At 39.1% G+C, this 288,358-nt stretch overlaps 1 long non-coding RNA gene and 1 other non-coding gene across 3 annotated transcripts; both read right to left on the minus strand.

Annotated features, from left to right (window-relative positions):
- Nucleotides 1-39,328: 39,328 nt before the first annotated feature.
- Nucleotides 39,329-168,162, minus strand: LOC139186141 (uncharacterized). Of its 2 annotated transcripts, none has more exons than XR_011569643.1 (3): nt 167,989-168,162; nt 121,912-122,014; nt 39,329-39,407 (listed from the first exon to the last, which is right to left on the minus strand). It is a non-coding gene; the product is annotated as an uncharacterized lncRNA (long non-coding RNA). The 2 variants fall into 2 exon arrangements; XR_011569644.1 differs by lacking the exon at nt 39,329-39,407 and adding an exon at nt 107,517-108,419.
- TRNAW-CCA (transfer RNA tryptophan (anticodon CCA)) lies at nt 159,576-159,647 on the minus strand. Its single transcript has one exon. It is a non-coding gene; the product is annotated as a tRNA-Trp (tRNA).
- Nucleotides 168,163-288,358: the final 120,196 nt, after the last annotated feature.

Below are 288,358 nucleotides of genomic sequence, written 5' to 3' on the forward strand. Positions count from 1 at the left end.
TGTCAAAGTATTCACTTAAAACATGCCTGTTCTCCTCAGGAAGTTTGCTTCAATTTCAGAGTGGACAACCAGAGGGAAGCAAACTCAAATTTACTGTTCACAAGTCCAAGCTCTAAGAATCTCCATCAAGTCTGACAAAATGCATTGCTCACCCACATGTGTTGAGGCTATTAGATACTCAAACAAAAGACCAGTTCAATTTCTAAGATGCTTCTAAATTGATATATTTCAGGATTCACAGCTCAACATTCCTTTGTAGTACATATAAACCACCCTGAAGGACAATGACCTCTTGCTCCTCCCTGCTTTATTTTATTATGACTTTCTTTGCATAAGCATTTTCTTATCATATCAGAAGGTTTGTTCCAAGCCTGCTGAGAAGAAAATTTAACATCTGAGCTTAGCCTTCTATAGTAATTATCTGTTAGCCAACGTATTAACCTCCACTTCAATAGCCTCTAATTGATATAAAAATAAGAAGATTGCAACAGAAAATCTAGGAAGACTTTCGTGGAAATATTAAGATAGTATCCAGAGTTCTTATGGGTTTAGAAACTTAAAATTTAACATGAAATTATTAAAAATAATTTTTAAAAATAACAGATTTGCATTAAGCTATGTAGTTGATGTGAATTATCTCATATATTCCTCCCACTCTTTTATGAGGAAATTTCTATTATTGTCTGAAGTTTAGATTTGGTAAGATTTTTAACTTTCTCAAGATCTTAAGTTAGTAAAAGGTATAGCAAGAACTCAAAGCCAGGTCCCTGTGATCACATTACTGGTGTTTTACTGTTTCCCGCCTCCCCACCTTTGCGCTTTCCTATGTTTCCCTTCTGGCTGACTCCGTATTTTCTTTCTGTTATACAAGACATGCCTACCAATTTTAGAAAAAAATTAAAATGAAATAACCTGAGAATGGAGGTAACTGGTAGGTTTAAGGTAAGTTAAGAGTATTTAGACAAACTTTTATGATTTCATGATATTGGAACAGAGTGTTAGCATGTAGGGAGAGGGAATGCCTCAGAAAAACTCGATCTTAGAATATTTTTGAAACTTAAAAGTAGTCATTTAAAAAAATAATAAGCAATTCTTTTCTTTTCAGATCGAGACTAATCTTTCTTTTGGAAAATTTACTAAAATGGACATTTAGAGTTTTTTACCTCCTTGCAATTATGGAATTACGCAATTCCATAAATGCATCATCTGTGCCTACGTGTTGTGCATTCTTGGTTGCTACGTATATGTGCCACAAGGCACTTGATGATAAGAGCTTAGGAGAGGTAAACTGATTCACACTTCATCTTCTCTTTGTATTACACTAGAGAAAAAAGTGAATCTGGTGCTGTGCAACCTGAGTGGGATTGTTTGTGTTTATTCCAGATGAAATAAACCATATTATAGGGTAAAATACTCTTTTATTATTGAGGCTGTTTTGTCGAGATTGTGGGGCCAGGTCGAGCCAATACATGTGAGAGGTGGAATTTCACCTTTACAGACTTTCCCATGGTAATTTGCCCTGGGAAAGGGTTAATAATGAGGTGTGTCTGGCTTTGGGGGAAATGGCCTTCTTTATTCCCCCTTGGGGTTCAGATGTTAACCGGCTCTAGAGGCTAAGGCAACACACTGCTTCCAGTGTTCATGACGGTGGATAAGTGTCTCTCTGTCTCTGGTAGCATATGAGGAGCTGGTGAAGGAGCAAGGCTAGTAGAGAATTAGGATGTCACTTTGGATTCTAGGAATAGCCACATCTGCCCTGGGATTTCTTTGGAAGGAATGATGCTAAAGCTGAAACTCCAGTACTTTGGCCACCTCATGCGAAGAGTTGACTCACTGGAAAAGACTCTGATGCTGGGAGGGATTGGGGGCAGGAGGAGAAGGGGACGACAGAGGATGAGATGGCTGGATGGCATCACTGACTCAATGGACATGAGTCTGAGTGAACTCCGGGAGCTGGTGATGGACAGGGAGGCCTGGCGTGCTGCGATTCATGGGGTCGCAAAGAGTTGGACACGACTGAGCGACTGAACTGAACTGAATAGCAAATTTAAGGGGCTATCTATAAGATTTTGTTTTCAAGACTTCAGTAAATTCAGTGGCCCTGTGAGCACTTGCAGAGGGACCACCTCTGAATGTGACATAGTGTTCTCCCTTAACTGGTGTGGATGCATGTTGGGCAGGTGTAATATGGGGAATGGAAACCATCACCCTGCAGCCTGGATTAGCCAAGCAAAACTTTTGCAAGGGTCAACTATGGTTAATATGGCAAGATGAATAGAGGAGGAAGAACCAAAGATATTTGATCTGAAATGTTCATGAGATGGCACCATGGGGGTTCCTAGAAACAGCCTGGAGATACTTTGAGGAGGGGACATTCTCTAGCAATCGGGTGACTGGACTCTGTTGGAAACAAAAAAGAAATTAAAGTTATCATAGACCACGGAGACCTGGGATTTACGTATTGTAAGGTGACAATAAAAACAGGTTCAGCAACAGCTTTTTTTTAAAAATTGAGGTACAATTGATTTACAGTATTAGATTAGTTTCAGATGCATAGCATAGTGACTTGATATTTTTATAGATTATACTCCATTAAAAGTATTATAAGATAATGACTCCAATTCCCTGTGCTATACAATATATCCTTGTGGCTTATCTATTTTATACATAGCAGTCTGTGTCTCTTAATCCCCTAGCTCTGTTTTGCTTCTCCCCACTTCCTTCTCTTTAGCAATAGCCTGCTTTTTACCAAAGACTTCTGCTACTATGGTGGCAAGCCCTGGGTAGCCTGTATCTGACTTCTGTCAGGCCCAGTGGCTGACTTGTTCACTCAGGGGTCAATGTGTTCAATGCTATATAAGTAGGCAAACTACTTAGTAGGATAATTGGAAACATACTTCCAAACGAAGACCAATCTATCTCCCACATCCATGTAGTGACCTCATGGGGGTTCCCACAAACAGCCTGGAGATACTTTGGGGAGGGGACAATCACGATCAATCAGTCATCAACCATTGGACTATGTTAAAAATAAACCAATAGAAAGTGACAAGTTATTTGGTAATCATAGACTGTTGAGACCTACTACACTCCATGGGGTATTAAAAAAAAAAAAAGGAAAAAAAGGATAGGGAACTCCTTCAAAGAAGCCAGTGTTCTTTGTGGTATATACGTATATGTAAATGTGACATATACACGTGTGTGTGTATGTGTATGTGTGTATATACACATATATTCAACCATAAAAAAGAAATGCAATCTCGACATTTGCAAAAACATAGATGGACCTTGAGGTCCATTTATTTCACTAAATGAAATAAATTAGACAAAGGCAAATACTATATAATCTCACCTATATGTGGGGTCTAAAAACAAAACAAACAAATAAAAAAGAACAAAAACCAAGCTCATAGAGAAAAGATTGGTGGTTACCAGAAGCAAGGAATAGGGGATGGTGATGGAAATTGGTGAAGGAAGTCAACAAAGTTCTAAACTCCCATTTATGAAATAAATGTTATGGAGATGTAATGCATAGCATGGTGACTATAGTTAATAATACTGTATTCCACATTTGAAAGTTGCTAAAAATCTTAGAAGATTTTATCACAAGAAAAAAAAATTCTTGAAGTTATATGTGGATGGCTGTTACATATGTTACAGGGGAAAGCCAGTTCTGACTCCATGTTGAAACTGTTTCTTTGATTTGCTTTCCATTGCTTTTGTTATTATAATGACACATAATGGCCTGCCTTAGAGAATCCTGCCCCTATGCCTGACTGTTAAGCTAACTTGCCTTTGTTCAGAACCCTGTCCATCTGTAGATGGCAGGAAGGAAGAAATTAACATATACCCTGCCTGAGACTTGCCATTCTAGGAGATATTTGTAAGATTAATGGCTTTTTTACTTTGTTTCCTCACCTCCCCTCATCTCTGATCCATAAAAGAATCTGGAATCCAGACCCCATAAGATGGTTATATTGAGACATTAGTCTGCCATCTGCTCAAGTTGTATTACTTACTTCAACCCCTCATTTCTGATTCATTAGCCTGTCATGCAACAAGCAGAGGGAGCTTGTACTCAGTGACAAATAGACTTATTGTGATGATCATTTTGCAATATATACAAATACAGAAACATTACAATTGTATTGCTGCTACTGCTACTGCTGCTAAGTCACCTCAGTCGTGTCCAACTCTGTGTGACCCCATAGACGGCAGCCCACCAGGCTCTCCCGTCCCTGGGATTCTCCAGGCAAGAACACTGGAGTGGGTTGCCATTTCCTTCTCCAATGCATGAAAGGGAAAAGTGAAAGTGAAGTCGCTCAGTCGTGTCAGACTCTTAGCGACCCCATAGATGGCAGCCCACCAGGCTCTCCCGTCCCTGGGATTCTCCAGGCAAGAACACTGGAGTGGGTTGCCATTTCCTTCTCCAGTGCATGAAAGTGAAAAGTGAAGTCGCTCAGTCGTGTCCGACTCTTAGCGACCCCATGGACTACAGCCCACCAGGCTCCTCCATCCATGGGATCTTCCAGGCAAGAGTACTGGAGTGGGGTGCCATTGCCTTCTCCTACAATTGTATACCTGGAACTAATATAATGCTATATGTCAACTATACCACAATCTTAAGAAAAGAAACCAGTGTTCAAATGCAAACGTACCCCCTTCATTCCATGCCTCTTTCCCCAGCCTCCTCTTCCATAGAGATTCATGTAAAACATTCCCTACACTCAATGAGTTTGAGAATAAGGAATTTTTATTACTGTGTCAGAAAACTGGTTGCAGATTCCATGTGATATGTGTTGATATCTTTCATTAGTTTATTCAGTAAATATTGATCAAGCCTCTCTTTTTACTAAGTACTACATTAGGGATTAGGAGATCACAGTGTTTGCTTTCATGTTGCTTATGGGCAGTTTCTGAAAAGATTTAAGACGACATGTATGAGTGACTATAACACAAAACAAGGCAATTTGGGATCACAATATAACAGAGATCGTAGAAAGATGGGGAAAAAATGGATGGTACTGATTTCCTGAAGGAAACTGCTTTCCACTCAGACTTTGAGTTTCTTTCTATGGGTTCTGAGCATGTAGAAGGAGTTAGGGAGAGCAAATGTATTGCATATATTCTGTAGATGTTTTCTTTTTAACTGGGGCTAAACTTGAAACTTTTCCTATAGATTTTCATATAAGAGAATTGAGAGAGTCAATTCCTAGGCAGGTTGATAAGAAGTCTGGGGGTCCCCAAGGAGAGAAGGGTCTGGAATTCTCAAGGAGGAGGAAAGGACAAACTTTTTTGTCTACATTCTTTAGTCTTAGTCAATTACACAACTCAGTTTAAATGCTGTACTAGGGATTATACAACAACAATGTATCCTGCTTCAGGACAGTTTCTCCTTCCTGAAAACGTTCTGACATCCTGATATTTTAGAATGCATATTATGGAAGTGGGTCTGGTAGGATCTTTCTATTGTTAAATTCTAATTTTGTTTCCTAAAATGTAAATTGTGGAAGTGGGTCTGGTAAAATTTTCACAAACTTGAGACATTCTTTTGATTCATTGTAATAACTAATTAAAAGGTATATAACTAACACTAGCAAGAGGGCACTTTCCGTCCCCCCTCTGATGTCGGTGTCAGAAGCTTTCTCTGTCTCTTTTATACTTTAATAAAACGTTATTACACAAAAGCTCTGAGCAATCAAGCCTTGTCTCTGGCCCCAGATTGTATTCTTCTCCTCTGGAGGCCAAGAATCCTGGGGTCTTTTGTGGTTCAGCAACAAACTTTCAGAATCTGAAAATCAAGGAGGATGTTATGTTCAAGTGTAGCTTTGTAAAATACAAAAAATTGAAGCAAATAATTTTCCTGAGGCCCTTCTTTTTTTTTTTTCCTGTTATGACTTTACAAAAGGATACACAGCTACAATGCAAGGAACTTAAAAGTATATGCCTCAGAGCAATTAAAAAGCTTGTTAGAATCTCTCTCAAATATGATCTATTTTCAATCCTATCCATCTAGCAGTCTTTTAGCTAAATACCTGATGTACCTGGAATAAGAACAGCAAAGTTCTAATAAACTGAAGATTTGAAGAATGGACTTTGCCCAGAATGTCTCCTACCATTCAACATGGACCTTGTCCACCAAGTAACATATATAGAGAAACTATATTTATCTCAGAAAAAAGATTTTTGGATTTCCTCTGGCAGTTGCATAGTTGTTATTTGAACTTCAAAATTCTGTTATGAATGCAACTGAAAAAAAAAAAAGTTAGGCTTATGATAATGATTGATTGCTTCAGCTATTAAGAACAAACAGAAATACAAAACCATAACTCCAAACCTAAATCTTTAGTTTGGCCCCTGTGGAACATTTAACTCCATAGAAAGATGGATTTATCCTCTCCTTGAGTCTGCTAGTATGAATAGATTTCAAAATACTCTACCCTCTCTACCCATGTAGCTGAAAAAAAAAGAAAACCTGACTCACTGATGAGATTTTTAAGCTTGTGAATGCCTACAAAATACTAGTTTGTGGTAGCTGATTTAGAGAAATGTCCTCAGATAATAATTAGCCTGGTGGTTCTACCTGCTTATCACATATGCTTCTGTTTCTGAGGAAAAGAACCAATATTTTAAATTCTTTCCTGTATTTCAGGCACTGTGATAGGTATTGAGCATATAATGGATGGAAAACTCACCTCCTGTTCACCCAAAACTTAAAGTTACTATGAGCACCGTCCAACTCACTATAATCAGAAGAGTGGCTTGAATTTCTCCTAAGATTAAAAAGAAGGTGAGCCAAAGTAGCCAAACTTTTAATTTTTAATGATCATGAATAGACCTGTTCTGGGAAATAGCAGCAAAATAAAGTTACCAACACAATCACAGAGTCCACCAATTCCAGTTTATTAGCTATGCCCAGGTCCTTTCAAAAATGCTGCCTTTTCGTCCCCAAGAAGCCATCTCTTTCTCTGATCCCTAGCCTTTAAAGAAAGTGAGGGAGGGGGCTTGCCTGATTGGTTCTGGAGCTCATCTCCCTGCTTGAACAGATCTATTCTTCTGGCAGTTCTTTGGGTCAATGCATGGCCCCTTTTGGGTTGAGACCCTCAAACAATCTGTACTTCACTAGCCTGGCTCAATGTTTCAGTCTGATGCCCTCCAGGTCTTGCCTTTCTTAACTCAATTTGTTGTATAATCCTTAAGTTCTTGTAAAAAAAAAAAAAAAAAACCCTCTTTACACACACACACACACACACACACACACACACATTCCCTACCACACCGATGAGTCTTCTTTGCCCCACAATAAATTAGGATACACAAGTATATATGTTTTCATGATATATCAGAAGTAAATAATGAAGCATGCAGTTCATGCAAAAATATTCCTACCAAGCACTGTATGTTAATTTTGTCTGGGAAGAAGTTTTAAGTAAGGTTTTAGAGATGTGGGAAAGACTAGAAGGAGAAATCATTTCTGGCACAAAATCCAAGAGTGGGAAATAGAATGGAAGTGATTTAAAACACATGATTTCATTTTCCATGAGCTTTGGAGATAAAAACTATTATGTCTGTTTATTTTAGGGTCAGAAAAATGACACATTTCACCAAACAAAAAGGCAACAGAAAAACATTTTTAAGAGATATAGATTAAACAAGAAAGCAACTGAATGACAGTATTGTTTTTGGTTTTGCTTTTAAGAAAAAAGTAAAGCAGAAAGATAGCTGCAGGTTGTTACAGAATTAGCTGATAAAATATGCCTTGGAAGAGAAATCTGTGATTTAGGAAAATGCTTATAAAAATTTCTTTTTATAATCTGACCTGACCACTCTCTTCAGAGCACCCTCTATCTCTCCTGCAATCAGCAGTGGCTTCATCAAAGTCGGCTTTGTATAAATATTAACTCATCTTCAAAGAAACATGCAAGTACTTAATTCAAATCTATTTGGCTTTTCTAGGCAGGCAATGGATTATAACTCTCTGCTTGGTTCCCTTTCGCTACCTCCCTGTGACCTTCAGAAGTGAGATAAGTAAAACCCTAGAAGTTCAGCCTTGACCAGTTTCTCAGTCTTGTCTGGTCTTCCTAGCCTTGTAAGGAGCCCAAAGCCAACAGCACTCTCTCAGCTTCTGTTCAGAATTGCTGCAGGTCTGGATCTGACCACAGAGTCTAAGAAAGAATTGGGATTCATAAGTTACTTCCTTGTCCCTCCCATCTCATTAAGTGCTCCTGTTGACTAAAACAACAACCAAAAAAGCATAATCTAAAAGTTGAGAATTATGTTTATTTGGCAGACTTGCTGAGGACTTAAACCTGGGAAACAGCCTTTCAGACAGCTCTGAGGGCTGCTCCTAAAAGATAAAGGAGGAGCCGGCATATATAGGAGTTTTGGAAAAAAGAAAAAAAAAAAAAATTAATTACTGTAGTTAAAGAAAAGCAGACACCTCAAGTTAATTAATTTTGTACTTTCCTGTGCATGGAAGATGCAAGAATCTGGGCTCACTGAGATCATTCCTTTGATATGTATGTTAACTATCTAGGACCCATATCCTGCTTAACTCCATCCTGAATCCCTTCAGGGTGCCCAGTTAGGGGCAGTAAACTACTTCAGTAAACAACATATTCTGTTTACTGATATAGCAGGCAGCATTCATTTTCTATGGGGCTTCCCTGATGGCTCAGCAGGTAAAGAATCCCTTTGCAGTTCAGGAGACCTAGGAGAGGAGGGTTTAATCCCAGGGTGGTGAAGATCCCCTGGAGGAGGAAAGGACAACCCACTCCAGTACTCTTGCCTGAAAAATCCCATGGACAGAGGAGCCTTGAGGGCTAAAGTCCACAGAGTCACAGAGTCAGATACACAAACACAAGCATTATTTGTCCACAGCCCTCAACTTCCCCCTTCCCCATATCATTCCACAGGCAGATTTTTACCCATGAGCCCCAACCTCTATGTGGGTACCTGCTTACCTGCTGACTGAACTTTCTTACATCCAGAGACAGATCCTGCCAGCTCCCCGCCCATTACTGTGGAATCCTGCCTCTTCTCTAGTGCGAATTTCTCCCAAACCTGTTCTACAAGTTCCTTCCTATCACTTGTTTTGATTCCCCTTTCAGCCTGAGCTCCAGATCCCGCCTTCTCACACTGGCCTTCTATGCCACCGACAGAGCAACATAACTGTTCCTCCTAAAATTATTGAATCATCAGGCTGAGCTTTGCATTGTTTCAAAGCCTTGCTGCCAGGGCTTTCTAGGATTAGCCACACTCATAGATGTGGAATGACTCTTAGGGATGATGCAATGTAAATAAAGTCTAAGATCATACCCTTTGCTTATACATTTTATACAAAGCAGTTGCTGTTCTTTAGTTGCTTAGTAATGTCCAACTCTTTGCCACCCCATGGACTGTAGCATGCCAGCTTTCCCTGTCCTTCACTCTCTTCTGAAGTTTGCTTAAACTCATGTCCCTTGAGTAGGTGATGCCATCCAACCATCTCATCCTCTGTCACCCCCTTCTCCTCCTGCCCTCAATCTTTTCCAGCATCAGGGTCTTTTCTAATGAGTTGGCTCTTCACATCAGGTGGTCCAAGTATTGGAGCTTCAGCATCAGTCTTTCCAATGAATATTCAAGACTGATTTCCTTTAACATTGACTAGTTTGATCTCCTTGCAGTCCAAGGAAGTCTCCAGAATTTTCTCCAACACCACAGCTCATAAGCTTCAATTCTCTGACACTCAGCCTTCCTCATGGCCCAACTCTCACATCGACACATGACTACTGGAAAACCCATAGTTTTGACAATATGGACCCTCGTTTGGCAAGTGATGTCTCTGCTTTTTAATATACTGTTTAGGTTTTTCATAGTTTTTCTTCCAAGGAACAAGTGTCTTTCAATTTCATAGCTGCAGTCACCATACGCAGTGATTTTAAAGTCCAATACAAAGGAATACTCAAGGAAGATATATGTGTCACTAGATATATCTGATTCTATGTATCTCCCAAGACCAGCAGCTTCCACTTTAGACTGTAGTATTGTGATTAAAACGCACAGGCTATGTTATCTAATATTAAGGGTTGTAGAACAATGGAATTAATTGATATTTATTTCCTCTAGGCTGTGGAAATCTGACACATCATATAAAATCCCCACATAAGTTGAGGAGAAAAGGTGCTGAGTACTAAAGAACATGTACCAAATGTTTGGCTTCACATCGTCAGAATTACAGGACTCATCTGGGACTCAAGTTGAACTTTGAAAAATCCAAATGAATCCTTCAAACTATATCAGAGAAGAGAAAAGTAAACCAGAAGCAAAGATTCAGAGGGTGGGATCCTTTGGGGGAGCAAAAGCCAGCATGGTCCAGACTAATTGGAAAGAGGCTATGTGTTGGATCGAGAGAAGATGCCAGTGATACTTGTCAGACTTTGGGTTAAAAAAGACTCCTATTGCCACAGAGAACCTGGGGGAAATGCCTCTGGGTTACAAGGAGGAATAAGAACTTATGAGATCAAGTTATCTCTGTGGAGTATCATCTCACATGTGATATTGAACTCGAACTTCAACCTTCTGAACCTCACTTTTTTTTGGTTGCTCCTTTCAGTTCTAAAGCAGATATAAGACAATGAGTGTTGCCAACACTGTGTGTCTATATTGAGAAAGGGATGTAAAACTGAGAGAGTGAACTTCTCCTTAACTATATCATAGCAACTTATATGCAGAGTACATCATGAGAAACGCTGGGCTGGATGAAGCACAAGCTGGAATCAAGATGGCTGGGAGAAATACCAGTAACCTCAGATATGCTGTGGAGAAGGAAATGGTAACCCACTCCAGGTTCTTGCCTGGAGAATCCCAGGATGGGGGAGCCTGGTGGGCTGCCGTTTATGGGGTTGCACAGAGTCGGACACGACTGAAGCGACTTAGCAGCAGCAGCAGCAGGAGCAGCAGATATGCTGATGACATTACCCTTATGGCAGAAAGTGAAGAGAAACTGAAGAGCCTCTTGATGAAGGTGAAAGAGGAGAGTGAAAAAGCTGGTTTACAGCTCAACATTCAGAAAACTAAGATCGTGGCATCTGGTCCCACCACTTCATGGGAAATAGATGGGGAAACAATGGAAACAGTGGCTGACTTTATTTTGGGGGGCTCCAAAATCACTTCAGATGGTGACTGCATCCATGAAATTAAAAGACACTTACTCCTTGGAAGGAAAGTTATGACCAACCTAGACAGTGTATTAAAAAACAGAGACATTAATTTGCCAACAAAGGTCTGTCTCATAAAGGCTATGGTTTTTCCAGTAGTCAAGTATGGACATGAGAGTTGAACTATAAAGAAAGCTGAGCGCTGAAGAATAGATGCTTTTGAACTGTGGTGTTGGAGAAGCCTCTTGGAGTCCCTTGGACTGCAAGGAGATCCAACCAGTCCATCCTAAAGGAGATCAGTCCTGGGTGTTCATTGGAAGGACTGATGTTGAGGCTGAAACTCCAATACTTTGGCCACCTGATGCAAAGAGCTGAGTCTCTGATGCTGGAAAATATTGAAAGCAGGAGGAGAAGGGGACAACAGAGGATGAAATGGTTGGATGGCATCACCAACTCAATGGACGTGAGCTTGGGTTAACTCCAGGAGTTGGTGATGGACAGGGAGGCCTGGCGTGCTATGATCCATGGGGTCGCAAAGAGTCAGACACGACTAAATGACTGAACTATTACATTGTAATAATATATACTGGTCAGTGTCTTTACTTCATAAACTCGATTTCACTGCAGCATCACTTTCGGTTTGATTTAGGAAAGTAATATGTGTGATCTTGTTTAGGACTAGTCATATGAGTCCCATCTGAACCATCCAAGTTTTGAGTTAATACTAATGCACTCAGGTTGGTCTCCCACAAGCATAGAGTAGTTCCTGGATTCCCAACAGGCACCAAGACAACCCTAGTGCCTGTGTGCATGTGTGTTCAGTCGCTTCAGCTGTGTCTGACTCTTTGCAACGCTTTGAACTGTAGCTTGCCAGGCTCCTCAATCTTAATACTGGAGTGGGTTGCCATGCCCTCCTCCAGGGGATCTTTCTGAACCAAGGATCGAACCCTTGTCTCCTGTGTTTCCTGCACTGTAGGTGGATTCTTTTCCGCTGTGCCACCAGGAATGCCCAGGTGACCCTAGGATCAGAGTCTATTTTCTCTTCTGTTCTCTTTTTTGCCTTAGATTGCAACTAAACTCAGGTGCTCTGCTGAAAACTTGAATCCACTCTTGAATCCCAGGCTTCATGCATCAGACTGTGACCCCTGAGTTATTCTCTTGTCAACTCCTCAACCCTGGAAACATGGCACAGGATCTATGACCCAGACTCAGACTAACATCCTAAAAATTGTTGCCAGGAGACTTGTTGTTCAGTTGCTCAATCATGTCCGACTGTTTGTGACCCCATGGACTGCGGCACACCAGGCTTCCCTGTCCTTCATCATCTAGAGATTGCTGAAACTCATGTCCTTTGAGTCCATCAGTGATGCCATCCAACCATTTCATCCTCTGTTGTCTTCTTCTCCTGCCTTCAATCTTTCCCAGCATCAGAGTCTTTTCTAATGAGTCAGCTCTCCACATCATGTGGGCAAAGTATTACAGTTTCAATTTCAGCATCAGTCATTCCAATGAATATTCAGGGTTGATTTTATTTAGGATTGACAGGTTAGATCCTTGATGTCCAAAGGACTTTGATGAGTCTTCTCCAACACCACAGTTCAAAAGCATCAATTATTTCATGCTCAGTCTTTTTGGTAGAACTCTCACATCCATACATGACTACTGAAAAAAAACATAGATTTGACTATATGGACCTTTGTCAGCAAAGTAACATCTTTGCTTTAAAATATGCTGTCTAGATTTGTCACAGTTTTTCTTTCAAGGAGTAAGTGTCTTTTAATTTCATGGCTTCAGTCACCATCTGCAGTGATTTTGGAGCCCAAGAAAATAAAGTCTGTCACTGTTTCCATTGTTTCCCCATCTATTTCCCATGAAGTGATGGGACAGGATGCCATGATCTTTGTCTTTTGAATGTTAAATTTCAAGCCACATTTTTCGCTCTCCTCTTTCACCTTCATCAAGAGTCTCTTTAGCTCCACTTCACTTTCTGCCATAAGGGTGGTATCATCAGCATATCTGAGGTTATTGATATTTCTCCCAGTAATCTTGATACCAACTTGAGCTACATTCAGTCCAGCATTTCTCATGATGTAATCTGCATATAAGTTAAAATAAGCAGGGTGACAATATACAACCTTGACGTACTCCTTTCCCAATTTGGAATAAGCCCATTGTTCCATGTCTGGTTCTAACTGTTGCTTCTTGACTTGCATGCAGGTGTCTCAGGAGGCAGGGAAGATGATCTGGTATTCCCATCTCGAAGAATTTTCCATGTTTGTTGTGATTCAAACAATCAAAGGCTTTAGCATAGTCAATGAAGCAGAACTAAATGTTTTTCTGTAATTCTCTTTCTTTTTCAATGATCCAACAGATGCTGGCAATTTGATCCCTGGTTCCTCTCTTTTTATAAATCCAGCTTGAACATCTGGGAGTTCTTGGTTCACATATTGTTAAAGCCTAACTTGGGAAATTCTGAGCATTACTTCACTAGCATGTGAAATGAGTCACATTATATGGTAGACTGAACATTCTTTGGCATTGCCTCTCTTTGGGATTGGAATGAAAACTGACCATTTCCTGTCCTGTGGCCACTGCTGAGCTTTCCAAATTTGCTGGCATATTGAGTGCTGGCAGCACTTTCACTGCATCATGCTTAAGGATTTTAAATAGCACAACGAGAATTCCATTGCCTCCCCTAGCTTTGTTGTTAGTGATGCTTCCTAAGACCACTTAACTTCTCACTCCAAGATATCTGGCTCAAGGTGAGTGATCACACCATTGTAGTTATCTGGGTAATTAAGATATTTTTTGTATAGTTCTGTGTATACGTGCCACCTCTTTTTAGTATCTTCTGCTTTTGTTAGGTTCATACTGCTTTTGTCTTTTATTGTCCCCATCTTTGCATGAAATATTCCCCTGGTATCTCTAATTTTCTTGAAATATATCTAGTCTTTCCCATTCTATTGTTTTCCTTCACTTAGAAAGGCTTTCTTATCTCTCCTAAATATTCTTTGGAACTCTGCATTCAGATGGGTGTATCTTTCCTTTTCTCCTTTGCCTTTTGCTTCTGTTCTTTCCTCAGCTATTTGCAATGCCTCCTCAGATAATCCTTTTGCATTTCTTTTTCTAGGGAATGGTTTTGATCACCACCTCCTATACAATGCTATAAACCTCCATCCATAGTTCTTCAGGCACTCTGTCTATCAGGTCTAATCCCTGAATCTATTTGTCACTTCCACTGTATACTCAAAAGAGATTGGATTTGGGTCATACCTGAATGACCTAGTGGTTTTCCCTACTTTCTTTAATTTAAGTCTGAATTTGGCAATAAGGAGTTCATGATCTGAGCCACAGTCAGCTCCTGGTGTTGCTTTTGTTGACTATAAAGAGCTTCTCCATCTTTTGCTGCAAAGAATATAATCAATCTGATTTCCATACTGACCATCTGATGATGTCCATGTGTAGAGTCTTGTGTTGTTGAAAGAATGTGTTTGCTATGACCAGTGAATTCTCTTGTCAAAACTCTGCTAGCATTTGCCCTTCTTCATTTTGTACTCCAAGGTCGAACTTGCCTATTACTCCAGGTATCTCTTGACTTCCTACTTTTGCATTCCAGTCACCTATGATGAAAAAGACTTATTTTTTTTTGGTGTTAGTACTAGAAGGTCTTGTAGGTCTTCATAGAACTGTCAACTTCAGCTTCTTCAGCATTACTCGTTGCAGTGTAGACTTGGATTGCTGTGATACTGAAGGCTTTGCCTTGGAAATGAACAGAGATCATTCTGTCATTTTTGAGACTGCACACAAATATTGCATTTCAGACTCTTTTGTTGACTATGATGGCTATTCCATTTCTTCTAAGGGATATATGCTCACAGGAATAGATGTAATGGTTATATGTACTAAATTCGCCCATTCCAGTCCATTTTAGCTCACTGATTCCTAAAATGTCAATGTTCACTCTTGCTGACTCCTGTTTGAACACTTCCAATTACTTTGATTCATGGACCAGGAGACTTATAGGGCTTTTCTCTCAACATAACTTTGCTAACTACTAATTAACCCTGGTATCAAAGCCTTTAATAGTTAATTTCTCTCAGTCTCAGGAGAATGCTTCTGTTTCTCCCCTCCCCCTAACCTGCAGTGAAGGTTCTCAAAATGCTTGCAGCCATGTTCACCATATGGACTACACAGTTCAGTTTAGTTCAGTCGCTCAGTCGTGTCCAACTCTTTGCGACTCCATGAATCTCAGCATGCCAGGCCTCCCTGTCCATCACCAACTCCCGGAGTTCACCCAGACTCACGTCCATCGAGTCAGTGATGCCATCCAGCCATCTCATCCTCTGTCGTCCCCTTCTCCTCCTGCCCCCAATCCCTCCCAGCATCAGAGTCTTTTCCAATGAGTCAGCTCTTCGCATGAGGTGGCCAAAGTACTGGAGTTTCAGCTTTAGCATCATTCCTTCCAAAGAAATCCCAGGGCTGATCTCCTGTAGAATGGACTGGTTGGATCTCCTTGCAGTCCAAGGGACTCTCAAGAGTCTTCTCCAACACCACAGTTCGAAAGCATCAATTCTTCGGTGCTCAGCCTTCTTCACAGTCCAACTCTCACATCCATACATGACCACAGGAAAAACCATAACCTTGACTAGATGAACCTTTGTTGGCAAAGTAATATCTCTGCTTTTGTATATGCTATCTAGGTTGGTCATAACTTTCCTTGCAAGGAGTAAGTGTCTTTTAATTTCATGGCTGCAATCACCATCTGCAGTGATTTTGGAGCCCCCAAAAATAAAGTCTGACACTGTTTCCACTGTTTCCCCATCTATTTGCCATGAAGTGATGGGACCAGATGCCATGATCTTCATTCTCTGAATGTTGAGCTTTAAGCCAACTTTTTCACTCTCCTCTTTCACTTTCATCAAGAGGCTTTTGAGTTCCTCTTCACTTTTTGCCATAAGGGTGGTGTCATCTGCGTATCTGAGGTTATTGATATTTCTCCTGGCAATCTTGATTCCAGCTTGTGCTTCTTCTAGTCCAGCGTTTCTCATGATGTACTCTGCATATAAGTTAAATAAGCAGAGTGACAATATACAGCCTTGACATACTCCTTTTCCTATTTGGAACCAGTCTGTTGTTCCATGTCCAGTTCTAACTGTTGCTTCCTGACCTGCATATCAATTTTTCAAGAGGCAGATCAGGTGGTCTGGTATTCCCATCTCTTGAAGAATTTCCCACAGTTTATTGTGATCCACACAGTCAAAGGCTTTCATATAGTCAATAAAGCAGAAATAGATGTTTTTCTGTTCTAACTGTTGCTTCCTGACCTGCATATCAATTTTTCAAGAGGCAGATCAGGTGGTCTGGTATTCCCATCTCTTGAAGAATTTCCCACAATTTCTTGTGATCCACACAGTCAAAGGCTTTGATATAGTCAATAAAGCAGAAATAGATGTTTTTCTGGAACTCTCTTGCTTTTTCCATGATCCAGAAGATTTTGGCAATTTGATCTCTGGTTCCTCTGCCTTTTCTAAAACCAGCTTGAACATCAGGAAGTTCACAGTTCACATATTGCTGAAGCCTGGCTTGGAAAATTTTGAGTATTACTTTACTAGCATGTGAGATGACTGCAATTGTGTGGTAGTTTGAGCATTCTTTGGCATTGCCTTTCTTTGGGATAGGAATGAAAACTGACCTTTTCCAGTCCTTGAGAACCCCATGAACAGTATAAAAAGGCAAAATGATAGGATACTGAAAGAGGAACTCCCCAGGTCAGTAGGTGCCCAATATGCTACTGGAGATCAGTGGAGAAATAACTCCAGAAAGAATGAAAGGATGGAGCCAAAGCAAAAACAATACCCGGCTGTGGATATGACTGGTGATAGAAGCAAGGTCCAATGCTGTAAAGAGCAATATTGCATAGGAACCTGGAATGTCAGGCAAATTGGAAGTGGTCAAACAAGAGATGGCAAGAGTGAATGTCAACATTCTAGGAATCAGCAAACTAAAATGGACTGGAATGGGTGAATTTAACTCAGATGACCATTATATCTACTACTTCGGGCAGGAATCCCTCAGAAGAAATGGAGTAGCCATCATGGTCAACAAAAGAGTCCAAAATACAGTACTTGGATGCAATCTCAAAAACGACAGAATGATCTCTGTTCGTTTCCAAGGCAAACCATTCAATATCACAGTAATCCAAGTCTATGCCCCAACCAGTAACACTGAAGAAGCTGAAGTTGAATGGTTCTATGAAGACCTACAAGACCTTTTAGAACTAACACCCAAAAAAGATGTCCTTTTCATTATAGGGGACTGGAATGCAAAAGTAGGAAGTCAAGAAACACCTGGAGTAACAGGCAAATTTAGCCTTGGAATACGGAATGAAGCAGGGCAAAGACTAATAGAGTTTTGCCAAGAAAATGCACTGGTCATAGCAAACACCCTCTTCCAACAACACAAGAGAAGACTATACATGGACATCACCAGATGGTCAACACCAAAATCAGATTGATTATATTCTTTGCAACAAAAGATGGAGAAGCTCCATACAGTCAACAAAAACAAGACCAGGAGCTGACTGTGGCTCAGATCATGAACTCCTTATTGCCAAATTCAGGCTTAAATTGAAGAAAGTAGGGAAAACCACTAGACCATTCAGGTATGACCTAAATCAAATCCCTTATGATTATACAGTGGAAGTGAGAAATAGATTTAAGGGCCTAGATCTGATAGAGTGTCTGATGAACTATGGAATGAGGTTTGTGACATTGTACAGGAGACAGGGATCAAGACCATCCCCATGGAAAAGAAATGCAAAAAAAGCAAAATGGCTCTCTAGGGAGGCCTTACAAATAGCTATGAAAAGAAGAGAAGAGAAAAGCAAAGGAGAAAAGGAAAGATATAAGCATCTGGATGCAGAGTTCCAAAGAATAGCAAGGAGAGATAAGAAAGCCTTCTTCAGCGATCAATGCAAAGAAATAGAGGAAAATAACAGAATGGGAAAGACTAGAGATCTCTTCAAGAAAATTGGAGATACCAAGGGAACATTTCACGCAAAGATGGGCTCGATAAAGGACAGAAATGGTATGAACCTAACAGAAGCAGAAGATATTAAGAAGAGGTGGCAAGAATACACAGAAGAACTGTACAAAAAGATCTTCACAACCCAGATAATCACCATGGTGTGATCACTGACTTAGAGCCAGACATCCTGGAATGTGAAGTCAAGTGGGCCTTGGAAAGCATCACTACAAAAAAAGCTAGTGGAGGTGATGGAATTCCAGTTGAGCTATTTCAAATGGACTATACACTCACGTTATACACACAAGTTGTGATCTCACCACTTTCTATCCTGCTGAAAACCCTCATCATACCTTGAATTATTTTCCTAGTTGTTGACGAAAGAAAAACATACAACTGAAAAGTTGAAAATTATGTTCTATTTGGTGACCTACCTGAGAACTATGGCCTGGGAAGGCAGCCTCTCTGATAGCTCTAAGGAACTCTTCCAAAGTGGTTAAAGAGGAGCCAGGATATATGAGTTTTTGCTAGGGAAAAAAAAGTATAGTCAAACATCAAAAGATTATTGCTAATCAAAAAACAGACATCCCATCCTATGTAATGCCTTTCTACATATGGGGAAATGGAAGACTCTGGACTCATGGAAATTATTCCTTTGATATGCATGCATGTTTGTTGCTTAGTTATGTCTGACTCTTTGCAACCCCATGGACTGTAGCCTTCTAGGCTCCTCCATCCATGAGATTTCCCAGGCAAGAACATTGGAGTGGGTTGCCATTTCCTTCTCCAGGGGATCTTCCCTACCAAGGGATTGAAACTTGCAGGCAGACTCGTTACCATCTGAGCCACCATGTAAATGTTTAAGGCCAGTATCCTCTTTTTCTCTCCAATTGAATTCCCCTCCAGGTACATGTCTGATGGTTGATGGCTTGATGGCAGCTGACATTCTTTAACTGGAACAGCAGGTGACATTCTTTGTCCACTTAGCGTAAAGCCACAAACCAAGCCCATGTCTGTTTCTCCCTTAGCTTCTACACATTTCTCTTTGGTTCAGCTGTTGTTTAGTTGCTAAGTCCTATGTGGCTGTTTTGTGACCCAGGGACTGTAGCCCACCAAGCTCCTGTGTGCATGGGATTTCCAGGCAAGAATGCTCGAGTGGATTGCCATTTCCTTCTCTAGAGGATCTTCCCAACCCAGGGATGGAACCTGCATCTCTGGCATTGGCAGGCAGATTCTTTACCACTGAGCCATCAGGGAAGCCCATTGATTCCGCTGACAAGGATCTTATTCCAACACACTACAGCATCCCATTGAATTGCTTAGGGTTTGAGTACTTCAAATAATTTCAGGTACTTAGAGCCTTGTGGGATAGCTTCACGTCAGTAAGACCTTCAGACACCACCATAGTCACACATCCCCGAAATTCTAGCATCTCTCAAAACAGGTGAAAGTTTTCCTACACAAAGTCAAAGATTCAGATCAGATTCTATCACCCTAGCTTTTCAGTGAACACTGGCAGAAATTAAATTACTTTGTCTTGACCTAAAGCAGAGGCTGATGCTCAGCACTTTCCTTTTAGAGCCAGAGTTCACATTTAGAGATGTTCTAATTTCCTTTTTAGAGACGCTGCTTCTTGTCGGCAATTCCGGTTCCTGACGAAAGAGCTTTGCTGTGTTGCCGGCCGGGGTCGAGCTTCCACAGAGCATCTGGTGAAGCATGTGTTGATTGCAAGCAGGCAACACCCGAGCTGCTTTTCAAAGCCTGATTTTGTGATTCCATCAGATTGTTGTAAAGATTCTCAATCATTAATGAGCAAAATGCTCAGGAAATATTCTAATAATTGTGCTATTTGTCTGTCTATGGGAATAACGTCTATAGCCCCATATTAAATACAGCTTTGAATGGAAACATTGGGAATAGGCTTTTGGGAAAACTCATGTATCAATTGATATAGTTTTCTGTGCTTCAGCACATAAGTGTGAATTTCTGGTTTAGTTGGTTTTTCAATCTATTTGATTTGGATGGTAGAGAAAAGGCAACCATTTACTTTCAAGAAGAACAAATATTAATAGCTGCCTTACTAGACTTTTTCACACAAGTACAATTTTTTTACAAAAGGAAAATTTCAGAGTTTGATAAAATTATTAGATTGATCATGATGTATTTCAATTATAATGAATTAAGTTTCACTTTCACATAGTAAAAAATTTTACTAAAGATGCTGTTTGAATTTGAATAAATCATCTTAAATATCATAGTAAAACTATCTTGTAAGCTCTGTATATTATGTTAGCCTTGGAGCATTAAGCTGAGAAAGGGAATTAGTTTGATTTAGATGGCTTAAGCCAAATCCAATTTTTAGATTTGTCTGTAAACACAGGATCATGGTCTATTTTTTGAAGACTGCTATGTTTCTACGAAGATGATTATACCACAATGAAATGACATAAGATAACAAGACAGGGAAAAAGTAAATCTCACATATGAAATTGATCTAGGTATTTATTACAGGTTTGAAACTACACAATCCTCTTGCTAACTTTAAATCCTTTTTCCAGTTTAATTTGTTATTATGTACCTAAAAGTGGGGCATGATGTCACAGAAAGAATGAAGAGCTAGTAGCTCTGTTTTTTGCCTTTATTCACTAGAACAGGTGCTCAATCCCTTTGAATTACAGGATCACCCCTCAGAGAATGGACACAACGTCCGATGATATTTTAGTGTACTGTTTTATGATGTGCTCTGAAAATTATTACTATTTATGATAATACCACTATGTAAAATAGTGATTTATCATCACAATAAGGTCCAAGTTGCATGGACCATTGTTGTGTAGTAAAACGGATAACATTTCTCATTATCTTTGTCCTTCAGACCTTGTCTTGAGTTAATCATGAATCTACTTCATTGGATATTTTAAATGCAAACATGGTTGACCAAGAATCCAAATAATAAATCCCAAACAAAAGGGTACTAGAATAACACATAAAGCAGTATTCTAAACCTGGTACAGGGCTAGTAGAGTAGTGTTTTCCTTGAAGCTTTCTACAGGAAATCCCCAAGACATTTTCATGATTCTGCCTACAAATGTGAACTCTTTTTTTAATAGCCTCTGGCATCAAATCCCAAGAGTAGAGGAAAATCCAAAATATGTGTGATTCTATTGTATAGAAGTTAGATCTTAACAAAAAGTAATTTCAGGTACCTCTGCCATTGTTCTTCCTGACAGATATGTGCAGTGAGGGAGACCCCCAAGGGGATATAGGTGGACAGCTTTTGTAAAACTTCTAATACTTCACCAATGGGACTGTTCTTTTAAGGCCAGCTACATGGAAAAGGAAGCTTCAGTTATATTGAAAATCAGAGCAGTAAAGAAGGAGAAAAAGAAGCGTTTTCACTGGAAGATTCAAGAACTGCTCTAGTAGGTAGGGATGTCTTTGGAGAATTCAGGAGTTCACAGGCTGACTTACAAGTGTTTGAATTATGGGAGAAAGTGAAGAGAGGTGATTCCTTCCCTTTGCCCATCTCCTGACAATATTACCCAAATAAATAAAAGTTTACATTTATAAGATGGTCTACCATGTTGATTTTGCACAAGGATGTTCTTGACCAATACAAAGAATACCTAGCTATTTGTAGGATTAGAGAAAAGAAACTAACGTTTGTTTGTTGTTTTATCTGTCATGGTTGGACATTGTATACATAGGCAATCTTATTTGTTTCTCATGCTGAACTTGTGCAGAAAATACTATTAACTCCATTTACAGTTGAAAAACCAAGGCTTAGGAAGATACATAATCATTAAGAAGGAAGATGAGAATTTTTCTGGCATGGAACTCCTGCTTTTTGTTGTTGTTTTTGTTATGCCTTGCCTTTTTCTGAAGCAGTTGAAACAAACTACATTTAGTAATTGGCAGGGGCGCTGCAGTGAATGGTCCAAGGGTCCTGGGAATGTAGCAGGCCCAGAGAAGGTATGTCCAAGGATGGATGGTTAGATGGTTAGCTGGATGAAAGAGTATCTTGCTTCAACACACACATTTTTTTTTAAGTTGTATATTCCCTTTTCTGTTAAAAAAGAACAAGGACTTGGAGTGCTTATCTTCTTTTCAAAGATCAAGGGTGAACTATCTACAGGGAAGGCAAGAGAAAGAATCCATTTTCCACATCTAGGATTCAATGCATCATCCATCTCAAGCTGAGTGAGACCTTTGTGTTTTCTTGCAGTGACACTAATGCCTCAGCACGTAGAGAGCTTCTTCCTCCACTTCTGTTTAGAGAGTAAGAGCTGAAGAAGAGCCCCTCATCATGCGGGGACAGGAATCCCCTGAATAGGATTCTATAACTTCTTCATCGTGAGCTGTACTCAGGGTCACCATATTTACAGCTCCAGGGGACCAGTTATACTGTGGGCTATGCACATAATGGTCCTTGAAGTTGGGCAGTCTGCAACTTCTATAGCCAAAAATGGTGACTGGCAGTACTGAAGGGCTGAAACTTATTCCTGTATTTGAGGCCTGAGCCATGGTCTAACAGGGGACACCCTCGAATGTCCAGTGTATCGGTGGGGGCAGAGGGGATTAAACTATCATAAAGATATAGTTTCCAGTCCATGCTGGTGCCTTCATTTGCCCCTTATCCTACCTCTCAAAAAGAGTTACCCAGTCTTTGTTCTCTCCCAAGAATCTATGTGTCACTGCAAAGTTGACTTTGTCTTCTCAACAGAGAAAAGAGAGGTGAGTAATACAAACTCTCATGACTTCCAAAGCTCCCATTTTCCATCATCTGCAAAGGGCTGTAAACACGAGGAAGAGTCTCATCATCTCCAAAATGAAATCCTGCACCTGTGGGCTTAACTCAATCCCACTTCACCCTCTCAGAACTCATTTTTCTATATTCTATTTCTCCCATTATACAGGTCTTGATCAGGTTTTATATAAACATGCCATGGTCTCCAAACTGATCTCTCAAATGCCAGGATTTTCCTCTTCCTATTTATTTTCTACCCTACACTAGAATTATCTTTCTAAAAATGTCTTGTATCATCTTAACTCTTCAGTACCTAGCAGTTCATCAAGACCCTTCACAATTATGGCCATACTTTTGCAGAGGCATAAAACAGCAAATTATTATCTGAAGGTTGCATAGTTTCCGTCATTTTGAGACTACACTGCATATTATTTCTTTTGAATTCCCAGGGTTAATCTCTAGAACATAGACAACCAACAAATATTTAATAACCAAAATTTGTGCCATCCTCCTTACTTATCTCCCTAGCCTTGAGTCTTTCTCTCTCTGCCACCAGAGTCCCATTCCTAAGAATATTCCTATCACTTCCCTACTTATAAACCTTTGATGAAACTTCATTGTATAACTAGGAACCTCTTCATCCTGATTTCCAAGGTGGCCAGATTTTTTTCCTTCATTGTTTATTTCCATTAAAATATTCTTGTCCATCCTGAGGGCGTATATTATGGATTATACTTCAGTAGCCCCCCAAACATTCCAAACTATTTAATTCCTTTATTTATATAAACTATGGTCATATCCTAGATTGCTATTTTCATCCACATCTGCCAATTACCATCCTAATCTTCCTTCAAGGCCCAGTTCAAATCCTACCTCATTTAAAAGCTGACCCAGATTCTCCTAAGCAAAATTAAACAACCCAACCCATGCTGTCATAGCTCTACATCTATACTTTTTACTCCAAAGAGAAATTCATGGCTTAAATTAGAATTATTTATGCTTGTTCCCCAACTAGAATGTAAATTACCTATTTATATAAACCATATCTTATCTGTATATTCTTCAAAGCACCTAAGATAGTACTGTCAGCATAATAATTTCTCAATAAGTATTTATCGATTTGAATTTGAACCTGTTTACATTTGAATGGTTCATGAGCACTTTATTGTAGTTAGTATTAACAACAGCATTGGAAATGCACTGTATATTTACAAGGAGTCTTATCACTTTATTGGTTAGGTTTTAGGCACACACATTGGGAAATGACTCCCCCAAATCTTAAAGAATACAAGAGAAAAAACAGTGGTTTACCAAATGTGTCTGCATCTACATTTTGAGAACTTATTCCTTCATTCACATATTCATTCATTCTTCCAAAAGCAGCACCACTAAGTATGAATAAAAATATTCTTACATTACTGTACTCACAGTATTCCCTCCGCTACAAAATTTTTCTGAAGCTCACCTATCATTAACTGCTGCCCAGTTATCTCCTTGGAATATGTGTTCCTTCTCCTGTTGTAATCGTTATTTTTCCATGTCAGTTTGATGTACAAATATCTGAGTACAAATCATTGCGAGATGTGCCTGAGAGGGTATTTTTGGATGGAAATCAGCATTTGAAAGCATACTGACCTCCCCAACATAGATGAGTATTATCCAAACTATTCAAGGCCCAAAGAGAATAAAAAGGTGGAAGAAGGGAGAATTCTTTCTTTCTGCCTGACTACGGAGATGGGACATCAGTCTTCCACCCTCATTCTGGGACTTAAATCATTGGCTTTTCTGCACCTTTAGATTGTAGACAGCTGATCATGGGACTTCTCATATTCCACCATCATGTGAGTGAATTCTTTATAATAAATCTAGATAGAGAGACAGACAGACAGACGGACTGACTCCCATTGGTTCTGTTTCTCTGGAGAACCCTAATATACCTGTCCATGCCCCACTCACCACCTAGGTCTTGGATTTTTGTCAGGGTTCTCAGCTAATTACTTCCTGATCCTCCTGTGTTTTAAAATTCTTTCTCTTTTCTGATGTTTTAGCTCAGAGGGTTATGATAGGTATAATTCTAAGATTGTCCCCAAGATTCCCATCCTCTGATGTGTATGTTTAATATAATTCCCTCCCGTTTAGTATGGAAAGGACCAGTGAATATAATGGGACATCCACTCGTCATTTTATCAGGATATGTAAGACTCTGCCATAGCAAATTACAGAAGGACTCTCAGACCTACACGGCCATGTTGTGAATGGACCACGTGTCTACAACCTGAGGGTGGCCTCTAAGTATTGAAACTGATCCTATGCTGACAGCCAGCTAGCCAGCATGAAAACAGGGAACTCAGTCCTACAACCACAAGAAATTAACTTCTGCCAACAACCTGAATGTGCTGGGAAACAAACTGAACTTTAACTGAGAACTCAGTCTGGCTGACACCTTCCTTTCAGCCTGATGAGACACTGAGCAGAAGGTGCAATTAATTATAAACTGTGCTCAGGCTTCTGACCTAAATAGTGAAACAATAGGCAAATGGTGTTTTTGTGTGTGTGTGTTGTTTTAAGGTAAAAATTTATATGGTAATTTATTGCATAACGTAGAAAATTAAGACAAGAGTGTAAGGAATTAACACTTGTCAGTTTAGCTAGGTACCTGCTATGAGTTAGTTACTAAATTAGGCATTGTACACAAATGATCTTATTTAACCTTCACAACAACCCTCTAAAGTAGGTTTGGTCATCTCCATTCTATGGAGTAAGTAAATAGGTATTTCTCAATATATAGTAAAGAAACTGAAACTGAGAGAGGCTAAGGAATGCAAAACGACACATAGCCAGAAGAGATTAAGCTGAATAAAATATATCTTGTAATGTCAAGGGTAATTTTTGTTGTAATACATTCATTTGAAAATGTAACAGGTCAGAAATATAAAGTAGCATCAAATAAATTAGACAATCAGCATGAAGGAAATAAACTGGAATAAAGAATGAAGTATCACTTCAGGCTGAGGTATCGAGGGGAAACCGAATGGAAAAGAGGAGATTTCAAATGGCCTTTAAAGGGGGTGGACTTTTCCAAGTGGAAAGATAAGATGAGTAGGGCAGTCCAGACAGAGAAAATGACAGGTGTGAAGCTCTGAGAGTCGAGTTCATGATGCGAATATATTTAGAGAGAAGTTATTAGTGGCAAACATTGAGAAATGGATGAGAAGAGTTAGATCTAAACAAGTTCATGGCATTATGATGAAAGTAGTGTGGCCTCTGAAACCCTTGGAGTACTGTGCAAGATGAAAATGATTTTTTTTATATACTATATATTAACATAATGAAGTGACAAAAAAGTATTATCTTAGTAGCTAATAAAGCATACATTTCTTTGGCAGGAACAGAAACAAAATGTGTTTTGTAAAAAAAAAATATTTAGTTTAATACTTGATGGAGCATGTGTGTCCTTAGTGGCTGATATCAGCTGATACCAAGGATTCAGAAAAGGAGAAGAAAGGATTTATCACCTCATACCTCTCAGAATGACTATCATCAAAAAGAACACAAATAACAAATACTGGCGAGGAGGTGGAGAAAAGAGAACCCTCATATACTGCTGGTGGACATGGAAACTGGTGCAGCCACAGTGGAAAACAGCATGAAGGCTTCCCAAAAAACTAAAACTAGAACTACCATATGACCAGAAATCCTATTCCTGGGTATATATCTGAAAAGAAAAACACATTAATTTGACAAGATACATTCACCCAAATGCTTGTAGCAGCATTGTTTACAATAGTCAAGATACAGAAGCAACCTAAGTGTCCGTCAACAGAAGAACTGATAAAGAAGATGTGGTATATACTCCTCCATAAAAAAGAATGAAGTTGTGCCATTTGCAGCAACATAGATACACTTGGAGGATATTATTCTAAGTGAAAAAAGTAAGGAAGATAAAGCCAAATACTATATGATATCACTCATATGTGGGATATAAAATAGAAAAGGGAAGGGAAGTTGCTTACTCATGTCCGACTCTTTGCGACCCCATGGACTGTAGCCCACCAGGCTCCTCCATCGATGGGATTCTTCAGGCAAGAGTACTGGAGTGGGTTGCCATTTCCTTCTCCAATAAAATACAAAACAGACTAGTAAATATAAGAAAAAAGAAGCAAACTCATAGATCCAGAGAACAAACTAGTGATTACTAGTGGGAAAAGGGAAGATGGAGGGGGAACACAGGGATTGGGGATTAAGAGGTACTGCTACTGCTGCTGCTGCTAAGTCACTTCAGTCGTGTCCGACTCTGTGCGACCCCATAGACGGCAGCCCACCAGGTTCCCCCGTCCCTGGGATTCTCCAGGCAAGAACACTGGAGTGGGTTGCCATTTCCTTCTCCAGTGCATGAAAGTGAAAAGTGAAAGTGAAGTCACTCAGTCCTGTCTGACTTGTCGCGACCCCATGGACTACAGCCTACCAGGCTCCTCCATCCATGGGATTTTCCAGGCAACAGTACTGGAGTGGGTTTTTTATATAAGCTATGTTTTTTATATAGAGTAGTGCCACTCAGATCAGATCAAGTCAGATCAGTCACTCAGTCGTGTCCGACTCTTTGTGACCCCATGAATCGCAGCAGCCAGGCCTCCCTGTCCAACACCAACTCCCGGAGTTCACTCAGACTCACGTCCATCGAGTCAGTGATGCCATCCAGCCATCTCATCCTCTGTCGTCCCCTTCTCCTCCTGCCCCCAATCCCTCACAGCATCAAAGTCTTTTCCAATGAGTCAACTCTTCTCATGAGGTAGCCAAAGTACTGGAGTTTCAGCTTTAGCATCATTCCTTCCAAAGAAATCCCAGGGCTGATCTCCTTCAGAATGGACTGGTTGGATCTCCTTGCAGTCCAAGGGACTCTCAAGAGTCTTCTCTAACACCACAGTTCAAAAGCATCAATTCTTCGGTGCTCAGGTTTCTTCACAGTCCAACTCTCACATCCATACATGACCACAGGAAAAACCATAGCCTTGACTAGATGAACCTTTGTTGGCAAAGTAATGTCTCTGCTTTTGAATATGCTATCTAGGTTGGACATAACTTTCCTTCCAAGGAGTAAGCATCTTTTAATTTCATGGCTGCAGTCACCATCTGCAGTGATTTTGGAGCCCAGAAAAATAAAGTCTGACACTGTTTCCACTGTTTCCCCATCTATTTCCCATGAAGTGGTGGGACTGAATGCCATGATCTTCGTTTTCTGAATGTTGAGCTTTAAGCCAACTTTTTCACTCTCCACTTTCACTTTCAAGAGCTTTTTAGTTCCTCTTCATTTTCTGCCATAAGGGTGGTGTCATCTGTATATCTGAGGTTATTGATATTTATCTTGGCAATCTTGATTCCAGCTTGTGCTTCTTCCAGCCCGGCATTTCTCATGATGTTCTCTGCATATAAGTTAAATAAACAGGGTGACAATATACAGCCTTGACATACTCCTTTTCCTGTTTGGAACCAGTCTGTTGTTCCATGTCCAGTTCTGTTGCTTCCTGACCTGCATACAAATTTCTCAAGAAGCAGGTCAGGTGGTCTGGTATTCCCATCTCTTTCAGAATTTCCCACAGTTTAAAAAAAAGCTACAAAGAAATATTGCACAACCTGGGAAACATAGCCAATATTTTATAATAACTCTAAATGAAGTATAAACTTTAAAAATTGTGAATCATTATATTATACACCAATAACATAAAATGTTGTACATTAACTATAATTCTATTATTTTTTTAAATCCAACATTATCTTTGTAAAATATCAGACTAGTAAGGACAAAGGAAGACCCTTAAAATGAGGAAAATTAGGTTACCTGCAAAAATAGAAGAATCAGATGGGCTTCAAAATTTAATAAGCAATATTGAGTGTCAGAAGTCAGTGAAACAACATGTTCAGGTCAGGGTATTGAAAATTATCTTGAAAAAAAAAAAAGAAAATTATCTTGAATTGCTAGTTCTATACCAATCAAATCAATCAAGTATGAGTAGAAAGAAAACCAACAAGACAGTCTCAAATATGGTAGACATTCTGCCTGGGACCTGCCAAATTTTGTAATCAATAAGTGCCATATATACTCAGCTTGTTGTCACACCTAGAGTCATACTGTTCTTGTGGGCTCCCATTCTGTCCTGCAGGAGGTTTTGCTTTGTCAGCTGTCCTCCATGGTCCCCTAAGGAGTGAGTGTTGGGTCTATGTCCTTTGTAGGGACCTCTGCTTTGGTAACTCACTTTCTCCTTATATAAGCTTAGGGACTGGAGGGTTGTAGAGCAGGGTCTCTCAACCTGGGAATTGTTGACATTGTGGGTTGTATGATTCTTTGTTGCAGTGAGCTATTCTATGCATTCTAGAGAACATTTAGCAGCACTCCTGGCCTGTACCCACTAGATGCCAGCAGCATTCTCCCAGTTGTGACAATCAAAAATGTCTTCCAAATGTCCCCGGGAGGCAAAATTGTTCCTATTTGAGAACCATTGTCTCTGGAGGTTAATAGCTTTTCCCATGAGGTTTACAGTTTCTTTGGCAATAAAATTCTCTCAAAAATATGTAAACTATTGACCTATTTGTTGCCAGTCATGTTCAGACACCAGTAACCATGCAATAAACCCCAACGTTTATTTCTAGACATAAATCTCAAGCTTGATTTCTTGGCTGCCCTAGAGCCATCATGGTTGAGTGGGAAGGCAAAACCGGAATCCTAATGAATGACAGTGGATCAAAGACTCCTTCAATCTCATGTCCTGCAGCTTGTATTCCAGAAAACAGCTGGTTTTCCATTCCTTCATGACATTCAATTTCTGGATTCTGTTTCCTTTCATCTCTGCTTGCAAACCAGCCAATTCTTATCTAAACTCATGTCATTCTTGTAATACCTTAGTCAAATAGCAGCCAACACAGATGTTCACTCTTACTCTTCTCAAACACTTTTGGAGAGTTTTAGCCTCAGTTGGCATACGGTGTCCTCTAAAGTGGTCATAAATAAAAGTTCAGAATAAGTGTTCCAGTGTAACTGGTCTCCATAGGGTTCCACCCAACCACTAAACCACATATTTTAGGGTTCACATTTCTACAGTAGCCTACTTCAAGGTACCAATTTCTGCATTAGTTGGGGTGAATTAAATGCTCTGATGAACAGTTCCCAAAAGCCAGTGGCTCAGCACAATATACACTTGTTCCCTGTTCTTATCATAATCCAGTTTGAGCCAATGTGTGGTATGTATGTCCACTCTGTGGGACATCTGCCTATTTCACTTAGGCACCCGGGATTCTCCATCTGGGGGCTTCCTACTCCCCCAGGTCTTCAGAGTCTTCTAGTCTTTTATATTCAGTTGATGAACAGAGAAGGTTGCACATGGAAGATGTTTATGCACCAGATCCCAAAATGTGCACATCGCTGTTGTCCTGTTCTACTAGTCACAAGTCTGTTGTGTTTTCTTCTAACTATAAAGATCCTGGAAATGTAATAACTATGTGTCAAGGAGGAGGAGAAGTGGAATATTGGCAAGCACTAGCAGCTCTGACACTAAGGCCAAAGTGAAATAGAAATTCAGAAGGCTCCAAGACAAATATGTTCCCTAACATAGAAATCTAATACAAGGGTACACTAAAAAGATCTTAATGGATCCAAACTCCACAAATTACTTGATTGGGAAGCTGAAACTTTTATATATGTAAGAAAGCATGTATTTCTTTTCTCAACAAGAAAAAATAGTGAAGCAATAACATAGGAACAAATTAATCTAGGGAAAAAATAGCATAAAAACAAAACTAGGAATTTCAGGAGGGAAAAAATAACTGTACAAAATGGTCATATTCTAAGAAATGAAGCAAATGATAACCTCCCTGAATTTGAGGAGTTGATGGGGTGAAAAAAAAGAAACAAAAACAAAGAAAAAGAACAAAAAAGAAGTCTTGGGACTTCCCAGGCAGTCCAGTGGTTAAGAATCCACACTTCTTCTGCATGGGGCCCGAGTTCGATCCCTGGCCAGGAAACTAAGATCCTGCATGCAGAGAAGAATGGCAAAAAAAAAAAAAAAAAAAAAAAGTCTTGAATTTGATAATGAAATATGTCCTTTGTGTGTGTCACAAATTGAAAGATATAGGGATATACTTACTTTCTTTCTCAATAAGTCCTAAATCTCACTTCTTAACAGGGAATAATACTTATACAATAAGGTATGGTAAACAAAATTATTTGCTTTAAAATGTTTCAACACTAAAGAAAAAATACAGAAGACTGGATTATAGTTACAGAATAAAAGCTAAAGATTTTTACATTTCACAATGTAAATGATTATTCTACCTATGAATAAAGAAAATCATATGACAAAGTTCCAGGTATTCAGAATGATGAATATCCTGGCACTGGGACAGAGGAGAAATGACTACAGTTAAGCAAAAAAAGAACAACAGGGCCGACAGTGCTCACCCTAAGCACTGTCATTCCCAATTGTTCTTACTCTACGATGAATGTTATTATGTCTAGGAAGGTTTCCCAATGACATTTCTCTTCAGTGTTTTGTTTATCAATAATTATCTGCTATTACCTGAATTTAGAAAATCCAGGACTATTGTGAGAAGTAGGCAATTTCCCACCAATTACAGCTTTGTGTGAAAACGGAGCTAGTGACTGGGAGATAGTAATAGCATTGGATTAGAACTACCTTTGTAAAAGCCTCACTCTGTGGGGCTCCTTCTATCGTTCAGATAATGTAGCCTAGTTATTTGAGGTCTGAGGCTTATCAAAAGAGACAGAATTAATCATACTGGGATGTGTGATATGGCTTGGAGAATGGACATTACTCCACTAAAATGAAAAAGGCAAAATAATTTTCTGTGGGTTTTTGAATCCTGAGGTTACCCTCCTGTTCCCCCTACCGTCCATCTCCAGCTTAAAGCTCAGAGCAATCACCAGATTTTAAAGTGAGGGGGGAGGTAGGGGGAGCCGTCTGCACCTGGAAACCATTTTCTTGATTTGCGCTGGCTGGAGTCCTGGAGATAGAACGGCAAGAATGCCTCTCTGGGATTTCTTTGAAATCTGGGCAGGATGATTTGTCTGAAGGGAGGGATTGGGGGAAGAAGGGTGGGGAAAAATTCATTCCTGGTTGCCACATTGTTGTTCTGCCATGGAGGAGCTTGGCCTGACTTGGGTTTGAGTCAAAAGGAAGAAACCAGCCAGGCAGTCTCAAGTATGCAGGAATTTGCTGTCCTGAACTTGCCAGTTTTTCAAACATAACTGCATTTTGTATCCACTGTAGGGGGTTGCCAGCATGAAGGATCACATGGTACAGTGTTGAAGATCTTTCCAATAGCTGTGCAAATTACAATGTGTTTTCATCTGCTTTAGCGCGTTCAGAGGATGTCAAATAATTATCTCTTTGCTTACATTACCTGGAAATGCACAGTAATAAATGTGTTTGTGAAGTTTCCTTTGTGGTGTCACTAATACATATTTGAAAAAAAAAATTTTTTTTTTTCTGTTTCTGCAGTCTAGTGAGCTCCAAAACATGAAATGCACTTTGCCCAAGAAGGAGGGCAAAAAAATGTAACAGGATGAAGTGATATTCTTGGTTGACATGAACATGTCTGTACAATTTTACACAGTATTTATCATCAAGGAATTTGCACCTTTGTGTTCCTATCCTCATGCGTTGCAAAGCTATACAATTAGTTTTTAAAGACACTATCATAAGAACTTTTTCTGGAGTGCCTACTATGTGCTAGGGGCTTCCCAAGGAGCACTAGTGGTAAAGAACATGCCTGCCAATGCAGGAGACACAAGAGACTTGGGATCCATCCCTGGGTCGGGAAGATCTCCTGGAGGAGGGCATGGCAATCCACTCCAGTATTCTTTCCTTGAGAATCTCATGGATGGAGGAGTCTAGGGGACGAAAGCCCATAGGGTCATACTCTACTGAAATGACTGAGCACACACGCATGAGCTATGTGCTAGAAACTTGATACACATTTCTAACCCTCACAATAAGACTGCTCATGACAAGTACTAACATCTGTAATTTAACAAGGAGAAGACACGCTAGGAGAAGCCAACTGATTCTTTGAAGATATGTAGCTAGTAGGGCTTCCCAGATGGCTCAGCAGTAAAGAATTTGCCTGCAATGCAGGAGAATGCACGAGATGTGGGTTTTAAACCTGGGTCAAGAAGATCCCCTGGAGGAGGAAATGGCAACCTACTACAGTATTCTTGCCTGAAAAGTCCCATGGACAGAGGAGCCTGGCGGGCTGTAGTCCAAAGTGTCACAAAGAGTCAGCCACGACTGAGCACATGTAGCCAGTAAGTAGCTACTCCCAGATTTGCACTCAGGCATGAAGACAGCAGCACTCAGGTTCTTTAGAGAAGCCTTTTTGTTATACATCATTTTACAAATATCTTCATTACATCAAGTTTTGACCTAAACACCATTTGTTTTGTTTTCATACAAAAGAGGCCACCTGGTCTGCTATTCAGAACCAGAAGACTCGGGTTTGAGTTTGACTCCACCACGATGACTTGCTGACCTTAGGCAAGACCCTTAATTGACCAAGACATCAAATTTCTCCATCTGCAAGATGGATATAATTAAACATGCATATACTATAATGCTACTATTTGAATTAAAATTTAGTAAGAATTCAATGACTCTACAAGTAAAGTCGTACTTCTATAAACTTAGAAAAATTATGCCCAGAGAAACATAAATAATAAGTATAAATCAAGTCTTTTCAATCATCTCTCCCAATATTTTCTAACATGTTCAGACCTCTACATACTTTATCTACTTTTGTTCTCTTAAAATTTCATAGATATCTGCTAATTAGCTGAAACCCCAATTCCCTTTTTTGCTGACACAATCACCAGCGGTTCTATTCATTAATTCCTTCTTTCTTTTTTCTCTCTTGCATTCTTTCATTCATCCTGTCGTTGCTTAATTTAGGATATATATTGAGAACCCACTATGGGCTAACCCTAAGTGCCAGCATCTGGAAATATAGGTACAAAAGACCCAGTTTTGATCCTCAAGAAGTTCACCTTCTAGAAGGAAGAGAAGAAAGCAATGGTTTATATCCAGGATCATAAAACTGTTGATGGGCTCTGAACAGTGAGCTGTGTCAGTACTAAACTGACTGGTGGGCTCTGAAGAGCTTGTATCTCAAATGTGATTTGATGGATGAGTGGAAGTAAATCAGGCAAATAAGGTGAAGGAGAGGCAGAGGGCATCACAAAAGGAGACAGCGGTATGTGCAAAGGCGCAGCACCATTAAAATGCAGGATGCTCTCCATTACCTGCAAATCATTCAGGCCGTCACAAGCACAGGGCACAGAGGCAAGTGACAGGAAGTCTGAGAAGCTCACGCTTTAGGGAACTCAAATGATCACACAAGATCAGACAAGAATTCAGATGTTGGTGCGTGCGTGCTCAGTCACTTCAGTCATTTTCGACTCTTATAACACTATGGACTATAGCCCACCAGGCTCCTCTCTCCATGGGATTCTCCAAGCAAAATACTGGAGGGGGTTGCCATTTCCTCCTCCAGGGGATTTTCCAAACCCAAGGATTGAACGTGTGTCTTGCGTGTCTCCTGCTTTGCAGGCAGATTCTTTACCCACTGAGCAACCTTCGAAGCCCTCCGGTGATGGTAAAAGTCCACAGATGACACTCTGTGCTCAAAAGTAAATATGCTGTGAAGAGGACAGAAGAGTGACCATAAATTAGGAAAATAAACAAGTGGTTGGTTTTTCTGAGAATTCCAATCAGGGGCTACCCTAACTTGATGACTTGAATTACAGCATATCCATTGACTGTACCATCAGCCGGAGAGCAGTGAAATGTCAACACCCTTCCAAAATGAGACCTGTGGAATTTAGCAAAAGGGAAATTAATGGTAGAAAATACTGGATGTAGTGGGTTTCATACATATTGACTTAAAGTGTGAGAGTTAAATTTTTTCTACTGAATGGAAAATACAGTAGATTTGGCTAGGTGAGAGGAAGGAGCTTTGATAGAAGTTGATGCAATTTTTATAAGATAAGCACTTCTGAGTTGAATGATGTTACCATACTTTACCTACTAAGTACTACAGAAGATGGGTAAAGGAGAGAAGTGACAAGAAATTGCCTTTCTCAAAATACTTATCTTCTTGTGTGCCTGCCTAGCTGCAATGTGATTTTTCAAAGCTTGGGTACATAGAACTTCCTGCAGAAGGTATGTGAAGCCTTGCTTTACTCAGAGTGAATGTCACTAAAATAAAATCTGTTCTGTACATGTATTGAAGTTAAAAGGACTCATTCTTCTGGATGAATTTAACTTCATGCAGCCATGAAATTAAAAGATGCTTGCTCCTTGGAAGGAAAGCTATGATAAACTGAAACAGCATATTAAAAAGCAGAGACATCACTTTGCCAACAAAGGGTCTATATAGTCAAAGCTATGGTTTTTCCAGCAGTCATGTATGGATGTGAGAACTGGATCATAAAGAAGGCTGACCACCAAAGAATTGATGCTGTTAAATTGTGGTGCTAGAAAACACTCTTGAGAGTCCCTTGGACAGCAAGGAGATCAAACAAGTCAAACCTAAAGGAAATCAACCCTGAATACACATTGGAAGGACAGATGCTTAAGCTGAAGCTCCAGTACTTTGGCCACCTGAAGGGAAGAGCCAATTCATTGGAAAAGACTCTGACGCTGGGAAAAATTGAAGGTAGGAGGAGAAGGGGATGACACAGGATGAAATGGTTGGATGGCATCACCTAATCAATGGACATGAATTTGAGCAAACTCCAGGAGATGGTGAGGGACAGGGCAGCCTGACATGCTACAGTTCATGGGTCACAAAAGAGTCAGACACAACTTAGCGGCTGAACAACAACAACTTCTGAAACACTCCCTATGGAGCAAGGCCCCCATTCTAAACATAAGTTTGTTCACGGGAGACGGCAATGGCACCCCACTCCAGTACTCTTGCCTGGAAAATCCCAGGGACGGAGGAGCCTGGTAGGCTGTAGTCCATGGGGTTGCTAAGAGTCGGACACGACTGAGTGACTTCACTTTCACTTTCATGCCTTGGAGAAGGAAATGGCAATCCACTCCAGTGTTCTTGCCTGGAGAATCTCAGGGACAAGGGAGCCTGGTGGGCTGCCGCCTATGGGGTCGCACAGAGTCGGACACTGAAGCAACTTGGCGGCAGCGACGGCTTGCTCACTTAGAATTCAGCTGTACTTGTAAGTAAGTAGTTATTCTCTAATTTATAAAGATTAATGTTAAGACAGGAATCTCAGAATAACAGAACAATAACATTCCAGATAAAGACTTAAAACTATATATGAAATTTTATTTTTTACCTTGGATGTATTGAGTATATCTTTCTTTCAGCATTATTTTGCAATTCTAGTGTGGCTAAGAAGGCCATATGCCAAACCAACATTTCCTTGTAAGTGGTGATTTAAATGTTACATACAAATGAGGGAGATGATTCCATTTCAGCTAAATGGAATGTAATGGTGCATAATGCTGTTCCACTGCCCTAATAAAGCAAATCAAGCTTGGCAAATCATCCCAGAAATAATTGTAGAATTTAAAGATAAAATTCTAAATTTTTCAAAAGAAAATAATCTAAATCCATCCGAAGTGATATTTTTCATAAAGCAAAATCGTGCAGAAAACAAAATGATGACATGTGGTATCTGTGAAATCATAAATTTACAAATACAGCTGCCTAGGAGAGAAGCAATAACTGGAAAAAGTTTTAAGAACTCTCTTCAGTCAGGATTCAAAGACAGATACTCTGTATCTGACAAAGGCAGATAAGTCCTGCTTATCCATGTTTCTGGCTATCAGAAACCTTATGTCTTGCTTCAGTTATTTTTCTTAAATTGAAGCATAGTTGATTTACAATGTTGTGTTAATTTCTGCTGTATAGCAGAGGGATTCAGTTATACATATGTACACATTCTTTTTTATACTCTTTTCTGTTATGGCTTATCACAGGATATTGAAAATAATTCCCTGTGCTATACAGTAGGACCTCGTTGTTTATCCAGTAAATATATAATAATTTGCTTCAAGGCAATGGCACCCCACTCCAGTACTCTTGCCTGGAATATCCCATGGACAACGGAGCCTGGTGGGTTGCAGTCCATGGGGTCGCTAAGAGTCGGACATGACTTGAGCGACTTCACTTTCACTTTTCACTTTCATGCATTGGAGAAGGAAATGGCAACCCACTCCAGTGTTCTTGCCTGGAGAATCCCAGGGATGGCGGAGCCTGGTGGGCTGCCTCTATGGGGTCACACAGAGTTGGACACGACTGAAGTGACTTAGAAGAAGAAGACTAACACCAAACTCTCTCTCCATCTTCCTCCACCTCCTTCCCCCTTGGCAACCACAAGTTTGCTCTCTCTGACTGTGGCCTGTTTCTCTAAAACCACACTCTAACTGGCATTTTTCTACAGGTTAAAAAATTTCCCAGTTTGGTGTTGCTAACTTCCTATATGCAGTGATTATATTGTAATCATAATCAAACCTTCTTTTTCCTCAGTCCCCCATTATGAAGCTTATGTCTGTCTTGCCTTATAACTTACTACGCAGAGATGTCAAGTATATCTCCATGTGTCAACAGCAGCATCATAAATATTATGGGACATTAATGAAAGAGACGGCCAATTCCCCATTGCACTGGCTTAGAGAAGGATGCCTCAAAGAGGAATTCATTAGTGCCAACAGCTGATTTGTAGTACTTAACATATAAAACATAGACTATGTCAGACATATAGCTGCAAAATCTCCTAACCCACTGATAAACTGATACAGATAACAAAAAAATAACCAGTATATTAACATCAGACTATGCCCACCCTGTTCCCTGTGTTCCCTGACTCCTCAAGGTGCAAAGACAATCTCTGACACCAGAAAGCCATATCTGCAGGTTGAGTAATGTCCCCCACCATCTGGCCCCTGGAAGGTATTCTGTCAGGAAGCTTTTAACAAGTGCCCGGTGGTGGAGATGGCTCCAAAGCAGTCGAAGTAACGCTGGCCGTGGCCATTTCCGCAGAACACCCATTTGTCATTCTAACAACAGACTCTTCACTCAGGAAACCATGATCAGTTAGATAATGCTGAGTCCTGTGGATCAACAGATACACGATTTGAGCTATGGTGGTTCCCTCTGGACCCTTTATTGAATATTTATTCCATATTCAGCCCCCATCTCATACACATCACAGCCAAAACAGTCTTTCACGGCCTGGCATTTCATGGAAAGAGAGTCTCTTTGGGAACCTAAAGAAAAGGCTCAGCGGGGAATTTTAGCCCCGGGCTGCTTTATAAAATAAATACTTCAACAAAACCATTTGCATAATGAAACTGTATCATCCATAAGAGATTTAGGAAATTGTATCAAATGAAGCTAAACTACAGTTTAAGGAGATGTTTTAGAGGGTGGATAAGTGAATCTTCTTAATCCACATAGTTTTATGTTCCGTTTTGTTTCTTTCGGGGAGAAATCTCTTCACTCATTTTTAGAATGGAAAATGCTCATTGGAAAACAACAGCTGTTTGCTTTTGTGTATGTACCAATTTTCATGATTTATCTGAGGCAGCTTTTAAAATTCCTGGTGTCTTTTTATACTTGAACCTTTGTAGTTCATATATTTGGTAAATAGGTCAATAGACAATTAGTGTCTCAGTGACGTCCGTTAGTACAAAACACAAGAAGCATCCAGGAATCACCCTGAACATTTCCCCTTAAAACTGATTGCTTTTATTTGAAGCATAGATTCATGTTGTCACAGACTCAATGATGCCCTGCCAGGAAAAGACAGCTCTGTGCTCAGAAACTCTACTCTACATTTGCTTGCATTTGTGCTACGTTCCAGAATCTTTGAGATATTGTTCCATTTGTTTATTTTTGGAGACTAACAAATAGAATGTTTTGACAGAATTCAAGAAATGCAGTCAGAAGTGTGCATTCTGAATTTTCTGCAAACCATAATGTAATGTCCTCTGGGCTCTCTGGATCATATTCTTAGTTTTTTTTAACATGGTCTTTTGATAAACAGGAAATTTCTTGTGGGGCTGGAAAACCCAGATTAAAATCAAAGAATAATAGAGCTTTAAATCTTAATGAATAACATAATGAAGGCTCTTATGTCCAATAAACATTTTAATTAATTGCCTTTATTCTTGTTTCCTAAGAAGCTTTGGTATTTCCAGATTCCTAAGTGGTTTTGGGCCATGCTTTCCCAACAGCATAGCTATCATCATCAGACGTTTATTGAGCACTATTGCATGCAAGGCACCATAATTACTTGAGTTTTGAAACTAATCAAGGACCATTTTATGGAATTGAATAACCATATCTAATTTGTATGTATATCTCCTCTTCCTTCTCCCAAGATGACCTACCTGCTTTTGACTGCTGGAAAGACTTAGAGAGTCTTTAATTCTGGCTTTCTGGCTAAGAGATGATGAAGGAAAATAGACCTAAAAAAAAAAATCACAGATTCCATATTACTAACTGCATGTTGGTACAATAGCCATCAATTTCAGTGGGCTATGCCTGGAAAGAATTTGGGGCTAGTATCAGATATAAAGAAGAGGAAGAAATACAACTTTTCCTGATCTTTTTCAATAGTCTTAAGACTATAATTCATTCAAAGATATTCCTAATATTACTCTGAGCTCCCTATACATATACTGCTGCTGCTGCTAAGTCGCATCAGTCGTGTCCGACTCTGTGCGACCCCATAGACGGCAGCCCAATAGGCTCCTCTGTCCCTGGGATTCTCCAGGCAAGAATACTGGAGTGGGCTGCCATTTCCTTCTCCAATGCATAAAAGTGAAAAGTGAAAGTGAAGTCGCTCAGTCGTGTCCAACTCTTAGCAACCCCATGGACTGCAGCCCACCAGGCTCCTCCGTCCATGGGATTCTCCAGGCAAAAGTACTGGAGTGGGTTTCCATTGCCTTCTCCAAATACATATACTAGATGTGGACTTTAGATCTGGAACCATTTCATGGTTGTACAGTCAGTACAGTTTGGGCTATGCTGTTATAAAAATGTAAACAAAGAAGCTCAGTGACTTTATACAACAGAAGTTTTATTTCTTGCCCAGGGGAATTCTAATGCGGGTCAGTGTCTTCCCAAGGAAACTGCCCTCCATGAAGTGACTCAGCTGTCCAGGCTATCTTGATCTGTGAAACTGTCATATCAACATGCAATTGAAAACACAGTTATAGTTAATAACTGTTATTTATTTATCAACCCCCCCCCTAAGGTTTGAGACAACTCATTGGGCAATAAAAGGGGAAAATATTAGAGCAGGATAAAGAGAAAATAGAACTTCTACCACAAATTTTAAAGTTTCATAAGTAATGATATTGAATTGACAGTGTCTTTATTTTTTAGATACTTATAGGAACTCATTAGGGAGCAGAGCAATGTAGTAGAAAGGAGAGTAGGTTTTTGAATCCCAGCTCACCTCTGTAGGAGAAGAGAAACGGGAAGAGCCTCCTACCAGTTCACAAATGCTCTGATCCAGAACTGCCAATGCTCTTACAAGCGTTTGGTCAGATATAGCCCCCACATGCCCTAACTGAAAATGGCCATGAAATGTGGGGCAGTACCTGGGCATGTGGTGAACAGTGAATATCTCTCCATGGTGATCAAATGCATAGGCTACTGGTATGGGATGATGCTGAAAGGTGGCCATCTACATTAATTTCTCTTTAAAGATAGAGAACAATGAAGATAGAGAGGTAAGTGACTTCCCTAAAGTGGCAAAGTGGTTAAGTCAGGGATTTTGTTGCTGTTGTTTAGTTGCTTAGTCTTGTTTGACTCTTTTGCGACCCCATGGACTATAGCCCACCAGGCTCCTCTGTCCAAGGAATTTTCTGGGCAGGAGTACTTGAGTGGATTGCCATTTCCTTCTCCAGGGGATCTTCCTGACCCAGGGATTGAACACGAGTCTCTGCATCTCCTGTATCTCATGTGGATTTGTAACCACTTACCACCAGGGAAGCCCAAGTTAGGGATTAAAACCAACTAGTCTGACTTAGTGGAGAAGGCAATGGCACCCCACTCCAGTATTCTTGCCTGGAAAATCCCATGGATGGAGGAGCCTGGTAGGCTGTAGTCCATGGGGTTGCTAAGAGTCGGACACGACTGAGCGACTTCACTTTCACTTTTCACTTTCATGCATTGGAGAAGGAAATGGCAACCCACTCCAGTGTTCTTGCCTGGAGAATCCCAGGGACGGGGGAGCCTGGTGGACTTCTGTCTATGGGGCCACACAGAGTCGAACATGACTGTAGTGACTTAGCAGTAGCAGTCTGACTTAGTGGGGCTTCCCTGCTGGCTCAAATGGTAAAGAATCCTCCTGCAATGCAGGAGACCTGGGTTCAGTCCCTGGGTCAGAAATATCCCCTCTATAAGGGAATGACAACCCACTTCACTATTCTTGCCTGGAGAATCCCATGGCCAGAGGAACCTGGCAGGCTATAGTCCATGAGGTCGCAAAGCATTGAACACAACTGAGTGACTAACGCTTTCACCTTTCACTTTCACCTTTCAATATGACTTAGAGCTCACAGTCCTAACCATGAGTGAGTCTCATCTACACAGCATCACTGTTCATTCTCTTTGGCTTTTAGCAAATCATTTTTCTTCATTTTCCTATTTGCAGCTGGGAGTAAGAATATCTATCCATAGAACTGTACCGATAACAAATAAAGATATATGTTGTGCAAATAGTATTACCATTCTAAAATTGCCACTAGATGCCAAGGACATTGTATTTTTTATCTACTATAATCCCCTATATCCCAATAATATTGAGAAGGAAGATGATGGTGGTGGTGGTGGTGATGGTGATAATAACAATGAGAATAGTATCTGACATGTACTGAAGACTTACTCTATACTAAGCACCTAATAAAAACTGTTCCCTTGAATCCTCATGATAATACTATGCTCAATACTAATAGGAAATACTTTTCCCCTTAATAGGAAAAGAAAATGATGTTCAGAGGTTTCAAATAATTTTACCCTGGCCAACCAAGTGACAGAGCTGGGGTTCACTTGGTGAACCCCATTTCTTGAATGGGGTTTCAAGAAATGAAATTTCAAGAAATGAAAACACTATGTCAACCTCAATATAATTACTTATTAAACTTTTTAAAAATCTATGTGGAAGTCCTGTTTTCTCTTTATCATTCTAACATCTTCCCCTCTTAATACAAAATGCATTTTCCCCATCTCTGGTCTTTTTGATAAATAAATGACAAGAGTAGAAGTTTCACGAAGATTGTGACTGGATTTTTGACTTAGTTGACATGTCACCTATTTGCAGGAGTTTAATAAATATAATCAGAGTTAAATTTAAATTCAGAGTGGAAATAATAGTATTATGCCATAGTTACAGCTGTAAATTTCTGTTTCTCCTTTTTCTGAGTTTGTTTTTCTCATCATTATGTCATTCCATACCAAATCTAATTAGTATACATATATCTCTGTTCTCAGTTGCTTCAGTCGGTCAGATTCTTTGAAACCCAAGGACTGTAGCCTGCTAGGCTCCTCTGTCCATGGGATTCTCCAGGCAAGAATACTGGACTGGGTGGGTTGCCATACCCTTCTCTAGGAGATTTTCCAAACCCAGGGATCAAACCTGCATCTCCTGTGACTCCTGCACTGACAGGCAGGTTCTTTGTCACAAGCACCATGTGAGAAGCCCATGCGTATCTGTTTTATTGAGAAATCTGGCCATCTATTAACCTCATATTGCTTTCTATAAAATACATGCTCTTTAAGGGCTATCTTTTATCATTTTCTACTTCCCTGTATCTAGAAAAATAATCGTTTTTTTTTTTTTTAATAGGTGATGATCCTGCTTACCACCAAGTTACAACTGATTGTATAGTTCAGATCAGCAAAAACAGAAAGAGTCACAGAAAGCATGCTTTACAGACCATATCTGTGATTTACAACAATGTCTGTGAGGGTTGCAGAGAAGGCAATGGCAACCCACTCCAGTACTCTTGCCTGGAAAATCCCATGGACGGAGGAGCCTGGTAGGCTGCAGTCCATGGGGTTGCTAAGAGTCAGACATGACTGAGCGACTTCACTTTCACTTTTCACTTTCATGTATCGGAGAAGGAAATGGCAACCCACTCCAGTGTTTTTGCCTGGAGAATCCCAGGGACAGTGGAGCCTGGTGGGCTGCCGTCTATGGGGTTGCACAGAGTTGGACATGACTGAAGCAACTTAGCAGCAGCAGCAGCTGTGAGGATTGGCTTTTGTTTCATTTTTATTTTGAGACATTAAGTAGACTATGAGCTAGATTAAATCTTCCTTTATTGTGAGATCTATGGTCTTAAATCGTAAGATGAAAAAAAAAAAATTAAACAAATACCACAACCTAGAACTCACTTAATTCCTCAAGTTCAGGGACTGTGTCTCATTTTTGCCAAATCCCTGCTCTATCTAAGGAGACTGTGTGCTCAAAAGATGTCTGCTAAATATTTGTTGAATCCTCTAAGTGCAAAAATAAAAAAGCCAACAGTTCCATACAATAAAGCAAACATTCACTCTCTCTCTCTCTCCCTGAGGTAGCTTTCTCTTTAGTGTTTTCTCACTATCATGCCAGGCCCCAGGGATATACCCTTATCCAAGCATGAGCCCCAACATTGTAACTTTTTTGTTCAACTTCCTTCAATTTCACAGTTTTGGTCCCAAGTCCTTCCTACTCTGCTCCTGGATCTATTCAATTAAAAAAAAAAAAAAAAAAAAACTTTATTTTCCTCCTATTGTGGGGAATCATGTTCTATCTGCTCCCTTCTCCCTATGGTGAGTACATTTCTCCTTCTCTTCCTCTGGCCCCAGGTGTGCCTTGCCTTTGAGAATGGAAAACACTGTTTTCAAGCTCATATCTGCATCTTCGCCCTTTCAGCTTAGACACGTCTTTTTCAAGTCTTTGTTTCTGCTTTGTTTCTCACAAATGTGATAAACTGTGTAGAAAATTGATACTTTTGAAGGAAAAATGCAATGGACATAGCGTAAAGGCAATGAGGAAAGACAGATGTGAAAACCATTATTCTTAAAAATTCAGATTCTGAAATGACTGTAAACACACGCTGGTGAAAGTAAAGGTGTGCTTTCTTTTTTTTTTTTTAATTAATTAATTTTTTATTTTTTAATTTAAATTTATTTATTTTAACTAGAGGCTAACTACTTTCCCTCCCCATACCATCCCTCTGCAAATGAATGGATAAGAAAGCTGTGGTACATATACACAATGGAGTATTACTCAGCCATTAAAAAGAATACATTTGAATCAGTTCTAATGAGGTGGATGAAACTGGAGCCGATTATAAAGGTGTGCTTTCATTCCAATATTCATCTAATTCCATCCTGGCTACAAATCAGTCTGTGTAAGTCAGTTGCTTGCTTTTAACTCTGTCTCCTCTCAGTTTGGGCTTTCCCGGTGGCTCAGTAGTAAATAATCCACCTGCCAATGCAGGAGATGTAAGTTTGATCCTGAGTCGAGAAGATCTCCTGGAAAAAGAAATGGCAACCCATTCCAGGATTCTTTGGAGAAGGACAAGGCAACCCACTCCAGTATTCTTGCCTGGAGAATCTTATGGACAGAGGAGCCTGGCAGGTTACAGTCCATGGGGTTGCAAAGTGCTGGACACAGCTGAGTGACTATCACTCACTCCAGTATTCTTGCCTAGGAAATCCCACGGACAGAGGAGCCTGGTAGGCTACAGTCCATGGACATGCAAAAGAGCTGGACAGGACTTAGCGACTAAATAACAACAGCGCCTCAGTTTATGCCTACAGAGGTTCCACATCATTGGAATCCTTTATAATAGGCCTCACATTCTTGGTATTTGGCATTTATTTATGCAAAAACACTTTGCATTACAGTGTGATAAAAATACAGTTGCATATTCACTAACTCTCTATATTCAATAAAACACTATGAAAATGTTCCTTATACTTACTACATGCAGAACTTTATGCAGCAACATACAGCATTAGAAGAGTCTATGGTTCTGATTTTATTACTCTTGGAACAAAATAATTCATTTTTATCTTTCTCTTTTTAATTAAATTATAGTTTATCTAGGGTTTTTTTCTCTTCCCTTTTCCGTGTCTTTTTTTGTTTCTTCACTGGTCACACACCATGTCTGGTATTTGTGGGCAAGGAATAACTCTTGTTTACAATTCTTTCTGAAACTGCTCACAAAGGTGCTGAACATGCACTCATTTTAATCTTCATTTATTGATTCATTCAGCAAATATATGTTGACCATTAGCCCTCTGACCATTTCTGTCCTTCATTGTGTCCATCTTCACATGAAATATTCCCTTGGTATCTCTAATTTTCTTGAAGAGATCTCTAGTCTTTCCCATTCTATTGTTTTCCTTTATTTCTTTGCATTGATCACTTAGGAAGGCTTTCTTATCTCTATTTGCTATTTTTTGGAACTCTGCATTCAAATGGGTATATGTTTCCTTCCCTCATTTGCCTTTAGCTTCTCTTCTTTTCTCAGCTATTTGTAAGGCCTCCTCACACAAGCATTTTGCCTTTTTGCATTTCTTTTTCTTGAGGATCGTCTTGATCACTGCTTCCTGTACAGTATCACGAACCTCTACCCATAGTTCTTCAGGCACTCTGTATATCAGATCGAATTCCTTAAAGCTCTTTGTCATTTCCACTGTATAATCATAAGGGATTTGATTTAGGTCACACCTGAATGGTCTAGTGTTTTCTGTACTTTCTTCAATTTAAGTCTGAGTTTTGCAATATGGCATTCATAATCTGAGCCACAGTCAGCTCCTGGTCTTGTTTTTGCTGATTGTATAGAGATTCTCCATATTTGGCTGCAAAGAATATAATTCATCATTTTGGTACTGACTGTCTGGTGATGTCCATGTATAGAGTCTTCTCTTGTGTGGTTGGAAGATGGTGTTTGCTATTTCCAGTGTGTTTTCTTGACAAAACTCTATTAGCCTTTGTCCTGCTTCATTTTGCACTCCAAGGTCAAATTTGCCTGTTACTCCAGGTAACTCTTGACTTCCTACTTTTGCATTCCAGTCCCCTATGATGAAACGCACGCACACATGCTAAGTCGCTTCAGTAGTGTCCGACTCTGGGCAACCCTATGGATAGCAGCCCACCAGGCTTTACTGTCCACAGGATTCTCTAGGCAAGAATACTGGAGTGGATTGCCAGTTCCTTCTCCATAATAGTATATTAGTAAGTGAAAGTAAAAAGTCGCTCAGTTGTGCTCGACTTTTTGAGACCCCACGGACTGCAGCCTACAAGTCTCTCAGTCCATGGAATTTTCCAGGCAAGAGCACTGGAGTGGGTTGCCATTTCCCTTTCCCCTATAATGAAAAGGACATCTTTTTGGGGTATTAGTCTGTGAACTTCCAGGTGTTCAAGCTGGATTTAGAAAAGGCAGAGGAACCAGAGATCAAATTGCCAACATCCGTTGGATCATAGAAGAAGCAAGAGAATTTCAGAAAAAGATCTATTTCTGCTTTATTGATTATGTCAAAGCCTTTGACTGTGTAGATCACAAAAAACTGTGGAAAATTCTTAAAGAGATGGGAATACCATGCCACCTGACCTGCCTCCTAAGAGATCGGTATGCAGGTCAAGAAGCAACAGTTAGAACCGGACACGGAACAATGGACTGGTTCCAAAAGTCAAGGCTGTTTATTGTCACCTTGCTTATTTAACTTATAGGCAGAGTACATCATGCAAAATGCCAGGCTGGATGAAGCACAAGCTGGAATTAAGATTGCCAGGAAAAATATCAATAACCTCAGACATGCAGATGATACCATCCTTATGGCAGAAAGTGAAGAGAAACTAAAGAACCTCTTGATGAAAGAGAAAGAGGAGAGAGAAAAAGATGGCTTAGAATTCAACATTCAAAAAACTATGATCATGGCATCCAGTCCCATCACTTCATGGCAAACAGATGGGGAAACAATGGAAACAGTGACAGATTTTATTTTCTTGGGCTCCAAAAGCACTGAAGATGGTGACTGCAGCCATGAAATTAAAAGACGCTTGCTCCTTGGAAGGAAAGCTATGACAAACTTAGACAGCTTATTAAAAAGCAGAGCCATTACTTTGCCAACAAAGGTCTGTCTAGTCAAAGCTATGGTTTTTCCAGTAGTCATGTATGGATGTGAGAGTTGGACTATAAAGAAAGCTGAGCGCCGAAGAATTGATGCTTTTGAACTGTGGTGTTGGAGAAGACTCTTGAGAGTCCCTTGGACTACAAGGAGATCCAACTAGTCTATCCTAAAGGAAATCAACCCTGAATATTCATTCGAAGGACTGATGCAGAAGCTGAAGCTCCAATAGTCTGGCCACCTGATGAGACAAACTGACTCATCGGAAAAAGACTCTGATGCTGGGAAAGATTGAAGCCAGGAGGAGAAGCATGTGACAAAGATTGAAATGGTTGGACGGCATTACCGGGTTGATAGACATGAGTTTGAGCAAGCTCTGGGTGTTGGTGATGGACAGGGAAGCCTGGCATGCTTCAGTCCATGGGGTCACAAAGAGTCAGCCATGACTGAACAACTCAACTGAACTGAACTGAAACAAATTAGCCCTCTACCAGGCTCCACAAGGAACCAAACAGCCCCTGCCTTTGGGAACTTAAAAGGAAATAAGTACAATAAACACACACATATACATATATTTTTTTTTCACACACACAGATGTATATATATATAATATATACACAGATATATATATGTATATTTTATAATGTAAATGTATATGTATATAATACATTTATATAAATATATAATATATTTATATATAATATATATATAATGTAGAGATACATATACTATATATATATATATATATAAAATGTAGACATGAGTTACAGAGGAAAATAATGTGGGAAAAGTGAATCAGGAATGCCAAGCATGAAAAAAAATTTATACAGTCACCAGGTAGTCAATTAGGAAACCAATCAATAGCTATAGTAGTAATCTTACCTAACTTTCTTTAATTCATATTGAAATGAGAAGACCTGAAGATAAGAAAGGTGAAAACCACTTTATTCCATTTGCATATGGAAAATACAAGGCTATATATATCTCTAAATGTCCCTAGAAATTAATAATCAACATTTTTGAAAGATCTCATGATCCATGTTTTCTGTCTTTCTGTCTATCCATCCACCCAAACCCACCCATTCATTCATTGACCCACTCATCCATCCCTTTATCCATCACCCTATGCATCCATTCATCCTCCCACCCATTCACCCACCCACCCACTCACCCATTCTTCTACCCACCCATCTATCTTAGCCAGTCATTGACAATATGGGCCAGGAGAGTCATGGTCAAAGCTGAACTCAGAGGTCCATGAGGTAGAAGAAACATATTTCCTGGACATTTTTAGAAGGTCTTTAATTATTTAATTAATCAGTTATTTAAATGTTTTGAGTCTATTATATGTCAGTCACTATTCTGGAATCTGGAGGTATGAGATTGCTAGGTCCTGGCCCTCAAAGAGCTTATACAGAATTCTAAACTTTCAGAAAAGGCAATACAGTTCCTATATTCCTAGTGCAATCTCACTGTTGGCCTGGGTAAATGCTCTAAGACAGTAGGTGCTTAGAATTAAAATCCATATGACTGATTTTTTAACTTTAATAATATGCTTTATTTAACTAAATATATCCAAAAATTATCATTCTGATATGTAATCAAGATAAAATTCATTTTCCATACTAAGTCTTCAAAATTACTTATGTATTTCATACTTAGAACACATTTCAATTCAGATTAGCCTTAATTCAAGTGTTCAACTGTCATCTGTGGCTATTGGCTACCATATTGAACATGCAGCTATAGAAAATACTGGGTTGGCCTAAAGTTCATAACACGTTATGGAAAAACCTAAACAAACTTTTTAATCAACCCAGTACACGTACTAGCCTAACTCTTTTGTCCCAGACCTCTTTTATCCATTGTTTAGGAATGCTCTCTTCCTCTCTGGTGGTCAACTTCACTAATCATTCCCCATTTTCTGTATGATGCCTAGCCTTTATATATAAAGCAATATCTTCTCTGTTACAGCCTTGACACCTTAACAATGAGACTCTTACCTGTGATTACTTTATATGTAAGTTATTACTGGCCTAATCTGGCCTCTAGAACTTTGTTATTGTCTGAATCCCAGTATATCAATTAAGCTGGTTTGGTCACAAGTGACAGAGTTCTCTAACAATGATTTAAAATATTCTAGCATTTGTTTTTTTTTACTATGATGAAGTCTGTACCTAGGCAATCCCAAAGATGGCTTGGTGATCAAGAGCTGAGTATATTTTCATTCTTTCCATGCTGTGCATCCCTGCCATTCTCCTTATTTTGGCTTTGGCACTCTTGTTTGGGCTTCCCAGGTGGCTCAAGTGGTAGAAAATCTGCCCACCAGTGCAGGAGCTGCAGAAGACACAGGTTCAATCCCTGGGTTAGGAAGACCCCCTGGAGGAGAGCATGGCAACCCACTCCAGTATTCTTGCCTAGAGAATCCCCATGGAGAGAGTAGCCTGGCAGGCTACAGTCCACAGGGTTGCAAAGAGTGGAATACAACTGAATGACTATCAGTTTCACTTTCACTCTCGTCTGTTGCCTCAGAGTCTCAAATTGGTTGCTTAAGCTCCAAAAAAAGAAAACAAAGAAACAAAACACATTCTAGTCACATAATTTCATACATGAAAGTGAAAGAATGGAGAACAGGCCAATGACTTGTTCTGTTTTTCACCATGGAGGGAAAGTAGTTCTGGGGTGTCCCCAAGAGATTTACATTATGTCTGATTGGCCAGAATGAAGGCACATATCCACTTCTAGCTGGAAGGAAAATTGGAAATATTCAGAGATCAAAGGATGGGGGGATTTTAAGACATTGTTGACCAACATTCAACCACTTGAAGTGAAGCACAAGCATGGCAAGGGCCAAGCATGAGCCTGGCTTAACCTGAAATCAGTAAGATGGACTATGAACTCCTATATATTTTTTCTTGCCTGGAATATATTCGAGGATGAAATGAAACCATGTGTGTATGTATGTATGTGCACACTCATGGGTGTTATGGGGACAGGATGGATGCCCTTGAATGAGGGATAAAGGGGAGGGCCAATGAAATGATCACAGTTGACAGGATCAGTTTGAGAACATTTGAATGCCAGCTAAAGGAATTTTTACTTTAGTATGTGGATAATAAGGATCTATTAAAGGTTTGTGAGCAAAGACTTGACATTACATTTGCTTTTTTTAAAGTGGCATTTTGCAGTCTGAGTATGGGTGAGAGTTAATCAATGCTACCTCCATGGATGACTCTGCCTATGTGCAATGCATTCCTGTACACCCAAAATAAGAGAGCAAAATCCACATGATGTCAACTGTATCATTCACAGAATCACCTGGATCACCAGGAAAGTCCAGAGTGTCTGAGAAGAGCATAAGGAATAGGAGTAATCTGATGCTTCCAGACTGGAGAGCTTTTAGTACACTAAATTTAAAGGTTGATTAGTTATAAGAAGCACTTCCTATATAAAGATAAATAAGTCAGAGAGACTCAAAGTGATTATTTTTCAATCCCCAAAATGATCATATCATGAAGGAGCATAAATGATTAATGAAAAAAGTTGAAGGTCTGGAATTTACATAAAAGAATATACCTTAAATTAGTATTATAAAGATAAAAACAGTTGTAAAATTAAGATATTATTCCTTAAATTCATCTTTCATTTTTAGCTGGCTCTTCATTCTCAAGAATAACCACAGGAGAAAAGTTATAAAGGCATAGTCAATGTATATTTTTATGGTTCTGCCCTCTCTTCAGGTAGAAAAAACACTGAGCTTAATTATTCTATAATCATTAGAGTTTTTTCAGTCTTATTGCTCTTTGACCTTCTAGCAGATTCTATATGGATAGCTTAATATCCTCTACCATTTAAAATCAAATTTCCCACATTGCTTTTATTTAAAAGTGTCACATAGCCATAGATATAATCACCTGATTAAAAAACCTTCAGCTCCAGTGTTAAAAGCATACTTCTTTTATCTTCTAATGAGATGAGTTCAGATGATCCCAAGCAATATTTTTAAACTGTCACATAATCCTTCACAGTTAACAAACTGTCTTACAAGATTATGGTAATTATCTACAAGTTTGTATAATTCATCCTACAGAAACTTTTTCTTCAGTATAATTGATGTTAACAAAATTCAGGAGTCTTTAATACAAGGGTAAATTAACACAACCTTTAAAATGGCACTTTATTATAGGATACAAAACAAAATTTTAAAAGATGTATTTTCAGTTTACATTTAAATAAAGCAAACAAACATTTCTGAAACATCAGTGCCCATTTTGCTATTTGTATTAATTGCTAAGATTTTATTGCTTTTGATCAAAGACCATCACCTGATATTTTATGGAAGGATCTGAGTATAAGTTGATATTTTGATGAATCAGCAAAACAGTGATTTTTCTAAGAATAGAGATATATAACACATCAGAGATAATAACCTTATAGGAATTATCACAACACTGTACTCTGTAAGTTTAATAATATTAATTTAACTCTGATTTTTAAACAGCAGATTAAATATGGTAGATGTTAAATATTACATGCATATCTTGTTAAGAGATGGCAACATCTTTCCAGAATGTTGTTAATATTTCAATTTACTGTTATCCCCTACCACCAATGGATCCAGAAATAATGGGATAAAATTGGTATGAAAGACATGTGGCTTAAATATTTGTGCATGCTAAGTTGCTTCAATCATGTACAACTCTTTGTGACCCCATGGACTGTAGGTAACGCGGCTCCTCTGTCCATGGGATTCTCCAGGCAAGAATACTGGAGTGGGTTGCCATTTTGTGCTCCATGTGGTCCTCCTGACCAAGGGACTGAAACTGCATTTTTCACATATCCTGCATTGGCAGGTAGGTTCTTTACCACTGGCACCATCTGAGAAGCCCCAAATAATTGTTTGCTGGGCCAGGAGAGTCCACCTTGAATCGTGGTGAAAGGGATGGTCTAGCAGAACTCCAAGGAAGTATTTGATCTTGGTAAGTTACAGTTTCCAAAAGATTACTTTGGAATCCTTTGATTACCCCAAAAGATTTCCAACAAACTAAGAAAAACAAGCTTTAAAAAAATCGAACTTATTGCTATAGATGATTTGGGTTGACTTTCCAGTTGTTGAGATTAACATCTTTGATACAAACAAAGCAAAAAAACAACCATTTGTCTTTAAGAATAAAAAATGGCTGCCATGATGATACAAAGATGGCTTGCCTTGATGCAGCTGTGGTCAAGCAGTCCCCCATTGGTTCATCCCTTCTCTGCTTTAGAAAGGCAAGGTAACAGGGATGCTTGCACAGCCAAGGAAGTCTCTTCATCTCTGTCCCTAACACCCAAATTGAGAAAGTCAGCCTGAGGTTTACCCAGGATAATCTCATACCAGAGACTATCAGCACACAGTAGAAGTTCCCATCTGGCTTTCTCATTCCTGCAGACACAGGGCTACAATTCCAAGCCTGGGTGCCCTTTGCCTCAGGTTCTTGTATCTTTTCCAAGTCTATAAGGCAGAGAATTTATTCTGTTCCATCAATACAACTTTTTTTTTTCTTTCCAAGTTGTAATTATTATAAAGAGTAAAACTAAATGCAGTCTTTTTAAAATTCTATGGTTGAACCATGTAGAGTCTGATCACAGGTCTCAGAGAAATCTCAGTTTTCCCCTAGACCTCATGAAGCGAAGGACTCTAAGGAGAGTTGTACTTTTCCCCAAGTCAGAATAGCAACAGCAGGAGGTTGTTAAGAAACTACTTTATTATTTTGTAAGATTTCTTCTTCTGCACTCTTCTTATACCATCCTAACTCCACCTGTGTTCATGGAGAATGAAATTTGGAGGCTTCGCATTTAGACAGTGTGTATTACAATTAGCAGTCCAGACCTCTGTTTACATGCACAGAAACAGGAACCCTGAGACTGAATAGCCATTTAACAGAGGAAACAAAGCACTAATAAATGGGGAACCCAAACTTGGGCCTCTGACTTCCAGAAGAGTATGTTTTTCACAATTGGTTTTGGTCTCTTTCTGCACCACTATCATAAAAATTAACAGCCACTAACTTATTTACTTGGGGAAGGAAATGGCAACCCACTCCAGTATTCTCAGCTGGAGAATCCCGCAGACAGAGGAGCCTGGCAGGCTACAGTCCATAGGGTCACAAAGAGTTGGACACAGATGAAGCAACTGAGCACACACACACACAGCTTCATTTACATGTTTGTTTGACATAAATAACATAGTTTTGACCTTTTATGCAGCATCAAAACTCCCAGTTGCAATTAATTAGCATCTAAGTAGACATAGAAATTTTGACAACTTGGGCAGGAAATACCGTGAGGTTAGTTACTTGTAAAGTGAAAAGTGAAGTTGCTCAGTCATGTCCAACTCTTAGCGACCCCATGGACTGCAGCCTACCAGGCTCCTCCGTCCATGGGATTTTCCAGGCAAGAGTACTGGAGTGGGGTGCCATTGCCTTCTCTAACTAATTCACTAGTTTAGTATGCAATAAAATAACAGAGGCTTTGAATAAGTTAAACTGGCTAGTAACAACTAATCAGTTTTCTTCTGTGATTACTGTTCTTCTACATAGGCAGGATAATTAATTCACGGATGGTTTTTCTGGTCTATCTTCAACTATTCTTACACTACATAATCAATTAGGGACATCTTTTTACAGATATATGAAGAGAACACAGGTTGCTTTACGTAAGTTGAGTTTGTTAAATCTATTTGTTATGACAGGGGAGTTCTGATACAAAAATTGCTCACTGCACACTGAACCCCAGAGAAGTGATGAAACAAGACAGCTGATGTTAGGAGGTATATGGGAGTGGGGTAGGGTGAGAAGTCATGGATAAATTAAAAACTGGCAAGTATCTGCTGAAGTAGAGCCACTTTTTAGGGGGCATAAGAAAAACTTATAAGTCACCATTTTGGTCTCTTTAGAGAAATCCATTTGTTGTTAAGAACTTAAGACCATTTACTACCATCATGCTGCAAAATGCAGTAGTCATACTATTTCCAAAAGGATCCTAAAAATTGCAGTGCAAAAGAAATCTAAGAAAATAAATAATTACAAAACCATCAACATTTTTCAAAGAAATGTGCTCAAAACAGTGACTTTTACAAAAAATGTGAATTTGTTTTAAATGAAAAAAGAGTTCCCTCTGTGAAAGATCAAAGACTCATTTCACAGAAAACTTATTATGCATTAATGACTTGATTAACAGTGTACAAATAAGGGTCGTAGACTTTTTTAATTAGGTCTGAGTGATCAGGGTGTCACCAATAAAGGCAGCAAGACAGAAGAAAGAATACACCAACCTTTCAATCAGCCTTTTCATCCCATCATCCTCATCTTCCTTAGGAAAGAGAATGTTAGAAGTATATCCTAAGAATACCTTAGAAGGTATCCTAATAATACCTTCCATATTTTGGATCACTGTTGGAGGCACAATATCCAAAATTCATGCCAACAGGATTTGTGCTGAGTAAGGAAATAGCCATAAAAACCACACTGAAGACTCTAAAACTTCTCAGTGACTGAACAAATCACTTTATAGTGGAATGCATACCTGACATAGAGGGTGTACTAAGCCCCTGCTCGTATTTCTTTGAAGAACCTAGCCATACCGAATTCACATACCTGTTTCCTTTATGGTTGTAAAGGATATATGGTACACAGCTTTCCACATATTTGATAGCTCCTCTTGTTGCAAGTGACAAAAACAAAACAAACAAGCAAAAACTCTTCACTTGCCTTTATATATGTGTATATGCATGCAAGCTCAGTCACTTCAGTCATGTCCAACTCTTTTTGACCCTATGGACTATAGCCCACCAGGCTCCTCTCTCCGTAGGATTCTCCAGACATGAATACTGGAGTGGGTTGTCATGCCCTCCTCCAGGGGATCTTCTCAACACGGGGATTGAACCTTATTAACTTTTTTCATACTCACTGCCCAATGAGGAAGGCTCAACTACTGCTTCTACATTAGAAGAAATGGAAGCTCCTTGGGGTTATACAGTCTGTCCAGGTCACACAGGTATGTGGAAAGTCCATAGCCCGTTGGTCAAGGACATACACTGTTAGTTTTTACAGGGTGTTTTTACAACCTGGAGGACCACTGACACACATTTGGACACATCTGCACAGATTCCTCCTTCCTTATCTCTGACACTTTGGGACAATTTCTTATTTAAATCCAAATCCTTCACTTTAATTCTTCATCCCATGACACTCTGCTTCCCCAGGGACTTTCCCACCAGTTATCCCTCCTTTCAGTTCAGTTCAGTCACTCAGTCATGTCCAACTCTTTGAAGCCCCATGGACTGCAGCATGCCAGGCTTCCTTGTCATTTACCACCTCCTAGAGCTTGCTCAAACTCATGTCCATCAAGTCGGTGATGCCATCCAACCATCTCATCCTCTGTTGTTCCCTTCTCCTCCTGCCTTCAATCTTTCCCAGCACCAGGGACTTTTCCAATGAGTCAGTTCTTCTCATCAGGTGGCCAGACTATTCAAGCTTCAGCTTCAGAATCAGTCCTTCCAATGAATATTCAATACTGATTTCCTTTAGAATTGACTGGCTTGATCTCCTTGCAGTCCAAGGGACTCTCAAGAGTCTTCTCCAACACCACAGTTCAAAAGCATCAATTCTTTGGCGCTCAGTTTCTTTGTGGTTCAACTCTCACATCCATACATGACTACTGGAAAACAGTTTTGACTAGACATACATTTGTTGGCAAAGTAATGTCTCTGCTTTTTAATATGATGTCTAGGTTGGTCATAACTTTTCTTCCAAGGAGTAAGCGTCTTTTAATTTCATGGCTGCAGTCACCATCTGCAGTGATTTTGGAGCCCAAAATAATAACGTCTGTCACTGTTTCCATTGTTTCTCCATCTATTTGCCATGAAGTGATGGGACCAGATGCATGATCTTAGTTTTTTGAATGTTGAGTTTTAAGCCAGCTTTTTCACTTTCCTCTTTCTCTTTCATCAAGAGGCTCTTTAGTTCCTCTTCACTTTCTGCCATAAAGGTGGTGTCATCTGCATAACTGAGGCTATTGATATTTCTCCCTCCAATCTTGATCCCAGTTTCTGCCTCATCCAGCCCAGCATTTTGCATGATGTAGTCTGCATATAAGGTAAATAAGCAGGGTGACAATATACAGCCTTGATGTACTCCATTCCCAATTTGGAGCCAGTCTGTTGTTCCATGTCTGGTTCTAACTGTTGCTTCTTGACCTGCATACATATTTCTCAGGAGACAGGTAAGGTGGTCTGGTATTACCATCTCTTTAAGATTTTGTCACAGTTTGTTGTGATCCAAAGAGTCAAAGGCTTTGGTGTAGTCAATAAAGCAGAATTAGATGTTTTTCTATAACTCTCTTGCTTTTTCTACGATCCAATGGATATTGGCAATTTGTCTCTGGTTCCTCTGCCTCTGCCTTTTCTAAATCCAGCTCGAACATCTGGAAGTTCTCAGTTCACATTGAAGCTTTGCTGGAAGAATTTTGGGCATTAATTTGCTAGCATGTGAGATGAGTGCAATTTTGCGGTAGTTTGAGCATTCTTTGGCATTGCCTTTCTTTGGGATTGGAATGAAAACTGACCCTTTCCAGTTCCTTCAGCCACTGCTCAGTTTTTCAAATTTGCTGGCATATTGAGTGCAGCACTTTCACAGCATTATTTTTTAGGATTTGAAACAGCTCAGCTGGAATTCCATTACTTCCACTAACTTTGTCCATAGTGATGCTTCCTAAGGCCCTTGACTTTGGACTCCAGGATGTCTGGCTCTAGGTGACTGATCACATCATTGTGTTCATCTGGTTCATGAAGATCTTTTTCGGTATAGTTCTGTGCATTCTGTGTAAGAAACATACACTGACCTTTATGGGTTTACTTACTGTAAACACAGACTTATCCTCAGAGTTTGGATGATGATGGTGTTTAAACAAGATTTTGGGATAGGAGTGGAGGCAGAGGAATTTCATGACATAGGACACTAGCAGCAGGGAAGAAGTATAGAATACTATCTGTGATTCTATAAAGACTTGTAGACTTGTAGATTCAGTACCCACCTCCACTTGTAAGAATTCCATATTTTTCTAACTACAAATTTGATTGATAAACCCTGCCTCACCATCTACCATGTCTGAATCCCATTCTCCTGCTTCTTCCCTTCAAGGATATTTTCATCTGATATAAGCTTAATAGAAATACTTGAGAGGTGATGGACAGGGAGGCCTGGCGTGCTGCGATTCATGGGGTCACAAAGAGTCGGACACGACTGAGCGACTGAACTGACTGAACTAGAGGATCATATAATTGTTCTTCATAGGATCTTGAGTCTCCCAGTGGAAAGGAAATATAATTTAATATTTTTCAAAGGAATGAACCAGTAAATTATTTTTATAGAACTTTAGGTGGGATCCTCAGAAAACAGAGAGTGACTTTGCTGAGTCAAATATTTTTTAAATTCCTTGTTAAAAATGTATTTTATAAATGAATTCTGTTTCTTTAATATGTATATTAAAGTAAGAACAAATGTTGAGTTTCTCAATTTTGGAGCAAAAAATACTCCAATCCCCAGGGCATAAATATAAGCACGAACACACTGGCCTCTAGAATTTTCATGTTGCTACTTTCAGCACATGTGGAAAAGTGCTTCACCTGGCTCGAAATCACAGTTCATTTATTAAATTCACCATTGAAACCACACCCATAAAAGGTATCCATAGGAATCACATGGCTCCTGAGCATGCCTCCAAGGCTGTATTAATTATTATAATGCCCTGAGAGATTGAGGTCTACATATGAAATCTTAATTCCTGTTCTGAGTCTTACAGATTTTATCCAAGAACTAATATAATAGTGTTAGTGTAAACATACCCTAACAGGTCAGGCTTGTTAATGCACATCTAATTCTTTTCATGGAGGACCATCTCCCTTGAGATAGTATTTATCCAATCATAAAAGTAACAAAGATTTGCAGCAAGGGCCTGACACTGAATATTGAATAATTAAAGAATGAGAGAGCTGGGTTTTGATCACCACTTTTAACAAAATCCTTTTACCACTGGGATTTTTGGTTACCTAAAGTTCATCACTTCTAATCTGGAGAAACGCAGGAGACCCTGAGGCCCAAATAGGAGAAAGGTATTTTTCCACATTGCCCACATACACCTCTAAAAGGAAAAGTGTCATTTCTTAGTGCTTATGAAAATTCTGATAACTTAGAAATCATCATTATTATTCATATTCTCTGAAGGTGCTCACTATTGACTACTAGGCTTAATGTAAAAGAAAACATAAGCTGTTTTAGCAACATAATTCAACACCTCTACACAGCATGCTTACTATTGCAGGGAAATGGCAATCCTCAGGAGTTTTGTAATATGGTCTCTAATAGCATTTGCTCATTTATTAGAACAGTAATAAATAGGTATTCTGAATAAAATTTTCACTAGGGTATTCAAGCTTGTTAGAAATTATGACAAATGAACAATGCAGCTTTATTGTTTGTAAGTAAAATAGTTCAAAAGTTTTGCCTTAAGACTGAACTTCAGTTAACCCCAGGTACACTAACAGCTTTTAATTTTTGGTATATTTTTTTCTATCTGCAAATATTAGTGATGGTTAGAAATTGTTTTACTTCACGAAGTGAGTTCCTTTTTACAAATACATTATTGCTATAATCACCACAATCATAAGCTTGGATTTACATGGATGAGGAAATCTCTGCCCAAACTTCAAATAAATAAAAACCAGGTGTGTCTCTTTATTCTCTGCCATCCCCAGTGTTGGAAAGGTCTATGACAGTCCTTCCTTGACACACAGTTAATGTTAAGAAGGAGGCTCAACAGACCATGTGTCAGTTACCAAACAGTCGAACACAACTGAGCACAGACCCATGGTTAGCTCAACTTCTACTCCAACTGGGGTTTGAGTCTACAAACAATTCAGTTATGCAGGGTGTAAATGATCACTAACACAGTAGCTACCTATATAATAGGACACTTTCAAAGTAACTCCACAGAACAAAGTGTAAACGACTTCACTTGAAAATAAACTTTGTTTCTTTAGGCATAATATGGATATGTCACAAACTTGATTTTGGCAAAATTACAGGCAAGTTCAACCACTACTTTTGTCCTTCGGCCTACTCTAAACATGCCTTGACTACTCACTTCTTTAACATTTGCCTGTCCAAAGTCATTTATTACTTTGCTAAGTAATTAATTTAGTTACTTTAAGCAATTACAGCAATTGTTTAATTGTAACTGAACATATACATGAATGTATTCAGAATTCTGTCTAACTAGAAATAAAATGGTGATTAATCTTATATTTAAGTGGTGATTAATTTTATGTCAACTTCGCTGGACCTTGGAACGTCCAGATAGCTGGCTAAACATTGTTTCTAAGTATGCTTGGAAGGGTATATCTAAAAGAGATTCGCATTTGACTCAGAGACCAAGTAAACAGACGGCCCTCCCCAGTGTGTAGGGGTATCATCAAATCTACAGAGAGCCTGAAAACAGCAAAGTTGAATTTGAGGATCTCTTGCCTGATTGCTTCAGATGATGCTCCTATTTCTCAGGCCTGTAGACTCAGACCAGAATATACGTACTATCAGTTCTTGGGATCTCAGGTCTTTGAACTACACATCTGTGGCTTTCTTGGGTCTCTGGCTTGCAGAAGGCAGAGAAGGATTTCTGAGCCTCCATAATCACGAGAGCCAGTACCTTATAATAAACTTATACATATAGGTGTATACGTAGAGATTTATTTACATATAGATGTACATGTATGAAAAGTGAAAGTGAAGTCACTCAATCTTGTCTGACTCTTTGTGACCCTCATGGAGTGTAAGCCTGCCACAGTCCTTTGTCCATGGGATTTCCCAGGCAAGAATACTAGAGTGGGTTGCCATAAATTTATTATAAGTACATATATTAATATATACACATACACATAAATACATATATATAATATAGACATACACACACACACACACACATATATATATAAAATATGTTCTCCAATAAGTTCTATATATATATAGGAGAACTTCAATACACTCGACATTTGAAACCTGTTTTTCCCCCGGTCTGTAAAGCTTATCAGTGAGACCAATGAAGTGTGCACCACTGAAACACATCCATAGTCACTGCCCCTCTGCCACATTCATTCTCAGACCAAAGCACAAACCCATGGCCAAGCATACTGTTCTGCAACCTACTTATTATGTCATTGGGTCCTCATACTTCACAGGAGAGTTAGCTAAGTACCTTGCTTTATGGATTTTATACTATTTATTCATTTAGGCAATAGTGCACAGTCAGTAGGGGCTTCCCTGGTGGCACAGACAGTAAAGAATCTGCAATGTGGGAGACCCAGGTTCAGTCTCTGGGTTGGGGAAGATCCCCTGGAGAAGGAAAAGGCTACCCACTCCAGTATTCTTGCCTAGAGAATTCCATGGACAGAGGAGCCTGGCGGGCTACAGTCCATGGGGTTACAAAGAATGGGGCAAGTAGAAATTCTTCTAACTACTTTATCTTGATATTTGCTAATGTCTTCTGCATCTTGCCAGCTGATTATGTTTATGCAGGAAAAGACCAATCTTGAGGCCCCCCCAAATTAGCCAGTCATCCAAAAACCAAGGCCGTCTCTGTTTCTCTGAGATGAAAGTGAAAGTTGCTCAGTCGTGTCCAGTTTGCTGCAACCCCATGGGTTGTAACCTGTCCATGGGATTCTCCAGGAAAGAACACTGGAGTGGGTTGCCATTTCCTTCTCAGGGTATCTTCCCAATCCAGGATCACACTTGGGTCTCCTACATTGTAGGCAGATTCTTTACCATCTGAGCCACCAGGAAAGCCCAACAAATGCAAAGCAAATTTCAAATCACAAATTCCATTTGGCTTAAGAGACTAGAAACAGTCTGGTGTGTTTACTCCCCAGAGTCTTCTTTGTTTATCAAAGGTAATGCATTTTTAATATACAATTCAATACATAAACTTATAATTTTGAACTTTCCTACAGCTGAGTGAATCCTACATTTATTTTCAGTAGCTATTTCACTGAATTTAATTGTAATATTAAAGAAAGATCCTATTGAAAATTATTAAATGATCTGTGCTCTGTGATATGAGTCAACCTAAAGGATACACTTATGCTTTAACCATTTTAGCATTAAAAGCTAAAACCAATGTAAGAGAATAGCTAATATAAGTTTCAGCTTTATCTGCGACTCCATGGACTATAGTCTGCCAGGCTCCTCTGTCCATAGGATTTTTCAGTCAAGAATACTGGAGTGAGTTGCTATTTCCTTCTCCAGGGGATCTTCCTGATCCAGAGAACAAACCCACATCCCCTGCAAGTCTCCTACATTGCAAGCAGATAATCATGTGCAATAAGGGAGTTTTCATTTTAGGGATGAACAGAACAGACAAGAGAATAAGTAATTTTGTGTCCGCCTTTTAAGTACAAATTCCAGTTGCCAGGAAGGTACATGAATTCTTACTCAAAGCAAATATGTCCTTGCCTTCTTTTCAGAGGGCTCTTTGTTTAATCTCTGGAATTTTTGTTTCATTTTTTTTTCAAGTCCACTACCTCAGTTGCTAATGGACAAAGTTTCTCTTTGTCTTTGGAAAGATATTTCTTTCTTGAAGAGAGACAATAGTCTCTACTGGGGACTTTATTTCTACTGGGAATAATTGGAGCCTGGTTATTTGAAATTCACACCTATGAGCTAGTGAGGAGAGTCAATGTGATTAACAAAATACATCAAAGATAATGTAAAAAAAACAAAAACAACATTTAAGCTATTAAGCTATTCCGCAAAAATAAGTCCTGAACAAAGAGAGCAACATGAAACAAAACTACTAAGTCATCATCTATTCATCTTTCATTATTTATCTTCAAACAATGGTACATGTTATTATATAAGCTTCTTTTGAAAGTTTAATAGAAAAAGTCACCAAATATGATTTCATGTGTGTGTATGTGTGTGTGTGTGTGCATGTATGTGTGTGTATACAAACATATATATATACATAGTGGATGGGGGAGAAAGTGAGATTTGTAATAGGAAAGGAGGGAAGTGGCAGGCAAAGTTGAAAGTTACACTTTAATGATGTAAATAGCCTCCAGAAATTAGAACAATCATATTGCATCATCGTACTATTCTTATTTAATTTATGCATTTAAACAGCTTTAGGAATTAAAAGTATAGATATCTATTTAAACCAGAGATCAAATTTATAGAACTCATACCAGGAATATTGAATGATATAAACAGATTGCAAAATTAAGCAAAGAAATGTACAGGTTAACAATTAAATTTGAATTTGGGATAAACATAAATAATGTTTAGGGTAAGTATATTCCAAATATTGCATGGAACATAGTGTAAAGATGTCAAGACAAAGATGTTTGCTTGAAATAAGAATTAAGGTTAGGTCCTCCAGTGGTTAGCAACTGGTGTTTTCACTGCCACAGCCAGAGTTTAATCCCTGGTCAGGAAACTAAGATTCCACAAGCCACATAAGGCAGCCAAAAAAAAAAATAAAAATAAAGAAAGAAAGAATTAAGGCTAATTGTTGGCCACTAGAATTTGTACTTCCACATCAGACACACACTTATTTTTCTGCTTGTTTCCAAAATGATAATTTATTTATTTCACATGAACAGCTATCAGCATGGATATACTTATATGTTAAAAATTATTGCTGTTTATTTGAAAATTCACATTTAACTGGGCATCCTGTATTTTACCAGGCAACACTAGAAAATACTAGAATTATTTTTAGTACCAGAGACATTTAATACTTAAAAAGAGTTGATCCAAATTTCCTATAATATGGAGTATTTAACACTGAAAAAAAAAGAAGTAGCAGTGGTTTTAGACAAGGATAGGTTTCTTAAATGTAATTATAGTCAATGCTTAGTAGAGGCATTTTTAATGTACCTGTATTATAACCTTTTTCCAACCCCAAATGCCTAATCTCAAGTTCATAAAGCTTTGGTTTTTCACTTTGGTTTTTCATTTAGAAATACAGGAGAAGAAAAGAAGATCCATTTAATATTCTTGGAACAACTGTGGTTTCCTCTCCACAGTGTTCCACACCATCCGGTATGTCCTTACCTAAAACAGTCAATTCAACCTGCCTTCTGTCATTTCTTTCTGCCCAGTGCTCTTGTCTCTCCAGGTGTTTCACACTAGGTCTAGAGACTTCTGCCCAACTCTCAACTCTGTTATTTACATTCATGAATTCTTCAAATTGTTAGTAAGTTAGCCATAAGCAATGAGAGGTGGCCTAGTCGGCTGAATGTCCAATAGCTACCTAATCCTGCCAAGCTGTTTGTCAAACATGCCCCCATCAGTACTCCATAATGATTGGGGGATCAGAGAAATCCCCCACTGGCCACCTGGAGAGACTTTTCCCACTCTGACACATGCACATCTCATCCTGTCATGTTCTTAGATAACTTTTGGTGGCCACTGGGCTCATTAAATGTTCAAAAATATTCTATGACTGTGTGTGCGCCTGCATGCTAAATCACTTCAGTTATGTCTGACTCTTTGCGATCCTATGGACTGTAGCCCACCTGGCTCCTCTGTCCATGGGGTTCTCCAGGCAAGAATACTGGAATAGGCTGCCATGATTCAGGGGTGAAATCCACATCTCTTTTGTCTCCTGCATTGGCAGGCTGGTTCTTGACAACTAGCACCCCCTGGGAAGCCCATGTATATGGCTCAGACAGTAAAGTATCTGCCTACAATGTGGGAGACCTGGGTTCCATCCCTGGGTTGGGAAGATCCCCTGGAGAAGAAAATGGAAACCCACTCCAGTACTCTGGCCTGGAAAATCCCATGGATGGAGAAGCCTGGTAGGTTACAGTCCATGGGGTTGCAAAGAGTCGGATACGACTGAGCAACTCATGACTGAGGTAAACACATATGCAGCAAAGCCTCTTGCTGTATAACCTGCAGCTGTCAGTAAGGACTGTCAATCAACAATATCCTGGATTATGCAAAAAACCTTGCCCTAAAAACGACACTGCAGCCCTCCAGGGCCATTGCCTTCCTTAGCCTGGCCCACCTCTCTCTTGAGGTTTCCTCTCTGTTCTCTCCTTATCTTCAACAAAGTCTCTCGCAACAGGTAAGACCTCAGATTCTTGTGTCCTTACCAAGAACTGAGACCCACAGGAGAAGAGCTCTCCGGACTCTCTCCTGCTAAGAAGCAGTGCCCAGAAATCTGACTTAAATGATTAGAGTCAGGCTTCCCTGAGGTGTTGTTTTGCCTCTATCTCCAATTATTTAATATAATCAATATGGTTAGTAAATGTTTCAGTGTCCATGAGTGTGTGTTAAGTCGCTTCAGTCATTTCCAACTCTTTGCGACCCTATGGACCATAGCCCACTAGGCTTCTCTGTTCATGGGATTCTCCAGGCAAGCATATTGGAGTAGATTGCCATGCCCTCCTCCGGAGGATCTTCCTCACCCAGAGATTGAACCCTGTCTCCAGCATCTCCTGCACTGGCACAAGTATTCTTCATCACTAGCACCACCTGGGAAGTCCTTCAGTGTCCACAAGGAACCATAAAAATATTTGACTGCCCTTTTGCCTGGTGAAGACTGTTACCAAATCCAAGTTCATACTACTTGCCAGACAACAGGCCAATAAATCAAGACACATGGTGCTGGGCAAGGAATGAAGTGAAGTCGCTCAGTCGTGTCCAACTCTTTGTGACCTCATGGACTATAGCCTACTGGACTCCTCCATCCACGGGATTTTCCAGGCAAGAGTGCTGGAGTGTGTTGCCATTTCCTTTTCCAGGGGAACTTCACAACCCAGGGATCGAACCTGGGTCTCCCACATTGTAGGCCGATGCTTTACCGTCTGAGCCACAAGGGAAGCTGGGGCAAGGAATAGTGGCTTTATTTAAAAAGTCAGGAGACAGAGAAGATGGTAGACTAGTGTCCCAAACAGTCATCTTATCAAAGTTAGGATTCAGGCTTCTTTATACTAAAAGTGTGAGGGGTGTGGCTGGTTGTTGCAAACTTCTTGGTGTGCTATCCATGTAATTCTGCTCACAATATTCCCCCAAACTTCCAGCAAGGCAATTATTTTCTGTTCTGCACCTTTTTAAGAGAGTTATACCTTTAAAGTTCATGCCTGGGAGGCAGCACCTTGAGAATGGACTAGTGTATATTTCAGGCAAGGTTCTTTTACAAAGATGCAGAGCCAACATATCTTAAGCACAGACAAGAGCCCAAGAGTTAAAGCTAAAGGAATAAACCCAATATGGAGTTATGTTTGATCTTCTCCATTATAAGACCATTATCATGGCATTTGAAGCAGACTATAACTTACTGTCGATCCCACAGATAAATCCCAGAAACTCTCACTCTAGACATCAAGAATAAAAGCTATTGTCACACAGGAGATGAAACTCATTGCAACAAGACTATTTCCATCTTAGTTCTAAAGAGGACTTCTGAAAATAAGATTTGTGCCAGAGGCTCATTGGTTGCATGAGATAGAAATATAATTTACTTATCTCTACACAACAGAGTGACTCAGTAGGTCACTATGAATAGGACAAAAGAAAAATTAAACTTTAACTCATCTCAATAGTGAATTTAATACTTTTTAATAATAAACTCCCAAACAAAATATACCAGCATGAAATTATTTGAATTTAAGTTCTTAATAGATTCTGGAGACAAACACTTTGTCAGGTATATGTACTGGAGATATTTTCTCCCAGTCTGCAACTTGTCTTTTAATGTTCTTAACAGTATTTTGCTGAGCAGAAATTTTAAATTTTGATAAAGTATAATTTATAATCTTTTTCCTCTTAAAGTTCAGTCTAAGAAGTCTTTGTTTACAGTAAGTTCATGGACATACTCTTCTATGTTTTCTTTTTTTTTTTAATTTTATTTTTAAACTTTACATAATTGTATTAGTTTTGCCAAATATCAAAATGAATCCGCCACAGGTATACATGTGTTCCCCATCCTGAACCCTCCTCCCTCCTCCCTCCCCATACCATCCCTCTGGGTCGTGCCAGTGCACTAGCCCCAAGCATCCAGTATCGTGTATCGAACCTGGACTGGCAACTCGTTTCTTACATGATATTTCACATGTTTCAGTATTATTCTCCCAAATCTTCCCACCCTCTCCCTCTCCCACAGAGTCCATAAGACTGTTCTATACATCAGTGTCTCTTTTGCTGTCTCGTACACTGGGTTATTGTTACCATCTTTCTAAATTCCATATATATGCGTTAGTATACTGTATTTATGTTTTTCCTTCTGGCTTACTTCACTCTGTATAATAGGCTCCAGTTTCATCCACCTCATTAGAACTGATTCAAATGTATTCTTTTTAATGGCTGAGTAATACTCCATTGTGTATATGTACCACTGCTTTCTTATCCATTCATCTGCTGATGGACATCTAGGTTGCTTCCATGTCCTGGCTATTATAAACAGTGCTGCGATGAACACTGGGGTACACGTGTCTCTTTCCCTTCTGGTTTCCTCAGTGTGTATGCCCAGCAGTGGGATTGCTGGATCATAAGGCAGTTCTATTTCCAGTTTTTTAAGGAATCTCCACACTGTTGTCCATAGTGGCTGTACTAGTTTGCATTCCCACCAACAGTGTAAGAGGGTTCCCTTTTCTCCACACCCTTTCCAGCATTTATTACTTGTAGACTTTTGGATCGCAGCCATTCTGACTGGTGTGAAATGGTACCTCATAGTGGTTTTGATTTGCATTTCTCTGATGATGAGTGATGTTGAGCATCTTTTCATGTGTTTGTTAGCCATCTGTATGTCTTCTTTGGAGAAATGTCTATTTAGTTCTTTGGCCCATTTTTTGATTGGGTCGTTTATTTTTCTGGAGTTGAGCTGTAGGAGTTGCTTGTATATTTTTGAGATTAGTTGTTTGTCAGTTGCTTCATTTGCTATTATTTTCTCCCATTCTGAAGGCTGTCTTTTCACCTTGCTAATACTTTCCTTTGATGTGCAGAAGCTTTTAAGGTTAATTAGGTCCCATTTGTTTATTTTTTATTTTATTTCCAATATTCTGGGAGGTGGGTCATAGAGGATCCTGCTGTGATATATGTCAGAGAGTGTTTTGCCTATGTTCTCCTCTAGGAGTTTTATAGTTTCTGGTCTTACGTTTAGATCTTTAATCCATTTTGAGTTTATTTTTGTGTATGGTGTTAGAAAGTGGTCTAGTTTCATTCTTTTACAAGTGGTTGACCAGTTTTCCCAGCACCACTTGTTAAAGAGATTGTCTTTAATCCATTGTATATTCTTGCCTCCTTTGTCAAAGATAAGGTGTCCATATGTGTGTGGATTTATCTCTAGGCTTTCTATTTTATTCCATTGATCTATATTTCTGTCTTTGTGCCAGTACCATACTGTCTTGATAATTGTGGCTTTGTAGTAGAGCCTGAAGTCAGGTAGGTTGATTCCTCCAGTTCCATTCTTCTTTCTCAAGATCGCTTTGGCTATTCGAGGTTTTTTGTTTTTCCATACAAATTGTGAAATTATTTGTTCTAGTTCTGTGAAGAATACTGTTGGTAGCTTGATAGGGATTGCGTTGAATCTATAAATTGCTTTGGGTAGTATACTCATTTTCACTATATTGATTCTTCCAATCCATGAACATGGTATATTTCTCCATCTGTTAGTGTCCTCTTTGATTTCTTTCACCAGTGTTTTATAGTTTTCTATATATAGGTCTTTAGTTTCTTTAGGTAGATATATTCCTAAGTATTTTATTCTTTCTGTTGCAATGGTGAATGGAATTGTTTCCTTAATTTCTCTTTCTGTTTTCTCATTATTAGTGTATAGGAATGCAAGGGACTTCTGTGTGTTGATTTTATATCCTGCAACTTTACTATAGTCATTGATTATTTCTAGTAATTTTCTGGTGGAATCTTTAGGGTTTTTTATGTAGAGGATCATGTCATCTGCAAATAGTGAGAGTTTTACTTCTTCTTTTCCAATTTGGATTCCTTTTATTTCTTTTTCTGCTCTGATTGCTGTGGCCAAAACTTCCAAAACTATGTTGAATAGTAATGGTGAAAGTGGGCACCCTTGTCTTGTTCCTGACTTTAGAGGAAATGCTTTCAATTTTTCACCATTGAGGATAATGTTTGCTGTGGGTTTGTCATATATAGCTTTTATTATGTTGAGGTATGTTCCTTCTATTCCTGCTTTCTGGAGAGTTTTTATCATAAATGGGTGTTGAATTTTGTCAAAGGCTTTCTCTGCATCTATTGAGATAATCATATGGTTTTTATTTTTCAATTTGTTAATGTGGTGTATTACATTGATTGATTTGTGGATATTGAAGAATCCTTGCATCCCTGGGATAAAGCCCACTTGATCATGGTGTATGATCTTTTTAATGTGTTGTTGGATTCTGATTGCTAGAATTTTGTTAAGGATTTTTGCATCTATGTTCATCAGTGATATTGGCCTGTAGTTTTCTTTTTTTGTGGCATCTTTGTCAGGTTTTGGTATTAGGGTGATGGTGGCCTCATAGAATGAGTTCGGAAGTTTACCTTCCTCTGCAATTTTTTGGAAGAGTTTGAGCAGGATAGGTGTCAGCTCTTCTCTAAATTTTTGGTAGAATTCAGCTGTGAAGCCGTCTGGACTGGGGCTTTTGTTTGCTGGAAGATTTTTGATTACAGTTTCAATTTCCATGCTTGTGATGGGTCTGTTAAGATTTTCTATTTCTTCCTGGTCGAGTTTTGGAAAGTTGTACTTTTCTAAGAATTTGTCCATTTCTTCCACGTTGTCCATTTTATTGGCATATAATTGTTGATAGTAGTCTCTTATGATCCTTTGTATTTCTGTGTTGTCTGTTGTGATCTCTCCATTTTCGTTTCTAATTTTGTTGATTTGATTTTTCTCCCTTTGTTTCTTGATGAGTCTGGCTAATGGTTTGTCAATTTTATTTATCCTTTCAAAGAACCAGCTTTTGGTTTTGTTGATTTTTGCTATGGTCTCTTTTGTTTCTTTTGCATTTATTTCTGCTCTAATTTTTAAGATTTCTTTCCTTCCACTAACCCTGGGGTTCTTCATTTCTTCCTTTTCTAGTTGCTTTAGGTGTAGAGTTAGGTTATTTATTTGACTTTTTTCTTGTTTCTTGAGGTGTGCCTGTATTGCTATGAACTTTCCCCTTAGGACTGCTTTTACCGTGTCCCACAGGTTTTGGGTTGTTGTGTTTTCATTTTCATTCGTTTCTATGCAAATTTTGATTTCTTTTTTGATTTCTTCTGTGATTTGTTGGTTATTCAGCAGCGTGTTGTTCAGCCTCCATATGTTGGAATTTTTAATAGTTTTTCTCCTGTAATTGAGATCTAATCTTACTGCATTGTGGTCAGAAAAAATGCTTGGGATGATTTCTATTTTTTTGAATTTACCAAGGCTAGCTTTATGGCCCAGGATGTGATCTATCCTGGAGAAGGTTCCATGTGCGCTTGAGAAAAAGGTGAAATTCATTGTTTTGGGATGAAATGTCCTATAGATATCAATTAGGTCTAACTGGTCTATTGTGTCGTTTAAAGTTTGTGTTTCCTTGTTAATTTTCTGTTTAGTTGATCTATCCATAGGTGTAAGTGGGGTATTAAAGTCTCCCACTATTATTGTGTTATTGTTAATTTCTCCTTTCATACTTGTTAGCATTTGTCTTATGTACTGTGGTGCTCCCGTGTTGGGTGCATATATATTTATAATTGTTATATCTTCTTCTTGGATTGATCCTTTGATCATTATGTAGTGACCTTCTTTGTCTCTTTTCACAGCCTTTGTTTTAAAGTCTATTTTATCTGATATGAGTATTGCTACTCCTGCTTTCTTTTGGTCCCTATTTGCATGGAAAATCTTTTTCCAGCCCTTCACTTTCATTCTGTATGTGTCCCCTGTTTTGAGGTGGGTCTCTTGTAGACAACATATGTAGGGGTCTTGTTTTTGTATCCATTCCGCCAGTCTTTGTCTTTTGGTTGGGGCATTCAACCCATTTACGTTTAAGGTAATTACTGATAAGTATGATCCCGTTGCCATTTACTTTATTGTTTGGGGTTCGAGTTTATACACCATTTTTGTGTTTCCTGTCTAGAGAATATCCTTTAGTATTTGTTGTAGAGCTGGTTTGGTGGTGCTGAATTCTCTCAGCTTTTGCTTGTCTGAAAAGCTTTTGATTTCTCCTTCATACTTGAATGAGATCCTTGCTGGGTACAATAATCTGGGCTGTAGGTTATTTTCTTTCATCATTTTAAGTATGTCTTGCCATTCCCTCCTGGCTTGAAGGGTTTCTATTGAAAGATCAGCTGTTATCCTTATGGGAATTCCCTTGTGTGTTATTTGTTGTTTTTCCCTTGCTGCTTTTAATATTTGTTCTTTGTGTTTGATCTTTGTTAATTTGATTAATATGTGTCTTGGGGTGTTTCTCCTTGGGTTTATCCTGTTTGGGACTCTCTGGGTTTCTTGGACTTGGGTGATTATTTCCTTCCCCATTTTAGGGAAGTTTTCCACTATTATCTCCTCAAGTATTTTCTCATGGTCTTTCTTTTTGTCTTCTTCTTCTGGAACCCCTATGATTCGAATGTTGTAGCGTTTAATATTGCCCTGGAGGTCTCTGAGATTGTCCTCATTTCTTTTAATTCGTTTTTCTTTTATCCTCTCTGATTCATTTATTTCTACCATTCTATCTTCTAATTCACTAATCCTATCTTCTGCCTCTGTTATTCTACTATTTGTTGCCTCCAGAATGTTTTTAATTTCATTTATTGCATTATTCATTATATATTGACTCTTTTTTATTTCTTCTAGGTCCTTGTTAAACCTTTCTTGCATCTTCTCAATCCTTGTCTCCAGGCTATTTATCTGTGATTCCATTTTAGTTTCAAGATTTTGGATCAATTTCACTATCATTATTCGGAATTCTTTATCAGGTAGATTCCCTATCTCTTCCTCTTTTGTTTGGTTTGGTGGGCATTTATCCTGTTCCTTTATCTGCTGGGTATTCCTCTGTCTCTTCATCTTGTTTAAATTGCTGAGTTTGGGGTGTCCTTTCTGTATTCTGGCAGTTTGTGGAGTTCTTTTTATTGTGGCGTTTCCTCACTGTGTGTGGGTTTGTACAGGTGGCTTGTCAAGGTTTCTTGGTTAGGGAAGCTTGTGTCGGTGTTCTGGTGGGTGGAGCTGTATTTCTTCTCTCTGGAGTGCAATGAAATGTCCAGTAATGAGTTATGAGATGTCTATAGTTTTGGGGTGACTTTGGGCAGCCTGTATCTTGAAGCTCAGGGCTGTGTTCCTTTGTTGCTGGAGAATTTGCTTGGTATGTCTTGCCCTGGAACTTATTGGCCCTTGTGTGGTGCTTGGTTTCAGTGTCGGTATGGAGGCATTTGATGAGCTCCTGTCAATTAATGTTCCTTGGAGTCAGGAGTTCCCTGGAGTCAGGGTTTGGACTTAAGTCTCCTGCTTCCGGTTATCAGTCTTATTTTTACAGTAGTTTCAAAACTTCTCCTTCTATACAGCACCATTGATAAAACATCTACATTAAAGATGAAAAGTTTCTCTATGGTGAGGGTCACTCAGAGAGGTTCACAGGGTTACATGGAGAAGAGAAGAGGGAGGAGGGAGTTAGAGGTGACCCAAATGAGATGAGGTGAATCAATAATGGAGAGAGTGGGCTAGCCAGTAGTCACTTCCTTATGTGCACTCCACAACTGGACCACTCAGAAATGTTCACGGAGTTATACAGAGAAGAGAAGAAGGAGGAAGGTGACAGAGGTGGCCAGAAGGATAAAAGGGGGGAATGAAAAGGAGGGAGACAGATCCAGCCAGTAATCAGTTCCCTAAGTGTTCTCCACCGTCTGGAACACACAGAAATTCACAGAGTTGGGTAGAGTAGAGAGGGGTTAGGGAGGAGACACAGGCGACCTGGTGGAGAAAAAGGAGAGTCCAAAGGGAGAGAGAGCAGTCAAGCCAGTAATCTCGCTCCCTAGTGAAAAATGGGTCCTGAATATTGGGTTCTTAAAGGTACAAAATTGGTAACAAATACATAAAAGCAAAAATTAACAATCTAGAGTAGAGTTTGGAATTTCAAAAATACGATGTTAAAGAAAAGAAGAAGGAAAAGAAAGAGAGAAAAAACGAACAAACAAAAACAAACAAGGTCGCGAAAATTGTAAAGAAAGTACAGGTACAAAATTGATAACTAATACCAAAAAGCAAAAATTAAAAATCTAGAGTAGAGTTTGGAATTTCAAAAATACAATGTTAAAAAAAAAAGAAGAAGAAGAAAAATAAAGAGAGAAAACAAACAAACAAAAACAAACAATGTCACAAAAATTATAAAGAAAATACAGGTACAAAATTGATATCATTCAGATATACAATGTTATATAAAAGAAGAAGAGAAAGAAACAGAGAAGAAGAAAAAAAGAAGTCACAGAAATTATATTAAAAAAAACTATAGGTACAAAATTGATAACAAATACCAAAAAGCAAAAATTAAAAATCTAGAGTAGAGTTTGGAATTTCAAAAATACAATGTTAAAGAAAAGAAGAAAAAAAAAAAAAAAAGGTCAAAAAATTATATAATATATATATATGAAGTTTGTTGAAGAAGAAAAAAATAGGGTCTTTTTTTTTTTTTTTGCAAAGTAATAGGTTATAAAAGTGAAAATTAAAGGAACAATAGAGGACTTAAAATTTTTTTTTTAATTAAAAAAAAAAGAAAGAATGATCGTAAAAATAATAAAAATATATCTAGGACTTTCTTGGTGGTGTTGTGGGTGTTGTGGGTTCAGTTCATTTTTGGCTAGTTCCTTGGTCAGACTTCTATTTCTCAAGATCTATAGGCCCCTTCCTATGTAATCCGTAGTAACCACAGGGTTTTGGTCTATTGCCTGTCGCTTCCAAGGCGTTTCCCTCTGTTATATCTTCTTCTGTTTGCTAGTCTCTTCAGTATCTGGTTTCCGCCCTGACACAAAGGGGACGGTGGAGGATACTTTTTTTTTTTTTTTTAGGCTTACTTGTTCAGTCGCGCTGTGGGGAGGGAGGGAGGAATGCTGCAAACAAATAACACTGGCGTGGGCTCGCAGTGCCTCAGCCACCCTGGGTCTGCCCCCGCTCACGGCGCGTGTAGCCACCCTGCCCACACTGCTCGGGCTCTAGGTTGTTCCGCTGGGAACAATCCGAGGCCGGCCCTGGGTTGCATGCACCTCCCAGGTCCAAGCCGCTCAGGTTCAGGCACTCGGGTAGTCCTCAGAGGCGCAGACTCAGTTGGGCCTGCGTTTTGTGCTCTTCCCAGGTCCGAGCAGCTCAGGTGATGAGGTGTTTGGTGAGCGCCAATGCTGCGACTTATCGCCTCCCCGCCACTCGGTTATCTGGGTGTAAAACCGGCGCACCTTCTCAGGCAGATGTTGACCGTCCAGACCCCCAAGAAGTTTTAGTTAGCAAAGAAGCCCACTTACAGTTTTATAGATAATGTCTCTCTGGGGCTGCGATTGCCCCCTTCTGGCTCTGGCTGCCTGTCACCAGAGGGGGAAGGTCTGCAGCCGGCTATCTCTGTTCAGTCCTTTGTTCCGTGCGCGGGCCTGGCGGTCTTAGGTTAGTTAGGGCTGGCTTTTCGCGTGGTAGACATCGCACAGTCTGGTTTGCTAGCCCAAATTATTTTGCTCAGATAGTGCTCAGGGTATTCAGGACAGATTCTTACTCTCAGCGATGCAGCCCGCGCTGCGCCTCCCTGCCCAGCCCCCGCTTGCTAATGGCGGATGCAGGCGTCTGCGCTGCTTCTCCGCTGGGGGAGTTACCGTAGGGCTCTCAATCTGCGAGTTTTAATTGTTTATTTATTTTTTCTCCCTGTTATGTTGCCCTCTGTGCTTCCAAAGCTCGGCACAGATTCGGCAGTGAGAAGGTTTCCTGGTGTTTGGAAACTTCTCTCTTTTTAAGATTCCCTTCCCGGGACGGAACTCCGTCCCTCCCTCTTTTGTCTCTTTGTTTTGTTTTTAATATTTTTTCCTACCTCCTTTCGAAGAGTTGGGTTGCTTTTCTGGGTGCCTGATGTCCTCTGCCAGCATTCAGAAGTTGTTTTGTGGAATTTACTCGACGTTTAAATGCTCTTTTGATGAATTTGTGGGGGAGAAAGTGTTCTCCCCGTCCTACTCCTCCGCCATCTTGGCTCCTCCCCAAACTCTTCTATGTTTTCTTCTAGAAATTTGATAGTTTCAGATTCTATATAAAGGGTTGTAATCCATCTTGAATTAATTTTGTGTATCATGTGAGTTAGGAGTTGAGTTGATCTTGTTCAGTGTGATTTGCTTTTATTCCAAAAGTCATATCATCTCCAATTTCCACTTGCTGTTATTTTTAAATTTTGTCTAGAGTCTATTATTATTACCAGTAATAGTAATAAAAATACCAAAAATACCAAAAAAGTACCAAAAATACCAAAGGCTGGGTGGTTTAAACAACAAACACTTATTTTTCATAGTTCTGGAAGCTGGGATGTTCAAGATTAAGTTGCCAGCAGATACAGTGTTTGATGAGGGCCTGTTTCCTAGTTTGTTGATGGTCATCTTCTCCACATGGCAGAAGGTTCATCTATCCCAAGCTCCTCCTCCAAACTCATTCAAAAATGACCAGTCTCTTCAATGTCAAGAGAACTTGGTGATGACGCACAACTAGGTAGCTCCTTCTTCTAGTATCCTGCCAGACAGCCTAGTGCTGGCCCACTGTGCCATGCATGTTCTGGGAGATGCTGCACCAAACCACCAGGCCTCTAGTTGGTGAAGGTTTGGAGAAACCTGAAAAGTTCTAGATTTAGGTGATGTGAAAGATGTGTGCTTTTAAATAGAAGCTGAGCAGTCCAGCTTTAGAGTTCAGAGTTTAGCCCAGTGCTGTCATGAAAATGATTTTTCAATTTATCATGCAGTGTGTAACAATTTATTCATTTTATTTCTTGGCACTAATCTTTTGGGCTTCACTAGTGGTACCTGCCAATGCAGGAGACACAAGTTTGATTCCTGGGTTGGGAAGATCCTCAGAAGAAGGAACTGGCAACCCACTCCAGTATTCTTGCCTGGGAAATCCCATGGACAGAGGAGCCTGATGGGCTACAGTCCACAGGGTCACAAAAGAGTCGGACATGACACTTAGTGACTAAAAACATCAATGACTAATCAATGACTCTTTCTACAGCAACGAGACAGCACACTTCTAATAAAAAATTTAGTGGATTTGCATTTCTCATGACATTTGATGATAAGCAAGTGATTTATCTATATTTACCATCCAACATGGGGACAAATCCAACAGCAGAAATCATGAAAACCAGAAAACACAAACCTGCTACAGAACTATTAGCATCTACTTCAAAAGCTAGTAGTTATATTGACCATTTAAGTGTCCATCTGAAGACAATGACTTCACACGTATCTGCAGGGGTACTTGCACTTCACTTTGTGAAGCATAACTTTTCAAACAGATCAAATGACTATCCTTCTAAATTAATTTAACTTATTTTCAGTTTTTGTATGCATACACAAATAAAGCAAGTGAGGTTAATATATTGGTTCCAAGCCAGTGTTTTGCTTGTCTCATCAAAGGCCTCAAACAGATAATCAGATTAATTTCTTAAATGTGCTGTTCACAAACAATTTGTAAAATCTAAGTAAGACTCTTCTAAGTTCATTCTTTCTGTTCTATTCATTCTGTTGAACGTACAACAGAGTATGAAACCTGTTATTAATTCAGTTATAAAGTTCAATATTAAAGATAAAATTTTAAAATATTTTGGTGGTATTTCAAACATAAATTTTGACTGAAGTCATCATTAAAATAAAAATCTTTTTATCAAATGAAGAAGTATATAGTGCAAAAATTTGGAATTAGCTATGGTACACACATAATTCAAAATTGCATCCAATATTTTTAATGTTCTGCTAACTGAAATAGAAGTTTTACTTATAAAAATTTATAAATATCTTATATATATGAATAACAATTGGACTATACAATTTTTGTTAGGTTGATCATGAATATAAAATACTTCATCACAGCACTATATGCTTTCTCTCTTTTCTGACCAATGTCAATAGAATTCTAGTGTATTTTAGAAGCTGAAGAATTACTTTTTAAATTAATTGTCTTAAATGGTGTTGAACATTTGTAAATGAGTCCTCTAAATTTCAGCAGCCTTTTGTTCAAAATCATTTCAAAATCTTGAATCAAAATATTCATTGAATGAAGTGCCAGAGCATTTCAGTTTTTGAAACTTTTATTGAATTGCTATTATTAGAAATTAAGCTTGCAAACAGGAAGACATTAAAATGTATTGCTTAATAGGAAGGGAGAAATTGAACAAATTAAATAATAAGAACACCACTGGTATGCATTTTGAATTCTATGAAACTTTGAATTCTAGCATTGTGCTTCCAAATAGTGTTTTCCAAACTATCTAAGATATATAACCAATTTTTAAAAAGCATTTCAATCCTTCACAAAGCAAAACTTCTGTAAAATACAATAAAAATAAGTTTATGGAAAAAAGCTAAGCTAAGCTAAGCTAAGTCACTTCAGTCGTGTCCAACTCTGTGCGACCCCATAGATGGCAGCCCACCAGGCTCTCCTGTCCCTGGGATTCTCCAGGCAAGAACACTGGAGTGGGTTGCCATTTCCTTCTCCAATGCATGAAAGTGAAAAGTGAAAGTGAAGTCGTTCACTCTATCCGACTCTTGGCGATCCCACACACTGCAGCCCACCAGGCTCCTCCACCCATGGGATTTCCAGGCAAGAGTACTGGAATGGGGTGCCATTGCCTTCTCAGTTATGGAAAAATGAAATGGTCAAAAAAAAAAAATACAAAATTTAAACTCACTTTTTTTTATCATTAAATTATGTGGACATAAAATTACACTTTAATAAACTAGAGTAATAACACTGGAAAAATAAAAGGATTTTAAAAATTATACTAGTTGCTCATTGTACATGCTGCTGCTAAGTCTCTTCAGTCATGTCTGACTCTGTGTGACCCTATAGACCGCAGCCCACCAGGCTGCCCCGTCCCTGGGATTCTCCAGGCAAGAACACTGGAGTGGGTTGCCATTTCCTTCTCCAATGCGTGAAAGTGAAAAGTGAAAGTGAAGTCGCTCAGTCGTGTCCGACCCTCAGCGACCCCATGGACCGCAGCCTTCCAGGCTCCTCCATCCATGGGACAAATACCCAGGAGTGGGATTGCTGGATCATATGGTAACTCTACTTTTAGTTTTTGAGAAACCTCCATATAGTTTTCCACAGTGGAATACAGTGGCTATACCAATTTACATTTCAACAGTGGCTGCACCAGTTTATATTCCTACCAGCATATCCATCAATATTTAAAGATTTTAATGTGACAAATGCACTTGCTTCTTGGTTGCTAATCTGTTTAAGCTAGGTTGGATTGACAACAATCCTACTTGCAAGAGATAAAGTGTCTAAACAACTTTACATAAAAACACAGTAGAGAAACCAGAGTCAAAAATACATTGATGGGAACAGAAGAGATCTTTTTTTACAACTGCAACAAGTTCAAATCATTAATTCTTTAAACTTTTATCTAAAATCAACCAAATGATACTGTAGTTTTAAAATTCATATACAATCCTTTATGGGTAACCAGTTCTGACAATTAGTCCTATGAAGTTATAGTTAACTTTGTTATATAATTTTATGAAAGCTATGAATTCCCTATGCAGGATCTTTTTGTGAAGTAAGTTCAGTTCAGAAGCTCCATCATGTCTGACGCTTTGTGACCCTATAGACTGCAGCATGAAGGGTTTCCCTGTATATCACCAACTCCAGGAGCTTGCTCAAACACATGTCCATTGAGTCAGTGATGCCATCCAACCATCTCATCCTCTGTCACCCCCTTCTCCTCCTGCCTTCAATCTTTCCCAGCATCAGAGACTTTTCCAGTAGGTCAGTTCTTCGCATCAGGTGGCCAGAGTATTGGAGATTCAGCTTCTGCATCAGTCCATCCAATGAATATTCAGGACTCATTTCCTTTAGGATAGACTGGTTGGATCTCCTTGCAGTTCAAGGGACTCTCAAGAGTCTTCTCCTACACCACAGTTCAAAAGCATCAATTCTTCAGTGCTAAGCTTTCTTTATAGTCCAACTCTCACATCCATACATGACTACTGGAAAAAACCATAGCTTTGTCTAGATGTACCTTTGTTGGCAAAGTAATGTCTCTGCTTTTTAATATACTGCCTAGGTTGGTCATAGCTTTTCTTCCAAGGAGCAAGTGTCTTTTAATTTCATGGATGCAGTCACCATCTGCAGTGATTTTGGAGCCCCAAAAAATAAAGTCTGTCACTGTTTCCACTGTTTCCCCATCTATTTGCCATGAAGTGATGGGACCAGATGCCATGATCTTAGTTTTCTGAATGTTGAGTTTTAAGCCAGCTTTTTCACTTTCCTCTTTCACTTTCATCAAGAGGCTCTTAAGTTCTTCTTCGCTTTCTGCCATAAGGGTGGTATCATCTGCATATTTGAGATTATTGGAATTTTTTCCAGCAATCTTGATTTCAGCTTGTGCTTCATCCAGCCCGGCATTTCTCATGATGAACTCTGCATATAAGTTAAATAAGCAGGGTGAAAATATGCAGCCTTGACATACTCCTTTCCTGATTCAGAACCAGTCTGTTGTTCCATGTCCAGTTCTAACTGTTGCTTCTTGACCTGCATACAGATTTCTTAGGAGATAGGTCACGTGGTCAGGTATTTCCATCTCTTTTAGAATTTCCACAGTTTGTTGTGATCCACACAGTCAAAGGCTTTGGCATAGCAGAAATAGATATTTTTCTATTCTCTTTTTCAATGATCCAATGGATGTTGGCAATTTGATCTATGGTTCCTCTTCCTTTTCTAAGTCCAGCTTGAACATCTGGAAGCTCATGCTTCACGTATTGCTGAAACCTGGCTTGGAGAGTTTTGAGCATTACTTTGCTAGCTTGTGAAATGAGTGCAATTGTGTGGTAGTTTGAACATTCTTTGGCATTGCCTTTCTTTGGGATTGGAATTAAAACAGATCTTTTCCAGTCTTGTGGCCACTACTGAGTTTTCCAGATTTGCTGGCATATTGAGTGCACCACTTTCACAGCATCACCTTTTAGCATTTGAAATAGCTCAACTGGAATTCTGTCACCTCCACTAGATGATGGAGGAAACATCGTGATGTTTCCTAAGGTCCACTTGACTTTGCCTTTCGATGTCTGGCTCTAGGTGAACGATCACACCATCGTAGTTATCTGGGTCATGAAAGTCTTTTTTGTATAGTTCCTCTGTGTATTCTTGCCACCTCTCTTAATATCTTCTGCTTCTGTTGGGTTTATACTATTTCTTTCCTTTATTGAGCCCATCCCTGCATGAATTGTGCCCCTAGTATCTCTAATTTTCTTGAAAAGATCTCTAGTCTTTCCCCTTCTATTGTTTTCCTCTATTTCTTTGCATTGATCTCTGAGGAAGGCTTTCTTATCTCTCCTAACTATTCTTTGTAACCCTGCATTCAAGTGGGTGTATCTTTCCTTTTCTCCTTTGCTTCTTGCTTCTCTTCTTTTTCTCAGCTATTTGTAAGGCCTCCTCAGACAGCCATTTTGCTTTTTTGCATTTCTTTTTCTTGGGGATGGTCTTGATCACTGCCTCCTGTACAATGTCACGAACCTCCGTCCATAGTTCTTTGGGCACTCTATGAGATCTAATCCCTTGAATCTATTTGTCACTTCCACTGTATACTCATAAGGGATTTGATTTAAGTTGTATATGAATGGTCTGATAGATAGAGTGCCTGATGAACTATGGAATGAGGTTCGTGACATTGTACAGGAGACAGGGATCAAGACCATCCCCGTGGAAAAGAAATGCAAAAAAGCAAAATGGCTGTCTGGGGAGGCCTTACAAATAGCTGTGAAAGGAAGAGAAGCAAAAAGCAAAGGAGAAAAGGAAAGATATAAACATCTGAAGGCAGAGTTCCAAAGAATAGCAAGAAGAGATAAGAAAGCCTTCTTCAGCAATCAATGCAAAGAAATAGAGGAAAACAACAGAATGGGAAAGACTAGGGATCTCTTCAAGAAAATCAGAGATACCAAAGGAACATTTCATGCAAAGATGGGCTCAATAAAGGACAGAAATGGTATGGACCTAACAGAAGCAGAAGATATTAAGAAGAGATGGCAAGAATACACAGAAGAACTGTACAAAAAAGATCTTCATGACTCAGATAATCACAATGGTGTGATCACTGACCTAGAGCCAGACATCCTGGAATGTGAAGTCAAGCGGGCCTTAGAAAGCATCACTACAAACAAAGCTAGTAGAGGTGATGGAATTCCAGTGGAGCAATTCTTGAAAGATGATGCTGTGAAAGTGCTGCACTCAATATGCCAGCAAATTTGGAAAACTGAACAGTGGCCACAGGACTGGAAAAGGTCAGTTTTCATTTTAATTTTAAAGAAAGGCAATGCCAAAGAATGCTCCAACTACCACACAATTGCACTCATCTCACATGCTAGTAAAGTAATGCTCAAAATTCTCCAAGCCAGGCTTCAGCAATATGTGAACTGTGAACTTCCTGATGTTCATGCTGGTTTTAGAAAAGGCAGAGGAACCAGAGATCAAATTGCCAACATCCACTGGATCATGGAAAAAGCAAGAGAGTTCCAGAAAAACATCTATTTCTGCTTTATTGACTATGCCAAAGCCTTTGACTGTGTGGATCACAATAAACTGTGGAAAATTCTGAAAGAGATGGGAATACCAGACCACCTGATCTGCCTCTTGAAAAATCTGTATGCAGGTCAGGAAGCAACAGTTAGAACTGGACATGGAACAACAGACTGGTTCCAAATAGGAAAAGGAGTATGTCAAGGCTGTATATTGTCACCCTGCTTATTTAACTTCTAGACAGAGTACATCACAAGAAATGATGGATTGGAAGAAACACAAGTTGGAATCAAGATTGCCGGGAGAAGTATCAATAACCTCAGATATGCAGATGACACCACCCTTATGGCAGAAAGTGAAGAAGAACTAAAAAGCCTCTTGACGAAGGTGAAAGTGGAGAGTGAAAAAGTTGGCTTAAAGCTCAACATTCAGAAAACGAAGATCATGGCATCTTGTCCCATCACTTCATGGGATATAGATGTGGAAACAGTGGAAACAGTGTCAGACTTTATTTTTCTGGGCTCCAAAATCACTGCAGATGGTGACTGCAGCCATAAAATTAAAAGACGCTTGCTCCTTGGAAGGAAAGTTATGACCAACCTAGATAGCATATTCAAAAGCAGAGACATTACTTTGCCAACAAAGGTCCTTCTAGTCAAGGCTATGGTTTTTCCTGTGGTCATGTTTGGATGTGAGAGTTGGACTATGAAGAAGGCTGAGTGCCAAAGAATTGATGCTTTTGAACTGTGGTGTTGGAGAAGACTCTTGAGAGTCCCTTGGACTGCAAGGAGATCCAACCAGTCCATTCTGAAGGAGATCAGCCCTGGGATTTCTTTGGAAGGAATGATGCTAAAGCTGAAACTCCAGTACTTTGGCCACCTCATGCAAAGAGCTGACTCATTGGAAAAGACTCTGATGCTGGGAGGGATTGGGGGCAGGAGGAAAAGGGGACAACAGAGGATGAGATGGCTGGATGGCATCACTGACTCGATGGATGTGAGTCTGGGTGAACTCCAGGAGTTGGTGATCGACAGGGAGGCCTGGCGTGCTACAATTCATGGGGTCGCAAAGAGTCGGACATGACTGAGCGACTGAACTGAACTGAACTGAACTGAATAGTCTATTGGTTTCCCCTACTTTCTTCAATTTATGTCTGAAATTTGCAATAAGGCATTCATGATCTGAGCCACAGTCAACTCCCAGTCTTGTTTTTGCTGACTGTATAGAGCTTCTCCATCTTTGGCTGCAAAGAATATAATCAATCTGATTTTGATATTGACCATCTGGTGATGTCCATGTGTAGAGTCTTCCCTTGTGTTACTTGAAGAGGGTGTTTGCTATGACCAGTGCATTCTGTTGCCAAAACTCTGTTAGCCTTTGCCCTGTTTTATTTTGTACTCCAAGGCCAATTTTGCCTGTTATTCCAGGTATCTCTTGACTTCCTTCTTTTTTATTCCGGTCCCCTATAGTGAAAAAGACATCTTTTTTTTGAGTGTTAGTTCTAGGAGGTCTTGTAGGTCTTCATAGAACTGTTCTATTTCAGCCTCTTCAGCATTGCTGGTCGGGGTATAGACTTGGATTACTGTGATATTGAATGGTTTGCCTTGGAAACAAACAGAGATTATTCTGTCGTTTTTGAGGTTGCATCCAAGTACTATATTTCAGTCTCTTTTGTTGGCTATGAAGGCTACTCCATTTCTTCTAAGGAATTCTTGCCCACAATAGTAGATATAATGGTCATCTAAGTTAAATTCGCCCATTCCAGTCCATTTTAGTTCACTGATTCCTACAATGTCAATGTTCACTCTTGCCATCTCCTGTTTGACCACTTCCAATTTACCCTGACTCATGGACCTAACATTCCAGGTTCCTATGCAATATTGCTCTTTACAGGATAGGACTTTACTTCCATTACCAGTCACATTCACAACTGGATGTGTTTTTTTGCTTTGGCTCTGTCTCTTCATTCTTTTTGGAGTTATTTCTCCACCAATCTCCAGTAGAATAAGCATATTGGGCACCTACCAACCTGGGGAGTTCATCTTTCAGTGTCCTATCATTTTGCCTTTTCATACTGTTCATGGGGTTCTCAAGACAAGAATACTGAAGTGATTTGCCATTCCCTTCTCCAGTGGACCACATTTTGTCAGAGCTCTCCACCATGACCCATCTGTCTTGGCTGGCCATACACGGCCTGGCTCAGTTTCACCGAGTTAGACAAGGCTGTGGTCCATGTGATCAGATTGGTTAGTTTTCTGTGATTGTGGTTTTCCTTCTGTCTGCCATCTGATGGAAAAGGATAAGAGGGCTATGGAGGTTTTCTGATGGGACAGACTGACTGAGTGGGAATCTGGGTCTTGTTCTGATGGGCAGGGCCATACAATCTTTAATCCAATTTTCTGTTGATGGTTGGGGCTGTGTTCCCTCCCTGTTGTTTGACCTGAGGCCAAACTATGGAGGAGGTAATGAAGATAATGGCAACCTCCTTCAAAAGCTCCCATGCACGTGCTGCTGTACTCAGTGTCCCCAACCCTGCAGCAGGCCACCACCGACCCATGCCTCCGCCAGAGACTCCTGGACACTCACGGACAAGTCTGGGTCAGTCTCTTGTGGGGTCACTGCTCCTATTTCCAGGGTCCTGGTGTACACAAGGTTTTGTTTGTGCCCTCCAAGAGTCTGTTTCCCCAATCCTGTGTAAGTTCTGGCAGCTCTACAGTGGAGTTAATGGCGACCTCCTCCAAGAGGGCTTTTGCCATACCCAGTTCTGCTGCACCCAGAACCCCTGCCCCTGTGGCAGGCCAGTGCTCACCCATACCTCCACAGGAGACTCGAGCAGTTTGTGAGGTAAAGTAAAATTCAAAACAGTTCATCAAATTCATTAGGTATTTGGTGGTAAACATTTTGGATGTCCCATATCAAGATCATCACCTACTTCCTTGATAATTATTGATTAATCATGGAAAATGTTATAATAATGTATAGAAACTGTGTATTTGAAGTTTCTAACTTTATATCCTTTGGTCTTTGCTGCCACTAAAAAAAATGTATTGCATTCCTTCATTGTATTGATACAATAAGAACATCAAAAATACAAATAAGCAAGTCAAGAGTCCAATTTACATCTTTAAAAACCTGGGACCAAATTGTTTTCTGATCTTGCAGAAATACATTCTCAACAGAATTTTACCCTTGATAGCAATCACACCTCCACATCCAAGAGTTGTCTAATCTGATGAGTTTTCATATTATCATATAATAAAGAATATTCTGAAAGTTAACTTCATTGCAAGGGTGGTATGAAATCTATTGGTTGTTTTTTCCATGAAATCACTTTTAATATCATCTTCTCCACTTTCTTTACTGTATTTATCACATTCAAATTAGATATATCTTTCCAAATATAAAAGCAAAGTTTATCTTGTCATCAGTGAATTAGGGTCAAAAATAAATAATGCATGTTAGGAACCAAAACAATCGATTGAACTATATAAAGAACTGAGTACAAAAAAATCCTAAGTGAATCAATCCCCCCCAAAGTAAAAGCTCACGAAAGAGGAAAACAATCCCCAATCACTGTCATCTCTGAAACAGAGAGGGGGCAATCTGTTACTGATAAGGGGAATGAATTACCAGGCTAATGTTAACAAAACTTTTAGGGTTGTGTGTGAGCTAACCTGATGAATTAGGAACTAGAGGAGCCCAAGTCCCAAGGAATGCTCTGATACTTTCCCTCCCATCTTTATGGGGAGTGGTACCCTAAAGTTGGGGCAGGAAGGGCGAATTGAAGGAGATTACTGTTTGCACTCTAGGTTTTTGGTTAATGAACACTGGAAGAGGGACAGGAAAGCTGAGAGAGATCTCTCAAGGAAAAGCCCTGGTTTCACAGAGTGTAGGTCAGCTACAGTCACCTGCCAAAGGTCAAGGGTAGTGCAGCAGAAATGAAAAAAATAACCCAAGGCACAGGAAGCAGAGCATAGAACTGGAGATCAAAGAGAATTCCCCAAACCACCCAAAGGTGCTGGGAACCATAAGGTAAAGCCAGGAGAGATCTCCCAGGGTACAGAAGACACATGAAATATAGCAGATAACCTCAAACTTGCCAGTGCTAGGACTCCAGGCCTCAACGATGGGAAAACCTAGGTCTATCTTAGATCCCACAATGAATTATTGTTTTATTGACTCAAAAGTAATTTAGATTTACCCAAGCAATTGATCTTAATGCTTCCTTACGTTTCTTCCTGGATCTCTGAGTTTCCCTTTGGGATCACTTTCCTATACTTAAAAATCATTCTCTAGTACCTTCTTTCAGAGAAGGCAATGGCAACCCACTGTAGTTCTAGTTGCCTGGAAAATCTAGTTCCAGTTCTAGTTGTCTGGAAAATCCCATGGACGGAGGAGCCTGGTAGGCTACAGTCCGAGGGGTCGCAAAGAGTCGGACACGACTGAGTGACTTCACTTTCGCTTTTCACTTTCCTGCATTGGAGAAGGAAACGGCAACCTACTCTAGTGTTCTTGCCTGGAGAATCCCAGGGATGGTAGAGCCTGGTTGGCTGCAGTCTACGGGATCGCACAGAGTCGCACACGACTGAAGCGACTTAGCAGCAGCAGCAGCAGTACCAGTGCCTTCTTTAAAAATAGGGCAGCTATTTTTAACTAAGTGTCTTTATTGTATTTCTATGTTTTGCTGGGTAAAGAGATTTATTATGTAAATGGAACTGCCCATTTAAATGCTCTTTATGAGGTGTATTCCAGAGGATTTCTCTCTTTATAATCAGGTCACAGCTCATGTGGACAATGTCTTACCAGGAAGCATATGTATAAGCAGATATAACTTGAAGATCTCTGTGAAGTACCGGATTTCTCACAGTCCAAAAATTTACCAATATTGACTGGATTTTAAGGGATGAATCCATTAAAATTCAGACTGACCTAATGAATTCTTTACCCAAGTTTGTACAATAACCTTTGAAACCAGAAGCAAAGGCAGGATGATGGCCCATAGTATAAAAAACAATAAAAATAGATATTACATGCCATGTACTATCTTTTGAAGTACTCCTAATCCTCACTGGAGAGGAGTTCAAGGATCTTCAGGCTAACAGAATGATTATACCTCACTTTCTAGAATGGCCTGATCCTCTGGATAAAATCTTACTAGTTATTACCATTTAGTTAGAGAGTCATTTTCCTTCCATTGGCCCCTTCTGGTACCTGAGATATTTCCACATTGTGAACCCTACATCTCAGTAATGAAGAAAAAACGATTTTGACCCTACAAAAACAAAGTGCTTCTGCAAAAATCATTATAGTAATGTCCACTGAGACCAGGAAAGCAACAGAGATAAGAATAAATATTGGAGTTATTTTTTCTGCATAGTTCATTTTATCTCCCTAGAGAGTCTCCAACTGCTTTATAGAAGCTATTCAACTCCAGGGACTCTGCCCTTCCCAAAACAGCTGATGTACCTGTCATAGTAAATGATTCCTACACTACCACATAGTCTGTTCCCTTTAGGACACTATTTATTATATGAAACCAGTTCTTTGCTTGTTTATCACAAACAAACCATCCCTTGTAAAACACAATTCCTGGCAGCAGGTAAAGGGAAACAGAAAGTGAAGCCACATAGGATACTTTGGAGAATTACCCAGAAGAATCACTAATTTACTCAGACGTACAACCTCCAAGTAATGCTTCCTATAGTGAGGTTTATATAATTGGAAAAAGTAGTAAGAAATTTACACAACTGAATAGGGTGGTGAAAGATTACATCTTAGTTGACATTACAAATGATACTTCTCTAGCTTCTGAAGCTAATTAGCAAATCTGAGCTCTAAGGTCCAAGTGGTAATGAGGAAAGTAATAATTTTAGATTTTCTATTAGATTGTCAATGCAATATCTTTGTCATTATTAGTATTTCAGTTGCACTTGGATAAATACTACTGGCCAAATAGAACAAACAACTCATTTCTAAGATGTCCACATGATTCTTCAAAGGAGACCAAACAGACTCTGCATGTGATCCTTGCTTTGATTTCTCATCATCCATCTACTTTTAGACCTTGTCAGTAGAGTAATTGCCAAGTGTAGGCTCTCCAGAGTCTTAAATACTTCTAAACAGCCATTGTCATATCATTTGATTTAACAACTCCTCATTTGATGGGAGGAGGGAAAAGGATAAATCCTGGTCCAACCCCAAACTGTTTGCTGTTTTTGAGATAATACATATCTGGAGATCACAGTGGTAATTGTAGGTCTTCAGTTAGAGTCTTATCTGCCCACCTCTCTTGCCTGGTTAGAGATTGATCATAAAGAGGAAGGGATTCAGGGGAGGCTAACTGTTCTGGAAAGAACAATCACCTCCACTATATATGCAAGACAAAGTTATACGATTATAATCACACAATGTCATCCAACGTGCTTAATACTTCTGAGCTCAGAATATCATCTAGTTTTTCATTGATTCTCACCTTCATAAATCGATCAGTCTAAAGTCTCACTCTGCTTCTGATACAGCGTACTCTAAGAACTTCTGAGGGCAATTCATAAACAATAAAAATATCTGCTTTCTTTGTTAACTAATACACCTTTTCTGAGTTTTCCTTGTGTTGTTCCCCCTTGCTGTAGTATGTTGATATAACTCCAGTTATTTACATCATAGCAGAATTCTTTATTGGACTTTCCTGGTGATTCAGAGGGTAAAGAATCTGCCTGCAGTACAGGAGACCTGGGTTCGATTCCTGGATCAGGAAGACCTCTGGAGAAGGGAATGGCTACCCAATCCAGTATTCTTGCCTGAAGAATTCCATGGACAGAGGAGCCTAGTGGGCTACAGTCCATGGGGTTGCAGAGTCAGACACAACTGAGCTACTTTCAATGCAAGAATTCTTTACTAGAGTAAGAGGCTTTTTACTCACAGAATAGAATAGAGAAACATTAAGTAGATATAAAATATATTCAATTAGGTTACAGATTAATACAAATATCCTTGGCTTTAAAAAGAAGCAAATGATTAAGCAGACCTTGAGAAACTACAGCAGCAAATGAATCTTCTCATCATAGAAGCATCAAAATACTACACTGTTTGATAACTCTATAGTATCCTTCCTCTAAATAACTTGAGAAGCATGGAAATATCTTGAACAATGGCACTTTATACTAGCATTTATTACTAATATTAGTAATAATAGTATTGGTGGTTCAGTGATAAAAAAAATCTGCCTGCCAGTACAGGAGATGCAGGTTCAGTTTCTGGGTCAGAAAGATCCCCTGGAGAAAGAAATGGCAACCCACTCCAGTATTCTTATCTGGGAAATCCCATGGACAGAGGAGCCTGATGTGTTACAGTCCATAGAGCTGCAAAGATTTGGACACTATTTAACAACTAAACCAACAATAATTAGCAATAGTAGTACTGAGTCATTGTTAACATGATTTTTTTTTTAATCGCAGAATAAAAAAAGGAGATTTGATACAAACACTAGAGAAACAACCTTAGATTGAAGATACCTCTGGCAATCCATAACAACGACACACAAGGCAAGTCACTTAACTATCAGACCTCAGTTTCCTCATATAAAAAATGGAGAGACTTGCCTCCTGATTCAGTGGTTAAGACTCTGCACTTCCAATGCAGGGATGCAGGTTTGATTCCTGGTCAGGGAACAAAGATCCCACATGCTGCACAATACAATTAAAAAAAAATGGAATGATAACATCTGCCCTCTTTGACTGAAGTGTTACACAAGGAGAAAAATTGAATAATGAATGCAAAATAAACTGCAAAACTGTAAAGTACAACACAAAGGTATGATTGAGACTGTACATATACTTTAGTTTCTACGTAGTTTTTTTCATGGATTTACACCATTATCACACAAACACTCTCTGCTACCCCATGCCCTGCTGCTGCTAAGTCGCTTCAGTCATGTCCGACTCTGTGCGACCCCATAGACGGCAGCTCACCAGGCTCCCCCGTTCCTGGGATTCTCCAGGCAAGAACACTGGAGTGGGTTACCATTTCCTTCTCCAATGCATGAAAGTGAAAAGTGAAAGTGAAGTCACTTGAGTCGTGTCCAACTCTTAGTGACCCCATGGACTGCAGCCTACCAGGCTCCTCTGTCCACGGGATTTCCCAGGCAAGAGTACTGGAGTGGGTCACCAGTGCCTTCTCCATCCTAATTTCATAGTATCAAAATACTATAGCTTCTAGAAAATTGAATCTACATATTGTAAATTGAAGAGTCCATTCAATTCAGTTATTTACTTGAATTTGAACCAGTGGTAGGAAATAGGCTTGAGGGATCAGGGGTGCAGCACAGCACATCAATGTCAATAAATTCCAACACTGAGAAATCAACTTCTCCCAGTGCTTTGGGTAGCTGTATGAATCAAAAACAATTCATTTAAAATATAATTCTGCATGTGATTAATCTATTGTCTGGTCTGATTGCCTGTGGTACATTTTTATAATTATAAACTGAATGGAGAATAAAGATAATTTAAATAATCTTATTGGCTGAAGCATAGGGCATTAATTCAGTTTATAATAGCAATAATGACCTCAGCCCAGGACATTTCCAGGCAATTAATGACTGGTTGGAGTTAATGGCCCGAGCTTCATCCAAGGACCATCAACTCCTTCAAACTGGTCATCAATCCTCAGAAAATGCCCAGTGCTCAGAGCACAGTCAGACCCACTCAGAATTTGACATCATCCCAACTTTTATTTTCAAGTAAATTTGTTGCTCTATTCTTTTCTTAAAAAGCCATTTGACTTGTAAATAAGCTAAAAATGATTGATATTGTTTTGAATAGTAAATTAATTCATTGGACATGCTGCTGCTGCTGCTGCTGATGCTCCTAAGTCGCTTCAGTTGTGTCCGACTCTGTGCAACCCCAGAGATGGCAGCCCACCAGGCTCCCCCGTCCCTGGGATTCTCCAGGCAAGAACACTGGAGTGGGTTGCCATTTCCTTCTCCAATGCATGAAAGTAAAAAGTGAAAGTGAAAATGAAGTCACTTAGTCATGTCTGACTCTTAGCGACCCCATGGACTGCAGCTTACCAGGCTCCTCCGCCCATGGGATTTTCCAGGCAAGAGTACTGGAGTAGGTTGCCATTGCCTTCTGTGTCATGGGACATAGAACAACTAAATGTCACCTAGGCATAATATCATATCAATAGATTAAATTGTACTGTAATATTGAAAAAATAGCACAGATGCAAAATACAAGACACCCATGCCCCAACTCTACAAATGCCTCAACCTCAGTCCTACTAAGCAAAGCCTGGGTAGTGAGTCCCCTTTCCATGTTTTTATTTTCTCTCTTTCAGAGAGAGAATCAGAGTTAAATTGTGATCGACACATTTCTACTTTCTACCTAACAAGCTGCCTTGTTAACTGTAAATTCTTTTGCAGAAGGAGTAGAAGACAGAGCCGAGAGAAACTTTTAATATGCAAGCCCAAGCGATACCACATGACAATATCATCAGTCATTTCTAGCTCCTCTAGACTACTTCACATATTTTTTCCCATCTCACAGGAGGCATACAAAGCAGATGACCTGGATCACCAGCAGGGCATGCACAGGCTCTTTGTGAGTCATTCAAGTATAGAGAGGGATTCGGTCAGTCAGTCCCCATCTCAATGGGAGGCCACTGGAATGCTGCTCACCCTGGAGTTACAGCCGATAGGAAAAACAATGCAATGTCTCATTGACTTTGCCTCCCACCAGCTATCCCTAGCCCTCTTTTTTTCCTACTGATCCCTTTGTTGTTTTAATCCATCATGGGAAAGGCAGAAGTCATGAAATAACAGTGTTTAAACTGGCCTGTACAGTCAGGGTCATTGCCCCCAAAGGCATGAACTCAGACCACCTGTGACTGTTAATGAAAAAGAAGATGCTTCATTCAGAGATCACGCACATCCACAGTCCTGACTTGGCTGAACTTGCTTCCTTCTATTCACTACCAGTCTGAAAAGGAAAACCTTTTAAAACCGTGTGTATTAGATTCAAGCGGACAATTCATTATCATTATCACTTACATTAACAGCTAATGTCCACACCAGGCCTCACTCAGGCTGTGCCAAGTCACTGTCTGTATAAGGGAAGAGAAAGCCCCCTGGTAGCTGAACTAACAGCTACCAGAGGGGATTTCTCAGTGGGGATGAGAGATGTGTTGTCAAAGAGTAAAGTCTAGTCATTGAAGTTGATGGATGATAAGAACAGTCAAAATAATGTTAATAACGATACATTCATAAAGTAAGAAAAACATGACATTCTCACATTTTCTTACTTATTAGGGTAATGGAATCTATCATTAAAACCATTATTTCTCTTGACAAAAGTAGACATAAAGTAACTCATAAGCTGTCACAAAGAATACTTATGTATTGATGGTGTGATGTTTCATAAAGTCATGAAAAAAAAGTTCAAAATATGGATGTTGTCCATGCCATGATATAACCTCCATCCACGGCCCACAGCAGGTACAGGAAAAATTAAGATATGGAGAATTGTGAAGCAGGGTAAAGGAAATACTAAAAAACACAAATTTATCAAATTTTGCTACTACTATGCAAAAGTAAATTTGATGTGCTAGAATAGGACACATCTTAATTTAATCAAGAAGTTATGTTTATGCAGATCAACACTAAACTGGGAGGCAAATTAATAAGTTTTACAGAATAAAATTAAAATTTGAATTTGAGGGAAAAAGCAGTAATTTTTATATCATTTTATAAAAAGCAGCAGATGGTTCATGTCAAGAGTCCTACTTGATTTCTAGAAGCAGACAACTTAGAAGAATATATATATATGTTGTACAGATAAAGCTTTAACTAGATAATTGGTTTAGGGGCAGATTTTCTATGCTGGAGCTCAGAGGATTCAGGAAGCTCGAGCCCCTTTTAGTGGAGCTAGGAAATGAACTCATGTCTGTCTTAATACAAAGCTTATGCGCTTTCTGTCTCACTGTGGGCCACATGTTAAGATCTCTTCCTACCACTCCATACAATGTGCTATTTCACTTAGACTTCACAAGCCATTGAAACATGCAAACAGGAGGGAAGCTAGTTCGTGGTGTCTCCACTACTAACCATCTATCTAACCTGTTCAGCTATAAAACAAGAAGACAGGACATGTCCTCAGGAAGCCCTGATTTGCATCTAATCATAGATTACAATTTGGAAAATCTTTTCATCTAAGAGATATCACAACTGCAATCAGAAGATGGCAAAGAAGTGATGTCAATACCTAAAAAAAAAAAAAAAGTGTAGACCAACGCATATCAAAGGATATTCAACAAAATACATTACAAGAATGCGTCAAAATTTTCAAAGTCATGAAAAGCAAGGGAATGCTGAGATTTCATCACAGAGGGGAGGAGATGAAGGAGATATGATTACTAAACACAATAGGGTGTCCTAGACTGCATGCTTTAATAGTAAAAGTACATTAGTGGGAAATATAATAAAATCTGATAAAGTTTTTTTTTATATATGGACCATTTTTTAGTCTTGATTCTATTTGTTACAATATCACTTCTGTTTTATGTTTAGTTTTTTGACTGCAAAGCATGTGAGATCTTAGCTTTCAGATCAGGGATTGAGTCTGCACTGCCTGCATTGGAAGGCAAAGTCCCAACCACTGGACCACCAGGGAAGTCCCTGAATGAAGTATTTAAATGCTAACAAAATGTGAAAAAAAAAAAAAAAACCTAAATTTCAAAACGTGCTTTAAAACACTCCACAGAGACTATTTAAACATTAATAATCAAGGATCATCAGATTTCCAAGTAGCATAAAATGTATGTGCTATTTAAACAAGACACATAAGAAGAAAAGTTATACTGAGTCTAGGAGCTGAAACAAAGCACTAAAGGTAAGTACACCTTTCTGGGTACCATGTTGGCTGTCCTCTGTCCTCTCAGCTCCTTGGATTAAAGGGTTTCTAAGATATACTAGGGGCTCCCCTGGTAGCTCAGACAGTGAAAAATCAGACTCCAATGTGGGAAACACAGGTTTGATCCGTGGGTTATGAAGATGCCCTGGAGAAGGGAATGGCAACCCACTCCAGTATTCTTGCCTGGAGAATCCCATGGATAGAAGAGCCTGGTGGGCTACAGCCCAAGGGGTCACAAAGAGTCAAACATGACTGAGCAACTAACACACACAAGATGTATTTATTTTGTTAAAGCCTGTATTTAATTTCTATTAAAATTATACATTGAGTGTTAATTAACTGTCTTCTCTCCATCTATTTTATGTTATTTCTTCATATGCTTATGAGCATGTGCAGTGAATTTGTTTCACATTTAGAGAGCAGAGTCAGGGCACTGATCAATCACAACATCATCTGTCAAAGGAAAATAGAAACACTTCTATTCTCTTCTAAAATAAGTGTTGCAGGAGGTTATAATGGAATGCACCTTACTCTATTCCTGTTTCATGGAACTGACATGAGATGTTTTTTCTAAACTGAGTCCATTTTTAAGATGTGGTCCAAGAACTGTGGTACAGAAGACTCTTGAGAGTCCATTGGACAGCAAGGAGATCAAACCTGTCACTCCTAAAGGAAATCAACCCTTGAATATTCATTGGGAGGACTGATACTGAAGCTGAAGCACCAATACTTTGGCCACCTGTTGCGAAGAGCCAACTCATTGGAAAAGACCCTGATGCTAGGAAAGATTGAGGACAGGAGAAGGGGGCGACAGAGGATGAGATGGTTGGATAGCATCATCGACTCAATGGACATCAGATCAGATCAGATCAGATCAGTCGCTCAGTCGTGTTCGACTCTTTGCAACCCCATGAATCACAGCACGCCAGGCCTTCCTGTCCATCACCAACTCCCGGAGTTCACTCAGACTCACGTCCATCGAGTCAGTGATGCCATCCAGCCATCTCATCCTCTGTCGTCCCCTTCTCCTCCTGCCCCCAATCCCTCCCAGCATCAGAGTCTTTTCCAATGAGTCAACTCTTCGTTGGTGGCCAAAGTACTGGAATTTCAGCTTTAGCATCATTCCTTCCAAAGAAATCCCAGGGCTGATCTCCTTCAGAATGGACTGGTTGGATCTCCTTGCAGTCCAAGGGACTCTCAAGAGTCTTCTCCAACACCACAGTTCAAAAGCATCAATTCTTTGGCACTCAGCCTTCTTCACAGTCCAACTCTCACATCCAAACATGACCACAGGAAAAACCATAGGCTTTACTAGATGAAACTTTGTTGGCAAAGTAATGTCTCTGCTTTTGAATATGCTATCTAGGTTGGTCATAACTTTCCTTCCAAGGAGTAAGCGTCTTTTAATTTCATGGCTGCAGTCACCATCTGCAGTGATTTTGGAGCCCCCCAAAATAAAGTCTGACACTGTTTCCCCTGTTTCCCCATCTATTTCCCATGAAGTGATGGGACAGGATGCCATGATCTTCATTTTCTGAATGTTGAGCTTTAAGCCAACTTTTTCACTCTCCACTTTCACCTTCATCAAGAGGCTTTTTAGTTCCTCTTCACTTTCTGCCATAAGGGTGGTGTCATCTGCATATCTGAGGTTATTATATTTCTCCCAGCAATCTTGATTCCAGCTTGTGTTTCTTCCAGTCCAGCATTTCTCATGATGTATTCTGCATAGAAGTTAAATAAGCAGGGTGACAATATACAGACTTGATGAACTCCTTTTCTTATTTGGAACCAGTCTGTTGTTTCATGTCCAGTTCTAACTGTTGCTTCCTGACCTGCATACAGATTTCTCCAGAGGCAGATCAGGTGGTCTGGCATTCCCATCTCTTTCAGAATTTTCCAGTTTATTGTGATCCACACAGTCAAAGGCTTTGGCATAGTCAATAAAGCAGAAATAGATGTTTTTCTGGAACACTCTTGCTTTTTCCATGATCCAGTGGATGTTGGCAATTTGGTCTCTGGTTCCTCTGCTTTTTCTAAAACCAGCTTGAACATCAGGAAGTTCACAGTTCACATATTGCTGAAGCCTGGCTTGGAGAATTTTAAGCATTCCTTTACTAGTGTGTGAGATGAGTGCAATTGTGTGGTAGTTTGAGCATTCTTTGGCATTGCCTTTCTTTAAGATTGGAATGAAAACTGACCTTTTCCAGTCCTGTGGCCACTGCCGAGTTTTCCAAATTTGCTGGCATATTGAGTGCAGCACTTCCACAGCATCATCTTTCAGGATTTGGAATAGCTCAACTGGAATTCTATCACCTCCACTAGCTTTGTTCATAGTGATGCTTTCTAAGGCCCGCTTGACTTCACATTCCAGGATGTCTGGCTCTAGGTGAGTGATCACACCACCGTGATTATCTGGGTCATGAAGATCTTTTAAGTTCAAGCAAACTCTGGGAGATAGTGAAGGACAAGGAAGCCTGGCCTGCTGCAATCCATGAGGTTGCAAAGAGTCAGCCACGACTGAGTGACTGAACAAAAACAACAAATCTTTAGATATGTAACAACAACAAACCGAATGAAATACAGACAGAAAATTCTCAGTTTAAAAAACAGGATTTGTTCTAAAAACTGTAAAAGAGTTGTTCAAACTAACTGCTTTTCATCTATAAACTCATAGTGATCGTATGGTTGAAGTGTCACACCAAGTAGACCCAAGTATTAATAGTGTTGAAAAGGGGCATAACTTTTATCGGGTTCTGAATTCAGGTCCAACCACACAGAGAGGAAGGGAAAAGGATGACAAATGAAGCTTTTCTTACTTCTTGTTAATGGCAGAATGAGCTTTGAAAGGGTTTTGAAACATGCAAATTGTATCTTGGGAATTCTCTCACTTCCCTTTTTAAAAATTTTCCCCTAAAATGTAATGATATTCAACATCACTGCTGCTGCTGCTAAGTCACTTCAGTCGTGTCCGACTCTGTGCGAACCCATAGACAGCAGCCCACCAGCCTCCCTTTTCCCTGGGATTCTCAACATCACTAATTATTAGAGAAATGCAAATTGCAACTACAATGAAATATCACCTCACAGCAGTCAAACTGTGTCTTGGGAATTCTCTCACTTCCCTTTTTTATTGTTCCCCTACAATGAAATGATGTTCAACATCACTAATTATTAGAGACATGCAAATCAAAACTACAATGAAATATCACCTCACACCAGTCAAAATGGCCATCACCAAAAAATTCACAAACAATAAATGCTGGAGAGGGTGTGAAGAGAAGGGAACACTGCTAGTGTGAATACAAATTGGCATGGCCACTGTGGAGAACAGTATGGAGGTTCCTCAGAAAACTAAAAATAGAGCTATATATGATCCTGCAATCCCACTCCTGGGCATATATTCAGAGAAAAACATGGTCCGAAAGGCTACATGTACCCCAGTGTTCTTTGCAGCACTGTTTACAATAGCCAAGACTTGGAAGCCACCTTAATGTCCATCAACAGAGGAATGAACAAAGAAGATGTGGTATATATGAGAAAGAAGAAAGTGAAAGTTGCTCAGTCGTATCTGACTTTTTGTGACCCCAATGGTCTATACAGTCCATGGAATTCTCCAGGCCAGAATACTGAAGTGGGTAGCCTTTCCCTTCTCCAGGGGATCTTCCCAACCCAGGGATCAAACCCAAGTATCCTGCATTGCAAGCGGATTCTTTATCAGCTGAGCCCCAGGAAGCCCTCTGGTATATATACAATGGACTATTGCTCGGTCAGTAATAACGCCAAACAAAATAATGCCATTTGCAACCACATGGATGGACATAGAGACTGTCATATTGAGTGAAGTAAGTCACAGAAGGAGAAATATTGTATGGCATTCCTTATATGTGGAATTTAAAAAAATGATACAAATGAACTTATATACAAAATAGAAAGAGACTCAGAGAATGAACTTATGGTGGCCACGGTGGGGAGGACAGAGGAAGGGATAGTTAGGAAGTTTGGGATGGACATGTACACTCTGCTGTATTTAATATGGATAACCAATGAGGCCCTACTGTAGAGCACATGGAACTCCGTTCAATGATATGCAGCAGCCTGGATGGGAGGGGAGTTTGGGGGAGAATGGATGCATGTATATGTATGATTAAGTCCTTTTGCTGTCACCTGAAACTACCACAACACTGTTTTGGGGTTGTTTCTAATTATTTATTTTAATTGGAGGCTAATTACTTTACAATATTGTGGTGGTTTTTGCTATACACTGACCTGAATTAGCCATAGGCGTACATGTGTTCCCCATCCTGAACCCCCTCCCACCTCCCTTCCCCATCCCATCCCTCAGGGTCATCCCAGTGCACCAGCCATGAGCGCCCTGTCTCATGCATCAAACCTGGACTGATGATCTATTTCACATATGGTAATATACATATTTCAGTGCTATTCTCTCAAATCATCCCACCCTCGCCTTCTCCCACAGAGTCCAAAAGCTTTCTTATCCATTTGTTTGCCAATGGACATCTAGGTTGCTTCCTTGTCCTGGCTATTATAAACAGTGCTGTGATGAACATTGGGGTACATGTGTCTCTTTCAATTCTGGTTTCCTCAGTGTGTATGCCCAGCAGTGGGATTGCTGTATCGTATGGCAGTTCTGTTTCCAGTTTTCTAAGGAATCTCCACACTCTTCTCCATAGTGGTTGTACTAGTTTGCATTCCCATCAACAGTGTAAGAGGGTTCCTTTTTCTCCGCATCCTCTCCAGCATTTATTGTTTGTAGACTTTTGGATAGCAGTCATTCTGACCGGCATAAGATGATACCTCATTGTGGTTTTAATTTGCATTTCTCTGATAATGAGTGATGTTGAGCATCTTTTCATGTGTTTGTTAGCCATCAGTATGTCTTCTTTGGAGAAATGTCTGTTTAGTTCTTTGGCCCATTTTTTGATTGGGTCATTTATTTTTCTGGAATTGAGCTGCTGGATTTGCTTGTGTATTTTTGAGATTAATTCTTTGTCAGTTGCTTCATTTGCTATTATTTTCTCCCATTCTGAAGGCTGTCTTTTCACCTTGCTTATAGTTTCCTTCATACCACAACATTGTTAATGGGCTATACTCCAGTATAAAATAAAAAGTTAAGAAAAATTGCTTCCCTATTCCATGCTGCCTCTCTCCCTTGAGGACCATGAGCCCAGGGCCTTGCTGTTAATCTCCTCTGCCCCAGCCTCAGTTACTTTACTTATTTCTCAGAAATCACTGACTTCATTTTCCTAAGATCACATCTCAGAGTCTCTTTGCATAGTGGATATTGAGTTAAGAGGAAAGATATGAACTTAAACCTCTGTGTCTCATTTTCCTCTGGCAATAATGATAATAATCCTTTACCTAAATCACATGATGGTAGTGAGCAATAAAATTTAAAATGGAGACTACATAAATGCATGGTGTCAACTAAATTGCAAGCCAATTTCCAAGTATTATTTTGTTGAACTCATTTACACAAATGTGGAATAAGTCCATTAACACTTTGAAAATCATATATTCTTTAACAAATGAATGATGAATAACTCTAATTAATCTCTAATTGGTAAACTTTCAGGAATATTAAAAACATATGTGAAAAAGACTCAGTAATTTGGAAGAAAGATGCTCTAGACAAAAACATCTTGCACACAGCCAGTCCCACAGTTCAGTTCAGTTCAGTCACTCAGTTGTGTCCGATTCATCACTACCCCATGGACTACAGCACGCCAGGCCTCCCTGTCCATCACCAACTCCCAGAGTCTACTCAAACTCATCTCCATTGAGTTGATGATGCCATCCAACCATCTCATCCTCTGTCGTCCCCTTCTCCTTCCACCTTCAATCTTTCCCAGCATCAGGGTCTTTTCAAAAGAGTTAGCTCTTCACATCAGGTGGCCAAAGTATTGGAGTTTCAGCTTCAACATCAGTCCTTCCAATGAACACTCAGGACTGATCTCTTTTAGGGTGGACTTGTTGGATCTCCTTGCAGTCCAAGGGACTCTCAAGAGGCTTCTCCAACACCACAGTTCAAAAGCATTAATTCTTCGGCGCTCAGCTTTCTTTATAGTCCAACTCTCACATCCATACATGACCACTGAAAAAACCATAGCCTTGACGTGACAGACCTTTGTTAGTAAAGCAATGTCTCTGCTTTTGAATATGCTATCTAGGTTGGTCATAACTTTCCTTCCAAGGAGTAAGCGTCTTTTAATTTCATGGCTGCAGTCACCATCTGCAGTGATTTTGGAGCCCCAAAAAATAAAGTTAGCCACAGTTTCCATTGTTTCCCCATATATTCCCCATGAAGTGATGGGACCAGATGCCATGATCTTAGTTTTCTGAATGTTGAGCTTTAAGCCAACTTTTTCAACCTCCTCTTTCACTTTCATCAAGAGGCTCTTTAGTTCTTCTTCACTTTCTGCCATAAGGGTGATGTCATCTGTATATCTGAAGTTATTGATATTTCTCCTGGCAATCTGGATTCCAGCTTGTGCTTTATCCAGCCCAGCGTTTCTCACAAAGCCTGCCAAAATCAGAGTTCCAGAAAGTTATCCTAATTTCTCGTTTTTCCCCCATCTTTTTCTTCTCTTACTTTGTAGTTTTAGGGCAAGGACAAAAGAGTCTTCATGTGTTTCTGAGAGTTTCTGTCCAGTGGCTTCTGAAGAGATGGAGTTAAGGGGTAAGGAGTGATTGTCTGCTAGTACATTAAGACAGGTCATCTCAAGTGCTAAGAAGTGGTCAGCAGTAACCTTCCCTAAGTGGCCACTGGAACTACAGTCTCTAGTATGATGCTTCCAAACCTTCAGTTGCAGAAAATAATTCAAGTCTGTAGCTTCTCCTGCCTGGAAAAGTGTTACTGTTAGTTTCTTGTTAATACATGGCACATAATATAAATCTGCATCTTAAGAGGCATGAGTGATATTCATCTACAGGATTGAATTAGACTGAGTTTTAGACTGATGAAAGGGGAACAGCTATATGAAATGGTATATGATGTGCCCTCTGCAGGAAGGTCACAGACACAAAGACATCCGATGGACTAAGAATGGATAAAATTACACACTCATGGTGTCTTTGCAGCCCTCACAGCGCGATAATGGTGAGGAAAATTTGACACCATGTTTTAGGATTAAAATATTTCTCTTTATCACATTATTTTCCATCAAGTTATCTTATAACTTGGCAGAGGACTTAGGTAGAAGACTTAAGACATAATGTCACAGGTCTTTAACCCACAGTGTTCCTTGTTTCAACCACAACCACCTACTAGAATGTCTGAAATTTTCTCAGGGCAGATGAGTCTTGATGGAGACAAGAAGGCACTAGGAGCATCAAAAAGTCTATGATGAGCTGAGAGTAGAAATCAAAAGCAACTGAAATGTAGCATGTTGTCTGTATCATTTAGTTGTCACTGCGTAAAAATCCATTGCAAATTCAGTGCCTTAAAGCCACAATCATTTGTTTGCTCATAGACCTTCAGTTTCAGTAGGCTGTGTAGAAACGGCTTGTCTCCATGTGGCATGTGTTATTCGCTTAGTTGTGACTGACTCTTGGTGACCCCATGGACTGTAGACGGCCAGGCTCCTCATCAAAAATGCTTTAGTGAAAGCTAACCTGAGTAATGGAACACCCAAGATGGTGTAACATTCTCATCTGATGCTTCAGCTTCAATGGTTGGATTATACAGGGGCCTATTGGTCATCTCTCTCATAGGTCTTCTCAGCAGGGTGGCTGGACCTCTTTATATGATGGCTCAGAGCTCTAAAGGCTTCCCTTGTGGCTCAGCTGATAAAGAATCTGCCTGCACAGATGAATGGATAAGAAAGCTGTGGTACATATGCACAATGGAATATTACTCAGCTATTAAAAAGAATGCATTCGAATCACTTCTAATGAGGTGGATGAAACTGGAGCCTATTATACAGAGTGAAGTAAGTCAGAAAGAAAAACACCAATACAGTATATTAACGCATATATATGGAATTTTAAAAGATGGTAATGATGACCCTATATGCGAGACAGCAAAAGAGACACAGATGTAAAGAACAGACTTTTGGACTCTGTGGGAGAAGGCAAGGGTGGGATGATTTGAGAGAATAGCATTGAAACATGTATATTACCATATGTGAAATAGATCGCCAGTCCAGGTTCAATGCATGAGACAGGGTGCTCAGGGCTTGTGCACTGGGATGACCCTGAGGGATGGGATGGGGAGGGAGGTGTGAGGGAGGGTCAGGATGGGGGACGCATGTACACCCATGGCTGATTCATGTCAATGTATGGCAAAAACCACTATAATATTGTAAAGTAATTAGCCTCCATTTAAAATATATAAATAAAATTTTATAACTAGAACTTCCATATGACCCAGCACTCCCATTCCTGGGCATATACCTGGAGAAGATCATAGTTTCAAAAGATACGTGCACCTCAGTGTTTATTACAGCACTATTTACAATAGCCAAGACATGGAAGCAACCTAAATGTCCTTTGACAGAAGAATGAATAAAGAAGATGTGATACATATATACAATGGAATATTACTCAGCCATAATAAGGGAAAAAAATGACTGTGCCATTTGCAGAGATGTGGATGGACTTAGAGACTGTCATACAGAGCAAAGTAAATCAGAAACAGAAAAACAAACATCATATAATACTGCTTATATGTGGAATCTAGAAAAATGATACAGACGAACTTATTTGCAAAGTTGAAACAGAGATACAGAGGTAGAGAAAAAAATGTATGGATGCCAAGAAGGAAAGGTGGTGGGGTGAATTCGGAGATTGGCACTGACATATATACATTACTTTGTGTAAAATAGATAACTAAAAAGAACCTACTGTATAGCACAGAGAACTCTACTCAGTGCTCTGTGGTAACCTAAAACAGAAGGAAATTTATAAAAGAGGGGATATATGTATATGTGTGGCTGATTGACTTTGCTATAAAGCAGAACCTAGCATAACATTTAAAGCAGCTATACTCAAATAAAAATTAATTTTAGAAAAATAAAAAAAGAATCTGCCTGTAATGCAGGAGACCTGGATTCGATCCCAGAGTTGGGAAGATCCCCTGGAGAAGGGAATGGCTACCCACTCCAGTATTCTGGCCTGGAGAATTCCATGGACTCTATAGATCATAAGGTCTCAAAGAGTTGGACATGACTGAGCGACTTTCACAGAGCTCTAAGGAAGTAAACTCAGTTCTAGGCTTCTTATGGCTTAAGCACATGGCACAGTGTCATGTCTACAGCATTCTTATAGGCCCAAGCAACCCTCTGGCCCTATGCTTATATCTGGCCATTCACATCAGAGCAACAAAGTATAAAACAGAAGTAGTATATTATAACCCATGTCAACTATGTTTGCAAATAAAGTTTTATTGGAAAACACCCCCACTGAATGCCACAGCTAATCTCAGATTTCTGCCTCATACCTTCAAGAGTTTCTAGAACTGAACTCCTTTTGATGCTTGGCCCATCCTGGATGTCTTTGGTTCACCAGTCCTTCCATTTCTGTGTTCAACCTCCCCACCTCAAATAAGAAGTTAGAAAACTCAGATTTTCCCCTTTGATACTAAGTTTCATAAGTCAGTTCACTCCAATTCAAGGCAGAGCTTCCTAAATCTCCTATTTGTATTAAGACCTCATAAGACATGTTAGGTATGGAGAGAAGGATGATTCTATTAGATTTCATAAGATGCAGAGTCATGTTAGTTTGCCCATTTTTTGTGATTGTCTCTTAGTTTATGTTCTTCAATTAAGAATTAAAAATGAGTTCAAGGGCCAAGTCTACCTTAGACTTAGGACATATGAGCTAACACTTTCCTTTCTTTATAGTTCACATTGGTATTTTTATGTCTCCCTCTAATAAAATGTAATTATTTTGTATTTTAAATTTATTCCTAGGACTATGAATTTTACCTGTTGTCTACTGTGTTTCAATCCATAAATAAATCATGTAACAAAATTTAGAAAAAGAGTTAAAGAAAAATATGTGTTTTTTATGAAGGGAAGAAACACAGTTCTAAATTAAAGTTCCATCCAAAGTACTAGACTCAACAAAAGTATCCCATAGAGAATAATAAAAGCATCTGTATTTAGCAAAGTTAAATATTAGTCTTCGGTGGCCATGTGTTTTGGCAGACAGTTCCACTCCACAATGCAGAGATAGCTCTCACATTGAATTGCCTTTAATGGATAAAAATGAATTGCTGTTGATCTTATCTTGATAAATTATGAAATGCTATGCTAATCTCTCCCATTTTGATTTGCCACCTCATTTTTTCTTTCTATTTACCACACTTGAACTTTTTAAACAAAATGAGTCATACAGCTTGGCAAAATCAATTTACTGAAATGGGTCTTTGTCACTGTTACTCTGAAAAAGGAATGTCATATATGCCATAACCAAAAGGCACTCTTCTATGGAATTCAACCAGTCTGATATACATTTGCTAGTGATTTCAGGCCAAAGGACCCTGAAGTGTCCAATGAATCTGATTTTAACATTTTCCAATTACTCCTATGCTATATGTATTACCCTAATATCTTAGCATCAAATATACTATACATACTCAATGCTATAAGTTGCATGAGTGATTCAAGCATGATTCTCTTCAACTAAATTTCACATAAATTGAAATATTTGAGTCTAAAAAAATCCAGTTTCTTTGACTTCTAACTGAGTACTAACCAATTCATTAAGCTTTAAGTTGGTATTGCATCTATGTTTTGTTGAATTGAAATTTATGGAAAAGATTTAGCCAAAGACAAGCATGAAATTAAAAAGTGTAAAATGAGCTGAGGTCTCTACTCTGTCATTAAAAAAAAAAAAATTAGAGGTCTCCAATTATCTAATAGAATAGAATTAATAAAAATCATATATAATGTCATAATAGATTTTATTCTAGTAGAACAACATTATTATATCTGATTGTAAATCACATGAATACTTTCTGGCAACCAAAAGGGAAAAATTCACACTGTTGATAATTGTGCAGCTTCCCATATATCAAATGTATGAGGGATATATGTTACTTGTATCATTAAATTCTTATTATATTTTAATGTTGTAATCTAATTTCTCTAAGTGCCTCATTATTTTTCATTTCAGCTTCCAAATGCACATATATTTTATGTTGTTAGTGAATTAAACAGAGGCATGCTAAATAGATGGATATTTTGGATTCACTCTGTGATTTAAATATACTGATTATAGTGTAAAATAAGAGGAGGAAAAATGTGCTGTTTCCTGTAGGTCACACCCAGTGGTTTATAATAAAGGCAATCTCTATTGTGCCCAGAAACATATTATATGTAAAAAACTGGTGTGATAAATAATACAATTCCAAATAAATGTTGTTACTTATTTGCAACAGAATATCTGAGATATCAACAAAATTTGAGCTTCTAAAAATGTCTGTGGGTAAACTGTGCTGTACAAGAACCAGCATAGCCTATTGAGAATATAACTTAAAAACTGCTCACTGTCCCCAGTGTTGACATCTCTTGTGTGATGACAGACATGATTAGCATAAAGGGATACAACAGAATAATGTATCAGCTATCTGCTACTAGGTAACAAACCATACCAAAACTTAGTCACTTACAAAATAACTAATCATTTAGCTCACAGTTCCGAGTGATGGCCATTTAGGCTGTACTCAGTTGAGATGTTATGGTGTGGCACCTTTGTGTCTTATGTTCAGCTGCAAACTAAGCCAGGGGCTTTTAATCTTGGCTGGGCTCTCTCCATCTCTAGGATCTCCACCTGGTTAATTGGGCTTCACAGCTCTGTTGACTGGTCCCTCATCCTCCAGGAGACTTGCCTGATCTTGTTCACACGGTCATGATAGGGATCCCAAGAAAGAGACCAGAAACACTTAAGAGCTCACGAGGCTTCAATCTGGAACTGCCATACCATCACTTCCACTGAATTTTATTAGATAAGCAAGGCTTGATTAAAGGGTAGAGAAATGGAGTGGAGTCCATGATAGGAGAAGCTATAAGATCACAAGACAAGGACATAAAAGTAAAAGAGCTTTGCAGCTATTTTTGTAAACAATCTCCCACACATGGTGAGTTATTAATATTGATACTTCAAATAAATTTATTACAAGAATCTACCACTCTGTTGTTACTAGGACTTGTCAAGGAGTCCAAATCCTGCCCTGTAACTCATTTATTTTTCAAAGAATGTTGTGAGTTTTCAAAGAATGATCACACAAAGAACCAATAGCCAAATGAAATTTAGTTCTTATTTTCTTGATAATCACTGCCAGGTCCTGATAATCCATGGCCAGCTGCACGGAGAGAGGACATTAGTAAGAGCTTCCCTTTGGCCTCTCGGTCATCGAGTCTTATTGAGAAAAAACCACAGAGACGCAATTGGCTACATGGCTTTAGTAGAGAAAACTTTCTTGCTTGAAAAACTGATTCAGAGAATATTCTGGATCTCTAAACATTAAGATGAACAATTATTCCTCTTTTAGGATATCAGTAGCTAGGAAGGGGGTGGTCAGAAGTGGGCCTGGCTCACTTCCACCACTTCCAATCCCACCATTATGTAAAAATTGATGGCAACAATAAAAGATTACAAGAACAACAAGATAGTTTGAAGCTCGGTCTCTTGCCAAAATCTCAGCCAGACTCATGCAGGTGCTCTGGACAAATCACCAGTTCCCTCCAGCCCTCCTCACAAAACAGTAATTCAATGTGCTCATGGTTCTACCCTTGGGACAAGCTGACACACAAATATACTTACTTCATAATAACTTTACAACTGACCTGGCAACTCTTGCTATGGCTTCTCTCTCTTCCATAATTCAATATGTGTAAAAAGACTACCTAATGCTCTAAAATGATATTTTTCCTCTGTTTAATCTAAAGTTTATAATTTAACCCTGGAAGAGTAAATGAACCAGAACCTGCAGACTAGAACTGCTGCTCTCAGCTTTATCTGGAACTTGTGATTTTAGAGGAAAACTGAGGTGGCAATACCTTCCTTTCTATTTATGTCTCCTTATCAGAACTTACATATGCTTGAGTTTCTTGCAACTTATAAAAAATAAAATATATTAGGTTGGTGATTATGGTTTTGGACCGTGAGTTTTAATTCATTATAATTAGGCTCATTTCTATTAATCAAAATAGGAATCATTAAAGTCAACACATTTTTGCCAACGAGAAATGTTTGTTTATTCCTGTAACATAAAAATCCATGCTTTGGGATTCAGTGAACTTTGGAAAATTTTTTTTTTTTTTTTTTGCATCCTGCTGGTTGTGGAAGTGTTTTCCCTGCAAAAAGTTGTTGAGATGCTTGAAGAAGTGGCAGTTGGCTGGTGAAAGGTCAGGTGAATATGGCAGATGAGGCAAAACTTCGAAGGCCAATTCATTCAGCTTTGAAGCACTGGTTGTGCGACCTGTGGTCAGACATTTTCGTAGAGGTTTGGGCCCTTTCTGTTGGCCAATGCTGGATGCAGGCATTGCAGTTTTTGGTGCATCTCATCGACTTGCTGAGTATACTTCTCAGATATAAAGTTTTCATTGGGATTCAGAAAGCTACAGTGGATCAGACAGGCAGCAGACTACCAAATAATGAGTGTGACCTTTTTTCGGTGCAAGTTTGGTTTTGGGTAGTGATCTGGAGCTTCTTCTTGGTCCAACCACTGAGCTGGTCATAGCTGCTTGTCAGATAAAATCCACTTTTTGTCTCACATCACAGTGTGATCTAGAAATGGTTCGTTGTTGCATAGGCTGAGAAGACAACACTCACAACAGTGATTTTTTTTTTATTTGCAGTCAGCTCATGAGACTCACTTATCAAACTTCTTCACCTTTCCAATTTGCTTCAGATGCCAAATGAGTGACTATAGAATGGTCAATGTTGAAATCTTCTGCAGCTTCTCTTGTAGTTGTAAGAGGATCAGCTTCAATGGTTGTCAGCTCAGTTGGTTTTTGTTACCTTCCCATGGCTGGCCACTACGCTCCTCATCTTGAAGGCTCTTGTCTCCCTTGCAAAACTTTTTGAAACACCACTACACTGTAAGTTTGTTGGCAGTTTCTGGGCCAGATGTGTTGTTGATGTTGTGAGTTACCTCTCCTGCTTTACAACCCATTTTTAACTTAAATAAGAAAACTGTTAGAATTTGCTTTTTGTCTAACATAATTTCCATAGTCTAAAATAAATATAAAATAAGCAGCAAGTAATGTCATCATCAAAAACACATAAAGTAAGAAATTCACATTAAAATGATATATAAAGTAACCACATTTAAGAATGTACTCTAATATCAAATGGCTAATGTCAACAATGCAAAAACCCACAGTTATTTTCACACCAATCTAATAATTTAAAGCTTCCTGCGTGCATGTGTGCTAAGTTGCTTCAGTCCTGTCTGACTCTTTGCAATCCCATGGACTGTAGCCCGCCAGGCTCCTCTGTCCATGGGATTTTCCAGGCAAGAATACTGGAGCGGGTTGCCATGCCCTCCCCCAGGGGAACTTCCCAACTCAGGGATCGAACCCAAGTGTACTGCATCTCATGCACTGGCAAGAGGGTTCTTCACCACTAGCACTGCCTGGGAAGCCCTAAAGCTTCCTATAATCCCCCAATTTTTATCTAGTAATCACCATTCCCCACCTCTTCCTCACAGTCAAATTTTACTTTAATTCCCTCCTTTTCCTCTGGTTCCACTCATCTGTAAGCCCACTCAAGTCTGGCTTCAGACTTCACAACCCCACCAAATTTCTGCCAAGATGCCAGTGACCTCCATGCTATTAAATCTAGTAAACACTATCCCACTCTCATCTTTTTTGACAGCTTGGAAATATGTGATACCACTTACCATGTTATTTTTTCTTGGAATACTCTCTTGTTTTCAGTGTTCTTCTCTTTCCTGGCTCACCCACCTCCACCAGAGTTCTCACTCTGTCTCCTCTTCTATCCTGTTGATCCATACTCTTCAGTCTACCCCCATACCTTCAATTGTAGCTAGGCTGATAAATCGCAAATTGAGCTCCACATTGATATTTCCAACAGTCTACTTAACTTCTCCATTTGTATGTTTCAGAAGCAGTTCAAAGCAAATATCCCACACTGATCTCATCATTTCCTTCCCTTCCATTTTCCAGAAACTGGAAGTGATCCTTGATGTCTTGCTCTCCTGCCTAACACTATCCAAACAATCATCTCTAGTTCCTGAAGCCAGCCATTCATATCCATCTTTCCTTCGTCACACTAACTGAAGTGAATCTTATCTCCTGGCTGACATATGGCAAAAGTTTTCTGGTTGACCTCCGCCATCGGTTGTTACTCTCTATAATCCATTCTCTATTTTCCAGCCAAAAGATGTAACCGTGATCATGTCTATCTTTAACTTCAAATCAACTCTTCAATGTTTTTTGCATTTCACTTGGGATAAAGTTCATACCCCTGACAAATCCTACAAGGCTCGACAGTCAACCTCCTGGTCAACCTCCAGCATCATCTCTTGCCACTCACCCCTTGCTGTTCTCCACATTTGGCCTTATTTGAACTTCTGGATCATTCAGCATTCTTTCTCATCATTGTACATGCTGTTATTTCCCACTCAAATGCATCTTCACAATAGTTTTTTCTGATCCTCCTGGTAAATATGTACTTCCTGTAACACTTCTGTTTACTCAATAACTGTGCTTCCTATAATAAATAAACAATATTTTGTTTATAAACAATAAACAATAGCTGAGCCTCCTCAAAGCAGAGGCTCTGCTGTAATATTTCTGTCCAGTAAGGTGCCTTATATGAAGTAGCTGTTTAATAAATGTTTGTTGAGTAAATAAAGAATTTACAAGACCTCTTGGTAATCCACCGTTTCTAAAGTGAAAAGTTTCATCTTAGATCCCAATCCTTGTATCAGCTACTTTTTGAGGTTATCTAGATGATATAATAAGTGATGTTATAAAAATAATAAATGTGAAAGTTCTCTGAAATACATAGTCTTTCAAAAATGAAAAACACATTATGACAAGTCTAAGTATTATTCATGTAAATGGTCCAAATAGGTTTGGGAAGCACTGAGAACCCAAATTTTCATGAAGTTGAAAAAAATACCTTCATGTTTAAATGACAAATTTAGCAATCTTAGGCATTTCAGTTGGAGGCTGACTGTTAACAATATTTCTATCATCTGATTATTCAAGTCACTAACTTTTATGCTCTGTCATGACCCCTGGTACCTCCTTTTTACCCATCACCATCTCAATGTTTAATCACTTGCTTCCCTCCTTTTTACCTTCTGATTTCACTTTATAGGTATTTACTATAAGACAATCACTGTACCAGGCTGTAGAGATATAAAGATAATGATCACATAGTTCTAGCCTTTCCACTTGCTATTAAAATTAGGGAAACCATCTGATACCATGCAGTGCTGAAAAGGAAAGAATCTGAGGCCAGAAAAGTGTGGCTCTGCATTATGCCTCTGCACAAATCTGTGAACTTTGGCACAGCAAGTCTCATTACCTTCAACACGGGTAGAAACCACCACCCCAAACAACTACCCAAACAACTACTACGAGTCGATCTCAAACTCCCAACTATCCCTTCCCTCCACGTTCCCCACAGTGGGCCTAAGTTTGTTCTCTAAGTCTGTGAGTCTGTTTTGTGAATAAGTTCATTCGTATTATTTCTTTTTAGATTCTTCATATAAGGGATATCATATGATACATCTCTTTATCTGTCTGACTTCACTCAGTATGACAATCTCTAGGTCCATCCCTGTTGTTTTACTTGGCATTATTTCATTCTTTTTATATGACAATCTCTAGGTCAAACTATGTTGCTGCAAATGGCATTATTTCATTTGAGATCTACATATACACACTTTTATATTTATAATGAATAGCCATCAAGGACCTACTGTGTAGCACAGGGAACTCTGCTTAATGTCATGAGGCAGCCTGTATGGGAGGGGAGCCTGGGGGAGAATGGATACATACACGTGAATGGCTGAGTCACTCTGCTGTGTACCTGAAACTATCACAACATTGTTAATTAGCTATACTCCAATATAAAATTAAAAAAAAACCTACTAAAATTACCAATAGACTTAAATGAGGTAGCATTTGAAGCACATTAGTATGTGCCTTGCATGCAAGTGCTCGATAAGTAGAGTTACCTGTAAGCATTCTGTAACACCTCAAAAAGCCAACTAAATATACTGTTAAAATCTTAAACTAAGGAAAACTATTTTAAGCCTGTTTTCACTGCTTATGAATACTGTCCCCTCACTTTGATTCTATAGTGCAACCTCACCAAGTGGGTAAATGTCACATCATATTCAGAGGGTCCGCAAACACGCAAGGCAGGAGGATTGTACTGGGTGTGTGCACTAGGAACAGAGAATCTCAGAGAACATTTTAGGAGTCAGCCTAGTACAAGAGAAAGATAGGAGTTTCTGTGGCATTAAAAAAAGAAACATAGGCTTTCTCTACTACACAATTTACTAGATTAAACATATTCACAACTGAGCCTAGATATAAAGCCAGAAGGAAAAGTGAAAGACATATGTCGAAGTGTAAAATAATGATATCTTAGAAACATTAAAAGAATTGAAGGAAATATCCAAGAATCCTGAAATATGAGTATTACAATTCTAGAAAAAATAAAGTAACAAGTAGAATATAGACAAGCAATAAACAAACAACAAAAGAAAAAATTTTGCATTAAAAACATGCCAACCAAGTCTATGGGTCTCAATCCTGATGAGTGATAAAAGTCCATAGAGTCAACATAGTATGGTAACATCTATGAAATTAATGAATTAAAAGGAAATTCTACAAGCATTAGACAGAGAAGGGGTCCACTTCAAAGAAAAGGATTGACGCTTGTGGTATCACTTATGCCACTCTAAAAGCAGGAAAATATGGAATCACTATTAAGAAAATGGAACTTAACCATCTTATAGCCAGTCAAAATATCAGCCATTTGTCAGGGTATAAATAGATATTTGAGGATATTCAAGAATTCTGAGGAACTGATGCTGAAACTCCAACACTTTGGCCACCTGATCGATGGAAAAGACCCTGATGCTAGGAAAGACTGAGGGCAAGAGGAAAAGGGAGTGGTAGAGGATTAGGTGGTTGGATAGCATCACTGACTCAATGGACATGAGTTTTGGCAAACTCTGAGAGATAGTGAAAAACAGGGAAGCCTGGTGTGCTGCACTTCATGGAGACGTAAAGAGTCAGACACAACTTAGTGATTGAATAAGAAGTCTTAGAGGACATGCCCCACGTAACAGATCTTAGGAAAATACCTGACTGAGTAGTTAACACATAAGAAGCAGAAACAAAATCTCACAATAGGGAAAATAAAAAAGATCAAAAATAGTGTTAAGAAATGAATTTTACAATTTATATTGATAATCTAAACAAATGATAATAGACAATTTAGAAATTTGTGATGCATGCTCTTGAAACATAATAAGATGTTTAGGGTAAAATTGTGATGATAAAAGGCTGCATTTTAAAGACAATAGCCATAATCTGTATGGAACATACTATATAGCATCTGACTGGAGAATGCAAATATTCAAGAAAGTTCAAGGGTCCCAGATAAAATCATAGTTGGAGTCTTCAATATCCTTTATTCAGAATTAAATAACTCTAGGGAACTAAAAATAAAAGGACCATGGAAGACTTTACTATAAACAAGAAAAATCTTGATAGACTTACATATTCACATCTCTACAAATAATATAAAAATTTTGCATTTACATAGGACATTTTTGAAAATCAAATCAATATTAACTTGTCCACAAAGAACATTTTAACAACTTTCAAAAGCAAAGATCACATTTTCTGATCATAATCCAATAAATATGGAAATTAATAGGAAAAAATGTGGCAAGAAAATATTTGGAAACTAATATATATTCCTAGCTAATGCTCCAATCATAGCATCCGGTCCCATCACTTCATGGGAAATAGATGGGGAAACAGTGGAAACAGTGTCAGACTTTATTTTGGGGGGCTCCAAAATCACTGCAGATGGTGACTGCAGCCATGAAATTAAAAGACGCTTACTCCTTCGAAGGAAAGTTATGACCAACCTAGATAGCATATTCAAAAGCAGAGACATTACTTTGCCAACAAAGGTCCATCTAGTCAAGGCTATGGTTTTTCCTGTGGTCATGTATGGATGTGAGAGTTGGATTATGAAGAAGGCTGAGCACCGAAGAATTGATGCTTTTGAACAGTGGTGTTGGAGAAGACTCTTGAGAGTCCCTTGGACTGCAAGGAGATCCAACCAGTCCATTCTACAGGAGATCAGCCCTGGGATTTCTTTGGAGGGAATGATGCTAAAGCTGAAACTCCAAAATTTTGGCCACCTCGTGTGAACAGCTAACTCATTGGAAAAGACTTTGATGCTGGGAGGGATTGGGGGCAAAAGGAAAAGGGGACGACAGAGGATGAGATGGCTGGATGGCATCACTGACTCAATGGACGTGAGTCTGAGTGAACTCCGGGAGTTAGTGATGGACAGGGAGGCCTGGCATGCTGCGATTCATGGGGTCGCAAAGAGTCGGACACGACTGAGCGACTGAACTGAACTGAACTGAATGCTCCAATCAAAAAGAATCAAAGGGGAATTAAAAATTACCTAGAAAATATTTAAAAGTGACTGCTTGATCTCAAACATTATGAAAGATAACAAAAGGTGTACTCAAAAAAATTTTTTTTCATTGCCTTCATTATTAAGGAAAAGGAAGGAAAGAGGGAGGAAGGTAGACATGGAGTGTGGGAGGAAGAAAGAAGGAAGGAAGAATGGGGAGAATACTTGTATGAAATAGAGAAAGCAGTTCTTAAGATTATCCACTTTGGGTCTTTTTTATAATTTTATTCACATATATACATATGTAATGGATTAGAACCTTAGTTGTATGTATAATCAACAAAATTTGCTTTGTTAAAAAATTCCCAATCTGTGATAAATCAAAATGGGAATGATTTGGTTCTTAGTAACAACTGGCTAATTCAGGCAGAATGAGTAAGAACATTCTTGTATCAAATCAGAGCATGAATCTGAAAAACTATTAGGTGCTGGTAAAAATGATAATAAAACATCCAAAGAATTATCCAGTACTTTCTGATATGTCTACGAGAATCATTTATTTAAAGCCCTTTGTAGTAAACATTCAGGCTTTGTGTTAGGGTTACAAATATGATGTGAAAATGTTCCAGAGTAGAGATGTTTTAGGAGGCATTTAGGAGTAAGTCTTACAAACCTCCCCAAGGAGCCAGACCCAAATGAGATTTTCATTTTTCAGGATACAAAATTTATTTAATGAAGAAAACTCTTTTCTTGAGGCTTACACAGAAACAATTCAATAATATATATTTTTAAAAAACCCACTAGTAAATAAGTAACTAGTATCTAGCTTCCTGTGCCCTCCCCCTAAATTATCATAAAGTGGTTGATGTAGATAAAAAGTGGGAAATCTACAACAGCACAGAAAACTAAGGTGAGAAACACCACACACATCAAAACCCTAGAGGTTCCAAAGAACACTACAAACCAAAGTGGGTGGCAAATCATAGACTAAGAATTAGCTGTGTAATGAGTAAATGGAGAATAAAAATGAATCAGGTCTTTTATGGTGAAATTAATGTTTTCAAACTGTGGTGCTGGAGAAGACTCTTGAAAGTCCCATGGACAGCAAGGAGATCAAACCAGTCAGTCCTAAAGAAAATCAACCCTGAATATTCATGGCAAGGACTGATGCTGAGGCTGACGCTCCAGTACTTTGGCCACCTGATGCGAAGAGCCGACTCCTTGGAAAAGACCCGGATGCTGGGAAAGATTGAATGTGGGAGGAGAAGAGGGCGACAGATGGTTGTATGTCATCACTGTCTCAATGGACATGAATTTGAGTAAGCTCCAGGAGATGGTGAGGGACAGGGAAGCCCAGCGTGCTGCAGTCCATGGGGTCACAAAGAGTTAGACATGACTTGGTGACTCAACAACAGCAAGGCATAAGAAATAATTTCATACACACACATATGTGCATATATATAAGTAAAGAAGTAAAACATTGAATAAATATAAAAATTCAACCTCAGAACAATTAATTATATACATTAATTTGGCCTCTCAAATTAGTAAAAATAACAATTATTATAATCATTAGTACCTGAGAAGCTTTTGTGAAGGACACATTCACAAACTTCTGGTGAGACTGTTACTGAAATGACATTTCTGGAAAATAACTGTGCAAATCGTATCCAGAAATGTAAAAAGTGCTTATATCCTTTGACCATGATTACTTTTCCAGAATTCTATCTTAATGCAAACTTTTCATCACAGACTTACAATAGAAAAGAAATTGGAAAGTACATAAACGTGTAACAACAGATGATTAATTAAGCATATTTATGGGTCATCCATAATGTTATACACTCATTAAAATATCATTTATTAAAAACTAATGATACAGAAACATGCAGTCCAAAACTCATATCTATCATTAAATCACAATGTAAAACATGTAGGAAAAATGCTAGAATAAAATGCAACACAATCTTATGACTGTACCAGGGAAAAATTTTAAAGACTGTGCTCTACTTCGAGGAAATAATGTTTGCAGGATTTTCTAAGCTAGCTCAATTTCCTATTTGTATCCTATCTCCATTACAGTTTTGCGATCTACATTAGAAGTCTTTTATTCATTTTCTACAAAATTGCTCCCTCTTTGCTTTAATTAGATTTAGGATCTTTGATCACATTATTCCTTTCTAATGCCATCTTATATTAGTGGAGTTTCAACTGAAGTCTCAAACTATGCCTATCATAACATTTTGCATTTTGTAATAAAATTTTCCATACTTTGGTAATCACTTGTACTGAGAACTTTTAATACACAGGTACCTGGAACCCAAAGAACTCCCTGTTATGTCCATCTAAAAATTGTAATTTTTTTCCGGCCAATGGTCCTTCTTTATCTGTCTCCATTTTCTGTGTTCTGCTTATGATAGTGTAGGGCAATTTTATTAAGATTTTTTTCTTTCCACTCATTAAAATTTAGATTAAAACCAAGAAATAAGGTTTTGTGATTCTTCTTTCAAACATATCTTTCATAATTTCCACTCAGTATATGCTAAGAGTTGGACACGACTGAGTGACTGAACTGAACTGAACTGAACTGATATGCTAAACCCTTACCAGTAACTCTTTATTTCATTCAGTATCATCCATATATTCTGCTGTTTTCATAGTCTTATTCCCTTTTAGTGTCACAATCATCCATCAGAAGACCAAAACTGGCGCCAATACCTGGGGACCATACCCAGCCAATCCCAGAATGCTATTCCAGAATGTTAAATGTATCAGAGATTTTTATCACAATGTGTAATGCTTTTCCACTTGCTTTAGCAGAAACGAGTAGCCCTCAGTAAATATTAGGGATCTACCAAAGCCTCATTCACATTTTTTGAAATACAAGCCCAGGAATGCAGTCACAACACATAGCTGCCACCTAATATCTTTGTGACCTCTTGGAGTGAAGTCAACACCAACCCTCACGATCTTGTACAGCTGACAAGACCTCTTCTACCTATAGCCCCTTGACCTTCCTGCCTCAATCCTCCTCTAACTGGGTAGTGATGAAGCCTTTTCAAGATGCTCTAAGCCACCATTGATTAAAAATTCCCCTTGTTGTCATTGTGCAGTAGCTAAGTCATGTCTGACTCTTTGCAACCCCATGGACTGCAGCACACCAGTCTTCCTTCTCCTCTGAGTCTTCTACCTATTTATCTCTTACAACTGATTTACTACCACACTCAGAATTCTGTAAGAAGCCCTTCTACCCAAGAATACTTTAATAAGCTGGGTATAAAGTTCATCTGGAAAGTTTTTTAAAATGCACACAGGTTCCTGGGCTTATCCTCTAGAAATTCTGTTTCAGTAAGTCTAGGTAGGACACTGGGAATTTTTAACAAACACTGCAGTTGATTCTAGTAGGGATGCTCTACAAGACACATTGAGAAAGTGTTTTCATCTTTATAAGAACCTTGAGCATCATTTCTCAAGCTCCTTTTCCTGCAACAGATTTATTCAACACCTCAAAATACTCTGCTTCCAAGGGTTCCTACAGATTGTCTTGTTAAACCTTTTTCATTCTAGTTTTATCTATTTGATGGCCACTCATATCTATTTGATGGCCACTTCATTTTAACATATGAAAGATTTAAATGCTTTTTCATAGGATCCATACACTCATGGAACAAAAGACCCTAAAACCAAGGCTCCCCTTCCTTAGAGCAGCAGGCAGCACTAAAAGAAGTGTTGCCTCACCTTTCCTGATTAATTCTGGACACCTCCTAAACCCCTACTCCTGGATTCAGTTCAGTTCAGTCGCTCAGTTATGTCCGACTCTTTGCGACCCCATGAATTGCAGCACTCCAGGCTCCCTGTCCATCACCAACTCCCGGAGTTCACTCAGACTCACATCCATTGAGTCGGTGATGCCATCCAGCCATCTCATCCTCTGTTGTCCCCTCCTCCTCCTGCCCCCAATGCCTCACAGCATCAGAATCTTTTCCAATGAGTCAACTCTTCGCATGAGGTGGCCAAAGTACTAGAGCTTCAGCTTTACCATCATTCCTTCCAAAGAACACTCAGGACTGATCTCTTTTAGAATGGACTGGTTGGATCTCCTTGCAGTCCAAGGGACTCAAGAGTCTTCTCCAACACCACAGTTCAAAAGCATCAATTCTTCGGCACTCAGCTCTCTTCACAGTCCAACTCTCACATCCATACATGACCACAGGAAAAACCATAGCCTTGACTAGACAGACCTTTGTTGGCAAAGTAATGTCTCTGCTTTTGAATATGCTGTCTAGGTTGGTCATAACTTTCCTTCGAAGGAGTAAGCGTCTTTTAATTTCATGGCTGCAGTCACCATCTGCAGTGATTTTGGAGCCCCCCAAAATAAAGTCTGACACTGTTTCCACTATTTCCCCATCTATTTCCCATGAAGTGATGGGACCAGATGCCATGATCTTCGTTTTCTGAATGCTGAGCTTTAAGCCAACTTTTTCACTCTCCTCTTTCACTTTCATCAAGAGGATTTTTAGTTCCTCTTCACTTTCTGCCATAAGGGTGGTGTTATCTGCATATCTGAGGTTATTGATATTTCTCCCAGCAATCTTGATTCCAGCTTGTGCTTCTTCCAGCCCAGTGTTTCTCATGATGTACTCTGCATATAATTTAAATAAGCAGGGTGATAATATACAGCCTTGACACACTCCTTTTCCTATTTGGAACCAGTCTGTTGTTCCATGTCCAATTCTAAGTGTTACTTCCTGACCTGCATATAGGTTTCTCAAGAGGCAGGTCAGGTGGTCTGGTATTCCCATCTCTTTCAGAATTTTTCAGTTTATTATGATCCACACAGTCAAAGGCTTTGGCATAGTCAATAAAGCAGAAATAGATGTTTTTCTGGAACTCTCTTGCTTTTTTCCATGATCCAGCAGATGTTGGCAATTTGATCTCTGGTTCCTCTGCCTTTTCTAAAACCAGCTTGAACATCTGGAAGTTCATGGTTCACGTATTGCTGAAGCTTGGCTTAAAGAATTTTGAGCATTACTTTACTAGAGTGTGAGATGAGTGCAATTGTGCAGTAGTTTGAGCATTCTTTGGCATTGCCTTTCTTTGGGATTGGAATGAAAACTGACCTTTTCCTGTCCTGTGGCCACTGCTGAGTTTTCCAAATTTGCTGGCATATTGAGTGCAGCACTTTCACAGCATCATCTTTCAGGATTTGGAATAGCTCAACTGGAATTCCATCAGCTCCACTAGCTTTGCTCATAGTGATGCTTTCTAAGGCCCACTTGACTTCACATTCCAGGATGTCTGGCTCCAGGTGAGTGATCACACCACCGTGATTATCTGGGTTGTGAAGATCTTTTTTGTACAGTTCTTCTGTGTATTCTTGCCATCTCTTCTTAATATCTTCTGCTTCTGTTAGGTCTGTACCATTTCTGTCCTTTATTGAGACCATCTTTGCATATAATGTTCCTTGATAGTTTTAATTTTCTTGAAGAGATCCCTAGTCTTTCCCATTCTGTTGTTTTCCTCTATTTCTTTGCATTGATGGCTGAGGAAGGCTTTCTTATCTCTCCTTGCTATTCTTTGGAACTCTGCATTAAGATGCTTATATCTTTCCTTTTCTCCTTTGCTTTTCGCTTCTCTTCTTTCCACAGCTATTTGTAAGGCCTCCCCAGACAGCCATTTTGCTTTTTTGCATTTCTTTTCCATGGAAATAGTCTTGATCCCTGTCTCCTGTACAATGTCATGAACCTTTGTCCATAGTTCATCAGGCACTCTATCTATCAGATCTAGTCCCTTAAATCTATTTCTCATTTCCACTGTATAATCATAAGGAGTTTTATTTAGGTCGTACCTGAATGGTCTAGTGGTTTTCCCTACTTTCTTCCATTTAAGTCTGAATTTGGCAATAAGGAGTTCATGATCTGAGACACAAGACCTTTTAGAAATAACACCCAAAAAAGATGTCCTTTTCATTACAGGGGACTGTAATGCAAAAGTAGGAAGTCAAGAAACACCTGGGGTAACAGGCAAATTTGGCCTTGGAATACGGAATGAAGCAGGGCAAAAGCTAATAGAGTTTTGCCAAGAGAATGCACTGGTCATAGCAAACACCCTCTTCCAACAACACAAGAGAAGACTCTACACATGAACATCACCAGATGGTCAACATAGAAATCAGATTGATTATGTTGTTTGCAGCCAAAGATGGAGAAGCTCCTGGATTATAGACATCAATTATCACATTCTTATAGGATAAGCAGCCTTCCACACCTACATTTTCATGATCAGTTATGTCATATAACTAACAGTTATTTCTTTATTTCCTGAATAAATTTAAACCAGGAAAAGACCATTCTATTGCATCTTAATGTCTGCTCATGCAATTCATCATATTCAGCTTATCTTTCTCCTGCCCCCTCTTGTCCTTTCTATGGTTTTTCCTACTTGTTTTTTTAATTACCAAACCTGCATAAACTCCTGGTGCATTTATAAAGCCTTTCTAGGTCAGTCCTACAGGTACACAAAGCTTATAATAACAATGTTTGCTGTTAACACCTGAATAAAAATGATGTCTGTTAACATTTAGGACCTTTTCAATCATAACATGGGTTTCCATTATGTAATCAAGGCAGAGCAGTACAATAAATTAAAATAATTTTCTTTCTCTTCAGTCGAATATCTCACTTGAAGCTCCTTTATTACCAAACCCGCATAAACCCTGGTGTATTTACTGAATCATTCCAAGTCAGCCCTACAGCTACATAAAGCTTATAACAGTGTTTACTGCTAACACCTGAAGAATAAAATGACGTCTGTTAATATTTAGGACTTTCTCAACCACGACAGGAGTTTCCATTTTGTAATCAAGGCAGAGTAGTACAATAAATTATAATATTTTTCCTCTTTTCAACTATATAACTTGAAACAAAAGATCTTTACCTAAGGGTAAATTCTATTTCATTTACATATGACAGAACTTAATTTACAAAATAGCCTTTTTCTTTTTTTTCCGTTCTCAAGTCAGGTGACTGACAGTTTGCAAAGAAGGAATAGTTAACTGGTTATCAAGAGAAAGATAAACAAGTTGAGCCCTTCATAGAGACCATGAGCTATTTCTCACAAATGCACATTATGTATAGTTGAACAACCTTTCTGAAACATGCATACTATCATCTCACCGACCTCATCTTTTAAGCTAATGTACTCAGACATTTCTTGGGAGAAAAATGACTTCTGAGATGATTTTTAAACCAAGAAACAAAAATACATTACACTTCCAAAGTAGACAATATTGCATTAAATGTATCCCCACTTACAAATATTATAAATACCTAGCGACTATAAATATGATGAATATAAAGCAAGTGGGAAGTGTTTTCCCTTGCAATACAACTTGAATCAGAGCTTATCTCAATATTTCTCAACCAGCTTTTAATACAGTGGAACTATTTCTGAAATTGCCTTGAGAACATGAGTAAACTGATGTCCCAAAGAGACTAAGGAAGAAGTCCTGCAATTCAGTGGATACAAATCTCCCTCCACAACACCGAGGAAGTTATTTAATCTGTTTGCTCTTCTGTTTTGATGTCCATACAATGAAGATTATTAGAGTTCCTGTCTCACAGGGTCATTGGGATGATTAGATATAAAAATAAATGTGTATCCAGTATCTTTTTATTTTTATATGTATGTGTATTTATGTATGTATATTTGTATTATGTTCATATGTATAGCTGTATGAGAAAATTAGTATAAAGAAAGTAATAAATGTAAAAAAAGCACATAGAGTAAAAACTCACTAATATACATTATTCTCATTATACAGTTTTGGGGCACTGAAATTTCCCAAAATGGTTACATTGGGATGTCTTACTTTATTATTAGACTAGTTCCTTGTGGAAAAGATATCTCCCAACAGTACCCTATAGTCAAAATCTCAGATAAAAAGCAAGTAAGATGCTTTTAGGGCAAAGTACTTTCAAAAAAGTCTTCTATAAATTTCAGGCATTATTAGTGTTGATGACAACTGTGATAATGACATTCCTCAAATCTTATGTCATTCAGGTAGTCCCATTTTCTCCAGCCTTCCAGAGTCCCTCTTCCTTTTTACACAAGCAACAGCAATTCAGTCACCACCTTTTGTTACAGTTTCCTCCACCCCGAGGACTCACTGAGGAATGCATGTGTGTGACAGAATTACACTCTCTGGGTCACTTCTCAAGTATGTAATGCCTGCCCATCAACACCCGAAGCACAGTTAAGATTAAGTGGAAGCCATAGACAAAGGGAAGGTCATTGTAATGCAGGAAAGGAAAATGCAATGCTTCAAAAGTCCCTTCACAGGCAGTGACTTATTTTTAGCTCCTCAAATATTTCTCCTCAGAATTTTATCTGCTAGCATATTATAGAACTTGACTTAGCTCTTCTCAAGCAAAGTTCTTTCAGACTATTTCCTTCCTACTGAGAAGTCAGGTGCCTGTGTTCCTGGCCACAGAAAGAAGAATAGCAAAACTCTCCGCCTGCCCTCTGCCACCCAAATGTAGTCAAGGGTATATTTTCCAAAGTCTGAAAAGCATCACAATCTTCGTTATTGTGCACAATCTTCTGCACAATCTTCGTTATTGTGTTTACCTATCCTTCCAGTCTATGGATCGTCAGTGAACAAGCACGTGGAGGGAAAACAAGAGTGAGAGAGAGACCCACCTGTCAACGGCAGATGTTAATTTTCAGAAAACGCCTAGCCAAAATCCATGTCTAGGAGAAGAGGTATTGGGCTCTTCTAGGCCATACCCTTAATAAGTACACACCCAATTTAACATTTCAGTCTGAGGCATCTGTGTTTGAATTACTTCTCCAGTTCTAGGTTTCTGGAGTACCATGAATTAGATTCTTGCTTTGATTCTACTTGGTTAAAACTACTCACACAACTGATCTCTCCCATAACAAAAGAGGCTCAATACCCAGCCTAAATTCCCTCTTCTGCTCTGAAATTATTTTAAGATCTCGGCATTTGACTTTGTAAATATGAATATGGATTCATATTTAAGTAAATATGGAGCACAAGAAGAAACTCTAAGAACTATTATTTGGTAAGGGATATAGGAGGCATATACAAACAATTCATGAGCAGCCATGAATTTTAATAAATATCAAATTATTGATCTGGGGTTTGTAGCTGAGGAAGAGGAATTCCAAATGACTCTCTCAACCCCCCCAAATGGAATAAAGTCAAATAATCAGTTAGAAGTTGATTTTGAGATAGCTTGTTAGAACAGGCACATATATGCCTTCCTAATCCTTGGTGAAAAAATAACATTGTTGTCTATTCTTTGACAGCTCAGCCTAATTATTAATTAAATATTAAAAAGACATATTTAGAATTAGCTCTATATTTGTTTTGAAATATGAAATATTCTTTTTCTAAGAGAAAAAAATCATTCCAGAATCAAGTAAGTATATCCAGATACCATCACTATATGAACACAACAGAGCACAGAGCCTAGAGTGCAAAAGACATCTAGGTGCCAGTTTCACTTACAATCTGAAGTGAGGCCCAACAGTCCTATGAGAGTCTTACCTCCATCAGTGAACTTGGTGACTATAAGCTGTTAGATGTAATTTGGACAGTGATGAAGTTCCATGAAGCAGATGCTAAAGGCCCAGAATGGTCCTCCTGGGACCTGTAGGGGATCAAGCAAAAGTACCATCTTAAAAACTCTGATTGAGGGCTTTCCTGGTAGTTCAGTGGTAAAGAATCCCCCAGCCAATGCAGGAGACGCAGGTTTGATCCCTGGTCTGGGAAGATCCCCCATGCTGCAGGGCAGCCAAACCCATGTGCCACAACCATTGAGCCTGTGCTCGAGAGCCTGGGAGCCATACTACCGAGCCCACATGTCCCAACTCTTGAGCCCACATGCCACAACTACTGAAGCCCGTGTGCCCTAGAGCCCCTGCTCCACAACAAAGAAGCCACCGCCAAGAGAAGCCCACACACGGCAACTAGAGAGTACCCCTGCTCCCCACAACTAGAAAAAGCCTGTGCCCATCAGTGAAGACCCCAGCATAGCCACAAACTAAATAAATAAATTAAAATGTTGAAAAATCCTGAATGAGCATTGAAAACTTATTCATCTTTGATCAATTCCTGGTAATCAGAAGTTTAAGGTTTAAAGGAAGGGGCTGAAGTTGCCATAAGCTTACCACCTTCGTACATAATCAAAAGCAGCATTTTTATTCCAAAGGGGTTTAATTACCCTATATTATGAAAACATTCCCAGAAGTGTTTGCAATTCTGTAATATTAATATTACTTGCAATTTTCCAAGCAAACATTTTCCAAAAGTATAGTTTTTCTAACTTAAACCATGATTTAATTTCCCTCTTGTATTGAAAAATAATTAAAATGAATTTTCTTTTTTCTCTCTAGAGCATTTCCTTTTCTTTTAAGGCATATGGACCACTTATAAATCAGATTTACAGAAAAATGATACAAAAGATGACATGTCAAGCAATTATGCAATAAAACAAATCAATTGTAACTGTTTCAACCGGTTTTCAATAAATTAACTGACTTCATTCGTTTTATTGCCCAATTTTGTCAAACTGCCACCCTTGTAAGTATGAAACACATTTTGATGATTTTGACACTAAAGTATGCTATATTTAAACCTAGATGGTCTTTTATACATCCCTGAAATTCTAATAATTTGGAGAGCTGGTTTTTCTATGGAAAATTTTTTATCGTAAGTGAAGAATGCTCATGGATTTCACATTCAGCTCAGTTCAGTTCAGTCGCTCAGTCATGTCTGACTCTTTGCAACCCCATGAATCGCAGCATGCCAGGCCTCCCTGTCCATCATCAACTCCTGGAGTTCACTCAAACTCATGTGCATTGAGTCGGTGATGCCATCCAGCCATCTCATCCTCTGTCGTCCCCTTCTCCTCCTGCCCCCAATCCCTCCCAGCAACAGAGTCTTTTCCAATGAGTCAACACTTCACATGAGGTGGCCAAAGTACTGGAATTTCAGCTTTAGCATCATTCCTTCCAAAGAAATCCCAGGGCTGATCTCCTTCAGAATGGACTGGTTGGATCTCCTTGCAGTCCAAGGGACTCTCAAGAGGCTTCTCCAACACCACAGTTCAAAAGCATCAAATCCTTGGCATTCAGCCTTCTTCACAGTCCAACTCTCACATCCATACATGACCACAGGAAAAACCATAGCCTTGACTAGATGGACCTTTGTTGGCAAAGTAATGTCTCTGCTTTTGAATATGCTATCTAGGTTGGTCATAACTTTCCTTTGAAGGAGTAAGCGTCTTTTAATTTCATGGCTACAATCACCATCTGCAGTGATTTTGGAGCCCCAAAAAATAAAGTCTGACACTGTTTCCACTGCTTCCCCATCTATTTCCCATGAAGTGATGGGACCAGATGCCATGATCTTTGTTTTCTGAATGTTGAGCTTTAAGCCAACATTTTCACTCTCCTCTTTCACTTTCATCAAGAGTCTTTTTAGTTCCTCCTCACTTTCTGCCATAAGGATGGTGTCATCTGCATATCTGAGGTTATTGATATTTCTCCCGGCAATCTTGATTCCAGCTTGTGCTTCTTCCAGCCCAGCGTTTCCCATGATGTACTTACATTACCTTTACTTAAAAGGTTAAATGATTTTTCTTTATGAAAATAATTCTTAATCCAATGCCCTTTTAAACATTTATCCTACATGACAACTCAGGTAGGAATCAGCTGGGATGCTTTTCTTTTATTTTATTCTCAATCTTTTGTAGTATAACAGAAGAGGCTTTACCAAGAGGCTCCACAAATTTTGTAAAGACTATTACACCAATCAACTGTGAACATGGTTCTCTGAGAATGCATATTTAACAACCAACAGTGATACACAAAAATTCCGTAAATTATGTTTCAAGGCTCAAGCCATGGTTCACTTTCCGTACATCAGTTAGCACATAACTCATAATAGCTTCCCCATTTCTTCAGCAGAATGTCTTGGCTTATGTTGATTGATTGCTTTTTTAACTACGTTGGAAGTAAAGCTGTTCTAATGGATGACAAGCAAAGAGCCCTTCAATTACTTCTTTATTAATGTCATTCTTTTCTATGTAGTTGTCATTAATAATCCTTTCACCAATGTTTCCTGTTACAATTCTAAAAAGAGTTAGGTTTCTGCCATTTGATGAAATATATACTGGTTTCAATTTACTACATTTTTTTTTCTTTCAAGTAAAACGCAGTCTCTGTTAATTTTTCTTGAGATTGCCTGTATGGGATCTTCTGATATATTCATGCTTCTAGTCACTGGTGGTGCTTCACAGTGAGCATGTATATGGTGCAGACATGGTACCTCCATTTGTATACTCAGTCAGTAATGCTTCAGAAGCTCTCTCCCCTTTAAGCAGCACTCAGTGTGGTCAGTTCAAAACTGATTCATAGAAAATACTCAGGCAATCATTAAAAATAGAGACATTACTTTGCCGACAAAGTAGTAAATTGAAACCAGTATATACTTTGCCAACAAAGGCCCATATGTAATCAAAGCTATGGTTTTTCCAGTAGTCATGTACAGATGTGAGAGTTGGACCATAAAGAAAGTTTAGTGCCAAAAAAGCATTCAAAAAAAATGAATGCTTTTGAATCGTGGAGCTGGAGAAGACTTTTGTCTTGAGAGCCCCTTGGACTGCAGGGAGATTAAAGCAGTCAATCCTAAAAGAAATCCACCCTGAACATTCATTGGAAGGACTGATGCTGAAGCTCCAATGCTTTGGCCACCTGATGTTAAGAGTGGACTCACCAGAAAAGTCCCTGATGCTGGGAAAGATTGAAGGCAAAAGGAGAATGGGGTGGGAGAGGATGAGAGGGTTATATAGCATCACCAACTCAGTGCACATGAATTTGAGCACACACTGGGAGATAGTGAAGGACAGGGGAGTCTGGCGTGCTGCAGTCCATGGGGTCCCAAAGAGTTGAACATGACTTAGTGACTGAACAACAACAAAGCATTAAAAGCAAAAGTGCAAGGAGTGAAAAATGAGTATTTAGCACCTATACACTCTATAATATCTTGCCTAAACATCAGATAACCTTATGAAATAAGTATTAGCTACTATTATAATTTTCCTAAAAAGTTTGTTTAATGAATTTCCCAAGGTCATACCTTGACTCCAAAATCATATTCTATATATCTTAATTGTAAATACTGTCCACAGAAATAAAACTTGATAGGTGGGGTCTGTATGCTTTCTAAAGTAAGAAAGAGTTTCATTAGATACTTTATTATGAGGGAGCATTCTTTCAAAGCTGAAGCTTCCCTGCTGGCTCAGCAGTAAAGAACCCACTCTGTGGGAGAGGAAGAGGGTGGGATGATTTGGGAGAATGGCACTGAAACATGTATAATATCATATATGAAACGAGTCGCCAGTCCAGGTTCGATGCACGATACTGGATGCTCGGGGCTGGTGCACTGGGATGACCCAGAGGGATGGTATGGGGAAGGAAGAGGGAGGAGGGTTCAGGATGGGGAACACATGTATACCTGTGGCAGATTCATTTTGATATATGGCAAAACCAGTACAATATTGTAAAGTTAAAAAATAAAATAAAAAAAGAACCCACCTGCCAATGTAGGAGGTGCAGTTTCAAACTGTAGGTTGGGAAGATCCCTTGCAGGAGTCTTGTACAACTCACTCCAGTATTTTTACCTGGAGAATCCCATGGACAGAGCAGCCTGGTGGGCTACAGTGCATAGGGTTTCAAAGGGTTGGGCACAACTGAAGCAACTGAGCATCCACGCATGTACTTTCAAAGCTGCTGATGTTTTAGCAATAGTATAGAGAGGAAAGGAATAGTCATTTCTTGTATTTGTCAGGGTCCTTGTCACCATATGGTCTTTATGAGATCCTATTTACTTGCAAATGCTTCTGAATAGGAGAAATGATACCTTCACTAATTGTTTAATAGTGCTGCAATAGATGGATATCAGCAGAAATATATGACAGAATAAAACAGTTATATCTGCAGGACCCTAGAAATGATTGAACATGGAGACTGAGAAAGCGATAAGAGACAGAGATAACTACTTTGTTTCTAGCTCCCATAAATGAGGAAATTTTCATACCATTCATTTAAAGAGAACACAGTTGAGAAACAGATTTGAGGTGAAAATTACTAGGTCATTTTTAAATCACATGGAGTTCAAACTTCCTATAAAACACGTAAGTGAGATTTCCAGGAACCAGCTGGATTTACGAGTCTTGAGTTCAAGGAGAAAATTAAGGCTGAAAACGCAACATGTAAGTGATAACTGAAATCAGGAACGTAATTCAAGTAACCTTGTAAGTGTGGACAGCAAAAAGAACCCAGAGCTGATAAAGCAGCCTTGCAGAATATAACTAAGCAATGCGCAGAAAAAACATAAGCCCACGAAGGAAACTAGAAAGAAAATCTAAAAAATAGGATGGAATCCAGGAGAAAATAAAGTCATAGAAAATAAGGAGTATTTCTTGCTTTAAAAAGAGAATCCTCAACAGTGACAAGTAAGATGAAGCAAAAAGGGCCCATTTTATAGGCCATTGTTTATCCTGGGGAAAAAAACACCAAAGGAATGAATATGTACCAAAGTGACGGCAGAAAATGTTTCTCCCTCTATAAAGCAATTCTCCAGGCAAGAATACTGGAGTGGGTTGCCATTTTCTCCTTCAGGGGATCTTCCTGACCCAGGGACCAAACCTGTGTCTCTTATGTCTCCTGCACTGGCAGGCAGATTCTTTACTACCAGCACCACCTGGGAAGCCCCACTATAGAGCAGGTCCATTTTCACTAGAGGTTCAGGACTTAAGTGTAACTGAAAAGGGATGTACTTTGGCCACCTGATGTGAAGAGCTGACTCGTTTGAAAAGACCCTGATGCTAGGAAAGATTAAAGGCATGAGGAGAAGAGAATGACAGAAGATGAGCTGGTTGGATAGCATCATCGACTCAATGGATATGAGTTTGGGTAAACTCTGGGAGTAGGTGATGGACAGGGAGGCCTGGCATGCTGCAGTCCATGAGGTTGCAAATAGTCGGACATGACTGAGCGACTGAACTGAACTGAACTGAACTGAACTGAAAAAGGAATGTGATGTCAAAAGCAGATATTTTAAGCATAGGAAAAGCCGTTACTTTTTTTTTTTTTCCAGTGGTATTCACCTCTGAGAAAGCAAAGAGGTAAAACTATTGTTGTTGTTGTTCAGTCACGTCTGACTCTTTGAGATGCCATGGACTGCAGCTAAATCAATCCAAAACTGAGATTTTATAAGGGGTGGCCACCGATGGGCAAGGAAGAGAGGAAGGGTAATAGTGACAGAATGACTGAAGTGATGGACTTTGGAACCTAGGGTCGAAGAGGATGAAAGTGAATCTAGAAAGAAGCAGACAGATTAGAAGGAAATGGAGTGGCTCAAGGCCTGAAGTTTGCCTAAGGTCAAAGAGTAGATATACTAGTTTTACAGAGTTGGAAGGATAGACAGATTGTCATAGTTGCAAAGAGTGTGAAGTTTAATATTTTACATGTAATATAGCACTAGGTTTTGCTGTATTCAAGATGTGTCTTATCTGTCCCATACCAAATTAATATAAAGGTAAAGACCATTATAGGGGACTGGAATGCAAAAGTAGATAGTAAAGAAATACCTGGAGTAACAGGCAAATTTGGTCTTGAAGTACAGAATGAAGCAGGACAAAGGCTAATAGAGCTATGCCAAAAGAATGCACTGGTCATAGTAAACACCCTCTTCTAACAAAACAAGAGAAGACTCTACACATGGACATCACCAGATGGTCAATACTGAAATCAGATTGATTATATTCTTTGCAGCCGAAGATGGAGAAGCTCTATACAGTTAGCAAAAATAAGACTGGGAATTGACTGTGGCTCAGATCATGAATGCCTTATTGCCAAATTCAGACTTAAATTGAAGAAAGTAGGGAAAACCACTAGACCACTCAGATATGACCTAAATCAAATCCCTTATGATTATACAGTGGAAGTGAGAAATAGATTCAAGGGATAAGATCTAAAGTGCCTGATGAACTGTGGATGGAGGTTCATGACATTGTACAGGAGGCAGGGATGAAGACCATCCCCAAGAAAAAGCAATGCAAAAAGGCAAAATGGTTGTCTGAGGAGGCCTTACAAATAGCTGAGAAAAGAAGAGAAGCTAAAGGCAAAGGAGAAAAGGAAAGATATACCTGTTTGAATGCAGAGTTCCAAAGAATACGAAGAAAAGATAAAGATAACCTTCCTCAGTGATCAATGCAAAGAAATAGAGGAAAACAATAGAATGGGAAACTCTTCAAGAAAATTAGAGCTACCAAGGGAACATTTCATGCAACAATGGGCACAATAAAGGAAAGACATGATACGGACGTAATAGAAGCAAGTTATTAAGAATAGGTGGAAAGAACACACAGAAGAACTGTACAAAAAAGATCTTCATGACCCAGATAACCATGATAGTATGATCACTCACCTAGAGCCAGACATCCTGGAATGTGAAGTCAAGTGGGCCTTAGGAAACATCACTACGAACAAAGCTAGTGGAGGTGATGGAATTCCAGTTAAGCTATTTTAAATCTTGAAGATGACACTGTAAAAGTTCTACATTCAATATGCCATAAAATTTGGAAAATGGAGCCACAGGACTGGAAAAGTTCAGTTTTCATTCCAATCCCAAAGAAAGACAATGCCAAAGAATGTTCAAACTACCACACAGTTCCATTCATCTCACATGCTAGTAAAGTAATGCTCAAAATTCTCCAAGCCAGGCTTCAGCAGTACGTGAACCATGAACTCCCAGATGTTCAAGATGGATTTAGAAAAGGCAGAGGAACCAGGGATCAAATTGCCAACATCCACTGGATCATCAAAAAAGCAGAAAAGTTCCAGGAAGACATCCATTTCTACTTTATTGACTATGCCAAAGCCTTTGACTGTGTGGATCACAATAAACTGTGGAAAATTCTTAAAGAGATGGAAATACCAAACCATCTGAACTGCCTCTTGAGAAATCTGTATGCAGGTCAGGGAAAAACAGTTAGAACTGGACATGGAACAACAGACTGGTTCCAAATAGGGAAAGGAGTACATCAAGACTGTATATTGTCACCCTGCTTATTTAACTTATATGTAGAGTACATCATGAGAAATGCTGGGCTGGAGAAAGCACAAGCTGGAATCAAGATTGCAGGGAGAAAAATCAGTAACCTCAGATATGCAGATGACACCACCCTTATGGCAGAAAGTGAAGAGAAACTAATGAGCCTCTTTAGGAAAGTGAAAAAGGAGAGTGAAAAAGTTGGCTTAAAACTCAACATTCATGTTTAAATGCCATTCTCCCTAATCATCCCAACCCTCTCCATATAATATCATATATCAAACGAATCACCAGTCCAGGTTCGATGCATGATACTGGATGCTTGGGGCTGGTGCACTAGGACAACCCAGAGGGATGGTATGGGGAGGGAGGAGGGAGGGGGGTTCAGGATGGGGAATATGTGTATACCTGTGGCAGATTCATGTTGATGTATGGCAAAACCAATACAATATTGCAAAGTAACTAACCTCCAATTAAAATAAATAAATTTATGTGTAAAATGAGATGCCAGTCTAGGTTCGATGCACGATACTGGATGCCTGGGGCTGGTGCACTGGGACGACCCAGAGGGATGGTGTGGGGAGGGAGGAGGGAGGAGGGTTCGGGATGGGGAGCACGTGTATATCTGTGGCGGATTCATTTTGATATTTGGCAAAACTAATACAATTGTGTAAAGTTTAAAAATAAAATAAAATTAAAAAAAAAAAAGCTCAGCATTCAAAAATTTAAGATCATGGCATCTGGTCCCATAACTTCAAAGCAAACAGATGGGAAAACAGTGGAAACAGTGACAGACATTATTTTGGGGGGCTCCAAAATCACTGCAGACAGTGACTGCATCCATGAAATTAAAAGATGCTTGCTATTTGGAAGGAAAGTTATAATCAACCTAGACAGCTATTTAAAAAGCAGAGACATTACTTTGTCAACAAAGGTCCATCTAGTCAAAGTTATGGTTTTTCCAGTAGTGATGTATGAATTTGAGAGTTGGACTATAAAGAAAGCTGAGCGCTGAAGAATTGATGCTTTTGCACTGTGGTGTTGGAGAAGACTCTTGAGAGTCCCTTTGACAGCAAAGAGGTCCAACCAGTCCATCCTAAAGGAGATCAGTCCTGGGTGTTCACTGGAAGGACTGATGCTGAATCTGAAGCTCCAATACTTTGGCTACCTGATGCAAAGAACTGACTCATTTGAAAAGACCCTGATGCTGGGAAAGATTGAAGGCAAGAGCAGAAGAGGATGACAGAGGATGAGATGGTTGGATGTCATCACCGACTCAATAGACATGAGTTTGGGCAAACTCCGGGAGTTGGTGATGGACAGGGAGGCCTGGCATGCTGCAGTCCATGGGGTCGCAAAGAGTCAGACACGACTGAGTGTCTGAATTGACTTAAAGGACATTAGAGGGGCTTCCCTAGTGGCCCAGATGGTAAATAATTTGTCTGCCATGCAGGAAACCCGGGTTGAACCCCTGTGTTGGGAAGTACCCTGGAAAAGGCAATGGCTACTCACTCCAGTATTTTTGCCCTGAGAATTCCATGGACAGAGGGCCTGTCGGGCTATAGTCCATGTGGTCACAAAGAGTCACACATGACTGACTGAGTAACAGTTTTAAAGGCCAACAGAATTGAAATCAAAGACTTAACTTCAATTATGTCATTCACAAAGTCATTAGGATAGTCTTGGAAATTATTAAGACTAAAGTAAAAGGGTGGGGTACTAAAAAGACATTGCTAAACCAGTGTTATGTCAATCAACTCATAAAGTCTTGTTTCATTTAGAATTTATCTAAAAGAAAAATCAGTTGAAAACGTGCAATGTACAATAGATTGAGACAGTCAAACAGTCACCGACTTTTCTGAGAATTAGCCACTGCAGCTCAAACCACAGATAACATTATGAGAAACAAGAGAAAAACATTTGGCTATTAATTGACAAGTATTTTCCTAGCAAAAATTTGCTCAAATGTTTTGCTTACTTTATTTACCAGCTTTAGAAAACAATATCCTTCTTAAATTTTTTGGTTAACAAATTTCAAAAATAGATTTTGATGCTATCTTCATATGACATATGCAATATCATTACATAATGGTGTATATTTTACTAAAGCACACAAATATATTACTGTCTTTTTTTCTTACCCAACTTTATTGAGATATAGTTAACTTATAGCACTGTGTGTATTTGAGGTGTGTAGCATAATGGTTTGATGTATGTATGTACTGTGAAATGATTACCACAATAGGTTGTTTGACACATGTATTATCTCACACAGTTATAATGCATGTGTGAGTTGTGTTTGTGGGGGGCTGGCTTTTGAGATCAGTACTCATAGCAATTTTCAAATACACAGTGCAGTGTTTGTTGTTCACTATAGTCACTGTGCTGTTCATTACATCTCCAGAACCTATGCATCTTATGACTGGAAGTTTGTAACCTTTGACCAGCTTCACCTATTTTCCTCACCCCATGGCAACTATCAGCTTTCTCTGTTTCTATGAGTTTGATTTTTATAGAGGATGTGGAATAAAGGAAACCCCAGTGGAGACAGTGGCTGACTGTGTTTTTGTGGACTCCAAAATCACTGCAGATGGTGATTGCAGCCATGAAACTAAAAGACACTTACTCCTTGGAAGGAAAGTTATGACCAACCTAGACATATTAAAAAGCTGAGACATTACTTTGCCAACAAAGGTCCGTCTAGTCAAGGCTATGGTTTTTCAAGTAGTCATGTATGGATGTGAGAGTTGGACTAGAAAGAAAGCTGAGGGCCGAAGAATTGATATTTTGGAACTGTGGTGTTGGAGAAGACTCTTGAGAGTCCCTTGGACTGCAAGGAGATCCAACCAGTCCATCATAAAGGAGATCAGTCCTGGGTGTTCATTGGAAGGACTGATGCTTAAGCTGAAGTTCCAATACTTTGGCCACCTGATGTGAAGAGCTGACTCATTCATTAGAAAACACCCTGATGCTAGGAAAATTGAGGGCAGGAGGAGAAGGGGAAGATAGAGGATGAGATCATTGGATGGTATCACTGACTCAATGCACATGGGTTTGGGTAGACTCTGGCAGTTGGTGATAGACAGAGAGGCCTGACGTGCTGCAGTCCATGGGGTTGCAAAGAGTTGGACACAACTGAGCAACTGACCTATACACTGTTCATGGGATTGTAACTTGGTATAGCTACAATGGAAAATAGTACAGAGGCTCCTCAAAATATTAAAAATAGAACTAACATCTGAGCCAGCAGTTCTACCCCTGGGCATACCTTAAGGAAATAAAATAGCTATTTTAAGATTATCTGCACCTTACATTCATAGAAGCATTATCTACAATGGCCAAGACATGGAAACAATCTAGGCGTCCATCAAGAGACAAATGGATAAAAATAAAAATAATACATATATATATAAATACACACATAATGGAATATTATTCTTCTAAAACTCATCTCCAATAACCTGGTATTCAGGTGTCCTAGTTTTGTGCTCTAATTTTTATCAATTGTAACATATCTTTAGTAGACTGTTGGCCCTAATTGATCTATGACTAAATAAGCTCTAGCTATCAAACTAGAATTAATGCATTATTGCTAGGACGGTTATTTTACTTCTTAAGTGGATGGTTCTGAAGCAAAATCGACTTTAAATATTTTATGTATATACATGTATATTTATATATATGTGTGTATATATACATATGTGTGCATATATTACACATATACATACATATACATAAAAGAGAACTAATATTTCTTAATTTCTTATGTTCAAGGATATTCCAGGAGTAAATTTAAGTACATTGTAGTAGCTCATTTATTGTTGACTGTTTATTGTTTTAAGATAGTCTGTTTATGTAGTATGTATCCATATATGTAATGGTTATACATTGTAATAGTAGAAAATGTAGAAATATGAGAGGATATACAGAAGAAGTTCTCCCTCTGTATCCTATCTCCTCAGTTCCTATACCTTTACACTTTGGTAATAATCAGTGAGCCTAGGACTTCTGAAATATCCTTAAGAATATTTTCTAATATTCTTTGGTAACATGTCTATTTATATATTCTACATACGAGATTTATGAAACATATCTGTGTGATGTCTTCATTGTTGTATTATTTATTATTAACCTAAGAACGAAGATTACTTTTGCTTTTTAAATTTCCAAGTGAAAAGGGTTTTTCCCAATATCATTATCAATTTCTAATTTCATTAAGTAGTGATCAAAAATTAATTAATTAGAAATGAATACCCTAATTGAGACACAGAAGTACATTTGTGAACATGATCATGAGTAGGAAAATGGCAGCCACAAGAAGTGTGTACATTAATTGCATGAGCTTCTAAAGTTCTTAGGATCTATAAGGGCAGGTGTATCATTAATAGCTAGTCTCCATATACACTCTTAAGGAGTTTCTTCCCCTTGTATCTAGCAATAAAATGAGGCAGAGCTGACTCTGAATGACTTCATCACTTCTCACAAACATAGGTCATAAGAAGCTTGTCATTACTCACAGAGTTTCTCAGAATACTTGCTCTGAAAGAAGCAAGATAACCAAGTACCCAGTAAGCACACGCTTTGAGGAAACTAGACTTACAGAGAGGTCACATGGAGAGAGAGAAATGCCCTGCCCAGCCCAGCCATCTCAGCTAAGGTTTCAGACATGTGTGTGGAGGAGCCATTTTTGCCACCCACCCAAGTCAAGCCTTCAGATGACCTCAGAATTGGTCGACATGTAACTGAAATTGCATGAGAGAGCTATCCAGCTGAGCCCAAGCAATGGACAAAAGCTTGAGGAATAATATATTTGTATTTTAAGTCTTTTATGTTCAAGCAGCTTTCTGTACAAGAGTGGGAACAGCAGGAAATTAAACGATGACATGAACAGAAGGGTGACACCTCTTCGTATTACACAAAGCAAAAAGGAAAGTAAGGCTGGAACTGATGAGATTAAGGGGCATGCAGATAAGATGACAGGTTTGAGACAAGCAATATGGTTTGAAATTGGTACTGTGGGAAATGGAAATGAGAGTTGAAAATGGAAATGGATAAGGATATCTGGGTGATATCATAGGTTAAGCTGAAATCTATGTTTGCATTGGTACCATTTACCTAGTTGTTAAACTCATTCCTGAGAAGGAAATCAAGGGTCTATGAATACAATATAATGAAAGTGTAAGTTATACAGATAGTAAAATGACTAGAAATGAAGGCAGCACTTGGGGTGTTAAGGATGTGAATCTGGAACTCTTTACTGAAAGCCAGAGAAGCCAATACATGGCAATTGCAGAGAGGACAGTTACAACTGAAGAAGGCTCGAGGTGGTAGAGTTTATGCTATGATCCTCAAAAGATTTCCCCAGATTTGGAAGCATAACATAACTTTAACAGCATCCAGTTTTAAAGGGAACAGTTTAACCTGTTGAAGAGAAACATTTTTAATTCTTTGATATGTAAAGCCAAATTAATATCTTCAATAGTTTATATTACAAATAGCTATTATGAAAGTTTCCTAACTAAACTTAAAAGTTTTGATCAGCAAAGGATACCATGGACTTCTCAAAGCCAAACTTGCACCAAAAAAGGTCATGGTCAGTGTTTGTGGTCTGTTGCCTGTCTATCCACTACAGCTTTCTGAATCCTGGTGAAACCGTTACATCTGAGAAGTACATTCAGCAAATTGATGAGAAGCACTGAAAATCGCAATGCCTGCAGCCAGCATTGTTCAACAGAAAGGGCCCAATTCTTCTGCACAATGCCTGACTGCAGGCTGCACAACCAATGCTTCAAAATTTGAACAAATTGGGCCACGAAGTTTTGCCATCCACCATATTCACGTGATCTCTTGCCAACTGACTACCACTTCTTCAAGCATCTTCACAACTTTTTTGCAGGCAAAATGCTTCCACAGCCAGCAGGAGGCAGAAAGTGTTTTCCAAGAGTTCATCGAATCTCAAAGCATAATTTTTATGCTCTAGGAATAAACAAACTTATTTCTCATTGGCAAAAATGTGTTACTTATAATGGTTCTTATTTTGACTAATAAAGATGTGCTTGAGCCTTGTTATAAGAATAAAAAATTCATGGTCCAAATTCATAATTACTTTTTTTTACCAACCTAAATATTTCTCAGATGGCACTAGTGGTAAAAAAGAAAAAACAAAAAACTTGCCTGTCAATGCAGGAGACGCAAGAGATGGGGGTTGGGAAGATCCCCTGGAGAAGGAAATGGCAACACACTCTGGTATTCTTGCCTGGAAAATCCCACAGACAGAGGAACCTGGTGGGCTATGGGGTGGCAAAGAGTCGGACAAAACTGAGCACACACAGTGGCATACATGGTCAAGTAAGTGCTATACAAGGCAAATATCTGAGCCTAAGCAAAATAAAACAAGACCTTTGATGACACCTTATAAACAAAATAGAGAAACGTTGCTGAAGACCTGAGTATGGTTTTTAAGGTTCAATCAGGAAGCAAGAAGTACAAGTTTTAGCCATTAAGACTGGGTTTAATTTAAGGAAGAATTTTCTAGTAGTAAGATCTCTCCTTTCAGTGGCCTCAAGAGATGATGACTTGTTTATAATTGAGGTAGCAACTTTGAAAGGGCATTCTACTGCCAGGAGAGTCCCTTAAAACTTGATAAATGTACAAGCATAAAATTTGTCTATAAAATTAATATAACCAGTTCCAAGCATTCCTTTTATAAATTACATCTATCAGGGAAAAAAGAGTCACATGATTTCTTTTCTTTTCTCAATTAGGATCTCTTGAGGAAGATTTCAAGCGATAGATTTAACCAGTCTTGTCCACAAGTCACAATTCCAGGGTGTACCCACAATATCCAACCTACTCATGTAGCTGTTCCCAGCTCAAGCACTGGGGTAGTGGAATCCAAATTGTCATTTCCATGATTTCTAACTTCCTTAGTCTTGTCTCTTAACTAGATAAATGTTCCAGTCTCTCCCAGTTTGATTGGTAATAGTGTCCTTGTCCTCCCAGGGGTACCTCCTAAATATACCAGCCAGCAATTTAACTGGTGCAGTTGTCTGAATAATAAACCCTCCCAGTGAATAAACCTTTTCACACGTGCCAGGCAGCCGAGTCATTTTCATGGCTACAGGGGCCAGGCTGGGTGACTGTCTCAGGTCTCACCTAGACCAACACGAGGTTGTTTCCACAGAACCATGTCCCCCTCAGTCTGTGCAAACCTGATGGAATACATTTCCTTCCTCTCTTTTAGATGACCAAAAGTCCCCAGGAATTATACTAGCTTTGTTCTCTTGCCTTCGCCCTCCTTCATTTGTCTGCCCACCATACTGTATTAATCGCATTCCCCCCAAACAGGATAAATAACTACTTTTTCACTCCTTCTTTGTTCATTCATTTTTTTATTTTTCTTTTGCCTTGTGTCTCTGATAGCTTTGGCAGTTGATTGGTTCTTTATTTTGAGCTTTAATGGTAACTCTGTGGTTTGCTATTTTACTGGAGAAACAGCCACAGTATAAGAAATCATACATCTATCTCTGGAACTATGCTGGCAGATCTGTATAATTTTCTACATATTTCCCCTAAAACTTCCCGTAGCCTATGTTTACATGATTTCTTTTTAACCATTATATTTCTAGCTTCCTATTTTAGCGCTGCCAACTCAAGGAAGTCTTATATGAATGGATATATCCTTAGAAGGAATTTAAGAGGAAAAGTACTTAAAACTGCAAATCAAAACACCACTTGAGTTCTATATGAATCTATGGTTAAGAGAAATGGTTTATTTGCACCCTCTTTAGGCACATTTTTTTTCTTGGAATGGCACTCACCATAATTTGTGGGCAGTGCTCATTAAATATACAGTTCAATTTTAGGAAATAACTGATAAAGAGAATATATTATCAAGAACTTGTTCCTATAGGTATATCCTTTATACATTAATTTTGTGCCAGCATGGCCTCAATTTCATTCTCTTTTCTTATTTAAATTGCCTATCCAGTCTTCTGTCTTTAGAAAGATATGAAATAGTCTGAAAATGTTTATATCCCTTAATCTAAATATACAGAATCATAAATTATACAGACAGGGTGGAGTTGAGAGTTGCATTAAACTACTTGGTACTTTAGTTGATGAGTTTGAGAACCTGTAGAAGTTACATGAGTTAGATATAGTTTCAAGGAAGGAAAACCAGATTTCCTGCCCCTATTACTGTATACTGTCTGTTATAAACTCCCCTAATAATCTGGGGAGTTTATAACAGACAAAATGATTTCATCAACTTCAGCTATAACTGATTTTAACTGGGAACTCCATTTTCTCAAAGCAAATTTCAAAGAAATACTGAGTCCATTTCAAGTTTAATAAAATTTTACTTTTTCTTTAACAATGGCCTTTTCCAAAGTTCAAACATTTTAACCAAATATTCAGAACATACTACTCATGAAAAAATTAAAGACAAAATTTTACTCCTTAATCACTTCTTTTGCCTTTCAATTTTAATTGGAAGAACTTGAAAGTATAAGCTACAAAGAAGATTAATTCCCTTTCTCATCACAAATGCCACAGTCCTTCAGTCATTTATAACTTTTTCCTGGCAGAGCTGCCCTGCGGCAACTGTATAATCTTTTCCCAATGCCTGGCCAGGTTTCCCTGGAGCCGCTTTCCAGGAATGTCTGGAATTAGAATATTTTTTGGCCATTCTTTTCTTCTTTTTTCCTTCAGTAATCATATCTTTTTTTCCCTGTCTCACACTTAACTGTTGGATATACTGGATGGTATTTCAGTGATCATTTTAAAAGAAAACAAAATTTTAGTCTCCATTGAAATGATGGTATCAAGCTATCATCAAGTCCCATGAGCAAAAGCTGAATGGAAGTAATAAACTTCAAAAATGTTTATAAAGACTTAAAAACTATTAGTAACAGTTTAACTGAAGTATAATTGACATTTACTATACTATTTATCACAAGTATACAATTTGATAAGATTAGACAAGTGTGTACACTCATGAAAACTATCACTGCAATCAAGATAATGAAGATATGCTTCACCTCTGATTACAATCTTTTCATCCATCCCCGCTTCCCTCCTCCGCCTTGTTCACTCCAGGCAAACACTGGTCTGCTTTCTGTCATGATAGATTAGTTTGCATTTTCTAGAATCTTATATAAATCATAGTCTGTACTCTATTTTGTCTAGCTTTTTTCATATTATAGTTATTTTGAGACTAATTCATGCTGCAGCACGTTTAAATAGTTCATCTGTTTTACTGCGGAGTAGTAGAGTAGTACTCAACTGAATGACTGTATCAGACTTTGCTTATCCATTCATTTGTTAATGGACATTTGAGTGGTTTCCAGCTTGAGGCTATTAGAAATAAAGCTGCTATGAGCACTTGTACATAAGTTTTTGTATGGACATATGTTTCTGCTTTTCATGAGTAAATACTTAGGAGTAGAAAAGCTGGATCATATGGTAAATGTATGCCAAAGTTTTTTTTTTTTTTAATCCACAAAGTGTTTTTACCAAGTTGTACTATTCCACATTCCCACTAGCAGTGTATAAGAGTTCCACTTCATCTACATCTTTAGCATGGTAGGGCCTGCATTTTTTATTTTAGCCAAACTTATAGATATGTAGTGGTATCTCATTATGGTTTTAATTTTCTTTTCTCTAATGACTAATGTTGCCAGGCACCCTATATTACTCCACTTGGAATAACAATGGGACCTGCCGCTTTGTTATTTATGTACTTGTCCTGGTGTCTCAGAGCCTGAGATCTCCACGTAAAATGGCTGGACTAAGTAAGATCCACAGAACTCGTTTAATGGTAAACCGACGGGGGAGCCTCGTGGGCTGCCGTCTATGGGGTCGCACAGGGTCGGACACGACTGAAGCGATTTAGCAGCAGCTGCAGCAGCAGCAGCCAGAGAAGGCAATGGCAACCCACTCCAGTACTCTTGCCTGGAAAATCCCATGGACAGAGGAGCCTGGTAGGCTGCAGTCCATGGGGTTGCTAAGAGTCGGACTCAACTGAGCGACTTCACTTTCACTTTTCACTTTCATGCATTGGAGAAGGAAATGGCAACCCATTCCAGCGTTCTTGCTTGGAGAATCCCAGGGATGGCAGAGCCTAGTGGGATGCCATCTATGGGGTCCCACAGAGTCGGACACGACTGAAACGACTTAACAGCAACAGCAGCAGCAGCAGCAGAAATGCATAAATCTCCCCTCAGTCAGGATGATAAATAAATAAATCATAGCTGGTGGAAACTAAACTCTAAATCAAGAAAAAGAAATCATCTTAAAAATTCAAAGGGAAATCATTCTGTAGATATTATTTACTAAAAGAACCAAAAGAAGTATTCATTGTTTTGGCAAAATTGCTCAATCCTCAATAATATGTAAAAATGAATGATCTTAATAGAACAGTATCAGAAAACCAGGAAAAGAGACTGGGCTGAGATTACAGAGCAACCATATAAAACGGCAGTCAGGGTGACATCTCTAAATGCTTGAAGGAAAGTGTGACTGGTGCCAGATTTTTATTCCAGCCAAATTGGCTTCCACCACAACAGGAAGACATCTGCAAAAATGTCTCCAACAACTCAGTAAATCATAAACTCTTTGGGAAAAAAAAAATAAAAACACACTTCATTAAGTGAAGGAGTGAGCTTATTTATTCATCTATTTATTTGTGAAATAAATATTTATTAAATCATTGCTGCAAAGGTACTTATTATTGCAAGGTGATAGGGTCCTAAGAAACCATAGAAAAGGTATTATGTGTGCATGTTAAGTCGCTTCAGTCATGTCTGACTCTTTGCAACTCTATGGACTGTAACCCACTAGGCTCCCCTGTCCATGGAATTTTCCAGGCAAGAATATTGGAGTGGGTTGCCATTCCCTCCTCCAGGGGATCTCCCCAACCCAGGGATCAAACCAGCATCTCTTATGTCTCCTGCATTGGCAGGTGGATTCTTTACCACTAGCGCCACCTGGGAAGCCCAGAATAGTTATCATTTTTCGTCAAATGGATATTAGCCTTTAAAATACATTGCTATTATGGATTGCCGAAATATTAAATAATGCTTCCCATCTAAAATATAGGAATTTAGTTACTATTAAGCTGTTTTGTAGTTAACTATTTTATCTGGCAAGATCACTACAAATTCATTCTGACTAATCCAATACTATGGTTATCAGAAACTCTGTGGTTATTTACTACTTATACTAAATGGGAATAACCAATTAGGGAATAAATATGTAATTAAGTAAGGAAATTTAATTAAGTAAAGAAAGTTTGATTGTACAGTCAATGGTCACCATCACTTTAAGATTCACAGAAGGCTTCAAGATCACAGAGTCCCTCAGGGTTCTAACTACAAAAATGTGATCTCACTGTCCAATAGATGTCAACAATGCCCAATTCTGGAATTGTAAATAACAGATATCCTGTTTCACATAGATGTTTAGATTCAAGACAGCTTACCTATCACATCCTGCTCTCCAAATGATTAGGCAAGTAATGGGTGGAGAGGATATTTGATCTCCATGATGCCTCTGCCCCACTGATTCCATGTTGGACATATTCTTGATTATGCAGTGAAGGCCTTTACATCTCTTGAGAGACTATCAATAACCAGGAAAATGTTAGAACTTTGATCCTTTTCAGACAGTAGCACCTGAAAATCTTCCCCGGTAGGCAGCTAGGGAGCTAGTTGACTCCAGGATAAATACGAAGAATGAGAAGAGCCCCTTTCAGGGAAACCCTGGAAATTGAATATGCAGTCTCCCCTCTTTACAAATCCAATCTATTTCATGTTATTTTGAGCATTTGCTCCATATAATGGAAGGTTTTTGTTAGAAGCACAAAGGTGGTGGGGATACGCTTCAGGAAAACAACATAAATTTCTCCACTATTATTTCTGCATTCCTTGTTGACTCACATGCCTCTCTTGCAATAAATAATTTACTGTAATAAAAAATTTACCACACTAAAACTATCATTAAGGTCACTGAAAGAATAAATCATGGTGTTTTACAGAGTGTGCCTAGCTAACAAATTCACTGCTTGGATTTTTATGCTCTGGGTGATGGGATGTGCAGGGAAGTTAGAGGAAGTAGAGATAACTGAATAAAAATGAAAACATTCTTATAGCAAGCCACCAGGATTGAATTTGACCTTTGGGAAGCAAATTGAAGAGTCACGTAAAAGTTGTGCTTTGAGTCACATTAGAGTTATGTTTATGGACAAAATCTCCAATGAGATATTTGACAATATGCATACTTATGGCTCTCAAAGGAAAGAACAGAACAGAACATATTGTCAGCTTGTTAGCAATTCTTCAGAAACAATATAGACACTTTAAGTCATTCTTGGAGGAGGGAATGGCAAGCCACTCCAGTATTCTTGCCTGGAGAACCCCTGTGGACAGAGGAGCCTGGCGCGCTACAGTCCCTGGGGTCACAGAGTCGGACACGACTGAATGACTAACATTGTCATTCCACATCTTCAAACACTAACAAAAACTCCAAGAAAACTCTCTTTAGCCTTGTGTTTTATGTATACAAATGTAATGTATTATCTATATAATGTATCAGGTCTATCAGAACAGCTTGGATAATTGCTTAACAACTATAATTTAGATAACAATGTAAATAAACCATTTTAATCCCATTATCTAACTGTCAAAATGAAAATTTAAATATTCTCTGAATTGTAAAACTCTTTTTTTGAGGCATGAGGAATTGCTCAAATGTTAAATGATACTGTGTAGTTTCAAAACACATGGATGATAATTTCAGTGAAATAAAAGGATGCCCTGTGATCAGAGAAGGAAAGCTATAATTCCTAAACCTATGTTGCTTCCCTGGTGGCTCAGTGGTAAAGAATCATTCTGCTGAGCAGGAGACGCGGGTTCAATTCCTAGGTCAGGAAGATGCCCTGGAGAAGAAAATGGCAACCCACTACCTGGGAAATCCCATGGACAGAGGAGCATGATGGGTTACAATCCATGGGGTCGTGAGAGTCGGACACAACTTAGCAACTGAGCACAGACAGAAACCTATGTTATTCGTATTCTGAATATATAAAAAAGGAGAATACAATTTGAACTTGAATGATAATAAAATATGTTCTGGATCATAATTTCCAATTATTATTCCCAAGACACTGACCTCACTTGAGCTTCATTTATCATTCTTGATTTTATGGCTACACTTTCCAAATATTTATAGATCCATTTAACCAACAAATATTTATTGTGCTCCTAATATATGTTTAAAGAGCTGTGCTAGTCATGGTTGGAGAAATAAGATGGCTATGCTATCCTTTATTCCTGCCATCAAAGGTCAGGTAAACCTGATATCTGTACCTGTGACTCTAAAGCAGAGTGGAAGGGAAAGATCACTGAAGTTGCAGTTACAAATCAAGGGCAGTTAGAGTGCTGGCAGAGTTACTTATGATGATACTGAAGTCACTGAGAATGTTGCCAGGGATTAGAATGAAAAGAATACAAAGTCAGGTACTAAAATCTTAGGGAAGCTAGGAATTGAAAAGGGCCTCATCTTCATGTGTTTAGCATTTCCCTTTTTTCCTCACTGAAACGGTATATTCGTGTTCAGTATGTAACATTATATAAATATTACCTCTTTAATATAAAACTTTTGAGATTTCTTTATGGTGACTCAAAGTAGGTGAGCAGGAAGAATGAGTACGTCTTCTTCAGACGTACATAGATGCACATCGATGGCAGAGAAGACACCATGAATGATATGATGTGACGCTAAAATCTAGAAGGGCTGGTGCCTGAGAGAGAGTGACCAAAGCTACTCTCTGGGAACCAAAGAACAGTGAGTGAAGCATGAGAACTGGAAGCTGTGGTGCACATTCTGGGAGTCTGAGGACCAGCAGGCAGGCATTATTCACTCCTGAGCATCCTGGCCTCAGATGCCAATCAGGCTGAGAATAAGAGGAAAGACTCCCTGGGCAAAGAGACTGGTAAGAAGAAGTGTGTGTGTGTGTTGGGGCTCGGGGGCGGTGGACGACAATTTCTGAGACTGTGAGCTGAAGCAGGAAGTGCTCTAAGAGGCTGAATGAAGAGATGAGACTTAGGATTAAGGTACACCTCCACTTCAAGCCAATACACGAATAAGTGAAAAAGCTGCCAGGTGTACAAAAGACATTCGGGGAAGAAGGCAGGGTAAATCCAGGTGTCCTGGGGCCTGAAGTTTATATAACATGGAAGCCTTCTTGAAAGAATGCTGAGCTGTGCTCAGTTGCTTCAGTTGTATCCAACTGTCTGCCAACCCATGGACTGTAGCCTGCCAGGTTCCTCTGTTCAGGGAATTTCCCAGGCAAGAATACTAGAGTAGACTGCCATGCCGTCCTCCAGGGGATCTTCCTAACCCGGGGATCAAACCCACGTCTCCTGCATCTCCTGCCTTGCAGGCAGATTCTTTACTGCTGAGCCAATGAGAAGGTCCCTTGAAAGAACACAAAATTATAAATACAAAAAGTTAGGACTCCTCTCAGAAACTTGAAAGATATCCATGCAAACAGGGCTCTAAAGCCTAAACTTCAGTAGCTTCTAAGCTGTACTGGGGAAGGAGCTTGAAATGGATAATTTGAGAACTTCGCTGCTGCTCCTGAGACATCTACAAGTTTCTAAAATACTAAAGCAAAAATACTTCAATATTTTCTGCCTTCTGTGGCCTGAGAATCATCGTGGCCCTAAACTTTAAGTGCTATGATCATAAAGGTTGGCCATGGCGATGTGAAAAAGATGGAATTGGGAGAAGTGAATTAAGAAATATATGGAAAGTCCATCAACAGATGAATGGATAAAGAAGATGTGGTATTTATATACAATGGAATATTATTTATCCACAAAAATGAATAAAATTGGGTCATTATAGAGAGGTGGATGGACCTAGAGACTGTCATACAGAGAGGTAAGTCAGAAAGAGATAAATAAATATAATATTTTAATGCATATATGTGGAATCTAGAAAAATGGTAGAGACAAACCTATTTGCAGGGCAGGAATAGAGATGCAGACTAGAGAATGGACATACGGACACAGGGTCGAGGGAGGGGTGGGGTGAACTGTGAGATTAGGACTGATAAATATACACTGCCGTGTGTAAAACAGATAGTGGGAGCCTGCTGTACAGCCCAGGGGGCTCAGCTCAGCATTCTGTGGTGACCTAGAGAGATGGGCTGGGGGAGATTCGTGAGATGGGGGTCCAAGAGGGAGGGGATATATATACATATATATATATATATACCCACACACACATGGCTGATTCACTTCACTGTGAAGCAGAAACTGACACGACATTGTAAAGCAACTATACCCCATTAAAAAAATATTAGAAATAAATGGCTTCTTTAAAAAAAAAAGAAAGAAAAAGAAATACATAGGAAACTCTTTGCTAAAGTGAGATAAACATACTGATTTCCCTTGCCAAATTTCAAAAGATGACTTTGGAATCAGAAAAATACAGTTATACAAACATGTATGCAAATTTGAGCATTATTTTAACATATATAAAACAGAGTATATAGAAACATGAGGGATAAAATACCACATATCAGAATAGAGTAATACTGTGTGTGGGTTGGTAATATTTTTACATTTTTTATTATAAAACACATATGATTATATTATAGGAAAAAAGGATAATCATTATCAATTCATATATACTCATTTTAGTTCACTTGAAATGAACTCATTTTGTTCATTCTTCTAAGATTTTTAAAATTATACACTTTATCTTATGTAATTCCCTATGTCCTTTGAAATAGAGGATCTTCCTCAATGTTAAAACATATCTCTATTACTTATTCACTAACTTCTAAACTGCATCCTCCTTTCTTTGAACCTGGTCAAGCTGCATTCATGCTCTAACCATCCTTTTCATCCTTGTTGCTAACTGCTTAAGAATAGCTAATGTAGCCCTCAATTTCATTAATGGAAGCATAATGCCCAGAACACAGGTGTTAATAGCCCTTCTCTACCCTGGACTGGGCAGACCACATGTAGATCACTGTGTTCATTCCCAGAAACACATTTTATAAGGGTCATTGACAAATGGAATTACATTCATTCAAAGGAGGATTATCAGGATGGCGAATGCCAAATGAGGGACATTAAAGAAATGGAAGGTGTTTAACCTTGAAAAGAAAAGCCCTGGAATGAAATGGGGAGACATGATAGATCCCATCAATTATCTGAAGTTTTGTCATGTGGAAGAGGCATTAGGCTTGTTCCTTGCAGCTCGACCATCAGGTGGAAGTTACTGGGAACCAAGTTGCTGCTCGATTGCAGTGAACTTTCTAACAAGGAAGGCTGCCTGAAATTTTAATAAGCTTACTGTTCCCCATCCTGGAGAGTGTTCAAGCAGAGACTGGATCACCACCTGGCAGATGTGCTTAATTGGAAGGTAAGTTCAACCAGCTGGAGTTACAAAGTCAGACGTCTTCAAAGACTCAGGCTAAGTATGGGACAGGAAGCAGACCAGAGTGTTAATATGGAATGATGGAGCATGTGGCATGCCAGAGAGTGATGCCCCCAACCGCACACCCCAGTTTATGGCTTTCACATTATTTTTGAAGCATTCAGAATACACACATAGACATACACTGTTATCCGATTATATTCAGCCTAGAGGCACTAGTTAACGGCTTTTAAACGGTGTTATTTTTGAGATGTCTTCCAAGATAAAGATCCCTACATTCTAGGATTGTGTTCAGTACTGTGCCCTAGGGATTATATGATATCTTTTTGTTAACGATCACAAATAACTTTTTGTTTATTCTAACTTGAATGAGAATTCTATCACTTCTAGGATTTTGATATTTTACATTTTTCCACGAAAACATGGACTTTTATCAGTTGGAATGTATTTCCATTTTTTTCTCATCACCACTTGAAAACCTATGGTGAATCAAGAAGGGACAGAAGCAGTCCTTATTAACAGCACTGTCTTTTATTAATAGATGCAAGTAAACAGGATCCTTTGAAACTAAGGATTTGAATTAGATTCTCCCACTGAATAATCTGTATGAGTGCATTCTTTTTCTTCGGCATTTCACAGCAATTGCCTTACCAATAAATAACACAGAAGAGTGATAAAACTATACCTACTCTTTGAATAACTTCACTGTGTTCAGATAGATGAATAAAACTCTAAATTTTATTCCAAATAGCACATTTTAAAGAAAAGTCTATTTTGACTTTTACTAAATTTTCTAAAATACAGTTAAAATGATGTTTTCGATATGTAAATAGTCAGATCATTGACAACAAATTGCATGTTTTAGAGCTACAAAATAATGTTCAAATAGAAAAGCAACCTTAAGTATACAATATACTGTACCTTGTTTAATACAGCACTATTTTGAGTCTCTGATATTTGTGGTGCCTGATCAATGCATTCATGTGTGAGATTTGATAAAAGTGATATTTTTCATAGATAATTGTGTATGCATGCTAAGTTGTTTCAGTCCTATCCAACTCTTTGCAACCCTATGGACTGTAGCCCATCAGGCTCCTCTGTTCATGGGATTCTCCAGGCAAGAATACTGGAGTGGGTTGCCATTCCCTCCTCCAGGGGATCTTCCCAACCCAGCGATCAAACTCATGACTCCTATGCCTCCTGCATTGCCAGGCAGGTTCTTTACCACTAGAGCCGCCTGGGAAGACACAGTAGATAATTAACTAACGTCTATAATTGACAACTGAAGAGGAATAAAATATTTGAGAATGAGAATAAAGCTTACGAATTTAGTTTTGGTCATTGAGTTTGAAGCCCTCTCAAAATTCCCATGTGTCTAGTCAACAAAGAGATACAGAGAAGTCTAGAACTCAAAGGAGAGGGGTGCACTAAAATAATAAATTTTGAAGTTTAGGTGCTTTTTAAAGCTAAGGGAGTTGATAAGCCCATACAGTAAGAGTAAGTCAACTGAGGAGAGAATGAAAAAACCTGGGGATCTTTACTTGTGATGTTATGAGAAGGGGGGGGGAGGTTAAAGCGGTCTGAAAAAAAATCAGAAATTGAAGAGGTTGAAGGGCTGAAACTAGCCCATGGAAAACTGTTTCATGGAGTCCAAGTTAGCCCAAGTTTCAAGAAAAAAAGAGGCGGCAACAAAGCCAAACTTCCTGGAAGAAAAATATCCCATGGGTTGAAAGAACCTTGGTGACCACGGGCAGAGAAATTTTCAGGGAAGTGAAGAGTCTAAATCCTAATAAGAGAGCCCTGAGAAGAGGCATATGAGGCTACAGACATTTGTTATGAATTTTTCTTTACTTTGCACTTTTTTGTTGTGCGTTATTAGCTTTTCCTTTATTTTCAAAAAGATACATATCTTTTCAACATCTTTAAATAAATGCCATATCTTCTTTCTCTGCTTGGGTTGGCTCCTTAAAGTTATACACGAGCTCACCTCTACTTCCTCAGCTCCTGCTTGCCTTTCTCTTTGGTGATATCCATCCTAAGAAATAGGGACACTAGAATAGATGCACAAACATCTTCAAAATGACAGTATTCAAGTACAAAAATTTGGGGAAAACCCAAAATGTCCCAAATGGAGAATTAAATAAATTATGGTATAGAAGACTCTTGAGAGTCCCTTGGACTGCAAGGAGATCCAACCAGTCCATTCTGAAGGAGATCAGCCCTGGGATTTCTTTGGAAGGAATGATGCTAAAGCTGAAACTCTAGTACTTTGGCCACCTCATGCGAAGAGTTGACTCATTGGAAAAGACTCTGATGCTGGGAGGGATTGGGGGCAGGAGGAGAAGGGGACGACAGAGGATGAGATGGCTGGATGGCATCACTGCCTCAATGGACGTGAGTCTGAGTGAACTCGGGGAGTTGGTGATGGACAGGGAGGCCTGGTGTGCTGTGATTCATGGGGTCGCAAAGAGTCGGACACGACTGAGAGACTGATCTGATCTGATCTGATCTGATGAAGTATATATGTGTCAGTTGTGTCCAGCTCTTTGTAACTCCACAGACTGTAGCCTCCCAGGCTCCTCTGTCCACGGGATTCTCCAGGCAAGAATACTGGAGTGGGTTGTCATGCCCTCCTCCAGGGGATCTTCCCAAGGCAGGGATTGAAACTTGTGGCTCTTGCGTTTCTTATATGGGCAAACAGGGAGTATAAAACTTCTAAAAATGAATGAGATAGAACTGTATGTACTAATATAGAGAATTTAAACATGTTGATAAAATTTTCTAAAGCAAATTGCAGAACAATAGTGTCATATAATAATGTTTTAATACACACATGTATTTATCTACCTATATATCCACTCATTTATATATTTATGCTTTAATGAATAACAGGCACAAAAGGATACACCCAATTGCTAACAATTTCTAATTAGCTGAATGTTTACAACACAAAGCTACTATTACCATATTTTCTATAATTTTCTTTTTCCAATAAAGCATTATACATAGTTTATATAGGTTTAATTATAATTTTATTTATTTACTCATTAGTATACTCTATCAAATTAAGACCCCTTTCTTCTATTCCTATCTTATGGAGAAATTTATCAAATGGATATTGTATTTTTATTCACATATCATTTTCTCCCCTAATTCCACTCCTCAATATCATTCTTAAGTAAATATGTACAGTAGGATATATGTTCAAAAGTATTTACTATTATCTTACTTGTAATAGCCAAAATTAAGAGAATACCCAAATAGTCACCAACAGAATAAGGGTTAAATAAATTATGGTACATGGACATGAAGTATTCAGCCATTAGAAAACAGCCTTGTCACCAAGTACATGAAAAGATGTTCAACATCACTCATCACCAGAGATGCATATCATAGTGAGACACCTGTTAGACTGGCTATTTTCAAAAAAAAGAAGAAATAACAATTATTGGCAAGGACATGGAGAAAAAGGAACTCTTGTGCACTGAATTCAGTGGGAATGGGAATCAGTGCAGCCACTATAGAAAAGAGTATGGAGATTCCTCAAAAAATTGAAAATAAAACTAGCCTATAATTCAGCAATTCCACTTCTGGGTATTTATCCAAAGGGAAAAAAAAAACCCTCCAACTTGAAAAGATATATTCACCACATTCATTGCAGCATTATTTACAATAGCCAAGATATGGAAACAAGCTAAGTGTCCACTGATGGATAAATGGATAAAGAAAACATAGTTTGTGTATATATACTATATATGGAATATTATCAGTCATAAAAAGAAGGAAATCTTGCCATTGGCAACAAAAGGGATGGCCCCTGAGGACACTATGCTACGTAAAATAAATCAGAGGAAGATAAATTCTGTATGATCTCACATCCATGTGAAATTAAAAAAAAACAAAAAACAGAAAACAAAGAAAAAAATTAAGCTCATAGATATGGAGAACAGGTAGGTGGTGGCCAAAGACAGGATGTAAAGGGTGGACAAAATGTGTCAGGGGGCCAAAAGTTACAAACTTCCAATTATAAAATGAATAAGTTAAATGGGATGTAACATACAGTATGTATTACTAACTAATATAGTTAGTAATAATGTGTTGCGTATTTGAAAGTTGCTAAGAGAATAAATCTTAAAAGTTCTCATCAGAAGGAAACAATTGTAACTATGAATGGTGTAGGATGTTAACTAGACTTATTGTGGTGAGCTTTTTGCAACATATACAAATATCAATATCATTATGTTGTATACCTGAAACTAGTGTTAAATGGCAATTATCCCTTAATTAAAAAAAGAATTTTGGTTGCATTTATGGCTATGGTTTTTTCTTTTAATATTTATTCAATAATTTTTGTATATGAGTATAGTCTCTCAGACACTTATTCTTAGGATCAGAATAATTATTAGAATAATAAATGTCATTATTTATTTTGTTGTTCGAAGTTAAATTTCTTTTAACAAATGTCATATATTAATGCACGTATGTGGAATCTAGAAACATGATACAGATAAATCTAGTTCCAGGGAAGGAACAGAGATGCATGTGCAGAGAACAGAAGTGTGGACACAGGGTGGGAAGGGGTGAGTGGAATGAATTTAGAGTTTAGGTTTGACATAAATATACTGCCGCTGATGCTAAGTCGCTTCAGTCGTGTCTGACTCTTAGCGACCCCATGGACTGCAGCCTACCAGGCTCCTCCATCCATGGGATTTTCCAGGCAAGAGTTCTGGAGTGCGTTGCCATTGCCTTCTCCATAAATGTACCACCATGTGTAAAATCGATAGCTAGTGAGAACCCGCTATATAGCACAGTGACGACCTAGAGTGGTGGGATAGCAGGCAGGATGGGAGTGAGGTGGAAGGGAGGTCCAAGAGGGAGGGGATATATGTATACATATGGCTGATTCCCTTCTTTTCAACAGCAGAAACTAACACAACATTGTAAAGCAATTATACTCCAATAAAAAAAAGTCACCTGGATGTGTTTATTATCCACTCCCCCCTCTACCTATAGATAGTCTCAGCTCTCGCAACCATCAGATTGTAAATTTGTGAATCTAGAAATCTATCTAGAAAACCTTTGTTTTCCTCCACAGTACCCAGTATATCATTGAACATAGTAACTGCTTATCGAATATGTGTTGATAGAGAATAAGTAGAGAGATACATAGAGACAGATGTGTCTTTCTACCACAAGGTAAAAATCATTTTAGCCAGATAACTTCCTGCCTTAATCTTACAGATCTCAGGGGGGGAATTGTTGTTAGAGAAATCAAGGGCAGTACAAGCACATTTAAGGCAAAAGAAAGACATTTTCAAGACAATCCTCAGAGGTAAAGAACTGTTTATATCAGAGCTTATTTCCCACTTAACATAAGCCTTGACTTCTTTCTTTCTACTATGTCACATCTGTGTTAAGCATTCTGACCTTTCCTATAAACTGCCTATTTACAAAGAAGAGCCTCAGATTTTAGAAAACCAAAACCCTAAAGACTAATTCTAAACCAATGTACAGTTAAAAAAAATACACACACACGACTAACGTTTACCCAACATAAGAAGGAAACACTACAAATTTTAATTACCCTAATTAAAAAAAAACCAACTGTTATTATTGCAATAATCAATTCCAAAGCTGCATATACTAATGAGATAAACACACTACTTTGATACTCCAAAGCTCTTGACCCTAATGTACTAGAGATGTGTGATTCTCTAATTAGGATTCATACCATCGTGTGCTATTACATTTATCAGCAGAGGAACGCATTTGTAAATTCCTTCCTGTGAGCAAAATGCCAAGTGTTCAAAGGCCACATCTAAACAGTCAAAATGAAGCAGAGTATCAAGTAATTATGTAACAAATTCCGACAGTGTAGACAATAATTACTGAGGCCAAAACATTCATCCCAGGCTCTGGGACAACTAAGCAATCTAAGAACTGGGCCAACTCCATACAGAAACAATACTGAATTAAGTGTATATCACTAAATCACATCAGTTGTGTCCAACTCTTTGTGACCCTATGGACTGTAGCCCACCAGGCTCCTCTGTCCATGGAATTTTCCAGGCAAGAACACTGGTATGGGTTGCCATGCCCTCCTCAGTGAATCTTCCCAACCCAGGGATTAAGCCTGAGTCTCTTATGTTTCCTCATTTGCAGGAGGGTTCTTTACCACTAGCACCATCTGGGAAGCCCATTAAGTCCATATATTAAGATAAAGTTTAACAAGAAGGATTGCTATTCATTCCAATTAACGAAACTAACCATAGACAACCGTTATGATTGAACTCAGAAAATTAACCAAGTGCAAGGACATTCCAGAACCTTGAATAGGTTTGCAGCAGAGTTGGAAGAGCTAGTCGGGGGTAGGGTTGGGTCGGGGAATTTCCTCAGTAAAGTCTACTTTTCTTATTTTATACTTGAAGTCATAAGACTTGACAAGCCACTAGCCCACAAAGCTCTTCTTAATTTTCTAATATTAATATGAGTTGAAACAGGCTGCCTGCTCTCACACAGGGTCAAAGCTACAGTGTGCATTTGTACATGGACAGCTTCTATAAATACTATATTCCCTTTGCTTACTTTTGGAAACACACTACCTGATCCCCAATTAACACAATGATTTACGTAAAATGTTGTTGTTCAGTTGCTAAGTCGTGTCTGAGTCTTTGCAACCCCGTAGACTGTAGCACGCCAGACTCCCTTGTCCTCCACTATATCCCACAGGAGTTTGCTCAAATTTATGTCTGCTGAGTTGGTGATGCTATCTAACCATGTCATCCTCTGCCGCTGCCTTCTTTTGCCTTCAATCTTCCCCAGCATCCGAGTCTTTTCCAAGGAGTCGGAAAGTGTATGTAAAAGGAAAGCCCCCATTTCTTTGTTTCCGTGTCGTCCATCTGCAGTGTTTCCAGGCAGGGCCGCATTTAAAGCAATACCTGGCAAGTATGTCTGTTGGAAATGAACCACACGTGCGCGCGCACACACATACACACATACACACACACAGAGGAAACCACCATTGTTCTCTTTTCCACAAGTTTGCAGGTATTCCACATGGAGAGGAAAAGACTCCAACTTCTTACATTTCCAGCGCTAACACCTCTTGCTCCTCTGCCTGCAGTTATTTCAAAGCAGAGTTTCATCAGGCAGCTGGGGCTCATCAGAGCAGAGACCTCAGTCATTCAGTGAGGTGCTCCCTCTTTGCCTCAGAAAAGCTTCAGGGATGAAAGGGGTCCTGATCACTGTTGCTTGAGATTCCGGTTTGTTACAGTGAGCAGTAGAAATGACAGGATTTGTTTGGGGAAGCTGGCAGCGGTGGCGACATGGGGACTGCATGGTGGTGAGCCAATTAACTGGCTCCCCTACCCCCTGGGACAGTGGGCAAGGAGGATGCCATCTCTCAGTTGAGACCATGCCCCTCTGTCCCATTGTCATCGCTTTTGAAGGCTTCCATTTCAAAGGGTTCTTTAGAGATAGAGAAAAATCTGCCTATGGCTACTGAATGTGACATTAGTTTTGTCTGCAAATGACTTGATCAAATTATATTAGGTAACATTTATTTCACTATTAATTTACATGGGTTAGGCCAGGTTGGTTAAGATGTTCTGTCTCTGTTTTCCCAGTGTTAAATCAAATTGAACAGGAGCAACTGGAGGACACTATATTCCTTTTCCTATTTCCAATTACTCTTTACCGAAGAGCAATCTTTTCTCTACCCTGGTACTTTACTGCCATTTATTTATTACTGTATATGTATTAGAGGTAAAGAGTTGATCTTGTGATATTTGAGATTACACTTTAAATGGAAATAAAATTTTCACTTGGCATAAGCTATGGGCTTATGGGCTATAGTTATAAGTACAAACCTCAAAGGTCCACTGCATTATAGTTTTGAATCTGAAGGTATTATAATGACTATTTTGACACAGAATAGATTTTTATATCTGCCTAAGAAAGGGTAGAAATTTAATATGTTCATTTCATTAAAAGATGAGATTTTTTTAATGTAAGAAATGGTTGATAATACTAACTGGAATTATACCACTAGAAAAACACTAGAGATCAACGATAGGAGATCAGAAAAGAAAGATGTAGCATCAATTTAATAGTAAAAGATGATTTAATCATAGGAAACCCTAAGAAAACATTAAAATATACTTATGTAATGTCTTTGGACATGAAAACTGCAACTATTACTAATCCAGGTGGTAACTTTGACCAAGAGTCTAGGTCTTCCCTCTGTTGGGGGACATCATGCCGTGTCACCCAGGAAGGAAAAATAAATGAGTGAAAGTGGACCTGTGACAAGTCATGGAAAGCAAGTCTGTAAAGAGCTATAGCAATGGTGGTATGAATTGTTATCAATTAATTTTAAATTATTTTTAATTATTATTAATTTTTTCTAAAGAAGATTAATATTTAGATCTATATGAGAGACCTCTTATTTTTCAAACATTGAAAATGAATGCTTTCTCCCAAATTTTCTGGCAAAGTGAAACAAGGTTTGGCTTAGACCTTCAGGCAGCAAGTTTCTCTCTCAGGCTTAGGATTCTACAGGAGAAAGATTTTTGTTTTAAAAATATTTGGAAACAGTTAAAATAGGTTTAAGTCATAGTTCTATGATGTTCAAAGGTGCTGCTTATACTTGTCATTCTAAGCCTTTACAATTAAGTGACATTTTAAAGATATAAAAACATTTTTTGCAGAACGGTGAAGGTGGAATCAGGAGTGTAAAAAGAAAAAAAAAAAAAAATTACCCTTGAATGACAATCTGGTGAACAAATAAAAACATTTCTTGAAGAGATTATTAATGCAGGTCTAGGAGAAGGAAATGACAACCCACTCCAGTATTCTTGCCTAGAGAATCCCAGGGACAGAGGAGCCTGGTGGGCTGCCATTTATGAGGTCGCACAGAAGCGGACACGACTGAAGCGACTTAGCAGCAGCAGCAGGTCAAAATGAGAGGTATGTATACCACTGACGTAATCTTGGCACATTTTTATAAACCAATGAAGCAACACACTTATATAAAGTGTAAAACCACAGTATAAAACTATGTACCATATGTGATATGGCTGCCACCTTTTAGAGTCCAAGTTGATCTTCAAGGATCTCTAGAGGGGCATGAAATTCACCTTTTTGTGTAATTGGAGTATAATTGCTTTACAATATTGTGTTAGTTTCTGCTGTTCCACAAAGTGAATCAACTGTAAGTATACATATATCCCTCCCTCTTGAACCTTCTTCCCACTCCCCCTACTTCTCTAGATCATCACAGAGCACTGAGCTGAGCTCCCTGTGCTATACAACAGCTTCCCACTAGCTCTTTTACACATGGGCGTGTATATATGTCAATGCTGATTAGACCTCTTGCAGCTTCTATCCAACCCCCCTTTCTTTTATTCTGTGCTTCACAGTGAACACATACACTATCTTGGCATGATGTTCTTTGACTCAACTCCAATCTTTTCCATGATATAAAACTCCAGAAAAGCTTTCACATCAGTGACTTCCACTCAAATATAAGAGCTCTTTACAGTCTACTAGAAATCGTAGAATGCATGCCCCTGTGATATGTTTTATCCATTACCATTTAATTTCAAAATGGCTGAGTGAAATAGAATTGTGGTTGTACCTTTTAAAACTACTCTACACATTGGGAAGTCTATAATCTCCTTTAAAGGTAATTATAGCTTTTACAATCTGAAACTTTTACCATAATTATTCTCCCTGCTTATCAACTTAACTGCCCTCATATCAGTTCAGTTCAGTTCAGTTCAGTCGCTCAGTCGTGTCCGACTCTTTGCGACCCCATGAATCACAGCATGCCTCCCTGTCCATCACTAACTCCCGGAATTTACTCAAACTCATGTCCATTGAGTCAGTGATGCCATCCAGCCGTCTCATCCTCTGTCGTCCCCTTCTCCTCCTGCCCCCAATCCCTCTCAGCATCACAGTCTTTTCCAATGAGTCAACTCTTTGCATGAGGTGGCCAAAGTATTGGAGTTTCAGCTTTAGCATCATTCCTTCCAATGAACACCCAGGGCTGATCTCCTTTAGAATGGACTGGTTGGATCTCGTTGCAGTCCAAGGGACTCTCAAGAGTCTTCTCCAACACCACAGTTCAAAAGCATCAATTCTTCGGCACTCAGCTTTCTTCACAGTCCAACTCTCACATCCATACATGACCACAGGAAAAACCATAGCCTTGACTAGATGGACCTTTGTTGGCAAAGTAATATCTCTGCTTTTTAATATGCTATCTAGGTTGGTCATAACTCTCCTTCCAAGAAGTAAGCATCTTTTAATTTCATGGCTACAATCACCATCTGCAGTGATTTTGGAATCCAAAAATAACTTGCTTTATATTATTTACACTGACTTTTAGTCACTTCATTCTTACTACATTTTAAGAGGTCATTTGCTTTGCACATTCACTTAAAGCTACCTTTGAGTTCTTTATGTGTCAAGTATGCTACACTTATTCTAGCCACATAGTATCTCTTTGGAAAAAGATGAGGGTGAAGTTGATAAGTAAATGAGCAAATAATTTTAAAAAATTAACATTTTTGAACTTTTTTGAATTGAATAGTGTCCTCCTGCTCCAAATCACATGTTGAGTCCTAACCCCCAGTCACTTCAAATAAGTGATCTTATTTGAATACAGGATCATTACAGAGGTGATAAATTAAAATAAGATCATTAGCATGGTTCTAATCTGCTTGGTGTCCTCATAAAAAGGAGAAACTGGACAAAAATACATAGAGTGAAGATAATGTGAAAAGACACACAGAGAAGAAGAGCCTCTATAAGCTAAGGAAAAAGGACTGGAACAAACCTTTCCCCCACAACTTCAGAAGAAACCAACCCTGCCAACACCTTGACTTTGGACTTCTAGACTAGAACCATGAAACGATAAAACTGTTGCTTAAGCCACCCAGTCTGTGGCACTGTATCACTGTATGACAACCCACTCCAGTATTGGTGCCTTTAAACATCCCATAGACTGAAGAGTCTGGCAGGCTACTGTCCATGGGGTCGCAAAGAGTCGGACACAACTGAGCACCTAGCACCAGAGTATACTAGATCTACTATTCCAACGTCAGAAAGAGGCAGAATAGTAATGATCAAGGAAGGCAACAACAGTCACACTCTCAGAGTATATTCATAAGTTATATGGTGTGTATGTGTTAGTCACTCAGTCGTGTCTAACTCTTTGTGATTCCATGGACTGTAGCTTTCCAGGCTCCTCTGTCCATGAAATTCTCCAGGCAAAAATACTATAATGGGTTGCCATTTCTTTCTCCAGGGGATCTTCCCAATCCAGAGATGGAACCGGGGTCTCCTGCATTGCAGGCAGATTCCTTACTGAGTGACCAGGGAAGTCCTGAGTTGCATGGCCCAGGTCTAAAATGTCAAAGGGGCATTACATTGTATAGAAAAGTGCCTCTACCTTGTACCTGGAAATTACCAAACCTTAGTAAAGAAGGATGCTCAGATGGTATAATGTTAGTCTCTAGGGAGAAAAATGAGGTAATTTTATTTTTAAAAAATATTTTCTCTGTATATTTCAAGGTTTATAACTCCCAAAGAGATTCTCATGCATCCCTGTTTGAACCAGATTCATTATGTTTGGAACAAAAAACAGAGCAATGTGTCCTGCAGGTGCAATGTTTTTTCAAGCAAATCCATTAGTCCACCAGGAGTTGCCCATTAAACGTGTGTCTTTTTACAACCAGCTGGATCACTTCCTATTACTCATAACAGGGTTATTTACAAATGAGACACTGAAGGTATAACAACGTCTACCACAGCCAAGGCACCTTCTGTTCTATTAAGAATATATAAAAGTAAGCAACAGAAAGAAAACACATTTCCCGCCAGTTAACAAGATGCTAGTTAAGAGCCTGAGGCAAAGCCCAGGGCCCTTAAACTAGCCAGTCATTAACTGCTAGGAAATGCCTACAGAGAGGTCACCCGTGGTGATGGTGAGAGAGCAGACGGACCCAGGAGAAACATTCACAGCTGCGTGATGGGGAAGCTGAAGATCTCAAGAGGACAAATGCAGAAAGACCCAAGGAGCCTTTTTGTCTTAGTTTTCATCCAAAACCAGTTCCATTATACTGCAGCTTTTTTCACGAAGGGAAAATCACTCCATCACCTTATGGTGGGAGGCATCTTTTTCCTCCTCCTTGCTTCATATGTTTGTTTTTCCAAGATTTTACTTCCTCCTTTTCAGTGTAATGACAAACTTTCATGTATAAGGTCTGATTACAGATCTGGACCCAAACATTAGGAATTTCAATAAAAGAATTTGTAATGAATGTCTGCTCCCTTCTATGATTCATTTTGGTTATAAATTATATTCAGGGCTACTTTGTTCTGACCAAGAATCAAAATGAAACCCAACTACCATATAGTACCTAGGTTAGGCTAATCTTAAATCAGCAGTAAATTTACTCCCTGGAAGCATTCACAGCATGCCATTCCTACTTGATTAAAGATTTTTGAAAGATCAATTTTTGTTTGAAACAGCCTTATGCCTGGAGCTGCTTATGTGATATACTGCTCTTGGCTTTTGTTTCCAAAATGTCAGCAGATGGAGAAACTGAAATGAAATAGGAGGATCTGCAAGGGTCCAGAAAAAGAAATTAAAAGTTATCTCCTACTGCTTCATGTCCCAAATTCATTCACCACCCCCATCCCTAGTCTTATATCCATAATACTTTGCTTCTCCTTGCCCACTAAAACACAGGGCTTTCAAAGATCTTTAGAAATCCCAGAAATTATCAACTGACATCAAAAGTAGGAGGGTGCAATGCAGATAGTTTCCACAGATTAAACTAAAGAGAAGTAGGGGAGTTTGACATCATTTACCCTACAGAACCCCATTCCAAATGCAACGTGTATCTTTATCCAGATATACTGCTTTTGTTATCAACAAGGGACATATTTTTATAATCTTTCAAGATCTCATGCTCAGTCTTTCCAAGATCAACACAAGCAATTAAGCATTGTGCCAAACTTGCATAAAAACTAGTGTTAGCAGTGACCACCCCTTAAGAATACAGTTTGGTAACCATTTGTTTACACTTAATATTTCACTTGGCACAAGTCAGTCAACTGCAAGGAAGCTAGTAAATGAAATGTTCTCTACCTTAGTCACATATTATATATCCAAGCATGTAGACTCCACCAACCTGGGCATTGTTTGACTAATTTTGTGAGATAATTACTCATGCAAACTATTTAACAGAGAAGAAAAAAGGAGGTGACTTTGTCAGAATATCCCTTCTTAACTAAATATTGAATATGTCCTATTGCCATGAAAAGCTTACTGCTGTCATAGAGAGAAATTAAGGGGAAATGCATTTGAGATGCTGTTCTAAGTGGAGGCTCTTTCAGGCTGAGGGATTTCATTAGGGACCCTCATTCTGGCCCTGAACTTGGGCAGGGTAGAAGATAGGGATGGCAGTCCTCACTCTGCTTAATAAAAGTCAAAGTAAAAGTGAATTCACTCAGTCATGTCCAACTCTTTGCGACCGGATGGACTGTAGCCTACCAGGCTCCTTTGTCCATGGGATTTTCCAGGCAATAGTACTGGAGTGGATTGCCATTTCCTTTTCCAGGGGATCTTCCCGACCCAGGGATTGAACCTGGGTCTCCCGCATTGGAGGCAGACGCTTTACCGTCTGAGCCACCAGGGAAGTCCGTCTGCTTAATAAAGTGGCAATTAAAATATAAAAATGACCTGGAGAAAACCATAATTCAAAAAGCTACATGCACCCCAGTGTTGACTATAGCACTATTTGCAATACCCAGGACATAGAAGCAATGTGAATGTCCACTGACAGAAGAATGGATAAAGAAGATGTAGTACATACACATAATGGAATATTACTCACCCATAAAAGGGAATGATACTGTGTCATTTGCAGAGACATGGACGGACCTAGTCTGTCATACAGAGTGAAGTAAGTCAGAAAGAGAAAAACAAATATCATATACTAACACATATATGTGGAACCTAGAAAAAATGGCATAGATGATCTTATTTGCAAAGCAGAAATAGAGGCAGATGTAGAGAAAAAATGTGTGGAAACCCAAGGGGAAGGGGGAAGTGGGATGAATTAGGAAACTGTGATCAACATATATACACTATTGATACTGTTTAAAATAGATAACTAATGAGAACCTACTAAATAGCACAGGGAACTCTACTCAATCCTCTGTGGTGACCTAAATGGGAAGGAAATCCAAAAAAGAGGGGATATATATACATATACTGATTCAGTTTATTGTACAGCAGAACCTAACACAACATTGTAAAGCAACTAAACTCCAATAAAAATTAATAAAAAAATTAAAAGATAAAATAACAAACAAAAATAAATGTATCAAAATAGCATGCTGCAAAGCTTACTTATAAATTGTAACATATCAAATTTCCCAAATTAAAAAAAAAAAATTTAAAGGAAGGGGTAAAGCTAAAGAGAAAAAAAAAAGATGAAAGAGGAAGCAGAAGAGCTATGTTTTACTTAAAATTTCCCTCTGGGAGGATTTAAAAGATAACATTTCTCCCTTCTCCAACATCTCATCAAATTCCACATCATAATCTGGTTCAGACAACTTCATTTTCCTGGTTTCCTGGCAATGCAAAAGCAGTTATTGCTATAAATGGTCATTGACTGTTTTAGTATGTGTTATGACAGTAAGGAGCTTGACGTTGGATACAAATATTGCAAGTAACAGTTTTATGATATTTTGCAATCAGTGCCTCATTGTTAGCTAATTATTCAAGGACAGAGGGTTATAAACGACCAGTTTATGACAGCAGGAAAGGTCACCAAAATTGGGAAGAATTGGGTTTCCCCAAATTGCTATGTGTTTCTTGGCATGCTGATTCATACCATATAAATTTATATAAACTGAAAAGCAAAGACATTACTTTGCCAACAAAGGTCCGTCTAGTCTAGGCTATGGTTTTTCCTGTGGTCATGTATGGATGTGAGAGTTGGACTGTGAAGAAGACTGAGTGCCGAAGAATTAACGCTTTTGAACTGTAGTGTTGGAGAAGACTCTTGAGAGTCCCTTGGACTGCAAGGAGATCCAACCAGTCCATTCTACAGGAGATCAGCCCTGGGATTTCTTTGGAAGGAATGATGCTAAAGCTGAAACTCCAGTACTTTGGCCACCTCATGCGAAGAGTTGACTCATTGGAAAAGACTTTGATGCTGGGAGGGATTGGGGGCAGGAGGAGAAGGGGACGACAGAGGATGAGACGGCTGGATGGCATCACTGACTCGATGGACGTGAGTCTGAGTGAACTCTGGGAATTGGTGATGGACAGGGAGGCCTGGCGTGCTGCGATTCATGGGGTCACAAAGAGTCGGACACAACTGAGCAATCGAACTGAGCTGAGGCTTCCCTGGCGGCTTAGATGGTAAAAAGAATCCACCTGCACCGCAGAAGACCTGGGTTCAATTCTTGGGTGGGAAGATCCCCTGGAGAAGGGAATGGCAACCCACTCCAGTATTCTTGCCTGGAGAATTCCAAGGACAGAGGAGCCTGGCAGGCTACAGTCCCTGGTGTCACAAAGAGTCAGATACAACTGAGCAACTAACACACATACAAGACTAATTCAAAGTCCCCAACAAGTTAAGCAAGACATGTTATTCTTATTTCTGCTCTCAATCACCATTCTGGAAAAGAAAATAGTTTTTTTCATGCCATTCCATCAGCATTTACGTATTTAAAACAAAAAGCATATTGTTAGCAATCAAATGGCCCTGAGTTGTTATTTAATCACTAAGTCACATCCAGCTCTTTTGTGACCCTGTGGACTGCAGCCTATCCAGGCTCCTTCCTCTGTCCATGGGATTTCCCAGGCAAGAATACTAAAGTGGGTTGCCATTTCCTTCTCCAGGGCATCTCCCTGACCCATGGATCGAATTTACTTCTCCTACCCTGGCAGGCAGGTTTTTTACCAGTGAGCCACCAGGGAACTCCCAAATGGAATTGTATTTACATGACAGTTTAAAGTCATTACTTAAATTTCCAGTGCTTGTTTATGTTTGCAACTGGAAAACACTAGACTTTCCATTTTGCATATAGGGAAAAAAATACTTTTATATGGTAAGTAATTATTTAAAATAATCAATTCCTTAGTCCAGAATGAAGATTCTTCAACTGCTCTTTCCTAATTCTACCCTCACAGACTCAGTTTCCAAAAAAATATTGTTCTTCATCTTAACATTTGCCTCTACTCCTTTCACAAAATGAGTTGGATTTGGAAATACAGATATAGTTTACATGTAAAATGGAGGTAAGTTATTCGATCTAAAATTCAGATCTTTGCGACAGCCTGCCACAAATCTATCAATCAATATAACTGAGCCTGCAGTACTACAATTTGTTTATTTCCTGTCATTATACAAGTTAGCAAACACCTTCCCTTCAGATTGCTGCTTGTTGACATTTACAAAGGAATGTAAAGCTTGGTCTTATGTAATTCTAGGACTTTTCTGTACAATGGCTTTAGAAAATATCTAAAACTTTTCTGGGTTTGCTGAGCGAGTATGCTGAACGACAGCTTCAGTGTCCTAAAACATCAGCCCAATTGCCTTCAAGGTATCCTTTTTAAAAATATTTTACTGAGTTATAAGAACTTTCATAATCATAGATAGATATCTCCATATCCTAAGAATTTACAAATATCAATAAAATGTTTCTCTTGTATTTTGACCTAAAAAAAAAGAATCTATAGTTAATTTCTCATGACATGCCCTTTGCGTGCCTTTCTTTAAATGATGGCCTAGCCACAAAAGGAAGATAGATTCTTGAGGAGTTTGGTGACTTAAAGTCTGGTGACTTTAAATGATGGCCTAAACAAAAGCAAGATAGATTCTTGAGGAGTCTGGTGACTTAATTTGCACTTACACAAAATAGCAAGACAGAAAGTTGTTTAAAAACTTACAGGGAGGTTATAGGGATTTATAGGGAGAGGAGTAATTTACATGGAAAAGAATAACTTAGTGAAATTTTTAGAACTGGATGTATACAATGTTTTAAGAAACAGCTACAAAACAGTAAGTAAAGCATGATTCCCATTTTAACATGTTTAAAAATGTAGATATAACAAATATATCTATTTGAATATCTGTTGACACATATGTATATGCATAGCTTCATAGATGGGAGTTTATTCACAGAAATCACCATAGAAATTCTCTCCATGTGGTTAGATTTATGGGCATTTTAAGTTTCCTTCTTTACACTTTAGTCTTCACATTTTTATATAACGATAGGTATTACCTATACAGTCGGAAGAATATCTTTAAACATAGAGAATAGATGTATAATCAACCATAAAATTCTATGATTAGAAGGGCTGTGTCTTTAAATGCTTTAGAAGGAAATGTTAAGTTAAAAACTTACTAGAAGAGTAGTATTACAAATTCAAGACTCCGAAAATAATTTACTGGCAAAGTAAATGAGTAAGTCGCATTTTCCTACTGAAAGTGAATCAGGTACTAAAGACATACAATCATTAAGGAGAGAGCAAAGCAAAGGAAGAGATTTTTTAGACCAGGAGGTTTAACAGTAATATTTTCATCGTCTCTTCTCTTGGATTGTATTTTAGCTAATTGCAGGGTTTAGTTTGCTTGGACTCAGTAAGTGGATTCATAATTACATTATTTAGTTTTAACAAAGCTAAAGGAAGATAACTTATACAATATAGACAGATATATTTAAAAGATTCTTGCAAAGAAACTACAGATTGCAGCTAATACTACTCATCCAAGCTCAAGCCAATATTTAAATGGTAGTGCTGACATCTCAGACTTTTTATACAAGATCTTCATTATTCCTTAGAAGCAATATCTGATAATTCAAAATAATCAAGATGAGTATTTGCAATGTGTGTGTGTGCATGTGTGTGTGTATGATAATAAATTAATCTCAATTTAAGTGCATTCTGCACCTTAAGATACTAGTGACCATATAAAGCCATCACATTAGCAACATACAAGCAAATAAACAACCAAAATATAAGCATCCCTCAAAATCATCATGTTCTAAGTCATGTCATATGCAGTATTGCATTTTATCAAATTTCTCTATTAAAACTTATGCTAAGTATTTAGGAGTCTCTTGAGGTTTTCATTGGAGAAGGGAATGGCAACCCACTCCAGTATTCTTGCCTGGAGAATCCCATGGACAGAGAGCCTGGTGGGCTACAGTCCATAGGGTCGCAAAGAGTCAGACAAGACTGAGTGACTTTCACTCACTCACTGAGGCTTTCATTATGAAAAGCAAGTGTCATAACCAATGAGGAAACTTTCCTTCTCACAGAAGTAAAAAATGGACTGCAGCAATGCACCGAAAACAACAGAGGCACAATCTAAAGCCATATTTTAAAAGCAAACGCTGCTGAGAAAAAATACTGCCAAAGACTGGAGAAAACAAATCATCCGTGTGGGGGTCTTGTTCTTTTGGATGAAACTGTGGATTATGGTTTGTCTCAGCTTATGGTATTTGCTATGTGCTGTTTCAGTGATGAAAAGTACAAAGAACTACTTTTTGTGAGCTACTGAAAATAGTTGCCTGTGACAGGAATAGATAAGGGAATCTGCATTAAGAACTCAGAGATAGCCCCACTTGTGAAATTCATTCATTGCATCATTTACAGGCAAGTTATTACAGCAAAGGATTGAAGCAAATAAAGTGAACAAACTGCTACAAGATGTCAGTTAGTTCCCCTGTTGCATAACCCTGCTGCTGCTGCTGCTAAGTCGCTTCAGTCGTGTTCGACTCTGTGCGACCCCATAGACGGCAGCCCACCAGGCTCCACCGTCCCTGGGATTCTCCAGGCAAGAACACTGGAGTGGGTTGCCATTTCCTTCTCCAATGCATGAAAGTGAAAAGTGAAAGTGAAGTTGCTCAGTCGTGTCCGACTCTTAGCGACCCCATGGACTGCAGCCTACCAGGCTCCTCCATCCATGGGATTTTCCAGGCAAGAGGACTGGAATGGGTTGCCATTGCCTTCTCCATAACCCTAATCAACCTATAATAAAATATGACTAAACTTGAAACTGGGCAATGGTGGAGCCCTTGCTTTAGGTTCTGGCCCCAGTTTTGTATCAACAAAGGAGAGTTTTTAAAATATGGAGAAATACTTATGATAATTCATGGCACGGGGAGTGAATACATACAAGTCTTTTGGAGCATCCAGAGATTCACTGGATCTCTCACAGCAAAGTACTTTAAAAAGTTATCATTTAAAGCATGAGTTGAGTAATTTTCTTCTACAAAAGACACAAGTGTCAACTTTGCTGATCTTTAAATCTGTTCAATAATAATTATAAGTAATGTTTACCCTGAAAATATTTATGAAAAAATGTACATACCTAAATGGTACTTTGGGGTTTAAAATGAGGATGACATTTTTAACAAGTCACAAATATTTGCTTTTTAAGAAAATTCACACTATGGAAAAAGAATTTTAAATTGATGTTTAAAAATATTTCCAACTTTATGGGATTTTTGCCATTGAAACTGATATAAATAAGCCAATTAAAAATAAATAAAAATTTTTAAAAATTATTAAAAAAGCTTTTATATTTGGACAACTAAAATAGGCCTTTCTAATTTGTTTTTAGAACTTCCAAGTAAAGAGTTTCAATAGAGTATGAATTTACTAGTTAATATCATTAAAATGTAGCACCTATTGTGCTTAATATTAGGAGAAATTCACATTTAGCCACCTTATTTTCAACAAATGCTTTGGAAAATTGGGGATGAGATAGAAAAACATTTTACTATTTGATAAGCAGACCCATTTCGATGTATGTATATTTCTGAAATAAGTTTTTCAGCTGTAATGGCCTTAAAATCTAGTATCAAAGCAAGCATCATCTAGAACCAGGTCTTTTTTAAATTAATTAATTAATTTTAATTGGAGGATAATTACTTTACAATTGTTGTAATGGTTTTTGCCATAATCAACATAAATCAGCTACAGGTATAGTTACTGTATCATGAAGTGCCAAACAGAGATTTGTTTAAAGCCTAGTTAGTTATAAATTTTCCAGTTTTAGCTAATTTTTGGGATTAGCACAATAGTATTTTAACAGTGTTAAAGATAAAAAATGTAATTAATATTTATTTCAGTTCTCATTCTTTTGAAATTTCTATGTCATTATATTTTCTACTTTTAATAATATTAGTTCAATAGTATAAGTAACAAATTATGAATATGCATGCATATATTTATTGAGAGTTTGATATTAAAATTTACCTGATAAGTTATGTAATTTTCAAAATCTAATCCATTAGCCCACACTATAGAGATATGAAAAGCACTTAAATTCAGTAAGAGGACATTTAAAGAAAAGTTCTATTCCATAAGTAAGCACATCTAAATCAATGTATTTGTGATGTGGATTAGGTCACAAGGTAAGGAGATATTTTCCCAAGCAAAATATTTTCCCCTTTAATTGCGTTGTGCCTGTTTGATGCAAATTGCTTTTGCTGTTGTCAAGGTTCCTAGGACCTCACTGTTCTCGCGGTACAGCAGAGCATCAGAAAAGGAGTGCACATTTCAGAAACAGATCATTTCCCCAGATGAGACAGTGATCCCCAGAGAAAACAAGACCTTTATTTTCTCAAGCCTCAGATAGTTCATACTTCTGTTTAAATACCAACACTCTATAAAAATCACAGTCATTTATCTTACAATTCAAGAACTCTCCACAATTGCCATAGAGCAGCTTTATTACAGAAAAAAAATGGGAAGTAAATTTCTTTACTATCCCAAAACAGATAATGGAATTCATATCTTTCGCCTTGTCTTAGTTATTTATCTGTGACTTCCTGGTAAATACTCTGTACTTCATGTGGGCATCCTACCAGGTACACAAAGCAATCATTTAACTTGGGAATGGGAGATTATTTGTTTTCCATTTGTTTTGCCAACAGCTATAAATACATTTTAAAGTCACAGTTAACCATCATTAAGATCAATCACATCATTTTCAAAGCATTAAAATCTCATTCCATATATATGTGACAGTGTTAGTTGATCAATTGTGTCTGACTCTTTGTGACCCCATGGACTGTAACCTGCCAGGCTCCTCTGTTCATGGAATTCTCCAGGCAAGAATACTGAAGTGGGTAGCTATTCCCTTCTCCAGGGAACCTTCCCAATCCAGAAACTGAATCCAGGTCTCCTAAAAAGCAGGTGGATTCTTTGCTGTCTGAGTGACCAGGAAAGTCCAAGAATACTGGAGTGGGTAGCCGTTCCCTTCTCCAAGGGATCTTCCTGACCCAGGGATTGAACCAGGGTCTCCTGCATTGCAAGAAGATTCCTTACCCTCTGAACTACCAGGGAAGCCCTGATATGTATGTATATACACTTTTAAGCCTGGTCTCTCAGCAAAGAGCACAGACCCCAGAAAGAATGAGTCATGCAGATCCCATCTACAGAAACAGAATTAAAAATTGTACAGGTATAGACCAATACAAGATGGTGGAGTGGAAGGACATGTGCTCATCTTCTCCTGCGAGAACTCCAAAATTGAAACTTGCTGCTAAACAACTATCTACAGGAGAATGTTGGATCCCACCAAAAAAACATACCCCACATCCAAGGGCAAAAGAGAAGCCCCAGCAAAAAGGTAGGAGGGGCAAAATCAAATTTAGAATCAAACCCCAGACCCATCAGAATGCTCAAGGGCTCAAACAAAACCTTGTGCACACCAGGAGACCCCACAGAGCCTGAGTCAGACCTGCCTTAGAGTGTGTGAGTGTCTCCTGCAGAGGTACAGTTCAGCATTGGCCTGCCACAGGGACAGGGGCTCTGGGTGCAGCAGACCTGGGTGTGGCATAAGCCCTTTTGGAGGAGGTCACCATTAACCCCACCACAGAGCTGTCAGAATTTACCCATGGCTGGGGAAACCAATTCTTGAAGGCACAAACAAAACCTTGTGTGCACTAGGACCCTGGAGAAAGGAGCAGTGACCCTACAAGAGATTGACACAGACTTACCTTTGAGTGCCCAGGAGTATCCGGGGAAGGGATGGGTTGGTGGTGGCCTGCTCCTAAGTTGGGGGGGCACTGAGTGTGGCTGTGCATGCACAGGACCTTTTGAAGAAGGTCGCCATTATCTCCATTACCTCCACCATAGATTTTGTCTCAGGTCAAACAGAGAGGGAACACAGCCCTGCCAATCAACTGAAAATTGGATTAAAGATTATTGAGCATAACCCACCCATTAGAACAAGACCCAGTTTCCCCCAAGTCAGTCTCTCCCATCAGGAAGATTCCATAAGCTGTTTATACTTATCCCTCAGAGGGCAGACAGAATGAAAACTGTAATCACAGAAAACTAATCAAACTGATCACATGGACCACAGCCTTGTCTAACTCAAAGAAACCACGAACAATGCCACGTAGGGATACCCAAGACAGACAGGTCATGGTGGAGAGTTCTGACAAAATGTGGTCCACCGGAGAAGGCAATGGCAAACTACTTCAGTATTCTTGCCTTGAGAAGCCCATGGACAATATGAAAAAGCAAAAAGATATGACACTGAAAGATGAACTCCCCAGGTCAGTAGGTGCCCAATATGCTACTGGAGAAGAGTGTAGAAATAACTCCAGAAAGAATGAAGAGATAGAGCCAAAGCAAAAACAATGTCCAGTTGTGGATGTGACTGGTGATGGAAGTAAAGTCCTATTCTGTAAAGAACAGTATTGCATAGGAACCTGGAATGTTAGGTCCATGAATAAATTGGAAGTGGTCAAACAGAAGATGGTAAGAGTGAACATCATTTTAGGAATCAGTGAACTAAAATGGACTGGAATAGGGGAATTTAACTCAGATGACCACTATATCTATTACTGTGGACAAGAATCCCTTAGAAGAAATGGAGTAGCCATCATAGTCAACAAAGGAGTCCAAAATGCAGTACTTGGGTGCAATCTCAAAATTGACAGAATGATTTCTGTTCATTTCCAAGACAAACCATTCAATATCACAGTAATACAAGTCTATGCCCCAACCAGTAATGCTGAAGAAGCTAAAGTTGAATGGTTTGATAAAGACCTACAAGACCTTCTGGAACTAACACCCCAAAAGATGTCCTCTTCATCATAGGGGACTGGAATGCAAAAGTAGAAAGTCAAGAGATGCCTTGAGTAACAGGCAAATTTGGCTTTGGAGTACAAAATGAAGCAGGGCAAAGGTTAACATAGTTTTGCCAAGAGAACTCACTGGTCATATCAAACACCCTCTTCCAACAACATAAGAGAAGACTCTACACATGGATATCACAAGATGATCAATACTGAAATCAGATTGATTATGTTCTTTGAATCCAAAGATGGAAAAGCTATTTACAGTCAGGAAAAACAAGACTGGGAGCTGACTGTGGCTCAGATCATGAACTCCTTATTGCAAAATTCAGACTTAAATTGAAGAAAGTAGGGAAAACCACTAGACCATTCAGGTATGACCTAAATCAAATGCCTTATGGTTATACAATGGAAGTGACAAATAGATTCAAGGGATTAGATCTGACAGACAGAGCGCCTGAAGGACTATGGGTGGAGGTTCGTGACATTTGTACTCCAGGCAGTGATTAAGATTATTCCTAAGAAAAGTAAATGCAAAAAAAAAAAAATGCAAAGAAAAAGAAAAGCAAAATGGTTGTCTGAGGAAGCCTTACAAATAGCTGAGAAAATAAGAGAAGCTAAAGTCAAAGGAGAAAAGGAAAGATAAACCGATTTGAATCCAGAGTTCCAAAGCATAGCAAAGAGAGATAAGAAAGTCTTCCTCAGTAATCAATGAAAAGAAAAAGAAGAAAACAATAGAATGGAAAAGACTAGAGATCTCTTCAAGAAAATTAGAAATACCAAGGGAACATTTTACGCAAAGATGGGCACAATAAAGGACAGAAATGGTATGGACCTAACTGAAGCAGAAAATATTAAGAATATGTGGCAAGAATACACAGAAGAACTATACAGAAAAGATCTTCATGACCCAAATAAGCAAGATGATGTGATCACTCACCTAGAGCCAGACATCCTAGAATGTGAAATCAAGTGGGCCTTAGGAAGCATCACTATGAACAAAGCTAGTGGAGGTGATGGAATTCCAGTTGAGCTATTTCAAATTCTAAAAGATGATGCTGTGAAAGTGCTGCACTCAATATGCCAGCAAATTTGGAAAACTCAGCAGTAGCCACAGGACTGGAAAAGGTCAGTTTTCATTCCAATGCCAGAGAATGTTCAAACTACCACACAATTGTTCTCATCTCGCACACTAGCAAAGTAATGCTCAAACTTCTCAAAGTCAGGCTTCGACAGTACATGACTGGTGAACTCCCAGACATTCAAGCTGGATTTAGAAAAGGCAGAGGAACCAGAGATCAAATTGCCAACATCCGCTGGATCATTGAAAATGCACAAATGTTCCGGGAAAACATCTACTTCTGCTTTATTGACTATGCCAAAGCCATTGACTGTGTGGATCATAACTATGGAAAATTCTTAAAGAGATGGGAATACCAGACCACTGACCTGCCTCCTGAGAAATCTGTAGGCATGTCAAGAAACAACAGTTAGAACTGAATGTGGAACAATAGACTGGTTCCAAACCGGGAAAGGAGTCTATCAAGGCTGTATATTGTCATCCTACTTATTTAACTTATATGCAGAGTACATCATGCAATATGGCAGGCTGGATGAAGCACAAGCTGGAATCAAGATTGCAGGGAGAAATATCAATAACCTCAGATATGCAGATGACACCTCCCTTATGGCAGAAAGCAAAGAACTAAAGAGCCTCTTGATGAAAATGAAAAGCGGCGAGTGAAAAAGTTGGCTTAAAATTCAACATTCAAAAAACTAAGATCATGGCATCTGGTCCCATCACTTCATGGCAAAGAGATGGGGAAACAATGGAAACAGCAATAGACTTTATTTTGGGGGGCTCTAAAATCTCTGCAGATGGTTACTGCAGCCATGAAAATTCAAAGACGCTTGCTCATTGGAAGAAAAGCTATGACCAATCTAGACAGCATATTAAAAAGCAGAGACATTTCCTTGCCAACAAAGGTCCACCTAGTCAAAGCTATGGCTTTTCCAGTAGTCGTGTATGGATGTGAGAGTTGAGAAAACTGAGTGCCAAAGAATTGATGCCTTTGAAATGTGGTGTTGGAGAAGACTCTTGAAAGTTCCTTGGACTGCAAGGAGATCCAACCAGTTCATACTGACAGAATCAGTCTTGAATATGCTTTGGAAGGACTGATACTGAAGCTGAAACTCCAATATTTTGGCCACCTGATACGAAAAACTGGCTCACTGGAAAAGACCCTGATGCTGGGAAATATGGAAAGCAGGAGAAGGGGACAACAGAGGTTGAGATGGCTGGATGGCATCATCTACTCAATGCACATGAGTTTGAGTAAGCTCCAGGAGTTGGTGATGGACAGTGAGGCCTGGTGTGCTGCAGTCCATGGGATCACAAAGTGTCGGATATGACCGAGTGACTGAACTGAAACTATATGTATTTTAAAGATAAATACATAGGGTCAAAAGCTATAGAACAAGGGAATACTTATTTTGAAATAGGATAATGGTTGTCTCTTGTCTTAGTCAGTTCAGGACACTCCAACAAAAATACCATAGACTGGCGGCTTAAACAATAAGCATTTTTTTTTGTTTTGTTTTTGTTTTTTTCTCTCACAATTTTGGAAGCTAAGAAGTCTAAGATCAAGGTGTCAACAGATCTCATTTCTGGTCATAGCCTGCTTCCTGGCTTATAGACAGCTAGCTTCTCCCTACAGCTTTACATGGCTAAGAGAGATACCTTCTCTGTGTCTCTTCCTATATAGACACACATCCCATTCTCAAGGATTCCACCCCTCATGATCTAATTACTTCTCAAAGTTCCCACCTCCAAATACCAGAACATTGGGGATTAGGCATTAATATATGACTTCTGAAGGGACACAAACATTCAGTGTATATCATCTCTAGATAGAAGAGCACATAGTGGTGGCTTATAACTCAAAAAACAAGGTATTAATAGAGTTATGCTTGATATATGATAGCTACCTAAGTAATCACAGCATTACCTCTATATCTATTGTTATAATATCTCCTCAAAACAGACATAAATGAGAAAGGATACAAGATTTTCTATGTCTTGATAATATCATTTGGAAGATGCTTAGAAGACTGATGTTGTATCAGTTAAGGACTCTGTTCCTCTGTAAGTGACAGAAAATATGACCAATAATGGCTCATCCTATACACCAAGAAATCTTGGCTTAGCATCAGAGCTGGTACCGTGGCTTCATGATGCCATCAAGGAGCAGGCTCTTTGTTTTTTCCTGTCCTGCTATCCTCTGTATCATTTTGTGCTCATGAGAGCATAATGGCTGCTAAATCACCAGGCATTATGTCCTCATTCTAGGCAACAGAAGGATGAAAAAGGAACACAGCAGCTGAGTCTGTTTCAACTGACGCCCAACATTATAGCAGCTGTCTTTTTTTTTCCAGTTCACCTAAATATCTTTATTTTTTAATTGGAGGATAGTGCTTTACAATATTGTATTGGTTTCTGTTGAACAGCATCATGAATCAGACCTAACTGTATGTACATACATATGTACATATATACATACAAGCCCTTGAGCCTCCGTCCCACCCCACTCCCTATCCTGCCTCTCTAGGTTGTCACAGAGCACGAGGCTGGGTTATCTGACACACGGAGGTATATGCATGTCAAGGCTACTTTCTCAGTTCTTCCCACCCTCTTCTTCCCCCTGTGTCCCCAAGTCTCTCCTCTGCATCTGTGTCTCCATTCCTTCCCTGCAAATATGTTCACCAGTACTGTTTTTCTAGATTCTGTGTATATGCTTTAATAAGCTACATTTTTTTTCACTTTATAACTTACTTCACTCTGTATAACAGGCTCTAGGTTCATCCACCACACTACAATTGACTCAAATTCATCCCTTTTTATGGCTGAGTAATATTCAATTATATTATATGTACCACTACTTCTTCATCCATTCATCTGTTGATGGGCATCTAGGTTGCTTCCATGTCCTGGCTATTGTAAACAGTGCTGCAGAGAACATTAGGATACATGTGTCTTTTTGAATTGTGGTTTTTCTCAGGGTATATGGGCTTCCCTTGGCTCAGCTGGTAAAGAATCCACCTGAAATGTGGGAGACCTGGGTTTAATCCCTGGGTTGGGAAGATCCCCTGGAGAAGGAAAAGGCTACCCACTCTAGTATTCTGGCCTGGAGAATTCCATGGACAGTATAGTCCATGGAGTTGCAAAGAGTCAGACATGACTGAGCAACTTTCACTTCACTTCACTTCAGGGTATGCCCAGCAGTGGGATTGCTGGGTCATGTAAAAGAAAGAAAATAGAATACTTTCTAATACCACACACAAAAATATACTCAAAGTGGATTAATAACTTAAATGTAAGGTCAGAAGCTATAAAACTCTTAGAGGAAGACATAGGCAGAAAACTCTTTGACATAAATCATAGCAAACTCCTCTTTGACCCACCTCCTAGAGTAATGGAAATAAAAACAAAAGTAAACAAATGAAATCTAATTAAACTTAAAAGCTTTTGCACAGCTAAGAAAACTATAAACAAGATGAAAATACAACCCTCAGAATGGGAGAAAATAATTGCAAATGAAACACTGACTAAGAATTAACCTCCAAAATATGAGCAGCTCATGTAGCTCAATATCACAAAAACAAACAGCCTAATCAAAAATTGGGCAGAAGACTTAAACAGACACTTTTCCAAAGAAGACATTCAGGTGGCCAATAAACACAGGAAAAGATGCTCAGCATCGCTTGTTCTTAGAGAAATGCAAATCAAAACTACGATGAGGTACCTCCTCCCACCAGTCAGAATGACCATCATCAAAAAATCTAAAAACAATGAATCCCGGAGAGGATGTGGATAAAAGGGAACCTTCTTGCACTGTTGGTGGTAATGTAATTTGAAACAACCACTATGGAGAACAGTATCGAGATTCCTTTAAAAACTAGGACTAAAACTACCATCTGGCTACAGCAGCTATCTTGCTATCGGAAGACAAAGGTCAAACTATGAAGACCATAGAAGAAGAAAGGATGAGATGAAATATCGTTGCCCTCCTCTTTTGGAGGACTTGTTTAGAAAGGGTATGAATCAGTTCAGATGCTCAATCTTGTTTGACTCTTTGCAACCCCATGAACTGCACCACACCACGCCTCCCTGTCCATCACCAATTCCTGGAACTTGCTCAAACTCAGGTCCATCAAGTCCATGATGCCATCTAACTATCTCATCCTCTGTTGTCCCCTTCTCCTTCTGCCTTCAATCTTTCTCAGCATCAGGGTCTTTTCAAATGAGTCAGTTCTTCATATCAGGGGGCCAAAGTATTGGCGTTTCAGCATCAGTCCTTCCAATGAATATTCAGGACTCATCTCCTTTAGGATGGACTGGTTGGATCTCCTTGCAGTCCAAGGGACTCTCAAGAGTCTTCTCCAACACCACGGTTCAAAAGCATCAATTCTTTGGTGCTCACCTTTCTTAATAGTCTAACTTTCACATCTATATATGACTGCTGGAAAAACCATAGTTTTGATTAGACGTACCTTTGTTGGCAAAGTAATGTCTCTGCTTTTTAATATGCTATCTAGGTTGGTCATAGCTTTTCTTCCAAGGAGCAAGAGTATTTTAATTTCACAGCTGCAGTTACCATCTGCAGTGACTTTGGAGCACAAGAAAATTAAGTCTGTCATTGTTTCCATTGTTTCCCTATCTTTTGCCATGAAGTGATGGGACCAGATGCCATAATCTTAGTTTTCTGAATGTTGAGTTTTAAGCCAGCTTTTTCACTCTCATCTTTCACTTTCACTAAAGAGGCTCTTTAGTTCCTCTTTGCTTTCTGTCTTAAGAGTGGTGTCATCTGCATATCTGACTTGTTTAGAAAGGGGTATGAAAGGGAACCTTTATATTGAAATAAAGTTTTTTTATAACTGCTATGACAAATACGGAAATATTTATTTGGATGGAAGGAAGTTATGACTGATAATAATACATTTTTTTTCCTGCCCTCACTTTATCTTCCAGCTTTGTTTCTTCATACAGCCAGTGAATTTATAATCCCTTAAAACAATGAAGAGGGCTGCAAGCTGCTAAAAGAGTAGGTAAAGTAAGTTTCTTTTGGAATGATCTCTCTTTCTCTCTCGGTCTCTCTTACCCTTTTTGTAAGTATCCCTATGCCTTCTGGTTCTAGAAACATGTAGATGAGAAGGGAGTCAGAAAATTCTTCTTGAGTGGACTAAACTGGCAAAGAGGAAATGTGGACATCCAGAGTTCCTGGCTGTAATATCATTGGAATCCAATTAATCTCAACAAACCATCATTCAGTCCCATTTTTACAGCATGATGAATATAGTATGAACCCGGATAGTTCATCTATGGTGGTCTTCTAGAACGTTACTGAACCTTACTTTATAAAGCGTGATCATCAGATGCACCTTCAGATGTTCCTTCTTAAAGGAACATGTATCTTAATTTCTACACTTATCACATCTTCTCTTCCAGGATACAAAATACTTATACTGAAAATGGACAAAACCTTTGAAATATCTGTACCAGATACTTTAGAATTATCTGGATTCTTCTTTATTCCATAAAGATCTAAAGGCATTATTATACCATAAGGTAAACAATGGCTGTGAAGACTACCCGGTTTTAAGTTCTAATGCTGTAAGTGACCAATTATATAAATTTCTAAAGCTTCTTATTCTTCATCTGCTAAATCAGGACAATAAAACCTATTTCATAGGGTGATTACAAGGATTACATGAAAAGAACATGTGTCATGCTTCTCAAAATTCCTCAGAGTACTTTGTTCTGAGTCATAAAAAATCATGGTACAGTCTCATGGAACATAAATTTTATTCTAAGATTGAAGAGTAAGGGGAGTCAAAATAATGTACTTCTTTAAAAATGGAAAATAGTGTTAAGATATTAAAACAAGCACATATCATAGGGTTTAAAATTCACATGAATAAGTTAAACAGAAAACTTCACAGAAATTTGATTTTCAGCCAGCTGCCACAAATTTCATGCTGCTCTTGCATTACATATACTTTGGTGACAATTTTTAGAAGCAACATATGCATGCCTTTGCATTGTCAAACACATAATAGATGCTCCATAGTAGTAAAGATAAAATTTCCTCATCTGGGTCAAATTCCCTTTTTAGTGGAAATTCCTCATGATGCTAGCATTGCACATGATACCAACTGTTGTAAATCCACAGGGATGAGTAAATAAATGATAATGCAACACAGAATAAAGCAAACACATATGTGACAGAATCAATAACCTCTTGAACCTGGCTGACTGGGAAAGACAGGTCATTTGGAGGGGATTAAGAATTTTTTGAGAGTTGATAGCCTGAAGCAAAACCAGGGGCTATTTGTCCCATGCAGTCATTAGCTTTCTGAAATAGCAGCCTATAATCTCCTTACCAAAATGATGTACAAACACATTGATGATTGTAGAGACACAGAGATCCTTGCTAATAAACTCAGAAGTGGGCAACTGGTGCTTAAGGAGTAGAGAAATGCACATCCTTCTCTTTTCCTCCTTTTCATCATCTTCAGAGATAGAGCAAATAACCCTAAATGAGTCATGCAGTTTCAAAAGTAGCTATAGAAACCATAATGCTTTCAAATTGAGGGTTGGAACTCATTAAAAGGTAATAAAAAAATTTAGTTGGTTCAACTCATAATTTTTTATTAAATAGAATAAGGCATTTTAATGAAATGGAATAGAAAGGAAAATACCAGAGAGCTTTGTATTTAGTAAGAGTAAACATTGTTTCTAAAAACTTTTGTTCCAATTGTCTAGAAAATGGTTCCCTAGGTGTGTACCAGGCTAGTCACTAAGTAAAATGAATTTCTTATTGTGAGTTGCAGAAAAAAAAAAAAAAAAACAACTTGAAAACCCTTGATGGAAAGCACCTTTTGATTTTAAAGACAATGAAAGTAAAGCACAAAGAGTTTATAGGCTTTGCAGAAGCATACTGAGTTTGTGTTAATGTTATGCCTCAAAGTAGCACTCAGGTCTCCCAATTCATTCCAAGTTGATTTTTCTGTTTCTGCCAAGTTTTTCTGCATTTTTAAGTGTTGAAAAGCCTTGAAAATATTTTTTAAGAAATATACTAATGATGTCTTAAATAAGCACCACAAATTTATGTCAAAATACTGACATTTGTAAAAATATAAGGGAATATGTTTATCCCAACACATCTGTCCCTTTCCCTAAAGAAACTGTAGACAGTTTCTGAGATGGCCCCCCAAGGATCTTTACCTCCCATGGTTCATGCGTTTGTGGAATTTCCTCCCTTTAAGAGTGTGCTGAACCAAGTGACTCCCTTTTAATAAATACAGTGGGACAGAAGTGATAAGATATTACTTCCAAAATTAGATTCAAATATTTTGTACTTCCATCTTGCTTGTTCTTCCTTTCACTCATCTTGATGAAGCCAGCTGCCATCTTGGAAATTGCTGTATGGAGAAGCCCATGTAGGGAGGAACTGAGGGAATATCTAGCAACAACCAGTCCAACAACTGGTAAGGACCTGAATTCTGCTAATAACCTCCTGAGTAAGCTTGGGAGCATCCTGACCCATGAAGCCTGAGTGGAGATGGCAGCTCTGCCCCACATCTAGATTATAGTCTTGAGAAATACCCTGAGCTTGAGGATTAAGTTGCCTATGAATTCTGTACCCACTGAAGCCACAGATAACAAATGTTTGTAGTTTTAAGCCTCTAAGTTATGGGTTAACTTGTTAACTAAAGTTAGATAACTAAAAACAATATTTTCCCCTATAGGTACTAAAAAATATAAGAAAAGACCATGATGATTTTTCCCCACTAGTAAAATGAATGATTATGGTTGCTCTTAACATAAGTAATCTCAGGGAGTACTGTTCATTGCAGCACTATTTACAATAGCTAGAACATGGAAGCAACCTAGATGTCCATCGACAGATGAATGGATAAAGAAGTTGTGGTATATATACAAAACGAAATATTACTCAGCCATAAAAAAGAACACATTTGAATCAGTCCTAATGAGGTGGATGAACCTAGAATCTATTATACAGAGTGAAGTAAATCAGAAAAATAAAGATAAATGTCATATTCTAATGCATATATACAGAATCTAGAAAAATAGTACTGAAGAATTTATTTACATGGAAACAATGGAGAAACGGACATAGGGAACAGACTTATGGACATGGGGAGAGGGGAGGAGAGGGTGAGATGTATGGAGAGAGTAACATAGAAACTTACATTACCGTATGTAAAATAGATAGCCAATGGAAATTTGCTGTATGGCTCAGGAAACTCAAACAGAGGCTCTGTATCAACCTAGAGGGGTGGAATGGGGAGGGAGATGGGAGGGAGATTCAAAAGGGAAGGGATATATGTATACCTATGGCTGATTCATGTTGAGGTTTGACATAAAACAGCAAAATTCTGTAAAGCAATTATCCTTCAATAAAAAATTTTTTTTAATTAAAAAACAATAATATTAAAAAAAAGATAGAAAATGAGGAAAAGTGAGACAAAGGTACAGGACACTGAAATGTGAAGATATGATTGACAAAAATAAATTTTACAAGGCAAAGAGATGTTATTTTTGATTTTAAAAAAATATAGGCATACTGGAAAACCTCATACATGGCTGATGAGAATATAAAATGGTATAGCTGTGGAAAAGAGGTTAGCATGAAAGCATAGTCCCTCAGGAGTTGGTTTTCCAGTCCAATTCCTTGCAATTCTATGGATTTGCAGCCCTCCAGGCTCCTCTGTCCATGGAATTCTCCAGGCAAGTATACTAGAATGGGTTGCCATTCCCTTCTCCAGAGAATCTTCCTGATCCACCGATTGAACCTGGGTCTCCTGCATTGCAGGCAGATTCTTTACTGTCTGAGCCATGAGGGAAAAGAAGTTAGAGGTTCCTCAAAGAGTTAAACATAGAACTTTCATTTGATCCTAACAGTTACACTCCTGGAAATATACCCAAGAGAATGAAACAAACCAGTCCACACAAACATTTATACAGGAATGTTCATAGCAGTATTTTTCATATTAGTCAAAAAGTAGAAGCAACCTAAGTGCCTATCAATGGATGAAGGGACAAACAAAATGTGGCATATCTATACAATGGATTATTATTTAGCAATAAAAAAATGAAGTATTGATATACACTGCAGCATGGGTGAGCACTGAAAACACTATGTACATGTACGCTAAATGAAAGATGAACACCGTGTGATTCAATGTATATGAAATGTTCAAAACAGGCAATTCCTTAGAGACAAAGTAGACCAATGGGTGTTAAGACTGGAAGAAATGACATAATTGCTATGCAGGTATGGGGTTTCTTTGGGGATATTATGAAAATATTCTGGAATTAGTGGTGATGGTAAACAACACTATGAGTGTCCTGAAAATGCCTAATTGCACACTTAAAAATAGTTAAAACTGTGAATTTGATTGTTATTGAATTAGGTCTGGCTGATTACCACTCAAAATCAATACCTGAGAGAGAGAGAGAGAGAGAGAGAGACAAATGTTGGTAGAAAGGAAAATCATTTATAATAAGAATGCCAGCAATCTGGGGAGATGGTGGACTCAGTGTTCCACAGAAACCATGTCTGAAGATTCTGCTCAGCTATGAAAGTTTTTAAAGTGAAAAAGAAAAATAACCTGAGTTAACCACTGAGATAGGGCATCAGGGCCATCACCATGCCCGGCTCTGTGCAGGCTGTGTCTGCTTGTCGACTTCTTGTGATCATGATCTTTTTTAGAGGCTATCTTGTGCACGTAATTTGTTCACAAGATTACTAGGGAGAGACCTGGAACTCTGTTAGTTACTTATTCTTCATTTCTGCTTCTTTGATTTATGGAAAGAATCAACAAGGTAAGCAAAATTTTGTGTGTCCAAAGATGTGAAAGGTATGCTGGGGCTGGAGATGTGCAGAGAATGAGGATGTCCAGTTTAAGTTTGGTGACAAGACAGAGGAGCCTCCTGCAAGAGTTCTTTCCTGCCAAAGGCTGCTTAAATGATGCCATGTTAGATTGATTCAATTTTTTTTAAAAAGGCAATCAGAGATGAGGGGATGACATAAGAGATAAGGAAATGAGACAAAACTGAAAAAAAAGGACTCTATTATTTGTCCTCGAAAGGAGTTGTTCTATTGGCTTGGAGCAGTCACTAATCTAGTGAGTGAGGACTAGCAGTGCCATACAAGCCGATTTTATGGGGGAATTAACCCATGTGATTTATCACGCTATCACAACAGTAAGTGCTTCCAAACAGGAATATATATTTTTAATACAACCTCATTAAAGAGCTGATGCACTTCTCAAAATCATCAGAACATTGTTTTCAATTTTAGAGTACATTAAGGCCAAGAGACTTATTTTCTTATATTTCTTTCCATGTAGGATTTTATAGGGGTCAAACATTTTATTCTTTTCAAATAATTCCCTAATGGGATTCTGTATATAACCTACTAGATAAGAAATTCTTTTAAGTGCTCAAAGAAAAATTAAAAGTCTATCATGAGATCAGAAAAGGAGAAAAGAACATTCCTTGAGTGGAATCATTTAATCAGAATCATAGCTAGAAAAGGTGTGTGTGTGATGTGGATTATTTTGATATTTTTCAGGAGGGAGTTCTCTGATGTCAAAAAGGAATGTATTAAGTTCACAAACTTTAATATTAAAGTATGTCAATTATAAACTTTCCATGTCTATTTATTTTTTTTTAAATTCCATATCTCAACTACCTCTGAAACTATTTCTTTTGTTATAACTCTAATGGCAATTCTTCTCTCTAATTTCTCAGTCTGCACACTCACTAATTCTACCTAGATGTTTTTTAAAATAATTCTTCACCTGGCTCTGGACCTCAAGCATATGGACAAGGGTCATCCTACTCTAATCCTTACTCTCAAGTCAAGAGCGATTTTTCTAAAACAAGTATCATAGGCCACTTCAAATATCCTTTTTCACTACAAGAAGTGATCTCTTGCTTGGTCAGTAAAACAATTTGTGGATCTTAAATAAGATTTTTCATGAAGTATAGAAAAGACTAGAGGATAGAAAAAAGAAAAAGAAAGGAAGAGGGAAAAATGGAAGAAAATATTAATGGGGAAGACTTACTTTGGGAAACTTTTGTCTTAATTACAATTAAACAGTTGTTTAATTACAATTTGTTTAGAATTTCTTACCTGCAGGCATCTACTGAACAATTTAAAAGCAAGTTTTACCCTGATTTACAAAACCGGTTTCTCCTGGCTTTTTGCCTGCCTTTCCAGACCTTTCTTTTGCCTCTCCAGTCAGGTTTTTTTCACCCTTGTCTTTGATACTCTATGAAAGTCTCCCCATCCTACCTGGCAAATGCCTGCTTATCCTTCATGAGGATCATTGTTGTTTAGCTGCGAAGTTGTGTCCAACTCTCGAGACCCCGTGGATGGTGTAGCCCACTAGGCTTCCCTGCCCATGGGAATTTCCAAGTTAAGAATACTGAAGTGGGTTGCCATTTCCTTCTCCAAGGGATCTTCCCAACCCAAGGATCAAACCCACATTTCCTGCATTGACAGGCAGATTATTTACCTCTGAGCCACCAGGGAAGCACTGGAGAAGATAATTCAGTTCAAATGTTTCCTCCACAGAGAGCTGCTCAACTCCCAGGCAGCAAGCAACACTGTGTGTTTCAGGCTGCCATCAACCCTATTCAATGATTTTTTTTTATTTTATTTTTAAACTTTACATAATTGTATTAGTTTTGCCAAATATCAAAATGAATCCGCCACAGGTATACATGCGTTCCCCATCCTGAACCCTCCTCCCTCCTCCCTCCCCATACCATCCCTCTGCGTCGTCCCAGTGCACCAGCCCCAAGCATCCAGTATGGTGCATCGAACCTGGACTGGCATCTCGTTTCAAACATGATATTTTACATGTTTCAATGCCATTCTCCCAAATCTTCCCACCCTCTCCCTCTCCCACAGAGTCCATAAGACTGTTCTATACATCAGTGTCTCTTTTGCTGTCTCGTACACAGGGTTATTGTTACCATCTTCTAAATTCCATATATATGCGTTAGTATACTGTATTGGTGTTTTTCCTTCTGGCTTACTTCACTCTGTTTAATAGGCTCCAGTTTCATCCACCTCATTAGAACTGATTCAAATGTATTCTTTTTAATGGCTGAGTAATACTCCATTGTGTATATGTACCACAGCTTTCTTATCCATTCATCTGCTGATGGACATCTAGGTTGCTTCCATGTCCTGGCTATTATAAACAGTGCTGCGATGAACATTGGGGTACACGTGTCTCTTTCCCTTCTGGTTTCCTCAGTGTGTATGCCCAGCAGTGGGATTGCTGGGTCATAAGGCAGTTCTATTTCCAGTTTGTTAAGGAATCTCCACACTGTTCTCCATAGTGGCTGTACTAGTTTGCATTCCCACCAACAGTGTAAGAGGGTTCCCTTTTCTCCACACCCTCTCCAGCATCAATCACACTTTAATCATATGCTGAAGAGTCTGGTTTTCTAAGGCTCCTAAAAGAATTCTGAGTAAGCACATTGTCTGATTTGTCCTAAGTACTCAATAAGTGAGCATAAAATATATGAATAAATGTAAGGTAAATACTCTTCATGTGTTTACACACAATTATACTGCCTCTTGGTTAAAATTATTCCTGCAGAATTTTTGCCACTTATGCCACAAGAATTAACAATTGTGTGGGAGAAACATCGTGTGTGTGTGTTAGTCATTCAGTCATGTCTGACTCTTTGCGACCCCATGGACTGTAGCTTTCCAGGCTCCTCTGTCCATGGAATTCTCCAAGCAAGAATACTGGAGTGGGTTGCCACTCCCTTCTCCAGGGGATTTTCCTGGCCCAGGGATTGAATCCGGGTCTCCCGTATTGCAGGCAGATTCTTTACCATATCAACCACCAGGGAAGCCCATCAGTGCCCATCACTAATTCTACTAAACCTACACTATGCCTTACTCCAGAATTTAGCATTAGTTAGGAACATTCTGCATCCAAGTGCCCGTCTTCAAAGTACAGTTCCACAACTTCCTAGCTGTGACTTCGGGCAAATTATACAGCCAGCTCTCTGCTGCAGGCAGCTCATCTGATGATAATAATAGTAAGGCTTAAATTATTTAATACCTATAAAGACCATAGAACTGTCCCCAGCACATAGTAAGAGGTCAATAAATATTAGCTATAGTTATTGCCCAAGTAAGAAGCAGAAAATCAATGCCTATAATTCAAAGCTTCTGCACTAATGACTTTCAATTTGAAAAGCACTATTTAATTTATCTGAAAGCCCTATTTGTTCTCTCTGTCCTCAGCTCCTTGATATGTACTTTCCTATGATAGTCACGTGGGCCTCTTGTCATTATCTCAGATTCAACTGCTTTGGTTGTTCACTACTTACTTCTTTGAGTTGCTGCTCCAGCTTGTAGATCACAAACTCTACGTTTTATTCAAGCCAGGTTAAACATAGTTCTCAAAAATCAAGAAAAGTATCTAGTCTTTTCATGTGACAAGAAACAGACTCAAAGCGGGGGCTTTTTGTTTGTTTGTTTGTTTATAAAAAGGTCATCTTTTTGTTTTAAGGCTGATAGCATGTCTTATTGCCAGACTGTCAATTTGCAAATGCTAATCAGGTTCTACTATAACCTGGTTGTTGATATAGATGTGTTATTTGTCAGAATGCATTACTCTGAACCCTGGTAATTTGAGAAGTTATCCTTCAACAAAAATTTTATTTTAGAAAAAGCTAAATTTATTTACGCAAGGTGATGAACGACCTTAGTAATGTCTGTCTTCTATGTCAGAGTCCTGCCTCTGCCACAGTATTTCTAGTGAGACAGACCTTATCTCCCTTGTCTCCCCTAGAACTCTCTCCCTTGATTAGCCAATTTCACAATACTATCCACTCAATTCTCCAAGCCAAAACCACAGAGTAAAAATTGATTCGCCATCTTTTTTACCACCATGAATACGCCATCATCATCAAGTCTCATTAATTCCACTTCTAAAATACCTTCAATGTCCATAAAATGCCTTGTTGGCCCCAAGGTCAGTACCCTAATCCTTGCTCTTGGCATTTTTTGCTTGGATTATTGCAGACACCTACTGACTCAATCCCTGGCTCGTGGTGGTCTCCCACCATCCTCCACAATGCCATCAGTACGTGTCCTTTCTATGAATTATACCTGCTCATGAAGTTTATACACTTAAATGCAATTGATGTTTTCCCATTTCCTACAAAGTGAAATGTAAACCTTTTGATAGAGTATATTCAAGTCTTCCCCAGATTACTCCACCCTTCATTTTCAAGGTTATCTCTGGCCATACCCCACTCATCCACCATCGTTTCCTGTTACCTGCACATTCCTCATCAATTTCCATGACTCCAAGGGAAGTTCGCACCTCTACATCATCATTTCTGCACTTCTCTACTTAGAGAAATCCTGTTTATGTTCAACGCTTAGTTCAAATGTCAGCCCTTCTGAGGCTTTCCTTTCCCTGCCTGCTCTGCCTTTCCACAGAGAGCATCATAACCTCTTGGGTATTATCACTTCTCTAACTCTCCTTTCACACTTTTATCATAGCATTACTATGAAATATTGTAGCTAGTTGTTTACACATTCATTTATGCAGAAAGGCTTTGTGCATCTGTCATGTGCCAGGGTCTCTGCTGATTTCTTGGAACTCAATAATCCACAGGATAGGTAAGGAGTCTGTTCTATTTTGCTATCTAGACTAAGCTGCTTGAGGTTAAAGAACATAGCTTACATACCTTTGCATCCTTCGGTTGGGCTTCCCTTGTGGCTCAGCTGGAAAAGAATCCACCTGAAATGCAGGAGACCTGGATTCGATCTCTGGGTGGGGATGATCCCCTGGAGAAGGGAAAGGCTCCCCACTCCAGTATTCTGGCCTGGAGAATACCATGGACTGTATAGTCCATGGGGTCACAAAGAGTCAGACAGAATTGAGCGACTTGCACTTTCACTTTCATCCTTAGGGTAGATTAGAGACTAACATCTAATTAGCAAATTTTCATTGAATTTATGCTCTTTAAGGAATACAGACTGGACGTCCCTGGTGTCCAGTGATTAAGAATTCGCCTATCCTTGCAGGGGACATGGGTTTGATCCCTGTTCTGGGAAAACCCCACATGTCATGGGGCAACTAAGTCCATGCACCATAACAACTGAAGCCAATGTGCTCTAGAGCCTGTAGTCTGAACAAGATAAGCCACCACAATGAGAAGGCCCACACACCACAATGAAGAGTGGCCTCGGCTCACCGCACAGAAAGCAGCCTCTGCTCACCTCTGCTCACCAACTAGAGAAAGTCCATGAGCAGCACCAAAGAACCAACGCAGCCAAAAAAAAGAATAGAGACTGGTACCATTGGTATAGAGAACAAACTGTGACACACAGTAGTTTTATTTTTATTATTAATGCAAGCATTAATAGAGGTTTAACTAAACCAATTTATCAATTCTGTTTTCCATCCCAGGGTCACTGCCTTAATCAAGATCCTAGATTAGTTTCTAAATAATATCAAACTCTAATTTACTAAAAGAACTTAGTTTTTGATAATTCTGCTATTGAATCAAATCAGTGTTCTAAGAAAATTAATGACAAAATATTTCTGAATGGCAAATCTTTAGTGTTAAAGAGCTTTGCTAAATTTCTGAAATTTCTAAATTTCTGCCTCTTTTTCCCCAATAAGCATCACTGATTTGCTGTGTCTGTAGAGTCAGACCCATCTAGTATTCAAGCCAATCTATATTAGACTAAAGCAATCCACCAGCAGCTTCTCCAAAAAACCTGTGTTCTAACACGACTTGCCTGACCTCTGGTTTTCTGTCTGATCACTTGGTCATTGTTTAGACTGTCTTAGGCTATCCTATTACCCTAGGAACCCAGTTATCACTTATGATTGAAATCTTGTCTTGAAACAATTGACCATCCAGCCTAAAACCCAGTTCCTTTATTACAAACAAAAATGTACAATCTAGGGACCAACTCTGTGGATGAATGGGTAGCTTATCTCAGCATCACATCCTGCTTTGTTGTCATTTCTATACTGTCTCTACTACTTTGTATTTCAAAGGCCTGACCAGGCTTTATGATCAAAATAAGACAGGTAATACACTAAATTAGTCTAGAGTGGCCTAACCACAACCACTGTTACCTACTTCCTTCCAAATGAAACTGTGATGTTGTTCAGAATTTAGATACTCATGTGCTTTATGGAATGCTCCTCAAACCACAGAGTAAGCGCATATTAATTACTTCAAGACAATTATAGCAATTCCATTCCCACTGACAGCAAGCTTGCATGTGACATATTCCTAGTCAATGAGACCATCTTTAGGGAGGCTTCAAGGAAAATACACCTTCAAGGACACAAAACAGGGACCTGTGCCTCCCTAACTTAGGAAGTTGCTGTGGCTGATATATTGCCTGAGGCCACAGTAGTCATCTTACCACCATGGGAAAAAAAGGAAGAAAGAAAAGAAAACTTATAAGATTCTGAGCAGGAGTCTCACCTAATAAGTTAAATCTGTAACACTCTATCTCACCTTCTTATATTTTCCTGATCATTTATGTCAATTTTAGTTTGCCATTTTATACTTACAGGCAAAGCCATCCTAACCCTTGGATTCAAGTTCCAATAAAGGCCTGAGAGTGAACCAGGATGGATCTAAAGTTTTCTTTGAAAGTTACAAACACATAGAAGGTAAATATGAACTCTTAGAAGAATATGCATTCCTGAGGGGGGCGGTAAGTGGATAAGTAGAAAAGTACAACCACCAGAAGGACTTCTGCTCTGGACAAGATGGTGGAGGCCCACTTCTCCCTGTTCTTCCCCACTAAGGGCAATGATAAACTCTAGAAATAATGCAAAAAGCAAACCAAAGAAGTCTCGGAAATCTGGTAAGGAGAAATCAAACTGGTTTTGTACTTCATGACCAGCAGAACAAAACAGTGGTCAAGTATGTTATATTCCCCACTGAACAGAAGACAGCCACCCAGATCCAACATTTTGACCCTCATCCTAGCAGTAAAGGTAGCTCAAGTCAGCCCAGACCCCTATGGGGGCAATAAAAGAGATGAACCCTCACCACCCACAAGGATCCATTGTAAGTCCATCTAACAATGAGTGACTACATCAAAAACCTGGGTGAAAGAACTATACTGAGTGAGGAAAACAGCCATTTTCCAAAAGTAGCATACGATAGAGCTCATTTAGGGAACATTTTTTGAAACAACACAGTTTTAGAAATGACTGAACAGATTGGTAATAGAGTTTGAGCAGGAGGGAGTATTGGCGAAGGTGTGTGTAGGGATCCTTATGATGATGGGACTGTTTAAGATCTTGATTCTGGAGCCAGATACAAAGACCTACAACAGGATAAAATTATGTAAAACTCCACTCACACATGGGCTTCAGTAGTAAAGCATCTGCCTTCGATCCCTGGGTCAGGAATATCCACTGAGGCCATGGCAACCCACTCCAGTATTCTTGCCTGGAGAATCCCAGGGACTGGGGAGCCTGGCAGGCTACAGTCCATAGTGTCACTAAGCGACTGAGCACACACGTGTGCATACACAGGCATACACAAGAGTGCAAGCTAAACTGCAGAAATATGAATAAGATCAGTGGGTTGTATCAATTCCTATATCCTAGTTGCAACTCCATGTTATAGCTTTGTACATTGTCACAATTGGGGAGAAATTGGTAAAGGATATAAGAGGTCTCTCTGTCTTCTTTTTTAAAACTTACCATAAATCTACAATAATCTCAAAACTTTCAACTTAAAAAAACACATGAGGAGCAAATTAAACACAGCTGGGGCCCTGTTTTTCAGTTTGTGACCCTACTTAAGCGAATATTTCACTAGTCTGTCTAGATCCAGAAATACCTAAGAAATACAAGACCCGTCTCTAGGTTCAGGTCTTGGAAATCTTGAGAAGCCTTTCAACCCATCTCTTCATGTGGATGGACCTGGAGACTGTCGTAAAAAATGAAGTCAGAAAGAGCAAAACAAATAGTGTATATTAATGCACATATGTGGAATATAGAAAAACAGTACAGATGAAACTATTTGCGAAGCAGAAATAAAGACACAGACATACAAACATATGGACACAAGAAAACAAATGTATGGACACCAGGAGCGGAAGAGGGGTGGGATAAATTGGGTGACTGAGATTGACATATATACACTACTATGCATAAGAGATAACTAATGAGAAACTGCTGTATAGCACAGGGGAAAAAAGAAGGTACACTTTGTTTGTAGGTCATATATTAAGTTAATCTTAAAAATGCATTACAATATGCAGTATGTGCAGGCAAATACTGTTTGATTCCACTTACATGAGAGTGGAATAATCACATTCAGAGTCAGAAAGTACATTCGTAGATGCCAGGGGCCAGGGTTTGGAGGGAGGAGGAGGAATGGGGAGTTGGTGTTTGATGGCAACAAAGTTTCAGTTTGGGATTTGGCAGATGGATGGTGGTAAGAGCTGCACAACAGTGTGAGTGTACTTGGTGCCACTGAACTGTACAGTTAAATACGGTTAAAATAGTATGTTGTGTACATGTTACTTTTTACTACAATAAAAAGAAAACGTTAAAAATTATTTAGAAAGGTTTAGTAAACATTGAGGAACCTGTATGCCAAACTTTTTCTCCTTTTGTACATCTGTATTTGCTCTTCTTTTGCTGCAAAGAATATAATCAATCTGCTTTCGGTGTTGACAATCTCGTGATGTTCACGTGTAAAGTCTTCTCTTGTGTTGTTGGAAGAGGGTCTTTGCTATGACCAGTGTGTTCTCTTGGCAAAACTCTATTAGCCTTTGCCCTGCTTCATTCTGTATCCCAAGGCCAAATTTGCTTGTTACTCCAGGTGTTTCTTGACTTTCTACTTTTGCTTTCCAGTCCCCTATAATGAAAAGGACATCTTTTTTGGGTGTTAGTTTTAAAAGGTCTTGTAGGTCTTCATAGAACCATTCAATTTCAGCTTCTTCAGTGTTACTGGTTGGGGCATAGGCTTGGATCACTGTGATATTGAATGGTTTGCCTCAGAAATGAACAGAGATCATTCTGTCTTTTTTGAGACTGCATCCAAGTACTGCATTTCGGACTCTTGTTGACCATGATGGCCACTCCATTTCTTCTAAGCGATTCATGCCCACAGTAGTAGATATAATGGTCATCTGAGTTCAATTCACCCATTCCAGTCCATGTTAGTTTGCCAATTCCTAGAATGTTGATGTTCACTCTTGCCATCTCCTGTTTGTCTACTTCCAATTTGCCTTGATTCATGGACCTAACATCCCAGGTTCCTATGCAATATTGCTCTTTACAGCATCAGACCTTGCTTCTATCACCAGTCACATCCACAAATGGATATTGTTTTTGCTTTGGCTTCATCCCTTCATTCTTTCTGGAGTTATTTCTCCACTGATCTCCTGTAGCATATTGGACACCTACTGACCTGGGGAGTTCCTCTTTCAGTATCCTATCATTATGCCTTTTCATGGCATCTGGTCCCATCACTTCATGGGGAATAGATGGGGAAACAGTGGAAACAGTGTCAGACTTTATTTTTCTGGGCTCCAAAATCACTGCAGATGGTGACTGCAGCCATGAAATTAAAAGATGCTTACTCCTTGGAAGGAAAGTTATGACCAACCTAGATAGCATATTCAAAAGCAGAGATATTACTTTGCCAACAAAGGTCCGTCTAGTAAAGGCTATGGTTTTTCCAGTGGTCATGTATGGATTTGAGAGTTGGGCTGTGAAGAAAGCTGAGTGCCGAAGAATTGATGGTTTTGAACTGTGGTGTTGGAGAAGACTCTTGAGAAGTCCCTTGGACTGCAAGGAGATCCAACCAGTCCATCCTAAAGGAAACCAATCCTGAGTGTTCATTGGAAGGAATGATGCTGAGGCTGAAACTCCAATGCTTTGGCCACCTGATGCAAAGAGTTGACTCATTGGAAAAGACTCTGATGCTGGGAGGGATTGGGGGCAGGAAGAGAAGGGGACAACAGAGGATGAGAAGGCTGGATGGTATCACTGACTCGATGCACATGAGTTTGGGTGAACTCCGGGAGTTGGTGATGGACAGGGAGGCCTGGTGTGCTGTGTTTCATGGGATCGCAAAGAGTCAGACACGACTGAGCGATTCAACTGAACTGAACTGATTTGCTCTTCTGCTATTAACACACAGATCAATCCTGGTTCCTGAGGATAACAAAGCTATTGCTGACTGTGTATCACCTCCCACAAGATTCTAGGTATTTCAGGAAGCATAAGGGCTTCCCTGGTGGCCTGATGATAAAGAATCTACCTGCAATGCAGGAGACCTGGGTTCAATCCCTGGTTCGGGAAGATCCCCTGAAGAAAGAAATGGCAACCCACTCCAGTGTTCTTGCCTGGAGAATTCCATAGACAGAGGAGTCTGGTGAGCTACAGACCATGGGATTACAAAGAGTTGGACAGAACTGAGCAACTAACAGTTTCACTTTTTACTTTCAGGAAGCATAATTTACTCCTTGAAGGGAAAAATTTCAGGGAGATAGAGAGATAAAGAAGGAAATTTACAGTGAACATTATAGTCATGAATGAAATAGTGAAGTGCTGTACCAATTATTTGAAAGAGTTGCCAAGAAGTTCTTGCAAAGATGATAACTGCGGATCAAACCATATGCAGTGTTCAATATGCATTCAATATCTACTTATGTCGTAAAGCATGTATATCAAAGTAAATACTGAAAGTCATCAGTGCACGGAACTGCAGAGAGATACATAAGGAAGTGCTTTCCTGAATATTTTCCATGCTGGGGTTCTTCCTTTTTCCCTTGATATGCTTTCATTGTGCCTCACTGAAGGATAAAGGAGTAGAACACACACCCAAGATCTTAGTGCCAGCAACCTTTTATAAAAATTTATTTCTCTCTCTGAAAGGTTTCAGGGAAAGCTCACCCTCCCACCTCAGGAGAGGAATTAAACAGATATGGTTTGAGTCCTTTCAAAGTTCATAATCTGAATTGTAGCTTGAAGAAAGCTATTCCCTGTATTCCAGGTGAGTGACAATAACTTTACAAATAATGGTTTTCTTTATGAAAACTCATAGAGTAAGGCCTAATTTGTAACCCTGGAGCTAAAATATTTGATTTCTGTTTTGCTTATAATTTGATCCATCTATTTTTTTGAAAGAATATACTCTCTTATGCAAGTTATAGTAAAAAGAAATAAGGCAACAATTTGGATAAACCTAGAACAATAAACCACTGTCTACATAATTAGCTTAATATTTTCGTTTTTGTTACCAGACAGGCATAGACCTAATAACGACTTAAAAGATCAAGAAGAAGCACATTGGAAGGAAAGACAATTTTCACTCAGAGTCATGTTCTAGACTGGCAGAAAAATACAAAAGATGGAAGTGTTTAATTCTGTTTAAGGTTATAATTCAATAAGTCATAGTACTTCCTGAGGGCCCTAAACCTAAGTCCCTGTGGTTATTCAATTTATGATTTTTTGTCAATCTTTCTTCCAAATTATTTCTAAGCCAGTATTGGGATCAGATCTAACAACTGGATTTATGAAAAAAAACAAAGGCCATGTTGATACCTGTTCTAGGCTGTCAATGAAAGCCACCTTTGTGAATATACAATACTCACAGCAGAAATTCATTTAGAAAGGATAATATGGAACCAAAAAAACAGCTCCAAAATGATGTAATTTATTTATGAATTTAGCTGAAAGACCCATAAAACCAAATGACTCTACCTAGTAATTTTCTGTCATCGTATTGTTTATTATAACTTTCTGGTTCACAAGTGCTGCAATATGCCACAATTACTTAAGCTATATCTTTAATTAAGCATTAATAAAATATGAGTTGGATAATTATCCCAGCAATTTTATTATATAATTAGTGAACAAGTTAACATGAAATTGCACTATGAGACTTTATATAAAATTTAGTATGTGCATATATAGCTTAATTTAATGAGTAGAACCATCCTCAAAACAAAAATAAGGATTTTTCTAGTGGTATTTCTAGAAGTAATTCCCAAGGAGAAAGAAAGTTTTTAAATCATCAGCTTAGAAATTTTAGAAGTGAAAATAAGTATGTCTATCTGTGGTTTTCATTCTCTGCCACTGTCCAAGTTCTCCTAACTATCCCTGTCTCTCTATGAACCACCATTTGTAACATAGTAGGTCATGGGACATCTTTGCTACAGAGAAGGAAGTGAACCAAAAGCCACAGAAGATTTAAGCTACATGCCCGGTCATCCCACCTTTTGGAGCTGAGGCTGGCTTCCTAGTTCCAATTAACCCAGTTCCCCTCTTCCTACTGACCTCACCCTCTCTGCAGCAGAAAACATTAAAACTTTAATAATATGATAAGAAAATATTCACTAAGGTTATTGCTGATGGAACACATTTTTAAATAATTAATGTAGCATCATGACCATTTCTGTCAGTCCCTTCTCATTATTTTCCTTTTGGAAGCTTTTTAACCAGTCTTATATTTTTTTCCCCAAATAAAATTTGTAAAATTTTCTAATCTAATTTTGTTTTTTTAGTCTTGAGGTATATTTTAGCTGACCCCTCATTTAATGTATGGATAAAATTTAGAATTGTCTTTTTATAATTTTATAGTAGTCAATCTTCTCCAAGAACAGAATATATCTTCCCAGTTTTTTAATAAATGGATGGATATTTAAGATTTTCTTTGTTTAGAGCTTAAAACTTTCTTGTTTAGTTTATTCTTATGTGTTCTGTTGCACTTTTGTTTATATGTATTATATATATTGTGTGGATGTATTATAATATATTTGTGTGTTCATAGCTAGAACTATTACTATATTATTGTATTCTCTCTTGTTTCTAATAGATTTTCACTTGATAACTTCCAATTTTTCAGACACAATACTTGCATATAATAATGCTTTTAAACTTCCTAAAATTTTTACTTATTTCTTTTTTGTCCATTGCATCAGCTTATAAGTCTAGAGATATATAAGTTTACAAAAGTAATGAAAGGATATCTTACTTGCCATAATTTCATAGGGATGTCAGATAACTGTTTTAACCTCTAATCATAATGGCTTTTGTTTGCTCTATATATACCTAGAAATATATAAAGGTATATACACACATCTGTGAATATATATACACACACATACACACATATGTCCAATTGTTGTTGCATATACGCCTCATATAACTGTCACTGAATTTATTTATAATAGACACCTCAGGGAGGAATATCTGTTCCTATAGGTTTTAGGTAAGATAGAAATTGTTTTATCAAATGGTTTTGGAAGACTCTTTCAAGGAAATTATATGATTTTTACCTGATCAATATGGCTATTATATTAGCATACTTCCTAGTATTAAATCATCTACTCTTGGTACAAACCTCACTTTTTGGTGCTTCATTATTATTTTAAAGTATGATGAATTCTATATTTAAAATTATTCTATAGTATAGCTATTTTGGAAAACATAATGAAAGTTCCTCAAAAAATTAAAAATAGAAGTTCTATATGATCCAGAAATTTTACTTTTGAGTATGGATTCAAAGAAAATGAAATCACTATTTTGAGACTGTATGCTAAGTTGCTTCAGTCATGTCTGATTCTGTGTGATGCTATGGACTGTAGCCCACCAGGCTTCTCTGTCCATGGGATTCTCCAGGCAAGACTATTAGAATGGGGTGCCATGCCCTCCTCCAGAGGATCTTTCCAACCATTATTTTTTATAGCTAGGTTCAAACATACATCAGTAAGAGCTTATAAGTCAAATGAAGTATAAGTGTATTTAAAGGTATAAAACTAAGAACATAGACGTATAATTAACTAAGATCAGTGATGAAGAATATGGAGGGGAAGAAGTGGCAATATAATAAATTTATCTTTTCTCAAAATGAAAACTCAATAGTTAACTTCTTCAGATATTAGAAATCAAATATACTATATGTTACAAACTGAATTTTTACCCTCTTCACCCCCAACTTACATGTTGGAAGCCTACCTGCCCCTACTCCTACAATGTGATGGTATTAGGAGGTGAGATCTTTGGGAGCTGATTAGGTCTTTGGGGCAGAGCCTTCATAAATGAGAGTAGTGCCTTTCAAGAAGACACAAGAGAGCTTACTTGGCTCTCTGCTTTCTGCTGTCTACCATGTAAGGACACAATGAGAAGCTAAGTTGGCTGTCTACATCTCAGAAGAGGGCCCTTACTAGAACTAGACCATGCCTGCATCTGATCTTGAACTTCCAACCCCCAGAACTGTGGGAGGATTTCTGTTGTTGATAAGCCACCCATGTTATGGTATTTTGCTACAACAGTCTGAGCTAAGGAGTTATATAAACTTTAATTTTTTTTCATGGTCAAATCTCTTGTGGCATTTAGACAATAGCTGTCAAAGTAAAAATATTTTTGATCCTAAGCTTTCTTTGGGGAATTTTTTTATAGATATACCTGGTGGCCCAGTGGTAAAGAATCTGCCTGCCAAGCAGGTTCAATCCCTTTTTTGGGAAGATCCCTGGAGAAGAGAATGGCAACCCACTTCAGTATTCTTGCCTGGGAAATCCCATGGACAGAGGAGCCTGGTCCGCTACAGTCCATGGGATTCCAAAAGACTCATGACTTAATGACTAAACAACAACAATACATTTAAAAAGCTATAAAATATTTATGGGAATATTTTTATAATATTGTTTGTAATAAAAAATATTTGAAGCAATCTAAATGTCCAGCCACGTAAGATTCATTAAATTATGCTAACTTCAGATAATGAATTCAATAATTGCTAAAAAAAAAAAATTGAGTCAATTTTGAAACAAATATTCAAGATATATAAGTGAAAATATAACCTTAGAGCAATATATATATAAAACAATGTATAACAATATATATAATATGCCATTGTGTGTGTAAAAATATTCAAGAGAAAGCCATCTGTATTTTCATTTGCATGTAATATCTCTGAAAGATTATATATATACAAAGGAAACCGATAATTCAATTGCCTCTATGGAAGGAAACTGGATGGGAGATACAAGGGAGGGACAGTCTACTTTCTTCCTATAAGCATTCCCTCACTTTCTGAATTTATATATACATATATAAATTGTATACATATTATTGATTAAAATTTAGTCTTATTTTACAGCTAACTTGCTAAAGAGATGGATTTTTCCAAATTAATGGGAAGATGGGAAAGTTGACTTACAGGAGTATTCAATATTCTTTCGAGGAAAATGGCTGTGAAGTGCTGTGAGAGATCAGGAAATTCCCAGAACCAGACTTGGTATAAAGCAGGGATTTGCTTTTGGTTTTGGTTTTGAATGATAGCAGATACAGGAGATTCTTAAGAACTAGAGGAAGCTGAGAAAGAGAGAGAAGAAAATAATTGTGTCAGTTAGAAACTGACATATATCAGACATGAGGGGCTTTCCTGGTGGCTCAGCTGGTAAAAAACCTCCCTGCCAATGGAGGGATGCAAGAGATGTGGGTTTGATCCCTCGGTCTAGAAGATCCCCTGGAGAAGGGAATGGCAAACTGCTCCAGTATTCTTGCCTGGGAAATCCATGGACAGAGGAGCCTGGTGGGCTATAGTCCACGGGGTTGCAAAGAGTCAGACATGACTGAGTGCACAAGTACACACACACACACACACACACACACATCAGACATGAGACAACAGGGTTTCAACAAGATGGAAATTTACTTTTCATTCATGTAACACAAAGTATAGAGATTAGCGGTCCAGTTCCCCCATGGACCGGGTCTCTTATCTTTTTATTATATCACTCTTAGCATATTCTCAAGGTCACTACACGATTGCAGAATGGCCAGTAAGGGGTAAGAACAAGCGAGGAAAAGAAGAACATTCCTATAAAGCCAAGGAGCCTGGCTTTGAGTTTGAGAGTTTCCTCCCAAACTCTCCCTGGTGACTTCCTCTTACATCTCACTGCCCTCTCCTCTCACGGGGACCAGGGACATCAATCTATAGCTGGGCACGTTGCTGCCTAACAGAGCAGAGGATTTTTGGAGCCAGGGTAGGAAACTATCAAACAGAGGAAAAATAGGTACTTTCCTGTACTACAATTTCAGGGATTGTATAATATCCCAATCCAGTTCAAAAAGATTGGCCGTTTAGTGTGTCATACTGACTTGAAGTCTTCACCATTAGAATTTTTACTTGGAGTTAAGATTTTGTGCTTAGAAACTTGGAAGTAAGATGAATATTACTAAGTCAGAAGAGAGAGTTAACTTTCATGTAAACATTATCCCCAAACTCTAGAACACAAAGATGATCTGAATTGTAACTTCGTACAGGTAAGCCTAGACTGGGGTGCAGTATCTCTGACCCTGAGAAAGCTACTCCCATTTCCTAGGCTTCAATGTCCTTGTCCCTAAAATGTAACACTTAGTCTCCATGAACTCTAAGGAATCCTTTATCTCTAAATTTTTATGTAAACATTTTATTGGTTTAGTTAATTTCCTTCTGGAATCAACGGGAATCAGTGCCCCAGGGGATCCTACAGGAAACAGAAGCTGCATACAGAATGTGAAGCTGCAACGGGTGCTCACATGCTGGGGCTACAAAGAGATCAGTAAACATGGGAAGAAGCTCCTGCAAGAGGGTCTGGTCAGTCTGGATCCCACTGAGGTAGATGATTGCAGAAAACCCAGAGTGGTACTATCAAGAGAAATAAGTTTTGAAACAAAAATTGATCCATTTGCTGATGAAGAATTAGGTTCAGAATGACTTGGTAATTCACACACACATACATACATATATACACACACATACAAAGGTATCAGATAACAATTGAATCAGAATGATACTCAAGTTTGTCAAGCAGCCACCAGGTGTTCGCCTAAAAATAAAAACACTTTTAGGTATTAATTGGTTCCACACAACAGTATCACAATCTTCAAGATTTTGCTTTTGGTTCTAGCAAAGCTGAATGTATGAGGCATCCAGGTATTTAAATGAAATCATGGCTTTAAGTGATTAAATGTAGAAGAACAAAATGAGGCTATGTGTAAATACACTTGCAGTACTATGACATGTGAATCACCATGAAACAGGAAAACCTCCACATCATATGCCCCAAGCTCTGAAGCATACTCTGAAGAAAGGGAAGTTCTCTGCACAGACACTCTCACCCCACCCCAACCCACCAAGACGGGACAAACTGGCTAGATGTTTCCATTGTTATTCAAAACTGGTTACCAGGAACAGTTGAATCTCTAAATGAAGCTCACAGCAAGTACAAACTATAAAAAGCATTCACTTGTCACTAAGAGAATATGAACAGGTTTAGAGTATCTACTTTTCCACACTTCAAGTTTTCAAATGAGACTGTAAGGCGATTATCAAGGGATTTTGCAGGAAGATAACTTTCCTTCTAAATCTTTTCATCCAGGCGTGATATACAAATGTGCAATGTATCTTTTCTATAATTAAGTAAACTGTTCCCTTGCTTCATAGATCCTCAGCAACAGCAACAAATGACACCTACATGATCTTTCTGGAGGGGGAATGAATGAGGATTTATCTATGACTAAGTAAACTCCTAGGAAATGGATATTTTAATTGAATGTTCTGGTAGTAGAATAATTGAGAAAATATTTTATCATGTTTCTTCTTTATAAACCCCTTTTATCATTGTTTTGAATTCTAGCTCTACTGCCAAAACACTATATTACATTTTGTTACTGTGTCATCTTGCCTCAAAAAAAAATATCTGCCTGAGGAAAACTGATTAGTCAAAAGGGAATACCGGGTGTCTGAAGGGAAAAAAATTAAATATATATGTGTGTTGGCACATGTATGTATACATACATACATACTCCTTAAGTAATGCTACCACCAGAAGGTATTAGTTCTGATAATATTTCAAATGCAATTCAGTTCAGTTCAGTCACTCAGTCATGTCTGACTTTTTGCGACCCCATGAACCAAAGCACGCCAGGCCTCCTTGTCCATTACCAACTCCCAGGGTCCACCCAAACCCATGTCCATTGAGTCGGTGATGCCATCCAACCATCTCATCCTCTGTCGTCCCCTTCTCCTTCTGCCCTCAATCTTTCCCAGCATCAGGGTCTTTTCAAATCAGCTCTTCACATCAGGTGGCCAAAGTATTTAGGATATCTAAAATAAGATCAAAGACTGCGCCAGATTGTTATATATAATAATCTTTCAGTTCTGTTTGCAATCGGCTTTTAGGAAGTTATCACCTGCCAGAGCTGACTTTGAAACTGGGACACAAAAATCATTTCTACCTTCAATAGATCATAATCTAATAGTGAAGTGTGTGTGTGTGCTCAGTTGTGTCAAACTCTTTGCGACCCCATGGACTGTAGCCCTCTAGGCTCCTCTGTCTGTGGCATTCTCCAGGCAAGAATACTGGAGTAAGTTGCCATTTCCTTCTCTAGGGGAATCTTCCTGACTCAGGGATCAAACCCACATTCTCTTGCGTCTCCTGCTTTGGCAGGGAGTTTCCTTACCACTCTGCCACCTGGGAAGCCCTCTAATAGTGAAACAGGTATGTAAACTAAGATAAATTTCAATAGACTCTGAGATTGCAAAAAGTAGTCTACATATGTGTGAATGATTCATTCTAATTGGTAGATGGTCAGTGAATCAATTTTATTTGAGAAGGATCTAATGGAGTTCAACAGGAGAGAAGGGGGAAGGGGAAAATAATTCCAGGCAGTGAGAACATCACCTGCAAAATCACAAAGGTGTGATCGTCTTGTTTTCAAGGACCCACATGTAATTGACTGTCGTCAAAAGGTAGAATGTTGTACAGAGTGAAGTAAGCCAGAAAGAAAAACACCAATACAGTATACTAACACATATATATGGAATTTAGAAAGATGGTAACAATAACCCTGTGTACGAGACTGCAAAAGAGACACCGATGTATAGATCAGTCTTATGGACTCTGTGGGAGAGGGAGAGGGTGGGAAGATTTGGCAGAATAGCATTGAAACATGTATAATATCATGTATGAAACGAGTCGCCAGTCCAGGTTCGATGCACAGTACTGGATGCTTGGGGCTGGTGCACTGGGACGACCCGGAGGGAGGAGGGAGGAGGGTTCAGGATGGGGAGCGCGGGTATATCTGTGATGGATTCATTTCGATATTTGGCAAAACTAATACAATATTGTAAAGTTTAAAAATAAAATAAAATTAAAAAAAAAATAAAGGATGAATAACATTAAAAAAAAAAAAAAAAGGTAGAATGTTGGGTGTAGTGAGAGGTGATCCGGGCTGGCCAAATTAAGACAACCATTAAACTCTGAAGGAGTTAGGATTTGGGAATTTATCTTGAGAGGAATGGGGCCCTTCAATTTGTTTTCAGCAGAGGAGCAGTAAGATCGTTTGCTGCTCAGGAGAGGCAAAGTAGTTGCAACTATGTAAGCACCTGATTTAAGGCCAGAAGGCTAATAAGCGGTCATATTACAGCTTCCAAACCAGTGTTCCCAAAGTTTCTCTAATCTTACCTGTGTGTTAATTTCGTTTTAAAAATGCATATGGGGGCTTCCCTGGTGGTCTGTGGTTAAGAATTGCCTTGCAATGCCAGGGACACGGGTTCAATCCCTGGTCCAGGAAGATCCCACATGCCTAGGAGCAACTCAGTGCAGGCACCACAACTACTGAATCTGAGCCCTTAGAATCTGTGCTCCACAACAAGAGAAGCCTCCAGTGAGAATTCTGTGCACCCCAATGAGGAGGAGCCCCTGCTTGCTGCAACTAGAGAAACCCCACAGGCAACAATGAAGACCCAGAGCAGTCAAAAAATAAGTAAATATTTTTAAAAAATACATTTGTTTCAAAGTGCAAAAATGCAGATTGTCAGGACTCCTAGCTCTCACTGCTGAGGGCGTGAGAATTAAAATACCACAAGCTATTTGGTGTGGCCAAAAAAAAAAAACGCCAAAATGCTAGACTGAAAGAGTAAGTGGACTTCCCTGGTGGCTCAGCTAGAAGAATCCGCTGGCAATGCAGGAGACCCCAGGTTGTTTCCTGGGTCAGGCAGATCCACTGGAGAAGGGATAGACAACCCACTCCAGTGTTCTTGGTCTTCCCCGGTGGCTCAGCTGAAAGGAAAAGTGGCAAAATTTCCTAGCCACTCTTGCCCACAAGCCACCCTGGCTCCCTCTCTGCAGGTAACCAGTATGACTAGGTTTTGCCTGTTCTTCCAGAGATATTTATGCACAAGCACTTTATTCTTCTGCCCCTTTTTATTTTACACAAATAGTTGCATATTCAACATACTGTTCTGCACTTTCCTGTTTTCACTTAACAATATCTCAGATATATTTCTACATTCATGTACAAAAAAGAATTCTCAATTTTTAACTATTGCATATATTTTCCAGTGTGTATATATCCTCTAATTTAATACTCCTACTGAAAGATAGATTAGATCAGGGCTTCAGTAAATACACTTGCACATGTTTTATTTTGCACACAAAGAATGATATTTAAAGGGTTCTGTTGCCAAGATCTATTGTGGTGTAATAAGCTACCTAAAAAGTTAGTAGCCTTCACCAACACTTACTACTATATCTCACAAGTTTGTGGCTCAGAAACTGCAAACACTGGGCTGGGAGATTCTTTTGTTTCATGAGGCATCAAAAGAGGTCACCTCTTCTTATCTGGCCTGTTGAATAGGTTGGTTGGATGGTCCAGCATGCCTCAATCACATACCTAACACCTTGGGAGGAATAGTTAGAAGGCTAAAATCAACTGAAAAAACTGCCCAGTGAGTTTCACATGACCCTTCCAGCAGAGTTTCAACTCGGGATTATTGAACTTCTTATATGGAGTTTTGAGACTTCCAAAAAGAAGGCTAACTCACCTTACTCCTAGCCCTGCCAGGCAGTGTGTCATGAAGTCCAGGTTCTTGTCATCCATATCAGGTCCAAGTACAGGCGATGCTTCTCAGTGCAATAAAGTGAGTGTGGTTCTCCTTGATCTGATAACTTGTGAAATTAAAAACAATAAGAAAGTTATCTGCCATTCTTATACTGCCCCATCTCAGACACATACATGAACCTGATACACAATGGCAATACAGAGACCAAATAATTGCTATGGATACGCTCATTCAGAAATGGGAGAAAAGGCAATAACAAAACATACAATCTAATGAAAATATGTGCAAAGAACCTGAATAGACGTTTTTCCAAATAAGATATACAGATGGCCAACAGCTACATGAAAATGTGCTCAACATCACTAATGATCAGGGAAATGCAAATCAAAATCACAATGAGCTATCACATCATACTCCTCAGAATGGCTGTTAATAACAAAAGACAAGAGACAAACAAGTGTTGACAAGGTTGTGAAGAAATGGGAACCCTTGTACACCATCAAGGAGAATGTAAATTGGTGCAGCCACTATGGAAAACAGTATGGAGGCTTCTCAAAAATATTAAAAATAGAACCACCATATGAACCAGCAATTGTACTTTCCATTTTCCAAAGGAAATGACAATAGGGTATCAAAGAGATATTTTCACTCATTTGTTAACTGAAGCATTATTTACAATAGTCAAGACATGGAAACATTTAAGGGTCCATCAAAAGATGAATATATGAAAGAATGTGGTGTATATGTGTATACATGTTAAGTTGCTTCAGTCGTGTTCAACTCTTTGTCATCCGATGGACTGTAGCCCGCCAGGCTCCTCTGTCCATGTGATTTTCCAGGCAAGAATACTGGAGTGGTTTGCCATTTTCTTCTCCAGGGATCTTCCCCACCCAGGGATTGAACCCGAGTCTCTTTTGTCTCCTGAACTAGCAGGCAGGTTTTTACCTAGGCACAACCTGTGATGTATTCCACTGTATACAACAGAATATAGTCAGACAGAGAAAGGCAAATACTATGTGATCTCGCTTCTATGTAGACTTGAAGCAAACAAACTCATAAAAAGAAAGCAGATTGGTGATTGCCAGAGGCCTTAGGTTGGGAGAAATGGATGATGGTAATCAACAGGTGCAAACTCCCAGTTTTAAGATGAATGAGTTCTGGAAATATAATGTACAGCATGGTGATTCTCACAGTGAGGCCCTTCTCTTCACGACTTTGGCCTCCCTGATGGCTCAGACGGTAAAGAATGTGCCCCCAACGCAGGAGACCCAGAATCATTTCCTGGGTTGGGAAGATCCCCTGGAGAAGGGAATGGCAACCCACTCCAGTATTCTTGCCTGGAGAATCCCATGGACAGAGGAGCCTGGCAGGCTACAGTCCATAGGGTTGCAAAGAGTCGGAAATGACTTAGTGACTAACACACACACGGTGACTATCGTTAACAATACTGTATTGTATACTTGCAAGTGGTTAAAACAGACCTTAAATATTCTCAATACAAGAAAGAAAAGTAACTATGTGAACTAATTATTAGGTGAATTAATTAGCTTTATTGTGGTGATCATTATAAACCTTAAATTTTTACAATATCAATATATGTCAAATATACCTCAATAAAGCTGGAAAAAAAGTAGGGGGAAAGAAAAGCAAAAGAAAGGCATATATTAACAGGGTCTTGATTAGGGGCAAGTCTTATTTTGAAGAAATAGTCTCTGTGACGCTTGGCTTCGACTTCTAACACCTGGGAACTCCCCTCTTATTTACCTTTTATTTTACATAATAAATAACCCTCTTGAACTTTTTGCCTCTTGACCTGTTCATCCTTCTTTATGCTCTTAGACAGTTGAGGGTTCATAGTTTTTATTTTGTTTGAAATATTTCTGTCCCTTTTATTCCAAGTTGATGGTATTAATACAACTATCTTATAAGTTTTGTGGGATTCTTATGAATCCTAGTGGGTTCTCTATATTGGGTAAAAACCATATCAGGAATCATTCAAGATAGACTGTCTTGGGACTGAGATAATGGTCAGAATGCTATAAGAAAATGGCTTTAAAATTCTTAGAAGGTATTTTGTCTAGTTGAAAGCTTCTATGAGACATGCCCTGAAATATTTATAGCATCTTAATAAAGTGTCTTATATGTGTATCCTTGACATTATCTTCACTCCATGGTCATCTCTTAATTTGATAGCCTTTTAGAGAAGCTGTGAACGAGATACACTTACTTTAAAATGACTACTGCTGTATATTTTTTCTAAACTTTTCTTGAAAACTGATTTTCTCCTTTTGTAGCTCATTTCTCCCCTATCCATGCTATATTATATAGGGCTAACAAAATGAAATGGCACTTTCAACATTGTTCCTGGACAACGCCTCAGCAAAATTCACCAGTTAATTAATTATATATACATGTTATCATCAGTCAGTTCAGTTCAGTTGCTCAGTCATGTCCAACTTTTTGTGACCCCATGAATTGCAGCACGCCAGGCCTCCCTCTCCATCACCAACTCCTGGAGTTTACCCAAACCCATGTCCATTGTGTCAGTGATGCCATCCAACCATCTCATCCTCTGTTGTCCCTTTCTTCTCCTGCCCTCAATCTTTCCCAGCATCAGGCTCTTTTCAAATCAGTCAGTTCTTCACATCAGGTGGCCAAGGTATTGGAGTTTCAGCTTCAACATCAGTCCTTCCAATGAACACCCAGGACTGATCTTCTTTAGGATGGACTGGTTGGATCTCCTTGCAGTCCAAGGGACTCTCAAGAGTCTTCTCCAACACCACAGTTCAAAAGCATCAATTCTTCAGTGTCCAGCTTTCTTTATAGTCCAACTCTCACATCCATACTTGACTACTGGAAAAAACATAGCCTTGACTAGACGGACCGTTGTTGTCAAAGTATTGTCTCTGCTTTTTAATATGCTGTCTAGGTTGGTCATAACTTTCCTTCCAAGGAGTAAGCGTCTTTTAATTTCATGGCTGCAGTCACCATCTACAGTGATTTTGGAGCCTGAGAAAATAAAGTCAGCCACTGTTTCCACTGTTTCCCCATCTATTTGCCATGAAGTGATGGGATCGGATGCCATGATCTTAGTTTTCTGAATGTTGAGATTTAAGCCAACTTTTTCACTCTCCTCTTTTACTTTCATCAAGAGGCTCTTTAGTTCTTCTTTACTTTCTGCCATAAGGGTGGTGTCATCTGCATATCTGAGGTTATTGATATTTCTCCCAGCAATCTTGATTCTAGCTTGTGCTTCATCCAGCCCAGCATTTCTCATGATGTACTCTGTATATAAGTTAAATAAGCAGGGTGACAATATACAGCTTTGATGTACTCCTTTTCCTATTTGGAACCAGTCTGTTGTCACAGGTGACAACATTACCAAACTTCAGGCCACTACATAACAAACAAAGCTGCCTTTCCCCCCAGCCTCTGATAACAATGTCCTCAGGTTTTCTTCCAGCTTTCACAGACAAGCTCTACAGGGCCTACCAGCTTCTATCTCCTACCTGGCCCCAAAGTCAGTTTAACATGTTCTAAAATTTTACTATGGCAACATTTCACTTCCATATATCAAGTTCTGTATTGGTTATTTATTACTATTAAGAATATGCCCTAAAACTTAGTGGTATTAAGCAAAAATGATATCTCTCAGTTTCAGAGGGTCCACGATCAGCTGAATGATTCTTCTCCACTTAGCATCAACAAAAATCTTCCAGTGGCATTTAACTGGCAAATGGGTGTTGAGTCCAAGATACAATGCATGTGTCTAATTGACCTCTGTGTTTGAAGTAATTTCTATGAAAACCTTAACAGGGCTTGTGAGAAATTTAGCAAGCTGATGCTACAACCTACCTAGGCCAAAAAAGATGCAATAATAGCCTAAACAATGAAAACAGTGTACACAAGAAAATGCCCCGACTAAATCTCAAGACTTGAACTTATTGTTCAAACACAATAACTGAGATGGTATGTTATTGGCATACAATTTGACAAATAGAGCAGAACAAAGAAACCAGAAACAAACCTGTGCACATATAGAGATATTTATATGTTAGAAGGAGCATTGCAGAGAAAAAATCATTCAAAAACTGGTCCTATTAACATTGGTTAATATAAATAACTTTTCCTGGGATTTCTACTGTTTATCAAACAGACGAAAACCTATTCCAGATATATAGGGGTAAAAATATGGAGAAACTTGTTGAAGAGCACAGAGGAAATTTTTATATTACTTCAAAAGTACTAATGGTTTTTAAGTATAGTTATTCCAGTAGTCATGTACAGATGTGAGAGATGGACCATAAAGAAGGCTGAGCACTGAAGAACTGATGCTTTCAAATTGTGGTGTTGGAGAAGACTCTTGAATTATCCTGGACAGCAAGGAGATCAAACCAGTCAATCCTAAAGGATATTAACTCTGAATATTCATTGGAACGACTAATGATGAAGCTGAAGCTCCAAAACTTTGGCCATCTGATGCAAAGAGCTGACTCATTGGAAAAGACCTTGATGCTTGGAAGGACTGAGGGCAGGAGGAGAAGGGGGTAGCAGAGGATGAGATGGTTAAATAGTATCACCAACTCAATGGACATGAATTTGAGCAAACTCTGGGAGATAGTGAAGGGCAGAGGAGCCTGATATCCTGCAATCCATGGGGTTGGAAAGAGTCAGAGGTGACTTAGCGACTGAATAACAAAAGCATTAAAAGAAAAAATGAAAGGAATGAGAAAAATCAATATTTAGCACCTAGGTGGCACTAGTGGTAAAGAATTGACATGACTTAGCAACTAAACAACAAAAACAATCCCCAAGTAACTAATGGGTCAAAGAAGAAATCACAGAAAAATTAGAAAATACTTTGAGATAAATGAAGACCAAGTCACAGCATACCAAAACTTATGGATGCCGGGAAAGTAGCACTCAGAGAGGTATTTAAAAGTGTAAAAGTCCACATTAAAAAGACAAATATTTAATCAATAATAAAATCATCTCACCTTAAGAAACTTGAAAAATACAACCTAAGTACAAAGGAACCAGAAAGAAGGAAAAAATAAGTATTAGAGGGAAAATAAATGACATGGAGAACAGAAAGAGAAAAATTAAGAAACTAAATGTTGATTCTTTCAAAGCATCAAGAAACCTCACAAATATTTATCTAGAATGACCAAGTGAAAAAGCAAGAAATCTCAAATTACTAAAAATAGGAAAGAGGTGACATTACAGACACATTGGCCTTATATAAATAAAGATAAGGAAACAGGAAAAATGATTAAAAATCAATAAATTAGATATCCTGGATGTAATGGACAAATTTCAAGAATGACACAAATTATTGAAGTTGATTCAAGAAGAAACAGAAAGTCTGTCTAGACCTACAGGAAGGAAAGAGATTGAGACTAATTGGCAAAAAAACTGCTCAAGTCCAGATGGCTTCACTGATAAATTTTGCCAAGTATTTAAAGGAAGATTTCCACAAATACTTGAAAAATATTTCCAAATTATAAAAGAGAGAGAGAGAATGCAATAGTTCCTAACTCATTCGATGAGCTGTTAGCCAAATACCAAGCCAAATAAAGACATCACAAGGAAGAAAAATTCATATATAACACCCAGTTCAGTTCAGTCCCTCAGTCGTGTCCAACTCTTTGCAACCGCATAGACTGCAGCACACCAGGATTCCCTATTCATCACCAACTCCCGGAGCTTGCTCAAATGCATGTCCATCTCATCCTCTGTCATTCCCTTCTCCTCCTGCTCCCAATCCTTCCCAACATTAGGGTCTTTTCAAATGAGTCAGCTCTTCGCATCAGGTGGCCAAAGTATTCGAGTTTCAGCTTTAACATCAGTCCTTCCAATGAATATTCAGAACTGATTTCCTTTAGGATGGACTGGTTGGATCTCCTTGCAGTCCAAGGGACTCTCAGGAGTCTTTTCAAACCCCAGAGTTCAAAAGCATCAATTCTTTGGTGCTCAGCTTTCTTTATAGTCCAACTCTCACATCCATACTTGACTACTGGAAAAACCATAGCCTTGACTAGACGGACCTTTGTTGGCAAAGTAATATCTCTGCTTTTTAATATGCTATCTAGGTTGGTCATAACTTTCTTTCCCAGGAGTAAGTGTCTTGTAACACTTAAAGGCCCACTTGACTTCACATTCCAGGATGTCTGGCTCTAGATGAGTGATCACAGCATCGTGATTATCTTAGTCATGAAGATCTTTTTTATACAGTTCTTCTGTGAATTCTTGCCACCTCTTAATATCTTCTGCTTCTGTTAAGTCCATACCATTTCTGTCCTTTATCAAGCCCATCTTTGCACGAAATTTTCCCTTGGTATCTCTAATTTTCTTGAAGAGACCTCTAGTCTTTCCCATTCTGTTGTTTTCCTCTATTTCTTTGCATTGATCACTAAGGAAGGCTTTCTTATCTCTTCTTGCTATTCTTGGAACTCTGCATTCAGATGCTTATATCTTTCCTTTTCTCCTTTGCTTTTCGCTTCTCTTCCTTTAAAGCTATTTGTAAGGCCTCCCCAGACAGCCATTTTGCTTTTCTGCATTTCTTTTCCATGGGGATGGTCTTGATCCCTGTCTCCTGTAGAGTATCATGAACCAAATAGGAAAAGGAGTACGTCAAGGCTGTATATTGTCACCCTGCTTATTTAACTTCTATGCAGAGTACATCATGAGAAACACTGGACTGGAAGAAACACAAGCTGGAATCAAGATTGCCGGGAGAAATATCAATAACCTCAGATATTCAGATGACACCACCCTTAGGGCAGAAAGTGAAGAGGAACTAAAAAGCCTCTTGATGAAAGTGAAAGTGGAGAGTGAAAAAGTTGGCTTAAAACTCAACATTCAGAAAATGAAGATCATGGCATCCAGTCCCATCACTTCATGGGAAATAGATGGGGAAACAGTGGAAACTGTCAGACTTTATTTTTCTGGGCTCCAAAATCACTGCAGATGGTGACTGCAGCCATGAAATTAAAAGACGCTTACTCCTTGGAAGGAAAGTTATGACCAACCTAGACAGCATATTCAAAAGCGGAGACGTTACTTTGCCAACAAAGGTCCGTCTAGTCAAGGCTATGGTTTTTCCTGTGGTCATATTTGGATGTGAGAGTTGGACTGTGAAGAAAGCTGAGCGCTGAAGAATTGATGCTTTTCAACTGTGGTGTTGGAGAAGACTCTTGAGAGTCCCTTGGACTGCAAGGAGATCCAACCAGTCCATTCTGAAGGAGATCAGCCCTGGGTGTTCTTTGGAAGGAATGATGCTACAGCTGAAACTCCAGTACTTTGGCCACCTCATGTGAAGAGTTGACTCACTGGAAAAGACTGTGATGCTGGGAGGGATTGGGGGCAGGAGGAGAAGGGGATGACAGAGGATGAGATGGCTGGATACATCACTGACTCGATGGACGTGAGTCTGAGTGAACTCCGGGAGTTGGTGATGGACAGGGAGGCCTGGTGTGCTGCAATTAATGGGGTCACAAAGAGTCGGACACGACTGAATGACTGAACTGACTAAACTGAACTGAACACTTAAAGATGAGAAAATTCAAAACACAAACAATAATGTTAAGATTCAGAAATAAGATTCAGAAATCCCTTTAGCTGTGGGTATAGTCCAAAGGTATTTGTAATGGTAAGGTTTTTGTTATGAAGTGTACAAATATTAATTTTATAGGTATGCTTCTTACAAAATATAGGTACCATGGCATGCTTTAAATATTATATAATGAAAACATTTAAGTGATTTGCTTTTCAATTTTATGTAACTGGTGAAATGCTAGTGTCACTAATAAAAACAGTGGCATTAAAACAGATGACCCGATTCCATGACATGGGTCAGCCTTGCTTCATTTAGTCAATCTGCTCCACCATTATTCCTCTAATGATAGCTTCTCATTACTTCTGAATCATCAATCTGTCGATGCCTAGCCTGCTGAGTCAGAAGTTGGGCTTTTTATAAACCTGGAGCATCAAAAGTGAGTCATCTACTCACTTATGGCACAGTTCATTTCAAAATTATCTTCCACCTCCTCTCAGCTAAAATTAATCTGCCTATTATTTTATCCAAGCCTACATCATTGTTATTATGCTGTATTTAATAAATAATTCCCGCTAAATCACAATGTCCTGTGATTCCCTACCTGTTGAATGAAAGCATTTCATTGCTTTATGAAAAAATTATCTGCTGGTCTAGAGTAACATCTTTGCTCAGATTTCAAATTGAACTGGACTTTCTCAACTCTGGGTATGATCAGTTCAGTCACTCAGTTGTGTCCAATTCTTTGCAACCCCATGGACTGCAGCACACCAGGCATCTCTATCCATCATCAATTCCTGGAGCATACACAAACTCATGTCTATCAATTTGGTGATGCCATTCAATCTCATCCTCTGTCATCAGAGGATGACTTCTCATCCTCTTTTCCTCCTGCCCTCAATCCTTCCCAGCATCAGGGTCTTTTCCCATGAGTCAGCTCTTCCCATCAAGTGGCCACAGTATTAGAGTTTCAGCTTCAGCATCAGTCTTTTTTTTTTTTTTAATCTATTACATTTTATTTTTTTTAATTTTATTTTATTTTTAAACTTTACAATATTGTATTAGTTTTGCCAAATATTGAAATGAATCTGCCACAGGTATACCTGTGTTCCCCATCCTGAACCCTCCTCCCTCCTCCCTCCCCATACCCTCCCTCTGGGTCGTCCCAGTGCACCAGCCCCAAGCATCCAGTATCGTGCACCAAACCTGGACTGGTGACTCGTTTCATACATGACATTTCACATGTTTCAATGCCAAAAATCTCCCCACCCTCTCCCTCTCCCACAGAGTCCATAAGACTGATCTATACATCAGTGTCTCTTTTGCTGTCTCATACACTGGGTTATTGTTACCATCTTTCTAAATTCCATATATATGCATTAGTATACTGTATTGGTGTTTTTCTTTCTGGCTTACTTCACTCTGTATAATAGGTTCCAGTTTCATCCATCTCATTAGAACTGATTCAAATGTATTCTTTTTAATGGCTGAGTAATACTCCATTGTGTATATGTACCACAGCTTTCTTATCCATTCATCTGCTGATGGGCATCTAGGTTGCTTCCATGTCCTGGCTATTATAAACAGTGCTGCGATGAACATTGGGGTACACGTGTCTCTTTCAATTCTGGTTTCCTCAGTGTGTATGCCCAGCAGTGGGATTGCTGGATCATAAGGCAGTTCTATTTCCAGTTTGTTAAGGAATCTCCACACTGTTCTCCATAGTGGCTGTACTAGTTTGCATTCCCACCAACAGTGTAAGAGAGTTCCCTTTTCTCCACACCCTCTCCAGCATTTATTGCTTGTAGACTTTTGGATCACAGCCATTCTGACTGGCGTGAAATGGTACCTCATAGTGGTTTTGATTTGCATTTCTCTGATAATGAGTGATGTTGAGCATCTTTTCATGTGTTTGTTAGCCATCTGTATGTCTTCTTTGGAGAAATGTCTATTTAGTTCTTTGGCCCATTTTTTGATTGGGTCATTTATTTTTCTGGAGTTGAGCTGTAGGAGTCGCTTGTATATTTTTGAGATTAGTTGTTTGTCAGTTGCTTCATTTGCTATTATTTTCTCCCATTCTGAAGGCTGCCTTTCCACCTTGCTAATAGTTTCCTTAGTTGTGCAGAAGCTTTTAAGTTTAATTAGGTCCCATTTGTTTATTTTTGCTTTTATTTCCAATAATCTGGGAGGTGGGTCATAGAGGATCCCAGCATCAGTCTTTCCAATGAATATTCAGGACTGATTTCCTATAGGATGGACTGGTTGGATCTCCTTGCAGTCCAAGGGACTCTCAAGAGTCTTCTCCAACACCACAGTTCAAAAGCACAAATTTTTCAGTGCTCAGCTTTCTTTGTAGTCCAACTCTCAAATCCATACATGACTACTGGAAAAACCATAGCTTTCACTAGATGGACCTTTGTTGGCAAAGTAATGTCTCTGCTTTTTAATATGCTGTCTAGGTTGGTCATAACTTTTCTTCCAAGGAGCAGGTGTCTTTTAATTTCATGGCTGCAGTCACTATTGGCAGAGATTTTGGAGTTCAAAAAAATAAATTCTCTCACTGTTTCCACTGTTTCCCCATTTATTTGCCATGAAGTGATGGGATCGGATGCCATGATCTTAGTTTTCTGAATGTTGAGCTTTAAACCAACTTTTTGACTCTCCTCTTTCACTTTCATCATGAGGCTCTTTAGTTCTTTGTTTTCTGCCATAAGGGTAGTGTCATCCGCATATCTGAGGTTATTGATATTTCCTGGCAATCTTGATTCCAGCTTGTGCTTCATCCAGCCCAGCATTTCTCATGATGTACCCTGCATATAAGTTAAATAAGCAGATTGACAATATACAGCCTTGACGTACTCCTTTCCCGATTTGAAACCAGTCTGTTTTTCCATGTCCAGTTCAAACTGTTGCTTCTTGACCTGCATACAGATTTCTCAGGAGGCAGGTCAGGTGGTCTGGTATTCCCATCACTTTAAGAATTTTCCACAGTTTTGGTGATCCACACAGTCAAAGGCTTTGGCATAGTCAATAAAACAGATATGGGTATGATATCCATCTTGACAGCCATCATGAAAAATATTTATTGCAGGAAGAAATAAGTTTTCAAATTATTATTCTTGGGGATTTTGGCGGCTTTTGTTTTTAAGTCTAAAAGCTTCTACTTATATGACTTTATCTTAAGGGAGATCTCACAAGAAAAAAGAGGCTGCAGCAAGTCGTCTAGGTTACAGGAGGAACTAAGGAAGAGACAAGTAGGTTAAAGAATGAGATCAGAAACGAATGTCCCAATTCCCAGCCTTGGGATCAAACCTGGGGATCAAACATCGAATGTAAAAACTTACACAGACATGATGAAATGTATGCTGTGTGAGCTTGCAAACTCTCTCTCCAGCAAAATAATCATTAATCTGGTAAAAACTGTCAAACAACTGAAGTCTCTAGAAATTGACTTGAGATTGGGTAATAAACTGAGAAGAATTTATTTTTTTAAAAATTGTATAATAACAGCAAAAACACTGATAACAGCATGAACATTTGAGCCAGAAACTGCTCCCATCACCTGTTTCTACTTCCTACTAAATTTTTCAGAAGGTTTATTCTGGTTGGACAAGGCCAAGAAGAGGTTGGTTACCTTCTCGCCAGCTCCCCAGCCACTTCTCAGTTACAAGTCAATCATTTCACTTGGGACAGGTGACTTATAACCAACACCAAGATGTTTCAGAAAACCTATTCCAGGAGGAAACAGCCAAGAAGATAAGGTCTCCCAACTCTATTCAGCTCCCACTTACAATGTAAAGGCTTTATCCTAGGCAGGCATGTCAAACCATGAGCTGCTGGCCAAAAGGGCTAGAGCTTCCACTGTTACATCCTCTTCCCCACCATCACATTATAAGGCAGAAGTTCCATGCCAACCAGGTTAATGGGACTACATTTCTCAAGCTCTTTCTTAGGACAAAGGAGTTACTTCAGGAGAAGTAGACCCTATCCTCCCCCCCTTTAAGCTCCGTCATATCTACCAGAACTTCTGCTTAGTGGGGAGAAAAGATGAGGACTGTCAGCTTCATAGCATGCCTGCAGGGGGCAATAGAATTTGGAACAACTGTATTTGGAACAATCCTGCTTAAAGACATCCTCCCTTCAATAAGGATTATAGTAGTATACAATTTGAGAGGTAATTGGATCAGTTGGATGCAAGGAGCAGCAAACAAAACAGTAGACTCACCAGAAATTTAATAAGGAATGACAGGAGGAAAAAAGACAGAAAAAAAAAAAAAACTGATAACATTATACTCATCCCTAGTGGAAGGTCATGCACATAATCTAGGGTCAATCCACTCTGGAGCAATTGGAAAGCTATTAATCCCTGGCTAAAACCAGTGAAGATTTGAAATCTTCCTGAAATGAACAGAAGTCTGACTGACTCAGGAGGTTTAATCATAATTCTTAATCAGTCACTGGCTGAAGACTAAGCCATGCTGACCCAGGAGCAACTACTGAGTCCAAGCTTAAAATTTCAAAAGAAGAGAAAACATTCTAAGCACTGACATCAGAAATCACACACCTAAGAGAAAGAGACTTTGCAGAATTAATCCATGCCATCCACAGTATAAACAGAAATAGGCAACAACAAGTCACAGGGTAAAAATTAGAAATAGGCACTATAATATAAAATGTAATAATATAAAGTAGCTTATTTTTAAGAAAAAGGGAGAAATGAATGAAATGTGGCCCATAAACAAGAAAGAAAATCCTATATGTTGAATTTAGCAGACAAAGATTTCAAAGGAGCTATTAGAAATATTAGCAAAGAACTAAAGGAAACCATCCCTTAAAATGAAAGAAAAGCAGAATTCATCAAATATAGAATAGTAATAAGTATATACAAATTACCAAAAAAAAAAAAAAAACAAATGTACATTCTAAAGATGAATTACAAGCTGAAATCAAGATTGCAGGGAGAAATACCAAAAACCTCCAATATGCAGATTACACCACCCTTATGGCAGAAAGCAAAGAGGAATTAATGAAGGTGATGAAGGTGAAAAAGGAGAGTGAAAAAGCTGACTTAAAACTCAACATTCAAAAAACTAATGTCATGGAATTTGGTTCCATCACTTCATGACAAATAGATGGGGAAAAAATGGAATCAGTGACAGACTTTATTTTCTTGGGCTCCAAAATTACCACGGACAGTGACTACAGCCACAAAATTAAAAGACACTTACTCCTTGGACGAAAAGCTATGACATAGGTAGCATATTTAAAATCAGAGACATCACTTTGCCAAAGGTCCGTATAGTCAAATCCATGGTTTTTCCAGTAGTCCTGTACAGATGTGAGAGTTGGACCATGAAGAAGGCTGAGCGCCAAAGAATTGATGCTTACAAGCTATGGTGCTGGAGAAGACTTTTGAGAGATCTTTGGACTGCAAGATCAAACCATGCAATCCTAAAGGAAACCAGCCCTAAATATCCATTGGAAGGACTGATGCTGAAACTGAAGCTCCAAAACTTTGACCACCTGATGCAAAGAGCCAAGTCATTGGAAAAGACCCTGATCCTGGGAAATATTGAAGGCAGGAGGAGAAGGAGGTGACAGAGAATGAGCTGGTTGGCTGTCATCATCGACTCAATGGACATGTGTTTGAGCAATCTCAGGGAGATAATAAAGGACAAGGAAGCCTGATATGTTGTGTCCATGGGGTTGTCAACAGTCATACACGACTGAGCATGCACACACTTGGCATCCAGCTTGACATAGAGGGGATTCTCAGTAAGCAATGGGTTAAACTGCTAATGTGGCATTTATAACTGGGTAACTGGTCTACCCTAATCAATAGTGAGATATCTTATATCCACAGATTCATACAAGTAAAGAAAGCTCAGATGTTTCTCTAGTATTTCATACTAAATTTAAATGACATAAAATAACTGCCTTTGCACATTTATATGTATATATATATATATATATATATATACACACACACATATATATTTTAAAAGACTTTGTTTTGTTAATAAGAATTTGCTTTATACATCAAAAACGCTTTAAGAATTGTAACTGAATATTTTTACCAGTCCTATACAATGTAAAAGCATTTATAACATTTGCTTTCCTTGCATCATTTGTACTGAGAAAAGATTCTGGAAAGAATCTGAAGTACTGTAAAGCTGTCTTCAAGGCTATTTTTAACCTAAAAACTAATTGCTTATAATTGCCAAAATGCACTATAAATATATCCTTAAAACCTAAAACACTCTAAAATGAATGTCTTTGGTTATCTACTGACCAAACGATACTCAAATTAAATGTTTTTCAAAGAGTGATTTGGCCAGCCTGATACTATTTCAAATTCTCTTTGAAGTCATTGATTCTTCGGGCATTTGAAAACCCTTCATTTTCTTCTTCTATGCCACCCACTCTAAAAGCTTGTGATCACCTAGAGTTGAGACATTTAGGTCTTCATTATAGAAGGGACTCTAGTGACCAAAGGTAATTTACCCACTATCTTCAGAGTAACCCTAGAGTCTGGAATCTTAGTCATTTTTGCTGTGATAGCAGAATGAACTTCTAGAAGTTCATGGGCCCAGAGGGTCTTCTTCAGATTTCTTGTTTGGACAACTACCTTGCTTATAAAACAAATAGAATGACTGTCTATGTGTGTTTGTTGCTCAGTTCTATCTGACTCTTTGCGACCCATGAACTGTAGCCTGTCAGACTCTTCTGTCTGTGGGACTCTCCAGACAAGTATACTGGAGTGGGTAGCCATTCCTTTCTCCAGGGGATCTTCCTGACCCAAGGATAGAACCCTGGTCTCCAGCATTGGAACAGATTCTTTACTGGCTGAACCACCAGGAAATACCAAATTTTTAATTCTATCAGTAACTAAATTGAATAATCGTATACCATTTTGTGAGTATTTAATTTGCAAATATTTTAAATAAGAGCAATACTGGTAAGGAAGTAGAATAATGTAGACGTTAGAGTAGACTCTATAGCCTCATTGCTCTGTGAGTTTTCAACCCATCGTGTGTCAGCTGTTACTTAAAATCTTGGTTTTAAGTCTTTAAATCTTGTGCCTTGGTTTCCTCCTCCAAGGGCCTAATAGAGGCTACCTCACTATTGTGAGTATGGAACAAATAAGTATCTGTGAACATTCTCATAATATTGCCTAAACTATGACAAACCTAGATGGCATGTTAAAAAGCAGAGACATTACTTTGCCAACAAAGGTCTGTATAGTCAAAGCTATGATTTTTTCCAGTAGTCATGTATGGATGTGAGAGTTGGACCATAAAGAAAGCTAAGTGTTAAAGAAATGATGCTTTTGAACTGTGGTGCTGGAAAAGACTCTTGAGAGTCTCTTGTACTGCAAGGAGATCCAACCAGTCCATCCTAAAGGAAATCAGTCCTGAATATTCATTGGAAAGACTGATGCTGAAGCTGAAACCCCAATAGTTTGGCCACTTGATGTGAAGAACTGACTCATAGGAAAAGACCCTGATGCTGGGAAAGATTGAAGGCAGGAGGAGAAGGGGATGACAGAGATGAGATGGTTGGATGGAACTACCAACTCAATGGACATGAGTTTGAGCAAGCTCCAGGAGCTGGTGATGGACAGGAAAGCCTGGCATGCTGCAGTCCATGGGGTCACAAAGAGTGAGACATGATTGAGCGACTGAACTGAACTGAATTGAGGACATATTAATAGACCCACAAATGTTAGCTACTAGTATAAATAGGAATTCCTATAAATTGGTACATGCTTTCTAAGAAGCCATTTGCTCCGTATGTATCAAGAGTGTAAAAAGTGCTTAAATTCTTCATGTAGTATTTTCCTTCTAGGGTAACTATTCCCACAAAACAGTCACTAAGTTAGTTACAATAATTTTTATTAAAGCAAGAGTTTTGTTGAATTTAATACAACCTAAACCTCTAACATTTGTAACAAAATCAATAAAATTAAGACATTGATAAGGAACTTTATAAACACAACTGAAATAATTGGGATGGTGCATTTACAATAGGTCAAGATAGAAAAATTAACACCTAATTTACTTTTCTGCTTTAAATCACTAGAAAGCTAGGTAAAATGTATGCAAAAAATGATTTCAGACAATTTGCAGATCAGGACTGTGCTTCTTGGGAAGATGGAAACAAATGAATTTAAACATATGAGTAGTCTCAGTTTACTTAGAAGCAATTTCCAGGCCATTGTGTAGTGAGGAAGAATCCAAAAGAACTTCACTGTTTTGCTGAGCAAAGATAAGTATCAGGAAATAAGTTGTAAGTAAGAAGCACAGTAGAGATCTGTAGCATGCCTGCTTAGTAGCTCAGTTGAGTCTGACTCTTTGGGATCCCCATGGAGGAGTCCACCATGCTCCTCTGACCATGGGGATTCTCCAAGCAAGAATACTGGAATGGGTTTCCATTCCTTCCTCCAGGGGATCTTCCCAACCAAGGGATCGAACCCACACCACCCACATTGCAGGCAGTCTTTATCCTCTGAGCCACCAGTGAAGCCCAAGAATACTGGGGTGAGTAGCCTATCCCTTCTCCAGGGGATCTTACTGACATAGGAATCAACCCAGGATCTCCTGCATTGCAGGCAGATTCTTTACTGTCTGAGCCACCAGAGAAGTATCTAGTATCTAATAAATGGTTACTAACCACTCAAAGAAGCAGGAAAATATGATCTCTATATGGGATATATACCAATTATTAGAAACATAAGAGAAATGAAAGAGGTAAATGGACAAGGATTAAAACATCTATTTGTAAATATGCTTCATATGCTTAAGCTATGGTATATAAGTCATGAACATAACAAAAAATATAAAATGTAAAAAAGACCCAAATAACTTCTAGAGATGATAAATACACTATCTGAAATTTTAAAAGAAAAATACACAAAAAGGGATTAAGAGCAGATGAGATAATGGAGAAGAGATAATTAGAGACTTGAAGATGTGGTAGTGGAAACTATTCAGAATATTTAGAATACAGAAGAGAAAAATGAATGGAGTATCGATGACCTTGTGGGACAACATTAAGTGTCTACCATACATGAAACTGGAGTCCCAGAAATCAAGAAGAGAAAAGGGCAGGGTAGGGATAAGTGCCAGAAAAAGAGTTTAAAGAAATAATGGCTAAAATATGTCCAAATTTGATAAAAATATAAATCCACAAATGCAACAAGTCAATGAACATCAAAAAGAATAATCTTAAAGAAAAGTATACCAAGTTATAGTCAAATTGCTAAAAAGCCAGTGATAAAAGGAAAGTCCAAAAGAAGCCAAAGGAATAAAGGTAAACCAGCAGACTATGTGTCAGAAACTATGCAATTTAGAAAAGAGCAGAGGCAGAAACACAAATGATTCCACTTATGATAAATACTACCTGAAGTAGTTAGATTCATAGAATCAAAGAGTGGAATAGCTGTTACCAGGGGTTAGACTGAGGGAGAACTGGGGAGTTACTAGTCAACATGGATAAATTTTCAGTTGCACAAGAAGAATGAATTCTAGATGTCTGCTGTACCACATAGTACGTCTTGGGAGTGATAATAGGATTGTACATTTCTAAGATTTTCCAAGAAGGTAGATCTCATGTCAAGTGTTCTTTCTATAACAGAAACAAAAATGAAAAAGTATCATCTGGACTTCTTTATCCAGGAAAAAAAAAAAAAGCAAAACTTCAAAGTTGAAGGTGAAATAAAGACTTTTAGAGAAAAAAGATGAGAACGTGTATGACTGAGAGTCCCCAGTAGCATGAAATATTTAAGGAAGTTCTTTCAGCAAAAGGCAAGTGATACGGATGAAAGTTCCATCAGTAGAAAGACGTTAACAGTGCCAGAAATGGATCTTGGTTGCAGCACGCAGGATCGTTGATCTTGATTACAGCATTAGTTTACATGCTCCAACTAAGATCCGGTGCAGTCAAATAAATACATAAATATTTTTTTAAAAGACCATTTCAAAGGTCCCATTAGGCCAACCCTGTTTTCATAATGCTATGTTATTGCCTGTCTTTTCCATTCTCATTATCTCATGAATATACAGTGATGTTTTTCTGAGGTTAATTCATGTGTACAATGATTGTACAATGAAATGTATCAACTTTTGGATGATCTGCATAACTCAGGCAACTAATGAATTTGAACAAAAACTAAGAAGTATTCCTTTAAATCATGTATAGGTAAAGCATCTATTTTAATTGCAATATATATATATCAGTGTGTTTAGCAAACCGTAGCTTGATATGTGTTTGGATTTCACTAAATTTTTCAAAAACTGCCAGTTTCTAATCTTGCATGTAAGGAGCTTAGAAGTCACCATTCCATCCTAGTAGGTAAAAAGCTGAACAGACTGGGAAAAAAATCAACAACTCTTCCTGGATCTACAGGAGAAAGGAGGAGGAAGAGTAAATCGCTGCCTCCAAGATTAAAAAGACCAACAGGCAAATAGCAACTTCCTGAAGCAGAAAGACACACCAACAGAAACTATTGCAGGGTAGGAAGGATAGGGTAGGGTAGGAACTAGGCCAGGGTAGGAAGACCTTAACTGCAATTGACAAAGTGCTGAAAGATTAGAGCGGACAACATGACAGTTAAAAAAAACTTCAGAAAGACCTGTCATGGGACAAGGGAAGGGCACAATATTGGGAGCTCCTTTAGAAGCTTGATCAGATTCCTAGGGAAGTTTTAGAAAAAAATATTCTTGAGCTTCCAGAAGAAGGAGCAGAAGAGAACCCTTCTTCTGTATTTTGAAATACATCAGAGCACTCTTTCTCCTAACATTGCCTGCCATTAGGGGAGACTAGTTAACCAAAGCCTAACACGGTGTATCATCAGAGCCTATTTGACCTGGAGAAACAATCCACCCAAATCCCGCTCGCTCAAGCCATCCTGTCTCATCTAAGAAGTGAAAAGAAAACTGAGAAACACTTGTGAAGTTCACAACCCAAAGGCAGAGACTCACTAAAAGACTGAGACCTAATCACAGGACTCTAGAACACTTCTCCACCCCACACACAAAACCCATGGGCATGTTACTAAAGGTCCATTTGCACCAGTTCCTTTTACCCAGTATGTCATATCTATCAAGAAGGAATTACAAGCATATCACACTAAACCCTAACGCAATAATACATACATCCCTTCCACCTACGTTTGGAATATCCACCAAGACATGAATTATGGGTCATGATACATTTCTCAATAAATCTGAGGGTTTAAATTCATTTTTTAAAAATTGGAAGTGGTTTTTCACCAGTGTATTTAAATAGAAAGCAATAAAGAATGACAGAAAAATCTCCAAGAGTTGAAATTAAGTGATACAATTTTTAATAATATGAGATAAAGAACAAAAACATAAAAATTAGAAAATACTTTTAATGGAAAAATAATGAAGGCACAACATAAAATATTTATGGAATGAATCTAAAGTAGTAAGAGGAAGGAAATCTTTAGTACTATATGCTTATATTAGAAATAAAGAAGGCCTCAATGTGAAGATTTAAGTTTCAACTATGAGAAACTCACAAAAAGCAAATTAACCCAGAGTAAACAGATTGAGGGAAGAAATACAAATAAGAATTGAAATTTAAAAAACAAACAAACAAACAAAAAACAGAAGAACAATTGAGAAAACTCAATATAACCAAAAGCTGATTCCAGAAGATAAATATAATTAGCAAACCTCTACCGTCGCACAGATTTGGACACAACTGAAGCGACTTGGCAGCAGCAGCAGCAGCACCCTCACTAATAAGGAAAAATATCAGCATGAAAGAGGGAACCTCACTACTGACAACACAGACTTGGAAAGAATAAGAGGAAGTATTTTGAATCCTCTTATGAGAATAAATTGATTATTATATAATAAATTTATTATTACAGAGATGAAATGGATAAATTCCTTAAAAGACAACCACCAAAGTTTACTCCAGAAGAAATAAATTAACATAAATAGTCTTACATGTATTTTAAAAATTAAATTACTAACTAAACACTTTCCCACCAAAAAAAAACCCCAAATAAAAAATATACCCATCAGGCCCAAATTACATCAATGGTTAATTTTTCCAAACATTTAAGGAAAGGAATAAAGGAAACCAATTCTATACAAAGAAAGTGCATAAGGAAGTCCTTTAACTTATTTTACAATGAGAATTACCCTATAATCAAACCACACAAAGATTTTAGGTTATAATTTTCTTGTCATATCACTTAAGGACTAAGTATAAAAATTCCTTAAGAAAAATATATAAGACAGGATTGTACATCATAATAAGTGGGGCTTATCCAAAAGAACAAAGTTAATTTAAGAATCCAACAATAGGAACTCATAAACAAATTAAAAGATAAAAACAATATGCCCATATCAGTAGATGTAGAAATAATATTTGATAATATTCAGTACCCATTCAAGACAAACTCCCAACATCCTAGGAATAAAGGGGAACTTCTCCACCCAGATAAAGGGCAACTACAAAAATCTATAGCATACACAAAGGTATAACAGTTACTCCTTCTAAACCAGGGACGAGGCATGTATATCCAAATGCATCACTTATATTCAGTATTAAACTGAGATCTTGTAAGAGCAAGAAGGAAAAATAAAAGGCAGAAGAAAGGAAGAAGTAAAACTGGTTCTATTCAAGGACATAGTTTTTCACACAGAAATCCCAAAGGTATCTTAAAAAAGATATTGGCTCTAATAACTAAATTTATCAAGTTTGCAAGAGTCAAGGTTAATATACAAGTCAATTGTATTTCTTATAACAACAAATAACTGGAAATTTAAAATGTTAAACTATCATTTATAATAATATCAATACTAGAGCATTTAGGGTTAAAAATTACAAAATATTTAGAAAATCTGTAGATAGAATATGATAAGATATTGCTAAAAAAAATTAGAGAAGACCTAAATAAAATTAGAGATATACCATGATTATGATGGGAATGTTCTGTAGTGTTATGTTAAATCTTTCCAAATTGATACACAGATTTAACAAAATGCCACCTATGTTGAAATGGTTAGGCTGATTCTAAAAGGTATTTGGAATGTAAGAACTCAGAATAACCAGTTTTTTAAAGAGAAGAATAAAGTTGGAGGATTCAGACCATCTAATTTCAACGCAAAGTTATAGTAATCACTGCAATGTAATACTGAAACCCACACATATGTTGTCAACTGATTTTCAACAAAATTCATAATGTAACCGAGCAAAGTATGGTGTTTTCAACAAGTGATCCTAGAAAATATATGTATAAAACACAGCACAGTAGTCACCTTACACTATAATCAATATAGATCTTGTGCCACATGCTAAGTCATGTCCAACTCTTTGTGACCCCATGGACTGTAGCCTTTCGGGCTCCTCTGTCTATGTGATTTTCCAGGCAAGAATATTGGAAAGGATTGCCATTTCCTCCTCTAGGTGATCTTCCTGACTCAGGAGTTGAACCTGCATCTCCTGTGTCTGCTGCATTGCATGTGGATTCTTTACTTTCTGACTCACTGGGGAAGCCCGAAATGGATCTTAGTCATTGGGTAAGAACTAAAAGTATAAAATTTCCAGAAGAAAATGGAGTTGCAAACTTGGATAGGGAAAGATTTCTTAGAAAGGACACAAAGAACAAAACACAAAAGAAAAAAAAAAGTCAAATGAGATATCAAAATTGAAAACTTGTTCTTCAAAAGGCATGATTAGGAAAATGAGGAATGGAACCACAGACATGGAAAAAACACTCACAGACTTTATATATTATAAAGGATTTGTATCTAGAATATGAGAGGAAACTCTTACAATTCAGTTTTTGAAGGTCCAATAAACAAAAATTTTGAATAGACACTTCAGATAATACACCTTAATGGCAAGTAAGCACCTATTTTCATACTGTTCATGGGGTTCTCAAGGCAAGAACACTGAAGTGGTTTGCCATTCCCTTCTCCAGTGGACCACATTCTGTCAGATCTCTCCACCATGACCTGCCCATCTTGGGTTGCCCCACAGGCATGGCTTAGTTTCATTGAGTTAGACAAGGCTGTGGTCCTAGTGTGATTAGATTGACTAGTTTTCTGTGAGTATGGTTTCAGTGTGTCTGCCCTCTGATGCCCTCTTGCAACACCTACCATCTTACTTGGGTTTCTCTTACCTTGGGCATGGGGTATGTCTTCACGGCTGCTCCAGCAAAGTGCAGCCAATGCTCCTTACCTTGGACGAGGGGTATCTCCTCACCACAGCCCTTCCTGACCTTCAACGTGGGATACCTCCTCTAGGCCCTGCTGTGCCCGCTCAGCCACTGCGTGGGGTTGGTCCTCCCGGCCACCTTCCCTGGCCTCCGGAGTGGGGTAGCTCCTCCCGCCCACCGCCCCTGGCCTCAGGCTTGGGGCGTGGGGTATCTCCTCCTGGCCGCCGCCCCTGACCTCCGATGCTGGGTATCTCCTCTCGGCCGCCCCCTCTGACCTCGGACGTGGGGTAGCTCCTCTTGGCCGTTCCTGCACCGTCGCAGTCTGGCACTCTCGGCCGCTGCCCCTGACGTCGGAGGTGGGGTAACTACTCTTCGTCGCCGCCATTCTGGCATGGGGTCCTCCCGGCTTCTGCCCTTGACCTCGGATGTGGCGTAGCTCCTCTCGGCCGCGCTTAGCGCACCCGTAGCAGCTGCCTGAGATGGGAATACCAGACCACCTGATCTGCCTCTTGAGAAATTTGTATGCAGGTCAGGAAGCAACAGTTAGAACTGGACATGGAACAATGGACTGGTTCCAAATAGGAAAAGGAGTACATCAAGGCTGTATATTGTCACCCTGCTTATTTAACTTATATGCAGAGAACATCATGAGAAACGCTGGGCTGGAAGAAGCACAAGCTGGAATCAAGATTGCCGGGAGAAATATCAATAACCTCAGATATGCAGATGACACCACCCTTATGGCAGAAAGTGAAGAGGAACTAAAAAGCCTCTTGATGAAGGTGAAAGTGGAGAGTGAAAAAGTTGGCTTAAAGCTCAACATTCAGAAAACCAAGATCATGGCATCCGGTCCCATCACTTCATGGCAAATAGATGGGGAAACAGTGGAAACAGTGTCAGACTTTATTTTTCTGGGCTCCAAAATCACTGCAGATGGTGACTGCAGCTATAAAATTAAAAAAGATGCTTACTCCTTGGAAGGAAAGTTATGACCAACCTAGATAGCATATTCAAAAGCAGAGACATTACTTTGCCAACAGAGGTCCGTCTAGTCAAGGCTATGGTTTTTCCTGTGGTCATGTATGGATGTGAGAGTTGGACTGTGAAGAAGGCTGAGCACCGAAGAATTGATGCTTTTGAACTGTGGTGTTGGAGAAGACTCTTGAGAGTCCCTTGGACTTCAAGGAGATCCAACCAGTCCATTCTAAAGGAGATCAGCCCTGGGATTTCTTTGGAAGGAATGATGCTAAAGCTGAAACTCCAGTACTTTGGCCACCTCATGTGAAGAGTTGACTCATTGGAAAAGACTCTGATGCTGGGAGGGATTGGGGGCAAGAGGAAAAGGGGACGACAGAGGATGAGATGGCTGGCTGGCATCACTGACTCAATGGACGTGAGTCTGAGTGAACTCCGGGAGTTGGTGATGGACAGGGAGGCCTGGCGTGCTGTGATTCATGGGGTCGCAAAGAGTCGGACACGACTGAGCGACTGATCTGATCTGATCTGGTCTGAAGCACCTATTATGAGTTGAATTTTGTTTTCTCTTTCTATGTTGATGACTTAACCTCTAGTACCTCAGAATGTGACTGTATTTAGAGATAGGGTCTTTAAAGAGATGATTAAGTTGAGGTCATTAGGGTGGGGTCTTAATTAGAATTGATCAGTATGTTTGTAAAGAGAGGCAATTAAGACATAGCATACATATGAGGAAGACCATGTGAAGACAGAGAAAAGAGAAGATGACCAACTACAAGCCAAGGACAGAGGTCTCAGAAGAAGCTAGCCCTGCAGACATTTTGGTCTTGGACTTCTACTCGCCAAAATATGTGAGAAAATATATTTAAATAAATTTATGCTGTTTAAGCCACCCAGTTTGTGTATTGTGATATCAGTGGCTCAGCGGGTAAAGAATCCGCCTGCAATGCAGGAGACACAGCAACACGGGTTTCATCCCTGGGCTGGGACAATCCCCTGGATCTTTGAGTGGCAACCCACTCCAGCATTCTTGCCTGGGAAATCCCATGAACAGAGGAGCCTGGTGAGCTACAGTCCATAGGGTCACAAAGAGTTGGACACGACTGAATGACTAAGCATAAGCAACCAAGTTTGTGTTATTGTGTTATGACAGCCCTAGTAAATAAAATACATACATGACTATGTTCAATATCATTGGTTATAAGAAAAAGACAAATTAAAACATACTCAAATGGCCAAAGTTAAAATAGGTTTCCAGCATCAAATGATGGCCTGAATGGGGCAACTGGAATTTTCATACAGTGATGATGCGAATGGAAAAGGTACAGCCCCTTTAGTAAACAGTTCGGCAATTTGTTTAAAAGTTACATCTACACTCTCCACGAAACCCAGCAATCTACTCTCAGATATTTACACAAGAGAAATGAAACATATGTTCACTGAGTCAGATTCAAGTATTCGTAGTTGATAAATTGATAATAACCCCCAAATGAAAACAACCAAAATGTTCAACTGGTGAACAGATAAACAAACTATCCATATAATTGTTATTAATCAGCAATTAAAAAGGAAAATATTATTGATATATGTAACATTATGGATGAATCCCAAACCATTATGCTAAGTGAAAGAAGCCAGACCCAAGACTAAACACTGTATGTTTCTATTTATGTGAAATTCTAGAAAAAGCAAAACTATAGTGACGAAAAGCAGATTGGTGGTTGCCAGCCCACCATCTCACCATCTGTGCTATATATTTTCTCTCTCTCAGGATTTTTGCTAACTCTTGGCTTCTAAATCTTCTTGGTGTCTTCTGCTGCCATGTCTGTGTGTTCCTTGTATCTCAAGATCAATTTCTTTCTTTTTTTAATAATCCTTCCTTCCGTTCTTCCTTCCGGCCTTCCTTTCTTTCTTTCTGGCTATTTCTGATCTTTGTTGCTGTGTGGGGTTTTCTCTAGTTGTGCTGAATGGGGACTAGTCTCTGGTTGCAGAGCACAGGTTCTAGGATGTGCAGCTCCCAGGCTTTAGAGCCCAGGCTCAGTACTTGTGGCGTATGCACTTAATTGCTCCAAGGCATGTGAAATCCTCCAAGACCAGGGATAGAACCTGTGTCAATCCCTTTTTTACCACTGATCCACCAGGAAAGCCCATCAAAATCAATTTCTTGAGAGAAAGGATCAGATAGTTCCAAACTTTCTGACTCTAAATTATAACCTAAAAGTTAGTGATACTTCTTTGAGAGGTGAGGACTAATTCCTTCATCTCCCCTTGAAACTGGGCTATAATTAGCAACTTGCTTCTAACAACAAATAGAATGTGGTAGATATGAGGATGTATGCTTCTGAGACTCAGTCTTAAAAGGCATATGAGTTCTTCCTCTGGTCTTTCTCTTGGATCACTTGAGGGAAGGAAGCCAGTCACCATGTCATGATAATACTCAAGCATCCCTGTGGCGGGGCCCACGTGGAGAGGAACTAAAGCTTCCTGCCAATATCCAGCAAGAAGTACAGTGTGCTTGTCATCAGCCAAGTAAGTGACAATCTCTGAAATGGATGCTCCAGGCCCAGTCAGGGCTTCCCTGGTGGCTCAGATGGTAAAGAATCTACCTGCAATGTGGGAAACCCAGGTTCTATCCCTGCACTAGGAAGATCCCCTGGAGGAGGGAATGGCTACCCACTCCAATATCCTTGCCTGGAGAATTCCATGGACAGAGGAGCCTGGCAGGCTATAATCCGTGGGGTTGCAGAGAGTTGGCCACAACTGAGCAACTAACACACACAGCCCAGTTAAGCCTCAGAGTACACAGTTCCCGCTACCATCTTGACTACAATCCTAAACCAGTTTAGTTACCCCTGAATTCCCAACCTTCAAAAACGATAAGGTAGTGAATATGTATTGCTTTCAGAAAGTAAGTTTGGGGTACTTTGTTACACAGTAATACTCCCCCTATAAGGGGAGTTGTGTGTGTGGTTTGTTTTTTTCTGTTTTTCCTAAACTTCCTAGGACTATCTTAGGGCCCCCAGCATAAAAATAACCCAACTGTGTTCTCTTAGCAAGCACTCTTGGCTTGGAAATCTACCTTAAAGCGGAGATATAGACAAAGAAGATGCTTTTATTGGGCAATCTAGTACCAAAAAAAAAATCTGAAAAAAAAGGTTTGTCTGCATTAAGATAATATTAATAATCTGCCTAGTATTATCTTTAAAAATTCAGTAACCATTTTCTACCATAGAAACATGATTCCAAGTGAAGACAAATTATTTTAATGAGGGGTTTCAGAGAAGAGTAGAGCTCCTGACAGTTGGTTTAGAAGATATTTTGCTTTGGGTTTCTAGGATTGCCACTGATAGTCGGGTAACAGTTAAAAGGCTAAGTCAGTTATCCTTCTTGGTCTCTAATGGACAGTAATATTTGACCTAACTTTGGTCAAAGCCAGCTTTGTGAACCTAGGGTCTATCCTGATAGACTGCCACAATGAGTTTACAAATTCTCAGCTTCTTTGGAAAATATTTCCAGCCTGGCAATCATGCCTAGTTAAACTTGCGTCATTCTAGTAGCCAGGATCCAAGTAACTCATGGTTTTCTAGTGGTTTATAAATCTGATGATTTTGAATTACATGGTTTACTACATATTTACTACGTCACTACATATATTAACTACTGCTTTATAAATGAAGTGCTTTTTTCACAAGTGGTTCTGTTCCCAAGGAAGCTGAGACTCCAAATTCTAGTATGTGTGAGAAGAGTTATCCATTTCTCTTACAATTGATTTATATAGCTTGTCCCAACACACCCACTTACTTGATATAATTTATAAATTCTTGATATCAATAAAAATTGCTATCGGTACTCACCTAGGCAGACTAAATTTAAAGGAAATCCTCAGCATCTGTTTACTGCCTTTTTCTGTACATTCAGCTTTCCCTTTAATGAACCTCTTTTTATTGGAATATCAGCAGAGTAACTCATAATGAAAGCACACTGATCATGGATCAGCCATGTCATTTGATTGTATTGTGACATTATTCTTCCCAATACCCTTAGCTGAGTATAACTACAATAGCCACAAAGACACTTGTCTATGGGTTAACCTCTTTACAGCTTAAAGATTCCTCAAGATAGACTGAATATGAAATGAATCTAGAGATGCTTATGTTGGATCAATACCTCTTTGATGAAGCTACTAAAGCATCTCATTTGATGACTGTCTGGAACAACAAGGCAGCAGGAATCATCTCAGTGGGGTCAGTCCTCCATTATGGACCCAGGACAGAATATCCCTAAAAATCCATAACTTGCTTTTGGGAAAAACAAAAATAATGCTTCCATTTCTACTAGCTGAAGAGATGGATGCCAACGGAGCTAGTCTGGTTGCGGCCCCTCTTATTATTTGGTTGCCAGTATATACTTCATAATGGGGAAGATCCCCTGGAGTAGGAAATGGCAAACCATTCCATTATTCTTGCCTGGAAAATTCCATGGACAGAGATGCCTGTTGGGATACAGTTCATGGGGCTGAACAGTCTGGTATGCTACAGTCCTTGGGGCCACCAAGAGTTGGACATGACTTAGCAACTGAACATACACACACACACACACACACACACAAATATGCTTCATAATAATTTCACCTTCCAAATCCATAATGATAAAGAGAATGTTATGATAGTAAATAGCTGCTGACTGCAGCAAATAGGTAAAAATAAACCTTTTCATAAAATTCTTACTGTTTAAAGATACAAACATATTTTTAAAGTTTCTGTTCCAAAGAATGATGCCTTATTTCTTTTTAATTAGAGCTGAAAACAAGAAACTGTTGCATAGACAACTGACAGAGGCTACTGAAGTAGAGGGCATTAAAAGACTGAACACCTCCTCTAAACCTCACAAACACGATTCCAGGTCCAGGTGGGAAAAAGAGAGAAAAGACAAGATGAATCTATTATAGCTGCTATAATTCTGATTAAAAGTAAGTCCAAAATACTTGAAAAGATTCTTTAGCAATTTATGATAATGTATAACCACATTCTTTTCCCCTAAAAGACTTTTCCCTATAATTGTATTTACTCCTTGTTAAGGTGAAATATCACTCGACTTGAAACAAATATCACTCGACTTGAAACAGATGTGAAATTATCTTTATTAGATAATTTTCTTTGACGTTGGTATTTTAACACTGTGATTAAACCAGATGGAAGACAACTTATTTTTTTCCCTCTCTTTAAAGACAGAGAGGAAGAAACTAAAACACACAAGCATAACCAGGTACTTTCAGATTCTCGTTGCCATGACAACTTGTCGGCTTCCATCACTAAATTATGTTTTGATCACGTTTATGGATTTTGTGTGTGTGTGTGTGTGTGTGCGTGTAACAAGTAAGGGATTTATTTATTTCACTTAATTATTTTCCATTGAGGAAATTATCTTCCTTTTGGAAAATGGCTCATTGTCTATTAAACAAAAGCAGAAGAGTACTAGAGACTCCCCCTCAAAACTATAAAGCACAAAAGCTCCCCAAAGAAAGCTTGGAAGTAAGATATTGCACTTTCACAGACTTCTAATGATATTTTTAAAAGGTATTTTGTTTCCATGAAAATTAAATACTTCGGGTAGTTTTACAGTGTGAGAAATAACTACATTTTTTTCTGCTTCAGTAGACCAATTCAAAAACTGTTTATGATGACGCCGTCAAAACATACTGCAGTAAAATGCCTTCCTTCTGGCCTCTTTCATCTATTGTTTAATCGCTGGGTCTGAACACATCTGGAAAACAGTGAAATCAGTGGGAAGTGTGAGGAGCTGGTAACGAAGCAAGTTGCTCCCTAGCAACAGCACTCAGGAAAAATAGGCTCGTTTGTCAAGTGGCCCCAAAGCAGGAAGTCAGGGGGCCCTGGGGGATGATAATGGCTTACACAAGGTGTGAAAGAGAAGTTAACATTTACCTTCCCAAAGTGGCGTATTCAGTGTCCTCTATAAACAGGACACCCAAACTGAAAAGGAATGGAAAGAGCCATGATGGCTAAATGCACACTGATTCTCACACTTCTGTGACACAGAGGGCCAATTTGTGTGTATCCAATCCATCATAGACTGTGATTTTTGTAAAATGCCATTAAAAATGTATTCAGAACAGTGAAATTACAAAGACATCAAAAAATGCAAAACTAGAGTCACCTAACATAAGATCTTTCTGATTAGTTGCTTTGTTATTTGCTGCTCAGTCACTAAGTCAGGTCTGACTCTTTGTGACCCCATGGACTGCAGCATGCCAGGCTCATCTGTCCTTCACTGTTTTGCTCACATTCATGTCCACTGAGTCAGTGATACTATCTAACCATTTGATTCTCTGCTGCCTTTTTCTCCTTTGTCTTCAATCTTCCCAGTATCAGAGTCTTTTCCAATAGGCCAGCTCTTTGCATCAGGTGGCCAAAGTATTGGAGCTTCGGTATTAGTCCTTCTAATGAGTATTTAGGGTTGATTTCCTTTAGGATTGCCTGGTTTGATCTCCTCACTGGACGAAGAACTCTCAACAGTCTTCTCCAGCACCACAGTTTGAAAGCATCAGTTCTTCAGTGGTCAGCTTTTTTTTATTAGTTGCTTAAAAATTTCATTGGAAGGACTAATGCTGAAGCTGAAACTCCAGTACTTTGGCCACCTGATGGGAAGAACTGACTCACTGGAAAAGACCCTGATGCTGGGAAGATTGAAGGCAGGAGGCGAAGGGGACGACAGAGGATGAGATGGTTGGATGGCATCAACAACTCGATGCACATGAGTTTGAGAAAGCTCCAGGAGTTGGTGATGGACAGGGAAGCCTGGAGTGCTGCAGTCCATGGGGTTGCAAAGAATCAGACATGACTGAGCAACTGAATTGAACTCAACAGTTTCTAAACACTTATCCTCAGTTTCTATCTGGACCTCCTTAGGCGTCAGAAAGAGGTCAGAGGCAGCACTTGTGAGTGCAGACCATGACACTTTAAATAGCTATGGTTTAGAGCTGATCTTCTCAAGCTTGTTGAGCATCAGGATTACCTGGAGAGCTTGTTAAGTGCAAATCCCTGAACCCTTCCCTGGTAGAGTCAGATTCAGTACATTTGAACTAGGGGTGGATAATTAGAATTTCTAACAAGCTCATAGGTATTGTCCCTGTAGGAGTTACAGCACTACAGAAGACTTACATGGCACCAGTGTGTCGTCTTCTCACTGTGGACATGCCATTATACTAAAGCATAAAAATCCTGAGAGCCGAGAGAGGGTAAGATTACCCAGGAGGTAGACAAGAAGCTAGAGCTTTAATCCCTTTAGTGGTTCATCATCATGCATCAACCTAGATGGATGGGATGGGGAGGCAGATGGGAGGCAGGTTCAAAAGGGAGGGAATATATGTATACCCATAGCTGATTTATGTTGAGGTTTGAAAGAAAACAACAAAATTCTGTAAAGCAATTATACTTCAATTAAAAAATATATAAAATTTTTAAAAGGTAAATATGATGGCTTAGAACTCAAAGTTCTTCAAGATCTGCCTAATTTGCCATTTTTTTTTCCTATTCTGCACTCCTTATAAACATGGAATTTATGCTTGAGACACAGGAAATGATGGGTAGATGAAGTTGATGGTGACTCTGACAGAATCTGATGGTTCTCCTGTTCTCCTGCCTTCTCATTTTTATTCCCTCTGCCTAGAAAGGTTCGTGCTCCCCCTGACTCCAATTCCTCCTCCTTTTATTCTTCTGTTTGACAAATATTTTGAGCTACCTGTTAGAATTTTTATAAGAAGTTTAAATGAGTTCATGCATTTAGAAGGCTTAGTCGGGAACTAGCTCATGACAAGGACTCCATAAGGATGCTGATGTTGGCAATGAAGATGGCAAGCAGAACAAGCTTTATAATGATTATTTAGTTCTTTGTTTTGTAACTACTGACTTTTAAGTCACTTCAATTAGACTGTGAAGTTCATTGGAGGAATTATATTTTTTTACATCCACATTTCCATTTCCTAGTGAGGTCTCTAAGATACAGGAAGGTCTTCCAAAACATTTGCTGAAAAAAAATGGTAAGAATCTGAAGAGGTCATGACACACATCTGTATATAATCCTATCCTTTTTCCACAATGCTATGTTGCATATTTAAAATTTTTCTTTACCCAGCTTCCCTATCACAGTTTAAAAGCACACTAAAAAATCTGTCATTTAAAATAATCCTTGGGCAAAACAATTAAGTTATTCATTAATTTACTTGAATTATTTAAGATTTTTTAGAAATAGCTAAACATCCTTCATTCCTGTAAATGGTAGCTATGCAAATATATAACCCAGCTCCCTCCTTAACAAAGAACTTGCCCTTCAGCTTCAAATAGTATAGTTACCAGATCCGTCTCAGCTTTCAACTGAATGCTATGATCCTCTAAAACAGCCCCTTCTTGATGACTGAGTATAACAGGGAGCTAGGTTTGGCTAGCGGAGAAGGTAATGGCACCCCACCCCAGTACTTTTGCCTGGAAAATCCCATGGATGGAGGAGCCTGGTGGGCTGCAGTCCATGGGGTCGCTAAGAGTTGGACACGACTGAGCGACTTCACTCTGACTCTTCACTTTCCTGCATTGGAGAAGGAAATGGCAACCCACTCCAGTGTTCTTGCCTGGAGAATCCCAGGGACGGGGGAGCCCGGTGGGCTGCCGTCTATGGGGTGTCACAGAGTCGGACACGACTGAAGCTACTTAGCAGCAGTAGCAGCAGGTTTGGCTAGGTCTGCGTAGTTCTGGATTCCTTTAATGTGTGTGTGCTTGGTCACTCAATGTCTGACTCTTTGTGACTATGGACTGCAGCCCTCCAGGTTTCTCTGTCCATGGGGATTCTCCAGGCAAGAATATTGGAGTGGGTAACCATGCCCTCCTCCAGGGGATCATGCCAACCCAGGGATCAAACCCAGGTATCCCATGTTGCAGGCAGTTTCTTTACCGACTGAACTGCCAGGGAACAACTCATTAAATGAGATGGCTTTAAACCTTCCTTTGAACTGTTGAAACTCTGATTTGCATCATAGTATAGGCTCTATCTCCCAAGTCTGCTGCCTTCCAACTTTCCTCTCACAGGTATCTGATCAGCAATGCTGTCTGAAGGTTTTCCGGCCCAATTCTGGATCCCTAGCAGCTCATCTTTCACAGGTGTTGCTCACTCCCTGTGTACATCCAACTTCATCTCAAGGTTTCTCTCCTAAGGGCATAGAGACATAAAAATGCAAAATTATGCTTTTGGCTTTCTCAGAGGGATAGTAAGCATGGAATCAGACTGGGATCTAGCTAGGAAACAAACTTGAACAATGTATAAGTGAGACCTGACGAGCACAGCCCCCATTGATCTGAGATGAAGCATAAAAATGCGGAATTGTGTCTCCTACTTGCTGAGACACTTCATTCTTTCCCCTTTAATGGGGTTCTGGCACTACTGTTATTTGAACCTCACTGTTTCCATCTTCATTTCTCTCCAATGTGTGTGTTCCTAATGCTTCAGACTCCAGGACCAATATCCACAAGTTGTTTGTATTCAGAGAGGCATCTGTGGGTGAGTAAAGGGAATTTTAGGTGTTTTTTCAACTATTTAACAATGAGAGCAGAAAGATATAGCCAAATTTTCTTTTTTAAATATAGACAAAAGCTGCAGCTATGTCAACACTGGAAAAGGTAAATTTATTCAAACACCTAGTAATAAACTGTGAGGAGCATTTTGTACTAAATCAGTGGTTCTTAGTTTTTTGGAGCCTCAGCTCAGTCGCTCAGTCGTGTCCGACTCTTTGCAACCCCATGAATTGCAGAACGCCAGGCTTCCCTGTCCATCACTAACTCCCCGAGTTCACTCAAACTTATGTCCATCGAGTCGGTGATGCCATCCAGCCATCTCATCCTCTGTCGTCCCCTTCTCCTCCTGTCCCCAATCCCTTCCAGCATCAGGGTCTTTTCCAATGAGTCAACTCTTCGCATGAGGTGGCCAAAGTATTGGAGTTTCAGCTTTAGCCTCAGTCCTTCCAAAGAACACCCAGGACTGATCACCTTTAGAATGGACTGGTTGGATCTCCTTGCAGTCCAAGGGACTCTCAAGAGTCTTCTCCAACACCACAGTTCAAAAGCATCAATTCTTCAGTGCTCAGCTTTCTTCACAGTCCAACTCTCACATCCATACATGACCACAGGAAAAACTATAGCCTTGACTAGACAAACCTTTGTTGGCAAAGTAATGTCTCTGCTTTTCAATATGCTATCTAGGTTGGTCATAACTTTCCTTCCAAGGAGTAAGCGTCTTTTAATTTCATGGCTGCAATCACCCTCTGCAGTGATTTTGGAGCCCCCAAAAATAAAGTCTGACACTGTTTCCACTGTTTCCCCATCTATTTCCCATGAAGTGATGGGACCAGATGCCATGATCTTCGTTTTCTGAATGTTGAGCTTTAAGCCAATTTTTTCACTCTCCTCTTTCACTTTCATCAAGAGGCTTTTTAGTTCCTCCTCACTTTCTGCCATAAGGGTAGTGTCATCTGCATATCTGAGGTTATTCAAATGCCTTCAAATATGACACAAAATCTATAGACTCAATCCCTAGATAAAGGCATGATTGTTAGAATGAAGAGCTTAAGGTATGGTTTCTACTATCATCCTTTCATTTTGATCAGTGTTTTACTGATACTTATGAGTACACACTAGGATAATATTTTGCTATATAAATGCATGCTTTTTACTCCCAATCATTAATTTTACCTTTTGTCTTACAAACAAAATGACTTTGAAATTATGACTTGGGGAATGAAATTTTCAACAAAATAAATAAATAAGCACATTAATACATATATATATGTATATGTGTGTATATGTGTGTGGGAGGGTGTTATAATTTAGTTGCTAAGTTATGTCTGACTCTTGTGACCCTATGGAAAATAGCCCTCCAACCTCCTCTGGCCGTGGGATTCTCCAGGCAAGAATACTGGAGTGGTTGCCATTTCCTTCTCCAGAGGATCTCCCCAGCCCAGGGATCAAACTTGGGTCTCCTGCATTTCAGGCAGATTCTTTTTCAAAGCTGGTTTCTTGGTTTGAGCAATGTGTTTGAAAGACTATCTGCCTACCCAATATTTTTTCACTTTATAGAAGATGAAAATTCCTAGTGCACTTGGAAGAAAACAAAATTAGAGAAGTCAATGTATGTGACTAACACTGAAACTCCCCATTCAAAGGGAAGAGAAGGGGAGAACAACAAACAGTTTCTGAAAACAGCTCAAGCACTTGAAAACACGGTAAAGAAGTAAATACAGAGATATGTAAGAATGTCAAACATGCTGAGGCACTGAAATCTCTTTCAAATCTAAGAATGTGCTTCTACTTTGAATAGAAGTGATTCCTGGTAGTTGACTTAACTAATGCTGTATAACAGGTACCCCTCCCTCAGGTGAATAGCTTAAACAAAAACCTTTGAGGTAGCTCATGATTCTGAGGGCGAGAAAATGTCTGGGATCAACGGAATGGTTCTTCAGATTTCAGCTGAGCTCTGATGCATCTTTAATCAGCAGCAGTGGGGACAGTCAGGTTCAGAGGCTTTGCTGATGTTGTCTGGGCTCTTTCTCATACATGGGACCATCAGCGAGGACAAGAGAGTTGACGCATCTCTGAAGCATATAGTTGGCCTCCTTCCAGCCAGCTAGCGCTGTAAACAGAGGTGGGGGCTCCAGAGAGAACAAAGAAATCATATGAAAGGCCTGTTGGGGACTCAAGTTGGAACTGAAAACCTGTTATTTCCACTACATTTATTTGCCAGAGGAAGTCACAAAGCCAGTGAAGATTCAAGGAGATGGTTTAAAAAAAAAAAATCTACCTTGTGATGGTAGAGGCCACAAAGTCACAATACAAAGATAGATTATGGACCAGAGAACAGTGAAGGATTGTGGCCATTTTCACAATCTATGTCATTTAACAAACGATTTGGAGGGAGGTGGGAGGGGGGTTCAAGATGGGGAGCACGTGTATACCCGTGGCGGATTCATGTTGATGTATGGCAAAACCAATACAATATCGTAAAGTAATTAGCCTCCAATTAAAATAAATAAATTTAAATTAAAAAATAAATAAATAAAATCATCTTGATCTCAGAATAAAAACTCAATACTATGTGCCTCTATTTTACAATGACTTGTACCATCATATCTACTCCTTATAGATAAATAGAAAAATTTGCCATTAGAGGCCAGTGAGCACTGTGGTCTTCTGAAGTATGATGTGAACTAGCTCACCATAGCGTTCAAGTGCCCTATTAGAATCTTTTAGAGTCTGTGTCCTACCAGGTTAAATGTCCACATGGAAGTTTAAGTAAAAGTTTCTCAACAATTTCTGGCTGAAATTCTTTCCCTTGCTGATATCTACAAGGATACCAAAATGGAAACCTAAGTCCTATCCCTTGTCTAACATTTGCACAATCTTGGCTTCAAGCTCCTCGGGTTGGACCTTACCCGCATTTGTGGACCTACTCTCTGTGATCTGCTCCAATAACTGATGTGTCTCTCTTGGGCACAGGTTCAAAGATTAGTGCCACAGTTTTAATATTTTGGAGGATTCTTAGGCCCCTTTGAGAAGCTTATGAAGGCTAGAGACCCTATAAAAATGCATCCATCACCCATTGACACAAAATTTTGTACGTAATTTTGGGAGGACCACAGACTTCCTAAGACCTATCCATGGACTTTCTAAGAGTCTATGGACCCCATTTAGAGAAACATCCGCTAGATTATGGCAATATGTGCTCGTGTACTATGGCAGCTAATAGAATCAGAGGCAGCAGGAGAGCATACGGGAGCAGTCAGAGGTAACCTGCAGGTACAGTCAGCAAGTTCTGCCCTCCTGAATGATGAGTGTTCAGATATGATTTATTCCAGGAGAGAGAAATCCCTGGTTTTTCTCCTCAAAGGTGAAAAAAAAAAAAAAAAAAAACCAGAAGCAAGCTGGCTAAGTGTGGATCTCAATATCAGTAGCAGAATCACCACTTGTGATCATGGCAGCAAAACAGTCCCTTAGGTCATATAGTAAGTTGCCTACATACAAACGAGTTCTTTTCTGAGAGAATGTTCGTAAGCCCAATTTGTTTGTAAGTCAAAGTTAGGCTAGGTACCCAACTAACATAATAAGTTATATAGTACTGTGGTGAATAGGTTTATGATACTTTTCAGACAAATAATACATAAGAAGCAAACAAAAACTAAAATATTTTTAATCTTACAGTATAGAACTTTGAAAAGTAGAGTAGCACAGTACAACTGGCATACAAGGGCTGGCATCAAGTGAAAAGGCAAGAAGAGTTACTGACTGGAAGAGGAGGTGGGAATGGTAGAGCTGAAGGATCGTCAGCAATAGGAGACGGAGGGCGAACTGCAATTTCATTCACTCCTGAAGTTGATGGCACAGGTTCTTATTCCTTGCTAGATTCAATTCTATCCACCCTCTTAGAAAAACAATCCAGTGAGATACGTTCTCATTTTTGAAAGCTCATAACTTGAAGGTTCGTATGTGGGGGACTTACTGTACTCTTCTGTCCATTGAGAAGGTAGAACTTGGAGCATTTTGAGTGATGACAACTTTGAACCAGGACACCTCCTCTGTTAAGAGGCTTCAAGGTTGTACTGACAGATAAAATAAAATCATGTCAAAGATTTGCTTCAAAAGAATCTAGGATGAAGGAACATACAGATGCAAGAAAATGCTTCCTGAAGGACGAAAAGGTTACCTACTCCAGTGTTCCTGCCTGGAGAAGCCCATGGACAGAGGAGCCTGGTGGGCTATGGTCCATGTGGTCACAAAAAGTCAGACACAACTGAGCATCATGGATGCAAAGCAGTTGGAATAAAGAGATTTTTTATATCCTATTTTAGTCTTTTCTACATGACCACAATATCTCTTCAGCTTCTCTATCTCATTTTAAAAGAACCTTCCCTAAGTTTTTTATTCATTCAAGGAGGTTATAAAAATTTTTTTCAGAAAGATGAAACAAATGTTAATGTTGGTTAAAAGATAGCTTGTAGCACCATCAGGCTGTGAGGCTCACCCAGGCTGCTTTAGAGCTACTGACAAGTGAGACAGGACTCCCCAGATACACCGCTAGGAGGCACCTTACTCTTTGTTCTCAGCCTCTCACACTGCCTGCTGCCTTCCCTATCTCCTAGGCCCTGTCAGCCAGGCAATAAATACAAACACCAGTTGATGACCAGTGATAACACATTATTGGTTTCCCAAGTGGTGCAGTGGTAAAGAATCCACCTGCAATGTGGAAGACCTGGGTTCAATCCCTGGGTTGGGAAGATCCCCTGGAGAAGGGATAGGCTACCCACTCCAATATGCTTGGGCTTTCCTGGTGGCTCAGCTGGTAAAGAATCCACCTGCAATGTGGGAGACCTGGGTTTGATCCCTGGATTGGGAAGATCCCCTGGAGAAGGGAACGGCTACCCACTCCAGTATTCTGGCATGGAGAATTCCATGGACTTTTTAGTCCATAGGGTTGCAAAGATTCGAATACTACTGAGCAACTTTCACTTTCACTTTCATACACACACACACACACACTTATATTTGTTAGATTGATTTCACAAAGAAATTTCAGGACTACATTTATAATATAAAGTAGGATAACATGGATACATAAAGTATATATATATATAAATGTGTGATATATACATAGGAATAATATAAACATATATATTTATGTATATATATCCCCTCTATAGATATTCTTTCATAAAGAATTTTTAAGAATGTATCTCTGATATAAAGTAGGAAGCGCTAGATGTTTCCAGAGGAGGGGAAAGCTATGAAAACAGCAGTAACATTCTAGAACCAGAATCAAATGACCTAGGTTTGAATCCTGACACCAATGTTTATCACCAGTACAACTTTAAACAGTTTTATGTTTGTGCCCAATTTTCTTAACTTGAAAGTCATTTAAAATAATACCTAACTTCTTGTGAAGAATAAATGAAAACTTTAAATGCCTAGTATTCCCATACGACTTAAAACATCATAGGATGGGGTAATTTGGCTTCTCTTGAAAAACTACTCTAACTTCCTTTTCTTTAATAATCAGAATTAAGCAGCCATTCGTGTCTTTCTTCTTATTTCACTTTCCAGAAAATTCAGACCCCACTTGAGGCTCAGTTGTAACAACTAGGCTGAAACTTTGTCATCTTGGAATGTGTAGTTTTCATTTCCCTGGTATTAAATTTTTACTGTTATTTACATTTCCCCTCAGTTTCATTTCCTTTGTTAACATGAGCATTTTTATCTCATCTGTTCCCAGTCCTTTGTGGAGCAAAGTCATAGAGGGAGAGAGGAGGGAGGGGAAGGAGGAGGCTGGGGAAAAGCTAACATGTTTGTTTCACAAATGCTCACTAAGCATTTGCAAAAATAAGAATATGGTTAATCTGGTTGTCCATAGCTTCTGAAACTGTTGCACTGAGGTGTTCAATTAATGGACTTTCTATCTGTAGCACACCTTTACTTCCCCAAAATGCTGTGCCCATGATATGAGAGTCTCGCTGGTAACACAGTTCCATTATAGAGTCTTTTCTGGCACTTTCCAGAAGGTACCAGTAAGGCTAAGAAGAACAGTCTTCCTCCATCTCTTTCTCTCCTTTTATCACAGTTAGGATTATTGAATGTAATACACTGGAGCCTTGCTATAACAACCAATCTTTGCTACCAGCCACATAATTTATTTCCATACCTAGAACTATTCCTGTAAAACGTCTATATACTATAGATGGATAGATAAATGGTAAGTGATAGCTGAAAGAAAAATAGTCTAGACCTCAGAGGAATCTAATAATTCAAACTTACTACAGACAGCCTGAAGATAGTTAACATCTATAGTATTGATTATATCAAGATTTAGTACTCTGGGAAAAACCTCATAAAAAACACAACATTTTGCTATCACAGGGGTTTGAGAGAGAGGCAATTAAAATGCAAGAAATGTCAGTCTTGTTCATATGAAATTTTACAAATATTTCCAGGAATAAGACTATTGTCTCCTAAGAATGCATGTTTGGTTACAAATCTAGCTTCTGAAAAACCAGAGAATACTTTCTTCATTAAAAGAAAGAAAAGGCTATATACCCCCGACAGCAATATGATCCAGGCTTATCCACTTAGTTTTTATGTTATAGCCCCGTAAGTGTTCCCACTGAAGGAGGTGCCAAGCCTTGTGACAACCCTGACCAACAGAGGGCTTTGGCATTTCTGAGGACAGACTTTTCCTGCACAGAAAGTCTGGATTAACTTTGGAGCAGTGATTATAAATACACAGACACATTCTGTCCCTTCCAGTCTGCATATTTCTCCTCTCTTTTTTTTTTGAATCTCACTTTTCCCCAAAGTTTCAAATATTGCTTTCATGCTATAGCTTCCAAATTTACAGCTTTATCCCTGATTGATTTTTCTCTTGAACCCCAAATTCAATATTTCACCCTATGCAGAGAATAATCCACTTGGGTGTCCTGTGTGTGTGCTAAGTGGCTTTAGTCGTGTCTGACTCTTTGCGACCCTATGGACTGTAGCCCACTAGGCTCCCCTGTCCATGGGATTCTCCAGGCAAGAATACTGCAGTGGGTTGCTGTGCTTTCCTCCAGGGGATCTTTCTGACCCAGGGATAGAAACCACATCTCTATGTCTTCTGCATTGGCAGGCGAGTTCTTTATGAGCCAAATTAATTTATTAGAAGACAAACTCCTCTTTTTCCTTGTCCCCCTTCCCTAGCTGTCTCATGAGGAATTCCATCCCCTGCCTGTTTGCTATCAGGGAATCAGCATGACACCCTGCAGACTTGAATGTAGGGAAGAAGCTGGTAGGTTGTATAGAATAGACCCAAGTTTTGCACACCCTGCATCTCCCAGGTGGTTGGTGGTGGTGGTAGTTTTGTTTCATTGTTTTGTTTTTTTTTTTTGGCTGTGCCACATGGCATATGGGATCTTAGGTCCCTCACTAGGGGTCAAACACACGCCCCCTGCATTGGAGGCACACAATCTTAACCACGGGACCACCAGGGAAGTCTCCAGATGATGGTTCTTATTCCCTCCTCTGTGCTCTCACAGACTTCTACCTATGCCTCTACCAGAGAATGTAGCTCAGTACTGTGTGGCCATTTATATCTTTCTCTGTCTGGGGTTTGAGCTCAAAGGGTAGAGAAATGTCCTTCTCTCTTAATGTAATCAGCTCTGTAGACTACGTTTCTGAATGAACTTTTCTTGAGTCACTTGGAAAATCTTTAGTGAACACTTACAATGTGCTAAATGAAGGAGCTATAATTGTGTAGGTGACAGACTTTGTCTCCACCCTTAAGTGGCTAGGAACATAGACCAGAAGGGGAAAAGGCTGTTAGAGTGTACGTTCAGATGTTGTAGAAGTACACGAACATGAGGGAAATAGGGATAAGTTTGTACAAGGTTATAAATTAGATGTCCATTGGCAGAAGAATGGATAAGGAAGTTGTGGTATATATACACAATGGAATACTACTCGGCTATAAAAAGGAATGCATTTGAGCCTGTTCTAATGAGGTGGATGAACCTGGAGCCCACTATATAAAGGGAAGTGAGTCAGAAAGAAAAAGACAAATACTATATATTAACACATATATATGGAATTCAGAAAGATGGTACCAATGATCCTATATGCAGGGCAACAAGGGAGACACAGACCTAAAGAACAGACTTTTGGGCTGAGTGGGAGAAGGTGAAGGTGGGATGATTTGAGAGAATAGCATGGAAGCATACACATTACCACGTGTAAAATAGATGACCAGATTGTGTTTAATGCAGGAGGAACTGTATCCAAAGCTGGTGCTCTGGGACAACCCAGAGGGATAGGGTGTGGAGGGAGGTGGAGCGGGGTTCAGGATGGGGGGATTATATGTATACCTGTAGCCAAGTCATATTGATGTATGGCAAAAATCATCACCAATATTGTGAAGTAATTATCCTCCAATTAGATAAATTAGGGCTTCCCAGGTGGTACTATCATGGCATCTGGTCCCATCACTTCATGGCCAATAGATGGGAAAATAGTGGAAACAGTGACAGACTTTATTTTGGGGGGCTCCAAAATCACTGAAGATGGTGACTGCAGCCATGAAATTAAAAGACGCTTGCTTCTTGGAAGAAAAGTTATGACCAACCTAGACAGCATATTAAAAAGCAGAGACATTACTTTGCCAACAAAGGTCCATCTAGTCAAAGCTATGGCTTTTCCAGTAGTCATGTATGAATGTGAGAGTTGGACTTTAAAGAAAGCTGAGCACTGAAGAACTGATGCTTTTGAACTGTGGTGCTGGAGAAGACTCCTGAGAGTCCCTTGGACTGCAAGGAAATTCAACCGGTCCATCCTAAAGGAAATCAATCCTGAATATTCACTGGAAGGACTGATGCTGAAGCTGAAACTCCAATACTTTGGCCACCTGATGCAAAGAACTGATTCATTTGAAAAGACCCTGATGCTAGGAAAGATTGAAGGCAGGAGGAGAAGGGGACGACAGAGGATGAGATGGTTGGATGGCATCACCGACTCAAAGGACATGAGTTTGAGTAAACTCCGGGAGTTGGTAATGGACAGGGAGGCCTGGTGTGCTGCAGTCCATGGGGTCGCAAAGAGTCAAACATGACTGAGTGACTGAACTGGACTGACTGAGGTAGCACTAGTGGTAAAGAACCTGCCTGACAATGCAAGAGATGTAAGGGACGTGGGATCAATCCTCGGGTTGGGAAGACTCCCTGAGTAGGAAATGGCACCCATTCCAGTACTCGTGCCTAAAGAATCCCTTGGACAGAGGAGCCTGGTGGGCTATAGTCTATGGGGTTGCAAACAGTCAGACACGTCTAACGTGACTGAGCATCATACACAAAATAAATTAATTAATTAAAAGAAAATTTTAAAAAGGATGAATAAGGTCTGAGGATCTATTGTATAACATAGTAACTATAGTCAGTAATACTACACTGTATGATTGAAGTTTGCTGAGAGTAGAATTTAAATGTTACCACACACACAAAGCAAATATGTAGGGTGATAGATGGTCTTCCCAGGTGGCTTGGTAGGTAAAGAATCTACCTGCAGTCTAGGAGACAAAGGAGATGCAGGTTTGATGCCCAGGTCGGGAAGATCCCCTGAAGAAAGAACTGGCAACCTATTCCAATATTCTTTCCTGGGGAATCCCATGGACAGAGAGAGGAGCCTGCTGGGATAGTCCGTGGGGTCACAACGAGTTGGACGAGGCTGAAGTGACTGAGCATGGGTGATAGATGTGCTGACTGGCTTTGTGGAGGGCTTCCTTTCACAATGTATGCTTGCATGTTCAATCGCTTAGTCATGTCCGACTCTTTGTGACCCCATGATCTGTAACTCACCAGGCTCCTCTGTCCATGGAAACCTTCAGACAAGCATACTGGAGTGGATCGCCATGCCCTCCTCCAGGGGATCTTGCCGACCCAAGGATTGAACTCCTGTGTCTCCTGGATTGCAGGTGGATTCTTTCACTGCTGAGTCATTGAGGAAGCCCCTTCACAAAGCATACATATGTCAAATTATCACACTGTACACTTCAAATATCTTATAACCTTTTTAGTCAAGATACCTCGATAAAGATGGAAGGGGAAAAGGACTTGAGAAATTACTTAATCACCAGGAAGAAAGAACAGAAAACACAGCTGGGACTAGGGTTAGGCAAGCTAGTTGCTTAGAGCACAAAACTGAAAGAGGCTTTGACGCTTATATCCAGCAAGCTTAAGGTCAGGAACTGAGTGAGCACCTCCTTACATACTGTTTCCTGGGTGCCTCACTCTAGTCCTGACCCTGATGGGAAACTTAAGATCTGCCTATAAATACTGAGTCCTTTGTAAAAGTATTCCAGGTTGGTAGGTAGTATTTTACAGAACCTGGGCAGATTCTTTCTATTAAAGGGAGTGCTTGAAATACTAAGCATAATCACTTCAGCTTGATTGGTTGCTGTGGTGATCAAAACCACCACAAATATAGGAATAATAAAAATTGGGATAAACAGATGTGTTTATACAATATTAGTAGTGATGGTGCTCTGTGATAACCTAAAGGGATAGGATGGGGAAGGCGTTGGGAAGGGACTTCAGGATGTAGGGTACACATGTATACCTGTGGCTGATTCATGTTGATGTATGGCAAAAACCATCACAATGTTGTACAGTAACTGTCCTCCAATTAAAATAAATATTTTTTAAAAGAGTTTAGAATGGTGCAGGCACACTGGGAATATTCAATTAATGCTGTTGTTTTCCTTTCGGAGAAGGCAATGGCACCCCACTCCAGTACTCTTACCTGGAAAATCCCATGGGCAGAGGAGCCTGGTAGGCTGCAGTCCATGGGGTCGCTAAAAGTCAGACATGACTGAGCGACTTCCCTTTCACTTTTCACTTTCATGCTCTGGAGAAGGAAATGGCAACCCACTCCAGTGTTCTTGCCTGGAGAATCCCAGGGACAGGGGAGCCTGGTGGGCTGCCGTCTATGGGGTCGCACAGAGTCAGACACGACTGATGCAACTTAGCAGCTGTCCTTTGCAGATACACTCAAAACACATATTCCTATGGAGAGTAATAGGTTGAACACCAAGACTGTCAATTTGAGATCAGAGATCTTAAGAATTAGTTGAGATATTTATACAACTACTTTCAGGACATCCTGCACAGACTCTTAAAACTCTTCAAAGGATCACAATTGCCTTCAAGGGGAAAAAAATCCAGCAGCAGCATCATGAGTCATAAGATTCAAAAAGAGGTTCAGATTGCACGTCTAACTGCAATTCTTGCCACTCAGGTGACTTATTTTGAGTGTGCAAAGGAACCCTAATCATTTTACGCTGTTGTCTCCTTAGTATAAATTCTATAAATATTATCTCTATCAATGAGCATAAGGAAATAAAAATAATGACATATAGTCTTACTCTCTGTATCAATTCGCTATCATTCTTGTTGTTCAGTTGCTAAATCATGTCCAACTCTTTGGGATGCCATGGACTGCAGCATTCCAGGCTTCTCTGTCCTTCACTATCTCCCAGAGTTTGCTCAGATTCATGTCCATTGAGTCAGTGATGCTATCTAACTATGTCATCCTCTGTCACTCCCTTCACATTTTGCCTTCAATCTTTCCCAGCATCATGGTCTTTTCCAATGAGTTGGCTTTTTGCCTTAGGGGGAAAAGTATTGGAGTTTCAGCTTCAGCATCAGTCCTTCCAATGAATATTCAGAGTTGATTTTCTTTAGGATCAACTGGTTTGATCTCCTTGAAGTCCAAGGGACTCTCAAGAGTCTTCTCCAGCACCACTGATTCAAAGGGATCAATTCTTCATCACTCAGCCTTCTTGCTGCCTAACAAACCACCTGAAACTCAGAATCTTAAAATAATAAACAATTATTCTTGTACCAGAGTCAAGGAGTCAACTGGGCTCACTTAATGCATTTGTGGTCAACTATAGGTCAGTTTTTAGTGTTCAGCTGGCTACAGGCTTGTCTTAAATGGCCTTTGCTGAAACAACCAAGCTCTTCCCCATGGTACCCCATCCTCCAGCAGACTGTTCTGTGAGCTGGGCCAGGATTCTGAGAGAGGGAGCAAGTGCTCAAGGTTTTAGGCTTGGTTTGATCCACAGTCACTTTTACCAGATTCTATCAGCCAGAGCACATCATAAGGCCAATCCATATGAAAGAGCTGAAAAAACTGACTCCATCTCTTGACGGGAGGAGCTGCAAAATCACATTGCAAAAAGGTATGGACACAATGTGAGAAATGGGGGCTACAAATTAATCTATTAAGATCCCCAAATATAAACCATCAAAACATGAATAAAGCATTTCCCAATACAGCATACAATGCTAAGGTCCTGGGTGAGATGGCAAACATACTGCCAACCTAAGTTCAGGATTTTAAAAGACCTCTTACATGAATCAGTGGAAATCACCATGTTTTTAAAGACAAATGATTATTTTCCTGAATTTCCCTAAGCTTGTATATTTGCCTAGTCTTCAAAAATCTGCTTCCTTCTTTCTTCAGTTCCTTTTTCTAGGCTGTATTTGCTTTTTATTTTTGTTCAGTTTCAAATCTTAATGATGCAGCTTAGCATTCAAGCAGCGGCAGCCCTCTCCCAGGGAGCTCTATTGTTTAATATTCATGTTCACCTGAAAAATGAAGCAACACCCTGCTGCCTTCACATTCATTCGAAGAGAAACTCTCATTCCTAGAGGGACGTAGGTTAAGAGCGATGCTGCTGCCCTCATTTTGTCCTTAGGGTGCAGGAGGCCAAAGCGGAGAGCCGCCAGATGGAGGTGGGGAACTTGATCCTGCTGCCCAAGTCAGTGTCAGTTGCAAAACTCTAATCATCCAAGTGGGCAGGAAGTCACCTAGGCGATTCAGCTGGTGGGCGCCCATGTGAAAGGGAGAGATAATCATTAATGTCACTCCCGAGACAGGAAGGTCTTTACAGACAGAAATAGATTCCACCAGCACATTGCATGGAGCCTATTGAAGTGCAGACAGTGATCTGTAAAATGTTATGGGAGCAGTTGAGCTGACTTAAATCAAATTCAGCAGCATGTGATTAGCTGATGAAATAACTATTTTGTTGTGCTTTGGACTCTATGAAGTAACACGACTTTAAATTTTGGATGACAAGTCATTTCTGCATATTAAAATGAAGAGCTTTCCCCAAGTACCATATCCTCTGTGAAATTCTGTATATAAATGTTACCAGCAAAGAGAAAACAGAATAAAGTCAGCCTACCCTGATACAATGCTCTGGAAAATGAAACAATATCCTTTCTCTAAAATTTCTCTTTCCAGGAACAACTTCCACTTCAAAGAAAGTAAAAAATTTCTGGATCATATGAAATAAGGTCTACTAGGACAAAGTTTTTCTTGATGCCTGTTCATATTTTTTAGTAGCTTATCCTCGTATCTCCTTTTTTTCAATGAAAATAGAATTGTGGCTAATGAGGGCCATTTTTGTTATCCAAAAAATTTTTAAGACTTCAACTATTGCTGCATTAATACATATGGAATTTTACATATGTGAAAAACAGAAGCCATATTTTATGTGGGTACCCAGATCTGTTCAGTCAGAGAACAAATGTGTGTGTTTTTATATCTTAATAAGCCATCAATCATGGTAGTGTGATCACTCACCTAGTGCCAGACATTCTGGAATGTGAAGTCAAGTGGGCCTTAGAAAGCATCACTACAAACAAAGCTAGTGGAGGTGATGGAATTCCAGTGGAGCTATTTCAAATCCTCAAAGATGATGCTGTGAAAGTGCTGCACTCAATATGCCACCGAATTTGGAAAACTAAGCAGTGGCCACAGGACTGGAAAAGGGCAATTTTCATTCCAATCCCAAAGAAAGGCAATGCCAAAGAATGCTCAAACTACCGCACAATTGCACTCATCTCACACGCTAGTAAAGGAATGCTCAAAATTCTCCAAGCCAGGCTTCAGCAATATGTGACCGTGAACTTCCTGATGTTCAAGCTGGTTTTAGAAAAGGCAAAGGAACCAGAGATCAAATTGCCAACATCCACTGTATCATTGAAAAAGCAAGAGAGTTCCAGAAAAACATCTATTTCTGCTTTATTGACTATGCCAAAGCCTTTGACTGTGTGGATCACAATAAACTGTGGAAAATTCTGAAAGAGATGGGAATTGGTATTCCACCTGACCGGCCTCTTGAGAAACCTATATGCAGGTCAGGAAGCAACAGTTAGAACTGGACATGGAACAACAGACTGGTTCCAAATAGGAAAAGGAGTTCGTCAAGGCTGTATATTGTCACCCTGCTTATTTAACTTATATGCAGAGTACATCATGAGAAATGCTGGGCTGGAAGAAGCACAAGCTGGAATCAAGATGCCGGGAGAAATATCAATAACCTCAGATATGCAGATGACACCACCCTTATGGCAGAAAGTGAAGAGGAACTCAAAAGCCTCTTGATGAAAGTGAAAGAGGAGAGTGAAAAAGTGGGCTTAAAGCTCAACATTCAGATAATGAAGATTATGGCATCTGATCCCCTCACTTCATGGGAAATAGATGGGGAAACAGTGGAAACAGTGTCAGACTTTATTTTTAGGGGCTCCAAAATCACTGCAGATAGTGATTGCAGCCATGAAACTAAAAGACGCTTACTCCTTGGAAGGAAAGTTATGACCAACCTAGATAGCATATTGAAAAGCAGAGACATTACTTTGCCAACAAAGGTCCATCTAGTCAAGGCTATGGTTTTTCCTGTGGTCATGTATGGATGTGAGGGTTGGACTGTGAAGAAGGCTGAGCACGAAGAATTGATGCTTTTGAACTGTGGTGATGGAGAAGACTCTTGAGAGTCCCTTGGACTGCAAGGAGATCCAACCAGTCCACTCTGAAGGAGATCAGTCCTGGGATTTCTTTGGAAGGAATGATGCTAAAGCTGAAACTCCAGTACTTTGGCCACCTCATGTGAAGAGTTGACTCATTAGAAAAGACTCTGATGCTGGGAGGGTTTGGGGGCAGGAGGAGAAGTGGACAACACAGGATGAGATGGCTGGATGGCATCACTGACTCAATGGACATGAGTCTGAGTGAACTCCTGGAGTTGGTGATGGACAGGGAGGCCTGGCATGCTGGGATTCATGGGGTCGCAAGGAGTCAGACACGACTGAGCAACTTAACTGAACTGAAGCCATCAATACTCAAATCTTGATAAAACTTCAGCTGCTTCTCTTATCAATTCTTAGTACATGTGTATGATAGGAAATGCCAAGAACTCAGTAACTGGAGATATTGTACAAGTACATGGATGAAGGATTATATCTGTGGTTTTTTAGGCTAAACACATGACATGCAGCAGATCTTTCAGAAGAAGGCAGAATGTGATTCATAGGTCAGCCTGTGTACTGACTTCTGGACCACTTTTTACTGTTAAATGACTCAGGTGAAATGACTGAAGTATCTTGTAAGTATGAAAAGCTGGTCAGCTTGTAATCACACAAAGACAATTCTGCACATGGTACCAGTATTAGCCGAAGACATCCTAATTTCACAAAGCACTTTCTTCTTTATTGAAATATTAGATCTTTACAACATGAGGTGAATTGCAGGTACTTGAGATTCAAAAGATAAGAGGGTCACTCCAAACACCTCAGTAAGTGGCCAAGCTAGGACCCCAAACATGGGTGCTGTGGGTCCACATTTAGTTTTCTATTATTATCATTTTGATACGAATAAAAAGAATTCAGCCCCTTCCTGCTGCTGCTGCTGCTGCTGCTACTGCTGCTGCTAAGTCGCTTCAGTCGTGTCCGACTCTGTCCGACCCTATAGACAGCAGGCCACCAGGCTCTCCTGTCCCTGAGATTCTCCAGGCAAGATTACTGGAGTGGGTTGCCATTTCCTTCTCCAATGCATGAAAGTGAAAAGTGAAAGTGAAGTCGCTCAGTCGTGCCCGACTCTTAGCGACCTCATGGACTGCGGCCTACCAGGCTGCTTCATCCATGGGATTTTCCAGGCAAGAGTACTGGCGTGGGGTGCCATTGCCTTCTCCCAGCCCCTTCCTACCCAGTCCCAACTCTCTGAAAAATGATTAAAATTTTTAAAGTCAAATTAAAATTAAATGGAATGTCTCAAGTGAAATTGTCCAGGATAAAAAGAAAAGCTTCATTGTCACAGAAATAGCTGCCTAATTTTAATTGTCACAAACAACCGCTGAAGTAGAGTAGCATCTCCCACACGACAGGGGAGGAAACAGCATTACCAGGTTTGCTGGCCCGATGTCACTCTGCTCTTCTTGCCAATTCGGGATGAGAATGGCACATTATCCTTCTTTTATTGTTGTTGTTTAGTCACTAGTTCTGACTCTTCTTCAGCCAGGCTCCTCTGTCCATGGGATTCTCCTGGCAATAAGACTGGAGTGGGTTGCCATTCCCTTCTCCAGGGGATCTTCCTGATACAGGGATTGAACCTGGGTCTCCTGCACTGCAGGCAGATTCTTCACCACTGAGCCATCAGGGAAGCCCTATCCTCCTTTTACCACAGAGCAAATCTAGCCAGATCTGGGATGAACTGCTTTGGAAACCGATAGCAGGACCTTGTTATATAGGTTGTAAATTTGATTCACACTACATAGATAGCAAAGCCAGCTTTAAATTTTCCACCCTTGAAAATTCTCCCCCTAATTTTTCTTTAACCATAGTACAAGTCTTCCATTACGCAGTTAGAGATGAAAATATGGAACTAGCACCTCTCTGGGGTTAATCTACCTATTTGAGTTCTGACCATTTCTAGTGCCCTTTTTCAACTCTACAACACCCCACAGATTGAAGTGAAGATTAAATGAAATAACCACCAGAATGTCCCTTGTGGTCCAGTGGTTAAGACTTTACGCTTCCCTGGTGAGAGAACTACGATCCCACATGTCGCCTGGCCAAAAATAAATAAATTAAAATAAAATAATAAAAAAAAAAGAAGTAGTACATCAAGTGCCTGTTGATGTATTATGATTAGGTTCTCCCTGTTTTCTCCTTTCTCTTTCCATTCCACTCAAGTCTCTCTTGCTACTCCTCTCTTGAAAATGTTCTCTAGCACATGGTCTACTCACTGTTAACTAAACTCTATAACTAACACACCTCACGACTTTGCTCAGGCTGGTCCATCCACAACAAATGCTGTCTCCCTGCCCAAGCTTGGAAAACCAAAGTCCTACTTCTAACGCTCTTGCTGACATTCCGTGTTTAGCTTCTTCCATCACCAGCCTCACTTCCTGGCCCCCAACCTCCCTCCATTGATAGCATCCCGACAACAACACATTGTGATATGATATGCTGGTAACAAGTATGCCTATGAAGAAATTGTAAGCCCAATAAATATAGCCTGGATTAAATTTAGGGGAAGGGATCAAACTGATGACATCCCCTGAAGAGAAAACAAAAACAGAAAAGGAAATGGTGGGAATAAAACCAAGAAACATACATGACCTACTTACACTATTGCCTTGAGCCATGTCTAGAGACATATCTGGGCCTATTTTCACAAATTTCTCTAAATTCCTTGTTTTTATAAGAGAGCAAAACAGAGGTTGCAGCACAATAAGAAATATGGCCCCTAGTGAGTATTTGTACAAAGAAGTAGGTTTACTAGGATCCTTTACGTTCTGTAGGTTGCTGAAGAAATAAATTTTCTTTTTTTTTGACAAAAAATATTTTTAGGAAGATCACGTGTTTGTTTTGCTTTGTTTCATTTCCTGATGTTTCATCTGTTTGATTTGTTTTAAAGAATTACAAACACAAATACTTCTTTTTTGTGCATCCATTTTGGATTATATTGTCTTGCTTCTTTTTATGTATTGGGATAACTACTGGATATCACAGACACAGAATTGAGGCAAAAAAAAAAAACCCCTGTTAAAAAACACAACAAGGTCTGAGGCTTAGGGGCTTAGAGCTGCATTTAAGGGCATGGTTTTGGAGCCATGAGTGACCTTAGATGAGTCAAAAGTTGGTTTCAGTTTCTTTGCCTAGCAAGTGATGATAGTATTATCTGCTACAATTACATGCAGTAAGATTGGTAAAATGAAAAGCAAGTGTAATTAAAACACATTGGAACTTTAAAATCCTTAAATGAGATCGTTAACATGCTTTATAATATTTCAGCTCAAAACAAGAGACAGATGAAGCAAGTATGAAAAATCTTGATTATCCAGGTAACAGGTATGCAGGTGTTCATTATATCATTTTCTGTACTGTGGTGTATGTGAGAAGGTTTGCATAATAAAAATGTGAACTACATATACTACTACATAGGGAATAAATGCTACGGTTAGCAGTAGAATCTGTACCTATAGTCCCATGATTTGACCTTTTATTTGTTACTATTTCTTAGTATGATATTGAAGTTGTCTTCTTTTAATCTGTTTCCAAAATAACTCAAATGTGTAAATTACTTTCACCATTATATGTGCCTCCATTATCATGACAAGACTGGTACTTTTAAATGTAAATTCTGTGGACATTTTTAAAGATTTCAGAAAGTTACAAATTTCAACACAATATCCTAAAAATGTTTCTAAATGATCTCTGCAGGAATAGGGACAACAGTGAGGGGCATTCCAGTAGTGAAAGTCCAGGCCACTTCTCAGGCTTGCTTTCTTCTCTGTATCACATACCTTTGGTGATTTTCACATCACTCCTCTATCAGCAAGAATCTAAGTAAAATGTAAATAACTACTTTGATCACTGCTCCCCAAAACTAACACATTCAGATCTTATATTTTACTGATGTTGTTAATCACTATAGGAAATATACAAGATGAAAAGCATAACCTGGAGAAATTACAAATCTTAGGAAATCTTATTTCATGGTCCATGGATTGATTTCTGAGATGAATAAGATCTCCACTGGATGTCTGCCCTCCACTTTCGTACACCAAAGTGTGTTCTTTCTTTCTCCCAAGTTTCAGGCCAGGGTTTCTGCAGATCCCATCCTCCTGGGAAGCCTGATAGAACCTGATGCCCTTGATCTCAGTGTTTCTTGACATCTCTTAAGGTCTCCAAAGCTAGTGAGCAACTTCACTGGATCTTTGCTGTTCCAAGCAACATCTCTGATGAAATTTTCAAAGCAGATATTGTAGTTACCTGGATCCTTCTGATGTTGCTGGACATTTAACACACCATCTGCCCCAACCCCTTGATTCTGTCCAATTTCATCTGTTTAATTAATTTAAAGTTAAGGTGTCTGAATTTAAATTTTAAATATTCAAGTGTCTGAAACATTTTTATTTTTAAACCAGTATGCAATCCAAAATTGAGAATCGAGGATCTCATTAAATATAAATATATAACAAGCTGGCTCATGGATGATATAGAGCAACACCTAAAGCAGATCTGATGTGGGGTGAAGGAAGGACTATGCTATAGGATTTCTGGAACTGGCAAACAATCACTCAGTGACTGAACAGTATGCTCAATCTCTGGTCATTACAAAGGACTAGTTACATTTCAGAGAATGGAAAACATAGGACTAGTTCAGTGACAAATCCTCAAAAAAAATTGTTGTTATTATTGCAACAAGGACGTGGTCCAATACAGGTTTTCCATGCTCCCCATTAGAGTTTTCATGAACCTCTAACCCATTAAAACTTGGAAGTCAACAGGTCGCTTGGAACTAGTTTGGTAATAGAGTAATAGACAGTAAAAGTAAGCATTCTACTCTGAGAACCTTCCATTTCCTCTAAATGAATTCCTGAAGGAAGGAAAATAGATATCAGTGGAAACAAGTGGGGGATTATTTTAAGCCATTTTTTAGCCTGAGAGAATAACAACTTCAATATGCCCTTGGAATACTCACTTGATGTAAACATGGCTGATTCATGTTGATGTTTGGCAGAAAACAACACAATACTGTAAAATAATTATCCTTCAATTAAAAATAAATTTAATTTTAAAATAATAAAAAAGAAAGTGAAGGCCAGAATACTGTGTCTCCTCACCTGGTTAAATCTACCTTTCTAGAATATAGAGTAATTAAGGTAGCTCCTCTAATAAGAAGAATATGAATTTTGCTTAATTCTCCTTCTTTTGTTTTATATCTTTGAAAGTGAGGCTCTTTTGCCTACAATTTCAAGACATGGAGCACCGGATACCTCTGTAAATAACATTATGGCTACCCTAAACATGCTGAAAGTCAGATTTTAAGATAGCATAAATTAATCATGAACTTCCACTTGATAATCTGATTAGATAATTCTCAATTCCAGAAATGGTAGCTTTCCCTATTGTTCTTAAAGTCTGTGTTCAGGTATTTGACTGAGATCATGACAAGATCTCAGAAAGCTGCCTTGCACGACTACTTGACTGAGCCTGGACTAGCCACTGTCACATCAAACAGGTCGCAATTTCTTCTTACAGCTAGAAATAAGTGTCATTAAGATTTCCACAGAAAAAATACAATGCAGAAGTGTAGCTGTATGTTTGGCCTAGAAATTATCCATCAAAACCTAAAAAAAAACCCCAAAAACCTACTGAGAACAATATTTGGAAGTCATTAACTAGATGCTACTGCTGTGTCTTGGTACACTGCATGCTCAGTCATGTCCAACTCTTGCCAGCCCCAGGCTGTAGCCCACCAGGCTCCTCTTCCCCTGGGATTCTCCAGGCAAGAATACTGGAATGGGTTGCCATTTCCTGCTGCAGGGGAAATTCCTGACTCAGGGATCAAACCTGAGTCTCCTTGGTCTCCTGCATTGGCAGGTGGATTCTTTTCCACTGTGCCACCTGGGAAGCCCAGGTCCTATTAAATACACTTCAGTTGTTTCTCTTAAAAATATTTCTGACAATTTTGGATATCTGTATATTTCCAACATATTTATTTTCCTATAAAATCTGATACATTTTACCCCCACAAAAGAAAATACATTCTGGCCCTCTATCTAAGGAAATAAAAGTAGAAAGTGATTTTTTTCAGGCTTTTTTCACTCCCTTGAGTTACAAGAAGGGATCAAGACACAACAACATATAAGGCATGCCTCAGGGAAGATCTACAATAATACTGAACTGTTAGCTGTAGATTTGTAAAGTCCATGGCCAGTATCAGATACTTGAGATGAAATTAAACAGAGAGTATTTTATTGTCCTTTATTCTGTAAAATACATTAAGCATCTAATATGTGCTAGGCATTCTGCTAGGCTCTGTCACTAAAACAGCTCATTTAACCCTCACAATACACTGTGAATGGTATTAACTCCGTCTTACAAGAGGAGCAAAGCAATTCTTCAAGGTGAAATAAGAAACTTGACCTGAATCACACAGTAGTGGTTTAAGCCTTCAACTCAAACCTGTTATGAAAGCCAGTGTTTTTTTTCTCCCAGAATTGACTGACCATGCAACAACCCAATAGTTCTAGGGTAGATACAAACCAACTGCATACCTACAGAGCAGAAGAAAATGTTTGCCATAAATAAATCTAAAAAGGATTCATATCACAAATATATAAAGAATTTGTACAAATCAATGTGACAAAGAATAAACAATCCAGTTGAAGAATGGATGAAAGATCTAAATAGGTACTTCACAAAAGGGGATGTCCAAATGGCTAACTGGCTTATATAGAAGTGTTTATTTGGTAGTCTTCACAGAAATGCAAATTAGAACTATAGTGAAATGTCATCCTACATGAACCAGAATAGCTGAAGTGAAAATGACTACCTGTGGGTGAGAGAACACAGCAGTGAACAACAGGGCTGGCAGGAGTCCCAGTTGTACAGTCCCTACGGAAAACTGGCGGTGGTCACTAAAAATGAACATGTGTATGCCCTGGGTGTGCGTGCGCTTCGTTGCTCAGTCATATCCAACTCTTTGTGACCCCAAGACAGTAGCCCTCCAGATTCCTCTGTCCACGGGGACCCTCCAGGCAAGAATACTAGAGTGGGTTGCTGTGCCCTTCTCCAGGGGATCTGCCCAACCCAGGGATTGAACCCAGGTCTCCTGCATTGCAGGTAGATTCTTTACTGTCTGAGCCACCAAGGAAGCCTATGCATGTCCTATAACCCAGCAATTCTACTCCTAGGTGTAAAGCCAAGAAAAATATATACATATGTGTACCAAAATATGTATGTTCAAGTACATTCACAGAAGCAAAACTTGTAATAGCCAAAAACTGAAAAATTTCTAAAGGCTCAGAAAGTTTGGTCCATAGTAATAAACAGTGTGAGTTACTAATAACTATCTGTGCACATGTTAATTAGAACATTCCTTCAGTTAATTTATTCTGAATAATTGATCTGCTCATTTATTCCCAAAAGATATAAAATTCATTTCTCTAAAATGAAGGTTTATTGTGTCTAAACCTTAATATTCACACAAGTGTGCATATATACTTATATATATGTATAACACATACACATAAATATAGGTATGTGTGTGTATGCACTTAGTCACTGCTGCTGCTAAGTCGCTTCAGTCGTGTCCGACTCTGTGCGACCTCATAGACGGCAGCCCACCAGGCTCCCCCGTCCCTGGGATTCTCCAGGCAAGAACACTGGAGTGGGTTGCCATTTCCTTCTCCAATGCATGAAAGTGAAAAGTGAAAGAAGTCGCTCAGTCGTGTCCGACTCTTAGTGACCCCATGGACTGCAGTCTACCAGGCTCCTCCATCCATGGGATTTTCCAGGCAAGAGTACTGGAGTAGGGTGCCATAAGTCATGTCTAATTCTTTGCAATCTCATGGACTGTAGTCCACAAGGCTCCTCTGTCTACCAGATTCTCCAGGGAAGAATACTGGAGTGGGGTGCCATTCCCTTCTCCAGGGGCTCTTCCTGACCCAGGAATCAAACCCAGGTCTCCTGCACTGCAAGCAGATTCTTTACTGTCTGAGCCACCAGGGAAGCCCAAATATAGGTATATGTGTAATCAAATATATGTGTGTGTATGTATACAAACAACTGAAACAGTGAGAAGAAAAAAACTCTTTCTATATTGTGCAACAAAATTTTGTGCAAAAAAATTAACTCAAAAAGTGACATTTTATATAATAAAGATTTTTTTAATAACAGTATTTTTAAATAAAGAGGACTACTGATGATATTTTAAAATAAAGGAGCAGTTATTTCAGATTAGAATTTTTACATTTGATATATAAGCTGAAAAAAATGTTTCTAGAAGTTCCTTTTTTTGATGATTCCACTAAATAGTGGAAGAAAATGTTTTGTGTAATTTCTTCTTTTAAAAGTGAAAAGAGCAGTTTGATTATTTTTGCTCTGAGAAGGTTTGGATAGAACATGTATTCATTATTACCTTGATAATGTGACATTTTGGCAACCAAAATGCTAGGCACATCTTTTTTTTTTTTCATTGACTTGTAGTTGCTTTACAATTCTGTGTTAGTTTCTGCTGTTCAATAAAGAGAATCAGCTATTTGTATACATATATCCCCTCCTCTTGAGCCTCCCTTCCACACCTCCACTTCCCATCCCAGCCATCTAGGTCATCAGAGAGCACCGAGCTGAGCTCCCTATACTATACAGCAGGTTCCCACTAGCTATCTGTTTTACGAATGGCAGTGCTGCTGCTGCTGCTGCTAAGTCACTTCAGTCGTGTCTGACTCTGTGCGACCCTATAGATGGCAGCCCATCAGGCTCCCCCGTCCCTGGGATTCTCCAGGCAACAACACTGGAGTGGGCTGCCATTTCCTTCTCCAGTGCATGAAAGTGAAAAGTGAAAGCGAAGTCGCTCAGTCGTGTCCCACTCTTAGTGACCCCATGGACTGCAGCCCACCAGGCGCCTCCATCCATGGGATTTTCCAGGCAAGAGACTGGAGTGGGGTGCCATTGCCTTCTCCAAATGGCAGTGCAGGCTACATCAATCCCAGTTTCCCAGTTCATCCCAAACCTCTGCCCCACCCCCATGTCCGCATGTCCGTTCCCTACATCTGCATCTCTATTCCTGCCACTTCTTGTTAAAAGCTGTTTTCATAATTACATGTGTGGACTAGTCTACCTGTATCTTCATTACCTCAGATTTAGTTAATCTTAGCTTGACTGGGGTGTCAGGGAAGGTGATTCTTAGTTCAGAATACTAAACAAGTAACAGAATGTATTACCTCCCATATATTCCAATGAGCATTGGACATAAATATTTTAACGCTACTTCCAAGTGACTGAAAGTCTAAGGTTTGTGAATAAATTATAAATCTTAATTAATCTCTCTAGCCTGGGTTTATAGTGTAGTGTAGAAGAAGGAATACTAACCTAAGAGTCAGAAACCTGGTTTCTAATTCTAGTCTCTTAGAAGATAGCAGGTCTCCTGAGCAGCATAATTCTGTTCTATCAATTCAGCATCAATGAGACAAGGTCAAGTCTTGGATTCCCTTGAGTCTTTCAGCAGGCTAGGTCTGGAAGCTCTAAGACTTCTACTCACCTAACTCAGTGAATTAACCTTTCGTGCTGTCAAACACACGTGATGCTGTGACCTAAAATCGCTGACCCATTGCCACTTGTAGGTTACTACACCTGGTGAGGTCTATTCACCAGCTGAGTTTACCCTTAGCTCTGTGTGTTTCCAAGTCTGTTTATGAAAGTTTTATATATAATTGTAATTAGGTAATTGAATCATGTCGTACACAAACAGATAACGTGAGAATATAAAGAAAACAACTGTTTCTATGACTAAGTTGAAAAATCTGAAGAAGATTGAGTCTCAAGAGTGAGTCTCAAGAAAAATTGCCTTTGAATTAGGTGTGTCAACGCAACTGTAAAATAGTTTTTAAAATCTAAAAACATCCTACACTCAGCCTTGCTTCTATTTTTTTTAATTTAAATTTATTTTAATTGGAGGCTAATTACTTTACAATATTGTATTGGTTTTGCCATACATCAACATGAATCTGCCACGGGTGTACATGTGTTCCCCATCCTGAACCTCCCCCCACTCCTCCCCATACCATCCCTCTGGGTCATCCCAGTGCACCGGCCCCAAGCATCCTGTATCCTGCATCGAACCTGGACTGGCAATTTGTTTCTTATATGATATTATACATGTTTCAATGCCATTCTCCCAAATCATCCCACCCTCTCCCTCTCCCACAGAGTCCAAAAGACTGTTCTATACATCTGTGTCTCTTTTGCTGTCTCGCATACAGGGTTATCGTTACCATCTTTCTAAATTCCATATATATGCATTAGTATACTGTATTGGTGTTTTTCTTTCTGGCTTACTTCACTCTGTTTAATAGGCTCCAGTTTCATCCACCTCATTAGAACTGATTCAAATGTATTCTTTTTAATGGCTGAGTAATACTCCATTATGTATATGTACCACAGCTTTCTTATCCATTCATCTGCTGATGGACATCTAGGTTGCTTCCATGTCCTGGCTGTTATAAACAGTGCTGTGATGAACACTGGGGTACACGTGTCTCTTTCAATTCTGGTTTCTATTTTTAGGTTCTTACTATGTTTAGAGTCTGAAACATGAGCTTGTAGGTGATGTATTAGGAGATGGCTAATGCACAAACAGGTGCGTCCCTGGTGACTTAGTGGTAGAGAACCTGCCTGCCAGTGCAGGAGACACAGGTCCAATCCCTGGGTCAGGGAGATCCCCTGGAGAAGGAAATGGCAACCTACTCCAGTATTTTTGCCTGGGAAATCCCATGGACAGCTACAGGCTACAGTAGACCCCTAGCAGGCTACAGTCCATGGGGTCACAAGAGTTGGACACAACTTATTGACTAAACAACAACAATGCACAAACGTGGCAGCATGTTAATCAGAAGTGTAATCAAAGAAAAGGCATTTTCCAACATAGAACAACTGGGGCAACAATGGTATTATTCGTATTAGGTTAAAATCAAAGTTGAAGGTGTGTGTTGTAGGTCAGTTACTCTGGAAATAGACGGAGACAGATTTCCACGCAAGGAGTTTATTAGGGATCACTCGAATGAGCTACAGTAATGCAGTAAGAGAAGAACAAGACTGTAAAAGAAGAAGCTAAAATGCAATATGGTTGCAACAGAAGTCTCAGAGTTGGGTAGAGGTGGCAGTAAGGGGACCATGTATACTCCCCCCGCCTTGCACATTCACAGCTATTGGATGAGAGTCATCCCTTGGGGAAGAGGTGTAACCTGGGCAAGGTGGCCTCATCTCCCTTGGATTGAGAGTAAATGTCAGGGAGGAACACAGCTGTGAGCTATCAGCAGCCTACACACTCCAGAAAGAAAGGAAAATGAGCACTTCAATCCCAAAGCGGGAGTTCATCAATATACAATTGAAAGGATGTTTGAAAAGAGCTTAGATACCAAGAAGAGCTTAGATACTCAATGAGTTATACAATAAATAACTTAAATTGCATCTATATAAACATTTCTGAGCCTTATTAGTTGAGGAGCAACTCTAGCTAACTTTTTGTTGTTGTTTTAGTCGCTAAGTCAATGTCTGACTCTTTTGCCACCCCTTGGACTATAGTCCGCAAGAATACTGTCCATGGGATTTTGAGATTTTGAGATTTTTGCCATTTCCTTTTCCAGAGGATTTTCCTGATCCAGGATCAAACCTGTGTCTCCTGCATTGGCTTTTACCACTGAGTCACCTGGGAAACGCACAGTCAGCTACAGTTCAGTAAAATGGTGTCACCATTTATCCTGATGCACAAGCCAAAGTTGTATTAGTTCTTCATTCTGCATTTTCTCTTAACTCCTATATATTTAATATAATTTATTACCCATGATGAATTGATGTTATCAAACTAAATCTCAAATAAACCCACTTCCCTCCAGGTTCTCTGATAACTATTACCATTTTCTAGTCAAAACTTTTACAACTCTTGACAAGGTTTCAGCTTCCACTCTTTCTAGTTTTCACTATATTTCTATACTCAGGGCCAGAATCATCTTAAAACATAAATCAGATTTGATCATGTCACATTTCTGATAAAACCTTTAGGAATTATACTTGGGATAAAAGCTGAACTTCTTTCTCATGCCTCAGAGATCCTGCATGTCATGGCCTTGTCAACCTCAGCAGCTTCACTTAATCCTTTTCTCTTACCTGCTCATGATTCCATCCACACGGGTTTACTCTGAGGTTTGCAATATAGCAGGCTCCTGTCAGCCTCATGGTTTTTGTACAGAGTCATTTTCTACACAAAACACCCTTTACCCACTCTTTGGATGACCTAGTCCTCCTCATCCTTCAGTTTTCAACTGAAATTTTGCTTCCTTGGGCAAGACTTCCTTGACCACAATAGAAAAAGTAAACTTGCACCTTCTTAATTGCAGGTCATTGTTTTTGTCCTTCATAACACTTATCACAAGTTATAAATAGTTCATGTTAGTTGGTTTAGTCTTGTATACATTCATTATTTATTTTTACCTTTCCGACTAAAACAGGAGCTACATGAACATAAGGTGTATATCGTCTGTATATAAGAAAGAGCAATGAGTAAATATCTGTTGAATGAATTAATGAATAAATAAAGGGTAGAATTATTAGATCTTTGAGCTGCTCTTAATTTATACAAAACAAGATCCCTTCACAAAGGCATTTCTTCCCTCTGAAAATCTCAACTTTTGAAATTTTCTCACACACACGACAAGAAAAAAAGTATAACTATACCAAATCTCCAAAATAATTTTCTAAAATCAGAATAAGGCGGGGGTGGGCAGAGAGAAAAGGAATCTAAAAGAACAATACTCAGGTTCCTTATAACAACTTGCAAGATAATCCATGTTCTGCTCTTAAAATCTAATTACCACCATATCTATAGGCCTATTTGATAACAGCTAAGTTAAAACACACAGACAGCAAATAGTATGTAGACAGATGAGGCAGTAGCATAAAATTGGTAGACTTTCCAATATTGCTATCTTTTTACTCTGTTCTTGGGAGAAACACATAAAAGGAAAACTTTTATGTTTATTTGAGTTAGGGTTCTCTGGAGAAACAGAACCAACAGGCTATAGAGAGATATATGTGTAAAAGAATATCTGTTCTAGGAATTGGCTCATGTCATTATGGAATTCACAAAAGAATTCCCACAATCTGCCTTATGCAATTTGGAAAACCAGAAACACCGTTAGTCTGAAGCCTGAGAACTGAGGGAACTGATGGTGTCAATCCTGGTCTGAGTCTGAAAACCTGAAAACCAGGAACAGTGATATCTGGGCGCAGGAGAAGATGGCTGCCTCAGCACTAGTAGAGTGAGTAAATTTGCACTTTCTCCACCTTTTCCTTATTCAGACCTTTGACAGATTAAAGGATGCCCACCCACATCGGGGAGGGTATATCTTCACTCAGTCTACTAATTCAAATGCTAATCACTTCCAGAAACAACTTCACAGACACACTCAGAAAAAAATGTTTCCAGAGCTATCTGGGCATCTTTTAACCCAGTCAAGTTGAAATATAAAATTAACCATCACAATATTCATATACACGTATCAATAAGTTTATAGTAAGCTGCATTTTGAAAAGGCATCGCTTTCTTAACTCTTAGGTATACCAGACATCACTTTCAGGAGTTTTTTAATATGATCTGTGTTCTCTGATTTTGCTCCTACTGTTTCTGAGCATGTATCATAGTTGACTTTCTCAGTTCCATAGGTTTTCTCTTTAATACTGTTTAAATTCACCATCATCCAACTTTTTACTAAATTTTCATGGCTTTGTCTTTTTCATGCTTCTTAAAATTAAAGTGTGTAGTACCCATTTAATATCCAGCTTGACAGCTCAAGAAAATTACTTTCAAGGAGTTCATGGACTTTTTTGGAATACTTGGACCATACGAGGAGCACTCTGTTTCATAAACTTAAAGGGTTATATCCAAGAGGATTAATTACATATGCTCAGTGTGAAAAGTAATTGGAAAATCTCTTCATCTCCATTTCTTGATCGTGTATTTTCTCTTTCTCTGATAATGAAGAATTGTGAAATATTACTATCACCACAATTGCTGGTTGATGGTTACTTTATTTACAAATTCCTTCTTCAACACTAATGAGTGTGCAATAGCTCTTCAAAATGATCCTGTTTATTTATAGTTTATTGTGAAGTGTTAAATCCTTCCTAACCTGACACCTCTGGGACATACATTATTGCTCCAGCTGTATTTACTTTCAAAAATGAGATTTAGGATGAATTACTGATCTGCTCTATCCAATGAAGTACATTCATCTTCTGAAATTTCATTCACCCTAAATGACAAAGTGGTCGGGTTTTTGCTGCCTAAAGAATGGTCTTTTAAAACACTAGATAACATTAATGATTGACATTTAAAAGGTGCTCATTCTGATAGCTTTTGCAATTTCCAAATTTGGGGATTTAATTCATTTCGTAGAAAGTACACTGAGAAAAATAAAACCTCACTAAGAAATAGATGTTAGTCAACTAGGCTTACTTTCTAACTAAATTTTTCTCTGTATTTTTCCCCAAAGACCTGCAAGTCACAAAAATGTGAGAAATGTCACTCATACATGTATCTATGTCACAGTAAGATATTTAAATATGTTTGGTGGTTTTTTCTATAATAGATATCAACATTTAAAAAATTTTTGCTTATTCTTTGTAATGACAATTTCAAAGAATTTGAAGTGGACTTTTAAGAAAAGATTTTGCTACAGAAATTTTTATTGCCACTTGAAATAGTGAAAAATCCATAATATCAAAGGAACTCAGCTAAATAAATTATAATACATCCATGGAATGGAATATTATGTTGTCATTAAAAAGATGCTTTAAGATCATATGTAACTAAATCTATACTTTGTAATAAAATGTTTATCTATTCAGCAAATGTTTATTGAGCCCTCATTATGTTCCAGACACTATGATGGAAGCTCAATAGTGACAAAGACAGACATAGTCACTGACCTTTGATAAGAAAAAAAAAAAGCATATGTTTGACAAAATCCAATTTATTTTTCATAGGACTTCCCTGTAGCTCAACAGTAAAGAATCTGCCTGCGATGCAGGAGACCAGGGTTTGATCCCTGGGCTGAGAAGTTCCTCTGGAGAAGGGAATGGCAATCCACTCAAGTATTCTTGCCTGGAGAATTCCATGGACAGAGAAGCCTGATGGGCTACAATCCATGGGGTTGCAAAGAGTCAGACACAACTAAGCAACTAACACACACACAATTTATTCTTATTTTAAATATATACACACATAAAAACACTGGTGAACACAATACTTATTCTATGATGATAGAACTGCAAAAAATTTTAATTTTCCTCCTTTTGGTACATTTACTAAAATAGTGATGGTTTATTTTTACTAAAAGGAAACCATTTTGAAAATAATTTTTCAGCAAAATGTTGCAAGTCTTCATATCCCAGCCTTCAGAATATAAAAGCTGTACCTGATACATAAGCAGATGCCAAGACATCCCCAGAATCTAAAGGTACAATGATATTATAAAGAAGAGTTTCTATACAGCCAACTACTTTCACAGAGAACTTATATGCAAAGTGCTATGCAAATGCGATAATCTACTTTTGGGGCTGCTTTTCTTTTAAGAAACTGCTTTCAATATGAAGCAAAATTCATGAGATATTTCAGGATCACAACTTAAGCTGAACGGCAGCACAGTTATTTTAATTACTATCTTCTAATAATCAATATGCTTGCTCTCACCCTACAAAATATTTGGCCACCAACCAATGTGACTTCAGAGTGAGTTGATTTTCACAGTATCTTGTCAACTGCACCTTGTCATTTATTGTGAGGTTTGGAGCTTTTCCCTCTATTAAATCCAAGGTGAATTCAAATGAATAAAATAATGTAAATTAAAGAGCTTGGATGTTTAGTAAAACCTAAGGGAGATTATATTCATTCTGTTGCACAACACTGTTATAATGAAGACAAGACTTTCTCCCCAGTGCTCACTTTGCGTGTTAAATGCTTTAATCATTTTGTGCATAAGAGCCTTCCTTCATTATTAATGCAATGTCAGGAAGGTCTAAGGTTGTGTTTCCTATACAAAATGATAAGAGAAACCTGCATTTAGAAAGTCATTTGTATTCAGTTGTCTCCAAAATTTTATACGCAATTTTTGATTGCTCCTGTCTGTTTGTTCATCACGATCTCCTTCTACCTGACAAATTAAATGAGGTCAAAGTTTTATGAACTGAGTGACTATATTACATTTTCAACTATAAGGACTCAATGGGTATGTTTGAATGCGTACGGAAGATTGGGAAAAATATACTTGGCTGTTTGATCTTTATGTTTTTTTGTGTGTATTCTATTTGTGTTCCTAGGAGAATTTATTCAGTTTTGTCTTTAGTAAAGATTATTGTTGAAAGTTTTGTTTGTTTAAATCAGTTTTGGAGACACGGTAGCTTAAAAAATGGCAACCCACTCCAGTACTCTTGCCTGGAGAATCCCATGGATGGAGGAGCCGATGGGCCACAGTCCATGGAGTCACAAAGAGTGGGACAGGACTGAGCGACTTCACTTCACTTTATTTGTGTTCCTAAGAGAATTTATTCAGTTTTCCCTTTAGTAAAGATTATTGTTGAAAATTTTGTTTGTTTAAATCAGTTTTGGAGACACGATAGCTTAAAAAACCTTGAAGCCATATTGAGTCTGGCTTTAATCCTAGTTTTTTATTTTGGGCAAGTTATTTAATCTAGGGCTAGTTTTCTCATGGCTACAAAGGGGAACTAATATCTATTTCACAAGGTGACCATTTGGAACAAATGAGATGATGCATGAAGGGCCTGCACACGTGCATGCGTGCTCAGTCACTTCAGTCGTGTCTGACTCTTTGCGACCCTGTGGACTGTAGCCCCCCAGGCTCCTCTGTCCATGGAATTCTCCAGGCAAGAATACTGGAGTGGGTTGCCATGGCCTCCTTCAGGAGATCTTCCTGACCCAGGGATTGAACTCGCGTCTCCTGCACTGCAGGGGAATTCTTTACTGCTGAGCCACCAGGAAAGCTACATGAGGGGCCTGTTGCCTAATAAATGATGGCTATTGACAGCATCACCTGTTGCTTAGTGCTGACTTACACTAGAAACATTATGTAAATGAGGACAGTGACTGATAGTATATGTCCACTCTCAAGGATGACATGACAGGACTGAATCTGACTTTCTTCCTAAAACATTACAAAAGTACAGTATCAAGAGAGAAAACATAAAGGTAGTTATCCCAGCCAATACTTTCTTTGAAGGTAACAAATGATTTCTGGTGACCATTTTCTATGATCCTGAATGCCAACCAATAATTAAAAGCACAGGGTCCAGCCACCCCGTTTCATCTCCTCACCCACTGTGACTCCCATTCTGCCCACAGGTGGAGGATTAGCAAACACAAAACAGAAATTTTTTATATTTCTTCCAGTGATGAACATGTATGCTTTTGGAATAAGAAGTTATTAAAATTAAAATAAATATTCATGAGAGTAAAAATAAAACTAGAGTGAGGAGAGGCTCAGAGCCCTAGCTATACAAGCTGTTTCACAAGCAAAGAATCAAATACTAATCAAACAACAATAACAATTGCCAACTTAATAGAACACTTACTACATGTCAGGTATGTTGGCCGTACTCACATCCTTATTTAGACTATCTTGGTTAACTTTCACCATAACTACTATGAGCTAGTGGTTATTATAATATTAATATATATATTATAATATTATATAATACATATATTATTTTATAATTATATATAGTATATAATTATATAATATATAATTAATATAAATAGTATTATCTAATATAATTATTTAATGTAATTGTTATTATATTAATTATTAATAATATTATAATAGCCCATGCTACATATGGAAAAACAGAACTTGAGAAGTTAAGTAGACATGCTAGTCACAGAATCAGACCCTGCATAAATTGAGATCTGAAATCAGACAGTATCAACGGAGAGTCCCTCTCTCCTCCATGTGGTCCCTCAGCTGTCTGGACTTAGCCAATATATTAGGGAAGAAGTATTCAAATTAAGAAACTTTCTGAATACCAGATTCAGAGCAGCATAACAGATCCCATCCTTTCCCCATCCCATCCACAAAGATGAGAATCCTAAGGTCAAGTCCTATCGAGGGCCATCTCAGGACCTTCAATCAGTAATAACTTGCAAATAAGGAAACTCAGTATTGATAACTTACTCTGGATATTCTGTTATTCAAGTGCTTTGCTGTCTTAAGTCCTTTATTACTCACCACAAATCTATGAGATAGGAATTATTATCATCATTGGAGAAAACTAAGATTTAGAAAAACTGAGAACCTTGACCAAGGTCATATAGTTAATGAGCAACAGGTGTGTTAGTCACTCAATCATGTCCGACTCTTGGCAACCCCATGGACTGTAGCCTGCCAGGCCCCTCAATCTATGGAATTCTCCAGGCAAGAGTACCAGAGTATGTTGCTATTCCCTTCTCCAGAGGATCTTCCCAACCCAGAGATCAAACCTGGGTCTCCTGCATTGCAGGCATATTCTTTGCCATCTGAGCCACCAGGAAGCCCCCAGCAACAGGATGGAGCTGGCTCTCAGATCCAGAGCACTCATGGCAGAGTCCACACTTTAGAAAAGCACTTCTGGCTAATACAAAATATATACAAATATTGGAGACTTTTAATAAGAGTAAAACCTATAATTTTCATCTTTGAATCCACAGCCCCTAGAACTGAGTGTGACAGTTGGCATCAATAATCACAGATGCTTTAAAAACATTTACTTTGGGCCAAGAACTCAAGGGTTTTGTATAGATACCAACCCATGCATTCTTTGAAACAACTCTGTAAGAAAGATACTATTATTATCTCCATTTTTCAGGTGAGAAAACTGACAAGTGAATGCCAAATGGAAAAAGCCTGGGAAAGAAGGAAGAGAGGGAGGGAGGGAGGGAGACAGAGGAAAAGAATATTCAGAAGGTGGACACTCGCTTTTCCAAACAGATTCCTTCTGTAAGCCTGCTCATATTAATACGTGAAGCTTAAACATGTGCCATACAAAAGCGTTCCCACAGCTTGAGCTTTACCTGATATAGAGACAATGAGTAGTTTTATATGATTCAGAGTTTAGATCCCAGGTACATCATTAGTCACTGTTCTGATTTAAAATGTCACCAAGACTCAATGGCTTTTCTGGGCATACAGGCACAGCTGCACCAACCTGTTTCTGTAAGTCTTGAGGTTGTTTATAATGATGTGTTGCACACTCACTCAAGGTAAAGTCACTACAGAGCTTTCTGAATATCTTTTCTCAGAAAGGCTAAAGTTGGCATCCATAATCACGCAAGGGGCAGCATTCTAAAGACAACTAGGGCTGGAGGGAAGTACAGGGGCAGAACCAAGCCTGGCAGAAGCTTGGGATCTTAGCAGATCCAAGGAACATGTGAAAAGAGATCAGGGAGTCAGGCAGGACTAAAGAGCTCATGCAGCAAGCCTTGACTCTCTTGTCATAGAGCTGCTGTTTAGAATCAGGGCTACCATCCCCAGGGATCTTAGGGAAACTGGAAGTCAGAGTGGGATGATAGAGCGGGACTGCAAGTAAGGGCAGGAACCCAGCTCTTAAATTTGGATTATACATTTGATCTCAGTCATTTAATAAACTAGGTGTTTTTTCTTGTAGGCTTTGTTTGTGCATGTTCTTGCTGCTGCTGCTGCTAAGTCGCTTCAGTAGTGTCTGACTCTGTGTGACCCCATAGGCTCTGGCAGCCCACCAGGCTCCCCTGTCCCTGGGATTCTCCAGGCAAGAATACTGGAGTGGGTTGCCAGTCCCTCCTCCTGGGGATCTTCCTAACCCAGAGATCGAACCCAGGTCTTCTGCATTGCAGGCAGATTCTTTACCATCTGAGCCACGAGGGAAGCCCCATGGTGCTGCCTTAAATTCTAAGATTAGTCTCAGAAGCTAGTAAAGGGCTGGATTTTGACGTGTCTGTTTACTTTGAGTTCAGCCATCTCACTTACTTCTAATGGCTTTTCAGTTGATTCCCACAGATTTTCCAGTCAAAACAAGGCATCCTTTGTAAATGACCATGATGCCTCCATTCTCCCAGTCACTATAACTGCCTCCTTTCATCTTCCTCACATTAAGGAGAATATTGAGAACATTACAGGCCCCCATTTTCTCATCCAAAACCCTTGGTACCAGAATGTTTGGGAATTCAGAATTTTTCAAATGATAAAAATGTGTTAGTAGAGTTTCCTATAGTATGGTATGAGGCAGCACTCCTTGACTAAGCATATTAATGCTTCTTCCAGTAGTAAGAGGAATGTTCTATGGATGAATAGAGGAAGTATAGCATCTCACAGAAGTTCAGGGAGGGTTTTGCTACATATGAGTTATTAAAGGAGAAAAAAATCTTCTGTTTTTCAGAGCATTGGGATTTCATAATTGCAGAAAAGAGACCATGAATATGAAATAAGAAACTGCGGCTATAATGAGACTCCTTTTTGAGAAGGGACAAAAATGGATGAGACTTAGGTTGTTTCTCTGTGAAGGAGGGAAGTGCTATAAGACAAAGAGGTTAAATGGACAAGAGACAAAAGAAGACCAAAGAAACATTCCCCAAAGGACCAGAAGCAAGCACAAGGACCCCAGCAGAAGTCCTATCTCCAGATGTCACCCTTAGATCTTTCACTCTTAGAACCAGAGCACCCCGGGGCCTAAAAAACACTTAACACACTTCTCTGGTTCCCATTCAGTCATAAAGTCCTGAGATTTAGATCATGGCTTTAATATCTTTGCATCCCTGTATACACCTCGCCTATAACCTGTATCTGCAGCTGTTTAATAAGCCCACCTTTGGGGAATTAATTTCTTTGTGTATGCAAAAGTAGTGAAGTAGGGGAAAAAATGGGAAATATTTTTGGAAGGCAGTAATCTTGGCCACACCATACACAACATGGATTGCCCGTTTCCCTGACAGCAATCACTAAAGCACAAGTCTGAGGAGTCACAGCAGACAGGAGAGTGGAAAAGATGGACGAGGCTTCAGTTACTCAGCCTAACTGCAGAAAATGAACAAACACTTGACCTCGATGATTTATGAGGTCACTGAAGAGAAAGAAGTGCTCCCTGAGCAAGTGGACTTCCTCATAAAAAAGCTCCGGGTCCTATGAATTCCACCTTTCAACATCACTGTAAAAATCCCTTGGATGGAACCTGTTCAGAAGAAATTCCTTAATAACTCCCAGCCCATAACTCTCGGTCACGCTTCTGTCTTCTCTCTCCAGTTCAGTGATGTGCCAAGATCACCCTCTTCTCGTCCTCCCTTCATCTTGCCAGTCCTTGTTCCTGCCCACCTTCCATTCACCAGCGTCCTTCTATGTTCACAGGCACCTTCTCTCCCAAGCAAGTATCTGCTGGATACGCACATCCAATTGTCTGGTGAATCTCAAGTTCAGTATGTCCACAATCAAACTCATGGCATTATCACAATCCACTCCTCCCCCTGGCTTTCAAATGTTTATGGCCAGTTTTCCACAGACAAATTTTTAAATAATCATACCTCAAAGAACATCAGATTCTAAATTCCTCTTCATTTTCATTTACATTCTCCCAATCTCCCACCCAGGCTATTTCAATAGTTTCTGCACGGCTGTCTTTTTCTTCAATTCATCCATCACATCAATAGCAATCTTAATCAGTTAGGAATTGCATTCGGCTGTGAATAATAAACCTCTGTAAGGTTTAAACAAGATTAGGGTATATTTTTCTCTTTGACTCAGGTTCCCTCCAACTTTGTACTCCACCATCCTCAGGGAGGGCTTCTTCTTCTCAGACTTTAAAGACGGCTTGCCTGATGGCTCAGTGGTAAAGAATCCACCTGCCAATGCAGGTGACGTGGGTTCAATCCCTGGTCCAGGAAGATCCCACATATTGCAAAGCAGCTAAGCCCGGGCACCACAACTACTGAGCCTGCACTCTAGAGCCGAAAAGGCGCAGTCACTGAGCCCACCCGCCCTAGAGCCCAGGCCCCACCATAAGAGAAGCCACCACAGTGAGAAGCCCCTGCACTCTCTCTAGAGAGTAGTCCCCGTTCCCCCCAACAAAAACCTGTGCAGCAACGAAGACCCAGCACAGCCAAAAATAAAATGTATAAATAAGTAAAAAAGATGGCTCCTGGAATTCAAACCATCTTTTCATTCCCAGGAAAGAAGAAAGATCTAAAGGAAAAGGGGCATGACATCTGAGTCTGCAAGAGCTTTCCTAGAAACTTCCGAAATAACTCCTGCTTACAATAGAATCTCAGGGCCCCCAAAGCTTCAGGGGAGACTGGGAAACAAAATTTGGGGGCTGGTATTCATCATTCTCCCTAAATCTGAGGCTGAGGTAGTAAGAAGGATAAGAAGAATGGTAAGTGGGCAAAATCAGCCTGCCTGTCAGTATTTCAAAAATAAATTTTTGATATAAAATAAATATCTAACATAGCTTCATTACCTACAGAGTTAAACCTAAAACTGTAACAACATATTCAAGCCTTTCCAGGATCTACCCCCAACCCATCTCACCAGCTCTTTCTTCTACTTCTCAGAGTAGTAGTTCCCAGATTTTAATGTGCTTATGAATCACCCGGGGAGTTGGTGAAAATGCAGAATCTGTATTAATAGGTCCGCAATGAGATCTGCGTTTCTGAATTGCTAACAAGTTCCCAGGTGATGCTCCTGCAGCTGGCCCCTGGAGCACAAAGTTCTAGAGCAGCAGTTTTCTACCAGGAGCCTCACTGTCCCCAGGAGACATTTGACAATCTCTGGAGAAACTGCGGTATGTTACAACATGGGGTTGGGGGGTGGTGTGGGGAAGGTGGGCACTGCCAGCAGCTGGAAGTAAATGTCCATGGTAGCTACTGGCTTAGTGCCTGAAACACTATTGAATGGGCTCCCTTTTATTTGTATATAACACATAGGTGCTTAATACTATTAAAATGTATATATATATATATATAATATATTTATATATATATAATATATATATATACATTTTTAATATATATTTTTATTATATATTTTTATATATATAATATATATATATACATACACACACATACACGGATGCTTCAGTTGTACCCAACTCCTTGTGACCATACGGACTGGAACCCACCAGGCTCCTCTGTCCATGGGATTCTCCAGGCAAGAATACTGAAGTGGGATGCCATGCCCTCCTCATGTGATCTTCCTGATCCAGGGACTGAACCCGAGTCTCTTGTGACTCCTGCATTGTGAATCCATAAAGGTGGATTCTTTACCACTGAGCCACCCTCCTGGGAAGCATATATATATACATATATATATATACACACACACATACATATACACCCTAAGCCTTTAAGAAGTTGCTCTAATGCAATTAACTCACCATACTTCCATCTTTCCTAGTCTCTTCATTGTAACAACCAACAGTGCAGATTGTAACACCTTGCAGTCCTCATAAAACCTAGATATAATTCCTACATACAGGTTTTAAAATGAAGAAGAAAAGAAAGTTAAAAGACCCTCCACTGTCTGGCTTTCATTAAACCTTCCCCGATTGTTTCAGGTCAGGGTTCATGGACCAGTGCCTTTGTACCTGGTTGGCTGAGATTAAAACTGAGTAATAGACCCTCTGTGCCATCAATACAATCCTAATGCATTTTTCATTATGATGAACTCCCACTTGGGCCCTCTTTCTGAGGTTCAGGCAGAGGTAAAAGAGGCATGTCTTGCTTGTTTACTAGCATTTAAACAAGATTGCTCTTTTCCAACAAACGATAACAATTTTGTGCTTAAGATGATTTCTGGGAAGGTAGAAATATTGTATTTATTTGACCATCTGTTAGGAGAGCACTGAGTCAATAGAATAGGCTTTCAACCGATTCACATTTCAGAACTTTAACAAAATATTTTAAGCAAAGGTCACATGGATAGCCCATTTTCCAGTAAATAATACCCAAACACACACACATGCATACTTATCACACATTCTCATACATACACCTACACGTATGTACTGCTCACATGTGTACCAACATGCACACACTGTGAAGATACACATACATGTATACACAAGTATACACTCCGATGCACATACATGCACATACACATATATGCACACCCATGTACCCACACATAGGCATATATATATATATATATATATATGGATGTGAGAGTTGGACCATAAAGAAAGCTGAGCACCAAAGAATTGATGCTTTTGAATTGTGGTATTGGAGAAGTCTCTTGAGAGTTCCTTGGACTGTAAGGAGATCAAACCAGTCAATTCTAAAGGAAATCAACCCTGAATATTCATTGGAATGACTGATACTGAAGCTGAAACTCCAATTCTTTGGCCACTGATGCAAAGAACTGACTAATTGGAAAAGACTGATGCTGGGACAGATTGAAGGCAGGAGAAGGGGACAACAAAGTATGAGATGGTTGGATGGCATCACTGACTTGATGGACATGAGTTTGAGCAAGCTCTGGGAGTTGGTGATGGACAGGAAAGTCTGGCATGCTCTAATCCAGGGGGTCGCAAGGAGTTGGACATGACTGAGTGACTGAACTGAACTGATATACCTGAAGTAGGCTGGAAAGTAAACTCTCAAAGACATGAGGACCTAATCCCTGCCACTTGTTATCTTATTTGGGGAAAAGGTCATGGATTTAGAAAAGGCAGAAGAAGCAGAGATCAAATTGCCAACATCCATTGGATCATAGGAAAAAGAAGATAATTTCAGAAAAACACCTACTTCTGCTCCATTGACTACACTAAAGCCTTTGATTGTGGGGATCACAACAAACTGTGGGAAATTCCTAAAGAGATGGAAATACCAGACCACCTTACCTGCCTCCTGAGAAACCTGTTTGCACATCAAGAAGCAATAGTTAGAACCTAACATGGAACAAAGGACTGGTTCCAAATTGGGAAAGGAGTACGTCAAGAATGTATATTGTCACCTTGCTTATTTAACTTATATGCAGGGTACATCACACAAAATGTCAGGCTGGATGAATCACAAGCTGGAATTAAGATTGCTGGGAAAAATATCAACAACCTCAGGTATGCAGATGACACCACCCTAATGGCAGAAAGTGAAGAGGAACTAAAGAGCCTCTTGATGAAGATAAGAAAGTGAAAAAACTAGCTTAAAACTCAACAGTCAAAAAACTAAGATTATGGCATCTGGTCCCATCATTTCATGGCAAATAGATGAGAAAAAATGGAAACAATGACAGATTTTCTCTTCTTGGGCTCCAGAATCACTGTGGATGGTGACTGCAGCCATGAAATTAAAAGACGTTTGCTCCTTGGAAGAAAAGCTATGACAAACCTAGACAGTGTATTAAAAAGCAGAGACATCACTTTGATGACAAAGGTCTGTATAGGCAAAGCTATCGTTTTTCCAGTAATCATGTGCGAATGTGAGAACTGGATCGTAAAGAAGGTTGAGAGCCAAAGAATTGATGCTTTCCAACTATGGTGCTGAAGACTCTTGAGAGTCCCTTGGACAGCAAGGAGATGAAACCAGTCAATCTTAAAGGAAATCAGCCCTGAATATTCATTGGAAGGACTGATGCTGAAGCTCCAATACTTCACCCATCTGATGCGTAGAGCCTGCTCATTGGAAAAGACCCTGATGCTGAGAAAGACTGAGGGTAGGAGGAGAAGGGGGCAGCAGAGGATGAGATGATTGGATGGCATCATTGACTCAATGGACATGAGTTTGAGCAAACTCAGAGAGATAGTGAAGGACAGGGAAGCCTGGCATCCTGCAGTCTATAGGGTTGCAAGGAATAGGACACCACTCAGTGACTGAACAACAACAATGTTACTAAGGAGCTTCCCTGGTGGCTCAGAGATAATGAATCCTCCTGCCATGCAGAAGCCACAGGTTCAATCCCTGGGTCGGGGAGATCCCCTGGAGGAAGGCATGGCAACCCGTTCCAGTATTCTTGCCTGGAGAATGCCATGGACAGAGAAGCTTGGTGTGCTATAGTCCATAGGGTCTCAAAGAGTCAGACACGACTGAAGCGACTTAGCATGCACACACTCAGTGTTACTAAGGATCTTGTGATGGATGATCATTCTCCCTCTGGACTGTCAAGCTGGGTCCTGAATGCCATCACTAGTGTCTTTATAAGAGAGAGCAGGGGGAGACTTCACACACACACACACACACAGAGGAGAAATTCCATATGAAGCCAGATGCAGAGACAGGAGTGATGTGGCCATAGTCAAGAACTGCCCAGTGACCAGATGCTGGAAGGAAGGATCAGATTCTCCCTTAGAATGTCCAGAGGGACTGCAGCCCTGACTACACTTTGTTGTTGCTGTTTAGTCTCTCAGTTGTGTCCAACTCTTTGGGACCCCATGGACTGTAGCCCACCAGTCTCCTCTGTCCATGAGGTTTCCCAGGTAAGAACACTGCATTGGGTTGTCATTTCCTTCTCTAGGGGAATCTTCCCAACCCAGGGATCAAACCCATGCCTCCTGCATTGGCAGGCGGATTCTTTATCACTGAGTCACCAGGGAAACCCTGCCTATATCTTGATTTCAGCCCAAATTTCAGACCTCTGGCTTCTAAAACTGTGAGAAAATAAATCTGTGTTGTTTTAAGCCATCAAGTTTGCGGTAATTTATTACAGCAGCCCCAGAAAACACCCATCAATATATGCACGCACACACACACACACACACACACATGTACACAGTCATATGGCCACATACACACACATGTACACATATGTACACTGGTTACTCATGGACACAGACATGAACATACATACACAGTCCTATACTCACATGGTTGTATACTGTGCTAACAGGTTAACTTGGTTATCTCTAAAACACCTTCAGTGAAACCCCAAACTTGAATCATACTCTTCTCAAATAAAATAAATATGTAATAATTTTTTAAAAAGGTGTCGAAATATTAGTAACAATGAGAGGAAGAAATCATGAACCTGTCCCTATATTTCATCTTTCACATAATTAATAATAATTACTCACATTAGGCAAAAACCTGTTAGGGGTCAAGCCATTGAGCTAATTGTTTCAGAGGTATAATCAACAACCATACACACAGGAGAAACAGAGGGGCAGAGAAGTGAAGTGAAGTGAAAGCCACTTAGCCATGTCCTCTTTGCAACCCCATGGACTATACAGTCCATGGAATTCTCCAGGCCAGAATACTGGAGTGCGTAGCCTTTCCCTTCTCCAGGGGGTCTTCCCAACCCGGGGATAGAATCCAGGTCTCCCATATTGCAGGCAGATTCTTTACCAGCTGAGCCACCAGGGAAGCCCAAGAATACTGGAGTGGGTAGCCTGTCCCTTCTCCAGATGATCTTCCCAACACAGGAATCGAACCGGGCTCTCCTGCACTGCAGGCAGATTCTTTACCAACTGAGCTGTCAGGGAAGCCCGAGGGGCAGAGCAGTTGAACAAATTAAGGTCACAGACTGATGGAACTGAGATGAGAACCCAGGCGTTAGGACTCCAGAGGCCACATTTTAACCAAAAGAAACAGTGTCATTTAAAATCTCAGTATTTTCTTTAATAAACACCTATGTGTTTAGTTCCACATTCCACATAGTTCTTGACTATGGCCACATCACTCCTGTCTCTGCATCTGGCTTCATATGGAATTTCTCCTCTTTGTGTGTGTGTGAAGTCTCCCCCTGCTCTCTCTTATAAAGACACTAGTGATGGCATTCAGGACCCAGCTTGACAGTCCAGAGTGAGAATGATCATCCATCACAAGATCCTTAGTAACACTGAGTGTGTGCATGCTAAGTTGCTTCAGTCGTGTCTGACTCTTTGAGACCCTATGGACTATAGCACACCAAGCTTCTCTGTCCATGGGATTCTCCAGGCAAGAATACTGGAATGGGTTTCCATGCCTTCCTCCAGGGGATCTCCCTGAGCATCGCTACTATATTTCCATGCCACAACACTGGTGCATGTTCTGGTACCTCGGCTAACTGAGTTGTCTTCACTGAAATCAGAGTTCCATCTGATAAAGGCCTCTGTCCCCGCCCCAGCCCCCCACCTAGTATGAGGCCTTTTTGCTGCTGTGGAGACAGGATATGCGCTGAGCACGCAAAGGCCTGAGCCTCTACTTGCAGCACCTCCACTGGGCTTCCAGGGTGCCTTAAATCCTGCTCCCTCCACTGGGCCAATTGGAACCACACAGGCTCTTACAGCTCTTTCCTGTGACTGTGATTTTGGAAATACTGCTATCTTTCTGTTGCATATACATAAGGCACATATTTTGATGCACAAATAAAAAAATGTGTTGTTGTTACATGTTTATACTAAGGTCTATGTAAGCAAATCAACACCTAAACTTGTAAATGTCTCAAGGTTGCAAAAGCAGAATATTAAGGACAGACAATCATGAACAGCCACCTAGACTTTAAGCCACAGCTAGTCAATAATTGCCTCCTTTTATCCCCACCTTTTTTCTATAAAAAAGCCGTTTCTGGAGCCATCACTGGTAGCCAGTTCCAGTTTGCTGCTGCCCCATTCTGATTGATTTTTGCTCAGATAAACTCTCAAAATTTTTAACCTATCTCCAGTTTTATCTTTTAACAGCATAAAGGGAACAGCTGAGTCAAATGCCAGGCTCCAAAGTTGAAAGTAGCTCTGGCCACAGGCGTGAATTCAGGGCCATTATATCAGTGGAGACAAAGGAGGGTTTATTCCTTGGATTTATTTTGATTTTTTTTTAAGCTGTAAATGCAGGAGGAACGGGGCCTCACCTTGTTCCTCCCTGTTCTCCCTCCCTCTCCTTCTTTCATTTGTTGTGAGAGGGCGGCTCAAGTGAAGGTGACAACCCTAATCAGGGACAGGGTGAGGATGGCAGGAGCAAATGGAAATGTCACATCCAGACAGACTTGGGAGGAAAAAAAAAAGTAATTGTGGCTTCTCACAGGAGAATATCAGGCAGGAAATGGCAGTACTCTGAGAGATAAGCCACAAGCCTCCCCTATCTGAGGATCTCAGTGAATCCTGATGGATCCCGGAGGGCAGCAGAATGTCTGGAAGATTAAGCCAGGAGTAAATGGGAGAAAGGCGGTGGGGAGGTCCTATGCATGGGGGCGGGGGTGGGGGGGGGTGCAGGGGGAGTGTGTGGCTCTTACCACATCGAATCACAGCAATATCAGAGTGTCACTCACTTCCCTCCATGGACAATGGGGAAACCATGACATTCTACTGTGACCACAATCCCTGCATGTGCTTTTGTACAGTTCTCTCCTTTTTCTAAAGTAGAATGATTTACACCACGTGGATGAAACCTTTCCCAGTAGATAAAATGACATCCTGTGGGTACTGTTTTGATATGGTCTGCTATATCTCAGGGTTTAAAACCAATTTCTCTGCTTCCTTCTCTTGGTTTAAAATAGTTACAGTGCTAGAATACAGGTGTTTGCTCTCATATTTTGACATCTGTGAGTGTTTCTTAAATTTGAAGAAAAAAAAAATTCTATACAGTGTTTAGCTAACCTGGAAAATGGCAACTGAAGAAAAGCTAAAATAATTGTGGGAACTCAGTTACAGAAGCCTTTCCTTTGTTTTATTTCTACTGTTCTTTCCTTCCTTCTATCCTTCCTTCCTTCTTTATTTATATATTAGCTGAAGAGCAACTGTTTGTGGATTGGAGTTGTTCCCTCTGCTGTAGGCAGGTTTTCATGATGCTCTCTTTTGGAACACAAAGGAAAGGCCAATCCTCACTCTGTATTCAGAGAAAACTGAACACAGATGTCAAGGACAGATGAGATATTGGGGTGAATCATTTTGTCTTTTGCCAAACCGTCTCCTAGAAGAAGGAGAAAGGTGTTCCCTAAACGTGGAGTAGACTCTAAGGCTGATGAAACCTGTACGGAGTAGCTCCAACTGTAAGACACAGACTGTTTGTTACACAGACTGTTAGTGACCCAATTATGACTCCCTGTCAGATCTGTTTCTTTTTCTTTAACCTTTGTTTCCCCTTGCTTTTGTTCACTAAAAAGATACTATTTCTACATAATGGCCTGCCTCAGGGTACCCTGCCCCTCTACCTAAATATTAAACCAAAGTGCCTTTGTTCAGGACCCTATCTACCTGTGTTTGGCTACAGGAAGGAAGAAATTAACATATTGCTTCCCTGGGGTTGGTCATTCTAGGGGATCTGCAAGATTAATGTCCTTTTTACTTCCTCACTTTCCCTAGCTCTGCTCTATAAAAGAAACTGGCACCCAGACCCTGGTAAGATGGTTATTTTGAGACACTAGTCTGCCATCTTCTCAGTCAGCAGGCTTTCTGAATAAAATTGTGTTCCTTGACCCAAAACCTCACCTCCTGGCTATTTGGCCAGTTGTGCATTGAGTAGACAGAAAAGGCAATGGCACCCCACTCCAGTACTCTTGCCTGGAAAATCCCATGGATGGAGGAGCCTGGTGGGCTGCAGTCCATGGGGTCGCTGAGAGTTGGACACGACTCAGTGACTTCACTTTCACTTTTCACTTTCATGCATTGGAGAAGGAAATGGCAACCCACTCCAGTGTCTTGCCTGGAGAATCCCAGGGACAGTGGAGCCTGGTGGGCTGCCAGTCTATGGGATCGCACAGAGTCGGACACAACTGAAATGACTTAGCAGCAGCAGCAGCAGCAGCAGTGAGTAGAATGAGCTTGGACTTAATAACAGGAGTGCTCATCATTAGGATTATATTAAATTGGGGGTTGGCCCAAAAAGTTCATTTAGTTAACGAATACATTGTTCAATAAAGTTCTTGGTGAAAACGAAATCATGTCTTTTATTTTACTTAAAACCAGATGAAAGTTTTGGTTAACCCAATTGCTGCACCATTGTGTAAGCCTTACATGAGCTTTGAGAGATTGACAGGAGGCAGTTGGTTTAGCTTGGAGCTTAGAGAAGAAAGTTTTGAAACACCCCCAATGTGACTTAGATGATCCTCCTGTTCCTCTGGATCAAACAATACACAGATATATGACCTAGGCAGTAGGCAGACAGGTTACAGAATATAGAAGCATTCTATGTTCTGGGTCAAGGGTCCCCAGGAGGAATTCAGGTCAGTTCAGTTCAGTCCAGTTCAGTCGCTCAGTCGTCTCCAACTCTCTGCAACCCCATGGACAGCAGCATGCCAGACTTCCCTGTCCATCACCAACTCCCGGAGCTAATTCAAACTCATGTCCATCGAGTCAGTGATGTCATACAACCATCTCATCCTCTGTCACCCTCTTCTCCTGCCTTCAATCTTTCCCAGCATCAGGGTCTTTTCAAATAAGTCAGCTCTTTGAATCAGTTGGCCAAAGTATTGGAGCTTCAGCTTCAGCATCAGTCTTTCCAATGAATAGTCAGGACTGATTTCCTTTAGGATTGACTGGTTTGTTCTCCCTGCAGTCCAAGGGACTCTCTAGAGTCTTCTCCAACACCATAGTTCAAAAGTATCAATTCTTTGGCACTTAGCTTTCTTTCTGGTCCAACTCACATCCATACGTGACTACTGGAAAAGCCATAGCTTTGACTAGACAGACCTTTCTTGGTAAAGTACTATCTCTGCTTTTTAATATGCTGTCTAGGTTTATCATAGCATTTCTTCCAAGGAGCAAGTGTCTTTTAACTTCATGGCTACAGTCACCATCTGCAGTGATTTTGGAGCCCAAGAAAAGAAAGTCTGTCATTGTTTCCACTGCTTCCTGATCTATTTGCCATGAAGTGATGGGGCCGGATGCCATGATCTTAAATTTTGAATGCTGAGTTTAAGCCAGGAGGAATTACTTGGCAAGAAAACATCAAGAATAAAACACCCTCCTGAAGACAGATCTTTGCATGTGGGGACATAATTTTTAAATCTTTTTTAAAAGTGCTTAATTTGTTCCCTGATTACAGCTTATTTCTACTCATTTTTAATGAAGTAAGCATTTTTTTTTTTGCACATTTCATTTTGAAAGGTACACAAATCTTAAATAGAAAGTTATCAAATATGGACACATCCATATAACCATAACCTAGATCAAGACATAGAATATTTCTGGGCAAAACTCTGCTCTCCCAAAGGTAAGCACTATTCCAGCTTTCATCACTATAAAGTAGCTTTGCCTGAAATTGTACTTTCTATGAATTGAATTATACCATATGTGATCTTTTTGTGTCTGGCTCTTTTTGCTCCATGATTGTCACTGAGATTCATCAGGTTACTGCATTCTTTTTATTGTTGTGAGGCAATCTGTGATATAAATATATAAAAATTTATTTACCCATTCTAATGGCCATGGACATTTTAGTTGTTCTCACTTGGGGGGTATAATAAACAACAGTACTACTCTATAAGAGTTTATGTATAACATGTTGTTTGGTGTATATTAACACTCAGCTTCTGAGGGGTATATGCTCAGAACTGGTGCTAAGGATTAGAAAGAATGGATACTTATACCTGTCATGGATACTTTTACCTTGGCTATTCTAGGTCTTTTAATGTCTAATATATGTTTACAAAGTGTTTTTTAACAATTTACACTTCCACCACCTCTGCGTGGGTGCCGATATCTTGTATTGCTGGTTCTTTTTCTTTCAGCCATTCTACTTGGTGTATAATAGTTTTATAATGTAGGTGTAATTTAAATGTGTTTGAACTTATGATATGGAGCATCTTTTGGTAATGCTTCATTAGAATGTTCTCCTTCATAAAGTCACTATTTGTCTCTTGTTTTCAGTCATTTTTTATGGACTTACAGAAGATGATAGAATGGATAGACAGATGGTAGAGTGGATAGACAGACATCTACTGATAAAGATATTTAACAAAACATGCAGCTAACATTATGCATTCCCAGTCTTCTCCTAGTATGTGACTTGCCTCTTATTGTTTTGTTTTAACCAGAATGTCTAATTTTAATTAACTCCAAAATTTACTAATATATTCTTTTGTGATTGCGTGAAAGTCACTTCAGTCATGTCAAACTCTTTGGGACCCTATGGACAGTAGCCCATTAGGCTCCTCTGTCCATGGAATTTTCCAGGCAAGAATACTGGGGCAGGTGGCCATTTCCTTCTCTAGGGGATCTTCCCAACCCAGGGATCAAACTCCTGTCTCTTATGTCTCTGGCGCTGGCAGGCAGTTTCTTTATCACTAGCACCGCCTGGGGAGCCCTATTTTGTGATTAATATATTCTGATGTAAACTTTAGGAAATCATTTCTACCCTAAATTCAAGAAGATATCCTTCTATCTTATTCTCTAAGCTTTGTTTTTTATCTTATACATTTGTGTCTATAATACATCTTACATGAATTTCTGCACATAACGTGAGATGGTGGTCAGTGTTAATTTTTTTTCCATGTGGTTATCCAACTGACCCTATCCTCCCAGATCACCTTACTCCCACATATTGCTGTGGCTCCTCTGTCATAAATCAGATGAACATATATGCATGGGCCTGTTTCTGGGCTAATACAGTCATTTCTATGACAACATAATAAATAAATCTTTATATCTGCTAGTGTAAGTTCTCCATCTTTATTCTTTTTCAAATTTGCCTTGACTATTCTAGGTCTTATAAGGTCTCATATGTGTTTTAGAATTAGATTGTCAATATCATACACATACACAGACCACTGAGATTTTTAATGGGATACTATTGAACTTATGTTAACTTATGAACAGTAGGGAAGCATATGCCTGCCCATGTAGGAGACTCAGGAGCTGTTGGTTCGATCCCTGGGTAGGGAAGCTCCCTGGAGAAGGAAATGGCAACCTGCTCCAGTATTCTCACCTGGGAAATTTCATAGACATAGGAGCCCAGCAGGCTGCAGACCATGGGATCGCAAAGAGTCAGACATGACTGAGCATACATGCATTGAACTTACAGGCCAATTTAGGAAGACTTTACATCTTAATAACATTGAGTCTTCATGAAAGTTCTTCATTTTAATCAGGTCATCTTAATTCTTCTTAGCAACATAGTTTGCAGTATAGAGGTCTTATAGTTCTTTCTGTAGACTTATTCATTAGTACTAAAGATTCTTGTTATTTTTATTAGATTTATTCCCAGATACTAAAGATTTTTGCTATTTTTAATCATCACTTCTACTTGGCTGATGTTAGTTTATACGAATAAAACTGATTTTTATTTTGATACTGATGTTGTGCCCAGTAATCTTACTAAATTCACTCAATAGTTCTAGTAATTTGTACATTCTTTGAATTTATATACTCTTTTGTCTTTTATATGTAATAATATCATCTGCCAATAATGGTAGTGTTGCTTTTCCTTCTCAACCTTTATAAATTTTGTTGTTCTTTATTACCTCGTTGCAGTGGATACTTCCAGTACATTGAACAGAAGTAGAGGCAACAGACATCCTTGTCTTGCTTCTGAACTCAGATAAAGCAATCAACACTTTACCACTAAGAACTGGCTTACGTAGGTATACTATACCACATTTGGAATGTTCCTATTTGTAAATTGATAAGCATTTTTTAAACTTATGAGCACTGAATTTTAAAAAATGCTTTTTTGGCATAATTTGAGAAAATCATGTTTTTTTTCCCCATATTTGTGCAAATATGAAAAATTACACTGATTGATCTATACATAATGGTTAAATCAACTTGGCATTTCTAAAATAAACCCAGTTAGATCATGGTATAATTTGCTATTAATGTATCTCTGGAATTGATTTGTTAATGACTTTTTAGGATTATTTGTGTGTGTCTATATTTGTGAAAGAAATTATCCAGTAATTTTCCATTCTTATAACATCCTTATCTGGAGAAGGAAATGGCAACCCACTCCAGTATTCTTGCCTGGAGAATCCCGTGGACAGAGGAGCCTGATGGGCTGCCGTCTATGGGGTCGCACAGAGTTGGACACGACTGAAGCGACTTCACAGTAGCAGCAGCAACATCTTTATCAGGCTTTTATCTCAGTGTTTTGCTGGATATACAAAATTAGTTCCAAAGTATTTCCTTTCCAACTTTTCTGGAAGACTTTTTTTTTTAATCTGATATTATTTCTTCTCTACATATTTGAAAAAATTTGCCAGTGGAAATATCCAGACCAGGAATTTTTGTTGTTTTCCTTGTTGTTGTTTCTTTTGTGAAAATGCTTTTAAATAGAAATTTGCTATTTTAAAGATAAATATAGAAAGATTTCATTTCTGATAATTGTAAAGTAATTCCTGTCAGACTGACCCTTTCACAGATAACAGGTTTAAACCCTGGACAAAGTACAATAAAAATAAATACTATTTAAAAGTACTAGAGAGCAAGAACAAAATATCAGGTTATAGAGGGAAGTTGACATTCAGAAGAGCATAGCATGTGAAGTTTAACTTTTTTTTTGTTTTAAGCAACTGAAAGCCAGAGGACAGACAAAAATAGGCACCATACATGGTAATGAAAATTTCAATAAAAAGCCAATAATTGCTCTGGACTAAAAGCTCAGAAAAGAGAATTCCACAGGAATCCACATCCAGGGTGTGTCCAAATATCTGGCCAACCATGAGCCACACATGTAAACATCAGACTCAAAGAAGCCCAGCTAAAGACAGAACTGGGCTGAGATTTGAGCTGTTGTCCAAGACGCAGTATTACAGTTTGAGTCCAGCCAAATTCAACCAAGTTTAATGTTCCAAAAAAAAAAAAAAGAAGCAGCCCACAACACTCTTTGGAGGTAAGTAACAGAGTCTAAAGTGCTACTACATAATGTTCACAATGTCCACTGTACAACTCCAAATTACTCAACACTAAGAAAATGTGATCCATTCTCAAGAGAAAAGACAATCACCATAAGATGATCTGGAAGTAATATTTGGTAGATAATGATTTTAAAGCAGCTGTGTAAGTATGCCCTGTAAGTATGTAAAGCAACTGTGTAAGTATATGTAAATGACATACAGAGAAATGTAATCAAGAAAGAAATAAGAACTATAAAAAATCAAATAAAAATTTAGAACTGAAAATATAATATGTAAAACTTTAAAATGTCATCAGATTGGCTTAACAAGAGATTTGAGAGGAAAGGAGAGAATATCAGCAAATTAACAATGAAGATATAGAAATTATCTGATCTGAAAAATAGATTTAAAAAATGATAAGGTTTGAAAATAATATGAAATTATCTACTATATGTGTAAATGGAGTCCCAGAAGGAGATAAGAGAGTGATGGGAGAAAAAAAAAACCTACGTAAAAATAAACAAATGGAAGAATGATGGATCAGGGCAAAGTCCATTCCTTTGTTTTAATTTCTGCATTACAAATTACCACAATCTTAGCATCTTGCAACAACACACATTTACTATCTCACAGTTTTTTAAGTGCAACATCTGCTACTGCTACTGCTAAGTCACTTCAGTTGTGTCCGACTCTGTGCGACCCCATAGACGGTAGCCACCAGGCTCCCCCGTCCCTGGGATTCCCCAGGCAAGAACACTGGAGTGGGTTGCCATTTCCTTCTCCAATGCATGAAAGTGAGAAGTGAAGGCAGGCTCAATTGGATTCTTTTCTCAGAGTCTCACAAAGCCAAAATCAAGGAGTCACCCAGGCTAGGTTCTTACCTGGTGATTCTAGGGAGAGTTGGCTACCAAACTTATGCAGGTGGTTGGCTGAATTGTTTCTTACAATTTTAAAACTGAGGTTCCATCTTCTCCCTGGCAATGAGGAAGAGGTAATATTCAGTGATGTGAGGCCTCAGGCGCTTCCATGTGATTTCCCTCCATCTGAGCAAAGGGGAACCTTCCTTATGTCAAGTCCCCTGCCTTCTTCAAATCGCTCTGACATCTGTGACCAGCCAGAGGAAGCTATCTGCATTAGTCAGCTAGTGAACAGATTAGGGGCACCCAGGTACCTAACTTTTCCCATATGCTGCAGGTTATTCATGAAAATGATATCTCGTCATATTCACAATCCTGGGGAGAAGACAGTAAATCTTTGGGAAACGACTTGGGATTCTTCCTGCTGAAATAGTAAAAGAAAGCTGGGTTGATTATATTAATATCAGATAATTCAGACATAAAAAGAAAATTTTAATAATAATAATTGGGTTAGTTTAAAAAGGGAAATAATAGTCATGTTGGACAACATCACCTATTCAATGGACATGAACTTGCACAAACTCCAGGAGATGGTGTTGACTGGCAGGGAGATGGTGAGGGACAGGGAGGCATGCTGCAGTCCATGGAGTCACAGAGTCAGACATGACTTAGTGACTGAACAACAACATTAATATACATAAAGCAAAAATGGACAGAATTAAAGGGAAAAATTGGCCAAAATCATAGTTAATGAGTTTAATGCCTCGCTCTCAAAAACTGATAAATTAAGTAGACAAAATTTAGTAAGATAAATGGTCCTGCTGCATATTCTACGTTCAAACCAGAAAACATGAACACCATCAAAACTGTGGCCTAATATTCATGTAGCACTACCCTTGGCAGTGCTTCCCTGTAGCACAGATGGTAAAGAATTTGGCTGCAATGCCAGAGACTCAGGTTCGATCCCTGGGTCGGGAAGATCCTCTGGAGAAACAAATGAATTTACTCACTTTAGTATTCTTGCTTGGAGAATCCCCATGGATGGAGGAAACCAGCAGCTGCAGTCCATGGGGTCACAAAGAGTTGGACACAACTGAGCAACTAACACTACTACTACTACCCTTAGTAACTTCTGAATACATGTAATTTCAAAGAGTACATGGGCTTCCCTCATAGCTCAGTCGGTAAAGAGATTGACTGCAATGCAGGAGACCTAGGTTAGATACCTGGGTCGGGAAGATATCCTGGAGAAGGAAATGGCAACCCGCTCCAGCATTCTTGCCCGGAGAATCCCATGGACAGAGGAGCCTCGCAGGCTACAGTCTATGGGGTCACAAGAGTCGGACACGACTGAGCGACTAAGCACCCACACACACAGTACATTAACCAAGCTACATAATATATTAAGCATAAAGAAAGTGTAAGAGGATTATGGTCATATGTTCATATGTTCTCATTACAAGATAAATACAGATGTAGAAAACAAATTTATGGTTACCAGGGGGTAAGAGGGAGAGGGATAAATTGGAAGATTGGGATTGACATAAACACACTACCATAGATAAAATAGATAACTAATAAGGATTTCCTGTATAGCACAGGAAACTCTACTCAATACTCTGTAATGGCTTATATGGGAAAAAAAACATAAAAAGAGTGAATATATGTCTATATCATAACTGATTCACATTGCTATACACCTGAAACTAATACAACATTGTAAATCAACTATACTCTAATACAAACATATATATATTTGTATTATATATATGTGTATATATATATATATATACACACATATGACAGTGAAAGTGAAAGTGAAGTTGATCAGTCGTGTCTGACTCTTTGTGACCCCATGGACTGTAGCCTACCAGGCTTCTTAGTCCATGGGATTTTCCAGGCAAGAGTACTGGAGTGGGTTGCCATTTCCTTCTCCAGGGGATCTTCCCAAACCAGGGATTGAACCCGAGTCTCCCACATTGTAGGCAGACGCTTTACCCTCTGAGCCACCAGGGAAGCACATATGTGTGTGTGTGTGTGTGTATATATATATATATATATAAAACACTACTAAATAATCCATGGATCAAATAAGAAATCACAATGAAAATATATTTTTAAAAAATCTTTGAACAGAATGATAGTGAAAAAAATATCAAAATCTATGTATCTCAAAGAATATATAAAGTTTTAAGCACATATTAGCAAATAAGAAAAGTCAAAAAATCTATGATTTAAAATTCTATCTAAAAAAAGAAAAACAAAGGAAGAAGAAAGGAAAAAAGAGCAGAAATCAATGAAATAGGAAATAGACAAATGACAAAGAAAAGTTAGAGGAAAACAACAGAATGGGAAAGACTAGAGATCTCTTGAAGAAAATTAGAGATACCAAGAGAACATTTCATGCAAAGATGGGCTCGATAAAGGACAGACATGGTATGGTATGCTTCTAACAGAAGCAGAAGATATTAAGAAGAGGTGGCAAGAATACACAGAAGAACTGTACAAAAAAGATCTTCACGACCCAGATAATCACGATGGTGTAATCACTCACCTAGAGCCAGACATCCTGGAATGTGAAGTCAAATGGGCCTTCGCAAGCATCACTACGAACAAAGCTAGTGGAGGTGATGGAATTCCAGTTGAGCTATTTCAAATCCTGAAAGAAGATATTAAGAAGACGTGGCAAGAATACACAGAAGAACTTACAAAAAAGATCTTCACAACCCAGATAATCACAATGGTGTGATCACTCACCTAGAGCCAGACATCCTGGAATGTGAAGTCAAGTGGGCCTTAGAAAGCATCACTATGAACAAAGCTAGTGGAGGTGATGGAATTCCAGCTGAGCTATTCTAAATCGTCAAAGATGCTGCTGTGACAGTGCTGCACTCAATATGCCAGCAAATTTGGAAAACTCAGCAGTGGCCACACGACTGGAAAAGGTCAGTTTTCATTCCAATCCCAAAGAAAGGCAATGCCAAAGAATGCTCAAACTACCGCACAATTGCACTCATCTCACATGCTAGTAAAGTAATGCTCAAAATTCTCCAAGCCAGGCTTCAGCAATACGTGAATCGTGAACTTCCTGATGTTCAAGCTGGTTTTAGAAAAGGCAGAGGAACCAGAGATCAAATTGCCAACATCCACTGGATCATTGAAAAAGCAAGAGAGTTCCAGTTTTTCTGGAACTTTATTGACTTTATTGACTGGCTTTATTGACTATGCCAAAGCCTTGACTGTGTGGATCACAATAAGCTGTGGAAAATTCTAAAAGAGATGGGAATACCAGACCACCTGACCTGCCTCTTGAGAAATCTGTATGCAGGTCAGGAAGCAACAGTTAGAACTGGACATGGAACAACAGACTGGTTCCAAATAGGAAAAGGAGTACGACAAGGCTGTATATTGTCACCCTGTTTATTTAACTTATATGCAGACTACATCATGAGAAACCCTGGACTGGAAGAAACACAAGCTGGAATCAAGATTGCCTGGAGAAATATCAATAACCTCAGATACGCAGATGACACCACCCTTATGGCAGAAAGTGA

The sequence above is a fragment of the Bos indicus genome, chromosome 12, assembly GCF_029378745.1.
Source record: "Bos indicus isolate NIAB-ARS_2022 breed Sahiwal x Tharparkar chromosome 12, NIAB-ARS_B.indTharparkar_mat_pri_1.0, whole genome shotgun sequence".
Lineage (NCBI taxonomy): Eukaryota > Metazoa > Chordata > Mammalia > Artiodactyla > Bovidae > Bos > Bos indicus.